The 288,358-nt window shown below is 37.6% G+C and overlaps 2 protein-coding genes across 5 annotated transcripts in view; both read right to left on the bottom strand.

The window, feature by feature from the left end:
- Positions 1-42,168: 42,168 nt before the first annotated feature.
- On the bottom strand, positions 42,169-180,884 carry CWF19L2 (CWF19 like cell cycle control factor 2). Of its 2 annotated transcripts, XM_058289437.2 has the most exons (18): positions 180,686-180,884; positions 173,694-173,804; positions 158,874-158,990; positions 149,202-149,315; positions 148,323-148,442; positions 142,298-142,391; positions 135,195-135,310; positions 127,051-127,697; positions 111,391-111,487; positions 108,893-108,985; positions 90,383-90,499; positions 88,632-88,769; positions 66,719-66,928; positions 59,686-59,802; positions 52,965-53,120; positions 50,992-51,072; positions 45,691-45,792; positions 42,169-42,849 (listed from the first exon to the last, which is right to left on the bottom strand). In XM_058289437.2, the coding sequence occupies exons 1-18, from the start codon at positions 180,776-180,778 to the stop codon at positions 42,709-42,711; spliced, it is 2,664 nt and encodes an 887-aa protein (XP_058145420.1). In that variant the 5' UTR covers positions 180,779-180,884; the 3' UTR covers positions 42,169-42,708. The 2 variants fall into 2 exon arrangements, with proteins under 2 accessions (XP_058145420.1, XP_058145421.1); XM_058289438.2 differs by lacking the exons at positions 42,169-42,849; positions 45,691-45,792; positions 50,992-51,072; positions 52,965-53,120 and adding an exon at positions 57,477-59,172.
- A 30,269-nt stretch (positions 180,885-211,153) lies between these two features.
- ALKBH8 (alkB homolog 8, tRNA methyltransferase) overlaps positions 211,154-288,358 on the bottom strand; it is a 90,915-nt gene continuing 13,710 nt past the window's right edge. For all 3 annotated transcript variants that reach the window (XM_058289410.1, XM_058289411.1, XM_058289412.2), the window contains exons 4-12: positions 287,764-287,895; positions 285,599-285,694; positions 283,692-283,796; positions 282,504-282,574; positions 247,977-248,083; positions 232,168-232,319; positions 228,984-229,240; positions 216,911-217,060; positions 211,154-214,283 (exon numbers count right to left, since the gene is read on the bottom strand). In XM_058289410.1, coding sequence (XP_058145393.1) covers positions 213,726-214,283; positions 216,911-217,060; positions 228,984-229,240; positions 232,168-232,319; positions 247,977-248,083; positions 282,504-282,574; positions 283,692-283,796; positions 285,599-285,694; positions 287,764-287,895 — 1,628 coding nt within the window. In that variant the 3' untranslated portion in view covers positions 211,154-213,725. The remainder of the gene's footprint in view (positions 214,284-216,910; positions 217,061-228,983; positions 229,241-232,167; positions 232,320-247,976; positions 248,084-282,503; positions 282,575-283,691; positions 283,797-285,598; positions 285,695-287,763; positions 287,896-288,358) is intronic.

A 288,358-nucleotide genomic window follows, 5' to 3' on the forward strand; every position in this document is an offset into this window, starting at 1 on the left:
GCAAATGCCTATAAATTAATCTCCCTTCTCTTTGTGTCAGGTCCTTCTGAGGCATCCTTCACATGCATGCTAAGGTGGTCTTTCCAAACAACAAGTCCAATCATATCGCTGTTCTAACTTAAAGTCTTTAATGATTCCCATTGCATACAGATAAAAACCCAGACTTGTGAGCATAGAATAGACAGAACCTGGTTCCTTTCCACCTCACTGAACTGATTCTCATCTGGGTTACAGTCATTCTGAAATCCTTAGTCTCTAGCTGCTCTATTCCAACTCGGTGAACTTGTACGAGGTTGCCCCTTCTGGAATGCTCTCTCTTCTTTTCTGCCTATTTAACTCCTATTCATCTTCAACTATCACTTCCTGTATCTCTTTCTCTGTTAAATGGTCCCTGACCTTCCTCCTGCTCCCATCTATCTTAGGTAGTCTAATTTCCTTCACAATACCTTATACACACCTGTATTCTAAAGTATGTCACCCCATATTGTAGTTTTCTTGCTATCTAAGATTTTCTAACACGTATTACAGGAGAGGTTCAGTAATTCCTAATCTGGTCTCTGCCATTTGCTTCAAATTACCTGGTTTCCTAGGTGTTTTGAAACCTAGTGTCTCCCACCTAGCTTCTCCCTCCCTGCTCAGTCCCTGTGGATCAACAATCCAGCTAGATGGTTTGCCCATGTTTGACAGAGGTTGTCCCAAAGTGGCAGCTTGTTAAATTCCTCTATCCAGTTCCAAGCTCAGAGAGAAGGTAGTGTTGCCTGGTTCAAGGTTCCTAGGAAGGGAGCCCAGATCCTGCACCCTAAACCTCCACTTGTCAGGAATGGGAGAGGAGGAAGAGAGAGGGAGGAATTGGGCAAATTGTACGCTTATTGGTTCATTATTTCATTTTCTAACAGTAACATTTCAAAAAATAACTGTGTTAAGATACAGGTACTCTGCTGACAAGCATTGCACTGCTGAAAGAATAGGAAAAAAAATCAGTGAATTAGAATAACTGTAGCAAGCTACAGTTAAGGGGGGAAATGAGTGAAGTTTCTCTCATCCTGAGTTCCTATATTATATATTGTGATACAGTTGGAAGGATGGAGATGTCTGAAGTCAGATCAAAACTCTTATCTATTATTCAGTTTTGCTAGATTGGTGCTAAAATGCACGTAAAGGAAAATTTCTAATTAAAATGCCAGATGATTTTCATCTATTCTTAGTTTTGAAAGACAATGAATGCTGTTATGGTATTATGTAGACTATTTTATTCAGCACGAAAGGCAAAAGACCAAAAATTTAGATAGCTATCCAGGAAATGGAATGGAATAAATTATAAGAACTCAATGCATACTTCCAGTTGACTCAAGGTTCAACAGGCTCATACCAAATATGCTAAAATGAAGTGTATACATTTAGAATCCTACCATTTGTCATTGTTAAAAAATAAACACTGGAGATCTCTAGACTCCATCCCTTAACAGTAATATAGAATTAAGCATAAATCAGGCCTGTCATGAATTCAAAGGAACTCATTGTAGCATTTACTTTTAGATCACACTACCTCTTCTGGATTACTGCTTTGAAGGTTGCTGGAAACTGTGTGACTACTTAGCAGTGCCCTGCAATATAAAGGTGGGTGCAATTATTTTTGCTCCCTAATCAGAAGATAATGCAAGTTTTTTCAGTTTCCAGGTTGAGGCCTGTTAACAGGACATACTTCTCTGTCCTCTGGTATTAAGGACAGTGCTTGTTCCTTCTAGCTGAGCCCACAACTCCATTTACATATCACAAGTGAGCAGGGGTTCCTGGAGTCAAAAAGACCTGGACTGGAAAGTCAGCTCGGCACGTTCCCAGCCGGGCCGCTGTGTTGCTGCAGTGCTCACTCAGCTCCAGGGGCTGCTGTCCTCCTAGGCTCCAATGTAACGGCACCCTTGGAATTGTGCAGTGTGTTAACTCTGGTGTGCCTTGAATAATTTATCCTCTCTAAGTTGAGTTCCTTCATCTGTAGTATAGGGGCATTAATTATAACAGGAAGATTCAGAGTATCTACCTAATTGGGTGCTCATGAAAATTAAATGAGATAATGGGTGAAAAATGTGTAGCCTAGGACAATGCTACATAGTGAGTGCTCTCTAAAAGTTGTAATTACGATGATGACAATGTCCCATTTTTCAGTAGGGATAGTCTTTCTAAGCCAAAATGCCTTTGTAGATTTGTACTTCTGACAGTCACCTTAGTACTTAGCCACCTAAAGCACAGGTATTTAAATCAGTTGTGTTGGACTCTTCCTTTGTCATTTAGTCATGTTAACAAATCTTAATAGCAATGAAGTTTAGACATTTATAGGACTTATAGTATGTTAGGTGAAAAAACATACAACAGGTGAGGACAAAGATAAGAATAAAAGTTAATCTTTCTAGAGAACTAGAGTCACCTTATTTTGAAAGCCTAGGATAAAATTAGTTTTCACTTATAACTTTCATTAGGTTTTTATTTTTGACTCTTCTTTATTTTTGACTATTTCTTTTGCATGTGCTTGGTTTCCTGTGTTGGTTTGATGTAAGTCTAGAGGGAACTCATTTAAAAATTCTGTAAAATTAAGAGCTTGATTGCTTTTTCTAAGAATGAAGAAAGGTGGAAGCAAAAACTTAGCATGAGACAAATGAGGTAATGAAGAAATTGGACACCACACTGACACAGCTCATTCTGCTGAGATTTACTAATAGAATTCAAGTTGCCTTCTTAGAGAAAATTTTCTTCTTATCTTCAGCCACTTAGGGAAATGGATATGTTGGGTTCCATCTCCCTCTTCCTCCCAAAAGCAGAATGATTCAAATGAAAATATTAATGTATACAGAGAGTTCTATGGCAAGTGGAAGGCTTTGATAAAGCAATTGATATTCTATAATTATTTACAACTTTAAAATACTACTCTATTAAAAACAAAACCTTCTCTTGATTGTAAGACTACCAATAAAAGTATTAGCTTCTCATTACTTATTACGACACACCTATTTCTTATTGCTATCAACTCTTCCTGCTCCTTCCTGCTTTGAACAAAGGCATATACCTGGAAAGGCAGGAAACACTTTATGACCAAAACAGAAGGACAAAAGAATTACAGAAAGAAAGACCATGACAATCATTGAGTCAGTGAACCAACAACACAAATAGTTGCCTACTTCCAGGCTTCTCATTTTATATATGAGATAATTAAAGGTCCTTTTACTTGCAGCTAACAGCATTCTAACCAATTCAGTATTTCTTCCTTAACAAAAAAAAAAAAAAAAACAATTCTATTTCTTATGAAATCTCTTAAGCATTGCTCTTCACTTTGAGTCATTTGGCAATGGGAGTTATGGGCTCATCTTACATATTTCAATTGAAATTCCAAGAGCAGGATCATGTAGGACTTCTGCTCCCACAAAGTTTCACTATTATATCTGGAAGTCTCTAGGGGTGTGTGCCCCTACACACATACACACAGTCCAGCCTATCACCTACAATGCTCCAGTTCCCTCGTGGATGTCCGCTACACAGGAAACCACATAGGGTGCCCACCATAAAAATGCTGACATCCATTCTAAAGAAATTCCAAATCTGCTAACCCTGGCAGTGTGAAAACTGAAATGGGCAGGATAACAACACCTGCAAGTTACTGAGCACTTACTACGTCCCAGCCTGAATGTTCTCCACAGAGTTTCTTATTTACTTCCCGCAACAACCCCACCAATACATGTTTCCTTTATTTTACAAATAACTTGTAACTTATTTGTAAATTGTTTTAAAAATAAACAAGTGACTAAGTAACTTATCCCAGATCATAAAGCCAATGACTCCACAACCTTTAGCCTCCTTGACCTACTGTACTGTTACCAGGAAGCCTGAGAGTGGAATATTAAATTGGGAGTTTCAACTGAGACTCCACTATAAAATAGATAGGAAATTCCAAAGTGAGGTGTCCAAACAAGGCACAGATTTTGAAAGAAATTTAGATAGCTCTAAAGTCATGTCAAGAATACAAAAGAATCAAGGCAGTGGAGAATCAGAGAGGATCTGTAAAGAAGATTTATTGGAGACAGAAGCTGACTGCTGTGAAAACTATACATTCCCCAAAGGGGAAGAAGAAAAGTGCAGATCTACTTCACTCACCTTTATCTGCAGAGAGGACTTTCAATGGGACCTCTCAGAAAGCCTGACAGGTATCTCCTCAAGTTTAGGAGAAACAGTGAACTGGGGTCTGTTGACTGCCTGAGAAATCTATGGATTCTCATTCATTACAATGTGACCCAGGTTCTCTATTAGTGAGAGCAAAGTAGAGGCAGTTGTGTTGGGATTGTCCTGTACCCCTACAGTTTGATGACGCAAAGGAGTCAGAGTGTTTTCCATGGACCAAATGTGGGCCTAAAGGGAGAGAAAGTCAGTCTGGAGGCCCGCTAGAAAACAAAAAGGCCCACGATCCAGGGAGTAGAATGTAAAAGTCAGGGAAAACTCCAGAATGTCTTGGAAGTGGCCTAGGACAGTCATCTTAAATACCTGCCAGGCCCAGGAGCCTGCAGTCGTCATAGGACATACCTGGTGCAACTCTCTGCCCCACTTTCCCCTTTCCCCCTCCACCTGCAGAAGCCACCGCAGGTCCTGGCTGAAGGAAATGGAAGTCTTGCTTTGAAATGAAAATTGAAGCATTTTCTAATATATTGGACTCAATATTTTAAATGCGGAATCAGGGAAAATTGGAGTTGCCTACTGTTAGGTAACTTGTGTTAGATAATTACCTAATAGTAGTCAGAAAAGCTGTGGGCCTGCCAAGTTTCATCCAGTAGCATGGAAAAAAACTTCTTCCATTGTATAAATTTCAAAAAACTATGGGAGGCAAAATAAATTATATTCAGCTGTGTTGTCAACTAACAAAACACAAAACAGCACATCTGTGTCCACGTCTTCACAGAAATCCTAGGAAAAAACATCTTTTCAGCTTTTACCTAGGACCCCTTTTCTCCATGGAGCTTAAAATTTATGGGAACTAATTGGGAAAACAGAAATCCAGCAGGCCTTTCCATATATCATCTGTAACTCAACACCCACTAATTCTTTCTCCTAATAAAGTCAAAACTCAAAACATCCAGGCAAATTAATGCATACAGACTGACGGCTTGTGGGCCTTCCTACCCATTCAGCAAGCTCACGTGGCCCTGTTTTCATCTCAGTGATATCTCAGGGTACATCCCTGCTACACTAGCTCATAATGAACCCAATAGTTCATAAAAGGAGCAGTACCACCGCTAGGTGAAATTCTGGAAATTTGTCAGGGGGCATCATTCTAACAGCGTAAGTGTGCCCAAGAATCTACCCAATAAAGAACACAATATTTTGTTCTCTTTTATATTACAGTTAAGGCATTGCATCAATTTTGAAAACTATTTCTGTAAGTAGGTTATATTATCTAGGGATTTAATCCAGATAAGAAAGATGGCTTTAAAAAATACTTGTAATGTAAATGGCAATTAGGTATGGTATGACTGATAATAAGTGGACTAACAATTACCTTATATTGTATTTCAAATCTAATTTTCTTCTCTGATACATTTTCCAAATTTTTTATTTTGAAATAGTTCACACCCTCAGAAAAATTGCAAGACTAATACATTGATCACCTCTACACCATTCCCCTACTCACCAGCCTTAACATTTTGCCTCAATTTGCTTTATCACTCTATTTACCTACATTTTTTTCTCAACCATTTGAGAGCTCCTGGCAGACTTTATGACACTTCATCCCAAAGTACATCAGCATGCATATCCAACGAACAAGAACATTCTCTGACATAACCACAATATAAAAATCACAGGCAGAAATCTTAACAAACTTATCTAAGATGCAGCCCATCTTATCTAAGATGCAGCCCATATTCAAATTTTGCCAATTGTCCCCCCAAAAAAGTACTTTATAGCTGTTTTATTTTCATTTCTATTTCTTATCCAGAGATTAATCAGGATTCACACATTGCATTTAGTTGCCTTGTTTTTTTCACGCTCCTAGCCACTTTTCTGTCATTTATGTCGCTGGCGTTTTTGAAGAGTGTTGACCACTTGTTTTATAGAATGCCCCTCAATTTGGATTGTTTCTTGATGAGTAGACTCAACAAAAAATCTTGCCATAATATTATATAGGTGATGTTTTAAGCTTCTCAATGCATCATATTTGGAGGTAAAGGATGCCAATTTATTCCATCATGTTGGAAATGTTATTTGATCATTTGGAAATGTTATTTGATCATCTGGTTATACCCACCAGATATTTCTACTGAAAAGGTACTGTATGTATATAAAGCAAATTTTTAAAAATGTGTCCTAGTGATACTTTCTTAAAGACAAAAATCAAATGATCAGCACAAAAATGCAGGCAATCCCATTCTTTAATGCTTTTTACTTGCTGTTATGAAGATTCCAAAAGCCCAGCCCTTAAGATGCCACTAGTAAATTATCTTAATATTCTACATGATTTTGTTCAAGTATCATAATGCATTTAAAGATAGAGTATTTTGAAAAGAGGAGGATTTTAAGTAAATATGGTAGGTAAAAATTAAACACGCACTTATATTTATTTCATGTTTTCCTGTTCTCTGACAAAATAACTATTCTCTAACACAAATTGCATTTTTGAACATGGCCATATTTGTATTAATATAAGCATGGTCATTTTTTGTATTAATATATGTCTAGCTCCATTTTGGTCCAGGTACACTGTAAGTCCAAGAGCCAGAAAAATAAGTAGCTGGGTCAGAAGGAACTTACCACAACTAAGGAAAAAATACTCAGCATAAATGCCTTGCTAAAGTCAGATCTTCGAACTTAAAGTATAGTTCATAGATTAAATTATAGTAAGTCCCTTGAGAGAAAATAGTTTTCACCTTTTAGTGAATATAATATGCTACTCTGGGCATTCAAATTCCTTGCACTGATTTGCTGGTGGCCAATTTGGTTTTCATTTAGATATAAAACTTAGACCTTAAGTAGCTTGAATTATTTAAGTAAGCTCTAAAAAATATGAGCAGTTCATTTCCTACATAATGGAAAATTAAGATCCTTTGAGTATTGTGAACATTTTGTAATATTGTACAGAAATTCTCAAAAAATGATGCCAGCTAATAATTTAGTACATCTCAGTGGTGCCTTGTTCCTCATTCCCTTGAGTTACATTCAAAAGAAAAACAGATGATTAATTTGTTAAATTCAAATCAGCAGGAAACTGTATTCGATATTTGAAAAATTGCTTCTCTGCAGTGAAGCCCAAATTGCATACTAAGGAGAACGCATATATAGAACAGTTCAGACTCAAGCCTGGACCCAAATAAGACTTTGTATTCAGCAAAACTTCAGGTACAAGGCAATTTGGAATTATATCAAATTATCACTATATAGAATCAGATCTTCTCTAAAGTAAATGAATAGAGAACATTTGAAAAGCAAGAACCAACATCAACAACATTGTTTTTGTTACCAGGCACTAGAGTGGCACAGGATGCATGCTAAACATTTAATTTCAACAACTTTCTGAGGCCTTGCTTGCCACACCTCCACTCTCCACTCTCATTAGACTCTAAGCACCTTAATGGCAGGTTTTATCTGCTTTCAATTCCATTCCTAGAACCTTGCACAGTGCCTACCTGGTAATAAGTACAACTGGACATTTAAATAACATAGATAAGGCCACACAATTATTAACACATGACTACACCACTCCAATATCATTATAGCATGGTGCTTCCAAACCAGACATCATATATTGGTGGCAAAATCAAAATAAATTCAAGTTGATTGCATTTACCTTGCTGCTATTCCATTTCATTTAAAAGCCAAAAATACACACAACTATATTCAACTGTTGACTTAGAGAGCATCTGGTGGGTACTCTGGCATGGAGTTGCACTAAATGAAATATGAAATATGATCATTGCAAATGATGATCAAAGCCATAATATTCAGTTGACATAAGATAACTAATTGGAAGGTAGGGATATCTTACTGTTTATCATTAAAATATGTCTCAATGGAGACTAACAATTTGAAAGGGAAGATTAATGAAATGCATTAACTATGTGATAAATTCTGTCACTGTACAATTCATATAGTAAATCCTAGATAATTATTCTGGAGCCTAGAGATACCAATAAATCATGAAGAAAAAAATGCCCTTTTTACAAGTAGAATCTGTGATATTTGAAAGTTACTGCTGAAAGATTTCAAAGCTTTATCCTTTTTATCAAGAGGTTTCAGAGACGAAAATAGTCTGGGTATGTCTGACTCAGTGAAGGGATCAACATTTTCTGTACAAAAACTGACTCACTACAGTTGCGTTGATGGCAATAATTCATGGATTCTCTTTCAAGTAAGTAAGCTGACCCATTTTAATGATGCAAAAATACAAACGATAATAGGAAAGAGTGTAAATAATTCCATTTCATTTAATTGCTTCTCCTTACACATACCATGCGAACTAGCTAAAGAAAATGTTTCATGTAGCAAAGAGGCGTAGCAAGTATCTCTGAGAGAGTTCTATAACTCTTTTTCTTCAAGGTTCTTTAGTAGCACTGTTTCTTCATCTTTTTATTGGTATTTCTGTGGCATGATTGACCAAAATTGCAACACTTATTTCAGGCCCTTCTTTCCTTATAACAAGATGACTGCAAGACCCTCTAAATGACCTTCCTAAATTTTACATACTTCCTTCCAGATCAATCTTCCAAAAACAGTATATCAAAAAGCTTTCTTACCATTGCCATCTTTCTTAAAAATTTGCATTAACAGCACAACACTGACAGGAAAAAGCCAAAATTACTTAGACTTCTGAGACTTCACAAATCTTGTTCCAAATCTTTTAGAATATTTTCATCTCCCAGGAGTCCCTCAAATGAGTTTTGTGGACACACTGATTTAGTCGTCGTCCTCCAAATATGCCTTGTATATTTTCCACCTTACCACTTTTTCTCACACCAACAGAAATCATCCCCTACTAATTCTGATTCTTATCCAGACTCATCTGAAGTTCTAAAAGTTTTCTAAAATGCCCCATCCTGAATTCTCACTTGCGCCTCTGAAATCATTCAGACATAGTATGAAATGTCTTTAGTTGTTATAAAATATTAATCAAATATTTTAACATAATTAAACCTTTCATAATTTAGATTCTTAAAACTTTAATTTCCTCGAAGGTAAAAATATCATTTTACTTTATTTCTGCTCCTCTCAACACAGTTCCTTACTTTTAGTAGGTACTCAATAAAAGAGGTCCATGATAAAAAAAAAAAAAAATTAAGTTCATTGTGGCAGAAAACAAAACAGTAAGGATGCAGAAACATACACATAATCATTATCAACAAAAAAGTATACTTCCTATGGAACCTAACACATTTGTGTAATTGTGTCAAACTGTAATCACAGCTCTATACCTAGGGGAAATATTATATTAACTGTGTTGGATAGTATAGACTTAGCTGGAAAAGAAGGCTGTCGATATTACACTCCTCAACCTAGAGGACAAAAATGTCTTTGGTACTCAATTAAAATTTCATTTTCAAATACAAATAAACTATTACTATACTCTCAGCATGTTAGGCTATGATCCACTCATTACTATTAGAGCCATTAGTAGAATATAAAAAACCACTAAGATTTTTATTGACTTTATTGACTTTTTATTACTTCATAAAAATTAAAGTAAAACTTTAAACATATCAAAATATTCAACTCATGCCCTCTTTCTGGATTATTTTAATATTTATATAATAAATCCTTTAAATCCTACCTCAAATATCAACTTTTTCCATGAAACCTTCTCTAGTTTTCCAGATGTAAGCAATTTCTGAGCTCTAAAACTTCATTTATTCTGATTCTGGAACCTAACACATTTATGCATTTGTTGTAGGATTAAATTTTTCTTTAGAATAGCAACTATATCTTATCTATCATCTTATTCTGCATATTCTCCTGCACAAAAGAAACAATAATTTCTGCATGAATGAATTTTACTAAGCTTAACTAAAATCAAGCTATTAAAATAAAGAGAAGAGAGAAAATACTATAAAAACAGAGCTTTAAAACATTCCATGGGACAAGGATTTGGCTCAATGGCTACCACATGGGAGGTACAGGGTTCAAACCCAGGGCCCCCTGACCCATGTGATGAGCTGGGCCATGCACAGTGCTGATGTGCGCAAGGAGTGCCCTGCCATGCAGGGGTGTCCCCTGTGTAGGGGAGCTCCTCGCATAAGGAGTGCGCCCCTAAGGAGAGATGCCCAGTGCAAAAAAAGTGCAGTCAGCCCAGGAGTGGCACCACACACATGGAGAGCTGACACAGCAAGATGACACAACAAAAAGAGACACAGATTCCCAGAGCCACTGACAAGAGTACAAGCGGACACAAAAGAATACACAGTGCATGGACACAGAGAGCAGATAGTGTATAATTATAATAACTGTATAATATCATAATTATTATGGTGGTTTCCTGGAAGAGAAAATAAGGCTCAGATGAGAAACTCACCTTTCACTGCTGGGCAGGTAAGCAAAATTGATGGGTTTTAAGTCTGGGTTTTTTTATTCCTTCTCAAATATATTTTTCACTATACCATGGGTGCTCTCAATTTGCTTCATGAAAAATATTTATCCACTTCAGCTGATTGTACAAAAAATAATAATTGCTGGGTAGTTTATAATATACAGAAAGCTATAAAATAATTTATAATTCAGCCCAAAATAAGCACTGTTAAAATTTTGGTGCATTCCCTTCTGATCCTTTTAATTACATACATGGAGAGATGTAAAATTGTATTATATTGTATACTTTACACTGGTGTGTATTCTGGATCCCTTTTTTTTCCTAAGGTTTTTACAAGAATTTTCACACTTCACTAAAACCACCAAAACTCCAATCTTTAAGGTTTGTATAATGTTTCAAACTATGAATGTATCCCACTTAATTTTATCATACTCTTATTGTTACACAGTTTTTTCCCCAATTTTTGGCGATACTAAACTTTAATGAATATTTTTGTAAAATGTTTGCCTTTGTCTGATTGAGATTTTACTTAGGCAAGACCCTAAGAAGTGGAATTAGAGGATCAAAAGTTATTAACAATTTTAAGACTTTTTCTACATTGTTAAATGGCTTTACAATAAAATTGTAACAATTTGCTGAAATACATATATAAGAACTTATCATAGAAAATTTCAAACACCTAATAAAATTAGAAAGAATAGTATAATTAACTTCACATTCCAATCATCCAGATTCAGTAATTATAAGCATGGACTATCCTGTTTCATATACCCACATCTGCTTCCCGGACCCTAGTTTATTTTGAAGCAAATTCTAAATGTAATTTCTTCTGTCAATACTTTATTATATATCTGTGAAAGGTCAGCACTATTATTTTATACACAGATACATTACCATTATCATAACTTAAAAAACTATAAGTATTACTTAATATCTTTAAATATGTCATCAGTGTTTGTATTTCCCTACTGTCTTATAAATTATGTAACAATTATCTTGAATCAGAATCCAGATATGTTCATATGCTGTGATTAGCTGACAAAAGTTCCAAGCTTTATTTATATTCCCCATAGCCATTTTATCCCCTTTGCTATTATTTTTGTATAAAGGTAAGCCTTTTGCCCTATAGACTCCTCAGTATGGACTTTGGTGATTGCAACATTATGGTGTTAGCTGACACCTGTATTTCCTATAAACTGGTAGTTAAAACTATTGCTTAATCGACTTCAGGATTTTTAAAAATATTATTTTGGTTTTACAAGGCTACTTCATATGTATATATATTATTATCAGGAACTGCTTATTTTCTGGTTGACCTTATTTATTTATGGTTTCAACCATTGATGATCTTTTCTTTCTTTGCAATTTTTTATTAGAGAAGTTGTAGGTTTACAGAAAAAAGTGTGCAGAAAGTACAGAGTTCTCATATATACCCCACTCACACACACAGTTTTCCCTATTATTGACATTTTGCATTAGTGTGGTAACTTTGTTATAATTTATGAAACAATATTATTATAATTATACTATAACTATAATCCATAGTTTCCATTAGGGTTCACTCTTTGTATTGTACAGTTGTATGGATTTTTTATTTTATTCTGGTAACACATATATAACCTAAGATTACCCATTTTATCCACTTTCAAGATATACAATTAAGTGGTGTTAATTACATTCACAATGTTTGCTACTGTCAAAACCAACCATTACCAAAACTTTTCCATCACCAGAAACAGGAACTCCATGTCACTTAAGCCTTAACATCTGATTCCCTACCCCTGCTCAGCCCCCAGTACCTGTATTCTAGTTTCTGACTCTATAAATTTGCATATTCTAATTATTTCATGTAATTGAGATTACACAATAGTTGCCCTATTGTTTCTGGCTTATTTCACTTAACATAATGTCTTCAAACTTCATCTATGTTGTAATATGCAGCAGAACTTCATTCCTTTTTACCATTGTATGTATATACCACATTTTGTTAAACCATTGACGATCCTTTTGCCTAAATCCATTAATTCATTAGATGTTGCAAAATGATGTTATTCTTCTTCAATCATTCATTACTCAACTATTACCTGAAATTCACCTGTAAAAGAAACTTAAATCTCATCAAGTCTTTAATTCCTTTGAGATATTGTATACTCAGGAAATGCCAGCTTCTCCTTGTTTACCAGTTTTCAAATGATAATCACATTTTTAGCATCCTCCAATGGTGACCTTTAAAGTCATTGTTGTTGCATTTTTTGCATCTGTATGAACTCATGGATTTAAACATATTTGATGTATTTCAGTCCATTGCAGGTATTATCCTTATTGATTCTCACTTTGTCCAATATTTGGTTAGAGAGGGTTTTAATTGGTTATAGTCTGAGTTCTTTTGATACAACTCTCATAGTCTTTAATAGCTTCCTGCTTCATGTCATCGTATTTACTTATAGGATATCAAGATTAAGAGTGAATATTACCCAAGGACTTGCACCCTATTCTGGGGAGAGTTAGTGCATTTCTGGTTGTATGCAGGACAGTTGAATACTGTTAGGCAAAAATATGACTCCTATTGTTTCTTTAGAGATTAAGTTGATAGGGGTGGACTGTGATGGTTAAGTTCGTGTGTCAACATTGCCAGGTTTTGTTTAGTCAAGCAAGCACTGGCCTGATTGTTACTGTGAAAATATTTTGAGGCCTTTAATCAACAGTAAGTTTGATAGCATCTATGGCTGATTACATCTACAATCCACAGAGGAGACTGTCTTCAATAATGAGAGATATCTCATCCAATCAGTTGAAGGCTGTACAAGGAGAAGTGATGATTTCAGCAGTCAGAAGAGAGAATCTCCATCTCTACTTCAGCCAGCCAGCTTTTCCTGGGCAACTCATCGAAAACCTTCATCAGAGTTCCCAGCTTGCAGTCTGCCCTATGGAATCTGGACTTGTGCACCCCCACAGTCACATGAGACAATTCTTTTAAAAATCTCATAATATTTACAGATAATCTCCTGTAGGAGAACCCTGACTATTATACCATGAAAGCAAGAATGCAATGGAATGACATATTCAAAGTGCTAAAATAAAAATAACTGTCAACCAAGAATATTATAGCCAGAAAAACTATCTTTCAAAAATGAAGATGAAATAAAGTTGTTCCCAGATAAACAAAAACTGAGAATCTGTTGCTAGGAAACATACCTTACAAAAAATACTAAAGAAAGTTCTGCAAGTTGAAAGCAAGTTACACGAGACAATAATAAGAAACAACTTGGGAAGCAGATGTGGCTCAAGCAATTGGGCTTCCATCTACCATATAGGAGGTCAAGGGTTTTATACCCAGGGCCTCCTGGTGAAGGTGAGCTGACCCATGTAGAGTGCTGGCCCACGCGGAGTGCTGCCCCACGCAGGAGTGCTGACCCATGCAGAGAGCTGACGCAGCAAGATGATGCAACAAAAAGAGTCACAGAGGAGAAACAATAGGAGATGTAGCAGACCCAGGAGCTGAGGTGGAGCAAGAAAATAATCACCTCTCTCCCACCCCAGAAGGTCCCAGGATCAGTTCTTGGAGCCACCTAATGAGAACACAAGCAGACACAGAAGAACACACAGCAAATGGATGCAGAGAGCAGACAATGGAGGGAGAGGAGAGAAATAAAATAAAAATAAGTATTAAAAAAAAAAAAACTTGAACTGCAAAGAGCATTGCTATGAATCATTATGCAACTCTAAAACATAGTATACTTAGATATTCCTTCTCCTTTCCTCTTTTAATTGATTTTTAAGAACATGGAAAATATGGAACCAGCCAGTGTCCATCAACTGAAAAATGGATAAACAAAATGTGGTATGTACATACTATTTAGGAATAGTAAGAAATGAAATCAGGATGTATATGACAACATGGATGAATCTTGAGGACATTATGTTGTGTGAAATAAGCCAGAGACAAAAGGACAAATATCGTATGATCTCACTAATATGAACTAAATACAATGAGTAAATTCACAGAGGTAAATCCTAGAGTATAGGCTACTAGGAAATAGAAGGTGGGTTAAGAACAGGAGCTGATGCTCAATGTATATAGAATTTTCAATACGGTTTATTGAAAAACTCTGGAAATGAATAGAGTTTCTGGAAATGAATAGAGTTATGGAAAAACATTATAGTGAATATAACTAACACTGCTGATTTACAAATATGATTGTGGCTGACCGGGGTAGTCTGTGGTAGTAAATATCAATCGAAAGGAAGCTATTAAATAATTTAGGGCAGGGGTTCTTAACAAGGGGTCCATGAGCTCAAATTGAAATTCAAAAAATCATTATTCTTGTGGGAAGTGTTGGTGTAGGTGTGATATATTAATTAAATAATATACAGTATAGTGTGGATTTAGTAAGAGGGCCATGGTTTTCATCTGACTGGAAAAGGGGTCCATGGAACAAAAAAGGTAAAGAACCCCTGACAGAGGGAATGTATAACATAGTGATTTCAGTGGTAGATGAGGATTGTGGTTAATAGTATAAACATAAGAACATTCTTCCTTTACAAAGTGCTAAGAATATGGTGATACATGGGAGAACTACAACTAATTTAATTTATGTATGATAGTTAACTGTAATATTATAATATTTTGTAGCAATGGCAAAGAAGATATTATATCAATTCTAAGAGACAACCATAGTGGGATTTTTCCTTTTGAAGTAATGAAAACTCTAAAATTGACTGAGATAATGACAGCACAACTCTGTGATGAAAATGAGAGCCACTGAATGTACATTTTGAATGGATTGTACAAAACATGTGGCTGTAAACACAGAGAATCCTGTGGTGGAAAATGGACTGTGAGTAACAGGACAAATATGAGAACATTCTCTCATGAACTATAACAAATGTACAATACTAGCAGGGTATTAATCATGTGGATTTGGGGGAAATTACATCAAATGTAATTTTGATGATCTCTTTCATAGTTTGTAACAAATGTTTCACAAAAATGCAAGGTGGTGGTGGTGGGGTGATATATGGGTACCTTGTAGGATTACATGTGTGTTTATTTTGTAAGTTCACAAGTTTTACTATATACTTATTGTTTATGTATGTTCATGTATGAATGATAGACTTTAATAAAAAAAAGAAAAAAGAAAAATACAAGAAATCTGTTGGTTCTTTTAAAGGGTCTTTATTCGGGGTAGAAGCTCACAGTTAAAATGTCATAAACAATAAGTTGCTTTCCTCACCAAAGTCTGTTGCCACGTGTTGGAGCGAGATGGCTCGGAGGGCTCAGCCTTCCCCTTCCTCCTAAGGTGCTGTGGGCCCAGCTTCTTTTCATTCTCAGTTGTAGGCTGGCACTGGGTTCCTATCTCTCCCCAGGGCTTGTTTTTTTCTGGGCTTTCTCAGCTGCAAACTATCAGGCAAATGGCTCAGCTCTCTCCCTGGGGCTCCAGCATCCCAAACTAAACTCTCTGTGTTCTCCTTCTCTGTGTATTTACTTCCCTGTCTTTGACTGAGCATCTGTTTATATAGCTCACAAAGGGGTGGGGGGTGGGGAGGCAGAGACTCAAACTGAGTTGCCCTAATGATGTGGTCAAATAAAAGACCTAATCTTGATTTAATAAAGCCAAAGTGAAATCTCTGAATCTAATACAATCTAATATGCCCTGAGGTACAGACCAGTTTAAAAACACAATCCAATATCTATTTTTGGAATTCATAAACAATACCAAACTGCCACAGATGGCAACTCAAAGCCACTGGAACAAATGACGAGAACAAGAAATAGTAAATATACACTTACTATAACAAATGCTATAAATAAGTATATACATGATGTTCCGTCTTCTTTCAACTTTCTTAAAAAATTATATACAATAATAATCATAACAATATTATTGTTGCATTTGTAAAACATATAGATATAATACATGTAACAGTCATATAAAAAGGGAGAAAAGAGGGAGCAGAGCTTTAAAGGATAACATTTCTATAGTTCATTGAAGGTAAGTTGCTATAAAACAGAAGTAGAATCCAATAGGCTAAGATAGATACTGAAATCCTTATAGTAACCACTAAGAAAATAAAATACAAAATGCAGAGAAAAAAATCATTAAAAGAATTAAAATATTCACTTAATGCAAAAGAAAACAATATAGGAGAAACAGAACAAAAAAGGCATGTGGCATCTAGAAAATAACTACAGCAACAATTACACTGAATGTGAACGAATTAAGCACAGTTAAAAGGCAGAGGCTATCAGACCAGAATAAAAAAAACAACAAATTCCAACTACATGCTGTCTACATGAGGCACACTTTAGAATCAAAATATAAGCAGACTGAAAGTAAAAGGATGGAATATGACAAATCATGCAAAAAGAAAACATTAAAAAAGAGAATCACTATACTACTATTAGACAAAATAGAGTTTGCAACAAAAGAAATGTTACAAGGGATAAAAGGAAACATTTTATAATGATTAAAAGATCACTTCATCAGAAAAATATTACATTTATTAAATAAACATATATGCACCAAAAAACAGAGTCCCAAAATACATGAAGCAAAAACTGATACAAGTGAAGGAAGAAACAGAAATTCAAAACCAATAGCAAAGAATTCAATAACCCACTCTCAGTATTAGGATAGAATAACAAAACAGAAGATCAACAAAGAAACAGAAGATGGCCAGTGAAGAAGGATGGTCCATTGATAGGCCCTTGATATTGATGACTATGCTTATAAACCTTTTGCTATTGAAATTGCAACATAGCCTAGTGTTGTAGAGTGCCTAAGAGTTATCTCCTGAGAGCCTCCATGTTGCTCAAATATGACCACTCTCTAAGCCAAACTCAGCATTACCTTCCCCCTAGTGTGGGACATGACTTCTGGGGATGAACCTCCCTGGCACTGAGGGATTACAACCAAGCACCAGCTGGTGATGCAACTGGAAAAAGACCTTGAATAAAAAGGGGAGGAAACGGACTTGGCCCAGTGGTTAGGGCGTCCGTCTACCACATGGGAGGTCCGCGGTTCAAACCCCGGGCCTCCTTGACCCGTGTGGAGCTGGCCCATGCGCAGTGCTGATGCGCGCAAGGAGTGCCGCGCCATGCAGGGGTGTCCCCCATGTAGGGGAGCCCCACGCACAAGGAGTGCACCCGTAAGGAGAGCCGCCCAGCACGAAAGAAAGTGCAGCCTGCCCAGGAATAGCGCCGCCCACACTTCCTTGCCTCTGACGACAACAGAAGCGGACAAAGAAACAAGACGCAGCAAATAGACACAGAGAACAGACAACCAGGGGAGGGGGGGAATTAAATAAATAAATAAATCTTTTAAAAAAATAAATAAAATAAAAAGGGGAAATGCTAAGGACAAATGAATTTATATGGCTAAGAGACTTCAAAGTGAGTCAGGTCATCAGAGAGGTAACACTTATGCACATCTCAGCAGGATCTCATAGACTAGCCAAAGTAGATACTACCCCCAAATAGTGGGGCTCCTGAGGGCTATGGAGACACCCAGGTCCTACAGTCATGGCAGATAGCTTCAGAGTTTGGTGCCTTGCCATTGGGCACTACTTTGGAGTTTGTGCTCCTGAGTGTGACAGAGTTGGACTCAAATGTGACTTCTCTACACATGCTTCCTCTGCCCCTTTTACTGAACCTATAGTTGGTGTTGGAGTTGGTAGGTGTATGTCCAAGAGACTTGAATCTCTGGGCTGTTCATGTGCCAGCTGGGCCCTGAGCCTCAGCAGAGTTGCAAAACCTACTCTCCAGTTCACTAGACTCACCCAGGACAACTAACAAGGAGATGAGGATGGACAACCACCACACCAAGGAACTTGGAGTGTCTACAACGGCAAGCAAGAAAGCCCCATCCTTCAGCTATATGGAATCGAAGCACCCTCTCAATTAGAGGTGGAGTGTGCATCACCATCCCAGAATCCTCAGGATTGGGGAATAAAAAATGGACTAGAGTGGACTTACTGGTACTCTACTATAGACTTATTGTGATTCTAGCAATGAAAGAAATTATATCATTGACATGGAGACAGTTGCCACTGGAGGTGCTGAAGGCAGGGAGAGGGGAAAAAAGAGGTGTAATATAGGGGCATTTGGGGACTTGGAATTGTCCTGAATAACACTGAATGACAGATACAGGACCTTATATATCCTGTCATAACCTACAGAATGGAGTAGGAGAGAGTGTAAACTACAATGTAAACTCTAATCCTTGCTGTGTGGTAATGCTCCAAAATGTGTTCATTAATTGTAATGAATGTACTACACTAATGAAAGAAGTCATTAATGTGGGGAAAGTTGGAGGTGTGGGGTGTGGGGCATATGGGAATCCCCTATATTTTTTTATGTAACATTTTATGTAATCTATGCAGCTTTAAAAAATAAATTTCAAATACATTTAAACAAAAAATAGAAGAAATGTACAATATTATAAACTAACTTAGACCTCACAGAAGAACACTCTACCCAAAACAGGAGAATACACATTTTTCCTCAAGTCCTCAGAGTATTCTCTTATAACTTATGACACAGGGGTAAGTGGATGTGGCTCAAGCAGTTGAGCACCCACTTCCCACATGGGAGGTCCTGGGTTCAGTTCCCAGTGCCTCCTGAAAAAACAACAACAAGCAAGACAAATTCAAAACCAACTCAGGGAAGCTCTGGGACTCCTATGATCCATATTTTGGTAAGTTTGACATTCTAAGTTTGCTCAGGTTCTTTTTTCCTATCTACTTCATCTACTCTTCTGACTATCTTATCCTTAAGTACACAGATACTTTCTTCTGCCTCCTCCAATCTGCTGATCACTTTTACTGATTTTTTTGTCTTTTCACTTACTGTATTTTCAGCTCCAGAATTTTCATTTGACTCTTCATAATTTCTATCACATTATTGAAATTCTCCTTTGTTCATGTATTATTTTACTGATTTCCTTTAGTTCTTTGTTCATGTTTTCCTTTAAATTCATTCATGCTATTTAAGAGTGATCTAAGATAATTGATTAGTAATTCTGGAGACTGAGCTTCCTCCAGAATAGTTTCCATCAAATTCTTATTTTCCTGTGAGTGGGCCATGCTTTCCTGTCTTCTTGTATATTTTTAAAAACATTTTGTCGAGAACTGGACATTCTGTTTATGTTGTGGTCACTCTGGAAATGTGTATTTCAGAAGGGAAGGGAAGGGAAGAGAAGGGAAGGGAAGGGAGGGGAAGGGAAGGGAGGGGAAGGGAAGGGAAGGGAAGGGAAGGGAAGGGAAGGGAAGGGAAGGGAAGGGAAGGGAAGGGAAGGGAAGGGAAGGGAAGGGAAGGGAAGGGAAGGGAAGGGAAGGGAAGGGAAGGGAAGGGAAGGGAAGGGAAAAAAATAAATAAAAAATAAAAATACTAACAGACAAAACACCCACCAGAACAAAGAGGGAAAAAAAAGGTATATTGCCTCGCCAAATCTAACGTTGGCGGAAAGTAAGAATCTGCTGCTGTTAAGACCAAAACCTAGGCCTGGATCTATGCTGGTCCTTCAAGGATACCCCAGACCAAACAACCCAAGAAAGAAAAAGGAGAAACCCAACTATAAAAAGATACACTGGCTCTTACCTCCTGGTAGGAGTGAGACAAGAAGCCACTGCAGCTGAGAGGGCCAAAACCTAGGCTACTGCTGTGCTGGGTCCTCAGGGATCTGTCAAACCAAAAGACACCCACCTACAAAAGAAAGGAAACCAATAAAAAGAGTTCACTGGTTCTTTACTTGCTGGTGAATGTTGCTATGAGTCTATAAGTTACTGGTTTAGTTTTTCATTTCTCCTTTTTACATTATTTGTGTATTGAAAGATTTTACGACCTCAATACTAACATTTGAAAAAAGGTTCTTCATTTTTACCTCCCTACTGAACTTTAAATAATTCTTCATACATAATTCAATATTCCCTTTTTAAAGTTAACACTATATCAACACTTAAAAATCATTTTCACAGTTGAAATTTTACTGACAGTATTTATTTTATCTAATTTCTTTAATGAATAGTAAGTAGATATCACAACAGATAACCCAATGTCCAAATAGGCATTGATAATTAAAGCTACAAATGAATGAATTGGTTTCAAGACAAGACAATAATTCAAGTTCAAAGCAGGGAACACAAGCAAATTCAAAAACAGAACTCCATTTACATTTGCATTAGAAGGGTTATCCATAAGTTAAACAAGAACCCTGGGTATTAAGAAGAGAAGACTCCACTTGAAAACAGTGGTTGTACCTCTCTTTGTACTGTGAAATACCATATATGCAAAATTTAGGTTTGGCTGTGAAAATTTAAATATATCTTTATTAGTGGCACTAACTTTAAACCAATTTTATGACCCTAAGCCAATGCCACACATATTTACTGTTTTTCATTAGAAATCTCTACTTTAAAGTATCAAATTTTGTATTACCTAAGGTAGCATTAGCTGCTGTAACAAATGGAATTAAAAATGTTAATGATTCTAACATGATAGAAGTTAATTTGCTTGATCTCACGAAGTCCAAAGGAGGTGCTGCTGATGGGTTGGCTATATTATTACAAGAGGTGATTCAGGGACCACGGGCCTCTCTTAAGGCTCCACCATTTTCACGTGGCTTCCAAGGTCACCATGCTTCTCTGCATCAAACCACAGAAGAATAGCATGTAGAATTGTGTGTGTGTGATTTTTCTTTTTAAGGTGTAAGGCTTCCACTCATACTCCATTAGCTAGAACGCAATCACCTGAGCACTACATGGAAGGCTTGAAATCTTTGTAATTGAGTCATCGGCCCAAGAAGAGAAAATTCTGGCCAGTCCAACCAGTCTTTGTTACACCTTTTTTAGCACTGCATTTGGTTACTGCATTAAAATAATAGAATTTTATTTCATTCAATCAGACTATTTAGACTTTTCCCTAATTAAAGGTTGTCTTTGATCAACTTGTTTGTATGTAAAATTAGGATTGTTCCATTAAAATGCCCCAAAAATTTTCAGTCTTTGAAAACTACAGAAAAATGAAAAAGCAAAGGATCTAAAAGGAGTAAGGTTGTAAACAATGTGAAGTGTAATGCCATATAACTAAGCTATACTTAATCCATTCTTAATCAGTTGTGCTAATACATAAGGTAAATTTGACTTCTCAATTGTGTTTTTATATGTATAATTAAGAGCTGATTTTATATACTTAAACTCTGTGTATGTCTTGAAAGACCCTATTATACTAATCAATACACACAATACTTTTGAGTATGGACAATGTTAATTTATATCCTTTCTTTGAGCAGAATGGACATGAAATTAAGGGTTTTATACTAAGCCACAAACGGAAGGGCATTGTATTTGTCAGTCAAAGGAGAACTGATGCAAAATACCAGAAATTGGTTGGTTTTCATAAAGGATATTTATTTGGAGTAGAAGCTTACAGTTACCAGGCCACAGAGCATCCATTACTTCCCTCACCATAGTCTACTGGCACGTGTTGGAGCAAGATGGCTGCTGACATCCACCAGGGTCAGGCTTCCTGGGTTCCTCTCTTCACAGGGCTCATTTCTCTCTGGGATCAGCTCCTGTGCTTTCTCCACAAGGTTAGCTGTAGACTGTCAGGTGACTGGCTCTGTCTGTCTCCTGAGGGCTCGATTCTTTCTGAGCTCAGATGCTCTGCTCCTCAGTATACTTACTTCCTAGGCTCCAGCTCAAAACTCCCAACATCAAAACTCCAACTCTGTCCTTTGCCATGTGGCCACCAAGGGGTGGGGACTCAATGCCCTACTGATGTGGCCCAATCAAAGCCCTAATCATAACTTAATCAAGTAAAAGTGAAAGCTCAGAAAAGCCAGTTTAAAAACATAATCCAATATCTATTTTGGAATTAATAAGCAATCAAACTGCTACAGGCCTGTATTGGCTTCCAGATTTACACTCAAAACAACTAAATTTTCCCTCTAGAAAGTAATCAACTGAATTCTTTATGTTATTCACACTGGTGGAAATGTAGTACAAGCTGAATTTAAAATGATAAGTGAAAGAAATGTACAAAATAGAAGTATACAAAATTATATCATTGGAACAGAATCAAAGGTTTAGACATGGATAATTTTCTCTCAAATAGCAATATTCTCATGTAAAATTATACAGTAATAAAGTAGGTGTTTGTGAGAAATTGTATTCATGTTCTAGTATCCTGCACAAGTACATCTATACATTTTTTTAAAACACCTGTATTGAACATAAATGTACAATCTGGGATGTCTCCCAATCTAATTCAAAATTATAGTTAAATTCACATCATAAAATGTCATGTAATAATAAAGGATCCTTATCAATATTTGCTCTATGTTTGTATAACTAAATGGAGAGTTCTTAAATGAGTTAACTTTAGAGGAGAAAGAGAAAAAATACTGTTTCACATGGGATTAAATTTAATAACATTTAATATTTATTTTATTAGAGAGGTTGTGAGTTAACCAACCAATCATGCATAAATACATGGTTTCCACATACTACCCCAACACCAACACCTTGCATTAGTTTGGAAATTTGTTAAAATTGATGATAGTACTTTTTTGTAATTGAATTACTTATTTTAGCAACTGTTACCTTTGTTACAAGTGAGGAAAGGTTATTAAAATAGCTATTGTACACAGTTTACATAAGGTGTATTTTTTCCATATCCCATGCTTTAATTAGTGTTGTACATTTGCTATAATTCCTGAGAGAATATTCTTATAATTGTACTATTAACTATAGTCATTGTCTACAATAGGGTTCACTGTGTTACAGTCCTGTTTTATCTTTTAAGTTTTATTATAGTAACATATATGCCCTAAAGTTTATCTTTTAATCACATTCATGCACATAATTCAGTGCTGTTAATTACACTCTCAATAATGTGCTACCATCACCACCATACATTTCCAAACCATTACAATCAACCTAAATGGAAATTCTACACAAATTAAGCATCAGCTCCCCATTCTCTAAGCCCAATCTATCTCCTGATGATCTGTAGTCTAGATGGTAACTTGATGAGTTTACTTATTACAATTAGTTTCTATCAGTGAGATCATATATTATTTATCCTTTTGTATCTGGCTATAAACTCAACATAATGTCTTCAAGTTTCATCCATGTTGCCACATTCATCAGCACATTCATTCTTTTTATGGCTGAATAATATTCATTGCATGTTTCTAACACATTTTGATTATCCATTCATCTTTTGATGGAAACTTGGGATTGCTTCCATCTTTTTGGCAATTTTTAGTAATGGCACTATGAACATTGGTGTGCAAATACCTGTGCAAATATCTCAATTCTTCTGGCTACATACCTAGTAGTGAGATTGCCTGGTACTATGGCATTTCTATACTTAGCTTACTGAGGAACTGCCAAACTGTCTTCCACAGTGCCTGCACTATTTTTCAGTCCCAACAGCAATGAATGAGTGTTCCTATTTCTCCACATCCTATCCAACACTTGTAGTTTCCTTTGTTTTTTTTTAGTATTAGCCATTCTAGTGGGTATGAAATACCTCATTGTGGTTTTGATTTGCATTTCCCTAACATGCAGTGATGTTGAGCATCTTTCCATGTACTTTTTAGCCACTTAGATATCATCTTTGGAGAAATGTCTATCCAAGTATGTTGCCAATTTTTAAAATAGGTTGTTTTTATTAATTGTTTAGTTGTAGGATTTTTTATATATTCTGGATTTTAAACCATTATCAGATATGTGGATTCCAAATATTTTCTCCCATGGAGTAAGATTCCTTTTCACTTTTGTGACAGTCTTTTTTTAAATTATTTTTTTAAAAGGAGCTTTAGATTACATAAACGTTACATGAAAAATATAGGGTATACCCATATCCCCCCTCCCTCCCCCTCCCACACTTACTTTCCCACGTTAACAACATCCTTCGTCCGTGTGATACATTTTTTACAATTAATGAACACATTTTTTTTCAAAGATTTATTTTTATTTCTTTATTTCTCTTCCCTTTACCCTCACCCCCAGCTGTCTGCTCTCTGTCCATTCACTGTGTGTTCTTCTGTGACTGCTTCTATCCTTATCAGCGGCACCGGGAATCTGTGTTTCTTTTGGTTGCATCATCTTGTTGTGTCAGCTCTCCATGTGTGCGGTGCCATCCTTGGGCAGGCTGAACTTTCTTTCATGCTGGGTGGCTCTCCTTATGGGGTGCACTCCTTGCCCGTGGGGCTGCCCTACCCAGGGGACACCCTGCGTGGCACGGCACTCCTTGCGTGCATCAGTACTGCACATGGGCCAGCTCAACATGGTCAAGGAGGCCCAGGGTTTGAACCGTGGACCTCCCATGTGGTAGGCGGATGCCCTATCCATTGGGCCAAGTCCGTTTCCCTAATGAACACATACTGAAGCATTCCTATTAACTATGGACTAGAGTTTATATTACAGTTTACACTCTGTTCCACACAATTTTGTAGGTAATGACAAATTATATAATGGCCTGTATCCATAACTGCAATATCATGCAGGATAATTCCAGTGTCCTAAAAATGCCCCCATATTACACCTGTTCTTCCCTCTCCCTTCTCTCAGAACCTCTGGTGGCCATTGCCTCCATATCACTGATAAAAGTTCTTCCATTGCTGGAATAATAATAAGTCTATAGTAGAATAATAAGTATAGTTTAGTTCATTGTTCATTCCCCATCTTGAGGCTTTTTAGATGGAGATGCCCACTCTCCTAATTGAGAGAGGGCTTAGATCCCACGACTTTTCTGTAACCTAAAGCTTCTTTGAAGATAATATGAAAAAAAGAAGACACTGAGGGAATATACAGAAGAAAATGTCACTGTCCATACAAGACAACAGATTTTACAGTGATGAAAGACACAATGTCTAAAAAAATTTATTATTTCAATTTTTTATATTTTATTTATTTTTAAAACTATTGTTTCATTTTCTTATTAATTTCATTTGGTTATTTTGTTGGCTTCATTTTTGGAGAGATTTGGATCACAGAAGGGTCACAACTGTGGCAAGAGAGGATTACTAGTGTGGCACATTGATGACAGGGGGATGCATAGAGAGGGGATTCACCTGAGACATGCCTCTAAGGCATATGAATATGTTCAAGTGTTCATGGGGCATTGTCTCAGTGGGTGGAGAGCCACACAATAACTGAAAGAATATTGAATTACCATTCTGAGGAGTTCTGCTACATTCTCTAATAGGACAGCAAGAATCCCCCGAGTACAAGGGTAGTGCCTAGTGAAGGAAGACAGAACATTATGCTATGCCCTCGATACTGATGATTGTACTTATGAACTTTTTCTTGTGAAATTGAAACTTAGCCTAGTATTATCTATTGCCTAAGAGTTTTCTCTTGAAAGCCTCCTTGCTGCTCAAATGTGGCCTCTCTCTAAGCCAAACTCAGCACATAAACACACTACCTCCCCACCAGCATGGGACATGACTCTTGGGGATGGGCCTCCCTAGCACCAAGGGATTATTACCAAGGTCCAATTAGCAATGCATCTGGAAAAAGACCTTGACCCAAAGGGGGAAATAGTAAACACAAATGAATTTTATGGCTAAGAGATTTCAAAGTGTGTCCGGAGGTCATTCCAGAGGTTACACTTATGCACGTCTCAGCAGGATCTCATTGACTGCCACAGTAAACAATGCCTCAAATAGCGGGGTTCCTGAGGGCCCTAGAGACATGCAGACACTGTAAGGAGGGCAGACAAGCTCAGGAATTCAGCACCCTGCCAGTGTGCCTTATTCTGGAATTTATGCTGCCCAGTGTAACAGAGTTAGACTCATTTATATTTTCCCTAGACATGGCTCTCTATGATAGTCTTGATGCAAAAAAGTTTTTGAGGAGATCTCATTTATCTATTTTTTTCTTTCATTGTTTGTGCTGTGTGTGTAAAGTCTAAGAATCTGTTGCTATAACAAAAGATTCTAAAGATGTTTCTCTACATTTTCTTCTAGGAGTTTTATAATCCTGATTCTTGTATTTAGGTCTTTGATCTATTATGAGATATTTTTGTATATGGTGCAAGATAGGGGTTCTCTTTCATTCTTTTGCATTTGGATATCCAAATCTACCAACACCATTTGTTGAAGAGAGTATTCTTTCCCAGTTGAATGGACATGGCAGCCTTGTCAAAAGGGTTAATTTCTGAACTCTCATTTTGATTCCATTGCTCAATATGTGTATACTTGTGTCAAATCTATAGTTTTGACAACTATAGATTTGCAATATGCCTTAAAAACAGTAAGTGTGAGCTCTCCAAATTCATTCTTTTTCAAGATGGTTTTGGCTATTCAGAGCCCCTTACCCTTCCGAATTAATTTGATCATTGGCTTTTCTATTTATGCAAAGAAGGCTGTTGGAATTTTTATTGGAACTGAATCTATAAATAATTTTGGGAAGAAATGAAATCTTAATAGTATTTATTTCCAAACCCATGAACACAGCATGTTCTTCCATTTATTGAGGTCTTCTTTGTTTTCTTTTAGCAATGTTTTGTAGTTTTCTGTGTACACGTCCTTTAAAACCTTGGTTAGATTTGTAGAAAATTGATTCTTTTAGTTACTATTGTAAACAGATTTTTTTCTTGATTTGCTCCTCAGATCACTCATTACTAGTGTATAGAAACACTACTTATATTTGCTTGTTGATATTGTACCTTGCCGCTTCCTGAATTTGCTTATGAGCTCTAGTAGCTCTGTTGTACATTTTTTAGGACTTTCTATATATAGGGTCAGGTCATCTGCAAATAGTGAAAGTTTTCCATCTTCCTTTTGAATTCGGATGCCTTTTATTTCTTTTTCTCACCTAAGTGCTCTGGCTAGAAATTCTGGTTCAAGGCTGAATAATAATGTTGACAATGGGCATCCTTATCTTATTACAAAACTTAGAGCAAAAGCTTTCATTTTTCCACCATTGAGTATGATGTTAGCTGTGCGTTTTCATATGTGGCTTTTTCTCATGTTGAAGAAATTTTCTTTTATTTCTACTTTTCTAAGTGTTTTTATCATGAAAGGATGATAGATTTTTTTCAAATACATTTTCTGCATCAATGGAGATGATCCTGTAGCTTTTCCATTTATTGCGTTAATGTGGTGTAATACACTAATTGGTTTTATGTTGAACCCCCTTGCATATACTTGGATAAAACCCACTTGATCATTATAGATAATTATTTTAATGTGTAGCTGGATTCAATTTGCAAGTATTGCATTGAGGATTTTTTGCATTATATTCATAAGAGAAATTGGCCTCTTATTTCCTTTCTTGTAGTATCTTTTTTTTAATTTTTTTTAATTCATTTTTTAAAAGTATTACATTCAAAATATATGAGGTCCCCATTCACCCCCACCGCCCCCACCCCACCACTCCCCCCACAGCAACACTCTCCCCCATCATCATGACACATCCATTGCATCTGGTGAGGACATCTCTGGGCATCGCTGCACCTCATGGTCAATGGTCCACATCATAGCCCATACTCTCATCATAGCCCATACTCTCCCACGTTCCATCCAGTGGGCCATGGGAGGATTTACAATGTCTGGTAATTGTCCCTGCAGCACCACCCAGGACAACTCCAAGTCCCGAAAATGCCTCCACATCTCATCTCTTCCTCCCATTCCCCACACCCAGCAGCCACCATGGCCACTTTTTCCACACCAATGCCACATTTTCTCGATTATTAACCACAGTAGTTCATGAATAGGATATCATTAAGTCCACTCTATTCCTTACTGTATTCCTCCTTCCTGTGGACCTTGGCTTGGTTGTGTCCATTCCACAACTATGTCAAGAGGGGGCTTAGATTCCACTTGGATACTGGATGCAATCCTCCTGCTTTCAGTTGTAGGCACTCTTGGCTCCATGGTGTGGTGGTTGACATTCTTCAACTCCATGTTAGCTGAGTGGGGTAAGTCCAATAAATCAGAGTGTAGGAGCTGAAGTCTGTTGAGGCTCAGGGCCTGGCTATCATATTGTCAGTCCAGAGATTCAGATCCCCTAGATATACCTTAAACCCCAGCACCAACTATAATTCCAGTAAAGTAACAGGAAAGGCTTGTGAAGAGATCACATTTGAGTCCAGCTCCATCATGCAGAAACACCAACTCCAAAGAAGGGCCAACTGACATGGCAGTGAACTCCATCTGCCATGACCATAAAACCTGTGGGTCTCTTTAGCCTCAGAAGAACCAATACCTGGGGTAGTATCTACTTTATCTGTCTCTGAGACTCTGCTCAGGTGTGCATAAGGGCAATCCTTCTGAAAACCTCCACTCTTGTAGTATCTTTATTTGCCTTTGATACTAGGGTGACAGTGGACTCATAGAATGAGTTAGGGAGTATTGCCTCTTCAATTTTTGGAGGAGTTTGAGCAGGACTGGTATTAATTCTTCTTGGAGTGATTGGTAGAATTCCCCTGTGAAGCCATCTAGTCCTGGGCTTTTCTTTGTTGGGAGGTTTTTGATGACTGATTTGAACTCTTTACTTGTAATTGGTCTGTTGAGGTCTTCCATTTCTACTAGAGTCAGTGTAGGTTGTTGGTGTGTTTCAGGAATTTATCCATCTCGTCTAGGTTGTCTAATTTATTGGCAAACAGCTGTTCATATTATCCTCTTTATGAACCATTTTATTTCTGTGGGGTCAGTAGTAATATTCCTACTATCATTTCTGATTTAATTTGAGTCTTTTTTTTTTTTTGGTCAATCTGGCTAAGTGTTTGTCAATTTTATTGATGTTTTCAATAACCAAATTTTGTTTTTTTAATCCTCTCCATTGATTTTTTTATCCTCAGTTTCATTTATTTCTGTTCTAAACATTTTTATTTATTTCCTTCTTCTTGCTTTGGGATTGGTTTGTTCTTTTTCTAGTTCTTCTGGGAATGTAGTTAGGTCTTTGGTTTTAACTTCTTCTTTTTTTAAGCATTTAGAGCTATAAATGTCCCTCTCAGCACGGTCTTCTCTGCATCTCATAAGTTTAGATATATTGTGTTCTTATTTTTATTCTTCTCAATATATTTCCTGATTTCCCTTGCAATTTATTCTTTGGCCCACTGATTTATTTTTAAGAGTGTGTTATTTAACTTCCATATATTTTGGGGTTTTCCATTTCTCCACCTGTTACCTGCCCCTTCTCCCTTCTCTTCTCTTGGCATATGTTTGTGCAACTTGTGCTGTCACTCAAACTCCTAAGACACTGCTTCTATTAAGTCAGCCCAAAGGGGTGCTGATGCAAAGTACCAGAATTCTGTATAAAAATACAGGGTATTTTATGGGGTAAAAGCTTATAGTTACAAGCTCCTAAAGAGTCCAACTCAAGGCTGATTTCTTACCAAAGTCAGTTGCCATGTGTTGAAGCAAGATGGTTGCTGATCTCCATGAGGGTTCAGCCTTCCTCTCTCTCTGCTCCAGGTTGGCATAGGGCTTGTTTCTTTCTGTACTTTCTCAACACTGCAAACTATCAGTCAAATGGCTCTTCTCTCTTCCTGGGGTCACAGGATCAAAGTTCTCTCCTTTGCTGTGTCTATGTAGCTTTCTCTCTCTGTGTATCTTCTTCTGTATCTTCTTGAGTGATTACCCATTTCAATCAGCCCACCAAGGGGGCGGGGACTTAACCAGAGTTACACCCTACTGACATAGTTGAATCAAAACTATTAGTCTTAAAATAATTTAATCAAAGACATCTCAGCTGTATCTAATACAATCAAAGGGTATCATGCCCAAGGAATAGACCAGTTTACAAACATATCTTTATCATTTTAGGGGTTCATAAATAATCTCAAAGTGCCACACTCCATTCTCTGAATCCTAAAAAAAGATATCACAATATTCCCAAAAACCTTAAATCCTTTCAGTTAGCAATGCTAAGTACAAAATCACATTACAATCAGTTTGTAGAAATACAGTTTGGGGACACGGACGTGATTCAACTGATAGAGTGTCCATCTACCATATGAAGGGTCCAGGGTTCAATCCCCAGGGCCTACTGACTGGGAGTAAGCTGGCCCATGCATAGTGCTGTTGTGCACAAGGACTGCCATGCCACACAGGGGCGCCCCCATTTAGGGGTGCCCCACGCACAAGAAGTGTACCCCACAAGGAGAGCCACCCCATGTGGAAAAAAAGCACTGCCCACCCAGGAGTGGTGCCGCACACACAGAGAGCTAATGCAGCAAGATGATGCAACAAAAAAGAGATACAGATTCCCAGTGCTGCCTGATAATGCAAGCAGATACAGGAGATCACACAGCAAATGGACACAGAGTGCAGACAATGGGGGGAGGGGGGAGGGAAGGGGAGAGAAATAAATAAAATCTTTTTTAAAATTATAAATAAAAAAAAAGAAATAGTTTGTTTGGGGGCAAAGTCCCCTCTGGCTGTAGACCTGTGAAACTTACAAAACAAAACAACTTATCTGCTTCCAATATACAAAGGGACATACATTGGATAAACATTTGCACTATCATAAGGAGAATTTGGGAGGGAAACATGAGTCAATGGTCCCCAACAGTTCTGAAAACTGGCAAGGTGTACTCCATCGGCTTTCAAAGTCTGAGAGTCATTCTTAAGATGATGTTTTCTTCTCCTCCTTGAGCTCTCACCCTTTCCACAGGCTTGCCCAATGGCCCTTTTCTTGGTTCCACCCTTATCAAGCATCTGGGTGGTGACTGAGCTCCAGACCTCACCCTCCAAGAATGCTGGGGGTGATGGCCACTCTTTTCTCAATCTCCGGGGTAGACTCCCAACCTTCTTAGTAAAGTGAGGTGGTGACCTGGCCTTCCCTAATTTATGGGGAACAGGTCCACTCTTCTCAGAGCTTTGGGGTGTCAAACTTACTTTCCTCAACTCTTGGAAAATTTGCTCTACCCTTTCTGTAGCCTAGAGCAGCAAAACTCTCCCTGAACAGTGGCTGGAACATTCACCATCTTCAAATGCTAGCGCAAACACCCTTTCCATACACATGGGTGGGGTTCCTCTCTCAGCCCAAGTAGATGTCTTAATTCCAGCTCTCAGCTTCCACAGTTTTCCTCTTAAAGCCATTTTCCCTTCAAATCTCTCCCCACCATGTCTCTTTTAATCCAGGGTGACAGTGGGTTTTTTCATACAGAGCTCGCAAAATGCTTATTGGTTTAGCATGCAGGAAGCAGGGCTCAAGTCATCAGATGGTAAATCTTTCCACAGTCTTTCCTGGATAATTGCACTTTCAATCCTGACTTACAAGTTCCAAGGAATTTCCAAAATCAGTTTCTGGTTTCTTTATACCCAATAATTCAGTTCTCAGCTTATCTCTTTTCTCTAACATTTTGCAATAAGCTACAAGAGGCCAGGTTGCATTTTCCACATTTAGCTTGGAAAGCTCCTTGGCTAAATGCCCAAGTTGGTAATTTTCAAATTCTGCCTTCCACAGAAAGGAGTCAATCTTGCTAAGTTCTCTGCAACTTTAAAACACAGATTACCTTTCCTCCACTTTCCAAAAATAGTTGTGTCATTTATTTCTAAGGCCTCATCATTTACTTCTAAGTCTCTTTACATCCATATTCCTACCAACAGTCTCTTCAAAGCAATCTAGGTCTTTTCCATCAAGCATCTCTCAATTCTGCCAAAAAATACCCTTTACTCATTTATAAAACCATTCCAGCATTTTTGGTAATTGCAAAAGCACAACCCCACTTCTGGTACCAAATTCTGTATTGTCAGCCAAAAGTGGTGCTGATGCAAAGCACCAGGAATCTGCTGACTTTTTTAAAGGGTCTTTTATGGGGTAAAAGCTTACAGTTACAAGGTCCTGAAGAGTTCAGCTCAAGGTTGATTGCTCACCAAAGTCAGTTGCTGCATGTTGAAACAAGATGGTTGATGATCTCTGTGACGGTTAAGCCTTCCTCTCTCTGCTCCAGGCTGGGATAGGGCTTCTTTCTGTGCTCTCCCAGCACAGCAAATTATCAGGCAAATGGCTCATCTCTCTTCCTGAGGCCACAGGATCAAAGTTCTCTCCTTTGCTGAGTCTATGTAGCTCTCTCTCTCTTCTTCCTATTATCTTCTTCTGTGAGTACTCACTTAAATTAGCCCACCAAGAGGGCAAGGAGTTAATATGAGTTTCACCCTACTGATGTTATTGAATCAAAGCCTTAATCTTAACATAATTTAATTAGACATCTCAACTGAATCTAATACAATCAATGGGTATCACACCAAGAGGAATAGACCAGTTTACAAACATAATACTTATCTTTTTTGGGGTTCATAAATAATCTCAAATTGCCACACTGCTCAATATTTTCTCTTCTCTAGCTGTTCTTCAGACTGTATGATTTTGATTTCCCTGTGTTCTAGTTTGCTGATTATGTCTTCTGTCTGTTCAAGTCTGCTGTTGTATGCCTCTAGTATTTTTATTTTTTATCCCCCACTCCCTTTGCAGCTTGCTCACTGTCTGCTCTGTGACCATTTGCTGTGTGTTCTTCTGTGTGTCTGTATTTATTTCCCTCCCCCACCTTGCAGCTCGCTTGTTTGCTCTCTGTATCCATTTACTGTGCACTCTTCTGTTTTTACTTGTCTCCCTTTTTGTTGCGTCACCTTGCTGAGTTGGCTCTCCATGGCGCCTGCAGGCCAGGCAGCACTCCACAGTGCTTGCAGGCCAGGCGGCACTCTGTGGCACTTGCAGGTAGGTGGCTCGCCACAGCATGCAGGCAAGCCTGCCTTCACAAGGAGGCCCTGGGACACGAACCCAGGGCCTCCCATATGGTAGACAGGAGCCCAACTGATTGAGTCACAGTTGCTTCCCTGCCTCTAGTATTTTTAATCTCCACTATCGTTACTTTCAGCCCCATAATTTCTTTTATGTTTCTTTTTATACTTTCAAATTTTTCTTTATGCTGACACATTATCTTCTTAATATCCTTTATATCTTTATGCATACATTCCTCCATTTCCTTGAATTCAGTTAGATTTGTTCGAAATTCTTTGATTAGTTGTTCCGAATTATGTGTCTCCTCTGAAGTTTTAATTTGTGCCTCTGACTGAACCGTATCTTCCTCTTTCTTAGTATGGCTTGCAAGTTTTTGCTAATGTCTAGGTATCTGATTATCTTGATGAGTTAACTCTCAATGTCAGTTTCTCCTTCTTGCCTAGGGTTTTACTGTTGATTGGCTTTGTGTTAAGCCTCCTCCTTTATGCTTGGTTCAATTTATATTGGGCCTTTACAGCAGTCCATGTTTAACTCTTCAGATGTTCTCAGCTCTTCATCTGATTCTTGCTCTGGATATGTAGTACAATTTTTAGGATTGTGCTTTTTGTGTAATTGTTTCATCTCCAAGAGAAAGCATCCTTTGTTCCTTCTGGGAATCTTCATCTGTTCAGCTTGTTTTTGTGCAGAACTTTCTCCCCAGCTCCTATGGTTTTTAAATTCTCTCCCTCACTCAGTGCTCTATTTTCCTTGCTCTTTTCAGACTTGGTCCCTCCTCTCTTACAGCAGGTCAGTTTACAACACCCTCCCCCTTTCTCTGTGAGGTTTTAACAGTTGACTTTCTTTCTCCAGTTAGAAATTCTTTGGCTCAGATGCAGTTCTCTTTATATGCCTGACAAGTGGCTCATGCATGGTAACAACTCTGTTGTTAATTTACAAAGCGTTTAAAACATCTGTCCTAGGTCAGATTCTGAATCTATAGAACTCTGAAAGCTTGCAGTATGGTGTTCTCATGAAGAAGTGGGTACTACATCCCAACATTTCACTTTTACACTGGAGCACTCATTGCATTATCCACCAAAGCAGGGAGTCACAGTGATCACAGAATGTTGGCCCTCTATAGTTGTGGATGCTAAACTTGTGCAGGATCCAAACCAGCAATATTTGAATCCATTGTATTATTGTGGTTTTGGCAAGTACAGGCTATAACAATTAGATGATGGCAGTGCTTATGGATGACACCGGTGCACACTTGGCATTTATCACCGTTTCCCAATACTCCCCAGATGAACTCCCTGCAGTGAAAACAGTATGTGGGCTGCCTCAGATATGTGACCATAAATTTGTGTCCATTAATCTGGCAGACTCGCCTTTGCATACCCCTCTGGCACTGGCACTTCCTGGCAAAATGTTTGAAGAGTTCTTCTCCAGTCTCTACCTTCCTCCAGAATAAGTAGGATTTGTTCTTTTATTTTCTGAATCTCTGGGGAGGTTTTTACAGGGGATGTCTTATGTCACCATGTTGATGAGTTTAATATTTTAATAAGAATATTAATATGCTAATCACACAAGAGAATCAACAGTTTACACTTTTAAAAGTTATGCATGTATCTCAATCATTTTTGCTCCAAAGTATAAGAATATCAGAAGTCTCTTGAAGATCATGTTAATGGTCCTTGGGACAGTTCTGTGTCCTCTGGCACCTAAGGATACTGTCTGAATTTTATCAAATATTTCTGGAGCATAGTGTCTCTCTCCTTTGATAATTCCTTTCTCAGTTTTGTGACATTCCCTTCATTTACTTATTTGTGTTTCAAGATGCAGAATTATTTTTGTAAATTAAAGTAAAGTGACGTGTAACCTGCAGAAACTTCAAGAACCCATTAATAAGAAACACAATTTGAAGTTTTTAGTGACTAATACCAATGGTAAAGACTTGGATCAGGTAGAAGGCAACAAAAACCGTAGAAAACTGTCATCTTATCTTTTAAAGTTCGAATAAGGTTTAATGATTCAAATAAATATTTATACTGAGTGTTAGATTTGTGGGGCCGCTGAGTGTTCCTTACCTTGAGCATCTAATTGGGCTCTAAAATTGCATACATTTGAGTTGTACTTTAATTTTTAAGGTTCAATAAAGAATATGAATCACAAAAAAATAATTTACTGAGATCCTACTATATTTCAGGTACCAGTAATAGCTCACTTAGGGCAGACATGTAAACAAAAAAAGTCTTATAGTTGCTACATAAGAATGTTGTGTCTGATAAGATTGAGGCACAGGGGAGAAAGTAGTTAATTCTACTCATGGTTTCACTAAAGATTCCATAGAGAAGGTTAACACCTGGAATAAACTAGATCTTCAAAACTGATAGGTATCCCTCAGTATGTGTGTTGTGAAAGAGGGGAGGGGTGTTTCCAAGTAAAGAGAACAGCATAAGCAAAGGTAAAGAGACTAAACTAGCATGCTATATTAAGAGAACTGAAGTCATTTGGTATGGTTCCCATTGAGTAGGAGAGGGAATGAAATGGGAAGAAGCAAATGACAACAGAAAAGCAGGATGAAGAGACATCATGAAATACCTTTTCTCTCATGCTAAGGAGTTTGGAATTCATCCTATAGGTGATGAAGAATGATTGAAGGGAAGCAGTTGGCATGTACTTATAGAGAACTAATTCTGATAGCTGTTTACAAGTTGAAACATTATTTAGGCTATTACTATGGTCTACAACAGATATGATGGTGGATCTGTAGTGAGGCCACACCAAAGAGGAGAGAGAGGATATTTAAGAGATGATAAGAATACATATTGTTCAGGACATGATTATTAATTAAATGTGGAAGACGTTAAGAGAGGAAAGTGTAAAGAGTACTCTCAAGTTTCTGGCTTGGAATATTGGGGTGTGGATGGATTCGTTCACTAAAACTGGAAATACTGGAGAAAGAAAAGATTTGGAGATGAGTAAAAGGTGTCTTCTTTTGGTTAGGTTGAGTCTGAAGTGCCTTATGGGGTTTATTTACAATTTACCTAAGGAGTGCACAAAGAAAAAGGAAGAAGAAATTACACCAAAAAGCAACAATTAGGGAGGAATAAGTAAATAAAGACAGGTGCACAAATGAAGTAAAAAGAGGAGGTTCACGTAGCGGTTAACAATTTTTGGTCCTTCAGAAAAGGTAACTGAGATGAAGATTGAAAAAAAGTTCTTTTATTTTTAAAAATAAATAAATAATTAAAAAAAAAATGTTCAGTTCTTTTGGTTAATTTGCTTTGAATTGGGCAATTGGATCAACATTGCCATAGCAGCTTCCAAAAAGAAGTAGCTATTGGAGATCTCATTCAGGTATGTTTAAGGGTGAATAAGAGACTGTAGGTAGGAAAGGACAATGGCAGCTATCACTATCTATGTCTCCCCATATCCTCCAGAAACAATACAGAATAACAAGGACAAATAAATCAACATAAAACCATACCCTCAGACTAATGTGAAGCAGATATACCCAAATTTCAAATTACTTGTAAATGAAAAAATAAGAAAAAGCACCAAATCCAAGTGAGTGATCATTCACATCTCAAGACTTTGCAGTAAGCAAGGGCCATACAAGGAAAAAATTAAATGGTAAAGGAAAAGAGAAATAGTGGTGGGTCTAAAATTAATCTAAAATCACCACCAGAAATAGAAATCCCAGCCTAAGTGTGAAAATACAGAAAAACTGCCTTGGTAGAACACGACAGTTGCTAAAGGGAAGGGACTACAAATACATGCAAGTCTTTAAAAGTCTTAGATTCAGGAAAAGGGCTTAAAAATAGGGTGCCCTTTGGTAGCTGGTAATAATTTTGCTTAGTAATCTGTCTAGTATTAATAAAGCAACTCCAGCTTTTTTTTTTTTTTTCCACTGTTAGCATGACACATCTCTGTAATCCTATCTTTTAAAACTATTTGTTTCTTCATATTTGAAGTGTATGTTTTTGTTCAGGTAGCATATAGTTGGTTCTTGCTTTTTTATCCAACCTAATAATCTCTTCTTTTTAATTAGGATATTTACAATACTCACATTTATAGAGATTATTGATTTGTTTAGGTTTAAATCTATCATCTGCTATTTGTTTTCTATTTGACCTATCTGTACTTTGCTCCCATTTTCCTCTTTTTCTGCTTTCCTTTGGATTAAGAATGTTTTTTATTCCATTTTACCTTCTTTATTGGCTTATTAGATTTTTTTTTTTAATTTTAGGGTTTGTTTTAAGCTTTCTATTATATTATGTATCTTTAATCACAATTTACCTTCAAGATATATTAAAAGCAATTTAAGTATAGGTGAACCACCTTGTAATAGCATACTTCATTTCTTCCCTTCCCATCTTATGCTACTGTCATGTTGTAATTTTACAGAAAATTTGTCTCTAAATTCAAAGGTCTTCAGATTGAATGGAACCACACCTAAGTAGCTGCATCTCTATCTGGACTCGATTTAGATAAGATCCTCCACATTGAGCCTAAGCCTACTGTCCTAGTGGGATGAGACTTTCTTGGACAGATATGAATATACTTTTCATGTGGGAAGAATATAACTTTGTGGTCAAAGTGTGAACTGTGGTGGATTAAAGATGGCTATACGGGAGTTGCAGAGGGCAGGGAGAGGGAAGAAGTGTGATACTGGGGCATTTTCAGAACTTGGAGTTGTCCTGAATGACACTGTAGGGACAGATCCACTGAATGGACTGGGAGAGTGTAAACTACAATGCAAACTATAATCCATGCTGTGTAGCAGTGCTCCAAAATGTATTCCTCAAATGCAACGAATGTGCCACACTGATGAAAGAATGTGGTGATGTGGGAGGAGTGGGGGTGTATATATATATTTTAAAGATATTTATTTCTCCCCAGCCCCTTGTTGTTTATGCTTGCTGTGTCCCTTCATCTTCCTTGTTTCTTTATGAGGCACTGGGAACCTCTGCTCCCTGCTTTGTTGTATCTCTCATTATGTTTTTCTTCTTGTGTCTCTTGTTGCATCAGGCTGTCACGCCTGCCCATTGCACCAGCTTGCTGTCTTCTTTCGGAGGCACCAGGAACTGAACCAGGGACCTCCCATGTGGTAAGCAGGAGCTCAATCACTTAAGCCACATCTGCTTCCCGCTCTTATATTTTTTAATGTAACATTTTGTATGATCTATGTATATTTAAAATTTTTTAAATCTACTAATTAAAAAAAAATAAAATACAATAAAGGTGGCTACAAAATATTTGACATTCCTCCCCTCAAGAGGTAAGGTTATGATCTCTTTCCTTGAGTGAAGGTGGGTTCTGTGCAGCTTTGACAAACATAATACAGAGAAATGAAGCTGTGCCAGGCTTCTACATTTTATGTCTTGGAATTCTCCTTTAGAATGGTGCCCTGGGGAAAACCAGAAGCCAAAGAGCAAGTTCAACTACCCTGAACTGCCAAACATGGAGAGAATGATACCAGCCATTCCAGCCTGGATGCCCAGACATCAAAGAGCCATTTCGAACATTCCAGATCCAGCAGACACCTTATGAAGAGCAGGGGTCCGAGACAGTGGCCCCAGTCATCTCCAGATGTTCAAGCTGAGGACCCAAATAACACAAAGCAAAGACAAATCATTGAGCCAAGGCTTAACCAAATTTTTTACCTATAAAACTGTGAGACATAATAAAACAGCTGTTATTTTATTATAAGCCACTAAATTTGGGGATAATTTGTTATAAAGCAATAAATAACCAGTACAGGAGGAAAATCAGGAGTTCAGTTTTGGACACACCTATTAGATATCTGAGCATAGATGTCAAGCAGGCATTTGGATATGTGAGTCTGGAGTTCAGGGAAGAAGTCTAGGGTAAAGATAAAAATTTGGTCTATTCTACCTCTCTTTCTTCCATAGTACCTATCACCTCCTGGCATTCTCTAGACAACTTGTAATGTCTAATGCTTCCTGCCTGCCTTCCATAATAAAATGAAAGCTCTTCCAAGAGAGGGATTTTAAATTTTATTTGTTAATGTATCCCTTGCACAGAACAGTGCCTGTCACATAGAAGAAACTCAAATATCTGTTGAATAAATGAGCCAGCTCATAAAATGTACTTAAAACCCTTTTATTGATGAGATTACTTTGGGAGTGAGTGGAGTAGAGATGTTTTATTGAGAATGAGCATTTCAACATATAGAGACTGAACAAATGAAGAATCAGCAAAGGAGATACAGAAAGTACCGTACAGGGAAACGGACTTGGCCCAGTGGTTAGGGTGTCCGTCTACCACATGGGAGGTCTGCGGTTCAAACCCCCGGCCTCCTTGACCCGTGTGGAGCTGGCCCATGAGCGCAACAGCACTGCGCAAGGAGTGCACCCATAAGGAGAGCCGCCCAGTGCGAAAGAAAAGTGCAGCCTTCCCAGGAATGGCGCCGCCCACACTTCCCGTGCCGCTGACGACAACAGAAGCGGACAAAGAAACAAGACGCAGCAAATAGACACAGAGAACAGACCACCGGGGTGGGGGGTGGGGGGTGGGGGGTAATTAAATAAATAAAAATAAATCTTAAAAAAAAAAAAGAAAGTACCATACAGCCTGTAAGAGGGATAAATAAGAGACAGTATTCTAAAAGCAAGGTGAAGGAAGTGTTTCAACAAGGGGAAATGGTCAAGTATAGCAATGATTGTTACTAAGCAAGGACTCATTGCCCAAAGTGCACAGAAGTCAATGCAATGACACCAGGATTTCAAGAAAAAGAGTTTTATTACAAAGCAATCAAGTAAAGAAACAGGAGGAAGAAGCTCAAATATGCTTCACTCAGTCTAAAGACCTAAGGATTTTTTATTGGATTAAATAATGGGAGGTGGAGAGAGTTGGCAGGTATTGATTGGTTATGTTTTGGTTATGGGCCAAGAAACTGGTGAAAACTGAAAAAGCCAACTGGGTTAAGCATAAAGTGGCTGCAAAAGAGGGCCATATGGAGAGGAAGTGAATCAGGTGATTGGGCTCCCACCTACCACATGGGAGGTCCCAGGTTCCATGCCTGGTGCCTCCAAAAGAAGATGAGCGAGACAGTGAGCTGATGCGATGGGCAGGTGTGGTGAGCTAACGCAATAAGATGATGCGACAAGAGACAGGAGGAAAAACACAATGAAAGACACAACAAAGCAGGGAACAGAGGTGACTCAGGCAATTAGGCACCTCCCTCCCACATTGGAGGTCCCAGGTTGGGTCCTGGTGCCTCCTGAAAGGAAGACCAGCACACAACAAGCAGACACAGCAAATGCAAACAACAAGGAGGTGGGGAGAAATAAATAATAAATAAATAGATCATTTTTTAAAAAGAGGGCTATACAAGAGGATGAGCATTTGGTTACAGGTTACAAAAGAGCTGTAAATTGCTCAGTTAACATAAGATAACAAGAAATGGAAATAAGCTAAACAAATGGGCTATAATACAAAGGCAAGCATCTGATTAAGACAGTGTTATAAATCACTCAGTTAACATAACACTACAATAACAAGTAAAAGAAATAAGCTAAGATAACAACTACAGTTCACAAAACTGCTGTAGTCAGTGGTTACAAGCCAAGCACTAAGAATTAATTACTGATGACTTTCATATGAACATTTTGGTAGACTGGTGAGGATGAAGCCTAACTGCACTGGGAGAATGACTGGAGAGGTACAAGTTTTTTTAAAAGAATTTTGCTGTCAATGGAGAAGAGCGGTGGCTAAAGGGGATGTAATGCAAACTTTTGTTATACGCTAATAGGAAAATGAATAATACACCAAGAGTGGTGACAACTGAGCAGATGAGAAGGGATGAAGGAAACCTAGTATATAAATGAGTGGACTAAACTTATATAGGAACATAAATTATCAATAGTTAGCAAGTGGAGAAAAGTAATGGACATGGGTGCAAATGCAGATATGTTGATAGATGCCATGGAAATTCTCTTCTATTTGTTTCTAATTTCTTAGTAAAATCAGAAGTAAAGTCATCAGTTGAGAATGAAGACAGGAGGTATGAAACAGTCCTTGAGCACTATACTACAATACGCTTGGCACAAATTACAGTACACATAATGATAATTATTGTGTATATGTCTCTTTCATCACTAAACTGTAAAATAATTTAAGGAGTACATTTTATCTTTGTGCCACCAGCACGTTACACAGTGCCCTGAAAAGAAATGCTAGTTAACCTACTGATTGAATGAATAAATGTTCCAGATTCTTGCAAGATCTTGGAGCAAGGCCAAAAAAAGTTTGAAAACATCAATAAATAACAATATTATCAACCATCAGTTTGATAAATATATTCAAATGCAAATATGGAAACCATTAAATTTCAAAATTTATATGTGAAATGAAAAAACAACATAGTTTTTGAACTTTTTTTAAACATACTAAAATACAATGGGATGTTGATATTAAAAATAACTAGAGAATGTGGGATACTCTATAATATGCTTCACTACTGATTCTATGTATTTAGCATTTCATAACAAAATGCCAAGGTTCAGCTTCCAAAAAACATTTTTGAAAGATGTTTGAAAATTTATATACATATATATATATATTTATATATGAAGATAAATATACCTTTTTTAAGTAGGAACACCCTCACGTATGGCTATAATTCGTAACCATACGGTTTTATCTTGGCACCAAGTATGAGAACAAAGAAAAATCTAGTACCTTCAATCAAGTGGGGGGCAAGAGAATGTGCTCCTGACATTTAGAATGCTATCACTGCTTGAGATTTGGTAATAATCAATATAATCCAAAAATAATATTTGGATGAGATTTTAATTATTATACAAACCCCAAACAACTTTAAATGGTGCTATTTGGAACACTCACTTTTAAAATCACCAAAATTCAAAGACACAAATAATTATGGACAAAAATAAAAACAAACTTGAATCATGAACATGAGTTATATTTTCATTATCAATTCTTTATTACTTTTGGGATACTCTTTTTCCTTTAACAAAAAGAATAGCAATGATATGACGGTTGAAAATGAGATCTTCTATAAAAAATCCTATGAAATGAAATTTCGATTATTACTACGTCACTTTTCTAAAAATTGTAAAATAATCCAGATAACAGACTTAACAATTTTGGAGCAGACCTACTTCTCTTTGGACTGGTGATTTGGTAGGGCCCAGATATTCCTTCAGATAGGTCCTTTTCTACAATTAACTGAATATTTAAGAAAACCAAGAATTAGGAACAGAACAGGAATATGAAGAGGTCACTCAGTATAGCTGGCTTAGTCCATGGTTATGAAAATGAAGTCCACAGAAGCAACTGAGGGTTGTCAGTGTCCCACAGCATTCTGTTGCTATGATTCTCTTTCCCTAAAGCCTGAAGATCAATTGTTTAATTAGATGATGGAAATAAAACTGAAAGGTATCTAAAGAGGAGGTGAAAAATGAAAGTGATACTTTTTTACATTTTGACACTTTTTACTTTTTACTTTTGGTGAAGTCATACGGTTTCCACCACTGAGCAAACTGCAGTGCTTTCTTCCTTTGGTCCTCAAAGCTTTCTCGGATTCCTTTCCTCCAAAGTCTTGGTTCTATATCCAGCATTCCGCCAATGATTTCCTTTTAAAGAATGAGGAAAATACAAACACATGTATGTATAAAAACTGAAAATAAGAATTAAACTATTTTTATTTATTCTGCTATTTAATACAGAATTAAGCAGTTCTCCATGATGTTCAAGTACTGCTTAAGTTTCCAGTTTTAAAAATCTTGTTTTCAGTTAGTTTTAACTATACAAACACTGTGATTCTAGGACTCCTGGCTGTGTCTATCGTCAAGCCATGTGTCCATTTTGTTGCTTGTTAGCACTTTACTAGAGATAGTTAAGGGGAGGAGGAGAAAATGAAATTTAATTAATTTGGTTCTCATTAGCTGCTCTGGTAAACAGTATGGATAAAAAGCAAATCACCATGTAGTAATTTATTAACTTTGTTACTCAACTGTAGTTGATTCTCAGGTTAATGTTTCTCTGCTACCCAGTATCCTTATAAATCAGTTTCTTCTACTATTGGCTGGACATATTTTTTCCAGGAACAAAATTACATTGAAAAAATTTATTAGAGAAGTTATGGGTTTACAGAAGAATCATGCAGAAAAGCAAAATCACATTTTAATACTAATTTAAGTAAATCAAGAATTAAAACTATAAATAATCTTCATTTAAAAAGTCATATTCCCAAGTCCTGACAGGAGTACCTGTGTCTGCTTATTATTCTGCATTATTTCCTTTATGACCTTCCTTCTACGGAGTTAGCTACAGAAATTGATCAAATTTATACATGTCAGTGAACAGAAAGATACTAAGGAAATACGAAATGCTGAGAAGGAAGACAGAAGGAAATACAGAAAAACACTTAACTAAGGGTCAAATTTTACATATTCAGTCTAGCTCTACTGGACAGAGTGGTGAGACCTTGGACAAATCACAAAATGTCTCTAAGACATAGGATCTTCAGCTTAACTCAACAAATATACCATGGAGGCCTACTATGCACAAAGCAAATGCCAAATGTAGGAGGAGATACAAAGATAATTAGCATACATCAATCTCCCTTAGAGACCTCTTAATGAAATCTTGGAGTATGGTGGAAGCCAGGATAATAAATCAGCTGTACGAAGTACTGTGCTAGAAAGTAGATTAAAGTAAATGCCAAAACAGATAAAGAATCTGATTTGGAGACTCAAAAAGAGGAAATCTTCTACTGGTGGGTGAGTCAGGAAAAGCTTCATGGAAAAGGAAATCTCCTATGAAAGGAACCTCCTGAGAAAGGAAAATAAAGGGGTCAACAGAGACATTAAGAAAAATGGGGCAAATTTAGGTTTAGTGCAAGAATTTCCTAGCTTCAGCCCAACAGTACTGTAGTTTAAGAAAATCTAGCTTATAAGTAGACCTGAAACTATCTTTCTAAAATATCAATTTGTGTCTTAGGTGTACCATATAGAATTGATTCTTGTCCACAAGCAGCTGCTAGTATAAAGAGACCATCCCAATAATCTCTTCTTGCTCTCTGCACAATTTCTTGCTGAAGGGAGTTCTTAGACCCACAGGTTGCTTCTTAAAAAGCAGTAGGGGAAAGTGGATCCATGAGGCAATACGAACCAGGGAAAATTTTCTTTTTACTCTAAAACAGTATCATATAAACCATAATAGATGGCCTAATACCTGAAGTGGGAGCAACTCCCAATTAAATTTACACAAATGAAAAAATATTTCATTTCCTTTTCACTACAATCAAGCTTATTTGAAAATAAATCCAGAGTCCCAGAGCCTTCAGTTATAAACTCTATTTGAATAATAATAGGATTTTTCAGAGGAGTGAAAATAAATTTCTTTCTAGTTAGCTCCAAAAATAAATATTCTAGAAATATCTCCATCAAATTTCTGTAATGTATCTTAGCAGTTCAAACAGGCATATGATTCTGGGTCTCTGGTTAATACATTAAGGGCAAAAGCCTGAAAAGTTCTGAATCCAAACGCGAGGTGACACATTCCCATTCAATTGCAGAAGATGCACTTACACAGAAGATGAAAGCAGGGAGGGAGGGCATAACGGGTGGGAAAGGAGGCACCCTATGCAAAGAGTTCATCAAGGCCCCTCTAATTAAGAGGAACTAGCTACCCAGGGAGACCTGGCTACACTAGATTAAAAGGTCACTTCTAGAGCTATTACTGACCAGATTTCTTTTGACTGCTTTGGTTGTTGCATTAGTTTCATCCCAGCTCCTGAAACTATATATTTCTCAGACACTCCAAAACACCGTAAATCAAAACAGACAGTATCCCTAGAAGGCAACCTGCAGTAATGGAAAAAATCCACTGGCAATTCAAATATCTAGACTCTAACATATCCCCAAAAATTATCTGTATGAAATGAATCATGCATTCTTCTTGGACTATATTTTGCTTAATTATAAATGAAGAGATGAGATCATTTGTTTTTTAGGTCAATCAAAACTGTAAGTATCCCCAATTCTGTCACTTATTAGTACCATGACCCTGCAAGTTATATACCTCTCTGTGACTCAGTTTTTTCACCTATAAAATGATAGTAATAACAACTTATGTTACTGTGAGCATTAAATGAGAGCTTAGAATAGTGCATGGCACAATGTAGGTCTTTAATAAATATTAGCAATTACCATCATTCTCAGCACAAGGTTGGCTGACTACAATGGAAAATATTACAGTTACTGTTGATAGGAATTTGGTTCCAAACTGACATTCCTGTTAAAATTTTCTTTATATTTTTAAATAATAGTCTCTAGGTTCTCCCTCTAAAATTGGGTGGAGCAGTATTCACCAACCCCACAGCATATGGTACCCCAAGTTTTAATTTCTCTTCCAAAGAAAAGTGCTAGTAAATTGCTAAACACTGGAATTTTACCAAATTGTGAATATACCTTTCCAAAGTAATGAGGGAATTTGTTCTGATCTTCGATAATATGGGCAAACCCTCCTTGGAGGCCAAAATCCACACAGAAGTAAGGCAAGCCTTTGGGTACCTAAATAAATAGAAAAATCATACATCAAATACGACATCAAATCAGAAACTTAGGCTTAATCCCTCTTCCTGCTTTCTGACATAATAGTAAATAAGCATCCACCAAGACAAATGTATACAATGAATTTCCAATTTTAGAGATACTTAACCAATCACCTAACTTTCTAAGTAAAACACTTCAAGTCAGTCAGATAACTCTTCATAATATCTAACAATTATAACTAAAATCAATTATTTTCCTTCCTCGGGGAAAACAGAAAAAAAAATGTCCTTATTTTTTTTATATTAAAGTAAAATATTTTGCCTTAGACTACAGAAAGAGAGAATAAGGACATGCTTTTTCATGTTTTACTCATAACACAGATTAGGAAAGGGAGCCCAGTCATATACTTAGAGCTCTGTTTACAATGTCCCTGAAACCTGACTACCGTTTAATTGATTATTTATCAAAAATAAAATAAACTAGAATAATCTTTTATGTAAACTGGTGAGATGAATACAGCAATACTTGGTTTACCAAACTCATTTCAAAATATCTCCCAGATTATCTACTCTTTCCCTCCCTGCCTCTCCCCCTTCTTCCTTTCTTCTCTCTCTACGCATACACAAATACACAAAAGTATTTTAAATTATATCTTGCCTCGCTTTTTTCTATCAGTTAATTAGACTTTATGTCCTTGCATTTCCTTCAAGTCCCACTTTGTTGGTAGAAATTATCCAAGTTATTTAGCATTTCTGAGACTCATGAGAAATATGAAGACCTCAGAGGTCTGCTATAAGGATAAGTTACTACCATGTATGTAAAACACCCAGCCCAATCCTTGACGCATAGAAGATAACTCAAAAGCATTACTTTTAATTTCTCCTTTACAAGTGTTTTATGAAAATCTGGTAGCCACAGAAAAAAGGATAGAAGACTTTATTGCATTTTTGCCACCTGAAGTAGATCACCATTTGCAAAGCATGAATCTAAATGCTTGAAGAGGTGTCATTTCAACTGTATCAACTGAAGTACTAAAAGTACTTTGAGAGAGAACTTGGGGAAGAAACCTGAGATGACAGTGACCAATCCTTTTATTTTATCATAATGGGTGCCCCTCCCCCACTCACCAAAGATGTCAACACCCTAATCCCCTATTTATCATGAATACGTTATCTTACAGATGTGATCAAGGTTAAGGATTTTGAGATAAGGATATTACGGATTATTCAGATGGAGCCAATGTAATCACAAAAGTCCTTATAAAACAAAGTCAGGAGGGTCAAGTCAAAGGGAGATTAAATACTTTGCTGCTGGCTTTGAAAATGGAGGAGGAGGCCACAAACCAATAAACAGAGGTGGCTACTAAAGCTGGAAAAGACAAGGGAATGGCTTATCCTCTAGAGCCTCCAGAAGGAAAACAGGCTTGCTGACAGTTGGATGTTGGCCCACTGACACTCACTTCTGACCTAGAAAACTGTAAGATAAATTCACCTTGTTTTAGGCTACCAATTTTACTAAATTTAAGGCACACATACCAAGGCTCAACAGCCTATACATTTCCCAAAATGGCACAATGACCACAAACCCTTTTACCCAAAGGACAGCTGCTGCCCCAAGCTTCTCCTCTGATCTCTCGCTATAGCTTGTAAAAGGTACAACATGTTGTCTGGCTATAAGAGTTGTTAGTCAGTACTGAGTTGCAGAGACTCATCAAAATGAATGCATATTCAGCACTTTCCCCTTTTCCTCAATTGGCCAGTAGAGGAAAAGGAGTTGCAACTTTGACATTACTCTTTAAAGGTACTAAAGAATTATGATAGAAAAACAGGAGTATCTGAAATTTTCTACATGTTACCATGGCTTCCTATAACTGCCCTTGAGTTGAATGTCCCTGGGTAAACCCAAATTTTCCTTGAGACAGTCTTTTCTTTTTTAAAAATCAGTCCCTAAGTGTGTTGGATGCTTTTACAATTGCTATAGTTGCCACATATTAAAGTAAAAACAACTTTTAAAAGTTTGGGAGAATTCTCATGAAATACTTATGAAAAAGCCTTGAGAAAAATGACAGTTTTTTGTAACAAGTTATTTAACATGATACAACTAACTCTGAAATGAACATTCAAATCTGCTTCCCTCACCTATTTTCAAGGACTTCATACCACACTGCAAAGAAATCAAAAGACCCAGAGAAAATAAAACAAGCAGAATAGGGGAAGATTATATACATACTTTAAAGAAAGATATAAATTCAACAAAGAATCTAAATAAATTACAACGGTATGAGTCTCTATTATGAGCTTACAAGCTACTGAGCGCAACCACCCCCCTCCACCCTCCCACCCCCATGAAGCAGGCAAAATACCTAGCAAGGGCATAGAGCTTTAAAAAGAAGTGTAATGCATGGAATTAAAACCTAGAGTATAGCTTACTGGGAGATAAGAGGAGGGTTGAGAAGAACTATGGATGCTTAATGTATGTAGAAGTTTTAATTAACTTGACTGTAAAAGTGTGGAAATGGAGAGAGTTGACAGTAACACATTATAGTGAGTAGCAACTGGTTTATAAATGGGATTGTGGCTGAAAAAGGTAGTCTGGGGAAGTAAATGTCAATAAAAAGAAAGCTAAAGAATAATCTAGGGACTAAATAACACAGTGAACCCAGAGGTTCTGGTTGAGAATTGTGGTTAAGGGTACAAAAATGCAAGAGAGTCCTTTTGTGAGCTAAAGCAGATGTACATCACTATTGCAGGGGAGTGGGATTATGGAGAAGCATGGGAAAACTACAACTGGTATGACCTATAGACTGTGGTTAACAGCAATACTATAATATTCTTGCATCAATGCCAAACTTTGTTGATAATGGAGGTATATGGAAAAAGTGTGTCAAATGTATGCTATGAACCATGATTGGTGGTAACAGCCTGATGATATTATCTCATAATCTGTAACAAATGTTCTACCAGGGTGTGGAGTTATATGGGAAATCTACACACCTGTATGATTGTTTTGCAAATTTACAATATCTGTAACAAAAAAATACTTTAAAAAAATAGTATGGGTTGGGGGGAAAATACACCAAATGTAAGATAAGGACTATAGTTGGTAGTAATATTTTGACAATGCTCTTGCATAGTTTGTAACAAATGTTTCACAATAATACAAAGAGTTGGTGGAGGGGTATGTATGAGATCCCTGTGTGATGTCATGTATGTTTATTTTGTAAGTTCACAATCTTTACTATACACTTACTGTTTATGCATATTCATGTATGAATGATACACTTCAATAAAAAATAAAAAATTTTAAAAAAAAGTGTAATGATGTTCTTCAGAAGTAAAAATAATGCAAAAAAAAAGTGTTCCATCTCATGCTCAAAAACAACTTTATCATTTTAAAAAGATAATGAAAGCTTGTTAACCTAAAAAGAACTCCTCTGGAATTATGTTTATGCTCAAGTTCTCTTCACAATTCCATTCACATAATTATAAAATCCTACAGCTAAAAGGAACCTAAGTAGGTCATTTAGCTCATTGTTCATCTACTGTGACTCTCACAAAACTGTCTCATTTAAAACACTTTAACATTGAATGTATAGCTGCTGTTCTTACAAAGATCAGTATCCATTTCTTATTTTTCCAAATTGGTTATGTTATAATAGTATTTTTTTTTTTAAGGATTTATTTATTTTTATTTATTTAATTCCACTACCCTCCCCCGGTTGTCTGTTTTCTGTGTCTTTTTGCTGCGTCTTGTTTCTTTGTCCACTTCTGTTGTCGTCAGCGGCACGGGAAGTGTGGGCGGCGCCATTCCTGGGCAGGCTGCTCCCTCCTTCGCGCTGGGCGGCTCTCCTTATGGGTGCACTCCTTGCGCGTGGGGCTCCCCTACGCAGGGGACACCCCTGTGTGGCAGGGCACTCCTTGCGCGCATCAGCACTGCGCATGGGCCAGCTCCACACGGGTCAAGGAGGCCCGGGGCTTGAACCGCGGACTTCCCATGTGGTAGACGGACGCCCTAACCACTGGGCCAAAGTCCGTTTCCTATAATAGTATTAAAACACCCCTAGCCCCTTAATGCAGGCACTTATCCAGGTTTGAAAAAAACAAATAAACAACAGGTACTACATGTATCACTGGTAAGAATACTATATACAGTGTAACAAATGGGTAATAATACATTCTTTTTAAAATCTCTACTTTGAAATGTTTTCAACTGCCATGAAAACCATGTTCTAAAAGAATATTTAATGGCATAGGAAATGATTATGATATGCAAGGTGAAAAACTTTAGTGCAATAAGTACATATGTTTTTCTATAGGCTCAACAGGAAAAGAAGTAAATAGGATATGTATTTATTTATTTATTATTTATCTATTTATTAGATATATATATTCTCTGGGCCCAATTCAACAGCAACGAAAGAAGTGGATTTGATCCACAGGCTATAGGTGTCTGCCCTACAACAGAATATAAGCTCCTTACAGACAGCGATCTTATTTGTTTTGTTCACTTATCTAGAACAGTACCTATTAGATAGAATCCAATAAATAGTTTTAGAATAAATTATTTTTAATAGAAAAAAAAAGGAATCCAAACTTCTATTAAATCTCTATTCCATTTAATTTATAGTCTTAGAAAAGACAAAGGTCATTACAGAAGTACTCAACTTATGAATTACTTGTATTTAAAAGTTGATCTGCAAATCAAGATCAAACCATGAAACATGGCTAGGCAAGTCTCCAAAAGAAGAATGCATCCATAATATAACTCAACTGCTGTTTTATGGGAACACGAGAACCTTTGCATAGGGAAAAGAAAATGAGTTCCAAATTCAATGGAGCATCTATGAAAAGTTTTCTCTCACTACAATCCCAGTAACAAGGAGACCTCTCTAACCACCTGTCCCAGAGTGGCTAAGAAGCCCATGAAAAAGTTCTCAGCAGATTTTGAGGGCTGCCAAAACCAATTACAGAGGTGCCGATAGCAGAAGTCCATAAGGTCAGGAGGCAACATTCATTTGTAAAGCAAAAGAACCTGTACAAACAAATAAGCCTTTGCGAGACCAAGTGGAATTAAAATAATGTATTCTCTATTTGTGAAATCAGTTACTTTGCCTTTGATCATTCAGTGAAATGGTGTGTCTTCCTCAACCAAGATATGGAAATGAAGATCCTATACACTAGAATATTTTCTTTTATTAGGAAAAAAAATTATACTTACAGATTTTCTGATATCTTTTGAAGATAGATCAATCAATTTCTTGTTCATGGACCACTCTTCATCAGATTCCATTATGGCTTTCTAAAAAGTAACCATTTGTTAATGAAAAAATAATATATACACAGATGCAAAGAGACAGTTTAAAAAGAAAGTATAATAATACATGAATTAATTTCAGGGCATATTATACATGATTAAGCCATTATTCTGAATGGATTAGGCTTTAATTTTGATTATTTAAATTGGAACTTGAGTTTTTAAAGTTTTATCTTTAGTACAAAATAATATTCTTTTACTCATTCTTAATTACTGTACTAACGTCAACTCAATTTTATAAGACAAAACAACAATCCTTAATAATAAGACCTAGCAATTTAACATTGAACATATTTTGAATATTTAAACTTCACAAATTCCCAATTGCATTCTTAGAAATCTATTCAAATAAATTCATTTAGTTTTATTATTCAGAAGAATAATTTATATGCTTTCTGGCAACCAAGGAATTGAATTGTTTCTGCAGATATAATAAAGAAGTAAAATTGCAGGGAAAAAATACCAATGGAATTGTAAGACTTTCTAAGCTAAACAATATGACTACTATTTATGGTAAAGAAGTATCTAATTGAAAGAAAAGCCAGGGTGATGAATGAAAAATAATCTCATTTTTGTACAGTATCATTATTAATGAAGCCATTTTAAAATATAAAATTAATATTTATAGGTATAATTTAAATATTTATATATTGCTGTTCCCTATTTAAAAGGCATGGGTTGCTTGGTTTCATACTATAATGTTAACATATTCAATATAAAATTGAAGCCAAATCAAATAAATGCATTTTTAATGATCAAATAAAAGGTTTAATGTAGGGGAGAGAAGTAACGCACCATTTTGTTAAGAGATAACATTTCTGTCACCCCACATGAGCAACAGTGGTCACTTTCCATTGGGCCCTGTATATCAAAAGGCTCAAGTCACAATCACCCAAGACTCTACTGAGGGGGTAGAGAACACTTCGAAAAAGCATAACGATCTCCTTCTCAATTAAATTTGTTTAACAAATGATTGCATCATGGGTCTTTGGGATTATCTTGCCTATTCTCCTATACTTAATAGCATAATTCCTCAAATTAAATAATCAGATTGTCAGAGTTCTACACAGAGAGTAGATTTTTACCATGTTGTTAACCTTAATAGGCTTTATAATCCTTTGTATTGGAATTTATAGTCCATATTAATAAATTTACCATTTCAAACTAAATGCCTAATTCTCAAAAGTTTTCATTCACTTCACAAAACATTACCCTCCTTTATCTTTGCACATGCTAATATTCCACATATGGTTCCACATTTATGCATTTTCATTAGTCTATAAATTACTCTATATTGTATTCAGAATGAAACATACAATATTTAATAAAAGCTGCTTTAAACAATATTGACACATAATTGGGAAAGAACTCTATTACATGTCCAAAAATGTCTACTATTACATGCAAAAATGCATGTTAATGGTAAGAAGTTTTCTCTTTTTACAAGTGGCATGTTGAGATATTGAATATTAAAACTTATGGCAATAACTTGTCGCAGCAATTGTAATTTGTGCTGTTTGTGTCTATCTTTGACCCTATAGTGTATTTCAATAAGCAGTTTTCTCAGGTTATGACAATTTTTACTTGAAAGTACTTCAAGGTAAAACCCTGATTTGAGAAATGAGAAATTAAAATAGAAACTATAATTTGATAGTATATTCATACTTATAAACAAGCATGCTTTTGAACAGTCAAAATTTCAAACTTCTTTCTACAGATATTTATACAGAAGAATTTATTGTGTTTTCCTTCGTTTTTTACATATTGTAAAATTTTATGTAAACATATGGGAGAAAAAACACTAAGAAAAACACTGTATTCTTAAAACAGTACTCTAGCAAAAAAATAAGCACGCATGTAAAAACCATTCTAAATACCTTAAAATAGATAGGAGCCATATCGCCCACTTCCTTCGGGAGAGGAATGCATTCATAAACCATATGATACTGTTTCTTCACGCCCATGTTAGTTTCCAAAAAGATACAGTCCAATCCTTTATTTTCAAACATCTTTACCAGTGATTTTCTGAACATCTGAAGAAAGGAAAATAGCTAGGTAAGGGGCTTAAAGGAGATTCAAATTATGAAAACAGTAAAAAAAAAAAAAGGAAGGTCCAATAAATCCCTTTAAAGCAAAAAAAATAAAAAGCCACACAAATAGTAAACAATGTCTGGACTTGGTAATGCTACTTTATAATTACTTTACTTTCTAAATATATATTGGGAATGATTACAGTAAACTAAAATAAGAAAAGGAAAAGATAAAATAGAATCTAAGTAATAAAAAATGCAGAACTGACAGTAAAATCAGGGAAAATATTCATAGACCGAAAAAAAAAAAAAAAAGGTACTCCTTAAAAAAAAAAGAGCATCCTGAAATCCAGGAACAGTTAAGAAACAGAATTCACACCCAACTGTTGCCCTGTGCTCCTGGCATCTTCATTTGTTGGTTCCCTTACATGTCTTCTGATCTCTCACTTGTAACCTTGTACATTCAGGCAGTCCCACTTTTAATGTATAACACAATCCTATCAAGTGTGTAAAAGTCAAATGCACTAAAGTCGAAAAGAGGGTTTTCATTTTCCACAGTGCTAAGCACTATTATAAAATCCCTAATTATTTTTATGTATTATAATTAGTTGTTTATTCACTTATTTTGCACACTCCTAAACCTGAAGGACAGCTGTTTGTCGAGGATAATCAGATGACGCTTAGACATGAGGTCCAGAGGGTTGATACGCCTTCACAGGACACTCTTTGTCATGCAGGGTGGGATGAAGAGTTGGAGGAGAGGGGAGCAGCCTACAGGTTGGAAGGCAGGTGCACACTCTCCCCACACCAACAAGTTCTAGTGTGTTCTAGATGGAAGAAAATTCTAAATTCAAACTTGGCATTTGTTTAAGCATTATTATAGTATATTTAATGTACAGCATTATTAAAGTATATTTGCCTAGGAAGAAGGATAAAACATTTCATTTACATTTTGCCAGCCTGATTGATAGCTTTTTATTTTAATTAAACTTTTTGTGTGTGATAATCATAGATTCATAGAAATACAGGGAGATTCCATGTACACCTTACTCAGTTTCACTCAAAGGTAACAGTTTACAACACTAGAGTACAACATCCCAAACAGGATATTGACATTGATACAGAACAATTCCAACAGTCCTCCTCTTGCCTTTTTATAGCCACAAATACATCCCTCCTTCCCCACATCCCTTGTTCTTAACTCTGGAAAACATTCATCTCTATTCACTCGTTCTTTAATTCTGCCATTTCATGAATGTTATTTATATAAATGGAATCATGTAGCCTTTCGGAGTTTACATTTTAACTAGACAGTTTAATGCATTTACATTTAAAGTCACTAATGATAATGTAGGACAATCTTATGCCATTTGGCTATTTAGCCTTTGTATGTCCAATTTTTCTGTTAATGCCTACTTTTACATTTATTTGGTTTTTTTGTATGCCTTCCCATTTATATCTGGAAACATGTTTCATCTAATTTCCTTGTGGTTACCATGGGGTTAAAATTTAACAAACTAAATATATAACCATTATATCTGATTGGATAACTTCATTGGTGTACACATATACTTTTACTATATCTCTCTGTCCCCCCCGCCTTTTTTTTTGGTACTTGCTACAAGTTATATCTTTGTACACCGTGTATCAGTTACCATTATTTAAGCATTTGCATTTTAGCATGTGTAGGAAGTAAGAACTGGGGTTACATACTAAAAAATACACAACAGTACTACTAGTATTGACTCCTAGTCACATGTTTGAACACCAGGAATCCTAACATGGCCCAGGACGACTCCTCCAACAAGATCAGTTACACATTGAAGATGAGTCATACCAAATTCACAGTGGATCAGTTGAAAATTCTCAGTGACACTTGCAGTCAAACACCTTACCCAGGTTATGCCAACTAAACAAAAACTAGCCGTAGAAATCAGTACTGCAGAGTCTGGAATCCAGATTTGGTTTCAGAATCCAAGAGTTATACCTATACCTACTCCCAAGTTAAGCACTCTCATCAAAGCATTTAAGAACAACCCTGGGATAGATTCCAGAGAACAACTTGCTAAAGAAATTGGGGTTCCAGAGTCAAGAGTCCAAATTTGGTTTCAAAAGAAGTGAGCCTTGTAACCACCCTAATCCTCCATCTTCCTAGAAGTTCTCATTTTCCATTTCTTCAAAAGTAGCCATTCTACTGGTTATGAAATGATGTCTCATTGTGGTTTTGATTTGCATTTCCCTGATAGCTAATGATGTTGAGAATCTTTTCATGTGCTGTCTGGCCATCTGTATATCATCTTTGGAGAGAGATCTATTCAAGTCTTTTGCTCATGTGTAAATTGGATTGTCTTTTTGTTGTTAGGTTGTAGGATTTATTTACATATTCTAGATATTAAACCTTTATCAGCTATGTGGATTCCAAATATTTTTCCCATTATGTAGGTTGTCATTTTTACTTTGATGGTAAAGTCTTTTGAGACAAAAGATTTTAATTTTAATGAAGACCCAGTTATCTATTTTTTTTCTTATTTAATCATAAAAACAAACCAAATTGTTTCTCCAGTGTTTCAAAAGATGAAAAATGAACAGATTGGGTAAATGACATGACCAAGGTCTCCTTGTTAACAAAAGAAATGAAAAAAAAATGCTTGATCATATTCACATCTTATAAAACTAAATCCCATATTCTTTTTTTGTCCTTAACAATGATATAGTACCTTCCTTTGTCTTTGCTACAAAATGTTACAATAGTATTGTTAACTATAGTCTATAAGTTATATAAGTTGTATTTTCCCATCTATCACATATATATATTTTTTAAGATTTGTTTTTTTATTTCTTTCCCCTTCCTCCTCCCCCCCCCCCAGTTGTCTGCTCTCTCTGTCCATTCGCTGTGTGTTCTTCTGTGACCGCTTCTATCCTTATTAGTAGTACCAGGAATCTGTGTCTCTTTTTGTTGTGTCATCTTGCTGTGTCAGCTCTCCGTGTGGGCAGCGCCATTCTTGGCTGCACTTTCTTTCGCACTGGGCGGCTCTCCTTACGGGTGCACTCCTTGCGCGTGGGGCTACCCTACACGGGGGACACCCCTGCGTGGCACGGCACTCCTTGCGCGCATCAGCACTGCACATGGGCCAGCTGCACATGGGTCAAGGAGGCCCAGGGTTTGAACCGCGGACCTCCCACGTGGTAGGCAGACGCCCTAACCACTGGGCCAAGTCCGCTTCCCTATCACATATTCTTAACACCTTGTAATAGAGGAACATTCTAGTATTATTAACCACAATCCTCTTCTACCACCAAATCACTATATTATATAGTCCCTATATTATCTGTATACACTGCACTTTTCAGTATTTTGAAATATTTACTCTGGGCTTTACTCCCTGAATATCTTTTTCTTGGTTTTGTAACCAGCTGGTGATAAGACAGATTTCCTTGAGCTTCAGCCCTCCTGTCAGGAAGGTCTGCCCAAGGCAAATGCAGTGTGCAGGGCTTTCCCTGTCTTTCTGGACCTCTGTCTTGTCCTGGGCTTTGGCCTGTTAGTTGTTTTGGAGTTCCCTTGTTTACAGGAGTTTGGTTGTCCCCGCTGTTTCCCAGGGGACAAACCTCCCTCTTCTGGGTGTTCGAAGCCAGCAGGCCTTTGGCCCAGGCTTTCTGCCTGCATAGTTTTAAAATACATATATATAATTAATTTTTTTTATTTTTAAAGAAGCTTTAGAGGCCCAGTGGTTAGGGCGTCCGTCTACCACATGGGAGGTCCGCGGTTCAAACCCCGGGGCCTCCTTGACCCGTGTGGAACTGGCCCATGTGCAGTGCTGATGCGCCCAAGGAGTGCCCTGCCACACGGGTGTCCCCGCGTCAGGGAGCCCCACACACAAGGGGTGCGCCCCGTAAGGAGAGCCGCCCAGTGCCAAAGAAAGTGCAGCCTGCCCAGGAATGGCGCCGCCCACAAGGAAAAATGACACAAGATGATGCAGCAAAAAGAAACACAGATTCCCGGGCCGCTGACAACAGAAGTGGACAAAGAAGATGCCGCAAACAGACACAGAGAGCAGACAACTGGGGTAGGGGGAAGGGGAGAAAAATAAATAAATAAATAAATTTTTAAAATATATATATAAAATAAGAGATTTCCACATGCCCCACTCCCACCCCCACTTTCCCACATTAACAACATCTTTCATTAGTGTGGTACATTTGTTACAATTGATAAACACATACTGAAGCATTGCCACTAACCATGGACTAGAGTTTACATTATAGCTTACACTCTGTCCCCGACAATTTTTTAAGTTATAACAAAATATACAATGGCCCCCGTATTACACCCATTATTCCCTCTCCTTTACACTCCTTTCCTTGTCTCACACTGCTTTTTTCTAGAGGGCAAATTCCGGGTGGACAAGCATGAGGAAGAGCACTTTGACAAATCAGTCTTTCCCAGTCCAAACAGGGCCAGGGATCCACGAGGGGGCGCAGGCCGGCTCTACAATGCCCTGAGGAAGGAATCAGGAAGGGTCCAAGGGTTTCACACATGGCTCCGCAAAGCTGGGCTTTTTCAGCCTGCCCAGCAAAGGCAGCCCTTCCAGCAAATGTACCTTGCAGCCTTGAGGCAGTGCAGCATCCTTACGCCTCTAACCACCCAGGGGCAGTTTGAAACAGTGGCAGCCATCACCCTTGTCCAGGGTGGGTTTAAGCAATAACTGCCCTGAGAACAGGGACCCTAGCTCCAAAGCCACTAATCAAAAGTTGTGACCAAAGGGAGCAGGTGTAGCTCCTGGTTGAGCAACTGCTTCCCATGTTTGAGGTCCCAGATTCAATCCCTGAAACCTCCTTTTACAAAAAAACAAAAAAAACCCCTCTGATCAGTGATCACCTATGCCCTACCCTGGTCTTGCGGAAGAGGATTTTTAAGACCCTTTCTGTCACCTAGCCAGGGGCTGGAACTTAAGGTGGCCTGCCATGAGAGTGGGGGATGGTAGCTGTCACGCTGAGAGAAATTTACTGTTCTTCACTGTACTGTATCAGCCTCTTCCTCTTGCTTTCCCCTGGATGCTGTTATAATATTATAACATTATAAAGAAAGTTATAATTTGTAACATTTTTTCTTTTATCAAACAAAATGAGCTATAATATCATTATTTGCATAAATATTTGGATTTTGCTCCCACCCAATTTTCCATAATGCATATGGCTTATAACATCTCCTAAGTGCAACTTAACCTCTACGAGAATATACCATAACTTTGGGCAGAATTAATAAATTATTTTATCTCTGAATTTCTCACAACCCCTACAAGACTACCTTACATAAGGGTACTCTGTATTTATTGAACTGAATAAACTCTTTTATCCATCCCAATGCTTTCCATCAAGTAGACTAATAAGGTACAGAAATAATGAAGTGTTCAAATCAGACCCTTATAATTATTTAAAACCTTTTTGGCAATGTATTTTGCTCTAAACTAAGTCAGTTTTTGCATGTATACGTTTTTAAAAGGCATCCCAGAAAAGTTCTAAAATAATTCTGAAAACCTAATTTCCATACTTTCCACCTTAAATTACTTGTTCTGGCATCCATGACTAGAAAATAATTGATTTTCATATCAAAAATACTTGACCAACATGTTTTTCCATAAACCTACAACGCTAATAAAATTTTTAAAAATTGTCCACATTCTAACCCTTGCTTGGCCATAGATGTATTAAAACAATCTGCCCTTACCTTCACAGCATATTTCTAAAATGTATTAGGAGTAAAGGACTGAATTTCATGAAATGCCATCAAAATAGCCTCTCTTTTGGAATCTTTATTAGCATGCTACAAAGACTACTATACAGTCTCTTTTGAAGTCTTACAATTTTCACATTTTCTAACCAGGGGTTCCAGCAATTCCTATTCAGTTGTCAAGCATTAGAAAAATAAAGAGTTTTCTTCCTCTCCTTTTTTGGTCATTAGGAGGTTTTTGAAATAATTCAGCAGCAATTTCACCCATGCTGTGCCTTTCCATCTCTTGAAGAATCAGTCACAAAAACCAATCTTTGAATGCAAAAGCTGGGCAATATTATAAAGGGGAAAGAGCAGAAATTAAAGTCAGTAACGAAATCACCACAAAATCACAGCAGCTGAGAAGGTCAGTTCTGTTCAAGGGAAACATGGCAATGGCTGAATAAAACCTCTGACTCACAAATTTCCTTTTATTGCTTTCAAATTTCTTTCCTTATGCCTGGGATTTATTAGTTTACTATGATAAGAATGATTATCTCACACTACTAAAAAAAAGCACTGATTCAAAGTCTTATTTTTTAAGTAAAAATAATTATTTTATCAGTTTATTTAGTTGACAAAAGTTTTCAAAACATGGAGTATATGACAGAAAGAAAATAAAAAGGTATTAAGTAGTAAAAACATTATGATCCACAAATATACACAACTATGGAAATATATGCAGTGCTTAAGTTCAGAAAATAAAATCATTAGTGAAGATATAAACCCTGTTAGAAATTATAATAATTTGTGAAAATTGCTCATGAGCTTTATAATTATAATTAACATTATCATGCTGACCTGAATTTCCTCCCAGATGTCCTCATCCAATAAGGTAGCTGCTCTATGGTGTTGCAACGGGACTATCAGGCAGTGCCCCTCAGTAAGAGACTGAAAGTTGGGTAAACATAAATAAACCTATGGAAAAAAATTCCAAAGTTAAATGTTATTGCTATTTATTCTCAGTTGTAAGATATGAGTTCCCTAGTAGGGAAGAGTTCAACATTTAATGAAGTCTACTTGCTTATAAACAATATTTTTATTTTAATATTTTAAAAGATATTGTAACTGAGGGTTAAGAATTAACAAATATGATTACTAACTCATTATAGAGATGCCTTTATATTATAAAATAGCAAAATATGCTTGCCTTTGGAATGGGATTCTAGATTGACCTTACCCTTGTTTCACCCTTGTGTATGCTTACTATCATGATGGTAACCATTCCACCCTCCTGTTTAGTATCTATATGGAAAACCCTGAGATTGACTTCTACTCAGTTCCAAAATCTTGATCTCTAAAAATGATTGTAACTTTGTGAATCACCCTGGTTTGGTACCCACTGCTATCTTGTTCAGCCCCTTAATGTTTCTTAATGAAGGAACCTGTATCCAGCTCCACCTCAATTATTCATCAGCACCCTGGCATTATAAAATATTAGAATTTCTGCAGAACAGAGAAGCAGTTTTGGGGCAGTCTAAGGCAAATGACCTCCTTTGCTTGCACAGCCAAATAAACTCTTTCTTGGAAACCATGGTGTCCCAGGAATTGGCTTTAAAGGCACATGGGGAGAACAAATCCCTTTTACTCAGTATCAATATTATGAGGATGACTTTCAATAAACTGGAAAATTAGAGCACAAGACTTCATCTTTACTGTTATACATCAGACAAATGTTAAGCTCACCCAAAAGCAGAATGAATAATACTTTATCCTTGTTCTCAGGGAGCTATATGTTTTAGAACCCTTTGTAACAGCAAAAATTTCCCAAGCATAAAATGATACATGGCCTGGTTATGGTAACGTAGTTTAGCTGATGCCTATAAATCAGGCTTTGTAAACTCTCATTAGCTGAGGTAAGAGAATGAACCCAACCTAGAGGGAGAGGAGATGTCCTCAGGATGGCTTAACTTCTCTGGGTAAGCTCTCACTGTTTACATACTTACCACCTAAAAGGTGATGCTCTTTTTCCATCACACGCAAACTTTTTTTGAAAAGCAAAAAAGGTCAAGTAGTATATATGCCATGAGCAAAAAGTTTAATGAGGAGCTAAAAGAAAATTCTACAAAGGACCTTGATCTTATTTTCTATTATTTTTGTTAGGCTTAGCAAGAATTATTTTGCATGGCAAAAAGTATTTTATTTATTTATTTTATAACACTGAAAATTTTTAAAACTTTGATAAGACAAAGTAGGAGCGCATTTAGATTTTGCCTATGCTTACGGTAAAGTCACAACTATATCCACAATTTAGAAAAACACAATACATAAACAAAAAAGCATGGGAAAGTCCATAGCAACTTGTTAGACTAAGATATTAACATAAATAACTAAGCCTCCTAGATAATTACTGTGAAAAAGAACCAGATACAAGGTCAATTATAGGTAAGATACCAAGTCAACTTTTAAAAGCATTATGAATATTATAAAACTACCTAAAACAGATATTGGAAATCACTTTTTCCAAACAAAATGAACATATAACAGGGGGGAAAAAAATAAACAAATACCTAAAGAAATTATTTAGAGCACACAAAATGGCAAAACTTTTTTTTAATTTGAAAGGAAGAGCAGAACCCTGTATCAACCAATAACTTAGTAAGGGTCTACTCCATGGCAAGCACTGTTCTAAATGTTAGAGAACCAATAATGATTAGAGACAAAAATCCTTGCCCATAAGAAGCCCAGTAGGGGGAGAAAATAACTAAGTAAAATGTATATTTCAGATCATGATAAGGGGTACCAAGAAAATAAGGCAGTTAAAGAGCACAGACAGTGTCTATGGAAACTTTAGAGAGCCCACTTTAGAGTCACCTGCTGGGATGACATGAAAGGATACCTGAAGGAGGTAAGGCTGTGAGCTATGCAAATGCTTGTGGAAAGAGTCCCCCAGGCAGAGAACTCACTGGATGTGTTTCCCAAATTGTTAGGCAGCCAGGTGGCTAAGCTGAGGGAATGTAGGCCACAATAAAGATTCTGGCACTTGTTTGAAAACTAGATCTGACTAATGCTGACTAAAATTTTTTTAAAAAGATCATTGTGGCTGCACAATAGAGAAGGCAATGAGGGAAGAGAAGGAAGACCAATTAGGAAGCTTCTGCAAGAATCCAGTAATAGATGACGGCTTGGGCCAGGGTGGTAGAAGTAAAGCTTATGAGATGCAGTCAGAATAGGTATGTATTTTGAAATAGAGCCAAGAGGATTTAAAGATGAGAATGAGTGAGGTGTGTGGAAAAGAAAGGAGTCAAGTGTTACAATAAGTAATTATCTAAGCAATGAAAGGATGAAGATGACATTTACTAAGAAGAGAATGACTATGGGAAACCAAGGTTCTGGCAGAGGGTGAAAGCAGGAGTAGGAATCAGACATTCAGTTTGAGGTATCAGGTTATATTGATTAGACATTTTGGAAAAGGCAAAACTATAAAGACAGTAAAAAGATTAGTAGATGCTAGCAGTTCAGGGGACATGAGGAAGGCTGAATGGGTGAAGCATAGGGGGTTTTTAGGGCAGTGAAGCTCTTTATGAAATTATAATGGTAGATACAGGACATTATGTATTTTTCAAAATCCATAGAGCTTTAAAGCACAAAGAGTGAAATTTCATGTATGTAAAAAAAAATTTTTTTTAATTCATTTAGGAGGTGTGGGGATTCCAGGAAAGATGCAGATTGTGACAAGAGAATTTACCTGTATTACAAATGCATGACATAATCTCACTGAAGGGCATAGAGGGAAAAGGTGCTGACTTGAGTAATTCTGGAAATGAATTGAACCTGAAAGACGAAAGGCAAAAGTACCTGTGCATAAGTACTTTTTCTACATAATAAAGTTGTTTCCTAGACGGGAATGCGTTAATTATGATACTGCTATACATCTATACTGAAATTGAAAAATTAAGTAAATGGATAGTGGGTTGTGGGAGACAGGTTTCTCACCAGGGAAGTAGGAATTTACAGATAAGCAAGGAGGAGGTAGAATGATCCATGTGGTAACAGATTAGAGCGGTAGACATCAGTATGAACTCATATTTAGCCTAAGTCAGGCACAGATGGTGAGAATTATTTATAGGTATGTGTGTGTATATATATACCAAATTGTATACACATAACATTTCCTTGCCCTGTGAGTTGACGGGAAGAACTGATACCCCAGTAGGAATAAGCAATCCTAGTGTCCAGATCTTGGTTTTTAATACATTCCTCCAATATAAAGAACCAGTGCACTTTAGATAAACAATTGATTTTACAAATGGGGCTGAAAATTTTCAAAATGAGACTAGAGCATCTTATACTTCCAGAAAGTAAGGAGGAAGGAAGAGAGGGAGGGAGGGCAAAGTAAAAACTGATAGGGGGACACGTCAAAAGAAACACAGAAACCAACTGAAGGAACTCCTAATGGCCAAAGCCAGAACAATACGGGCATTAAAATAATCAAGTAGCACTGGATTATAACCCAAAATATAAAATATCCACGAATCTATACGAATATAAATCAATAATTGAATAAATAAGTAAACAATGAAGAGGGAGCATATCTCCTCATTCCTTTAGTATGGGATGCATACGGTGAATTCTGTCCAGAGAATATAGTATGGACGCTGGGAAGAGAGAGTAACTTTACAGTGGGGAAACCTGATAAATGCTACCTAAGCCAGGTGATCAAAGTCAATATCAGCAGTGATCAGTAATGTTGCTACTATGTTCCTCTGATATGGTGTGATGAAAATGGCATTTTATACTTCTGTGGTCTTCCTTCCAAAAATCCATGACCCCAGTCTAGTCACGAGAAATTCAATAGACAAATACCAACCAATAGAGGGGAGAAGACCTGACAAGTATTCCTCAAAACTCTCAAGGTAATTAAAAACAAGGAAAATCTGAGAAACTGTCACAGCCAAGGAGAGCCTAAGAGAACATGACAACTAAATGTAGTTTGGTATCCTAGAACAGAAGTAGGACATTAGGCAAAAACTAAGGAAATACGAATAAAGTATAGACTTTAGTTAATAATAATGTATCAGTATGGTTCATTAATTACAACAAATGTACTAACTATACTGATGTAAGATGTTAATACGGGAAACTGGGGGTAGGGTATATGGGAATCTATGTAGTATAGTCTCAATATTTCTGTAAATTTATAGCTATTCTAAAAAAAAGTTAAGTCTATGTAAAAAGTAAAGCACAATGTTGACAAGGTAAATAGCTACATTTTATTAAAAAAGAGGGGGCAGGCAGAGATGTCTAATAATCAGAAAATTAATTTCTGATTCTAATGAGTGCTAATGTAGTTTCATTAATAGATTTGGGTTTAAGGCATTATTTTAGCAGTAGAAATTCAAGCTGAGCCTAAGATTATTGAACTGACTTGAAATACTGTTTGCTATTTCAGTTTAAAAGCAAAACAAATCATTAAATTCATGACCATATATTATTATCTCAGGTAAGAACTAAAGGGAATGATTTATTTATTGTTTATTCGGATTTTTAAAAATGATCTATTAGCTACAATGGATGTGACAGAACCAGGTATCACAGGGAAATGATGAACTTCCTTCTAACCAATACTTCAGATATGTCTACACTGAAATGTTTACAGATGAAAGGCTGAAGGTAGATGGCAGTTTTTAAAGCAAAGAAAGTATACTAAAGCAGAGGTGGAGAAAGGAGAAACACCCTGGTTTCAAACCTAATGAAAAGCCTAATCAGAGGGAGAAGAAACAGATCAACCAATGGTCTCAGTAGCTGAAAGCAAAGAGAAGAATTTAATACCATTACAAATGACTAATTAGAAAATGTGTGTTGGGAATCAGATGTGGCTCAAGTGAATGAGCTCCTGCCTACCACATGGGAGGTCCCAGGTTTGGTTCCTAGTGCCTCACTGATGTGATGGGCTGGCAAGGCAAGCTAACACAAGATGACGCAACAAGAGACAAAAGGAGGAAAACATAATGACAGATACAACAAAGCAGGGACGGAGGTGGCTCAAGTGATTAGGCACCTCTTCCCACATGGGAGATCCCGGGTTCAGCTCCTTGTGCCTCCTAAAAGCAAGATAAGCATACAGCAAACAGAGAGTGACTGTAAACAACAAGGGTGGGGGAGCAGAAATAAAGAAATAAAATAAATCTTTTAAAAATGTGTGTTATTCACAGTAGCAGAGGAACACGAGAAGAGAGGGGAAAAGACTCCATAAGATAGTAGTACGATACGAACAAACAGAAATGCTTAACTAGCCAACAGTTTCCTTTCACCAATAATTGAGAAACGCCTGCTTTGCGATGCAGCCTACAAAACAGGAGGCTAACAAAACGGCAGTACACTTAACATTCCTGTGGATCCCTGGAGTCAGCCTGCCTTCAGCACAGCAAGGAAAACGAAGCCACTGAAAAGACCCCAAACTTCACCTAAGGCAATGGAAGAAAATTTTGTTATCTGATGTTTAATTTACTCATATTTTTTAAAGATAGGTAGCAAACTAGAGGTGAACGAATTAGTTATATATAGGATCAATAAATACAAAAATTTAAATGTTTATATAAAAGGTCCAGAAAAGAATTTAGGAAAATTAATATAAGTAATTGGTTATGATAGTTTCTTTTTAAAAATTGATTAATTTGAGTGCAGCTTTTATATTAACCTTTTGGTTAAAGTCTGGAAAGAAAGAAAAGAGAAGAAGAAAAAGGGTAAGAAAATAAAGTGGGAAGCAGATATGGTTCAAGCAACTGGGCTCCAGGCTACCACATGAGAGGGCCAGGTTTGATACCTAGGGCCTCCTGGTGAAGGCAACCTGGCCCATGAGGCTAGCTGGCCCGAGTGGAGAGCTGACTCATGCAGGAGTGCTGGCCTCCACGGAGTGCTGGCCCACGCAGAGACCTGGTGCAGCAAGATGATGCAACAAAGAAAGACACAGAGAAGAGACAGTAAGAGATGCAGCAGACCAAGGAGTTGAGGTGGCACAATAGAATGAACGCCTCTCTCCCACTCTGGAAAGTCCTAGGATTGGTTCCTGGAGCCACCTAATGAGAATACAAGCAGACACAGAAGAAGACACAGCAAATGGACACAGAGAGCAGACAATGAGGCGGGGGAGGTGGGAGGGGTTGGTGAATAAATAAATCTTTAAAAAAAAAAAGAAATTAAAAGAAACCAACATTCAAACTGATAAAGTAACTATCTTTATGACTTAATGATATACCAACCTAAAGAAAGACTAAACATGGAATGGAAAATCTAATGACCATTCTTTGAATATATAGTTGTGTATGTTTGTGTGTGTTGTGTATATTACAACAAGTAAATAATTAAATATGTATATGTCTATGCCTCAAACTATTTGCTCCTGAAATCATGATGCCTTCTGTGTCTATGATTTACTATACCAGGTACGCATTGATTATTTATTTAATGTAGGAATTAAATCAACAAACATTTATTGAGAGGAGTGACATTATAATGTACCAGGAGCAGGGCTAGATGCCTGGTATACAATGATGAACAAGTGGAGCTCACAGACTACTACAGATTTATTGAGGGAAAAAGCTTTGAGCAAAGCCTACTTAGACTGAATTTCCCTGAGGTGACTTTAATGCTGAGAAAGTACCAATCATGCAAATAAACTCACACAGCTGATAAATGCTGACGCCAGCGTTGAATCGCTCTGGCTCCCAAGTCCATGGCCTTAGCCACTCCAGGGAGCTGAACGGCACATGATGTGAGCATAACGGCATTTAATAAGGGAAGACAGCTTCCCAAGGGATCTTATAAACGTATGAAGAAAAAGGCAAATCTACATATATTGAGAATATTAGGTAAATAATATCTTATTTCTTACCTTAACACCTATTGCTACAATAAGATGCTTGGGAAATTGAGAGCTGTCAAAACAATACAGACATTTTTCCATTTGTTTAGTAAGACTCTGGTGCTCAGCAATAGCTTTTTTCCTCTGGTTCACTTCTTCACCAAGACGTTCTCTTTCAGCAGCCTTGGAGACGAACATGTCATCCAGAGTGTAATAGTCTCTATCTGTTTTTCCCATAAACTGAAAAATCAAAATAATGTGGTGGGGGGAAGAGGACAGGAGTTAAGATTTTATTGTACTGTAGCATCATGAAGTCATATCCCTAAGTTCTATGACAAAGCTCTTACATTAAAAAAAAAGACGATTAAAATTTAAGTAAACTTTTACCTTCAAAGGTCAATCAATCCATCCTCATCATCACTTTTACATCATAACATTACTGAGCATTTACTATACACAATTCAATGAGATCTGATTTTTATACTCCTATGAGTTAGGAACCATTATCAATATATAACATATATATTAAATAAGGTATCTTTAAACAGAAAAATGCCAGCTAATAAATTAGGTGTGACAGAATTTTAAAAATCATATTGCACACTCAATGTAGTGATTAATTCAGGATGATCATTAATGGATGCTAAGACTGTTAGAGAACAGGATTCTCACATAGTGTTAAAATATTATCCCAAATAGTACTTTCAATTACAAACAGAAAATATATGTCTGCAATGAAGTAATCAAACTTTGCATAGTGGACATCCCAACATTATGTGTCTCCTGATGAGATGCAACTGGAAGTCTACAATATTACTAAGGCAACAAACTTGCCAAAAATGTTTAAACTGCATCTAATCATGTGAAACAATCAGACAAATTCTGATTGCAAGTTCAGTTTACAAGCCATCTGTCTGGACTCTTAAAAAAATCAATGTCATGAAAAAATAAATAAATAAAGGACTGGTCTAAAATTTAAAGAGAATAAAGAGACTGTGTAGTAAAGGATTAACATCACCAAAAGAGAGATCTGGCCTTTACCCTCAGCTGGGAGAAAATCTCTAACGCCTTGCAGTGTCCTGCCTAATAAGAGCGGATTTCTTTACCTAGGAACCTTTGGTCACATTGGATAGTCTATGTTAACAACATGATTTATAATGGAGATTTTGGGCCACACAATAACAGTTTAACTTCCAGAAGGGTAAACTAAGGTCAGCCATGCAGGGTTCAATTAATTATGTCTGTGTGACCAAATCCCAATAAAAACTCTAGACACAAAGGCTTGGGGAAGCTGCCCTGATGTGCAATACCCTGTGCATATTGTCACACATCATTTCTAGGAGAAGTTAGCATTGTCCACACTCCCTAGGAAAAGACAACTTTCTCAGAAGCTTCTCACTTGGAATCTTATAGATTAGTTCATGCACCTATATCTGTATTCTTTCCCTGTAATAAACCACAACCATAAGTATAATAGCTTTCAGTGAGTTTTATAAGACCTTTTAGAGAATAATCAAATCAAAGATGGTTTTAGGAACCCCTTAACTTGCAATTGCTATCAGAAGTGAGGGTAGAACATGGGAAAAATCTTCATGATCTTAGATTTCGCAATGGTTTTATTAGGTATGACTCAAAGGCATGAGAGCAAAAAGAGAAAAAATGAAGTAGACTTCTAAGATTAAAAACTCTTACGTATCATAGGACATTATCAAGAAAGTGAAAAGACAACTTACAGAAGGGGAAAAAATAATTGCAAATCATGTATCTGATGATATGCAAAAATATAAAGACCTAAAACGCAACAACGAAAAAGCAACCCAATGGACAAAGAAGATATTTGTCCAAAGAAGATATAAAATGGCCAATAAGCACACAAAAAGATGCTCAACATCATTAGTTATCAAGGAAATGCAAATCAAAACCACAATAAGATACCACTTCATAGCCACAAAAATGGCCATTATTAAAAAATGGAAAACAGCACTGTTGGAGAGGATACAGAAAATGTGGTACCCTCATGCATTACTGGTGGGAATGTAAAATAGCGCAGCCACTACGAAAAGCAGCATAGCAGTTGCTGAAAAAGTTAAATACAAAATTACTTTGACTCTAACTTTATTCCTAGATACATGCCTAAAGAAACTGAAAACAGGGACTTAAACAGATACAGGCACACCGATGTTCATAGCAACATTATTCACAATACCCAAAAGATGGAAACAACCTAAAAGTGTCCGCCATCAGATGAATATTTAAACAAAATGTGATATATACATACATGGAATATAATTCAGCCATAAAAAGGAATGAAGTTATGATACATGTTACAGCATGGGCAAACCTTGAAAACATTATGCTAAGTGAAATAAGCAAAGCTTGCAAAGACAAGTATTTTAAGATTCCATTTATATGAAATATCTAGAATAGGCAAATTCACAGACAGAAGTAAATTACAGATTACCAAGCAGGGGCTGGGGATTAGGGGTGTAAGGAGTTACTGCTTAATGGATACAGAGTTTGTTTAGAGTGATGAAAATTTTGTTAATAGATAACGGTAATGGTTATATAGCAGTTGAATATAATTAATGCCACTGAAATGTACACTTAAAAATAGGTAAAATGGCAAATTTTATGTTATATATATGTTACCATAATCAATTCTTATATGGTGAAAATGGCAAATTTGGTGTTATATATATCGTATCACAGTATTTTTTTTTATTTTTAAAAATAACAATAAAAAGTAGTGTGGGACCTCCAAACTTGCAGTTTGTGTCAAAGTAAGGTGGTTTTGGGAACTCCCAAGCTTCATAGAGATAAAATAACCAAATGCAATGTATGAATATTGACTAGTGTAGCAGTTGGTATTATTTATGAATTCCAAAAATAGATACTGGATTATGTTTGTAAATTGGTTTGTAAATTGGTCTATTTCTCTGGGTACATTAGATGTATTGGATTCAGAAATTTCACTCTTACTTGATTAAATTACGATTATGGCTTTGATTGGGCCACATCAGTAGAACATTGAGTCCCCGCCCCCTTGGTGGGCAGAGAGTCACAGAGAAACCACACTGCAGAGAAGAGGGTTTGGAGTTTTAACGCTGGAGCCCCAGGAAGTGAATACACAAAGGAAAGAGAAAAGGCTCTATTAGCAAAAGAGAGAGGTTCCAGGAAGAGAGACAAGTCATTTACCTGGTAAGTCTACAGTTGACCTTGTACAGAGAACAGAACAGCTGGGCCCAAAGAGAAACAAGCCCAGGGAGAGAGATAAGACTTATCCCAGCCTACAGCTGATATTGGAAGAAGCAGGGACCACAGAGCCGATAAAGGGAGAGGAAGCCTGAACCTTTGCAGACGTCACAGCCATCATGCTCCAACACGGAGCAACAGACTTTGGTGAGGGAAGTAACTTATACTTTATGGCCTGGTAACTGTAAGTTTCTACCCCAAATAAAAGCCAACAGATTTCTGGAATTTTGCATTAGCACCCCTTTGGCTGACTAATATAACTGGATCCTGAATCTCCATTAAAAAACAAACTATAATATATATTTCAGGAGGATTGTGGGAAGATGGCAATAGACTAACAGGCAGAGCTGAATGCTCTCACAAAAACAAATGAAGAGCCAAAAGCTGTCCAAGGGACCTGCTTTGGGGGTCAGCAGACCAGGACAGTGCTACACAATTTCCGGAAGGGTGAGGGGCAGAGAGACAATGAACCTGAAATGACAAATGTGAGTTACCAAACCCTTGTGGTGGCCTGAAAGACCCCTCTTCCCTCACCCTGGGGTAAAACCCCTGGCTCATTGCAGCTGACAGGGGGAATAGATACCTTTCTCCCTGTCAGCTATTTCAAGGGAAAAGGGAGGGGGAGGAAGGGGTTTTTTTTTTTAATGAAGTCAGCCAGCAGAGCCTGCTCTGAATCTACACTCTAGAGACTCAACACAGGAACACAGGAAAGCCCAGAATCAAACATTTCCTCAGAAAGGTGCACTGATGAGTGCCATCTGCTGGCCAGTCTGGAAATTGCATGGATAAAAACTGTTCACCTTCTCTGTATCCAACCCCAGGGAGAAAATCTGTGCCCCATTTGTGAGTCTCTGGCCCAATTTTGAAAACTTAAGTTGGGCAATTTTAAAGATTGAGAATAAGTTGAACCAAATCTCAAAGAAGAGCTGGGGGGTGGGGGAGAACAATAGGTAAGAGAAAGAAATTAGCCATCAGGGTAAATTCACCATCATATTCAGATGCCTAGACATCAGCAAGAAACTACAAGCCACACTAGGAAACAGGAAGAGATGACCCAGCCTAAAGAACAAACCAAATATCCTGAAGAGATATACAAGATTTAATACAATGAATCTGTAATAATCACACAACTCTCCTAAATCACTTCAAAGAATTTAAAGAAATAAAAAATATTAAATAGACACTGGGAGAGCGTAAAGAACAATTTGAAAGCCTACAAAGAAAAATAACAGTATGAAAGACATGATGGATGAGATTAAACATAGATGTGAGGCATATAAGAACAGATTTTAATTGCTTGAAGACAAAATTAAGTGATTTTAATGACAGAATATCTGAACTGGAAAAGACAGGAGAACAGAAAGAAAAGAGAATGGAAAAGGGGCAGAAAGAATATTTGAGAATATAATGACCAAAAACTTCCTAACCCTTATGAAGAACATAAATATAAATATCCAAGAAGGACAATGTACCCCAAACGAGTAAATCTGAGTAGACGTACTCCTAGACATCTTCTATTCATCATGACAAATATCAGAGATAAAGAGAAGATTCTCAAAGCAGCAAGAGAAAAGCAAAGCATCACATACAAGGGAAACTTGATGAGATTAAGTGCTGACCTCTCATCAGAAACCAAGGAGGAGAGAAGATACAGTCAAGACTTCTGTATCTGGGAAGCAGCTGTGCTTCAACTGATAGAGTGTCCGCCTACCACATGGGAGGTCCAGGGTTCAAACCCCGGGCCTCCTTGACCCGTGTGGAGCTGGCCCACGTGCAGTGCTGATGCGCGCAAGGAGTGCCGTGCCACGCAGGGAGCTGGCCCACGCACAGTGCTGATGCACACAAGGAGTGCCGTGCCACGCAGGGGTGTCCCCCACATAGGGGAGACCCACGCGCAAGGAGTGCACCCCAAAAGGAGAGCCGCCCAGCGCGAAAAAAGCATAGCCCGCCCAAGAGTGGTGCCACACACACGGAGAGCTGACGCAGCAAGATGATGTGACAAAAAGAAACACAGATTCCCAGTGCTGCTAACAAGAATAGAAGCAGACACAGAATAACACACAGTGAATGGACAGAGAGCAGACAACTGGAGGGGAGAAATAAAAATAAACCTTTAAAAAAAAAAAAAAGAATTCTGTATCCAACAAAGCTGCCCTTCAAAAATGAGGGTGAGTTGAAAGTCTTCACAGACAAACAAAAACAGATAGAATATGTTGCCAAAAGACCAGATACTAAAAGGGGTGCTAGTAATGTTTAGTAATTTTTAGTAATCAAGATTATTAGGAAGAGTAAACTAAAGGATAAGAAAGCAGACAAAAGAACGATATGACAACAGAGAGCTCAAGGACAAAATGGATGAAGTAAGTAATCCCTTTCTAGTAATAACACTGAATGTTAATAGATTGAACTTCCCAATCAAAAGACAGACTGACAGAATGGAATAAAAAATACGAGCTGTCTGTATATTGTCTATAAGAGACCCACCTCAGACGTAAGGACACAACGAGGTTAAAAGTGAAAGGCTGGAAAAAAGATATTCCATGCAAAGAGTAACCAAAAAAGAGCTTGAGTAGACTAGATAAATGTAAAATAACAATATTATAGAATATGAATAATAATTTACTCAGTGCAACTGGAAAATTGTTCTTGTTATCAGTATTCTGTAATTTTTTTCATACAAAATGAACACTTGCTTTTAATTGAGAAAGGCTGGAGAAGAGATATAGTTTTGGATACTCCATTTTTCTTTAACTCTTTGTTATTAATACTCTAATTAAAATAATCTATCTGGATCAATGGTTTGGCATGACTACTGTTGAACAAGATTTTGAGTTTTCCTAACTCATAAAATTACAAGTTGGCAAATTATTATCTGCTATAATTCATTCCAATAAGATGTGAAGAATTCCCAAATAGGAATTTATCTAGAAAGAATTAAGCCCTAAATGGAAATTAATTAACTAAACCAATAATTTATTTCATTCTTAGTGATAACATCCAATAGTTAGAATTACATTATAATTCATTTCTATCATTTGAGTTATTATTTACATTTATAAATGTTTGCTGCTATGCTATTTTTATAATTGATTATATTAAATCTAACCTGGCTTTGCACTCTCGTTTAAAATTTGTAATTTCTTTCAATCTGTTTTTCTATTTATCTTACGATTTTACAATAAAGGACTTTTTAACAGTTAAAAAAAACCCATTGATTATACACTTTGGATAGATCATATGGTATGTGAATATATCTCAATAAAACTGCTTATAAACAAATAAATAATTGTGCAAGAATAGCCAGAAATAGCAGCTATGTAAACAGGGGAAACAGAGAGATTGAGAAGTGAGGAATTTTTGTTTGTTTTTTGTTTACTATTATTATTGAAATAATAAAAATGTTTTAATAATGATTGAAGAGATGAACGTATAACTGTGATTATACCAATACCAATGATTATACATTTTGGATAAATAGTATGCTTTATCGTTACATATCAATAAAACTGATTTGTTTTTAAAATACTATAAAGTTAATTATAGGTTATACATTAACTTTTTTTAACAACCAGATAACTCTGCATGCTATATAGGAATCAATCACCCAAAAGAAGATGACTGCAGCACTAGAGCCCCCACTCAGAGACAGAGAGTGGTGAAGAAAAATCCTCTCTGTGGGCAGAACTTCAAGCAGTAACCTGGTTGCTCATTATGCCTAGAGAGAGAGATGATCAGAAGTACAGGTCCACAGTGATTCATAAACCGTGGCTAATGATGAGGAACTTAGGAGGAACATAATTCAAGAATTTGTGATAAAGAGGTCTCAGGAAGAGGGATGTGGATAGACCTTTCCAAATGGGCATAGTGTACATACTTATTTGTGTCCCATGTGAAAATATTTGTGTTACTTGCCATTCCTATCATTGCCTATGGGCTCATGAACAAAGTAGTCATATAGAGATGGAAGTTAGACATGGGCTCAGTATCACGGACTTCCATTCAGCAAAGCTGATCTGGATATCCAAGCCCCAAAAGCAGAGATCCACATCAAGCCCCTTACCTGATACAATTTCCTGTGGGGATCAGCCTGCTACATGGTGGCAGGTTAAGTACACTGGACCACTTCCATTGTGGAAAGGGTAGGGCTTTGTTCTTACTAAAATAGACGCTTACTCTGGATATGGATCTGCCTTCCTTACACACAATGCTTCTGTTAAAACTACTATCTGTGACCCACAGAATACCTTATCTACATCATCATGGTATTCCAACACATGGCTTCTGACCAAGGTATTAATTTCACAGCAAATTAAGTGTAGCAGTGGATACAGGTTCACAGAATTCACTTGTCTAGGCACATTCCCCATCATCCTGAAGTAGCTGGCTGCATTGAATAGTATACTGGTTGTTTAAAAACTCAATTACAAGGGCCAGCCAGGTGACAAAACCTTGTGGATCTGGGCAGTATGTTCCAAGATACAGTATGTGCTCTAGATCAGCATCCAAATTATGTTACTGTTTCTGATTCTCCCATAGCCAGTATGACCAGGTCCGAGAATCAAGGGACAAAATGGGAATGATCCATCTCACTAGTACTCCTAGTGATACAGAAGCAAAATATTTGCTTCCCATTCCTGTGACTTTAGGCTTTCTGAATACTTCCACCAAAGGGACACAATTAATGGCTTAATGAACTTGAGGTTGATATTGTCACCTTGCCACTTTTTTGTTTTCTCTTTTTTCCTTTTTTCCTGAGGTAGTAGGGCTGGGGATTGAACCCAGGACTTCCTATGTGGAAAGCCAGCACTCAACCACTGAGCTACATCAGCTTTCCTTCACCTAGCCACTTTGGCTTCTCATTCCACTGAATCAAAAGGTAAAAAAGATTAAAGTACTGGCTGGGATAACTGACCTTGACTATAGGGCAAGCTGAGTTGCTAGTACAATGAAACTCAGAAGTATGTCTGGAATGTAAGACATTCTCTAGGTACTCCTTAGTCCTACCACATACTACAATTAAAGTCAATTAAAGTAGGATTGATAAGAATAGCCCTCTGACATGGCACAGAACTCCAAATCCATCTGCCATGACGATATAGGCTGTGATCTCTGTAGCCTTCAGGAGAACCAGCACCTAGGGTTGTATCTACTTTGGCTCTCTCTGGGGTCCTGCTGAGGTGTGGGTAAGCATGATCCCTCTGATGACCTCCCGACTCTTTTTGGAGGGCCCTACTTTGGAATTTGTGCTCCTGAGTGTGATGGAGCTGGACTCAGATGTGGCCTTCCTACACATACCTCTTCTGCCACTTTTACTGAACCTGTGGTTGGTGCTAGGGATGGTGCATACTCAGAGGTCTTTAATCTCTGGACTGCCCATGTGCCAGCTGGGCCCTGAGCCTCAGCAGACTTGCGACTCCTACTCTCTGGTTCATTGGACTTACTCAGGTAAGCTAACAGGGAGGTGAAGATGGTCAAACACCACACCAGGGAATCAAGAGTGCCTACACACAAAGAAGGGACAAAATGGGGGCAAGGGGTTACCTTCGGGTGGGGTTTTCTGGGTTTGAGGGGGGCTGGGGATGGGAAGAGGGGTAATATGATCCAAGAAATAGGTGGGAGGGAGGGGCAACATACAAACATGGGAGAGTGCCAGAAGTTCGTTGAGAACTAAATGTTGAGTAAAACGTATCAAAGTATAAGTAGGAGGGTTACCTGGTTAGGACGCTCAGGGGGTATGGTCTGATGCGGGACGGACTCCGGAGGGAATAGCTGAAGGCTCATATTGCCAAGGTGGGTTCTACCATTGGGTGGGGTGGACCCATATCCTGGGGAAGACTAATGCCGTCGAATAGAGAGAACTGTATCTCTCGTGAGAAAGGACGGCTCCCAGGGCATTAGATTGGCAGGCGTTGTGGGCGCTAAGGGGAGGGGAAAATGGACATGCAATGGATGGAACAAAGGTAAATAAGGGGGCAAAAGAGGAGTTATGTGAGAGTACACGAGGATGAATATAAAACAGCTAATATTACACCAAAAACATATAGGGGACGACAGACTAATAATGAAAACCATAAGACAAAACATAGGATAACTAAAAAATTTAGAAAAATGTACAACCTAAAGTATGGACCACATAGTAAGCACAAATGTTACCTTGTTTGAAAACTATAGTTTCGGAATCCGTACATCAGTTTCAGGAAATATGATATGAATAAGTTAAAAGATTATTGCTGTGGAAGGGAAAAGGTTTTATGGTGGATCTGGGGAAATACTGTATATTGTATATATGAATTTAGGTGATCTAAGACTCTTCTGAAGCTGACATTATGTTGGGATTCACTTTACGGGAAGTTTTGGATCACAGAGTGGTTCAACAATGGCAGCGGAGGAATACTGATATGGGATGTTATTGACAGGATATATATGGTTGACAGGGAGTTATACAGGGCATATGCCCAGGGTATATGGTAATGTCTATATATACTCATAGTGGAAACAATTAAAAATAACAGCTGGGGGGGTACTGGGCTCCTGGCCGGGGGGTCACTGTTGTAGGCCCTGGGAGAGCAGCAGCAATCCTCCAGGTGCAACGGCAAGAACCAGGAAGGAAAGAGGGCCCAACAGTGGGCTCTTGATACTAATGGCTACACTTTTGAGCCTATGCACCTGCAATAAGAACAAGGCCTAGAGTAGCATTGTGCCTGGGGGTTTCCTCCTGACAGCCTTCATGTTACTCAAATGTGGCCACTCTCACAGCCAAACTCAGCGTGTAGATGTGATGCATTCCCACCCAGCGTGGGACACGACACCCGGGGATGAGCCTCCCTGGCACCGAGGGATCACTACCACATACCAGCTGAAGAAGCAACTAGAAAATGACCTTGAATTAAAGATTCAATGCGGAACAGCAGAATAAACCTGTCTACATATAATAACATGACTTCGGGAAGCGGTTTGACCTAATGTAAGGGGGAAATGGAAAGGAGAAATGAGATTATAAGGCTGTGAGTCTCTAAAAAAGAGTCTGGAGGTTGTCAGAAGGAATACCCCTATGTACAACTGAACAGAGTCTAAGAGACAGATAAGGTAGATACAACCCCAGGTATTGGTTCTTTTGAGGGATAAAGAGACCCACGGGTTCTATGGTTATGGCAGAAGGGGTTCACTGCCATGACAGATGGCCCTTCTTTGGAGCTGGTGTTTCTGCGTGATGGAAATGGACTCAGAGGGGATCTCTTTTCACAAGACTTGCATGCTACTTTATTGGAATTGTAGTTGGTGCTGGGTTTAAGATATATGTAGGGGATTTGAATCTCTGGACTGATAATATGACACCCAGGCCCAGAGCCTCAACAGACTTCAGCTCCTACACTTTGACTTATTGGACTTACTCCACTCAGCTAACATGGAGTTGAAGAAGGTCAACCACCACAACATGGAGCCTAGAGTGTCTACAACTAGAAGCGGGAAGAGTGCATCCAGTACCCATGTGGAATCTAAGCCCTCACTTGACATAGGTGTGCAATGGACACAACCAATCCAATGTCCACAGAGAAAATGTGGAATGGGTGTGGGAACGGTAGCCATGGGGGCTGCTGGGTGTGGGGAATGGGAGGAAGAGATGAGATGTGGAGGCGTTTTCGGGACGTGGAGTTGTCCTGGATAGTGCTTCACGGACAATTACGGGACACTGTAGATCCCCCCAGGGCCCACTGGATGGAACGTGAGAGAGTCTGGGCTATGATGTGGACCACTGACTATGGGGTGCAGTGATGCTCAGAGATGAACTTACCAGGTGCAATGGATGTATCACGATGATGGGAGAGAGTGTTGCTGTGGGGGGAGTGGGGGGCGGGGGCGGTGGGGTTGAATGGGACCTCATATATTTTTTTTAATGTAATTTAAAATAATAATAATAATAAATAAATAATTTAAAAAAAAAAAAAGAGTGCCTACAACTGTAAGCAGAAGATTACATCCATCATCCATGTGGAATCTAATCCCCCTCTTGATCTAGAAGTGGAGTAGACATCACCATCCCAGGGTCCACAGGATGGAGGAAGAAAATATGGATTAGAGTGGACTTACTGATATTCTACTATAAAACTATTATGACTAGTAATAGAAGAAACTGTAGCACTGAGGTGGAGAAAGTGACCACAGTAGTTGCTGAGGACATGGAGAGGGAAGAAGAGATGTGATGTGGGGGCATTTTTGGGACTTTCAGTTGTCCTAAATGATATTTCAGGGTCAGATGCTGGACTTTATATATCCTGCCATAACCTACTGAATGTCCTGGGGGGAGAGTGTGAACTACAGGGTAAACTATTATCTATGTGATGCAGCAGTGCTCCAAAATGTGTTCACCAAATGTGAGGAGTGTGCCACAATGATGGAGGAGGTTGTTGGTGTGGGAGGAGAGGGGTGGGGGGTATACAGGAACCTCATATTTTTTAATGTAACATTTTTTGTGTGATGTATATATCTTCAAAAAAATACAATTTACAAAAATGATGGGATGGGTGGAGAGGGGGTATATGGGAACCTCATGGTTTTTATGGTTTTTTTGTTTTTTAATGTAACGTTCTTTGTGATCTATTAACTTTAATAAGAAAAGTGTAAAAAAAATTTTTTTTAATAAAAAAAAGAAGAATGGCCCAGATCTTCAGAATAAAAATTTTGAGTCACCCCACCAGGGAAGGAACCATGACCAGCTAAGGTGCTGCTGAGGGCAAAGGGAATATGAAATGAGTAATAGAGAAAAGTAGTTATATATACCAGCTAAAACCATGTGACCAGTTGTAGAAATTAATACTGTAATAATTATGAATTCATCCACATTTTGAAATGAATATGTAAGTGTAAACATGCATTTTTATTAGTCAAAAATTTTTGTTTTTTCCCTTTCCTATGTGACCAGCTGTAGAAATTATTATAATAATTATGAGTAATTCATCTGTATTTTGAAATGAATGTGTGAATGTACATGCATTTTTTTATTAGTCAAAAACTTACATTTTCTTCCCTCTTTTCTCCCTTTATCAAATAACATAAAATGTATTGAGTAGTTAACTTTTACCTCAGTATTTAAGTTACAGACTATCAAAGGGGAAATGTAAAACAGCTAAGAGAAGAATGGACATGACCCAAAGATGAAGAGATTTTATATTGCCTTCTGAGAAACGGTTAGCATGTTTTTGGTTATAGATAGGATAGCTGCATCAAGTTAGGCAGAAGCATAACTTTGCTATCTTATTTGGAGATTAAATATGGTTTAAGAGATACGTCAAGATAACAATGAACACGCTATGATTGCTTTCAAGTTAACTAGTCTGTACTACTTTTACCAGAACTCCCTCTCCTGTATGTTTTTGGCTAGGGTGGATCACAGAAGAAATTCTTGTGGGAGACTTGGAGGACAGAAATGAGGCAGCAGCCATTTTTTCACTTGCATACATTGTCACTTATCTATTAGCTCACAGGTATAAGGCAGCAGCTGGGTCTTCTCCTACTACCTCCTCAACTTCTACTCCAGAACCAATTGTGTATATTTAGCTCCTGGCCTCTACAGGATACCCATACAACCAAGGTCAGAGGCAATAAGAAATGGCACGTGCTTGGGTCCATCCTTGAAGATTCTAGTGGGCTCCAGCTTGTTCTTTCTTTACATCCATATTCTCTTCCCAACTGCCTGCACTGTGGACTTAAAGTTCTAGCATAATCAACAAACAAGCATGAGAGATTGCTTGACCAGCTCCCACAATTGCATAAGGTCAAAATCCCAGTAACAAATCTCTTTGTGAATATGTGTATTTTCTAATGATTCTCCTTCTCTGATTGAAATGTGACTCAAAGAGATCTTATGTAAACAGCAATAACAAGCTGCTCTTGTTCTGAAACTCCTTTAATTTTTTAGAATGTTCCAAGAACAAAATTTATTGTTAATTTACTTAAACTACTGTTCAAAAATAATACATCAAATTAAGATTATAATGTCAATTGTATAATATGATGGCTGAAAATTAAAGAAATAATAAAATAAGACCATCCTTTATGTTTCAGTCTACCACCTCTTATAATCAAATCCAAAAAAAAACTTTATAGTATAGTCTAATCTGAATGTAGTCAATCATCTGCCTTCTCTGGGTCCATGCACTGGTTGTTATTATAGAAAAGTTACTACGTTTTATAAAATGATTCCACCATAAACTTAGACACCCCACCAACCCCACCTCACTCTCAGTAGATAAAAGAGAAAATAAAAATTAAACAAGAATTTCCTCTTCTCTTACCACCAAATCTACAAACAAACTAGCAAACACATGGCATTTATTCCTTCCTTCTTGTTACAATGAGGGGGCGCATGTGCTCCTGTTTAAAATAATTCTGCCATCTGTGCACTGGATCCTAATCCCTATTTACATGTTCTGGATAGGACTGACTCTGCTGCCTGCTCAGATACACCACTCATAACTTCTCCCTCTTTTCCTTTACTGTTGGCCTTTCCAATCTTCTAAATCAGAACTGAAACTCTGAAGCATGCTAAAGGTTCTACTATCATAAACTCTGCTTTGTAATACATATGCCTCTGCCATCACAGTCACAACTAAACTTTTTGAAAATTTTGTTTGGAGAAAAAAATAAAGAAATCAGTAATAATTGCAGTGAATGATAACTGATAGAATTATGAGATATCAAATTATAACTAGTGTTTAGAATCTTCATTACTGTATAATGGTAACATAAGTCTGTCTGAACAGCCAAATTTTCCATATATCTGAAGGTTTGCCATTTAAACATAAAACCATTGTTTATTTTAGTCATTTTGAAAGGAAATGTTTCCAGTGTTATACATCACCCTGACTTTTAAAATATAATATATGGAACTTAATATTTTATGTTAGTATGGGATAATTACTGGGACAATTACTGGGACAATTACTATGGTGTGCCATAATTCAGGAATGAGCCTCACAGGATAAAGGGCTAGTTTCTTCTTTACTAGTTAAACCAATCAAGACGTCCATGATTTGTTTCCCTGCCTCTTTCTTTCTCATTCTTAGCTCTACATATACAGTCACTGGCAGTTTCTATTGCTACAAGCATTTTTGCTGGGTGTTGCCTATTCCCTAACCTTCAGCTTGCAGGTTTCATTATGCACCTGGTCTAAAACTAGATAACCAAGTACATTGGAATTGTGTATAACAAAAAAGTAGGGCTTTCGAAGCATCTTCTCCAGGTATTCAATAAACAGCTACTGATTTAGAGTAAAAATATAAAAGCTAGCCTACAATTCATAAACGTGTGATTAGGATAAGGAAAAAACACACAAAATGCTACATTTTGTAATCATAATGACAAATCACAGAAAAAACATTCATATCCTTAGCTTAATTCTCTGGTCCACAATCATATCTTAGCTAGAAGCAACTTTTTCAATCCTGTTTCTTTCACTACCAATTCATTATTGTGCATTATTGTGATGCTAAAATATTCATAATAATTTGTTACAGAAAGAAAATAAACTGAAAACATGCATTTCAAAATTAAGGTTAGTAAAAACCCAATCAAAGACAAACATTCCAACAAAGAATTCTTTTTTCAAATTGGAACCAGAGCTAACTTGGCAAAGACAAAGAAGAATAACAAATTTCAAGTATTAGCTTTTTGAAAAGTCTAGAATGATATTCATGTTTCAGTTACTCACATAACTACCAAATAAATATTAAATAAAGTTGACAGTCCTATGATACTCTGCCCACAAATAGCAAATAATCATTAGGTTTAAGCTGAGAGATAAATCTCAAATGAAATATAGCCTACTACAGCAACTCTCAGCTGACATACTGTTTCTAAAAATTGTTCTCTTATTAAATCATATACCACTGCAATGCTAGAAAGTCAGCAACTAAATAGATATGCTGACTGGATCATAATTTTAGCTACTAACTAAGACTTTGGGGGGAAAAAACATACACACACACAGGCAAACCAACAAAACTCCACTGAATGATGTTTACATCTTACAAGGTAATATGGCATAAGATTCAAAGTCTTTAGCTTCCAGATAATTCAAATCCCTTAAACTGAGTTCTGACTTGTTATCCTTATTCCTCACAAAACCTTTAAGGGTTAAAATTAAGATATTTGAAATATATAGTTTTTAGTATAAGAATGACTTACTCTTTCCTATGTGATTGTTTTTGTTAAGGAGGGGGAAAGTTGCCACGGCCTAAGACTATAGCATCGAAACTCTCAGGATTGTTTATTAATATAGTTTACTGAAAAGTTTAAAAAAAAAAGATTTAGGTTTTAGATTATTAAACATATAATGTGTATTTTAAAGATTAATTCCATCAGAAAATATATCAAGCTTTAAAGTGTCACAAACACAGAAAAAATAAAACTATAATTAGAAATGCAAACATCTTTTAATAGATGATAAAAATCATTTTGTTTTCTTACAATTTAAGGTAAAACTCTTAAATTATTTTGAGTCTTTTCTCTCTTTTACTATTCGATTTTTATCTCTTCCATTTCCCCACCTCTCCAGCTCATTTTTAATGCTCAGCAGTACAAAAAGGATAAAATTACAGCTCACAGTGCTAACAAAATTAATGAGGAAAGATGTATATAGACCTCATGAAGATGCGCCTGAGTTTACGTTGCCGAGGAAACACTGACGTCTTAAATTTTAAATGCGAGAGTTTATATTTAAAGCATGTTGAAGTTGATAGAATGTATTTTAAGAACAAGAAAAGCACACACAACTTATTCCAGAATACCAACAATTGACACACAAAAACTGTCCAAAGACAATTAAATTTAGTCAATAACCAACAACTATCCATCAACATCAGTCACTTGAAAGGCAGTGTTGTTGAATGAAAAAAGCTGGGCTGAGAGTTAAAATTGGAGGCTTCTGGTACTGGCTTTGGAAACTCATTAGCTGTAGGAAGTTGAAAAGTTACTTAACCTTGCATAAGACAGGTTCCTCATCAAAAAGAACCTACTATTTCCTTGTTTGTATTTTACAGAAAATCGTAATACACTGTCATCTACATTCTAAGGTGTATATATTTACAGTATGAAAAAGATAAACACATACTTCTTTTTCAGGATATTTTTAATTGTTTCCTTTTTCATTAACTATGTAGGGTATGGCCCGTTTAAAAAAACTATAGAAAAGATTTTTTTTTAAACCCAACTATTCCATTATCCAAATATAATCAAGTTCATTTGTGGCATGAAATAACTTTCTTACATAATAAGAAAGAAGATATTAAAGATTTAATGTAAAAATAAAAGAGAAAATGAGTATCATTTGAATTTCATAATTATAAGAAAAGGAGGGACAGTAAAAATTAAATAAACAATTAAATGAGATGGTAATAAAAATAAAATATCAACAGTAAAAGACAACAGGGTAGAATTGAACACTAATTAGAAATAGTATCAAACTTGGTGTCCATCACAAAACCTTTTTTGTCTCCCCAGTTTAGGTTAGGTCACCCTGGGGCTGCTCCCAAAAGATGGCTCTTATTTTTCATGGCAATTTTCACATCCATAATAACTGAATTCATTTTTCATAATAATTTATGTAATGATTCTTTTACCTCAGCCTATAAGCTTCAATAAAGGCCTAAGATCCATACTCAGGGGAACGACTAAACAAAGTACCCAAATTCAAAGAGATCGCCATAACAATGTATGTCATTTAGATCACCTACAAAAACAGGGATTGGCAAACCATGGCCCACAGGCCCAATCAGGCCAGTAGCCTGTTTATATGAAAAGAGCTTTGCTGAAATATGGCCATACTCATTCATTTACATATTGTCTATGGCTGCTTCCATGCCATAATAGAACAGATGAAAAAGAAAGCTACAAATATTTACTATCTGGTCCTTTCCTGAAAAAGTTTGCTAGCCTCTGTTCTAGACTCAGTAACTTCCAACTAAAAATATGAAGCAGCATAGGGTAACAAATGAGTTTCTGTGGTTTCTTCATGAAAATAAACTATATACCAAAGATATTAGTAAGTCTTAAAATGCAATAGCAGTACTTTAGTTCATAAACTTTTATAAGTGAGGGGATAAAATGTAGCATTTATAGACATGGCCAATAATCCAAATACATAATACTTTATATGCTTACTTAAACTTTTTAGCAGAGCTTATTTTCATTATTAAACCTACAAAAAATTACTTCTGTGATTAATTAACTAAATGATGAACTAAAAAAACCATGCCAAATCAGATTTTCCATAGCAACCTGTAATTCTATCAGTTCTATTACATACAGATAAGGACTGGCATTATTTTGTGTATTAAAAAAAAGACCTTTGTGCTTTTTTTATGAAAAATTGCCTAACATGATTCAAGCCTACCTTCTTCCTTCTGCTATCATATAAAAATCAATTTTCAGCCAAAAATAAAAAATAAAAACAAGCATGAAAAAGTTAGCATAGTTAATGGGCAGAAAAGGAGAAGGGATGGTGTACTACATTTTGTCAGTTGCTATAACCAAATTTAAATTGCCATTAAATGATGCAAAGAAAGCATTTTCTTGGATTAAAAAAATACCCTTATCAAAATGTTAATACAATACTACCTCTAATTCGACAATATATAAATTGGTCAGTTAGTACTTTTTAAAAAGATCCAGAGTCTATGTGCACTAGTTGCAAACTACTACACAGATAGAGTGCAGGGGTTCTTCACAAGGGGTCCGTGAGCTTGAATCATAATTTTAGCTACTAAGACTTTGGGGGGAAAAAACATACACACAAAAACATTCTTCTTGCAGGGACGTATTGGTACAGGTGTGATATATTTATTAAATAATACACAGTATAGTGCAGACTTAGTAAGGGGTCCATGGTTTTCACCTGACTGGCAAAGAGGAGTGTGGAACAAAAAAAGATTAAGACCCCCTGATCTAGTGTATAGGTTTATTTAATTCTATCAGTTTTGAATGACTTCTGCTGAAAATTATGAGGTGAATTACTAAATCCTATTAAGAACAGAACAATATTTATTTATAAATAGTGTGAAAAATGAAAGGTGGGAAAGAAACATTTATTAACTGTTATCTATGACTGCTGTCCTAGAAAGCTTTCCATAAATCCATTTAATAAAGATATTTCACATGACTATTTAATATAAAACATGTAATCTTATAAAATTGGAACATTATTTCTGCATCAATTTTTCAACTGGATTATTCCCATCAGCATACAAATATGATGCATTAGTGCTCATCTTTAAAACACACACACACCTTTGCTAACCCCATTCAATTACTGTTCCTCTTAACAGCAAATTCTTACTATGAGTATTCGGTAGGGTATATTCACTGTCTTCACCAGCTCTACACACACTTATTCATGAACCCAATATAAACAGTCTTTTTCCTTGCCAGACTCTGATGGTTAGGCTATTGCGTCAACTCAGCCAGGTAACTGTACCCAGTTGTTCGGTCAAGCAAGCACTGGGCTAATGCAAGGGCATTTACGGACTTTACTCACCAATTGACTTTACTGCAGTGGTAAATCACAGATAGCTGGTTATAATTACATCAGTCAGGGAGACTGCCATCAGCAATAAGTGATGCTTAACCCAATCAGTTGAATCCCTTAAAAGGGGAAGTGATTCCAGCATTGAGAGAGAACTTCCCAGCTCATCTTTGAACAGCCAGCATCTCTCAGAACTCATCAAGAATCTTCACTGGACTTTCATCAGAGCTCCTGGTTGCAGCCTGCCTGTGGAACCTGGACTTGTGCATCCCCACGGCTGCATGAGAGACACTGATAAATCTCTTACTATCGACAGATATCCCTTACTGATTCTGTTTCCCTAGAGAACCCTCACCAATACACGGATGAAGGAAAGCACACTTGTCACCAGAACTCTCCAAACTGCCAAATCCAATGGTCACATCTTTACCTGCATCTTACTCAACCTTTCAGATTTAGTTGGCACAGTTTTTCATAGACTTCTTCCCATCTTCTCTGACTTCTGAAACACCACTCCCTCTTAGTTTTCCTCCTACCTCACTGCCTGCACCTTCTCAGACTCATTTGTACAATTCCTTCTCTCCTTTTCCATATGATACTCCAGGACCTAGGCGTCTGACTTTCCCTTTAAGAATCTTCAGACTCTTAAATGCCATGGCTTTGAAGAGTATTTACATGCTAACAGGATCCAAATTTATATGGGAGAACGACCCCTACACAAAGCTTCAGGGGAAGTCACTCCACACCACCAAGAGAATGTCTAATAGGCATTTCATACTTCAAATGTCCATAATAGTACTTTTGATCCCTCTCCCCCAAATTTGTCCCTTCTCCAGTTTTTCCCATTTCAGTATATGTCATCAACATTGCCCCGAATGCTAATACTTCTTACCAGTTTTACTACTCTAATCCAAGACTCTATTACCTCTTATCTGGACTATTGCTATACCCTCCTAAGTGATCTACTTGATTCCACTCTTGTCTCTCCATAGCATCTTCTCAAAACAGTAACCAGAGAAATATTTTCAAAATGTAAATCAGATCATGACACTGCCCTGCTAAATACTTTTTAAAAAATGTACTGAAGTATATTACTCATACATAAATACATATAAACAATAAGTGTATAGTAACAGCTGTAAACTTAGAAAACAAACGAACATAACATCATACAGGGCTCTCATACCTCGCCCTACCACCAATACCTTCCATTGCTGTGAAACATTTTTAACTAATAATGAAAGAGCATCCTCAAAATATTACTACTAACCAAAGTACCTTTCATTTGGTGTATTTTCCTCCAATCCACCCTACTAAGTACTTTCAAATGGCTTTGCATCACTTAGAACAAAAGCAAAAGTTCTGACACCATGGCCCAAAAGACCCTAAAGATGTGGCCTCGCCTATGTTTCCCACCTCATCTTCTATTTCTCCTTCCCTTTCTCCCTCTAATCCCAGTCATACTTGTCTTCTTGCTGTTTCCTGACATTCTTCAAATCTGTCTCAGATCCTTTACATTTGTTATTTCTTCTGCTGGGAAGAAATTACTCCCTCACGTTGTTCAGTGTCTGCTGAAACCTCACCTACACTGAGGCCTGCCCTAACACTCTAATGAAAATACGACCCTATCTCCTTCTATCTTGCTTTACTGCTACACAAATATTTTCTATTATGCAGGGTATTATTTGTTATATAATATTTTATATTATGTATTTGTTCATTGTCTATCTCATCTATTAGAAATAAAAGCTCCTTGAGGGAAGAAACTTTGACTTAATCACCTCTCTATACCTAGCACATAGAATGGTGTCTGGCACAACTTGGGGGTTCAATAAACATTTGTTTGAAGAATAAATGACTATCACAATTTCTAAAAAGCATTTTCTCTTACATATAAACTTGAATGGACTAGGATGCCATTACTAAAAACATATTTCATTCATACTTCCACATAAAGTGGCCTCATTTCTAAGAAGGAAACTTCCATAAAATACGTCCTTACTGCATTCAATTTCCAGACCATAGGGATTTCTTACAATTCACTCCAAATAAACAGAGGGTAAATTATCCTAATGGGCTAAATTTAAGATTCCATACAATTCTTGGTAATCTGAAGAATAACTCTTTTGAAATTTAAACTCAAGTTTATTTTATCCCACACACATACACATACACAGAAACAGGGAGAGGTGGGGAGGGAGGGAGGGAAGGAGGAAGGAAGGGTCAGTCTAAGTTGGAAAAAGTATACAGAGAAAAGTCTCCTTTCCATTCCTATCCCCCAGATACCCAGTTTAGCCACATCAACCAAAAAGTAGTCATTGGTATTATAGAAAAGGGGTTGACAAACTTTTTCTGTAAAGGGCCAGATAAATATTTTTGGCTCTGAGGGCCATATAGTCTCTGTCACAACAACTCAACTTGGCCGGAGAGCAACAGCAGCTATAGATAATATGTAAATCACGTGCTTGGCTGGGTTCTAATAAAACTTTATTTGCAAAAACAGCTGATGAGACAGATTTCTCCCATGGGGTCATAATTTGCTGTCATAGAGCTAAATTTAAATACAATGGTTAAATAAAATACAGTGTTTCTTTCATTTAAAAAAAATACAACTTAATGTGTTTACGAAGGTATTGCAACAAAGAATGCTATTTGAAAACAAAAACCTAACCTGTATACTAAAAGTAATGAATTAAGATAATAATGCATATTTTTATATAAGCAGACTTAATATTATTCCAAAATGCCTTTTCTATAATCCATAATATATTATTCCAATTTTATTCTATGACATAATTATGAATAATGGGAAAAACATTAGAACAAGACAGACTAGTAACACAACTAGTACTAATACAATTTAATATGATTAACATGTTGCCAATTAAACCCTGGACCAAAACTTTCCCTTAAATGGTAAGTCAAATCTACAATTAATATGTCCACAGAACACATTAACAAACTAAACCAGTTCCTATATTTAAAACAAAATACCAGATGTATATGTCCCAATCAAATCAATTCCAAATATATGCTCCTAGTACATATTACAAAGGATTTTAAATAAAATAAAGCAAATCAAGATTAAAGAACCAGCTCTCTACAAAGTAAACCATTGCTAGATTGAATAACCAGTTTCTTAAAGTACAAAGGTAACCTAGGAATATATCTTACCTTAGATGCCATTCTCATAAAAAACCTGTTTTGATCTTCTGCTGTTCCCATCTTTTCATTTTTCACTAAATCATTTAGGCTCAGATTATCATCATTGTGAAAGTATCTGACCCTTTCTTTTTCCTCATGAGTTGGAACCTGTAACAAAATGAGCATTATTTATTTGGTGAAAATATGAAAATCTGAGGTATTTTTAATAGATTACACTATAAATCTGATAGTAAATGTCTAATCCCACCATGTATCACAATCTATCCCTCCACTTATCCCTATTCTCCTGGCTTCATGTGGAGGAACTTCCATTAGAACAATACTCCTTCCTTCTTCTGCCCCTTTAACTCTCCTCTTCCCCAGGAATGGAAGAATGACTTTATCTGATTGCTGAACTTGAAGGAAGAACAGAACTGTTCTATCCCTACTTTTCTCCTGCTTATAGTAAAAAACAAAACAAAAGAAAAAACCCTATCATTGTGGGTAGAAACCTGAAGTTATACAGAGACTGAGTAAATATATCTAAAACAAAGAAAGTCTTATTAGCAAGTCCACTTCCAATTTTTAAGTCCAAATCAAAACTGATATTGTGATCCACATCTAAGTCAATATTGGGTCTTCCTATCCATTGGTTCCATACCCAAATATGGAAAGAAAAGTGCTATTTATTTCTTACCAAATCAAACCTCCCTAATACTGCTCTCACATTCCCTTACTCAAACCTGGTCTTCAATTTCTTTGAGGTCTCTGGAACTATGCTCCCAATATCTTTTCCCAATATTACTGTTCCTAGCTTCACTAGTTTAAATTCTACATTCTATGACTTCATCACTCCTTGACCCCAGAACCTCAATCCCTGACCCTCTTTTTCTTTCATTACTCTCAAAGAAAAAACCCCTATCCTGATTTAAATGTCTGCCTTCTTTACTCCTACACCTAGACTGCTCAGTAGTATGCAACCCAAAAAGGGCCTCAGTGCCACCTGACAATGCATCCTAGTCAGTTCTTTCTGTCATTTTCTAGAACAAATTTAATACCTTACTATTCTCCTGTTTCATCTCTCTTCCAACCTCCTAATTCCTTCCATTACATCAGAAAGAGGTATCTAGCCCGCTTTCTATTTACTGGATGCATTAATTAATATCTCTAGCAGCATAGGCACTTAAAAACATTTATTCTGAATGAATAAATCTTCTATGGACCCAATTCCCACTTGTATGACGTTTCAAATTTTTAAAAAAACCTAATTTGGGAAAACGCAATACACTGTTTTTCCCATCTCAAAAGTGTGAAGGTGGTGCTAAAAAAATGAACTGCTAGAGCTGTAATATGTAAAAAAAAAAAATTGGTTTATAAAAGATCACATTATTTACATAATTACTAAAACATTACTCCATATGAATTCCCCAATGCCAGGTCCTAAATTAATTGTCTAACACAGATAACAGGTCTGGAAGACCAAGGTTTTTCCTAAGGAGGAAGCTTCAAACAAAGTCAAAGAAATTGGACACTAAAAGTAAAATTACCTTAAACTTTCAAAATCCACACTATTTGAAAAAAGGGCAGTTGAATCAGACTGTACTTTGCAAAATGCAAAGGGATATAGCTAAGAATAAAAGTAATAACATAATTTTCCCTTCTAATGTTTGCATTACAAAGCTACAATTTAGAAAATAATTTGAGATCATCTGACTCAGAGAAAGTCTTGAGAGAAGAAAGGAATTCTGAGTTAATACACAAAGACATTGTGTTAACTATACCATCTGTCTCCTCTGTCTTTGTCCTTTTGAGTCCAGAGATTTTCCTGGTGTGTTCACAGGCCATACTCTTCCAGACTGATCTGTTTTAACAAGGATCACTTCTTGCTGGTCCTCAGTCTATGGGAATATTTAGATACATTTTGAAATTACTGTGAAGAGTGCTGATGGTTTATATTTAATAACAAAAAAGGGATTAAAAGATTCCTACCTGCATATAATATAGATTATCTTTAAAAAAAACTGGAATTTTATTACCAACCATACTATAAAAATTATCATAATCTTTTCAAGGAAAAAAGTAGGGAAAAATACCAAGAATTTATTTTATTATTAAAAAATAAACAATCACAGAAGTAAACTTCAAATAAAATGTTCATCTAGGCAATATTAAAAGATGACAAAGTACCATTAGTCAACTAGCCTTTGTATGAGAGTATCCATTAACCTATGAAGCAGATGTCATATATAATGGATGTGTTCTCACTCTAAAGATCCTATTAAAATTTCATTATAATAAAGGAACTAAATGACAAAAAATTATTAAATTAGCTACTACAATGATACTATACACAACTTCTATTCTTTCTATTAACAGCCCTCAAGTGCTTTTCACTTTTATGACTCTACAGAAGAAGTTATATCCCATATACTTTTAAGTCATGATCTTTTTCCTACAAACTTTTAGCCAAAAACATGCCAGGCACAGCACAGAACAAGAGTAAACTTTATTCTGTGATTTCAAAAATGGATGCTATTGCACAGGTTACAATAAAGAATCATATAAAGAATATAAGGAACTACTTCATTAACAATCCATCTGATCCTCAGAAAGCTAAATATAGAACTGCCATATGATCCAGCAATTCCTCTACTAGGAATACATCCAAAAGAACTAAAAAGTATGACACAACCAGACATCTGCACACTGATGTTCATAGCGGTGCTATTCACAATTGCCAAAAGATGGAAACAACCAAAGTGTCCATCCACCAATGAATGGATAAACAAAAAGTGGTATATATATACAATGGAATACTAAGCTGCAGTAAGAAGAAATGAAATCAGGACAAGTGGTAACATGGATGAGTCTTGAAGACATTATACTAAGTGAAGTAAGCCAGACACAAAAGGACAAATATTGCATGGTCTCATTATTATGAATTAAACATGAAAAATAAATACATGGAATTAAAACCTAGAGTATAGGTTACTAGAAGGTAAGAGGAGGGTTGAGAAGAACTACTGATGTTCAACGTATGTAAAAGTTTTAATTAACTTGACTGTAAAACTGTGGAAATGGATAGAGTTGATGGTAACACATTATAGTGAGTAGCAACTGGTTTATAAATAGGATTGTGGCTTTAAAAGGTAGTCTGTGGAAGTAAATGTCAATAGAAAGAAAGCTAAGGAATAATCTAGGGAATGAATAACACAGTGAACCCAGAGATGGATGAAGATAATGATTAAGGGTAAAAATGCAAGAGAGCTAGAGCAAATGGACATCTCTGCTGCAGGGTGATGGGAATATGGAAAAGCATGGGAAAACTACAACTGATGTGACCTATAGACTGTGGTTAACAGCAATACTACAATATTCTTGCATCAATGTCAAAACTATACTGTGTTGATAATGGAGGTGTATGGGAAAAGTGTGCCAAAGGTATGCTACGGACCATGATTGGTGATAATGTCTAATGATATTATCTCATAACCTGTAACAAATGTTCCACCGCTATGGTGTTGTATGGGAAATCTACACATCTGTATGACTGTTTTGCAAGTTTACAACATCTGTAACAAAAATATGTATTTTTTTAAAATAGTGTGGATTGGGGAAAAATACACCAAACACAAGATAAGGACTGTAGTTGGTAGTAATATTTTGACAGTGTTCTTGCATAGTTTGTAACAAATGTTTCACAACAATGCAAAATGTTAGCAGAGGGGTGATGTATGAGACCCCTGGGTGATGCTATGTATGCTTATTTTGTAAGTTCACAATCTTTACTATACACTTACTGTTTATGCATGTTCATGTATGAATGATACACTTCAATAAAAAATTTAAAAATTTAAAAATTTAAAAATGGAGGGAAAAAAATCACTATGCTAAGTGTGGCAGTTTTAAATTATTTTATGAATCCCAAAAGAGAGATTATATTTGTAAACTAATCTATTCTGGGTATGATACCCTTTGACTGCATTAAATTCAGCTGAGGGGCATTTGATTAGATTACTTGATAAGATTTTGTTGTAGGGCTTTTGATTCAGTGAGACCTGACTGAAGTTAAGTCTCTGCCCCCTTGCTGGGTCTGATATAAATGGAAACACAGAGAAAGACTCATTTAGACAGACACAGGAAGAGAGCTCTGCCATTTTTGGTCCTGCCCTGTGACAGAAGGAAAGGGTCAAACAGCGCAGGCCTCCAGGAGGGATGAGCCATTTGCCTGACAGTTTACAGCTGAACTTGGGAAAACAGTGGAACAGCTGAGACTGATACAGAAGGCACAGAAACAAACAAGCTCTACGCCAGGGAAGAGAAAACTACAGGATCACTTAAGCATGAAGCCCAAAGAGGCTGGGTCCACAGAGCAGCTCAAGAGGAAAGGGTGAGCCCGGAGGGGAAGGCTGAAACCTGGGCAGAGATTGGCTGTCATCTTGCTTTACCACATGGCAACACACCAGGATCACCAATATCTGACTCTGGTGAGAAAGCATCTCTGATGGTGCTCTGGTTTGAACTTTTCATGGCCTTGTAACTGTACACTTTTACCCCAAATAAATTACCTTTATAAAAGAAAAAAAAAATCAATCTGAAACAAGACTAAAATCAATCACATTTAAATTTCCTATTCTTCTCAAATAGGAATTAAATATTAAAAATCAATTTCACTTGCATTTAAAAGAGATTTTGTTTCCCATTTACAGGGACAAATACATATCTATTATTAATTTTACGTTCACCTGAAAAACTAAATGAGTAGTAAGCATTATTTATCACTACTTTTGTTCCTCAATCAACAGATACCATATTTTAAAAGGATCTCCATTCACTACCTTACTGGATAATAGGGTTGGGCAAAACATTATAATGTGACTTCCAACTTTATCATATTGCTGAAGCTCATCTCCCCCAAAGGCCTTTGAAGGATTAAATTCAACAAATACTTTACAATTATCATCCTCTTTGATTTCACAGCATTTGATCTGTTTTTTTTATATCTTTCAGCCTGAAACTCTCCTCATTCCAGTTTTATTAAATATTGTTCTTTCCTGGTTCTTCCTTACCTCTGACCCATTCACATTCATTCATTAAATATTTTTGAGACTACTATTTCTAAAGTTACTAATATAAGTAAATAAAACAAATATGGTTCCTTATCTCAAGACAGTTTACAATCTAGTGGAGGCACTACTCTCTAATTTTTGGTATTTTAAAAGGTCAGTTTCACTTTTCCCTGCATTTCTAGCTCCTTCGCAAATGCTGATGATTCCAGAGGTTCCTTGTTTCCATCCTTCCAGACTGAAAATTATCGTTCATACTGTGAACAAGTTATCATATTAAACAAAATTATAATCATGTCACTTTGCTTAAAAACATGCAGGGACTCTGTATCAATTACTAGATAAATATCCCTCAAAGAGTGTTCCACAGACTATTGCCAGCCCAAGAATTGTTAAAATGTGAAATATTTATTACCAAGACATGATGAGATACAAAAACTGAGTGTTTATAAACTTTTATAGCAAGCTCATAAGTAATTTTATATTGATTGAATCTAAATAAAAATGGGGGGCTTATATTTTATATATCCTTTAAATTTCATTTTTCTATAATTCATTTTTTATTTTACTTTATAAAACTATTAGTCCGTGATGGGCTGGAAATTTTAAACTACAAAGTGAAAAGAGAGAGAAGCACTATACTAGATACTGCAATAAAGTCCAAGCATCTCAATATGGTGGCTCTATGGCCGTACCTTTACTTCCACTGCATGGAGCAACTTTTCCTTCTTGCTCAACTAGGAAACCAAGGACTTAGTCACAACCAATGCTCTGTTACCAAATTATTTTAAGCACCTTGATATCACTAGAGGGTAACTATTTGTCTAATAATCACCTGTCTTTCCTACTTTTCCAGGACCAAGACTAAGCCATATACTACTTTGTAGCTATAGTACGTGGCATAGTGTCAAACATATAGTGGGAACTCAATATGTGCTTGGTAAATTGAATTAATAAATGGGTGCAACAGATAGATTAATTAAACTACCAAATCTATCTTCTATTCCACTCTTTCCTCCCTTTTCCTACTTTCTGTTCCTTAGACTTGCCAATATGAAGAACACTAAGTTTTCCCACTTTGGGTACCCAAGACAGAGTACATTTTAACCATAAACTTGGCATTAAACCCAAAGAAAGAAATGAGAAGTCCATTCTACACAGAAAATACACAAAAGTACTTTCACAAGCCATGTGATTTAGTAATTTCTCTTTAAAGAAAGCAAAAACACTTTTTGATGAAACTAGGAAGCTTAAAATCTTTTCCTTTTTCAAAAGAATGTTAAATGATCCTGGTTTTAAAAATTTCCCCAACAACTGCTAGTTTCTCTGTTGGGTTTTCTATTTTGAAAATATTAAAAGTGAGTGATTAATTGTAAGCATTTTATATAGACACTTCCTTTAACAAACCTCAAAATGTTTTGTGACCTCTACTTCATTAATCCATAAAATAGCCTACTGGCTGACAAGAATCATGGATTCTTATTTTAAAGGACGGAAGGATGAAATAAATATTTTATATAAAGTTATAAAGTCTATCTGGTTTTTACACTATTAAATGGTTAAGAATAAATTACAAGACTATCTCATGACATACGTGAATTGTATAAAATTCAAAGTTCAGTGTCCTAATTAAAGTTTTATTGGAATACAGTCAGGCTCATATATTTACATATTGTCTATGGCTGCTTTCATGCTACAATGGCAGAGCCAAGCAAATGCAAGCAAAGACTGTATAACCCACAAAGTCTAAACCAACCATTGCACTACATGACTCTTCGGCTAATACAACTAATTCAAAATCGTTTTATTGATTCTCTTTTTTTTACCTGAGAATAAGCAGGATAGTATCTGCATTTGCTTAACAGAATTACAAACAGATCTGTGTTGGTAACAGCTAGGGGAAGAGCATGGGATCCAGTGCTCTTTTATTTTGTTTAAATATCTATGCTGGATTTCCATTTCTGGACATAATGGCAAAAACAAGAAACAGATATAACCTGTCACCATTAAGAAACCAGGCAACTTGACAAAATACATGAAATAAATATCAAACATTGGATAAATGACAATGAAAAACTGTAATCTCTGAGAGAAGAGAAACAAATGAGAGGAGCCCTAAGACTGCCAAAGCGGTCTACCAAGAGCCAGTTTCCAGAATGCTCTTTAGGGAGAACCTAAACAGTGCTCAGCTGCTGAACTGAGGAGTCTGAGATGAGAGTTCAGAAAAGCTGAGGTGCTGGAGTTACAAAGCCACAGGTATCAACCACAATCTATGATGACCAAACTGCAAGAGGTCCCCTAGAGTTTTTGCTGGGTACCAGGTTGTGCATTTATTGAGTGAAACTCCCAAAGGCCAGACGCAGAACAATCAGGGCACTGTATGCTGAGCAATTACCAGAGCTCCCAAAAATCCAGAAGTCTAAACTCTAATCAGAGTGGAGAGTTCTCAGAGATCATCCAAGGAATTCGTTAAAGACCCTACAGAGGTTACACTTTAGCTGTGAGGATAAACCATTCTTAGAGTGCAGACTACTATAGACTCACTATAGCAAAGCTTAAAATGTCACATGAAGAGGACAACTATTGTATGATCTCACTGATTTGAAGTAATTAGAATAAACAAACTCATAGAGTCAGAATCTAGAATACAGGTTATCAGGGGAATAGGAAATGGGAAGTTAAGGCTTAAAATTAAAATGTACAGGGTTCCTATTTGGAATGATGGAAATGTTTTGGTAATTGATGGTGGTGATGGTAGCACAACATTGTGAACATAATTAACAGCACTGAAATATATATCTGAATATGATTAAAGTAGAAAATGTTATATTACACCTATGGTAACACAATAAATTTTTTTTTAATCCATCCAACTGCACTACAGAAATGGAACCCTAAGTTAAATCATAGACTACAGTTAACAGGAAATTATTGAAAAGTGTGACCATCAATTATAACAAATATTACACCCCAACGCAAGGCGTTATCTTTTTATTTATTTATTTCTCTCCCTTTCCCCGCCCCAGTTGTCTGTTCTCTGTGTCCATTCGCTGTGTGTTCTTCTGTGACCGCTTCTATCCTTATCAGCAGCACCAGGATTGTGTCAGCTCTCCATGTGTGCGGTGCCATTCTTGGGCAGGCTACACTTTCTTTCGCGCTGGGAAGCTCTCCCTACGGGGTGCACTCCTTGAGCGTGGGGCTCCCCTACGTGGGGGACACCCCTGCATGGCACGGCACTAGTTGCACACATCAGCGCTGCACATGGGCTAGCTCCACACGGGTCAAGGAGGCCCGGGGTTTGAACAGCAGACCTCCCATGTGGTAGGCGGATGCCCTATCCATTGGGCCAAGTCCGCCTCCCACAAGGTGTTAATAATAGGGTGATATATGGGAATACAATGTTTTATGCATAATTGTTCTGTAAATCCACAATTTCTCTAACAAAGAAATAAGAATAAAAATGAATAAAAATTTAAAACCCATGCTATTTCCATTCTTATACTATTTCCATTACTATCCTATCTCAAAATAAAATGAGTAAATGATATTTTGGTAAAAAACATCACTTTTTGAAAGAAAGAGTAAGTGATGTTGGCAGTGATCCTTTCACTGGTGACCTGTCTGTTCTTCAATCATGGAAACTTTCTGTCACCCAACTGAAAAACTGCCTACCTTTCACTGAGAATGCTTGGGTAATTAAGGACTCAACAACAAAGCCAAATTTTGACTGTTGGTTTAATATAGTTTATAAGGCTATCTGGCTTGGCTTTGAGATGAAACTATAGCCAATATGAAAAATTATGTCCATTACTGGCATAAATAGTAAATGAAAAACACAGCAGACTTTTTTTTAATATATATCAATTTCATTTCACTTCCTTTGAACAGTAAACTAACACTCAGAATTACTTTCTATCATTGTATAATCCAATGGCATGAATGTGCCTATAAATATAGCAAGATATGGTCCCAGTGAGGTAGGGAAAGGTATGGAAAGGGAGATAACAAGGGAGAAGGATAAATGAAAAATTACCATCAGCTAATACACAACTGCAGGGGAAATAATCACTGGCTCAAGGCCTAGGGCCCAAGGCCCAGTGTCCCAAGATAACAGATGACAAAAGGGTCACCCATCACCTGAGGACCACATGCCTCACTGACCCTCCCTTGGACAGTTCTCACTCCCAGGAATACAGAGCCAGGAAGTAGTTTTCAATCCCTCTTTTGCTTAAGGCAGACCAATGAGAATACTGGGACTTACAAGTCCTAATTTCATGGAAAGGAAGAAGGGGCACCCCAGCCTTTAATAAAACAGTACCCCTAATCCCAGCAGGGGCAACTCGAGCAATTCATACGAGCACATCCATACTCCCGTCTTGAGTATGTACTGTGGCTTTACATTAAATTCTCCTGCTGTTATTGACTAATCCTTGAATTCTTTCTCACAACTGTGTGAAGAACCCTCCTATCCTAGGTTGAGATTTTTCTCCAAGACTTCCCAGGGCCTCTCTCACATCACCAAATATTAAGGAATTCATAAGTAAAATAGCAGGGAGAGAGAAAAAGAAGGGATTGAGGGTTTATACAAACCTTCATAAGTTAAATACAATAAGTGAAGTATAAAATAATACTAGATCACAGAGGAGGAAAAAAGTGGTGCTTTCTTGGGAAACAACCAGAAAAAACAATAGAAGAACAAAGGCCTTAGAAGTAAAGAAAAAATCAAACTGAGCAAAAGCAGAAAGATGCAGCAGTGCTTAAAGATGTCTAAGCAAAGCAAAAATAGGATCATATACTGGTGTTTTAGAAAAATTTTAAATTTATATTGCATTTTAAAGTTCTCAATCATATTTTAATGGTTCTTGTCTAAATTTAAGTAACTGAGCTAAGTAAGAGTAAAAGAAGTGAGACTGAGATTCTGAGTCCCCAAATCCAGATCTCTTCCAGCTATACAAAAATCAGATGCAGTTTAATTCTGATGGCAACATAAAGGACATTCTCATGAGTGAAGGTGCAGCAAAAGGGAGATGACTTAGAAGGTTACTGTAATATCTCAAGCAAGAGATGATGAGGCATTGAACAAGGACAATTAATTGCCAAAATAAAAATGCTAAAATATGTATAGGAGGGAAGGTAAAAGTAAAAAATAATGTGCTGCCAGAAAAAAGGAATTAAGGACTTCTCCATAGTTTTTAACTCAGAAAAACAGAAAGATGATAATAAAATTAGAAAAAGAAGTGAAAAATTATGTATATATGTATGTATGTATATTGATTGGAGGTAGAGGCAAGGGCTTTTAGACATTCTGAGGCTACGGTACACACAAAGTCTAGCTAATAACTGGAAATACTAGTTTAGAGCTGACAGGTTAGAGCTTGAGTTAATAGATTTGGGACTTACATTCACACAGAGATGTTAACTAAAGCCATGGGATTGGAAGAAAGAGAATGAAATCCTTTTCTACCTGTCCAATCTCCTCCTCCTATATTCCCTCATTCACACCTTACTCTGCAGCCATTCAGAATGACTTTTACATCTCAAAACATACCATCTCACCCTTACCTGTGCACATTTACTCATGCTGCTCCTTCCACCTGGATACCTGTTAGTATTTGTTTGCCAGAAATGTTTAGTAAAGTTGCTCAGGGAAAAGAAAATTGTTGTTGTTGTTTTTCAGGAGGTACCAGAGATTGAACCCAGGACCTAGTACATGGAAAGCAGGCACTCGATCACTGAGCTACACCAACACCCTTCTTGTTTTTTATTTGGTTTGTTGGTTTGTTTTAAGGACAGAGACTTGAGCATATTTGCAAGTCATGGGAAAGAAGCGACCAGAGAGAAAGAACTGAAGATTCCATATAGGAGGGGAGATAACTGGTGGGAACTGATTCCAGAGGGCAGAAAAAGAATGAGATGAAGAGATAAAGAACTTGGCCTTAAAAGAAATGGGAATACTCTTTCCACTGCCACATGAGAGATACAGAAAGATTAATTTTGGGAGAGAATAAACAGAATAAAATTCTAATTTATAATCTCTACTTTCCCAATGACGTGGGAAGCAAAGTCATAGCTAAGAATAAAGCAGGGAAAGTTTTGAGTAACTGCTGAGAGAAATTTAAGAATATCCGGGGCACAAATCGGCTGGGAGAAAATGCATGAATTTTTTGCAATTTTCTTTTCTTAAATTAAGTAAATATTAGAAATAGTATTGGGACACTGAATATGCTAATATGATTACAATTCCATTTAACAAGGAAATATGTTCATACAAGTGGAAAAAATAAAATTCAATTGCATTATGTAGAATTATACACGTGTTTACATCTACATGAAGAGAGACTTGAGATAACATCAAAAACTAAAAAAAACTGCATGTTTGTTGTGCTATGTTAACTGTGCAAAAATATTTCGAATACCTGAGAGAATGAGAAAGAATGAAAGAAAGAACAAGAGAAAGAATGAATGAGAGAGAAAGAAAGAATGAATGAATGAGAAAGAGAAAGAAAACCTGGAGAGAAATAAAGTTTACCAGTAGATTACTGCTGAGTGGTGGGATTTGGGATGATTTTATTTTCTTCTTTATGTTTGTTTGATTGTTTTGGCATTTTCCACATTTCTACAATGAACATTTATTTAATTATCATTAGAAACCACTATGAATGGAAAAATACATTTCAATTTATTCTTTCAAATTTATATACATAACCACTTTACAGGAAACTTTCTATTAAATTGTGTGAGCATTTCTAAGCAGCTTAAACTTTTCTTCTTAGAACTTGCATAACTATCAAATATAAAGTTGGCTTTAAAATCTAAGCAAGATTTTCTTGCTTTTTCAAACATTAGTTTATCAATCTAACTCAAAGGAACATTAAACCAAACCTTATTTCTTATCATCACATAAAATTTAATCAAGACTTGGAACTTGTTCATAAAATGAGGATAATGAGAATACCTACTTCATAGGATTTTTAAAAGAATTAAATGAATTCTTTAATCTAAAGTGTTTGAAACAAGTCCTAGTACATAATAGACTCTCACAAAAATATTATCTGGGTAAGTGGACTTGGCCCAGTGGTTAGGGCGTTCGCCTACCACATGGGAGGTCCGCGGTTCAAACCCCAGGCCTCCTTGACCCATGTGGAGCTGGCCCATGCGTAGTGCTGATGCGCGCAAGGAGTGCCCTGCCACGCAGGGGTATCTTCTGCGTAGGGGAGCCCCACGCGCAAGGAGTGCGCCCTGTAAAGAGAGTCGCCCAGCGCGAAAGAAAGTGCAGCCTGCCCAAGAATGGTGCCACACACATGGAAAGCTAACGCAACAAGATGACACAACAAAAAGAAACACAAATTCCCAGTGCCGCTGATAAGGATAGAAGCGGTCACAGAAGAACACACAGCGAATGGACACAGAGTGCAGACAACTGGGGGGGGAGGGGAGAGAAATAAATAAAAAATAAATAAATCTTCAAAATAAAAATTTTTAAAATATTAACTGGTCCTAGAAATAATATTACCAAAATAATATCATTGTCCTGAAGAATAGAATTATACTATCAAATTCAATGAAAAATTTTAGAAATAGAACTTAAAAAATAGGATATGACTAAAGGAATTAAAAGTTAAATGGGGGAAACGGACTTTGGCCCAGTGGTTAGGGCGTCCGTCTACCATATGGGAGGTCCGCGGTTCAAACCCCGGGCCTCCTTGACCCGTGTGGAGCTGGCCATGCGCAGTGCTGATGCGCGCAAGGAGTGCCCTGCCACGCAAGGGTGTCCCCCGTGTGGGGGAGCCCCACGCACAAGGAGTGCGCCCGTGAGGAAAGCCCCCCAGCGTGAAAAGAAAGTGCAGCCTGCCCAGGAATGGCGCCGCCCACACTTCCCGTGCCGCTGACAACAACAGAAGCGGACAAAGAAACAAGACGCAGCAAACAGACACCAAGAACAGACAACCAGGGGAGGGGGGGAAATTAAATAAATAAATAAATCTTTAAAAAAAAAAAAGTTAAATGGTTTTCTTAAGTTAATAATTCCTTATTAAACAAATCTTATAATGTTCAGATGGCACAAATTTCTAAACCAAATCGTATTCTACAGCTTAATGTTTAAACTTAATTAAAAGACTCATACAGGGATGATTTACTGGTATTTCTGGGTAGACAGGAACATAATGAATACCACAAATTTTCTCTATGATTTACTGTGACATAATATCAAATGTTTTAATTTTTCTCTGGCCTCTCTTTGGTGTTCTGAAGATTCACTCAAATAATTGTATTTTCTCTCCAAAGATCTTTATTAGCAACTGTCTACTACAATCATTCTGGTACTGACTTCTTTTGATATGCACACACTTACTATGCACTATTAAACTGAAAACTGCACTACTGTTTTTTTCTAAAAACACATTAATTTGACTTCTTATAACTACCCACAACACTTTGTGTCATACAATATGGTTAAAGTAATTTTAAAAATATATAAGGATAAAAATTTCTTTTGTGGTTGACTTCTTTCACTTAAAATGTTTTCCCCTTCAACTTGAAATATATATTATAAAAATGTAACATCACTCCTCCATTCCCCCCAAAAATATGGAAAGAGAACATATAAATCATTCCTTCAAGAGAGCATGGAAGTCTCAAATGCTACTTAATACTATAAAGACACTATTTCAGATATGCAGTAACTTTTCATTTCTCCCTTAAATTTAATTATAAAACAGAAAAAGGAATAAGATGCTGAGGGTAAACTTAGGTAGGGAAAAAACTAGTGAGCACTTTGGAGAAAAGGGGTGAATGAGTGGAGAAAAGAGGTTGTACTTCTCTAAGGAAACCAACTTGTTGTAGCTTCAGCAGCCATTAGAGAACCCTGGTTCTAAATGTGAGGCAGTCCACAAAATAATTCTTCACCCCAATTTTAACTATAGTGAATATACAATCACATCCATCCAAAATACTCTAGAAGGTTCTCTAAATTAATGTACTTGAAAGAATATTCTTTATTTTCTTAAAAAATCCACTCCAGAAAGCATTAACAATCAAGCATGGTCTACAGTCACACCAGAGGGCTTCCCTGCTCACTGACTGAGGCCTATGAGTCGTCACTGGCACCTAGTAGACACCCTTAGGAGCTGTGCTAAAGATTACTTCTGTGGCTCATAAATAAGTCTTAGGGATGCACGTGGCTCAAGCAATTAGGCACCTCCCTCCCACATCAGAGGTCCTGGGTTCCGGTCCCGGTGCCTCTACAGAAACGAAGACAGAGAGACAGCAAGTGCAGGCAACAAGGGGATGGGGAGAAATAAATATGGTAAAAAACAAAACAAATAAGTCTTACAGATAGTAGTTACAAAAATGAGTGACAAGATCCAAAAATAATGGTGACAGCCTCCAACATTCTCTGGATACTCAGAATGCACTAGGCCCTGTTCACTATTCCCATATTTCTATGCTTTTCCTTTGGAGCACTCTGAAAACTCTAATTACATATTTGTATAATTAATCTTATGTATTTGTCCTCTTTCCACAGAGAATGTTTTCCAAAGGAAAATATGACTTCTGACATAATATCCACAGGATGAGTAGGAAATAACTAAAGAAGGGTGGGGAAAAAGAAAAATATTTTAGGCAAAGGGAAAAACTTGTGCAAAGGCCCTGAAGCAAGAGGGAAAGGAGCTATTGCAAAGTTCCTAATAAATGATGGCCATCTTAGATAGTACAATAGATATGAAAAGCAAACAGCAGATTTAACAAATATTTAGCAGGTAAAATTGACAATATTTTGTGATGAATTTGATGTGAAGTGTGAGAAAGAAAACAGATACAAGATTCTATATGCTATTACAATATTGGTTTGTATTTATATATCATCTATTAAATTGTTATTGCTCTAATTCATTTAGTTTAAAATGTATGCTCCTTTAGGAAAGTATAATTAATTCACTAGTGCTTACAATATTATTACTAATTGTAGAGCATGGAAATAAGGGATTCTTTAGGAAGGAGGAAAAAAGGTTGCACTTTGTACAAAATAGGTACATCCACTGACCTATTTTGCTGGGCTGGGGAAGAAACGAGATAAATGACTAAAAGAAAGTAACATTTTTGCATACCTACTCTGTGTCAACAAAGGCTATATTATCCAGTACAGTATACTTATAGTAATGTGAGTAAAAAATGGAATAAACACAAAATTGCAATAACGCTTATTTTATATTTAAAACATGTGATTTAGAAAGGTGAGATGGGAAACGGACTTGGCCCAGTGGTTAGGGCGTCCGTCTACCACATGGGAGGTCCGTGGTTCAAACCCCGGGCCTCCTTGACCCGTGTGGAGCTGGCCCATGCACAGTGCTGATGTGCGCAAGGAGTGCTGAGCCACGCTGGGGTGTCCCCCGTGTAGGGGAGCCCCACGCGCAAGGAGTGCGCCCGGTAAGGAGAGCCGCCCAGCGCGAAAGAAAGTGCAGCCTGCCCAGGAACGGTGCCGCCCACACTTCCCGTGCTGCTGACGACAACAGAAGCGGACAAAGAAACAAGGCGCAGTGAATAGACACACAGAGAACAGACAACCAGGGGAGGGGGGGAATTAAATAAATAAATAAATCTTTAAAAAAAAAAAAGAAAGGTGAGAATGCAAGCGCTTTCTACAATGAAGGAACTAAAAAAGTACTTGTTGATTTAATGCAAAGGCTTGCTGCTTAAAAATTAAAGGTAAGTCATTATCACCATGGTGTATTTTTAGACCCTGTAATTAACTTTTTCTTTTTTACCATGTTTATGGGGATGAATTGCTGAGATTACAATGCCTAAACATAGGAAAACAGTCTAAAGATATACATATTCACAATCACAGCAATGGCAGAATAGTGACTTTACAATATAACAAAAATCAGATTGAAAAGGCAATGTTTAGATGATAATCAAGTACAGTCAAAATTACTATTGAAAATACTTTACATCACAAATCAAATATATTACTTCATGTACAAAATACCACAGATGACTTTCTGTTTCTTTCTTTATTATTAATGTTTCTCTATGGCCCCCTAAGGCTCTTAGTTTATTTCTCAATTTCTTTCAAGAGGAAGTCTATGAAACCCTACACAGAACTGCCCTGGGACTATAAAAATGCATTTCTCTTTTTTGTTAGCAGAGTGAACAAAATGTTGAAGCCACTACACCATTATATGATGACTAGCTCATATTTTATTGCAAATGCTGAGCTAGGTTTCCTGTACTGCTACAAAAAGTGTAGATCTGAATTCTCTTAGATTACCTGTGTCCAAGAAATGATTTCACTGAACAGTTATTATAGAACTTACAAAATGGCAAATTAGGATTTCATATATTAAATAATTAAAATCAGACTTGTCCTGAAATAAAACTAACAATCTTCTAAAATTCAGTGGACCTTACCGCTGTGTTTGAACACAGGTTAGATGGAGATGCTACACAGTCGGGAGACTGTTTAAGTAAGGGAGCTATACTCATGGGAAGGCCAAACACGATTATTTCAAAGTTCATGGATCATTTTTAAGGTTTACAATAAAAACCAACAGGGAAAAAAATAAATCAAATACATGAATACATACAATAAATATTTCAAATATTTTTGGTTGTCTATTATGTGCCAATGATTCTCGTATGCACTAGATACAGAAGTGAAAGAAATAGTATTGGCCTAAATACTAAAATTATTCACTCTCTAAAGGGGTAAAGAAATAAGTAAACCAATAATTACAACTGCAAATGGATTTTCACTAAAGCCAAAATAATATGCACATAGTTTGCCTTAAGAGATTTACCTTGATGGTATAATCTAAAATATCCAACAAACAAAGTCAAAACAAAAAACACTCCTCCCTGTCCCAACAGTTCTATGGGTGGGTTTTCTTTTTCCTGAAAATTTCTTTCAGAAATATTTCAGGATTTTCCTCTAGGAATCAGCAAATTTCTGTGTAGTAGTAAATAACTTTGTTTTCTATTTTCATGTCCCTTTGTCATTCAAGAAGTTGTACTGACATCAAGACAGTGGTTACCAGGAGAGGGAGGGAAGAACAGGTGGAACATAAGGCATTTTTAGGGCACTGGAACTGTTCTGATGACCTTGTAATGACAGATACAGGCCACTGTATATTTAGACAAAACCTATAAAATTGTACCGTGCAAAGTGTAAACCATAATGTAAACTAGAGACCATGATTAGTAGCAATGTTTCAATATTTGTTCATCAACTTTAACAAATGTATCACACTAATGTAAGATGTTATTAATAGGGGAAAAGATGAGAGGGGGAGGGGGAGGGCATATGGGAATCCCTTATATTTTCAATGTAACTTTTCTATACTCTAAATTTTCTTTAAAAATAAAGTTAAAAAAAAATTATGACGGAATGTAGAGTTTTAGCGGATAAGACTTCCACTTAAACTCTTTCCTAAAGCTGTGAGGAAAAGACATGCTTTTCCCCCTGTCTTTTCACAATCTCTCTTAGACTCTAACTTTAGAAAACAAAGACACAAATGGAACCCATCCTGAAACTTACTATGGTGCATGGTCTTCAGAGGGTGCACTGAATTTAAGAGACAGTTTCACAGCATTTTTATTCAAATCACCATAACTGCTCTCATCTACATTTTAGATGTACATTTGCAATTTTTTTGTATAATTATTTTATCAAAGTTTATAATTATATTTTTTTCTCATTTATTTTAGTTGTATACTCATAAAAATTTTAACAATAATTCAAGCTATAAAACAAAATGTTTTTAATCTAAAGGTGTTTAGATTTTTGTTCTGTGAGGTATAATAGCTGTAAATAAAAACTCCTTAAATAAAAATTTTTAAAAATGAAGTTGTGAGTTTATAAAACAATCATGCATACCATACAGGATTCCTATATTTCACCCCACCACTAACACCCTGCATTGTTGTGGAATATTCATTACAAATGATGAATAAGTATCATAAAATATTATTGCTAAGTACAGTTCGCATTTTACATTTGGCATACTTTCCCATAAACCACCCTATCATTAACACCATGTATTAGTACTGAATATTTGTTATACTTCATGAGAGAATGTTATGTTTGTACTATTAATGTACTGTTAATCACAGTCCATCGTCTACCACAGGTTCACTGTGTTATATGGTCCCCTGACTTGTACAATCCATCCAAATTGTACAGTCACTGGCTCTCAGTTTCCTCACAGAGTTGTGCTGTCATCAGCCAGGTCCATTTCAGAACATTTTCATTACTCCAAAGGAATAATCCCATACCCTCGTATACTACCCTGTTTTTGACCCTTAGTATTCATATAGTACCTTCTCTGCAACTGATACAAAAATATAATATTTTATAATAAAATTAATGAAAAAGAGTTGCTTAAAAGGAGTATAGTAATATATTAATAATTTTCCATCACCAGTAAGGAAAAAAAAGGAAGTATGCTAAGTGAAAAAAACTAGACAAAAAGTATTACATATTATTTGACTCCATCTATACAAAATGTAAATACAAATAAATTACAGAAATTTTAAAAAATTTAGAAGTTATGTATGGCAGGAGAAGGGAGAGAGATTGAAATGTGACTACTAAGGGGTAAAGTTTTTTGTTGGGTTTTTTTTTTAAGATTTATTTATTTATTTATCTCCCTCCCCCCCCCGCCCCCCCCCCCCCGTCTGTTCTCTGTGTCTCTTTGCTGCGTCGTCTTCTTTGTCTACTTCTGTTGTTGTCAGCGGCATGGGAAGCTGTGTCTCTTTTTGTTGCATCATTTTGCTATGTCAGCTCTCCGTGTGGGCAGCGCCATTCCTGGGCAGGCTGCACTTTCTTTCATGCTGGGCGGCTCTCCTTACATGGCGCACTCCTGGCGCATGGAGCTCCTCTACGTGGGGGACACCCCTGCGTGGCACGGCACTCCTTGCACACATCAGCACTGCGCATGGGCCAGCTCCACACGGGTCAAGGAGGCCCAGGGTTTGAACCACGGACCTCCCATGTGGTAGATGGACACCCTAACTGCTGGGCCAAGTCTGCTTCCCCTTTGTTGGTTTTTGTTTTTGTTTTTGTCCTTTTTACATTGTTTTAAGAGTAATGAAAATGCTCTAACATTGACTGAATTGATGAATGCACAATTCTGTGATTATACCAAATGCCACTGATTGTACACTTTAGATAAATTATATGGTTTACGAATACATTTCAATAAAATTGATTTTTTTTAAAACTTCACTTTTAAAGTGGATGAATGGTGCCACTGACTCTCAGTGACTCCCTTTAAAAGGCTTTTTCATTAAATACATACCAAGCAATCAGGATTGTGTCTGGTATATAATGAACACTTAATGTGATGTTACCATTATTAATATATATATCTATATATTCTCTCCTCAAAACCCTTTATTGTCTTCTCATCTCACTCATATTAAGGATCCAATTTATGGACAAGAATTTATGACCTTCAGAACACAGTCTGGCTTCCTACAGTCTCTCTGATCTGGACCACCTGTGTCCCCCTCTCTCACGTCACTCCAGCGACACTGGTCCCCTTGCTGCTCTTCCTACACATCAGACAACCTCCCACCGTAGGGCTGTCACTGTCTGTTCCCTATGCCTGGTGTGTTCTTCACTCAGATCCGCTCCATCACGACCCTCAAATCCTTGCATCGATGCCCCATTTTCAGTGAGAATTACCTACATATCCCTTTTAAAACTGAAGCTACTAATACACCTGACACTCAAGTTCCCCATTAACCCTATTCCTTTACCATAGGAATTAGAGCCTTCAAATATGCTATGTGATTTATTTATTTTATCATTTAGTCTACCTCTTGTCTACACAGACAGGTGTTTTAGTCTGATTGTTCAATAATGGATATTAGACGAATGAATCATTCAACAAAGTAATTTGACATGAAATGGATATCTAATTCAAGTCTTTCTTCTGTAGGGAAAGAATTTATAGACAAAGGCATTAAATGACTTATACATGGTCAAACAATAAGTGACAGAGTTCAGAAAATAACCAGGTCTCCTTGACCCCACTCTTAGTCTGTTTCCAATGTAAGAGAATACATATGAAAATACATTTTTAAAACAAGAAAAAGAAAGCATACGCACATATACATGCAGACAGATACGGAAATATTTCACATGAAAATATTACAAATGCAAAGCATTATTATTGTGCAAGATAATTATGAGTCTGCAAACAAACTTTTATTCCTTACCTCTTCCCCAGATTTTCTGGATGATATCTGTGTTGTAGTTTCTTTGACTTTATTTGCCTTTTCAAGTTGAGCTTTAAGTCGTTCAGCTAATTCCTTTGGGAAAAAAAAAAGGAAAAATAAATATTCATAAATATTTTTATGAAAATATTCATAAATATTCATACAGAATTTTTTAAAATTCTGCATTACAGAATATTTCAAATTTATACAGCAGAAGGGAAAACAGCATAATTAACATCCATGTAGCCATAGTCTTGCTTCAATTATTATCTCACAGTCTAGTATTTTTTTTAACATTACTTTTTTTTTTTTTAATATTTATTTCTCTCCCTGCCCCACCCCATTTGTCTGTTCTCTGTGTCTATTTGCTGCGTCTTCTTTGTCCACTTCTGTTGTTTTCAGCGGCACGGGAATCTGTGTCTATTTTTGTTGCGTCATCTTGTGTCAGCTCTCCGTGTGTGCGGCGCCATTCTTGCGCAGGCTGCACTTTCTTTCGTGCTGGGCGGCTCTCCTTACAGGGCGCAATCCTTGTGTGTGGGGCTCCCCTATGCGGGGGACACCCCTGAGTGACACGGTACTTCTTGCACGCATCAGCACTGCGCGTGGGCCAGCTCCACACGGGTCAAGGAGGCCTGGGGTTTGAACCACGGACCTCCCATGTGGTAGACGGACGCCCTAACCACTGGGCCAAGTCTGCTTCCCAACATTACTTTTTAATGACCATATCTCAGTTACAAACTTCTTAAATATCTGGGACATTTGTTTATGCTTTGAAGGTAAATCATTACAAGGACATATATTTTGGGGGGATAGGAAGATGAAGGAATTACATAGCCTTAAGGATGACACTTTTATAACTTGTTAGGTATTACAACCTTCCAATATTTAAAACTTGAGTTATGTGTAACAAGGAAGACATCACAAGACTTAAAATATTACCTTTTTACTGTTAAAAAGTAATTTGGATAAAAATTCAGAATATATTTCATTTTTACTCTAGGAAATCTGTACAAATTTATATAAAACAACTGACATATAAAGCAACACCTAAGCAAAAAATTAAATGAACAGATTTATGTGACAAGCAAAGAACAGCATTCACCACTGAAGGGGTTCCATGAACACAAGAACACTTCTTTTAATATAAGCTAACCTCCTTCCTAGGTGACCTCTCTTTATTTTAACTAATGCCTCTGGTCCTTTAAAACCTGAAACTTTATTTTCTTGTTATTGTTGTTGTCAGTTTCTCTTGCAACTTCTGGGCTGAGTTGAAGCTGAGTGGTACAAAGGACTAGCATATGAAAGATCTGTCTTTTATCAGACTATATAAACTAATAAAAATGGAAATGCCACTTTGGTGACCTTTTTTCCTGCTAATATGTATTAAATATACATAAAATAGAAATCTACCTAAAAGTCACCTTGAGGTCATACATATAACCATCAGTCATCTATTCTGCCAAGACAGGGAAATCTGTCTGACTCTGCTATTCCGCCATGTACGATTTTTTTTTTATAGGTTGGTTTTCCTTAAATTTTCTCCCTCCCTCTCCCCTTCCCCTGCCCTGCTGTTTTTTGCTGTCTGTGCCCATTTGCTGTGTGATCTTCTCTATCTATTTCTCTTTTTATCCTCTCTCCTCGTCTTTCTCCTCTAGGATTCACTGGGATTTGATCCTGGGGGCAACTGATGTGGAGAGAGGTTCCTGCCAATTGTGCCACCTCAGTTCCTGGTCTCTGCTGTGCTTCACCTTGACTCTCCCCTTTGTCTCTCTTCTGTTGTGTGATCATCTTGCTGCGTGACTCACTTGTGCGGGCACTGGCTCAGCACGCAGGCACTCAGCTTGCCACACAGGCACTGACTCACTACATGGGCACTCGGCTCACCACACGGGCACTTGGCTTACCACACGGGCACTTGGCTTGCATGTGGGCACTGGCTCACCGTGCAGACACACTAACTCTTCTTCTTTTTCACCAGAAGGCCCCAGAGGTCGAACCTGGGTCCTTCCATATGGTAGGCAGAGGCCTTATCACTTGAGCCACATTGGCTTCCCTGCCATGTACAATTTAAAATGTATCATGAGTGCCCACTCCAGCAGGTCTGTGACAGGTCTTCTATATAAACAAATTAAAAGCAGCAGCTCTTACCAAATCATCCCTATTTCTGTTCAGTTCGGAGGTAAATCAGACTGAAATCACAATATTACCATGGAAATTAAATGAAATAATCAATATAAAGCATCTGACACACAATGTCAAGCACAAAACATTAGTTTAAAACCTGAATAAATGAATTAACTATCCTTTTTTGGAGCTCATTTTTAGTTATGGACAAACTATTATTTCTAGAAATGTTTAAAAACTTCTTTAAGGAATCTATAAGCAGCAGTTATTTTCAGAGTAGTATATCCATACTGCTGAGGAACTCCCAAAATTACTCTTAAGGAGTTAAATATTTAATTGTCATTCTCTAAAAGAGCAATATACAAAAGTCTTACCATATTTCCCATCATCTCTGCCTTGATAATTTTGGCACCCAACTTGTTCTTTTCATCAACACTCAAGATATGAATGAACTCATCCTCTGAACTCCTTCTGTTTGAACAGAACAGATTAAGAATATATGAAATATATATATGAAATATAGGTACAATGCAAATAATATCATCAAGTCTTGAATATTCTTCTAACTGACCTCAACAAAACATTCACTACCAGTAGAACATGATCCTCATACATAGAAATTGAATTCAATATTCTACCATAAATCAGTAGTTCATGGTTTTCTGTTACATGCCATGCATGGCCCCTTGTGGTAGTTTAAGGCTTTTATGAACCCTAGTAAATTACATTTTTAAAGCTAATCCATTCCTGTGTGTGTGAACCTATTATAGGTGAGAACTTTTGATTAGGTTCCTTAGATAGGGTATGACCCAGGGTGGGTCTTAATCCTCTTACTGGAGTCCTTTATAAACAGAACAAATACTGAGAGAGAGACAGAGAGAAAGCCACGGGAGTTGAGAGGAAGCCACTGAAGTCAGAAGCTGAAAACAATGAAACCGGGAGAGAAAGGAGAGACCAACAGACGTTACCATGTACCTCAGCCATATCACAGAGGAGTCCAGTCTTCAGGAATAAAGCAGTGCCTGATGATGCCTTGATGTGGACACTTTGAAAGTCTCAGAACCTTAAGCTTATAAATTAATAAATCCCCACTGCAAAATCCAACCCAATTCTGGTATATTGCATTTTGACAACCCAGCAAATTAAAACAGATTTTGATACCAAGAAAATGGAGTACTGCTACGGCAAGTACCAAAAATGTTTAAAAAGCTTTTAAAATGGGTAAGGGATAGATTCTGGAAGAATTATGGGATGCTCAATAGAAAAGGCCTAGATTGCTTTGAAGAGACTGGATAGAAATACAGATGCAAAAAGTACTTCCAATGAAGCCTCAGACATGTATGATGAAAGTGTCATTGCAAAATGGAATAACAGTGACCCTATTTTAAAGTGGCAGAGAATTTGGCAAAATTGTTTTCTGATATTGGATGGAAGGCAGAATTTGAAAAGGAGGAGCTTGGATATTTAGCTGAGATTTCCAAACTCAATGTGCAAAGTGTGGCCTGGCTTCTCTTTGCGGCTTATATTAAAATGTAAGAGGAAAGGGTTAAGTTGAGAACTGAACTAGGCACAAAAAAACAGAAATTGGTGGTTTGGAAAATTCTGAGGGAAGCAGCTATGGCTCAATCAGTTGGGCTCCCATCTACCATATGGGAGGCCCTGGATTCGTGTCCCAGGGCCTCCTTGTGAAGGCAAACTAGCCTGTGCGCCGAGGAGAGCTGAAGGCCCATGTACCGCAGAGAGTTGACGTAGCAAGATGATGCAACAAAGGGAGACAAGCAGATACAGAAAAAACACGCAGCGACTGAACAGAGAGAACAGACAGCAAAAAACAAGCCGCAAGGGGGGGATAAATCAATAAATCAATAAATCTTCTTTAAACAGGGAAAATTCTGAGTTCCCGGAAAGCAAGTCCCCAGAAAATTGTGCCCCACATGAGGATTTAACTGAACACGGAACCAGTCACTCATTTCTGTTAAAAATCAAGATTGGGAAAAGGAAGCAGATTTGGCTGAATGGATAGGGCATCAGCCTACCACATGGGAGGTCCAAGGTTCAAATTCCGGGCCTCCTGACTCCCGTGATAAGCTGGCCCACACATAGTGCTAATGCACACAAAGAGTGCCCTGCCACGCAGGGGTGTCCCCTGCATAGGGGAGCCCCATGCCAAGGAGTGAGCCCCATGAGGAGGGCCACCCAGCTCGAAAAAAGTGCAGCCTGCCCAGGAATGGCACTGCACACATGGAGAACTGACGCAGCAAGATGATGCAACAACAACAACAAAAAAAAACGAGACACAGATTCCGGGTGCCACTGACAAGAATATAAGCAGACACAGAAGAACACACAGTGAATGGACACAGAAAGCAGACAATTGGGGGTAGGGAAGGGGAGAGAAATAAATCTTTTTAAAAAAAATCAATATTGGAGATGCAGTTATCCAGAAAGGACTTGTGGAAAGTCCTAGTGTCTGATGGTTGGGACCTGTGGGCTGCATGCAAAACCAACATGTTTTTTGCAAGATATATGAATGGAACCTGGACTAAAAGGGACAGATTCAAGTAAAAAATGACATCAAGGGCAAAACCGTGGAAGCTGAGGTCTGGACTGAAGACATCTTCTCAGACCAAGAGAGTGAGCCCACCTGTATGTGTGGAAAGGGTGAGTATGCCCTGGCACTTGAGAACGAGGGGCCTTCCACCCTGTTGTTCAGAAGAGTGCTACATCCCAGGCTTCAAAGAAGGCAGAGAATATTCTCTGGCGATTAGGGAGAGTCTGACAGCCACCCCACTGTTGTAAAGGGGTTGAGCGTGTGTCCGGGAGGTGGCAGGGGGTCTGGCCCTCACTCTCGTGTTCACAAAGGGTAAGGCCTAGAGTACAGCCACCACCCAGACGCTGGACAAGGGTGGAGCTGAGAGTACCGCCACTGTGCAAGTCCTTGGAAAGGGTGGAGCTGCCCCTCCGTCGCACCCTGAGGACAAGGCATCATTCTCTAGGGGAGTCTCTGACCTTGAAAACCCATTTTCCTTCCAATTTCTCCCTATGGCAATGGAACATTTCTCCCCTGACTGCCTCTCCTTTGCATATTGGAAGCAGACAACTTGTTCTCAGTTTCACAGATCCACAGCCTGAGGGAATCATGCCTCAGGACAGACCACACCCTTATCTGGTTTTAATGAGACTTTGTGCTTAATATTGTTAACTCAAATACTTGTTGTTCAAAGGATTTAAGGCTTATGGCATATTGTGATAGAATGAATGTATTTTGCATATGGAAAGAACACGTCTTCTTGGGGTCCAGAAGGTAGAGTACTGTAGTTTGAGGCTTTTATAGACCCCAGAAAAATTCTTCTTAAAGTTTATTTCTCCCCTAAGTATTTACCCTAGAGAAAAGTAAAGCATCTATCCATACAAAACTTGTACATGAGTTCTGAGAAGCTTAATCTGTAATAGCCAAAACTGGAAACAATCCAAATTTCCACCAACACATGAATGGATACACAAAAATTTGTGATATATCCATCAATGGAATGCTAATCATCAATAAAAAGGAATGAGTTATTGATTTATGCAATATGAATGAATCTCAAAATAACTATGTTGAATGAAAGAAACCAGACCAAAAAAAAAAGAATAAAAGAATGTGTGATGTATGATCCCACTTATATAAAACTCTAGAAAATGTACATCAGACTATAATGAAAGAAAACAGATGGGTGGTTGTCTGAGGGAAGAGGATGAGGGGGTGGTGAGGTAAAAGGATAGGATTATGAAGGTGCACCAGGAAGCTTTTGGTAATGAAGGTTTCATACGTATACATACACTGCAAATTGCATACAGAGCCTATTATATGTGCTTTATACGTCAATAAAACTGTTAAAAAACTCAAAGGGGAATAATAAAAAGTTTAAAATCAGAATATATCTAACCTCTGCCATAATCTCTAATATAAAAGATTTATCTGTAATATTACAAATTTTCCAAATTCCCAGATTTTATATATATTATCAAAATTAACCTAAACAAGTTTTCAACATACATTCTGAGCAAGTAATATGCAAAATATATAATCAGACCTCCAAATCAAAACTTTACCCACCTATATATGGAAATTATTTTTAAATAGTGAATTATTTTGGGCCAAAGAAAAGGAAATCTTTTAACAGATAGTATTTCCGTTTTTTAAAAAATCATAATAATACTTGCAAAAATCCTGTATGAACCATTTCTTCTTATACTGGTGAAAGAAAGGCAATATTCTGGGGCTTAGATTTAGAAACCCAAAATATGTGAGGTAGAGCACCATTAGAAAGTAACATATTTTGTTCACATGTTCTTTCAGTCTACATTTTAAAAAGCAATTAAAATGAACAGCAGGGTTACTATATTTGTGTAAGCAGAATATTATTATTTTCATATACCTTTGTGGGTTGTTATCGCTTGGATCATTCGTTGCCAATTACTTTTATGTATGGAAATATTTTTCAGTAATTTTTTTCATATTAAATGCTAAGGAGCACATCACTTTTATTGTACTATATTGTACTATATTTTTATTGTACTATAACTTTTATTGTACTATAACTACTATATGTGATTTCTGATACAATCATACTTCTATATAAAATGGCTTGCTAAGCACCGATTTTCTCAATTTGCACTTTGCCATAAAATTAATTTTCTAAAATTCTAGACTTTAAAATTTTCTGTCCTGTGTGCCCATTATATAGAGATTATAAAAATTAGTTAGGGAAGCAGATCTGGCTCAACGGATAGAGCGTCCACCTACCACATGGGAGGTCCAGGGTTCAAATCCAGGGCCTCCTGGCCCATGTGGTGAGCTGGCCCACGCGCAGTGCTGATGCGCATAAGGAGTGCCCTGCCATGCAAGGATGTCCCCCACATAGGGAAGCCCCACGCACATGTAGTGTGCCCCTCAAGGAGAGCTGCCCTGTGCAAAAAAAGTGCAGCCTGCCCAGGAGTGGTCCACACACACAGAGAGCTGACGCAGCAAGATGACGCAGCAAAAAAAAAGACACAGATTTCCTGGAGCCACTGACAACAATGCAAGCGGACACAGAACACACAGCAAATGGATACAAAGAACAGATAGTAGGGGAAGGGGAAACAAATTAAATAAATAAAATCTTTAATAAATAAAGATAGCTAAACGTATCAATAGCTAAACATACCTTTAAAAAATAAATATTAAATTCATACATGTATGTGTAATGAAAAATAAATTAAATACTCTCAGTTCTCAAGAGAATTAGTGCAATTATTCCCCTCTGAAGTCTGTGCTACCCCAGGGTCTGCCTCTCAAACTCTCTCATCCCAAGTGAGAAACCCCTGGATGCTCTTCCTTCTACCTTTCCTGTCTTTCCTCACTTTCCTAGTACCTACATAACTGACCAGGCTTTTTTTTCCTAAGAAATGATGCCTAGTTCATGCACTTGTCATCTCAACACCAACAAACTGAGAAAATAAAGATCTGGAGAAAGGTAAAATGGGTAAGAAGGTGAGATCCCCAACTTTTCTCCAAACCATTCTCTGTTATTTCATTAGATATTTATTATAATCCAGACACTGGACAAGTCTGCAAAGGAATTCTTGTTGAGTTTACTATAATCCAGACACAGGACAAGTCTGCAAAGGATTTCTTGTTGAGTTCAGTCATTCAGAAGGAGTCATTTTGCAAGCAAGCTTAATGCAAATCCTGATGCAAGGTCTTTATGAAGTACTAAAAGCTATTTATAATGCCAATCATGACCTACTTGCAGCTTGTAAGTAATGGGAAATCCCTTTTGCACTATGGGAAAAGGAGTTTGACTTTAGACTGACATGGGTTCAAATCCAGACTCTGCCATCAAGTAGCTTTATGAGATTGGACAAATAGCCTGAGACTATAAAATCCATAAAATTATTAATACATACCCTTAAACTATCAGTACTTAATACAGTAATGTACATATAATAAAATTCTAAACAGAACCTAACTTGGAACTTGATAACTCTTAGTTACCACTGTCACTGAGTGCCAATTACTGAGTCTAACCAGTCCTTCATTCACCATGCTAAAAACAATGGTTAAATCTCTTCAAAATAGTTTGAGGGAAGCGGACATGGCCCAATGGCTAGGGCGTCCGCCTACCACATGGGAGGTCCACAGTTCAAACCCCAGGCCTCCTTGACCCGTGTGGAGCTGGTCCATGCGCAGTGCTGATCCTTGGAAGGAGTGCCCTGCCATGCAGGGGTGTTCTCCACGTAGGGGAGCCCCAAGCACAAGGAGTGCACCCTGTAAGGAGAGCCGCTCAGCACGAAACAAAGTGCAACCTGCCCAAGAATGGTGCCACACACATGGAGAGCTGACACAACAAGATGATGTAACAAAAAGAAACACAGGTTCCCAGTGCCACAGATAAGGATAGAAGCGGTCAAAGGGAAACACACAGTGGATGGACACGGAACGCAGACAACTGGTGGGGCAGGGGGAAGGGGAGAGAAATAAATTTAAAAAAATAAATCTTAAAAAAAAATAAAAATGAAATTAAAAAATTAAATTAAATTAAAATAAAATAAAATAATAAAAAGCAAGCACAAAGCTCTCTTGCTCTCTCTTGCCTTTGCCCAGTACCAGGGCCTGTCCTGGTGCCAGTCCATGTGCCTATTCCTGCCTTCTGTGCCCTGCTCTTGCTGTTTTTCCCCTGCCATGATCACCACGCAAGTAAAACCTGAGTGTTTATCATCTATAATGGGAAACTGTAGTCTGTAAATTAGCCTGTTCTATCACTTCCCAGGCCCTTCCTCTCTGCCTGGGACCTATGATGTATTATTTTCTCCTATTTCTCTTCTAACCATTCTCTTAATAAATTACTGGCCTAACTAACCCGACATGCTCTTGAAATTCATTTCTGCAGCATAGTCAAGAACCTAGACAAAATCCGGTTACACCACATCCATCTGCACTAACCTTAGGGCTCTTGCTCGGTTACCCTATTCTTTTATCTTTCTGTATTTTTAGCTTCTTCTAAAATTGATACTGGCTCTTTGCTATTAAGGTATCAACATGTTGAAGCATTTGTACCTTAAAAGAAAAAGGGGGTGGGGCTAGCACTTCATTTCTTCATTCAACCACTATCTTCCACATATATGTTCTATCCCTACTTTCTCATAATTTAGTCTACTGAAATCTAGCTTATACCCTCTTTTACAATGAAAATATTCTCAATTAAATTTCCAGAGTCCTCTACACTGTCAATCTATGGGATACATCTTTGTCCTTTTTAGGGCATTTTATTTTATTCTTCCCTTTTTTGAGAAACTTTCCTCACCCCTCACTTTGATGAATGAAACCTAAAAGACTCAACAGGGGGAAACTATGAAGATAAACTGACATCTACTGAAACCTACACATTTCAAGGAAATAACTGGAATCCCAAGAGACTCTTAAAAGAGGTAGAACTTCTTTAGAGGTTAACCCTAAAAAAGTGAGAGGGTAATTTTCATTATCATGAAATTCCTACCCCACACAAATCACTGGGGGAGGAGGAGTGGCATTTTCTCATAGGAATTGAACTGTTTATTAGTAGGTGGAAAGATAGGAGGATAAATGGCATGATGTACTAGAATTCTGAACATCTCTCATACTAGTTATTTCAATATTAACAGCTACTTCAACACACTTAATTGAACAATGATATTGACAAAGACAATAAAGTGAGAGTTGTTGGGCACTCAATAATTGAAGAATTGTTTTATTTTGTTAATACAGCAGCAAAGGCTGCTCTGCAATAAAAAAAAGTGCATAGACTCTTTACTTTCCTTAAGATTTTAGAATGACTAGATTATTTGAAAGAAACATTTCCATAACATTTGTGATTATTAGACAAAAAGAAAAAAGTGCAAGCATTTCTCATTTTCCAGGATTACTGCAATATTTCAGAAGCCTTTTTTACAATTAATTTCTAAAAAGCAGGCCCTATTTTCCCATTAGAATATACTCTCCTTAAAACACACATACACACACACACACACATACACAACACTGGCTGAAGCATTTAAAGAAGGAATAATAAGGACCCCAACCCAACAACATCCTGGAAATGCTGAGTGTATTACAATTATTCTTCACCTGCTGGGAGTGTTCCAAGATCTCCCTTTAATTATTCTTAACACTTGTTCTCAAATCTTCTCTCCTGCCTAAGGATCTCATGACTATACTCAAAGCTTGCAAAACCTGGCATCCTTCTCGTCCTTTAGCAACAACAGTAAACTCTGCCAAGAATGACATTCAAAAATTTAAAAATTATATTAAATGAATCAATTCCTGATATGAAGTTTATAAAATCTAAATTAAGATCATCACATAAATTGTTGTTCATGTCATAAATTGCTCTAGGTTTCAAATTCCTGAAAGTATAAAGCTAATATATTTTCCAACAAAAAGAAAATATAAGCAAACGCTACTTCCAAAAATAATAAGCTTAGCACTCTTAATAAAATGCACCACTACTGCGGATTTTTTTTCTTCTCTTTAAGATAAATAACAGGGCTTAAAAAGCACAAAGTAACTTTGATCACATTAAAGCGAGAATGAAAATGGAAGAAAAAAAAGTAAGAAGAAAAAAAAGTAAAAAGAGAAAAATGTAATTTACAAGTGATGAAAAAACTGTGACAGATAAGTTTCTTTAATATATAAAGAGCTCCCACAAATAAAGAACACAAAAAATAGGCAAAGCATAGTTAACAAAAAAGAAATAAAAATAAACATTCATAAAAATATGCCTAACTTTACCATATTTAAAGAAATGTAAATCAAGAAAAGATTTCAGGGAAGCGGATTTGGCTCAAATGGTAGAGCATCCACATACCATATGGGAGGCCCAGGGTTCAAACCGAGGGCCTCCTGACCCGTGTGGTGAACTGGCCCACACGCAGTGCTGATGTGCACAAGGAGTGCCGTGCCATGCAGGGATGTCCCCTGCATAGGGGAGGTCCACGTGCAAGGAGTGTGCCCCTGCAAGGAAAGCTGCCCCACATGAAAAAAGCACAGCCTGCCCAGGAGTTGCACCACACAAACGGAGAGCTGAGGCAAGATGACGCAACAAAAAGAGACACAGATTCCCGGCACCACTGATGAGAATGCAAGCCGACACAGAAAAACACACAGCGAATGGACAGAGAGCAGACAATGGGGGGGAAGGGGAGAGAAATAAAAAATAAATAAATCTTTAAAAAAAAAAAGATTTCATTTCTCAATTATGTACATGGCAAAGATTAAAAACCTCAATAAGAGGACTTGGCCCAATGGATAGGGCATCCGCCTACCACATGGGAGGTCTGCAGTTCAAACCCCGGGCCTCCTTAACCCATGTGGAGCTGGCCCATGCGCAGAGCTCATGCGTGCAAGGAGTGCCCTGCCACGCAAGGGTGTTCCCCACGTAGGGGAGCCCCACGCGTAAGGAGTAAGCCCCATAAGGAGAGCCGCCCAGCATGAGAGTGCAGCCTGCCCAGGAACGGCACTGCACACACAGAGAGCTGACACAGCAAGATGACACAACGAAAAGAAACACAGATCCCGATGCTGCTGATAAGGAGAGAAGTGGCCACAGAAGAACACACAGCGGATAGACACAAAGAGCAGACAATTTGGGGGGGTGGGGGGAAGGGAAGAGGAATTTTTTTAAAAATCTCAATAATACTATTATCAAGGAAGTGAGAGAAAAATCATCCTCATATATAGCTGGAAAGGGTGTAAAATGGTACCATCTCTTTGGAGGTCAACACAGCAAAATATGTAAAAAGTAAAGTGCACATAGAGTTGACCTGAAAATTCCACTTCTTGGAATTTATTTTACAGTTCTATACAAATTGTATATATATGAAACATACAAAAATACCCACTGCAGTACTGTTTGTAAAAAGCACTAAACTGCAAACAACCTAAATGTCCATCAATAGAAGATTGGTGAAAAAAATTAGATACCTAAATTTTACAATACATCACTAAAGAGCCTTTAAAATGAAAAAGACAGATATACATGGGCTGATGGAAAAAGATCTTTAAATTATATGGATTGGAAAAACCAATATTCAGAACAGCATATGCACTGTGAAGCTATTTGAGTTAAATACACACATACGTTATGTAAGACAGATACACAGGAAAGCGGATGCGGCTCAAGTATTGTGCTTCCGCCTACCACATGGGAGGTCCCAGGTTCAGTTCCCAGTGCCTCCTGGTGAAGGCGAGCTGGTGCAGCAGGCAGGCACAGCAAGATGACGCAACAAAAGAGACACAGGGGAAAGACAATAAGAGATGCAACAAACCAGGGAGCTGAGGTGACTCAGGTGATTGAGCACCTCTCTTCCACATGGGAGGTCCTGGGTTTGGTTTCTGATGCCTCCTAAAGAGAAGACAAGCAAATACAGAGAGCATACAACAAATGGACACAGAGAGCATACAGTGACCACAAACAACGGGGGGGGGGGGGGGGAAGGGGGGGATGGATAAATAAAATAAATCTTAAAAAAAAAAACACATATACATATATACAGTCCAAATTCATGCTTTAATATGTGAACTACAAAAAAATTGGAAGGGTACCCTTAACATTAGTTATTCTAGAAAGTGATATTAAAGTTGAGGTGATAAGAAATGGAGACTTGGCAGCGGACTTGGCCCAGTGGTTAGGGCGTCCGTCTACCACATGGGAGGTCCGCGGTTCAAACCCCGGGCCTCCTTGACCTGTGTGCAGCTGGCTCACGCGCAGCGCTGATGGGCGCAAGGAGTGCCCTGCCACGCAGGTGTCCCCCACGTAGGGGAGCCCGACGCGCAAGGAGTGCGCGCCGTAAGGAGAGCCGCCCAGCGCGAAAGAAAGGGCAGCCTGCCCAGGAATGGTGCCACACACACAGAGAACTGACACCACAAAGATGACACAACAAGATGACGCAACAAAAAGAAACACAGATTCCTGTACCGCTGACAACAACAGAAGCGGACAAGGAAGATGCAGCAAAAAGACACAGAGAACAGACAACAGGGGTGGGGGGGGGAAGGGAAGGGAAATAAATAAATAAATAAATCTTTAAAAAAAAAATGGAGACTTATTTTTCATTTTAATACTCTTCTGTACTTGTTTAAAATTTTCCACATACATTTATTACTTCACCATTACAACTGGTTTAATGTTTTAAAAAATAATCAAATAAAGTAGCAAGAAAGGTAAACATGTTAATGATATATAAAGAAATAAAACCAATTCAACTAATTTCTCTAATCATGAACATTCACATTAGACTAAGACATTAGTTGCAACTTTTCCAAAGACTCATGGACTGACCTATGGTACACCCAAATATTCATTTTCAATAAACTAAAAGTATTTTCCACTCCTCACTAAAAATGCTTCAATTTTTGCAGTTTAAATACCTTTTTTCCTCTTGTCTAATTTGTCAACCTTTCTCACATTTTACCAAAATTACCCTCAGAAAGGTTATCGAAAGTTTTCCCATAACTAATGTACAAAATTTCTATTTCATCTTATCCTACTGTATCTGTCTTTGGAATTTAACATTAGTAACTAACATATCTACTCCTGGATTTAACTCTGTCAGAATCTCCTATTAAAATCCTATGAACATTATTAAACTAAGAATTACTGGACAAAACTTAGAAGAAATCAGAGAAATGGTTCAAAAATTTTGACAGCATAATCACAAGTTTAAAGTCTTAAAAATTTCAAGCCAAAAAAAAAAAATCATTTACAATAAATATGACAGTTAACTTAATGTAGAGAAAGCTCAGTCAAATCAAAGAATAATACTAGATCTTCAAGAGAGTTCAAATCAAAGACCAGACTATTCTTTAAAGATGAAATACAAAAGATGAACACACTTTGGAAAAATTCAGAAAATTTCACCCTCATCTATAATAAAGTAAATTAAACACGGAAATACTAATTTTGCCAATACACTAGCCATGTTTTTAATAAGAATATCTAATAGGCATAGGGATATAGTCCCTTTTTCTTACCTGCTGGCAAGATTACATATTAGTATAACCTCTATACAAAGCAATTTTATAAATGCAACCAAAGCCAGAAAATCATCCAGATGCTTTGACTCAAAATTACCACTTACCAAAATTTAACCTAAGGAAAATATCAGAAATTCATACTAAAATCTGTACCCAAAGATGTTGCTTGCAGCATTATTATAATAGGGAGGGAAAAAAAAAACTGGAGATAACTTAAATGTTAAATAATAGAGAAATAATTAAGCAAACTATAATTCAATAAAATGGAAACTAGCCATTACAGCTGCTTAAGAACAGTACTTTCAAGGACGTAGAAAATGCTTATGAGATAAATAAAAACAGGAGGAAATCAAGTTGTATAAAAGTATATCCTCAACTATTTAAAAGAAAAGTTTTAGGGAAAAAGACTAGAAGAAATAATACTGTTGCATTCTTATGTACTTTACTAAACTTTCCAAAAATTACTTTTTAGACTGAACATGTATTGCTTTTCTGAAAATCAGAAAACAAACAAATAAAAACACTTAGGGTTTAGGATTTGCTGATTCAAGATCCTTATCTCTACTTTCTAAACAAAATTTTCTAACAAAAATTAGTAGAATTAGGTAGCCTGTTGATTTTTACAGTTTTTAAAACAATTCTGGAAATGTAATAAAATTATAATATGTAATGGCTTCTCTTGTACATGAACTAATTAATCCATCTCTTACGACTAAGAGCATAATATAACCAAATTTAAATCTAATCATATATACTACTTAAAAAGACAAATATATGAACTATACAAATTGGATTACTAAATTCTGAAACACAAGAAAACCCATTTTATAATAAAAACAGAAATACAAGAGATTTCAAACCAAGTTCCTATTTTCATTCTTATTTCTAATTTATCTATAATCCAGAGAAAGACTTGCTGTGGTAGTAAATATCCTATCACTCTAAATCAATGGATAATCATTCCAAATAAAGGCTGAGGTAAAAAAAGCATTCCATAGGTAAACTCAAAGCCATCTGGTATTCATCCAAATACTACTTTGCATTAACTTTACATTAGTGTTTGCTATATCCTAGTATACCAAAAGTCAAAACAAACAAACAAAATGACAAAAAGTGAACCTACCTCTAGTTCTAGAAAGAAAATATGAAAAGTAAAGTTGAAAAGGGGTTTTATTCAAAGTCGATTCATGGTTGTCCTTTTAACCTTATTTGAAAAGCATGTAATACTGATAAAATGGGCATCAGAAGACAAGGAGTCTAATTCAAGCTTTGCAAATAACTACCTATATAATAATATTAATAACAACCATAGCGAAGATTCTTGGAGTACTTACTATGTACTAGTTAAACATACTATATGCCAGACACTATGCTAAGTTTTTCATACATATTAACTCATGCAACAACCCCATGAAGTGGATCCTAACAGTATTCTTGTTTTAAGAAAGATGAAGAAACTGAAGCACAGAAAAGTCAGGTGTCAAATTCCTGAGAAAGGTCACAGATCTGGGAAATGTTTAACTGTATATATTGGGTTGCCAGACAAAATACATGACACAGTAATATTTGAATTTTAGGTATACAACAAATTTTTTTTTATTTGTTAAATCTGGCAACCCTAGTTATACAATGTTTTATAAGTCACAATTCAGTTCCCTCAGTTTCCACAGGTTCTATAATTTCTTCTAGTTCTAAACTCAGTCCTGGTTTTTTTCCAGTTCTGAAATTCACTGGGTCTAAAGCTTCCTAGAATTCTGGTATTTTACAAAGAACTCAACATATTCCCAATATAATATTCTGATAAGCTAACAGAATTTTTTTTCACATATATATGGATGTTTCTTAGATTTTTCTTTCCCTCTCCAACCAATAATGGAATTCATGGAAAGCCTTTAATAACACTGCTAATAAAGAATACTGACTTCAGTCAAAAAAAAAAAGCTTTTAGATTCTGTGTTACAGTATGCCTATAGAAGTTTACGACTTAAATAAAACATACAAATGTGAGGCAATTCGAGAACCAGATGGACCACTACCACTATTAACCAGCCTTGTACACTGTTTAGCTGCAGTCACAGAAGTCAAGACCTACAGATCACCAAATGCAAAGCCAACCTTAATGATATCAGGAAACAAGATCCCTATCTCACTATCAAGTATGGACTGGAAACCATCTACCACCCAGGATACATGGAGAGAAGCCTGGACAAGTCTATACAACTACATAGAGATATACACAATCTTAGACATTCTGTAATCCATGCCATGTTTATCCAGCATTTTTACTTTAGTTTCCTGAACCAGAGCTCACTGACTGAAGCTCCATCACTCAGTCCAGATTTTGCAACTCCTTCCCATTAAAAGCTACCCAGTGCTTTATAATTCTTGGCTTCAGATGGAATCAATAACAAAAGTGATTTGCCAGACTCATGACCCCAAACCACAATACTTATATTTACTACTACCACTGAATACTATTATTTCCTAAAACCTTCTCCTTTAGTGTCTGTTTCAGTTTGCTGCTGATGCTAAGTACTAGAAATGTATTGGCTTTTATAATGGGGATTTATTTGGGGTAAAAGCTTAAGTTCCAAGGCCATGAAATTTCCAAATAGAAGCATCAGCAGAAATCTTTCTCACCCAAGTCAGTTGCCACATGGTGAAGCAAGATGGCCATTGATCTGTGCCTCGGTCTCTGCCTTCCTCTCCAGGCTGACTCTCTCTTGGAGTCCAGCTCCCATAGCTCAGCTGTGGGCAATCAGGCACAGGGCTTGTCTTTTCCAGGCCTCCTCTACCAGTGTCAGCTGCTCAGCTTTCTTCCAGAGTTCAGCTGTGAGTTATCAGGCATATGACTCAACTCTCCCTGGGACTCAGCTCTTTGAGCCTCTCAGGGGCTTCTCTCCTTGCAGTTCAACTATGGGCAAAACTGAAGTTGTTTATCTCACATGGCAAGATCAAATATGGAGCCTCCCTTTTCCTCTGTCTCCATTTTTATCAGACCCGTAAGAGGGTGGAGACTCAACCCGAGTTACATCTCACTGACATAGTCCAACTGAAAGGGTCTCACACCCACAGGAATGGATTAGTTCAAAATCATAACCTTTCTCTTTCTGGGATTCATAAAATAATTTCAAACTGCCACAGTGACCCACTCATTTGGTGGCAGTTTTTTGTTATTTAACACATTAAGAGTCATTCAAGTTTGTCATTCCTTTGGTTCTTATTTTGAATTTCTAGCTGTCTCCATCAGGGCCATCCCATAGCTAAATCAGTTTTCCTAGGTTTGATCCCACTCAACCTAGGGCTCCTCTTTTTCTGACCAAGCCCCATGTAAGTGCAAAAGGTACAGTAATAATAAAACCAGTAAGTACTTCCTATTTTCCTAATCATTACAGGCATAATCACTAGTCTATCTATATTTCACTTTACCTTTAAAACCTGTCAATTGCCAAAAGTGGATTATTTATTTCTCTGCAAATCCATCTCTATAATTCATGCTCTTCTCTGCAGTATTTGGCATATCTTTACCACTTCATACTTTGACTATGTCAGTATATTTTCCTTCTGTCTCCTAGATCTCACAAAGGCACGCAATATTTACAACTATAATTGTACTTAACAATGGATTAATTTCCTTAGAAAGTAACATAGCACCAGAACCAACACCTACCAAAATATTTCCTGCAGCATGTTCATTTAAATGGATGAACTCATTCAACTTTTTAATTTGCAAAAAAAGGCAACAAATTTTGAGCAAATACAACTATTGAATTGTTTTTCCAGTTTTGATTGTTAAACTGTAAATAAAATGCAATCTGTAAAACAAAACTACTGTATTGTTAAACCTATATATATCTTCTCTTCCATCAATTTTTAAAAAGAGGAGACCATACTTCTATTTCATTAATAACTGATGTTCTAAAAATACAGTTCAGTTCTTTGCAACCTCTGAACCTCAATATTCAATTACCAGTTTAAAAAATAAATGGCAAAATACCCAGCAAATGAAGACTCTGTGTCCTGCAGATGTTCTTTCGTCGTAAAATCATCTCTCAAGCCTTCATCCTGTGATTTTCCTCTCACATGTTCTGGAATATTTTGGTAGTCAACACTGCTACTAGTTTCTAAATGTCTCTTATCTTCCTCTCCTCTCCTTTTAGATCGACTCCATGATGACAAATTTCCCTCACTCTTCTCACTGGGTTTTTGAAAACCACAAGTTAAAGAACCCTGAGCTACCAATGCTGAAGATGAACTTGATGGTTCAAAATTTCTGCATTTGCGGTGAATTGACAGTTCTTCATCATCAGAGGGTCTCAAGAATTTAGGTCTCAAATTTCTAAGAGAAGAAAATTCTTGATTTTGCCTTCGATTGGATTCTTTTTTACATATATCCGAAGACCCAGATCTATTATCTTTTTCATCATCAATAAACTTATCTTTATTGATATTGTGTGCAATATCTGTCAGACCATATCTATCCCTTGAAATACTATAATTTACTAAGTCTAATTTTCTACTTTCTTGACTATTTTGTGCTTTATCAGAATATGTCGGTTTCCTCCACCGTTCTCGTCTATAATCTTCTTTTTTGGATGCAGTTTTTTCAGCTTCTTCTAATTTCAATTGAAATATTTCCATTGACTAAAAAGGAGAAAAATTAAACAAAATATCTAAAATTAAAAAAGGTTCCAGTGACTTGTCTCTCCATAAGCCATTTTGCCATGACCCACTACCATGAGATACATAAAAGAAAAAATTCACAAAAGAAAAAAAACAAAAAGACCCACACAATTATCCCACCACAATACTAATATTTTTTTAATAAGTAGACAAAAAAAATTACCAACTAATGAAAAAGATCTGGGATCTCAAAAGGAAAGTCACTGGGATGAAATCCCCTTCATTAAAACAAAGTATAATACACAAAACAGACAATTTTTATAAAAAATAATAATTCCCAACATCAGTGATTCAAGAGGTCACTTACTGTATTGTTAAAACAATTACAGACTATCACGGAAAAAGAAGCAGTTGAAAAGCAAGAAAAGCTTGTAAATCAAAACTGTATGTCAAAAAAATTGCCCAGATACATTAAAGAGATGAATGAAACTGCTGAAAACCAAATTAATTAGTTCTAAGGAAAAAGAGCATTGACTCATAAGCAGCTCTTTTCTTTCCTAGTGATATATTAAATAATGGTGCATCTGCAATAGTGACTTCTTAGACTCAATAAAATATGTAATAAAAACTGCAGTTACCACAGTTTATTTAATGCTTCCTATATTAAACCTGTTGGTTGCATCATTTAAATGGGCTCCTGAGACAAAGTACCTGGGTTCAAATCTATTTGTTAACCTTGTAATCGTATATATTTAATCTATGTCTACCACTGTTTCCTCATTTAAAAAACAAGAATATGAGTATTTTTGTAAGGATTAAATTAGTTAATTACGGGAAGCGGACTTGACCCAGTGGTTAGGGCGTCCGCCTACCACATGGGAGGTCCGCGGTTCAAACCCCGGGCCTCCTTGACCCGTGTGGAGCTGGCCCATGTGCAGTGCTGATGTGCACAAGGAGTGCCCTGTCACGCAGGGGTGTCCCCCCACAGGGGAGCCCCATGCGCAGGGAGTGCGTCCCGTAAGGAGAGCCACCCAGCACAAAAGAAAGTGCAGCCTGCCTAAGAATGGTGCCGCCCACACAGAGAGCTGACACAACAAGATGATGCAACAAAAAGAAACACAGATTCCCGTGCCGCTGACAACAACAGAAGCGGACAAAGAAGATGACACTGCAAATAGACACAGAGAACAGACAACTCGGGTGGGGCAGGGGGGTGGAGGGGAAGAGGAGAGAAATAAATACATAAATAAATCTTTTTAAAAAAATAAATAAATTAGTTAATTGCATATAAACAATTTAACAGTGCCTGGCACATGGAAAGCACTCAAATTATTATTTCTGCTCTCACAACATTTCTATGAGGTTGATACTAATATTCCTGTATTTAAAATGAACAACAGAAAACTAGCAAGATGGCAACAGAGTAAGGAGCTCCTAAAGTCAGCTCGTGCTACAGGGCAGTTAGTAATCACCCACAGCTATCTAAAGCACCAGTCTGGGACTCAAGGATACGAGAAGAGCATTCTGCAACATCCTTGAAGGAATAGGAGGAGACAGCCCATCTGCAGAGAAGATTCATAAGTAGAGCACTCCATGCCATGAAGACCAGTGCCCATCCTCCACTGGAGGCACAAGCGGCCTTGGGAACTATTCAGCTGGAACTGGAAGCTCCACTATACAAAAACAGGGAAGGAAGAGATGGTAGGGCACCAACTTCAGCTACAGATTAGTAAATTTGTCAGGCTAAAGTATAATTCTAAGAACAGCTAAAGTTTGAAGCTGTCCAAGTTGGAAAGAAGCCGATCTTAACTCTGCCCCTGGCAAAAGGGAAAGCAGGGCAGACTGAAAATCACAGTGCTGGTGGGGAGTGGCTTCTTTCCATCCAGATCAGACTGCAGCTCTAGCATAAGCTCCAGTCCCATCTCCAACAGGGAAGAAGCTGGAGGGATCTGCATCAGCCTCTCCAGGAAAATACAGGCCATGCTGTGGAGACCAGTGATCATCCTACTCTGGAAGTACAAGTCGCTTCAGGAGCTATTCTGTGGCTCAAATTGGAAGCTTCATTTCCCAAAAACAGGCGAGGAAGAGAGAGTTGGCCACTGACTTCACCTACTGATTAGTCAATTCGGCTGACTAAAGCATAACCCTAAGAACAGCTAAAGCTTGAACCTGTCCAAGTCGGAAAGAGGCCAGTAGCTGACATTTTGGACCCACACAGCACAGACTGCTGCCCATACCTGCAGTTCGATCCCCGCCCTAGGGAAGGGAGAAAGGAGTATGAAGCTTCAACAGTCTCTCTGAGCAACGAGAGTATAGGCCTGCACAACTTAGATTATTCCGCATGACTGTGACTCTGTCCCTATCCCTGGCAAAGGAGAAAGTTGGGAGATGCTTCATCTGCCCTTGGGCAATGAGGACAACTTGAGCCTCCAGAGCCTGCAGCACCAACTACATCCTTGGCTCCTACTGCACAACCAGCAAAGGAGAGAGGGCAAGAAAGCACTAAACTAAAAAGAGAAACTGTACAACAAAAAATTACAATCCACACCAAGAAACAGGAAGATATGGCCCAGTTAAAGGAATAAGATAAGCCTCCAGATGACATAAAGGAGTTGAGACAACTAATTATAAATCTCCTTAATAAATTCAGAGATGGCTAAAGACATTAAGGATATTAAGAAGACACTGGAGGAGAAGCAGACATGGCTCAAGAGATAGAGCGTTTGCCTACCATATAGGAGGTCCAAGGGTTCGATACCCAGGGCCTCCTGGCTCGTGTTGTGAGCTAGCCCACACGCAGTGCTGCGCACAAGGAGTGCCAGCCCCCCACGCAAGGAGAGCCACCCCGCACGAAACCGCAGCCCACCCAGGAGTGATGCCAAACATGCAGCGAGCTGACGCAGCAAGATGACACAACAAAAAGAGACACAGATTCCCAGTGCCACCTAATGAGAATTCAAGCAGACACAGAAGAACACACAGTGAAAAGACACAGAGAGTAGACAACGGGGGAGGGGGATGAATAAATAAATCTTTAAAAAAAAAAAGACAAGACTGGATGAGCACAAAGAATCTGAAAGCATATACAGAAAAACAGCAGATCTTATGAGAATGAAAGATGCAATAAATGAAATTTAAAAAACACTGGAATCATATAATAGCAGATTTGAGGAGGTAGAAGAAAGAATTGGTGAACTTGAAGAAATATCCTCTGAAAGTGAACATAAAAAAGAACAGATGAAGAAAAGAAAGGAAAATATTGAACAAGATCTCAGGGAACTAAATGACAGCAAAAGACATACAAATATATGTGTCATGGGCGTCCCAGAAGGAGAAGAGAAGGGAAAAGGGGCAGAAGAAATATTTGAAGAAATAATGGTAGAAAATTTCCAAGCCCTATTAAGGACATAGATATCCATGTCCAAGAAACACAACATACTCCCTTCCAAACAAATCCAAATAGAACAACTCTGAGACACATACTAATCAGAATGTCAAATGCCAAAGACAGAATTCTGAGGCCAGCAAGAGAAAAGCAATGCATAACATACAAGGGATACCCAATAAGATTAAGTGTGATTTCCTCATCAGAAACCACTGAGGCAAGAAGACAGTGGTATGATATATTTGAGAAACTGCAAGAGAAAAACTTCCAACCAAGAATCTTATATCTGGCAAGACTGTCTTTCAAAAATGAGAGTGAGTTTAGAATATTCACAGATAAACCGAAACTGAGAGAGTTGGTAACCAAGAGACCAGCTTTGCAGGAAATACTAAAGAGTGTGCTATAGTCTGAAAAGAAATATCAGAAAAGAGTCTAGAAATGAATATTATATCAGTAAAAGTAACTAAAAATGTCAAAAAAAGTTGTGAAAATAAAATACGATAGATAAAAGCCAGGTATTTTTTAATAAACTTAACCAACTATGTAAAGTACTTATATTCAGAAAACTACAACTCATTGCTAAAAGAAATTTAAAAAGACCTAAATAATTAGAAGAACATTCCATGCTTATGGATTAGAAAACCAAATACCATTAAGATGTCAATGCTACTCAAATTGATATACAGATTCAATGCAATCCTGATTTAAAAAAAAAAAAAACTATTAGTATTTTAAAATTAAATGGAGAACAAGATTATCAAATTTATTTAGAAGGGGAAGGGGTCCTGAATAGTCAAAAACATCTTAAAAAGGAAAAGCAAAGTTGGAAGACTCTCATTTCTGGACTTTAAATCATATTACCTACCTACGGTGGTAAAAACAGCAAGGTACTGACATAAAGACAGACAAATACACCAATGAAACCAAACTCATGGTTCAGAAACAGACCCTCACATCTATGGTCAAGTGATTTTTGACAAGTCTGTCAAACCCACCCACTTGGGCAGAAAGGTCCACTCAACAAATGGTACTGACAGCACTGGATGTCCATAGCCAAAAGAAGGTAAAAGGACCCCTACCTTACACCTTATACAAAAATTAAACTAAAATGGATCAAACACCTAAATATAAAAGCAAGAATCATAAAGCTTCTGGAAGAAAATGTAGGAAAATATCTTCAAGATCTGGTGGCAGATAGTGGATTCTTAAAGGAGATAAGAGGAGGACTGAGATGGACTACTGACATTTAAAGTATGTAGAAGTTTTAATTAACTTTACTGTAAAAGTGTGGAAAGATATAGAGTTGATTATAACACATTATAGTGAATAACAGCTGATTTATAAAAGGGAATGTGGCTGAAAAGGGTAGTCTATGGATGTAAGCCAATCGAAAGAAAGCTAAGGAATAACCTAAAGATTGACTAACACAGTAAACCCAGAGGTGGATGAGAATTGTTGTTGATGTTACAGATGCAAGAGTGTCCTTTGTGACCTTCAGCAGGTGTACATCACTATTGCAGGGTGGTGTGAATGTGGAGAAGCAGGGAAAAATACAACTGGAGTAACCTATGGACTGTGGTTAACATTACATGTAATATTCATGCATCCATGCCAAAGATGTACTATATTGGTAAGGGGGGAGTATAAAAAAGGGTGCCAAATGTACACTTGGACCTGGTAATAGACTGATGATATTATCTCATAATGTGTAACAAATGTTCTACCACAATGTGGTGTGTTCATGAAGGGGTGTTGTACGGGAATTCTGCACATGTGCGTGATTGTTTTGTAAGTTTACAACTTCTGTCATAAAAATATAGTTCAAAAATAATAATAGGGTGGTTTGGGGGAAAATACACAAAATGTAAGATAAGGACTATAGTTTGTAGTAAGATTTTGACAATATTTTTTCATAATTTGTAACAAATGTCTCACAACAATGCAAGGTGTTGGTGGTGGGTTGATGTATGGAACCCGTATAGGATGTTAGGCAAGTTTGCTTCGTAAGCTCACAACTTTTACTATACACTTATTGTTTATGTATGTCCATGTATAAATGACGTAGTAGTAGTAGCAGCAGTTATAATACTAGGCTGAGGTGGGGGAAAACACACCAATTGTAAGATACTTTGGTTACTAGTAATATTTTGAAGATGCTCTTTAATCATTGGTTAAAAATGTTTCAGAACAATACAAGGTATTTGTGGTAGGGTGAGTTATGAGAGCCCCGTATGATGTTATGTATGTTTGTTTTATAAGTTTGCAACTATTACTACACATTCATTGTTTATGTATGTTTATATATGAGTGACATACTTCAATAAATAAAAAATTAAAGTTTATTAAAAAAAAAAATTTCAAGCTCCAGTAACACACCAGATGATATAAAGCTGATAATGAAATCCAGGACTACATGACCACAAAGTCAGTGTTTTTACATTCTATTTTTAAGAAATTAAGAAATTATATATCAAACTTTACAATTCAAATAATAAATTTAGCATAGCCCTTATTACCAAAACTTTACAAATAACATAAAATCTCCAATAACCAATCTCCCTTATAAATATACGAATTCAAAATATGAACAAATTTAATTCAGTAGTATATTAAAACAGATGCCATAAGCAAAGAAAAATCATTCAAAGAATAAAAGAATGATCTAACATTATTAAGTATTCACTAGTTATTTTCCATCTGCATAAGCTACTGAAACTATAATTACAACAATATGATGCAAGTCCAGAAAGAGGCAGAAAAACCAATGGAATAGATTGGAGTGTACAGAAACATACCCACATATATAATGGAATTTAATATGTAATAAATGTATCACTTCAAATTAGTTAGAATACTATATTCAATATATTATAAACTATCTAAACATTTGAGGAAAGTTAGCTCCCTACTTATACCATATAAAAATATAAAAATAATGAGGAGTCAAATCACTAAAAAATACAAATAGTTGTAAAAACATTTTTAAAATTCCAACTCACCGGTAATCAAATATATAAAAATAAAAGCAAAAAAAAAATTTTTTTTGTCAATCACAATAGCACAGACAATAAGTAATGATAATCTTACTGTTGAAAATCACGCAATGAAAAACACATTTTAATAAGAGCTTCATTTGGTCAGTCATTTCTTAGAGAAATACGGCAATATATATTTCACTTTAAATGTCTATATCCTATAAGCCTGTAATTTCATTTTTAGTAATTCATATCTAGAAAATAACCAGAAAACTATGCAAAATGCACTGGACAAAAATGTTCTGTACACTGCTATTTAACAAAGGTTGAAAAAACACATAAATATTAAGTAAATAAATAATGGTACAAACAATATATAAGAAAATATTAAATGATTAAAATGTGTGTATATATATATGTTTACTGATATCACACTATACCTATCTTAATAAGTAAAAGAAGCAGGATATATTCTATGAGCCTACATTTATAAAACTAGATATTTCAAATGTACATTATAAATAGTAAAACATTGCGAAGAATATGTACAAAGATGTTAACAGAGATTCTCTTAGGACTAAAGATGAATTTTTTCCTTTTCTTTTGTGTGTGTGTGTGTATGACTTCCCTATATTTTTAAAATCTTACTACTTCTAAATCTGAGCAAACAGGAAATAAGGGGAAAAAAGACACCACTACATACAGAAAAAGAAAAATATACCACACATGGTGAATAGGGAAGCTGGTTCTAAGATGGCATGTACAGCATGGTTCCATTGTTTTAAGAGTATATAGATACATGTGCAGTCATAGGAAAAAAACTGTGGAATACACCAAAATTTCAACAGTGGTTATTTATAGAAATGTATTATAAAGGCTTTCCTATATTATTTAAATCTTCTCACAATAAAAAAAATGATGTTATATTTTAAACACACTCATTTAAGTTTTATATACTTAAGTGTACATTATGTCAAAAAAAAACAAGCTACATAAAGTTTACATAATAATAAAAAGCAGAAAATTCTGTAGTATATAGGTTTGAAAGTGAATTTCAATCTAATTCAAGTGTTTCATGGCACAGACACAAAGGTAAAGACACTTAAGTTTTCATATACCTCTAAAAATAATACAAATCTCCTTAAAGGAGAGACTCACCCCGTATCTTTCAGCTACAATGTCCTCAAAATTTCTATTTTGTTTCTCAGCTTGTTCCTTCATTCTTTGATATGACTTCCTTAGCCAGCTTAATCCACCATCTTCTACTACTGAAACTAAATTCCAATATAAATACCAGTTATACTTTGCAATGGTTATCACAAAATTAGTATTTATTGCTTTTACAATTACTTCTAAATCAGAATATTAAATATTTTCCTTGAGTATATAAAAATCACAAGACATTCAAAATCCAAATTAACATATATTTGAGTGCCTATACATAAAAGGTACAGAGTTTTGTCACTATAGGGAAGGAAAAGATAAAACTATCCTCAAGAAAATTGCAATGTAAGAGAATGAGCTTAAAAGAATAAACATAAAAATAATACGAGATAAATATTATAAAAAGATACAAAGGGTTATAGAAAACTAAAAAAGTAAAGGGTTATTTTCAACTGCGGGGACTGGGAAAACTTCACAAATCAAAAAAATGAGCTGGGTTTCTAAAATCTAATAAAAGAGGAGGATAGGGCACTCCAAGAAATATTAATAAATAAGGACAAAGAACAAATAACTTAACAGAAGCTAAAGCTGAAATGTATTATAAAACAAATTATCCTACTTCAGTTATGAATGCCTATAATTGCAACAAACTTAATAAGGCTTACGTTTCCCTTTATAAACATCTCCCTTTTGATGTGTAAAGAGGAAATCTAATCAATTACTTAAATCAGAACTTTGTTTTCAACTTCCTTTGCCCAAAATAGGACTGCTTTAAAATCTCCCCAGTTATAGCCAACAGAAATGTACACGGATACCTCCAAAAGGCAAGTAGAACAATGTTCATAGCAGAACAATCTGCAATAATCTCAGTCTGGAAACTACCCAAATGTCCATCATTAGTAGAATGGATATAAAGATTGTGACATATTCCTAAAATAGATTATTATGCAACAACGAGAATGATGAAATATATATACGACAATAAGGATGAATCTCAAAAGATGAGCAGGGAAACGGACTTTGGCCCAGTGGTTAGGGCGTCCATCTACCATATGGGAGGTCCGTGGTTCAAACCCCGGGCCTCCTTGACCCGTGTGGAGCTGGCCATGCGCAGTGCTGATGTGCGCAAGGAGTGCCGTGCCACGCAGGGGTGTCCCCCGCGTGGGGGAGCCCCACGTGCAAGGAGTGCGCCCATGAGGAAAAGCCGCCCAGCGTGAAAAGAAGGAGCAGCCTGCCCAGGAATGGCGCCGTCCACACTTCCCGCCGCTGACGACAACAGAAGCGGACAAAGAAACAAGACGCAGCAAATAGACACCAAGAACAGACAACCAGGGGAAGGGGGAAATTAAATAAATAAATAAATCTTTAAAAAAAAAAAGAAAAAAAAGATGAGCAAAAGAATTCGGAAACAAAAGAAAACATACCATATGATTCAAGGCAAAAATGATATTTGGTGCTAGAAACCATCCTTATGGGGAGACAGCAGTGACTAAAAGGGACCACAAAGGGGGCTTCTGGATGCTGAGAATGTTCTGTTTCTTTTTCTCTTTCCCTCCCCCTCCCCTGTCCTCTTGTTTTTGCTGTGTCCATTCACTGTGTGATCTTCTGTATCTATATCTCCTTTTGTCTTCTCTTCTCTTTCTCCTCTAGGATTCACCAGGATTGGATCCTGGGAACTCTGATGTGGAGAGAGGTTCCCTGTCAGGTTGCGCCACCACAGTTCCTGGTCTCTGCTGCACTTCACCTTGACTCTCCCCTTGTCTTTTTGATGCGTCATCATCTTGCTGCATGACTCACTTGTGCAGGCACTTGGCTAACTGCACAGGCTTGTCACACGGGCACTCACGTGGGCACTCGGCTCACCATGTATACACTTGGCTCACCATGCAGGCTCTCAGCTCACCATGCGGACACTGGCTCACCATGCAGGCAAGCTTTTTTCTCTTCTTTTTCACCAGGAGGCCCCAAGGATTGAACATAGGTCCTCATAAAGTAGATGGAGGCCCTATCACTTGAACCACATCTGCTTCCCTGTTCTGTTTCTTGAACTGTGTAATTACACACAGTTTCACTTTGTGAAAACGATCAGAATGTACAATTAAGATTTTTGCACTTTTCTATACATGTTATACTTCTATAAAAAGTTTACTGGGAGGTGGATGTGCCTCAAGTGATTGGGCTCCTGTCTACCATATGGGAGGTCCAGGGTTTGATTCCCAGGGCCTCCTGGTGAAGGTAAGCTGGCCCAAGCAGAGAGCTGACCCACGCAGGAGTGCTGGCCTGCAGGGAGTGGTGGCCCACATGGAGAGCTGGCACAGCAAGATGACACAACAAAAAGAGACACAAAGGAGAAACAATAAGAGAGGCAGCAGACCAGGGAGCTGAGGTGACACAAGAGATTGAGCACTTTTCTCCCACTCCAGAAGGTCCCAAGATTGGTTTCCAGTGTCGCCTAAAGAGAGAAAAAGCCAACACAGAAGAGCACACAGCGAATGGACATGGAGAGCAGACAGTGAGCGCAAAACAACGGGTTGGGGGGGGGGGGGGGAGGGTCAGAAAAATAAATCCTAAAAAAAAAAAAATTTTACTTACAAAAAAGATTTTGCAATCTCAGATTAATTCTATTCAAATTATTCTATTCTCTTCTTCAAATCTCAAATTTTATCGCCAACAAGCAATCTATTCTAAAATAATGTGGCCCTTCTTTAGATGTTGTCCCATGGTCCCAGCTTCTTCCAGTATCAGCTGGAGGCTGGGATAAGCTATGAGAGAAGGCTCCATTAGACACAGCAGAGGTCCTGCAAAAAGAGATGAGGCATTAGCCTGATAGTCTACAGCTGGCCTTGTGGAAGGAGTAGAGCAGCCAAGCCCAGAGAGAAACAAGCCCTGGGAAAGAGAAGAGACTTATTCCAGCCTCCAGCTGATACTGGAAGAAGCTGGGACCATGGAGTCTTAGGAGAAAAAGGAAGCCTGAAACCTTGCGACTTCAGCAGCCATCTTGCTCCAACACATGACAACAGACTTTGGTGAGGGAAGTAACTTAATGCTTTATGGCCTGGTAACTATAAGCTTCTACTCCAAATAAATATCCTTTATAAAGGTCAACACGTTTCTGGTATTGTGCATTAGCACCCCTTTGGCTGACTAATACAACACTGTCTAAGATATTATGAACTTCAAAACCTAGATCTCTACTTGTATTAGCCAGCCAAAGGGGTGCTGATGCATAATACCAGAAATTGGTTGGTTTTTATAAAGGGTATTTATTTGGGGTAGGAGCTTACAGATACCAGGCCATAAAGCATAAGTTACTTCCCTCACCAAAGTCTTTTGCCCATGTTGGAGCAAGATGGCTGCCGACATCTGCCAGGGTTCAGGCTTCCTGGGTTCCTCCCTTCCAGGTCTTGCTTCGCTCTGCATTCAGGGTTCCTCTCTTCCCAGGGCTGCTTCTTCCTGGGCTCAGGGTTCCTCTCTTCCTGGAGCTTGCTCCTCTTTCCTCTGTGTGCTTACTTCCTGGGGCTCCAGCTTAAACATCAAACTCCAACATCAAATGCCTCAAGTTGGGAAGCAGATTTGGCTCAAAGGATAGAGCATCTGCCTACCACACGGGAGGTCCAGGGTTCAAACCCAGGGCCTCCTGACCCGTGTGATAAGCTGGCCCACGCGCATTGCTGATGCGCACAAGGAGTGCCATGCCACACATGAGTGTCCCTGCATAGGGGAGCCCCAAATGCAAGGAGTGTGCCCTGTAAGGAGAGCCGCCCAGCATGAAAAGAGTGCAGCCTGCCCAGTAATGGCGCGACACACACTGAGAGCTGACGCAGCAAGATAACACAACAAAGAGACACAGATTCCCGGTGCCACTGACAATGCAAGCAGACACAGAAGAACACACAGTGAATGGACACAGAAAGCAGACAGCTGGGGGTGGGGCCTGGAAGGGGAGATAGATAAACAAATAAATAAATAATTTTTTTTTTTTTTAAAAAGCCTCAACTCTGTCCTTTGCCATGCCTTTTATCTGTGAGTTCCCATCCCTTGGTGCATGGGGACTCAATGCCCTGATGATGTGGCCCAATCAAAGCCCTAATCATAACTTCATCACACCCAGTTACAGACCAGATTACAAACATAATCTAATATCTATTTTTAGAATTCATAACCATATCAAATTGCTACATTTTTAACAGTGATTCATTTTTCATTCAAAAGCCTATTTTGCTCTTGCTCTTTTTTCTTATTTATATAATCTGAGTTCAATATTAATAATACAACCACTCATTAGGAAGTTAGCCTAAATCTGCAATCTACACAGTAATAAGTAAACTCATCAAAATCAATACCTATGTCAATGTCCCAGGCATAGAACTAAGTTATCGTTCCAAAGAAATATGTGTGAAACTGATAAAATGCTGATAGACAGTGAAAATTTCCTAAACATTCTATAATCACCAAAATATTTATATAGCTCAGAGAAAACTAAACAGAGGAAATTTAAGACTGCTTTTATTCCTCTATGTTGATATTTTCAAGGAAATCTTACAAGTATAAACTTTTTAAAATCAGTTCAGTCACATACTATATCCACAATTTTAGAAATATTTATATAATGTTATGTTCAGTGATATTCTCTATTTCAATAATACTATTAATCCTACAATTAGAGATGGCAATAATCAAGTATTTTTAATTTAAGGGAAATCACCAAATTTAATATTTAAAAAGCAAACAAAAATCACCAATTTGTAGAACCATCTATCAAGAAATTCAATCTAACATATTTAGTTAATAGCTACAATGACTAAAAATTTGTTAAACACAAATTTAAGGAAGGCATGCTTCCAGTCCTCTATGCTGAAATAAAGATACATTCAAATATTCTAGTAAGTGGAAATGTCAAAATTCTAATCTCAAGTGGCCTCACTCCGAAGTCTGAATCTTTAACTTTGTGGTCACCTCCACACACCTCATCAACACTAAGGTTATAACACTTCTAGGTGGCACTGATCTAAACAGAACACTACCTGCATATGTAGTAAAACCTAGAGTTCACTTTTGAAACTTAAAAAACGGGCCTCTGACATTCTGGAGCTTTCTGTCACTTTTTCTGCTTCTAAATACATATTTGAAGAAAAGAAAAAAGGGAAGTGATGACGATGGATTACACAAAGGGAATGCTATGCTATGCCTTGCTATTACAGGAAGGGAAGGGAGAACAGCCCTCAGCTAGGTCACCTTGCTCCAATGTCTCGATCCTGCTCTCTGCTCCAGCCAGCTCAAAGAGCCTACGTGAGGTAGAACTCTAGGTCTTCTCCACTCAGTGAAGTTAAGAACCTGGTGACTGAAAATACTCAAAGACTTGGCTTGTCAATTTTAAACTTTCCCCATAGATAAATTTATTGACTGTCCTTTTGACAATGTGGGCAGTAAAAACCTGAATCATAAAATCAGCCCTACAAAGTAATGGTTTACTAAGCTAACTCACTGCTCTCCTAATTTTGTTGTTTTTTTTTTAAAGATTTATTTTTATTTATTTCTCTCCCCTTCCCGGCCTCCCCCCCCCGCATTGTCTTCTCTCTGCGTCCATTCGCTGTGTGTTCTTCTGTGTCCGCTTGCACTCTTGTCAGCAGCACTGGGAATCTGTGTCTCTTTTTGTTGCATCATCTTGCTATGTCAGCTCTCCGTGTATGCGGTGCCACTCCTCAGCAGGCTGCGCGCTTTTTTTTTTCACACGGGGTGGCTCTCCTTGCGGGGCACACTCCTTGCACGTGGGGCTCCTCTATACGGGGGACACCCCTGCATGGCACGGCACTCCTCAAGCGCATCAACACTGCACGTGGACCAGGTCACCACACAGGTCCGGAGGCCCTGGGTTTGAACCCTGGACCTCCTATATGGTAGGCAGATGCTCTATCAGTTGAGCCAAATCTGCTTCCCAATTTTGTTGTTTTTTTAGTTTCTATAATAAAAAACTGTATTTCAAGGAGACCCTTGTCTGATGACTAGACTACAGTTCCCATTATGTAACCCAGTAGAAACATGCCTGTCCATGCTGAAAAGCAATAGTTATAATTACTATTTATTTCAGTAAAATTGCTAAATAATAATTATAAGGGAATGTATAAGGTGGCTCTAGAGGCATCTCTACCTAAATTGCAAAAGAATTCTAACAGTCAAAATAAAAGTAGCTATGTAGGAAAAGCAGAAAAAATACCCTACTGAAAAATAAATTAAAAAGATAACATGATACTATATATTACTACTACCTGTATCCTAGGTAAATGGCAATTAAATAAAATTTTCACTGAGTCTTCGATGCAACCATTAATTGGCATTTAAGTATTTTTAAAATTATACTATAAAGGATGTTTAAGTGACAAATATTTTGTCTCCATCTGCTGGAAAATAAAAGCACTACCCTCAAGTCAATAAGATTTTAATAATGTTGACAAAGGAATACTTTCCAATGATATGGAACCACATCTTTAGTATTTATACATTTTAATGAAATTTCACATTTAAAATACTTTTTACATTTTACTATAGAATGTAAAAAACCAAGTGCATTTTATATTCTCAAAGAAAAATACTTTGTATTAATCCACCCAAAACAGAAATTCAAATATGAAAATATTAATATTATAAAATATTTTAAAAGTTTCAAAATCAATTTTCTCCCAAATATATAATTAAAAGAATCTTTTAAAATTAAGTACTAATAATTTGAATACAGCCTCAAAAGTTTACAAATATTTTATTAATGCTGTCATATATAAACTAAAACTAGTAATAAATCATAAATGCTCACAAAACAAAGCCAGTCAAAGTTCACATCAAATAGTCAATAAACATATCACTGCTCTGCAAACATACAGACACAGATAATTCAGGTCCTCATCAAAGTTAAAGCATCAAGCAGAATAATTTAAATATGTGAAAAAGTTAGATTTAATACATCCTATAATCTGACTTGGATTACTGTGCATGTTGGAATTAATAACAGATCTTACCAATTTACCAATAAACTCAGGTCATTCCCTTAGGAATGAAAAGTTCTGAGAAATGCCTCTGTGCCTACAATCAAAATACAGGCCTACCTTTAGTAACTGATGATACATTACAATCTTCTGGTGGAAGACCTGTCCCACCATCCTTCCAGTATGGATTCAATTCTCTTTCCAATAGTCTTGACTATAACAAAACATTTTCAGAGGTCAGAATTTGAAAATAACCCCAACACAAAAAATAAATTATAAATAAAAAATATGAGACCCACTTAACAGCTGTGACCTTGGAAAAATCATTTAAAGCACTCTAAAGACACACTATTCTACAACTTGGAGGAAATACTGCCTATCTTAGTTTGCCACAGGGCTGCCAATACAAAATACCAGAAATAAGTTGTCTCTTCTAATGGGAATTTTATTTAGGGTAAAAGCTTACAGTTTTGAGGCTATGAAACATCCAAGGCATCATGAGAGATGTTTTCTCACCAAAGTCAGCTACTAGTAATCCTGAGTTCCTGCCACACAGCAAAGCAAGATGACAGGCGATCTCTGCTGAGGTCCCTGCCTTCCCTTCCAAAATCTACCACCTCCTAGAGCTCAGCTGTGGGCAACGAGGCATAAGGTTTGTCTCTTTCTGGGCCTCCTCTATCAGTCTCAGCTGCTCCACTTTCTTTCCAAGTTCGGCTATGGGTTATGAGGCACATGGCTAAACTCTTCAGCCTTGAGCTACTCCGTAGGCCCAGCCTCTTGGGGGCTTTGTGCTAAAGCTTTGGCTGCTAGGGAGTATCGAGTCTTCTCTCACATGGCAAGATTAAAGCTCTCTTTCCCTGTGTGTCTCTTTCTGTGTCTCTGTCTATATAAAGCTCCAGTAAGAGGGTGGAAACCCAATTTGAGTCACACCTCACTGACACAGGCCACACCCACAGAATGGATTAGTTCAAGAACATAATCGTTTTCTTTCAGGGATTCATAAATTAACTTCAAACCGTCACAATGCCTAACTTCATTCCTTCAGTGCTTTTACTGAATGTTTATCATGTCTCAGAACTGTGCTAGATGCAGGAGATTTAACAGTAAATATATCTGACTCGGCCCTTGGCTAGCTTATGATCTAACTGATGGATGCAGATGATAAACAAGCAACTGGTAAGTACTTTGAAGATGGAAGAACAAGTGCCAAAGCCGCACACAGAATTCAAACCCCTCTCATGGTGAAGGATCAGAGACTTCCTGGAGGAAGTAATATGTTCAGTCTTAGACTTAAGGATGAGCAGGAATTAATCAAGATTTTGTTTTTTTGTTTGTAGGGTAGAATAGTGATGTTCCGGGTAGAAGGAATAACAGCATGATCACAAAATCCCAGAAGAAAAAGCAAGCACAGAATTTTCAGGGACCTTTAAGTAGTTCAGTCTTGCTAGAACTTAGAAGTATGAGTGAGTAAGGATTCAAGATTAGGGCTCAGAATCATTAGGATCTAGGCCATGTAAGCCATTTTAAATTGCTTAGGGCCAATGAGTCATGAAAGTAGTTATTAGCTTTGTATTACACAAAGATCAAACTGGTTTCAGTGTAGAGGAAGCTTGTAGAAGGGAAGATTAGAGGGTAGGAATCCAGTTAAAATATTGTGACAGTAATCCAGTTAAGAGATGATAATTACAATTCAAGTTATCAAGGCTATAAATGAATAAGACAGGCATAGTCCTTGCCATCAAAGAATTCCAGTCTAATAAAGGGGGAAAGACAATTAAGTAATATCAATATAAATAAGTGCTATAAACGTAAAGCATGCTATATATACCAGGAGTTTCAAAATTAAATTCAAGGGTTTACAGAGCAGCATGGCCAAATAAAATTAATGAGAGAAAAATAATAAATCTTCTTCAATTTCAAATATACAAAGACTCAAAACACCTATATGTGCAGAGTTCTAAACTAGCATCTAAAGAAGATACAAATATGAACAAAACATAGTTTCTTTAAAAGTTTATAATACCATAAAGGAGACAGGACAAGACCATTAAAGCACAGTACTTTACAGAAGTCTCCAAGTACTACAATAAAAGAACAAAGAAAGTTCTAAGGAAACATAAAGGAAGAAGAGATTTGTTTTAGTCAAGGGAAATAGGAAGAGTTTCATAGCATGTAGGAAATAAACCTTGAAGGATAAACACAGAATGCAAAAATAAAAAAATGAAGGGATTCAGTTAGAAAGAAACAGATGAACAAAAATTCAAAGACAGGTATTTATAAAGAAATATGAGGGAAATTGACTAAACTAGTTTGGTTGAAATACAAATTACATAAGAGGAGGAAATTTGCCTTAAACCTCAATCTAATGAGTCTGGACTTTATTTTGCAGAAGCTGTGGGGGTCTCTAAAGGAGAACAAGAAATATAATATCCTTCTTTTCAATCCAGGTTCTAAACACATTACGAAATAAAACAAAAGCATAGGAGATATTAATAGAAGACAAAACTACCTTTATTTCTGTTGAAGACAAAACTGGAAGAGAAGCTTGAAGTGAAAGTCAAATAAGCCAGTTGAGTGACCCCCACAATGAGGCAGACTTCTCAGCTGTAGAAAGCTCTGGGTCAACCTCTACCTCTACCCCCTTTCTCTTTCTGATCTCTGTAGGCAGCCTGTTCCACAGAGCAAGGAAGGCTAGGCTAAGCCAAACATGCCCAGTTTCTTCTTTGCAAATTTATCAACAGCAAATTTACTTTATATCCTTAGTGACAGAATGAGAAAAAAAAGATTACATGAACTATCACTAGTACAGCTTCCTCCACCATAAAGGAAGTGTTAGAAATGGCAAAGCATCCTTCCTCATTGAACTATTGAAGACTTCTAAGCAGAATACTACTATGATCAAAGCTGTAATTTAAATAAATTAATTTTGTCAATTGTGGGATGCTGAAAAACAAAGAAAGAGGTCACTATAACTGCTCAGGCAAGAATAAAATGAGGTCCTAACAATAACAATACTAACCTTAAATAGTTTAGTTCCAGGTGCACACATATTAACTCAAACCCAGTTTAAAGATAAGATAAATGAGGTACAAACAGATTATGTAACTTGTCCAATGATACACAACTCACGTAGTTTGCATACAAATTACAGAAATAGCAGTAGATGAAAAATGATACAGTTGCAAAAGACAAAAATTACATAAGTAAATGAGCAGAAGAGCCATAAATGCTGAATTACTTGATTTATAGAAGTTTACATAAAATTTGTAATGAAAGATACATAAATGATAGTGATTAGGAAGCCTAAAATTCAAAGCTGGAAAATTGGTAAGATAAGCAAGACAAAATTTTTACAGTTTCTTAGGAAAAGTAAAGGTGCAAATATATAATAGTATTTCTAAGAAAAGGGATCACCATTTCAATCTATCAAAGAAAACAAAGAGTTTACTATGTTCTATTGTTTGATACGGAAATCAGGTCTGAATATGAACAAAAAAACCACAATCCAGGATTACCCTAGTACACCAGACCATCAACGCCCATAAAGAACAGAGCCTGACTTCAGAAGCACACATGTTAAAAGCAGTAGGTAAAATCAACTCCCACATTTCAGGAAGCTCCCGTCTTGCTCCTCTAGCCACTGTTTATCCCCTTACTGCTAGGTATACTTTCCTTTCCCTCTGGTAATACAACAAATTCCAACTCCTTCAGGTCTAACTCAGAGACAAAGATATTTTACAGAACTCAGAATGTTCTAAAAGCTCCTGGCCTCCAATGTTCCATATGAATAGCTGCTTAAAAATAGACCAATACAATTTACCACACTTATATTTTCAGATTTAAAATTAGGTAGGGGGGTAGAGAACAGAAACAGCATTGACCATAAGGGTTTTTTTTTTTAAGATTTATTTTCCCCCCCCACCCCCTATACCCCCATTGTCTGTTCTCTGTATCCAATCACTGTGCATTCTTCTGTGTCTGCTTGTATTCTCATTAGGTGGCTCCAGGAACTGATCCTGGGACCTTCTGGAGTGGGAGAGAAGCGATTACTCTCTTTTGCCACCTCAACTCCCTGTTCTACGTCTTCTTACTTTCTTTCTTCTGTGTCTCTTATTGCATCATCTTGCTGCACCAGCTCTCCACGTCAGCCAGCACTCCTGCACAGGGCGGCTTTTCCACGCTGAGCGGCATTCCCATGCAGGACGGCACTCCTGTGTGGGGCGGTATCCCCACGTGGGCTGGCACTCCACATGGGCCAGCTCACCGCGTGGGCCAGCTTGCCTTCACCAGGAGGTCCTGGGCATTGAACCCTGGACCTCCTAAATGGTAGACGAGCGCACAATTGGTTGAGTGACATCCATTTCCCAATCATAAGGGTCCTGTGATCACATTTTCATATTTTTCATTTATTCATCCCTCTATAATGCATTTGGAGTTAATTCTTAAAGACTATCTTCTTGTTCACTAATTCTTTCTTCAGCTGCATACAATGTGTGGTTTCATCTATCTATGAGCTTCTCATTTCAATTGTTGTATTTTCCATTTCTAGAAGTTTTGATTGGCTCTTTCTCAAATCTGCCATCTTAATTATCTTTTATTCCTCAGTCATATTTTCCATTACTCCTGTTACTTTATGAAGCTCTTAAATATTCCAATAGATACAAGTGTCATGGGTCTGATTCTACTGTTTATGAGATTATCAATCACGGACTATCCTTCTATTTTCATGTACTTTGTGATTTTAGATTGTGTCTTCATATTCCCAGAATTTTCTTTCTGGAAAACCATTAAGGTCTAGATTGACACTAGAATATTTTAAAGTCTCATTTTGTAGATTTTTCAGACCTCGCAGGTGGCACAAATTCAAGTCATAAACATAAATCCAAGCTACTAACCACCACAGTGCCAACTTGGATTACATACTCTCTGGGGAGATTTTCCTTCTTTCACCATACAAAATACCTGACAAGACACAAGTTTTCTTGCCTTTTGATTGGTTTTATTCCAATTTCATCCTATCGCCAAGGATAAATCCCTTATACATATTCAACTATCAGATGTTCCCATCTCAAGTAGATTCTAGACTATCTCTCATCCCCAAGCATCCATTAAAATTTAAGTTCTAGATTACCAGGAGGTGTGATACCCCAGGAAAGTCATTAGCTTCAACACTTCCTTAATTCTCTGGACTCAGACTTTGCTACATTTTTTGGTCTCAATTCCCACACACAAAACACACACACTATCTTTTTTTTTCAGCAATGTGACAGTAATAATTGTTTTATAAATATATAATAATATATGTAATTATATTACATAATTATATCTTTAATAATAAATATATAAATTTTGGAAACGGCCTTTGGCCCAGTGGTTAGGGCGTCCGTCTACCATATGGGAGGTCCGCGGTTCAAACCCCGGGCCTCCTTGACCCGTGTGGAGCTGGCCATGCGCAGTGCTGATGCGCACAAGGACTGCCGTGCCACGCAAGGGTGTCCCCCGCGTGGGGGAGCCCCACGCGCAAGGAGTGCGCCCGTGAGGAAAAGTCGCCCAGCGTGAAAGAAAGTGCAGCCTGCCCAGGAATGGCGCCGCCCACACTTCCCGTGCCGCTGACGACAACAGAAGCGGACAAAGAAACAAGACGCAGCAAATAGACACCAAGAACAGACAACCAGGGGAGGGAGGGAAATTAAATAAATAAATCTTTAAAAAAAGAAAAAATAAATAAATAAATATATAAATTTTATAAATATATTTATTTATAATTACCCAGTATTTTTAGATTGCCTCAGAATGAAAGCATTTTTCAGAGTCTCTAATTCATCAGGTTAACAGAAATAGAAGTTAGGAAGATTTACTTTTAACTCAATGATTTTTACTTAAACTCAATATTCACTCAATTATAAATACTCTAGACTTATAAATCTCAGTATGTCTTTTAACTGACTTCCTACAGGAAACTTTTGAAACTTTTTAAAAACTTTTAAAATAAGAACTTATGTCATATTTCATTGTTATCGATTTTATTAAACAATACGAAAGATAAAAAATATTTTATTAGTAAAACTGGGTTTGTATGGATGTTCTTATCGGCTTATTAAAAGACAAATTAGAAAGTTAAAAAGAGTTAAAGCATGTATCATACCTGTTCAACTGCTTGGGTTTTCTCTTGTTCCATTTTCCTTAGAGATTCTTTTTCAGCTTTGAGTGATGATAACGATACAGTTTTAACAGACATAAAATCAACAGTCATCCACTCATCCCTCTGTTTAAAAAAAGAATTCATTTCGATCTAAATTATCAAAATTTAACAATAAATATTTAATAGTAAGAATAAGAACTTTGCAGCGTTAATATAATTCACTATACTTTCTAATCAAATTTTTAAAATTTTTCTATAAAACTGAAACAGCTCTAAAAAGTTAAGTCAATTAACTTTTTAAAAGTCCTACCTGTCATGACTGTTGTCAGGAATAAATGACACCACATATATAAGCCATCCAGCACAGTGCCTGGCACACAACAGGCACTAAAACACTAGTTCTTTTTACCTTTCTTTCTTCATCTGTGACTAACAGTGGATAAATTACCTTCTACCCTGGACATATAAATTATTACCCCAGATATACGAACTATTCAACTATAAGTATTGCTGAGAAAATTCTAGCATAACGTGAAAGAGGCAAAAAAAACAACAACACTGTGACTGAACTCTCTCTATAGAAAGGTCAGACAGTAATAACAGTATAAGGTTTCAAAGTACAAAAGGGAAAGTGTACTTCTCTATCAACAACTGGAGGTAGGAAATCCTCTAAGGGACCAGAAGAGAAACAAGCACTCACTTTCTCACAACAGGAGAAGCGTTGAAAGGCTCAGCAAATAACATTACTGCCACAAATCATTCACAAATGTACATTGTTTTCAAAGTATAATTTTTACCCCAAAGTATTTTAGTCATCTTTCATTTTAGCATCCACCTACATTTAGAGGTTCATACTTTTTTATTTAAAATCAGGTGGCTTACCTGACTAACTTGGGTGCCTTCTTCTCTTTCCAACTTACTGTCTTTCTCTTGCCAGGCCTTTTCTTTGCTAGGAGTCTGAGATGGAACAGCCTCAACCCACTCATCTTCAGAGCTCTAAGAATATTTAGCATATAAATGAAATAGTTAAGTTTTCACACTTTGATATAAAAATTCAGTGCTGCTGTTCAATGGTAGAACATTCAGCTATCAAACTTCCCAGAGAAAATCCTTACTTGTATTTACCCTTTAAAAAATAACATTAAACATTAAAAAGAACATGTAATTTTGGGATAAGCTCACAAAATGCCTGCCAAATTATTTTTTTTCTTAGTAGTTTAGAATCAAGTCAAGGAAAAGCAGAATGCAAAGATTAAAGCTGTCAGATAAAGAGAACTCACTTCAACACAGAGCAGAGTTCCTACTGACATCAAGCAGTACTGCATCTTATGCTTAAACAGAATAGGGGAAAAGACACCCAAGTAAATGAATATACTGTTTGTCCCTAAATTTCAAATTTTGAGATTTTCCTGGAATAAAAATGCAGAGATCTCAGCTGACAATTAAGCTGTGAAGGTACTGTACTGTGTTTACATACCAGATTATTAAATTAATTTCTAAAAAGTATTTAGGCAACAGCCACTATGCAATCAGCATTAAGCCAGGTTTTGAGTTTCATTTTCAAGAAATACATCAATTTTTCTACGTCAACTGCTATATTAAGTATTTCCACACATGCTATCACTCACTCTTTAAAACAATCCTATAAAGTATTATTTTTTGGGAAGTGGATTTGGTTCAACTGATAGAGCATCCTTCTACCACATGGAGGGTCCAGGGTTCAAACCCAGGGCCTCCTGACCCATGTGGTGAGCTGGCCCACACATAACAGTGATGTGTGCAAGGAGTGCCTTGCCACACAGAGGTGTCCCCCATGTAGGGGAGCCCCATGCATAAGTAGTGTGCCCCGTAAGGAGAGCCGCTGGGCACAAAAAAAAATCACAGCCTGCCCAGGCATGGTGATACACACACGGAGAACTGATGCACCAAGATGACGCAACAGAAAGAGACAGATTCCTGGTGCCGCTGACAAGAATGCAAGCAGACACAGAAGAACACACAGTGAATGGACAGAGAGAGCAGATGGGGGGGGGAGGGAGAGGGAAGAGATAAATAAATAATTTAAAAAGTATTATTTTTGTTTTACAGATAAGGCAAGGTACCCAAAATTAAACAACTCGCCAAAAATTACATAGTATCCAGGTGGGAAAATCAGGATACAAATCCAAATCCGCCTGCCTCTTTAATTTATTCTTTGGAATTGGAGAATTTAAGATTGGAGAGATCCTAGAAATGACCTAGTGCAAACCACTTGTTAATGAACAGCTGAGAAACTGTGGAGCCAAAGGGGGAGGGCAGAATGAGAGAACAGCAGGGCTAACATTAGAACCAGGGTTTCCTGAACAAGATCAGTATTCCACCTCTCCACCAAGTTCTTGAAAATTACCTTAAAATTTATTTCACTAGAGAACACAAATATGTCCATTAAAGGGTATTATAGGGAAGTGGATGTGGCTCAAGCACTTGGGCATGTGCCTACCACATGTGAGGTCCCAGGTTTGGTTCCTAGTGCCTCCTAAAGAAGATGAGCATGACAGTGAACTGATGCAACAGGCTGGCATGGTGAGCTTATGCAACAAGATGACACAGCCAAGATGATTCAACAAGAAGACACAACGAGGAAACACAATGAGAGACAACAAGCAAGAGCGGAGGTGGCACCAGCCATTGGGCACCTCCCTCCCACATGGGAGATCCCAGGTTCAGTTTTTGGTGCCTCCTAAAAAGAAGACAAGCACAAAACAAACAGACACAAAGAACAGACAGTAAGCACAAACAATGGCAGGGGGGAAGGGGGGAGGTGTTAAATAAATCTTTTTTTTAAAAAAAAGATATTATACACATGGATATTTGTGTTCTGGCATTTCAGCTGATTCAGTGCAGAGAAGACTTGCTTTATTTGTTTATTTACCTCTGATCCTTACATAATTTATAGAAACCTTAAAACTAGTTATTCATATTTACAGTTACAATTTTGAAAAACAATTACTATAACTATTTCTAGTCTATCATCGTCAAAGCAATTTTGAGAGACATAGTACCTACTTTTGGTGCTATCCACTAAAAAGGGAATTTATGATCTAAAATAACTAGCACCTTTTTTGGAGGAGTGGCACCTGGCTAAGATTAAGAACAAAAAGTTTTCTGTCAGAGGCCTTCTAAAACCATAGTTTCTCTGTCCTACCAGATGTTGACCAGCCACTTGAAATTCACTAAGCCATCAGTTACTTCACAATCACAGCTGCAACCAATCTCCAATCCTGAATATTTGCAATTATCATGATCTCACTTCAGTGGAGCTACACTCTCAACCCCAACTAGCATTCCTCTTACAAATACTTGATCAGTTCTCTCTTCCATTCCCTTCACTTGCTTCCCCTCTTTTGAAACATTTATTAGTTTTACATTTATTTGTGTAACCATTTCTTTAATGTCTTACTCTCCTCTTACCAGTTAAGCTCCATGAGTCAGGAATCACATCTGCTTTTGCCTACATTGTAACCCAAAGTAACTGGCTTAATACCTTAGCAGTCAATAAGGACTCAATATCTTCAACACCCTCCTCATGGTTTCTACCAAACAACTGGGCCCACTACCTGTCCAAGTTGACACATGTGCCTAATCATCCCAGTCTACTTCTTGTCAACTTGGCAGCCATTCACACCGCCTTAAACCATACCAATCTCTAAATAAAAATAGTAAGACCATTTTTTTTTTTTTTTTGCCTAACAATACTCAACTGTCCTGCATATACCCAGAAAGGCACTGAATCCCTCTAGAATAGGGTAGTAGTCCTTGGATAATGTTCACTCTTAAACATGACAACCTATAACTTAAATACTATGTCTATAACATGAAACTAATATAACTTATGCCATATGATAAGGGGATAAGACAGGAAGAAAACAAAAATATTATTGTTATATACATATACAAACATACCCATAATAAAACAAGGAAGAAATATGCACGACCATTACAGTCCTTGTTTCTGTAACTGGTCACATGGTCATAGTTCCTATTTATCACTACCTTCTTCCACTATCCAGTCCATGTTTCCATTACTCTCAGCAAGCACCTCGGCTGGCCATGGTTCTTTGCCTGATGAGGTAGACTGTGTATACTCTAAATCAGCATCCATTCTATGATGCTGTTTCTCCCATTGCCAGAATTCACAGGTCCAGGAGTCAAGGGGCAGAAATGGGAGTGACACTACTCACTATTACCCCTACTTATCCACTAGGAAAATTTTCCCTTCCTGTCCCTACAACCTTAAGTTCTGCTGATACATAGTCTTAGTTCCAAAAAGAGGAGTGTTTCCACAAGGAGACAGTTTACTGCGGATGAAATAAATTTTCAAACAATTGCTGAGAGAATTCGGTGCTAGGAGACTTAAACTACAAGAAATTTTAACAGATAGGCAGAAGGAAAAATGACACCAGACAAATCCAGACCTACACAAAATAAATAGAGATAAACAGATAGATAGAAAGATAGATAGAGAAAGAGAGATAGAGAGAGAGAGATAGCAGAATAAGCAGTAATTCAGCGCATGCTTCGCATGTAAAAGGTGCCATGTTCAATTCTCAGTACCTCCTAAAAAAAAAAAATGAAATGGCAGACCTATGGGTAAATAAAAAGGACTCTCTTCACATTTCTAACTTCTTTAAGTAAAACTTAAAGTGAAAATAATAACAATATAGGAAGCAGATGTAGCTTGACTAGTTGAGCACTATTGAAGCACTTGGTCCCATGTACAAGGTCCCTGGTTCTATCCCCAGTACCTCCTAAAAACAAACAAACAAAAAAACCAACTCTCATTGGGGAGCAGATGTAGCTCAATGGTTACGTGCCTGCTTCCCACAAGTGAGGTCCTGGGTTCAATCTCTGGTACCACCTAAAAATAACAACAACAATGCATTGAGGAATTTATTACATATATAGAAGTAAAATGTATTACAAAAAGAGCACAAAATATGGCAGGGGGAAAGGGTAGCACACTGTTATAAGGTTCTTATTATAAACAGAAATGGTATAATATTATTTGAAGGAAAACCATTATAAGTCAAAAGATGCGTAAAACCTTAAGCAGGGAAGTGGATTTGGCTCAATGGATAGAGCATCCCATCCGCCTACCACACGGGAGGTCCAAGGTTCAAACCCAGGGCCTCCTGACCCATGTGGTGATGCTGGCCCATGTGTAGTGCTCATGCGCACAAGGGGTGCCCTGCCATTAGGGGTGTCCCCTGCATAGGGGAGCCTGACACATGAGTGCGCCCCGTAAGGAGAGCTGCCCCATGCGAAAGAAGTACAGCCTGCCCATGTGTGGCACTGCACACATGGAGAGCTGATGCAGCAAGATGATGCAACAAAAGGAAACACAGATTCCCAGTGCCACTGACAAGGATACAAGAGGACACAGAAGAACACACAGAAAGCAGACAACTGGGGGGGGGGAGGGGAGAGCAATAAAAAATAAAAAAATAAAAACCTTAGGCAGTTGTTTTTTAAAATGTGATAAACCTAATAAGCCTACACTGGAGATAAAATGGGATGCTAAAAAACCAAAGACAGGAAAAACAAGGAAAAAGATAACGGAAAAAATAGAAAATAAGTAGGGAGGTGGTAGAATTAAACCCAATCAAACCAGTAATTGCATTAAACATAATTAAGCCAGTACTATCCAGTAGAATTTTTCTATACCTACACTGTCCAATACAGTAGTCACTAGCCAAGGCATATGTCACTACTGAGCACTTGAAATTTGGCTCGTGAGACTGCAGAAATGAATTTTTAATTATTTTAATGAATAATCTTAATGAATTTTAATTTGACTTTAAAAAGCCATGTGGCTAGTGATGACCATATTCGATAGTACAGAAAATCTTCTAATTAAAAACAGGGAAGTGGATGCGGCTCAACTGACTAAGCTCCCGCCTACCACAGGGGAAGTCCATGGTTCAGTTCCCAGCACCTCCTAAAGAAGATAGCAAGCTAGCATGATGTGCAGGCACAGCAAGCTGACACAACAAGGTAATGCAACAAAAAACACAAGAAGAAAATAATAATTAGAGATACAACAAAGCAGGGAACAGAGGTGACTCAAGCAACTAGGCACCTCCCTCTCACATCAGAGGTCCCAGGTTCAGTTCCTGGTGCCTCCTAAAAATACAAGGAAAACAACAGACACAGCGAGTGAAAGAATGAGGGGATGGGAAGGAAGAAATAAATAAAACATTTTTTAAAAAAACAAATATGAAAAAAAGACTCAAATATACACTGTCTAAAACAAATACACTTTCAATATAATGAAACAGATACATTAAAACTAAAGGAATAAAAAATATATACTATGAAAACCAAATAATAAGAGAGCTTTATTAATATCAGAAAGAGTAAACATTCAGGACAAGGGGTATTACCAGAGATAAAGAGGAACACTTCACAGTGAAATGTGTCAATTTTCTTCAGGGATATGTAACAATCCTAAATAAAGTTTCAAAATACATGTAGTAGTTTATATGGTTATGAATTCCAAAAATAGATATTGGATTATGTTTGTAATCTGATCTGTACCTGGGCATGATTGAGTTTTGATTAGGGCTGAGTGCACACCCACCAAGGGATGGCAAATAACAGAGCTGAGGGTTCTTAATGTTGGAGTTTTGATGTTGGAGTTTGATGCTGAAGCTGGAGCCCTGGGACGCAAAGAACCCTGAAACCAGAGGGAAGCAAGACCCTGGAAGGGAGGAACCCAGGAAGCCTGAACCCTCACAGACGTCGGCAGCCATCTTACTCCAACACATGAAAATAGACTTTGGTGAGGGAATTAACTTATGCTTTCTGGCCTGGTATCTGTAAGCTCCTACCCCAAATAAATACCTTTTATAAACACCAAACAATTTCTGGTATTTTGCATCAGCACCCCTTTGGCTGACTAATACAATACATAAGATAAAAACTGACTAAAAAGATAGACAAATCCACATTACAGCTGGACATTTTATAACTGTTCTCTCAACTTTTATCATTGATAAATAGGCAGTGGCCACCAGAGGTTCTGAGGGGAGGGAAAGGGAAGAATAGGTGTAACATGGGGGCATTTTTGCAACACTGGAATTGTCCTGCATGACACTGCAATGATGGATACAGGCCATTACACATTTTGTCATAACCTATAAAATGGTGCAGGGCAGAGTGTAAATTATAATATGAACTAAATCCACACTTAGTAACAATGCTCCAGTATGTGTTCATCAATTGTAACAAATGTACCACACTAATGAAAGATGTTGTTAATGTGGGAAAGTGTGGGAGGGGGAGGGAGTGGAACATACAGGAATCCCCTGTATTTTCTATGTAACAGGTAATCTAAAGCTTCTTTAAAAATAAATTTTAAAAATTTAAAAGAAAAGCACCTCAAATAGTGCCTCTCTCTCTCACACACACACACAGAAAGAATGAACCTCGAAGATACCATATTGAGTGAAATAAAACAAACATAAAAGGACAAACATTGTATGAGCTCATTGATAGGAAATATTTAGAATAAATAAATTTAAAAAGTCAGAAATTAGAGGACAGGTTACCAGGACCTGGGTTAGGGGTAGGGAATGGGGAGTTAGTGCTTAATTAATATAGAGTTTCTGTTTGGAGTGATGGAAATGTTTTGGTAATGGATGGTGGTGATGGTAGCAAAACACTGTGAATTTAACTAATACCACTGAATTATATATTTGTGGTTAAAAGGGAAATTTTAGGTTGTACGCATGTTACTAGAATGATAGCTAAAAAAAGAATAACATAGGACTGTACAGTACCCTAATGTAAACTATAGGGATTATAGTTAATAATATAGATAATAGTTAATAGGGATTATAGTAATATAATATTACTATAGTTAATATAGTAATAATAATATACTTAAAATAATATTCTTCTATTAATTGTAACAAAGGAACCACACTAATGCAAAGTATTAATAACAGGGAAAACTGAGTGTGTGAGGGGGGTTATAGGGTAATTATTTTCTGCATGATTTTTTTTGTAAATCTAGAATTTCTCTAATAAAAAATTTATTTTTAAAAAAACTGTTCTCTCAGTGACTGATAGAAGTAAACAGAAAATCAGTAAGAATACAGAGACCTAACATGACTACCAACTAACTTTCCCTAACTGACATTTACAGAACACTAATCCTAACAATAGCATTATACACATTCATTTCAAATACACATGAAATTTTCACCATGATATATCACAAGCTATGCTATAAAATAAGTCTCAGTAATGAGAAGAGTTGAAATTATTATACTGAGTATGTTCTCTGGCAATAAAAATTTAAATTCAAAATCAGTACAAAAAAAATGGTAAAATTCACAAATACCTGGAAATTTTAAAACTCACTTTTAAATAACCCATGAATAAAAGAAAGAATAATAGGTAACTTAGACAATATCTGACCAGGATGACAATGAAAATATAGCATATCAAAATTAGTCAGATGGAGCTACAATTGCACCAAGAGGAAAAGGTACACCTCTAAATACTCATTAGAAAATAAAAAAGATTTAGAATCTATGACCTACACATCAAACTGAGAAAGCTAGAAAAGCAAATTAAACACAAAATTATTAGGAAAGAAATAATGAAGACAGCAATAACCAGTGAAATAAAACACACAGAGATAATCAATGAAACCAAAAATCAATTCTTTGAAAAGTTTAATAAAATTGATAAACCTCAACTGGACTGATCAAGCAAAGAGAGAAAATACAAATTATCAAAATCAGGAATGAAAGAGAGGACATACTACAGACCCTATAGACATTTAAAGAGCAACAGATTATACAACCTTATGACAATAAATTCAACAATTCAGATGAAATAAATTATTTGAAAAACATAATTATCTAACTGACTCAAAAAGAAACAGAAAATATTTAATACAGCTATTAAAGGAACTAAATTTGTGATTAAAAGCTATTCCACAAAGAAAATTCCAAGCCCAAATGTTTTCAGTCATAAATTTTAACAAACATTTAAGGAAGAAATCACACCAATCTTGTACAAACTCTATCAGAAAATAAAAGAGGAGGAAATACTTTCTAACTTATATATAAGACTAGCATTATCCTTATACTAAAACCTATCAAAGATATTCCTATTTCCCTAGAAATATTTTCTCCAAACGATCAACTGGCAGCCCTGACTCTTCCAGCTTTCCCTTTGTCCTTCATTCCCTTTACTGCCAGTACAAATTCCTCTTTCATTCTTTAATCCACTTAAGTCTGATGTTGGCAATGAGCATTTATTCAAACCATTTTCACTAAGATATGCTATAAAACTTACGTATGTATGAACAAATACATATACTACATGTTGCAAAAGAAAGACATACATATATTTCCGGGGAAGAACAAAGAGAAAGAATGGGACAATGTATCTCTAATATGGAAGAGAAACAGTCCCTAACTAAATGACATAAATGTTTAATCTGCCTAATAGACCTATCCCCACAGGATAAAGATTCCTAACTTGTGATCTCTTTACAAACCCCAATAAACTAAAAAGGATGACTTTTATCAAATTTTCAACAGACGCAGTAATTCAAAACCACTATTGGAGAAACAGTGCCTCTACCTTCTTTTTGCTTTAAGATTTTCTCACTTCCTTTGTTCTGAGTTATATACAAAAAAATTTTTTTCTATGTAATATAAATATTCCTATTGTTACAAATTATGCTGGGCGGCCTACAAGACTATTCAAATGTGTCTCTCACTGCAATTTAAAATACTGCATTCTCACATAAAATAGGTTTTCACTAGCCAATTACCATCTCAAGGTACACTGCCAAAAATTTAGTTTTTGAAACTACAAGAGATGTCAGGCTTTGGTTTTGGTGATTCAATTAAGAACATAACCCATTTATCCCTAAACATCACTAGCTCATCACTCCCTAAACACAAGACATACTTTTCTTTCTGAAAACATGCATGAGGGATATACCATGCTTTTTCTTTCCACCCCAGAATGGGTCAGAGGTTCAGCAGACCCAGCTACTTGTCCTTTTGTCCCCAAAGATAAGGATATAAGCACATCTTATTTTAAAGACTTAAAAGCTAATTTCTGTGGAAAAGCAAACAGGGGTAATAAACTCTCAAATGTCTTGAAATTCTTTTCCTTATTTTTACAATACAGCTCTGTCCAGCTTCTTCTAATTTTCAAACTACTTCTTTTTAATGTCTTTTACTTCCTATCAGGTTCTTCAATGCCCAGTGTAATTCTTTCTTTTCAATTTCTTTAGGCATTTCATCTATTCCAACGGCTCAAACTAGCAATGATCTCCAAACTATATCTCTATCCTCATACCTCTCTCTGGAACCCAAGGTTCATATTTCCAATATTTCCTGGACATCCCAAGTAGATGTCTCCCAGGAATTTTCATTTGATAACTAGCAATATTTCCATATATTTCTTTAAGTTCCTATATATCATTTCTTCATATAAAGTTTTCTCATATAGCTCCTTTGGTTAGTTTTAGCACATACTTACCGAAGAACTATCAGCTGACTCATTTTCATATTTCTGTTTCTTGCTCTTTTTCTTCTTTTCTTTCTTTACTTTTTTTGAATGCTTGTCTTTTTTCTTCTTTTTCTTCACAGAGTGTTCCTATAAATCATGATTTTTAACAGGTTAGAAATGATTCCGTTTTTTTTTTTTCATTTAAAAGGAAGCATTCTGAGGGGAAAAATTCATCTTCCAAAAAATCTGAAATCTTTCATGAAATGTGATAAGGAATATGACTAAATAAATAAAATCTTCCAAAGAAACCTTTAGATGCTTCTAAAATATGTGCACTATTAGTAAGTCATATAGTTGATCTTCTTGTCAGAAAATAGAAGTTTTAATGTTAGTTTATTTGAAGATTCATTTGACAGGCAAATACAGTGAATTAAATACATATATGCACATATATATTTGTGTATGTGTGCATGTATATACTCAGTTATGCATATCCTCATTATTCATGGATTTCATATTTGTGAATTAACCCAAAATGTATATGTAACCCTAAAAGCAATACTCACGGCACTTTAAAAGTCATTTGTGGACATGCGAAGTGCAGCAAAAACTCTGTCATTTGATGTATACATTCCCAGCTGAAGCAGACCAAAGCAATACCCTGCCATATTGTTTCAGCTTTCATACTGTAAATAAGTGCCCTTTTCACATATATTTAGTGACATATTCTTCCCATTTTTTATGCCTTTTGTTATTTTATTTCACTGTTCAAAATGGCCCTTAGGCATAGTTTTGAGGTACCTTGCAGTGTTCCGAAGTGCATGAACTTTGAATTAGTGATTAGCTCTTGACATTCAAGAAAATCTCTGTCATATCACTTGCTAGATACAAACTTAAAAAACAAACAGCTCAGGAACTAAATCCCATAGTTAACTAATACTTTAAAATATTAAAATGTTCAGCCAGCAACAAAAAATTACAAGACAACAAAGGAACAGGAAATGATGGCCCATCTAAGGAAACAAGATAAAAATCCAGAAACCACCAAAGAAGAGGATGAGACTTTGGACTTATCAGACAAAGATTTTTTTTTTTTTAATTACCCTCAATATGCTCACAGAGATAAAGGAAAACAGGGAGAAAGAACTAAAGGATATGAGGAAAGCAATGAATGAACAATATGGGAATCTCTTTTAGATTCTCAATAGGTACCAAACAGAAATACTGGAGTTGAAGAACACAAAAACTGAAATGAAAAATTCCCTACAGAGTTTCAACAGCAGACTGGAGGTGGCAAAAGTCAGAATCAGTGATGTCAAAGACAAGACAAATTAAATGATTTCTGAGGAGCAAAAAGAAAAAGAATAAAAAAGAGCAAACAAAGCCTAAGAGACCTTTGGACACCATCAAACATACAAACATTTTATTGGGGTCCAAGAAGGAGAAGAGAGAGAGAAAGGAGCAGGTGAAATAATAAAAGAAATAATGGCAGTAAACATCTCATGTTTAACAAAAGACGTGACCATCAAGAAGTCCAAAGAATGTCAAACAGGATAAACTCAAAGAGAACTAGGCCCAGACACATGGTAATCAAGCTGTCCACTGCCAAGGACAAAGAGAGTTCTAAAAGCTGCAAGAGAAAAGCAACAAGTTACATACAAAGGTATTCCAGTAAGATTAATGTCAACTTCTCATCACAAACCATAGACCCAAGAAGGCAGTGGTCTCGAGTACTAAAAACAGTGAGGGAAAGGAGAAGTATGGGAACCCTGTATCAACATAAATATGAATCTTATAGATTTAGGATGCTAAACTTAACCCCACAGTGAAAATATATGAAAAAATATATTCAGAAATAAAGGAGAAGGAACACAAAATGGCACAATACAAAAATACAAATACATATGAAAGTAGGGAATAGAAGACTTGAGGGTGAAAAAAGGCATAAGACTTAGAAAGAAACAACATCAAAATGACAGAAGGAAGTCCTGCATTATCAGTAGTTACTTTAAATGGGTCAAATTCACCAGTCAAAAGGCATATTGTCAACAGATAAAAAGGCATGACTCAAATATATTCTGTTTATAAGAGACTCACCTTAAATTCAAAGACATAAGTAGATTAAAAGTGAAAAGATGGAGAAAAAAAAAATACACCATGCAAGTAGTAATCAAGAGAGCTAGAGTAGCTATACTAATATCAGACGAAACAGACTTTAAGTCAAAAACTGCTAGGAGGGACAGGAAGGTCATTATATACTAATAAAGGGGTCAATTCAACAAGGTGACATAACAATTTTAAATATATATGCACCTAACAGCAAAGTGCCGAAGTATATGAAGCAAATATTAACAGATTTGAAGGGAGAAACTGATGGGTCTATATTAATAATAGATTTCAATACATCACTTTCGATAATGGATAGAAGAGCAAGAGAGAAGATCATAAGGAAATAGAAGACTTAAACAATACTCTAAACCAGGTGTTTTTAAAAAAGGGTCCGTGAGCTTGAACTGAAATTCAAAAAAAAGCATTATTTTTGTGGGGACGTGTTGGTGAGGGAGTGATATATTTATTAAATAATATACAGTATAGCAGACTTAGTAAGGGGTCTGTGGTTTTTTCACTTGACTGGCAAAGGGGTCCATGGAACAAAAAAGGTTAAGAATACCTGCCCTAAACCAACTAGACCTAACAAACATATTTACAACACTTCACCCATCAAAAACAAAGTATACCTTCTTCTCAAGTGCACATGTATCATATTCCAGAATAGACCATATGTTGGGTCATAAAACACATCTCAATAAATTCAAAAATATTGAAACCATACAATGTATCTTCTCTGACCACAATGCAATAAAGAAGTCAATAACAAGGGGAGAAATGGAAAATTTACAAATATGCGGAAATTAAAAACATACTCTTAAAATGACTAACGGGCCAAAGAAGAAATCACAAGGACCTTAGTAATGGTCTTGAGACGAATGAAAATGAAAACACAACATACCATAACTATGGGATAGAGCAAAGTTAGTGTTGAGAGGAAAATTTATAGCTCAAAATGCTTACATTAAAAAAGCAGAAAGATCCCAAATCAGAGACCTAACCTCGAAACTGGCAGATCTAGAAAAAGAACAAACTAAATCCAAAGCAAACAGTAGAAAAGCTATAACAAAGATTACAGTGGAGACAGAGGAAATAGAGGGGAAAAAAAAAACAACAGAATCAACAAAATCAGAAATTGGTCCTTTGAAAAGCCAGACTAACAAAGGAAAAAAGAGAGAGGATACAAAAAACTAAAATCAGAAATGAAAAGGGGACTATAATTACCAAGCCCACTGAAATAAAAAGGACTATAAGAGAAGATGACGAAGAATGAATTAGATAATCTAGATGAAATGACAAATTCCTAGAAACATACAAACTACCTATACTAACTCAAGAAGAAACAGAAAACTCAACAACCAATAACTAGTAAAGAGATTGGATCAGTAATCAAAAATATGCCGAAACAGAAAAGCCTCAGAATTTTAGTAAGCATTTCAAGAATTAATACCAATCGTGCTCACACTCTCCAAAAAAACTAAAGAGGGAACATTCCCTATTTCATTTTAAGAGGCCACTATCATGCTCATCCCAAAGCCAGATAAAGACACCATAAGAAAAGAAAATTACAGACCAATAATCATCATGAATATAGATGCAAAAATCCTCAACAAAATATTGGCAAATTGAATGCAACAGCACATTAAAATAATTAAATACCATGATCAAGTGGGATTTATCCTAAGTATACAAGGATGGTTCACCATAAGAAAACCAATTAATGTAATAAACCATATTAACCAAACTAAGGGGGAAAAAAAACATATAATCATCTCAACTGATGCAGAAAAGTATTCCACAATCGAGCATCACTTCCTGATAAAAACACAGAAAAAGAGTAACAGAAGGAAACTTTTCTCAACATTATAAAGGACATCTATGGAAAAACTCACACCTAAAATCATATTCAATTGTGAAAGACCAAAAGCTTACCCCCTAAGATTAGGAACAAGCAAGGCAAAGATGCCTGCTATTACTACTCTTATTTTTTTTCACACTTTTTTAAATTAAAGTTAATAGATCACAAAGAACGTTACATTAAGAAACATAAGAGGTTCCCATATAACCCACTCCCCACCCCTCCACCCCATCATTTTTTTTTAATTCTATTTTTTGAAGATATATACATCATAAAAAACGTTACATTAAAAAACATAAGTTCCCATAAACCCCCCACCCTCCCACACCAACAACCTCCTCCATCACTGCGGCACACTCATCACAGTGAACACATTTGGGAGCACTGCTGCACCACATGGATAATAGTACACTTTCCCCCAGTACATTCAGTGGGTTAAGACAGGATATATAAAGTCCAGCATCTGATCCTGCAATATCATTTAGGACAACTCAAAGTCCCAAAAATGCCCCCACATCATATCTCTTTTTCCCTCTCCCTGCCCTCAGCAAATACTGTGGCCCCTTTCTACACCTCAATGCTACAATTTCTTCTATTACTAGTCACAATAGTTTTGTAGTAGACTATCAGTAAGTCTACTCTAATCCATATTTTATTTCTCCAATCTGTGGACCCTGGGGTGGTGATGTCCACTCTACCTCTAGATTAAAAGGGGGCTTAGATTCCACACGGATGATGGATGCAATTCTTCTGCTTGCAGTTGTAGGCACTTTTTTTTTTTTAAGATTTATTTATTTATTTTCTCTCCCCTTCCCCCCCGACCCCGGTGGTCTGTTCTCTGTGTCTATTTGCTGCATCTTCTTCTTTGTCCGCTTCTGTTGCTGTCAGCGGCACGGGAATCTGTGTTTCTTTTTATTGTGTCATCTTGTGTCAGCTCTCCATGTGTGCAGCACCATTCCTGGGCAGGCTGCACTTTCTTTCGCGCTGGGAGGCTCTCCTTACAGGGTGCACTCCTTGCACGTGGGGCTCCCTTACGCAGGGTACACCCCTGTGTGGCACGGCACTCCTTGCATGCATCAGCACTGCACATGGGCCAGCTCCACATGGGTCAAGGAGGCCCAGGGTTTGAACCGTGGACCTCCCATGTGGTAGACGGACGCCCTAACCACTGGGCCAAGTCTGCCACCATGTAGGCACTCTTGATTCCCTGGTTTGGTGGTTGACCATCTTCACCTCCCTGTTAGCTGACCTTGGTAAGTCCTACAAACCAGAGAGTAGGAGTTGCAACTCTGCTGAGGCTCAGGGCCCAGCTGGCACACGGGCAGTCCAGAGATTCAAGTTCCCTGAGTATACACCATCCCTAATGCCAACCACAGGTTCAGCAGAAGTGACAGAAGAGGCATGTGTAGAAAAGTCACATCTGAGTCCAGTTCCATCACACTCAGAAACACAAATTTCAAAGTAGGGCCCTCTGACATGGCACAGAGCCCCAAATCCATCTGCCACGACCATATACCCTGTGGGTCTCCGTAGCCCTCAGGAGAACCAGTATCTTGGGTTGTATTCACTTTGGCTGTTTCTGGGGTCCTCCTGAGGAGTGCGAAGGCATATCCCTCTGATGACCTCCCAACTCTTTTTTGAAGACTCTTAGCCATATAAACTCATTTGACTTTGCCATTTCCCCCTTTTATTCAAGGTCAAAAAGCAGTTTTTAACACATGATCCTAAATGTGGGCTGAGATATTCTGCTGGTCTGAATTGACCCTTTTATTCAAGGTCTTTTTCTATTTACATCACCAGCTGGTGCTTGCTAGTAATCGCTCGGCACCAGGGAGGCTCATCCCTAGGAGTCATGTCCCATGGTGGGGGAAATGTAATGCATTTACATGCTGAGTTTGACTTAGAGAGTGGCCACATATGGGCCACATATGAGCAACATGGAGGTTCTCAGGAGGTAACTCTTAGGCACCCTGCAGCTCTAGGCCTAGTTCATATTTCAGGCACATTGACTCATAAGCATAATCATCTGTTATCAAAGGCTCATTATTGGACCATCCATCCTTGTTGATCTTTGCCGTTGCACTTGGGGAATTATTGCTATTCCATTGGGGAATGTGACAGAGTTCCTGTGGGTAGGAACTCAGCACTGCCTCAGTTGACATTTGTATAACTGTAACTACTATGAAAATACCCAACATATATAACAACATTTTTATGTCCCCTATATACATGCCCTGGAGAACTCCTTCCCACCCATGTACTCACCATCAATAACACCCCACACCAGTATTCCTCCCCTGCCATAGCCAAACCTCTCTGTGGTCCAAAACTTCTTCAACAATGAAGCCTAATATATTGCCAAATCCAATTACTAGGAAATTGAAACACAGTAGTGATAGGTTTAAAGTTTAGAAATAAAATACATACTAATTTAGAAATACTAAAATAAAGTAAAAATAAATTGGTGTATTTAAAAAATGAAAAATATTATAAAGCTTTGTTTTTAATGTTTTGCCTTTCATTACTATATAGGTGTTGCCCTGTATGTACAGTGGCAAGGCACTTTCTTTCATTTCTTCCTCAGGGTCTACATCCTTTCTTTCTTTTTTTTTTTTTCTCCTAATTTTTAATTTTGTCTTCAAAAAAGTTTTAGATCACATTAATTCACATATACAATATAGGGGACTCCCATATATTCCACATCAAACCCTTTTCCCCTTTCCCCAGCAATGATCTTTTTACATGTTCATGTTATATCTGCTGCAGCTCATGTATAGATTTTGAAACATAGCTATCAAACATGGTTCCACTTTGGCTTACATTATGATTTATATTTTAGACTGTACACATTTTTAAATTTTTAGTTTCCTTATGTTTTACATTATGGTTTACATTTTAGCTTATAGACTTTTATACACTTTTGGTGTTATCACTACTGTTATTTGACATTCTACTGGAAGTTCTAGCCAGAGCAACTAGGCAAGAAAGAGAAATAAAAGATATCCAAATTGGAAATGAATAATTAAAACTTTCCCTATTTGCAGATGATGTGATTCTATATACAGAAAATTCAGAAAAATCCACAACAAAGCTACTAGATCTACAAACACATTCAGGAAAGTAGCAGGGTAGTATAAGATCAACAAGAAAAAATTAGTGTTCTTTCTATATACTAGCAATGAATAATCTGAAGAAGAATCGAGAGAAAAATTTCATTTACAACAGCAACTAAAGGCATCAAATATCTAGGAATAAATCTAACCAAGGATGTAAAGGACTTGTACACAGAAAATTAGAAACTACACCTAAAAGAAATCAAAGATCTAATTAAATGGAAGGACATTCCAAGTTCACCAATTGGACAACTAAATTGGTTAAGATATTAATTCTACCCAAAGCCATTTACAGATTCAATTCAATCCCAATCAAAATTCTAAAAGCCTTCTTTGCAAAAACGGAAAAGTCAATTATTAAATTTATATGGAAGGGTAAGGGGCCCTGAGTAACCAAAACCATCTTGGAAAAAAAACAGAGTTGGAGGACTCATACTTTCTGATCTTAAGACTTACCATATTAACAGTAACTAGCCATGTACATCAAACCTTATTTCCCACTAAAACAAAAACAAAAGCATAACAATCCTGTAGTGTACCAAGTGTAAATTCCAATACATATTTAATTTAAAATATTCTATAATTGTCTATCGCCTTTTACGTTGTGTTATGACAGATTTGGCTATATTTTTAGTCAACTGAGATATACTTTAAAAGTTTGTTTTTAGAAAGATAATCCAAAGGAAAAATGTTTATACTCTTGAATATATTAGCCTCAGCCTATATAAACATGACTTCCTTAAAGTATACACATTTTATCAGAAACAGAACTGATAGATATTTTCACCTGTTGGCTGCATAATTTATTTTGTTTCATGGTCTTCAGGGACTGCCCTTACCCTTCTGGATCTTTTTTAAATACTATTTTAGTACTAAAGTATACTAATGGATATTTCTATTTGTTTAAGTATATTATTTTTCTGGCATACAGTACAATTTCAGGAATCTGACAGATATTAAGAACTTAAGATTGATCTCAGAGATGTAACAATGTAATACTCATAATTTTGTCCATGGAGCCCTAGCAGAATTATGTGCTGCACATCTGCTAAATTTTCCTCTTATAACTGATAGGTTAATGAAAAATATTTTAGAGCTTTTAATTTTAAAAAACTGTTTTTCATATTCACTCAGCAGTAAAAGACAGATCCTCTCATATATATCAAGATCAGGTATTTCTTAAGAGTCTCAGAAACAGTTACTTCCTTATGGTCCCCTCTTTGTCACAGTTATTGGTCCTCATTTTCATATTCACTATATGTTTTGGTAAATTTTAGCACCCTAGCCATTTAGAGCTAAAAAAATAAAAATATATTGTAGGAAGGGGAAATTGAGCAGTAATGATTAGCTTTTAAATTTGGGGGAAAAGCACCAGCTGATTAGGTAGAAACATCTGATGGCAAGCAATACATGAGTTAACACATAGAGGGCTTAGAAAACTGTGTGGTACAAGTAAGTGCACAATACTTTTTAGATGCTTAATAAGGTGATGTGAACCAAGAGGAAAAACAAGATGATAACAGGGGTAAAAAATAAATAAATAAATAAATAAAAGAATTAAGGCAGGCAAGCGGACTTAGCCCAATGGATAGGGCTTCCACCTACCACATGGGAGGCCCAAGGTTCAAAGCCAGGACCTCCTTGACCCATGTGGAGCTGGCCCATGCGCAGTGCTGAGGCGCGAAGGAGTGCCATGCCATGCAAAGGTGTCTCCTCCGTGCAAGGAGTGTGCCCCATAAGGAGATCCACCCAGCACGAAAGAAAGTCCAGTCTGCCCAGGAGTGGCGCCACACACACGGAGAGCTGATGCAGCAAGATGACACAACAAAAAGAGACACATATTCCCATGCCGCTGAAAAGAATAGAAGCGGACACAAAAGAACACACAGTGAATGGACACAGAGAGCAGACAACTGGGGTGGGACGAGGAAAGGGAAAGAAATAAACACAAAAATAAATAAATCTTTTAAAAAAAAAGAATTAAGGCATGGAAATTTATAGTAAGTGATATTGTACAAAAGACCTTAAGATGACTGTAGTATAGTGCAGGGGAAAGTGTGATGGAAAATGGATTTTTCAAATCTTGCATTTTAAAATAATGACTCCAAATCTATCATGTTTTTGAGTGCCTTCATATGCCATTATGCCATGCATTGTTATCTAATCCTCTATTTAGTAGATGCTATTGTCTCATTTTATTTTTTTTTAATGCAGGTTGTAGCTGGTTTTTTAAAATATCTCTCCCCTCCTCCCCCCCAGTTGTCTGCTCTCTGTGTCCACTCGCCACATGCTCTTCCATGACCACTTATATCCTTATCAGTGGCACCAGGAATCTGTGTCTCCTTTGGTTGCGTCATCTCTCCATGTGAGCAGCATCATTCTTGGGCAGGCTGCACTTTCTTTCACGCTGGGCGACTCTCCTTACAGGGCACACTCCTTGCGCGTGGGGCTCCCCTATGCAGGGGACAACCCTACCTGGCACGGCACTCCTTGCACGCATCAGCACTGTGCATGGGCCAGCTCCACAAGGGTTAAGGAGGCCTGCGGTTTAAACCGCAGACCTCCCATGTGGTAGGCGGATGCCCTATCCACTGGGCCAAGTCCGCTTCCTATTGTCTCATTTTATAGATGAGGAAAGGCTCAGAGAAATTCAGAAACTTGCCTGATTTAAGCCTTAGTGTAACAGAGCTGACATTTTTTAGTTCTTCTGAAGCCATGGAAAGACATCCTCTTTCCATGGATGTCTACTGCTACCTCATTAACTAACACTTCTGTAGAATTCAGCTCTATTTTTTCCATGTAGTAAGTTTATTTACAACCATATCCAATATGCCATATAAGTTTATCAGCGTTTGATCCATATTTCAGCATTGAGCTTCTGAAAATGCTCCTCTTTGTAGCTGTTTCCTAGATGAACTAAAATATCCTTATTTCTTAAGCAGTTGGTGTCTTACTATAAAGAAAGGTGCAGTAAATCTGGATCCAAAGTACAAAGTCATCATAATTAGTAACCGCCACTTATTTTCCACTGGAAAGGGCAAATTCGTCCCTGAACACTCCTCACAGTGGCTCCTACGGATGACAGAGGTCGTGAACCTTTGGATGCTCTGCTGCAACATGGCGCTGTTGGAGGCGCTGCAAAAAGCACAGAGACCAAGGGCAGAAGAAATGGCAACACCAACTCCTTCTGCTTTCACAACCTTGTCTGTGGTGTGCAAGGACCAAAGGGAAGACGGGAAATGAAACTCAGTTCTTTAAAGAAGTTTACAGAGACATGTTTTCCCTATGAAACTATGTTAAGAATTTGGGTGACTAATCCTCCTCCAAATAAGTACCCTTACTAGTTATTCCTCCTTGTAAAGCAACTTTTGTCACTTGACTATAATAAGGTACCAGATTCAGTGTGGCACATACTATCAATCAGCTGTGGCATTTTCATTGTTTAAATGATAGCTTTTAACTGAAGAACAAGATATGAACCCCAGTTTTTGTCTGTGCCTTCCACTCACCCAGATCCTTAAAACTTATCTATGGTATATAATATACATGCTTAGAACAAGCAGATGATTTTTCTTAGTTACATTTAGGATTTAAAATTGAAAGTTCTTTTCCTGCTTTAGCCCAGCTTTAAGTGAAGCTGAACAATTCTAGGTAATTTGAAACATGCTGGGGATAAGCACACTTTAAAAGATGGTTTCTAGCCTTGAATTTTACAATACTGGGTACTGAAATTTGAAGTACCCTGGTTTATTAGTCAGCCAAAGGGGTGCTGATGCAAAGTACCAGAAATCTGTTGCTTTTATAAAGGGTATTTATTTGGGGTAAAAGCTTACAGTTATAAGGCCCTAAAGAGTTCATCTCAAGGTACCATAAGACGTACTTCCTCACCAAACTCTGTTGCCACATGCAACATGGTAGACAATGTCTCTCTCTCTCTCAAGGCTCCGTGGTCCCAACTCCTTCCGATCTCATCTGTAGGCTGGAGGGCTCGTTTCTTTCCAGGCTCATTTCTTTCCAGGCTCAACTGCTCTGGTCTCTTCACAAGGTCAGCTGGAAACTATCAGGCAAATGGCTCATCCCTCTTCCCAGGGCCACAGGCTCCTCTTCCATGTCTATGGAGCTCCCTTCCTCTTTTCTCATGTATCTGCTTATGTGTTCTTGAGTGAACGTCCACTTATATAGCCCACCAAGGGGTCGAGAACTCAAACTGAGTTGCCCTAATGACATGGTCAAATCAAAGCCCTAATTTTAACACAATTTAATCAAAGGCATCTCAGCTGCATCTAAGACAATCAAAGGGTACCACACCAAGAGGAACAGACCAGTTTACAAATAAATTCAGTATCTCTTTTGGAATTCATAAAATATTTCAAACTGCCATACCTGACTAGTGAGGAACAAAATTTTGGGTTGAGGAGAGGGAAAGTTGAGGCCATTATGAAATGGGAAATAAGAGCATTTTTAAACAATTTTTTGTAAACATAAAAGAACAATTTATTCTGCCTGCTGTTTGTAAGAGCTCTCTCAGAAGATCTTTTATAAAGACCAATTTTTTCTTCCATGTACTCCAAATTTCAGTACCCAATATCATAAAATTTAAGGCTAGTGTAAATGTCCTAAGACATGTAGGTAAACTTTAAAAACTGTTTTGTCTGTGTATTTAGAAAACACACAAAAATCTTTATCAAACCTAAAAATATAAACCTGTGCACACTAAAAAGATAATAAATTGAAAAAAAAACCTTATTACAAAGTCATAATAATCCTAACATATCACTGTACTGGCACTATCTGTAAGACATAATATAGACCAATGGAATCAAATTGAGAGTTCACACTTATGGCCAAATGATTTTTGACAAGGCTGCCAAGCTCACTCAATTGGGAAAGAACAGTCTCTTAAGAAATGGTGCTCAAGAACTGGATAACCATTTGCAAAAGAATGAAGGGGGATCCCCTACCTCAAACCACATATAAAAATCAACTCAAAATGGATCAAATAACTAAATGTGAGAACCAGAATCATAAAACTCCTAAGAAGGAAACATTGGGAAGCACCTTCAGGACTTTGTGTTAGGCCCTGGTTTCTTAAGCTTTACATCCAAAGCACACACAAAGAAAGAAAAAATAAATAACTGGGACCTCATCAAAATTAAAAAGCTTTGTGAATCAATGGACTTTATCAAGAAAGTAAAAGACAACCTAAACAAAAAAAAAAAAATATTTGGAAGCCACATATTAGATAAGGGTTTAATATCTAGAATATATAAAGAAATTCCACAACTCAACAACAAAAAACGTACAACCCAATTAAAAAATGGGCAAAAGGCTTGAATACATCTCTCTCCAAAGAAGATATACAAATGGCCAATAAGCATATGAAAAGATGATGAACATCATTACACACTAAGGAAAGGTAAATGAAAACTACAAGATACAATTTCACATTCACTAGAATACTTGTATTAAAAATACAGATTTGTTGGCTTCATTTTTATAAGAAATATTGGATCATAGAAGGGTTACAACTGTGAGCAGAGGATTACTGATGTAGCAGTGATGGAGGATGCATGAGAGAGGTTCACCTGTGGCATACCTATAAGGCATATAAATGTGCTCAAGAGTTCATGGGGGGGAAACGGACTTTGGCCCAGTGGTTAGGGCGTCCGTCTACCATATGGGAGGTCGGCGGTTCAAACCCCGGCCTCCTTGAACCGTGTGGAGCTGGCCATGCGCAGTGCTGATGAGCACAAGGAGTGCCGTGCCACGCAAGGGTGTCCCCCGCGTGGGGGAGCCCCACGCGCAAGGAGTGCGCCCGTGAGGAGAGCCGCCCAGCGCGAAAAGAAAGAGCAGCCTGCCCAGGAATGGCGCCGCCCACACTTCCTGTGCCGCTGACAACAACAGAAGCGGACAAAGAAACAAGACGCAGCAAACAGACACCAAGAACAGACAAACGGGGGGGGGAGGGGGGGGGGAGGAATTAAATAAATAATAAATAAATCTTTAAAAAAAAAAAAAAAAAAGAGTTCATGGGGTATTGTCACAGTGGGTGGATTCACACAATAACCAAAGAATACTGAATTCCCATCCTGGAGAGCTCTGCAACATTCTCTAATGGAAGAGCCAAGAATCCCCCAAGTACAGGAGCAGTGACTAGTGAGGATGGTCTATTGACAGGCCTTTGATATTGATGACTACACTTATGAACCTTTCCTCTGAAATTGAAACTTAGCTTAGTATTATAGGTTGCCTAAGCATGTACGTCCTGGAAGCCTCCTTATTGCTCAAATGTAGCCTCTCTCTACAGATGTATCTCAAGTGATTTTGAGTACCTGTTTCCCATGTACAAGGTCCCAAGTTAGGTACTAAATACCTCCTAAAAACAAAACAAATAAACAAAAAAACTCTCACTGGGGAGCAGATGTTGCTGAGTGGCTGAGCGCCTACTTCCCATGTACAAGGTTCTGGGTTCAATCCCCAGTAACTCCTAAAAACAATACCTATATATATAAGATATATTAAAATATATAAATATAGAATAGCATTGGAGAGATTCAGAGAAATAGAAACACTCATTCACTGCTGATAGGAATACAAAATGATGCAGTTGCTATGAAAACTAGTTTGGCTATTCCTCAGAAAGTAAATTATAGAATTATCATATGACCAAGGAACCTCACTTCTAGGTATATAGCCCAAAGAACTGAAAGCAGGAATTGGAACAGATATTTGCACAGTGATGTTTACAGCAGCTGTATACACTATTGTCAAAAGATGGGCTCAATCCAACTGTCCATCAACTGATGAATGAAACAAAATGTGAAATATACATACAATGGAATATTATTCAGCTTTAAAAAGGAATGACGTTCTGATACATGCAACAACATGGATGAACCCTGAAGACATCATGTTGAATAAAATAAGACACAAAAGGACAAATAATGCCATTATCACACGGATATGAAAACAATTAGACTAAGCAAATTCATAAGAGTCAGAAACTAGAATTTAGTTTACGAGGGGCAAGGGGAAGGGGAGGGAGTAGGAAGTAATGCTACAGTCATACAGAGTTTCTATTTGAGGTAATGGAAGAATTTTGGTAATGGATGGTGGTGATGGTAGCACAATATTGGGAACGTAATTAACAGCACGGAATTATATATTTGAATGTGGTTAAAAGGGGAAACTTAAGGTTTTATATTGTTACTAGAATAAAAATTAAAACGAAAACAAAAAAATCTACAGGACTGTACAACAAAGTGCACTCTAATTAAATCAGGAACTATAGTTAATAGCACAACTATATAAAAGTGTTATCAGTTGTAACAAATGTACTACACTAATGCATACTGTTAATAACAGGGTAGTATATGAGGATTCTATATTCTTTGCCTGATTTTTCTGTAAATCTACAACTTCTCTAATTAAAAAAAAATGTGGGAAGAGAAGGGTTGAGAAACAAAGAACAAGACACAATCCTTAAAATGCATGTTGTTTTAGATCCATAAGATTGTTATAAGTGAACACGGAATCTGAAGGTGAGCTCTCTACCAGCCTCCTCAAGTAGCAAAATCTTCCCAATGTTATAACATCCAAAAAATCATATTAATTCTGCCAGAGAGAAAAGATTATTCAGTAATACGAACTATGTGATATTCATTCTGAAACTTATGAAAATATTCTATAAAGTTGCTCTTCCACTATTAATCTGAATAAGTTCAAAAAAGACAGATATGCCTACATCAGGTAAACATGTTAGTAATTCACCTGTGAGAACTGTTCAATTCGCTCGTTCACATCAGGCAGCATCCATGTATCTTCACCTCGAAGTCGCTTAAGTTCTTTACCCCTTTCTTCCTTTTCAAAATCGGCTTTTGCCTATAAAATTGAAAAACAAAAATGAACAATGATCTAACTACTTTTCACAAAAAAGAAAGCAAAAACCCTTCCTACTTTCATATCATTCTCATGAAGGAATTGCCTGTTCCTTGCCAGGAGAAATTTGCTTTTAGCAAACTATAGGAGAGATTTAAAAAAAAAAAAAACAACACATTTCTCCTTCCACATTACGACTCTCCAGTGAATTGAGCCACCAAACACGGACAGATTCTTGGAACCTATTCTATACCATCCTTTTTCTCTCCGAACTTACTTCCTCAACTGTACCTTGAATCCTTTTACCTTTCACCATTCTTAGTGATACTGCCTTTGACTTTTGTTAACAGATAGGCAACCGATATCCATGCCTTCAATCTCCAACACCCATACCTCCCTACCACCCTCAAAAAAAAAAAAAAGGATGATATTTAGAATCATCTTTCTAAAAACCAAGGGAAGCCAGTGGTGGACTGCCGGCTTCCCACATATGAGGACCCTGGTTCAATCCCCAGTCCCGGAACCTAAAAATCAAATGCTAACTGTTATTCATCCTTCAACAAATCAACTAAAGGAAATTTTTCCTAGTTGCTCCTATCCTCTCTTTATCTCCTTCAAACCCTAAAGTTAGATTTGATGCTTCTCAAACTCTATGCATACGTCTACTACAAAATTTATTATAGCTAAATTCTAATTTATTGTTTTCTTGCCTTTTTTGAAATGGGTACATCTCTTATCTCTATATCCCCAAGAAGCTTTCAGAGTAGTTCAATGAATGTTTGCCGAAATAAAAATTGAATGAAATAAAATACCCAGCAGACTATTTATAATCACAGCATTATTTATAGTAGTGAGAAAACAGAAACAATCTATTGGTTAACTACAGAAGAAGGAAATACAAAATACGGGATATCCATGAGATGAAATAGTATGAAGCCATAGAAAACTGGCTTTCAGAAGCTATTTAATGACAGGCCCAGTTGCTGCAGAGTACCGCCAGCCCGCAAGTGCCACAGACAGCTGACTCAGCAAGGTGATGCAACAAAAAAGGGAGACAAGCAAAAACACAGAAGAGTGTGCAGCAAATAGACAGAGAGAGCAGACAGCAAGCAAAAAGCCACAAAGGGGGGATAAATAAAAAATAATAATAATAGACATGCAATTTCAAAGAAAATGCTGTTTTCAAAGTATATGTGCACACACATACATATGCATACACACACACAACCCTAGCTGTTGCCTCTCTGGCTCTCAGCTGTCTCATCAATGAAATGGCAAGACTGGACGAAGTGATCTCTACTGGTTGGTGACCATATATGACCAAGTTTGCCCACTCAGTCTTTGTTTATGACTTCTTCCCTGAATAATTGTTACTAGCACCCCTCTTTCACTCTCAAAAATTCAGATGACAAATTATGTGGTTATCCAACTTTAAAATATAATATGATAAATTCTATGGGAAAAAAGAATTATAATATTATTTCCTTTAACTACAGAACTGGATATAAGGAAGACAGATTCAAAAGGGAGATTCTGAAGTATCAAAGTCAGAGGAATGAAGGCATATTCAACTACAAAAATCACCTCACTAAAAGTCTCGTATTTCCATTCTTGCATCAATTGGTACAAACACTTCATGAATGATTAATGAATGAGATCATCTATATACATTTTCACCAAGTAGAAGTTTTAAAAAGTGAAATAACTAACACATATGATTCATTTATCCTTAAAGAAGTTTTAATGGCCCTAAAACGTATATATACACACCTGAGATGTGCAGGGAAACAGCTCTGCCTTGACATCTAAACAACATTACATTTACTCACATGGTACATGAAGGGAAGGCTTAACCTCAGCGGATCTAAATCCTAGCTGAATGCTCTGATCGTCCTGTGACAAGAAACAATGGAGACCTGACAAGAACTGCTACTAGGTAATTTCTCACTTGCCGCCCTATTTTCCTGGTAGGTGTCATGAGACAGTTTCTAATGACCTCCCAGCTCTCTGATGAAGTATGAGGCTCTGCCTCGTCCTCTTTATAGAACACGTGCAGGCTATAAAACTACTTAGCTGCAATATCTGCTCCTCAGCAACAGAGTGTCCCACCTTCCATGTGCAGTCACCTGGGCCCTTGTTTCAATGCCATCATATAGGACAAGGAACACAGAGAGCTGGCACTTTAACTCGTCTTTCTTTTACTGTCAATATAAATAATAAGTTGTCTGAATCTAACAATGGTTCATTGTTTCTTTCCCAGCCAAATCTGTCAGCCTTGTCTCAATCATATGTTAAAACTTGTAATGGCCGTGGCCATAAGCAGACTAAGCAGACTGAAGAAACACTACTCTTTCGCCTTCATCATATTAATAAAACCCTCCTGGGTCTTCCTTCTAAAGCGCTTTAAAGGAATTAATCAGTCATACGGCATTTATTACAAAAGGTAAGGCTTCATTTGGAAGCCATAAAAAATGCATCTCTTTAACACTCATTTTTTAAAAGGAGTTTCAAAACTTCTCCAATGAGTATTGCAAGATTGATTTTTTTTTAAAAAAGGCATCCTTAGTTCAGACACTGGCAACTGACTGAAGAGAAAAACAGAAAAGAAAAACTACATAAACATTCATAAGAAAGAGATCTCAGTCACAAAATATTCAGAGTAGAGGGAAATGTGAAATAATGAACCAAGATGGGAATAATTTTTGTTTGTTTTCTTATGGGGGAATTATTGGAGAATAAGTAAATAATTAAAATACCCAGGAAAAGAGAGCTAAGCAATCACGAGCCTAATATCAGGCCCCAAGAGTGATATTAGTGTTATCTTAAAATAATACTGAGTGAAGTAGAGGTGGCACAATCACTTATGTGCCCAAATACCACATGGGAAGTCCCAGGTTCAGGTCCCAGTGCCTCCTAAAGAAGACAAGCAGATGCCACACCCGCCATAATGAGCTAGATACTGCACCCCAACTCGGTGAGCAGACGCCTCAACGAGCAGACGCCTAAACAAGCTGATGCCACAGGCCAGCAGAGGCCGCAGCCTGTGGGAAGCAGATTTGCTGAGGCCATTGGGCACTCACCTCCTATGTGGGATGTCCCAGTTCAGTTCCCCGTGCCTCATAGAGAAGGCAAGCAAACAATGAGCATAGAAAATTTAAAAATAAATAAATCTTTAAAAAATAATATTGCAAAGTTTGATAGCATACAATGACATCAAAAGTATGAAAAAATACTTTATACACTGATGATGACCAAGTAAACTGGTACAACCTCTATGGCGGGCAACCTTGTCATACCTATCAAAATTATAAAAGCACATATCCACTTCTAGGAATGTATTCAACAGATAAATGCACATATGTACAAATGATAGTATGTGTGAATGACCATATATGAAGTTTTCATTGCAGCAGTGTAATAGTGAAAGATTATCCAACATACATACTCACATGTGCAAATGATATCACAGGATTTACTACGGATGAAGGGAATCAAAGTCTTCTTTGAAATACAGAAAGATTGGAAATACATAAATGTAATTGAGACTGATTAAATAAATTATGACACATCAATAGAGAGGAATATTATGTAGCTGTTGAAAAGAATGAAGCTCTGTATCTTTATAGTAATATATACTGAGGGAGATCGACCATCAAAATACATTGTTAGGAGAAATACCAAAATTCAAAGAAACGTGTAAAGTATGCTATATTTTATGTTAAAAAGTGGGGAGAGGAGTAGACAACTGTATAAACACATTTGCTTGTATATACATAAAATATTCCTGGAAGGATCGGTAAGCAAATGATAAAACCTTTTACATTCAGAGAAGGGAAATGGATGGCTGAGATCAGAAAAAAGAGACTTTCACATTGTAACCCCTTTTGTAACTTTTGAATTTTTAACTATATGAATCTATTAACTACTCAAAAACATATACATATATTGTAAACAATGGGCTACAATAGTAAAATTATAAAATGTTCTTTCATGAATTGTAACAAATGCACCACACTAGCAAGGTATTAATAAGAGGGTGGTATATGGAAACTCTGCATTTAATGCATGATTTTTCTGTAAATCTATAACTTCTCTAATAAAATATATGATAAAATGTAAATATTTAAAGTATAGCACTTTTTATTCCAAATATTCAAAAACATATTAACCATACAAAATGGCACAGACAAGGAAATCTTCTATACTCTTAATTATCAAAGCATAATTTCATAAAGTTAAAAACACAATTCTCACAATAATACAGGTGAGCATATTATCTCATTGGGAGAATAGGAAAGATAACAAAGCTAGTTCAAAAAAAAATATATATAAGGAACATGTCTATAAATAATCAATGGGAAGAAAGATTGGTGGAATATGATTGCTAAGTTAGATTCAAAACTGGTTAATGTCTAATAGGGCAAAGGAACAGTAACCTTTAGGGATATATTCTCTACCTCTCTACCAATCGGCAATTAATACATTTTCCTTGTTTTCTAAAAGTTAATATCTAAGTTTAGAGTCTCCACTATAATCAACAGTAAATAATAAGTCAAAGTTACATTTCCCTAATTAGATGACTAGAAAGCAATCATAGACAATTCTCTAGTTTGATATTAAAGGGACACAGTCATATTTTTGCCTTATTTCCAAGTTTTGAATATTCTTTCTTAATGCATCAGAGGATAAACTAGAAGTTTTCTTCTTCCAGCTTTTGTGAGTCAGAGCCATTTTATTCCACACCAATAAAAGTAAGGTAGCTCAAACAGTCCCCTCAAATGAAAATGCATTACAATAAGAAAACACTTAATAAATTTCTAACATGAATGCTAATGTTGTAAACAAATATAAGTTCTCAAGGGAATCTTAGTTTCTACACAAATAAATGATCTTCGGAGTTCTAATTCAACAATCTAATCCAATTGGTTGCTGTCCTTTACCAAGAGTCCTATTAGAACTGTTTTGTTACCTTTCATCCTCCCACAAATTAATCTTTCTTCCTTACTCAACAGTTATATTAAACAAGCTGCCCCCAAATCTCAAAAACAGCAATTTAAATATCAATGTTTAAACTCTTTCAAAAAACACTAAATGAAAGAAAATAAAGCTGACTTTGCAGATAGGTCTTTTAAAGAGAGAAGGATTTAAAAGAATGCTTACAACACCTACTCTCTAGTTCACTGGACTCACCCAGGACAACTAACAGGGAGATGATGACGGACAATGCCCATGCCAAGGAACAGAGTTTCTGCAACGGCAAGCAAGACAGTTCCATCCATCTGCCCCATGGGATCTAAGCTCCCTCTCAATTAGAAGTAGAGTGGGCATCACCACCCCAAAATCCTCAAGATTGAGGAATGAACAATGGACTAAAGTAGACTTATTATTATTCTACTATAGACTTATTACTATTCTAGTAATGGAAGAACTATTATCATTCACATATAGGCAGTGGCCACCAGACGTTCTGAGGAATGGGAGAGGGAAGAATAGGTGTAATCTGGGGGCATTTTCAGGACACTGGAATTGTTCTGCATGACACTGTAGTGATGGACACAGACCATATTATATTTTTGTCATAACCTACAAAATGCTTCAATATATATTCACCAGTTGTAACAAATGTACCACACTAAGGAGGGATGTTGTTGATATCGGGAAAATGTCAGAGGAGGAGAAAGTGGGGCATATGGGAATCCCTTATGTTCTTTAGGTAACATTTACATAATCAAAAACTTATTTAAAATTTTTTTAATTTTTTAAATAAAATAAAGGAATGCTTACAAACCTTACTCCCTCTAAAACATTACTTGAAATACCAAAGAAAAGGATGAATATTTATTATACTTCTGTATTGCACGTGCTGAAATCTGGGAACAATACCAACCTCTCCTGTCCAAGACTAATAGCCTACTCTAACCCTGTAAGTTATGGCTGCAATACCTGTATTCATATATTCTTTGTTTCACTTTTAAGTGTGTTATGGCAAATGTACAGGGTTTTTTGTTGTTAATAATTTGTTTTTTGCTGTTGTTAAAAATTTGCTAGAATTTGCTAAAACAGAAAAACAACAAAACCCTCTAGAGCTTGTACTACAACAAATGAAACTTAATTTTTTTAAAATTATGGCTGCAGTCATTATTACCCCTGCTCCTTCTCATTTAAACGTTTAAAACTCTCCCATCTTAAAACCCTCACTTGTACCCATGTAACTCTCCAACTACAACTTTTCCCCTTTATTGCCAACTTCTCATATCTTGAATAGCTTGCCAGATAACATAACACTTCCTCCATTCTTTTTACGTTACTTCTACGCAATAAATCTTAATGAGATATACAATGTTTCTCAACGTTTTTCGAGGGGCTAAATGTTCTAGGTCTCGGGTCAACCCTTGTTTAGATCAGTAAGGGCTTACAATAAGCCTGGAATTTATACCAACAGTAAGAGAATAGGTTGAAGCAATTAAAAAAAAGTTACTCCAAAGCGCTTTGCATATGCTCCTCAAAAGGAAAAATTTTCATTTCTTATACAAGAGGAGCGAGGACTAAGGCTGGGAAGTCCGGTAGGGGAAGCGTTGCAAGCGGCGGAGTTCCTTCAAACTGGGTAGCCTAGGTGATAGAAAAGTCAAGAAGGGGTGGTTTTAAAAGGCAAGGAAACTCAGAAGAAGAAAAGCAGATCCTCCGGAAAAAGACTGAGCAACTGGACCGCCAGAGCATCCAGTATGCGAGAGATACCCAAGAGTCTGGGAACCACCAAAGTAAACACCACCCAAATAAGGTGTAGTACTGAGGCAGAGGATGAGGGTGTCGAAGGCCTAGCTCTCGGAAACCCTCCACTCTTAAACTCAAAATAACTTCAAGACACCCAAAACGGAGGTAGGTACCTGGCGCAACACTTCGGCCCTGGCTATCCGAGTCTGTTCTTTACGCTCTTCAATACTCCGCTCACTTTCGAATCGACCACTGGCAGCCGCCATACTTGTTGTGGTCGTAAAGCTAAGAAGCCGTCAGAAAAATCCCAGTTTACGACGGTCGTAACTTAATAAACAAACCGGAGCTCCGGCGACGGGAAGGAAGGGCTCTGCTCCACTTACAGAGCATGCGCAGATCTGAGCGTCACTGAAGGTTCCGGTGATTCATTCACCTCCAGGGTTTAGAGATTTGATGACGGCGGAAGGCTCATTCTCTTAAATATATTAGGTTCGCCTTGAGCAGAATTGATGTCAATATACGTTTGTTATACGCTTTGCACTGTACTAACAGCTTTCTTCTCTATTTCCTCTTGAATTATCCAGAGTGTGACAGACAATCCTGCAGGTTAAGTCAGTGCTTCTCACAGTTTTCCACCAAAGTACCCTTCTCCCCAGAGGAGGTTCACTGTGCTGGAGAAAAGATTTTAGTGGCTGACTAGCCTATCAAAGAAAAGACTGCACCCGACAGTGCGAAATAGGCACGGATGCCTTTATTTATCGCCATCACGGTAGGAGAAAGAGAGTAGAACTCAACTCTCAGGAAGCAGGGGGTCGATTGAGTTTTATAGTCAGGGCAAGGGCAGTGAGAAAGTACCAGTAAGCCCTCCGGTGAAAGAAGGGAAGGGAAGGAGGAGGAGGTCATTAACTTGAACCTCCTTAGCTACTGTCGGAAGTCGTCTTCCCCGGCCACCGCCTTTTTCCCCTGCAGTCTGAATTGTTTTTCTCTGCAGTTCCACATCTGCAAGACTAAAGTCAAGGCAGTTGGAGCAAGGGAGGGAGCCCGTGTGGGACGGGAGGAGCAAGGCCAGTAGCTTGGTCAAGAGAAAGAAAAAGAGTCTTGGTCGAGTCATGGCTGCACAGATTGTAACATTTTCTCTATATGGATACCCAAAAGTCGCCACACCATTTGTTGATTTGTTTCATTATTACCACGCTGATTTGAAACTGTGCTTTTATCAGATACTAAATTCCCATGTGTATATGGGGCTTTTCTGGAGTCTGTCCAGTTGATCCTATTCATGGAGCCATAGCACCCTATTTTATTAATAATTACTAGAGTTTATAATATGCTTTGATATCTGGTGGAAGAAAGACTTCTTTTTCAGAGTTCTCTTGGCTGTTGTCACAAAGTTTCAATATGAACTTTAAAATCAGACTACTAACATCGTTTAAAAACCTTTGGATATTTTAATTGGTTAATCTGTTGGGATTCTTTGATTACAAGCAATTGGAATGAAACTTGAACAATTTAAGCAAAAAGAGGAATTCATTAGCAGCATATCAGCAAGATCATACAATAAGGAAAAAGCCATAACACAGCTTAAATGCAAAACAGATATCAGGGCTGTAAATGCTCAACAACCAGAGTGCTTCCACTGAAATGACTGGGGGCAGGCTGCACAGATCACTCTCCACCAAAAACCAGTTAAGATCCAGGAGGCACTGAGAAATCCAAGGACCCTAGACCCCTCTGTAACCATGGGGTACTGTCAGCCACATACCCTTTTACATTAGGTATTATCTTGGAATGGAATGGAACAAGATAAGACACTGTGTACTTTCATTAGGGTAACTAACTTTTTAAAAAATACCCATTTGAATACAGAAAATACATATTATGTCTGTTATGTACTACAGGCATCACCATATAAAATGCACCACACATTCACATTCATTTAACATGCCATGTTAATTTCAGACATCATTCTGAAGCACTCTTTCATTTAACCTTCTCTGCTTTCCCCTGGACAAAAAGATACCCACATTTTGGTTTGTCTGTTTGAAAAAAATTATTTTTCTTAGAATAGGTTTAGATTTATAGAAAAATTGAGAAGATAATACATAGATTTTCATATACCCTCATCCAGTTTCTTCCAGTGTTACATCTTAAGTTGGTATGGTTCATTTGGTACAATTAATGAGCCAAAATTAATACATTATTTTTGTTGGAGAAAATATGGCTTTTACTGGGACACAGAGACTGAAATGACTATAGGCAAAGATTTATTGAGAAGCTTTCCCAACGGAGGGGGTCTGAAGAACAGACTTTAGCCCCCCCACCAGCATGGGGGGGTCTGAAGAGAGACTTCAGCCCATTCCCAGAAGGGGGGGATTTGAATTTATACAGAACTTTCCTAGGTAGAGGAATGATAGTTGGTGGGAGGGGGTTGAGGGTCTGAGTGAGGTGCAGGGGCCAACAGGAAGCCCTAGGGGTGAAAACTTTCCCTGACAGTGACTAGAAGCTAGTGGGTTAGGAAGTTATGGTTTCTTGGAATGCTGTAGAAGCAGATGTTTCTTTGTTCTGTAGGAATTTTATCTCCCTCCAATATGTAGGTAAGGGAGGTTTCCATTTCCCTTTACTCCCATCTCTTTGAGGTTTCTTTATTTAACCTGTGGGGAAGGGCCGTGCCCTTGGACACATAGGCTTATAGGGGATGGGGTTAGCCTTTCCCCAGTGCATATCAGGGGAAACTGAGCTACAGCTTGTTAATTATTGCAAACCTCTAACAATTATTAACTGAAATTCATGCCTTATTTAAATTTCCTTTTTTTTTTTTTTTGGAGGTACTGGAAATTGAAGCCAGGACCTTGTACATGGGAAGCAGGTGCACAACCACTGAGCTACATCCACTACCCAATGAGAGTTGGCTCTTTCATTTGTTTAATTGTTTGTTTTTTAGGAGGTCTGATGATCAAACCTGGGACCTCGTACACAGGAAACAGGCACTCAACCACTTGACCTACATCTGCTCCCAGTAAATTTCCTTAGTTTTTGTCTAGTGTCCTTTTAATGTTCCAGGACCCTATCCAGAATACCACATACATTTAGTTATCCTGTCTCCTTAGGTTCCTCTTGGTTGTGAGAGTTTTGACAACTCTCCTTGTTTTTTATGACCTTGACAGTTGTGAGGAGTACTGGTCAGGTATTTGGTAGAAAATCCCTCAATGGTAATTTTTCTGGTGTTTCTAATATTAGACTAGGGTAATGGGTTTTGGAAGAAGGACCACATAGGTAAAGTACCATTTCAGTTACATCATATCAAGAGTACATACTCTCAGGAAATGGATGTGGCTCCATCAAATGGGCTCCTGTCTACCATAAAGGAGGTCCAGGGTTCGATGCCCAGGCCCTCCTGGTGAGGGTGAGCTAGCCCACGCAGAGTGCAGGCCCATGCAGGGAATGTCACCTGCGCAGGATTGCCACCTTGGTGGGAATGCTGTCCCGCACAAGAAAGCTGCCCCGTGCAGGAGTGCTGGCCGATTCAGAGAGCTGGTGCAGCAAGATGACACAACAAGAGACACAGAGGAGAGAAAATAAGAAGACATAGCAGAAAAGGGAACAGAGGTGGTGCAAGAAAGTTATCGCCTCTCTCCCACTCCAGAAGGTTCCAGGATCAGTTCCCGGAGCCACCTAATGAGAATATAAGCAGACACAAAAGAACACGCAGCAAATGGACACAGAGAGCAGACAACGGGGGGGGGGGGGGGGGGGAGGCAGATTAATAATGAAAATAAATTCTTAAAAAGAAAAAGTACATACTATCAACATTATCACTGAAGATGTTGTCCTTTGATAACCTGGATAAGGTAACATTTGTCAGATTTCTCTGCCACAGGGAAAGACACACACAAAAACTCATATGCACGGTGGGCCCCATTTGGTTTATTTCTCAAATATCATGTATTTTTGGATTTGGCCAAGGGCTGTGGTTAAAGTTAAATTTCTCAAACATGTTTTGTCTTGGAACAAGAAACCTTGTCTCTAGACTCACACCCTATTTAGCAGCAGAAAGGGCAAGAGGAAGCCATTTTCAAACCTCAAGCAAAAAGAGATACTTGTGCAGAGATAAGCAAAGACAGAGCGATTTTTGCTCTGAAGCAAGCAAACAGATGAGCTTTAAAATAAATCATTTAACCATGCCCTTGCCGAAGTGCTGGAACTAATCCCCACTTTTCTCCAGTGTAAGTTACTCTTTGTCCCCTCCATAGATTGTACTCTTTGGAAGGAAGTCACTATGTGCAGCCCACACGTAAGGAATAGGAATTTATGCTCTTCCTCCTTGGGAGAAGATTATCTACATAGATTATTTGGAATGCTGCATATGCACACACATGCTTGTATATGTGCACGTCTTTCCTTGCTCAGTTGAGAGGGCCTAGGAACAGGACAGTCCAGTAGCCACGAGCACACCTAGTGCCAAGATCTTGGAGGTTTATCTCTTTTCCCCTATATATTTATATAGCTAATCATTTATATTGGTGTGGACTCATGGATTTTATTTTGTACTTTCAGTTATAATCCAATACCACCTTATTTATGTTGTCGCCTATATTGTTCCAACTTTTGCCACTTGGCTCCTGTGTCCATTTGCTATGACCCCATCTTTTTGGGTTGTTTGGCTTTTGTTTTTGTTTTTGTTTTTTTGCCTGAGAATGAACTTACTTTCTGGTGCTACAAGATGCTCCAGGCTCATCTTGTATATTTCCTGCCCCAGTCCCAGATCAGTGGTTGCTCCAAGAAGCTCTGGTTGTCCCTATTGGAGAATGGTATTAGAAGCCAAGATGTGGGTACAAAGTATGCTCGTGGCTACTGGCGGGCCATTCTTTCTAAGTCCTATCATCTAACAGAGCAAGGACAGATATGTGTGTATACTAACCCATGAACATACACATATCTATAAATATTTTTGTATGTAACCATCAGTGTCTATTCCAACTCTAATTCCTTATCATTTAGATCAGGGGTTCTTAACCTTTTTTGTTCCACGGACCCATTTGCCAGTTAGGTGAAAACCTCAGACCCCTTACTAAGTCGACACTATACTGTGTATTATTTAATAAATATGTACTACCTGCACCAACACGTCCCCACAAGAATAATGCTTTTTTAAATTTCAATTCAAGCTCATGGGCCCCTCGTTAAGAACCCCTGACTAAGATTATTCTAGCCTCCTCTCTTGCTTATCTTTAACCTCCCACAGCAACCGTGAAGAACCTGACTCCCACCATCTGCCATCCGTTTACTTAATTGTTCAATTCCAATTTAATTGTATAATGGTGTCAGAATTGTTAACCCAGGGCCCTGTGGGAAATTTTATCAACTAGAGGGCAGTACTTGTGTACACTTTCTTACAGGCTTCACTCATTTCCAAAGTTACTTACGTCAGCACCTTTCCTCATAACCCTTTCAGTGAGGGTGTTTTGATGCAGTTAAATTCCTTTGTCACATTTTGCAGTCCATTCTGGGATCCACCGGTCTCCTCAATGTTTTTTAGGTTTTGTTTTTGTTTAATACATTGAGGTTCACTTTTTGTCCTATATAGTTCTACAGTTTTTGACAAATGTATGACATCATGTATCCACCATTAGGGTATCATACAAAATAGTTTCATCACCTAAAGTATCCCGTGTGCATCATCTATTCAATCCTCCTCTCTCCCCCAAACCTTTGGCAATCACTCATCTTTTTACTGTTTCCATAGCTTTGCCTTTTCCACAATGTCATGCAATTGGAATCATACAATATGTAAATTTTAAAGACTGGCTTCTTTTACTTAGTAATTTTCACTTAAGATTTCTCTATATCATTCCATGGCCTAGTAGCTCATTTCTTTTTATACTATACAGAAACATCATTTGATTCTCTTTTCAAAATCATAGCTTCTGAAGTTAGTTTATTAATCAAATAAATGTAGGACTTAAAATGTATCTGGCACTATTCTAAATACCTTATAAAAATGAATCTGATTAATCCTTACCAAAACCCTGTGTTGTAGATGTTATTATTACAATCCCTATTTTTCAGATAAGAAGCTGAGGCAGGGAGGTGGTAAATAATTTGCCAGAGTTCACACACCTGGTAAATGATAGTGCTATGATTTGACCTGAAATATGTAGTTTAGCTCCCTCGTGTATGTGCTTAACTACTATTCTACATTGCCTGCCAATGACAAAAGGGAAACTACAACCTAAAATGAGTAATTTCTTGCTTGTGAGTGGAATGGTTTGGTAATAATTTTTACAAGTAAAGCATTCATTACTTACAAAAATCTGAGTGGTCCATAATGTACAAGTTCTCCCCCAAGAGTTTTTTCACTATCTTTTAATAGGTGCAGAAAAGAGTTAATCAATCTTAATCATGCCAAATGAGCTTCACATTACAAATCCCATGTGGCAGATTTGCATGATAAAAAATAAAATTATGAGCCACAGAAAATTCCTATAAAACCTGATTGCTTATGCTCAGAATTAGAGTGATTAAACATTCTTTTATGTTTGCTCCATTTTTATATGGCCACCCTCAACAGATGATTATATCTAATCAATGTTTCTCTAAGATAATTGCTAATACATATTCGAGTACCTGGCACTAGAAGAAGGGTGAAGGCTCAGTTACCAGAGGCAAAGGAATCTTCTTTTCTTGCTATTCCTTTATTATGTTTCCTTAATGCCAGTTGTTTGGTGATGATATTTATCACAACAGCGAATCACAGCAGGAAAATGAACACAGCAGTAATTTTCCTTCTTGAAGATTATATAGCCCATGAAATGCTGCTCTCTTGTCACCAGAGAGCTTTTTTTTTCTGAGTAAGATTTGATAGCTGCTGTCTGTATCAAACATAAATCTTAGAGATTTTTAACATTCATTTTCGTTATTCAGAACTTTAGAAACAAGGTGTTTTCCTGATATTTCTCATACATTTAACACAAGACTCAATCTATAACGTCATGGCTTAGCTGAAAAGCACTTCGCAAATAAGGGTTGCCTCCCCTGCAGGTCTCAAATAATTGTTCCCACAGCACTCTTCTTTTCCCCTGTCTTACCACTGTATTTATCATGGTACAGGCTAGGCTCCTGTAACAAAGGGACCCAAAAATACAGTGGCTCAAAATAAGGCAAATCAATGATGTGCTGAATTAGTTTAATAACAGCCCAGCCTTAGGAGGGTGGTTAGAGATAAGTAGTGGCACCCGTCATCATCCAGGGACCCAGGTTCCTTCTTGTTTGTCATTCTCTACGGCAGGGGTTCTTGACAAAGGATCCGTGAGCTTGAATTGAAATTCAAATAAATATTTTTCTGCGGGGACGAGTTGATGAGGGTGTGATATATTTATTAAATACACAGTATGGTGTGACTTAGTAAGGGGGCCATGGTTTTCACCCGATTGGCAAAGGGGTCCGTGGAACAAAAAAGATTAAGAACCCCTTCTCTCATGGGTGGTTCCTAATAGGTGAGCACAGACTAGTGTGTCGAGCCCCCGGCATTGTTGCAAGTATCTATGAATCTTGTCCTTCAAGGAGTGAAGCCTGGTGGTCGCTGTGGACCCCAAGGGGAGGGGGAGTATTTAGAGGGCAATGGAAGTGTTCTGCATGATCTTGCAATGATGGATACAGGCCATTTAAATTTCATCAAAAATTTTATAAAAGCATATGGTCTACGGGAAGCAGCTGTGGCTCAATCAGCTGGGCTCCCGTCTATCATATGGGAGGCCCTGGGTTCACATCCCAGGGCCTCCTTATGAAGGCAAGCTGGCCCGTGCACCACGAAGAGCTGACGCAGCAAGGTGATGCAACAAAGGAAGACAAGTAAATACAGGGGAAAAAACACACACAGTGAAAGGACACAGAGAACAGACAGCAAAAAAAAAAAAAAACCAAAACCTGCAAGGGGCAGATAAATAATAAATAAATCTTTTTTTAAAAAGTGTATGGTCTAAAGTGTAAATCATATTGTGAACCATTGACCATGGTTGGTAGTTATGTATCAATATTTGTACATCAGTTATGGCAAATGTACCATCCACATGTAAAAAGGTTATTGAACAAGAGGGGGGAAAAGGGAGAGGATGCTGGGTGTAGGGAAGTCCCCTACATTCTGTATGTGACTTTACTGTGACCTAAAACTTCTTCGAAGATAAAGTGAAAAAGTAAGACACTGGGGAAGAAATGAAACAAAATCCCACTGTACATACAGGACAACAGATATCACAGTGATGAAAGGCAAAACATCAAAAAAATTTTTAATATTTTTCATTATTTTTTTAATTTCCCAATTTTTTTATTTTAGTTTCAGTTTTTCTAAATTATTATATATTTTATTTCCTATGTTTAAACCTATCTTTATTATTTCATTTTCCTTATAATTGTATTTGGTGATATTCTGGACTTCATTTTTGAAGAAGTTTTGGATCACAGAAGGGTTAAAACTGTGGCAGACAGTGGTGCTCTGTCGTGGTCCCTAGGGGAGCAGCGACAGTCTCCCAGGTACAGTGGTGGGGACCGGGAGGGAGTGAGGGTTCAACAGTGAGCCCCTGATACTAATGACTATGCTTGTGAGCTGATAAACCCAAAATAATAACAAGGCCTAGAGCAACTTTGTGCCTGGGAATTTCCTTCTGTCAGCCTTCATGTTACTCAAATGTGGCCAGTCTCGAAGCCAAACTCAGCATGTAAATGCAATGCCTTCCCCCCAGCGTGGGACATGACACCCGGGGATGAGCCTCCCTGGCAACGAGGGACCACTATCAACTACCAACTGATGATGCAACTGGAAAATGACCTTATACGGAAGGTTCAATGCGGATCAGCAGAATATCCATGTCTACATAAAATACCATGACTTTAAAATGCTGTTTGACCTAAAGTAAGGGGGAAATGGAAAGGAGAAATGAGTTTATATGGCTACGAGTTTCTAAAAAAGAGTCTGGAGGCTGGCAGAAGGTTTGCCCTCATGCACAACTGAGCAGAGTCAGAGAGACAGATAAAGCAGATACAACCCCCAGATATTGGTTCCTTTGAGGGCTAAAGAGACCCATGGGAGTTATGGTCATGGGTGATGGGGTTAACTACCAGGGCAGATGGCCCCTCTTTGGAAATGGTGTTTATGTGTGATGAATCTGGACTCAGATGGGATCTCCCTTCATAAGACTTTCATGCTAATGTGCTGGAGGTGCAGTTAATGTTGGGGTTTAAGATATATTTAGGGGATTTGAATCTCTGGACTGACAATGTGATAGCCAGATCCTGAGCCTCAACAGACTCCAGCACCTACAATCTGATTTATTGGACTTACCACACTCAGCTAAGATGGAGGTGAAGAAGGACAACCACCACACCATGGAGCCTAGAGTGATTACAACTGAAAATGGGAGGATTGCATCCAGCATCCAGGTGGAATCTGAGCCTCCTCTTGACATAAAGGTGCAATGGACACAACCAATCCAGTGTCCACATAGAAGAGGTGGCATTGGATTGGGAAAAGTGGACATAATGGACAAAGGGTATGGGGAAAGGCAGGAAGAGATGAGAGGTGGAGGCATCTTCGGGACATGGAGCTGCCCTGGATGGTGCTTCAGAGGTAATCACCGGACATTGTAAATCCTCACAGGGCCTACATGATGGAATAGAGGAGAGTATGGGACATGATGTGAACCAATGTATATGAGGTGCAGAGGTGCCCAAAGATGTACTTACCAAATCCAATGGATGTGTCATGATGATGGGAACGAGTGTTGTTGGGGGTGGGGAGAGGGGGGGTGGGGGGGTGGGGTTGAATGGGACCTCACATATATATTTTTAATGTAATATTATTACAAAGTCAATAAAAAATAAAAAAATTTAAAAAAAAAAAAAAAAAAAAACTGTGGCAGAGGAGGATCATTGGTGTGGGGTGTCAGATATATAAATGTGTTCATGGGGCATTGCCACAGTGGGTAGAGATTCACACAAAACTGAAAGAATATCCAATTCCCATCCTGGGAATCTCTGCCACATTCTCTAATGGAACAGCAACAGTCATCCAAGTAACGGGTAATGACTAGTGTCCATTGATGGGCCCTCGATATTTACAACTATCCTTATGAACCTTTGTTATTGAAGTTGCAATGTAGCCTAGTGTTGTAAGGTACCTAAGAGTTACCTCCTGAGAGCCTCCCTGTTGCTCAAATGCAGCCTCTCTATGAGCCAAATTCAGCATATAAATGCATTACCTTCCCCCGCCCTCCCCCCCTGGCATGGGACATGCCTCCCAGGAATGAGCCTCCCTGGCTCTGAGAGATTACTAACAAACACCAACGAGCAATGCAACTGGAAAAAGACCTTGAATAAAAGGGGGAAAGGTAAAGACAAATGAGTTTATATGGCTAAGAGACTTCAAAATTAGTCAGGAGGTCTTTCCAGAGGTAACAATTATGCCCGTCTCAGCAGGATCTCATAGACAGCCAAAGTAGATACTACCCCAAATACTGGGGTTCTTGAGGGCTCTGGAGACACCTAGGTCCTTTGGTCATAGCAGATAGCTCCAGTGGTTGGTGCCTGCCAGTGGCCCCTACTTTGGGGTTTGTGCTCCCAAGTGTGACAGAACTGGACTCAGATATGACTTCTCTACACATGCCTCTTCTGTCCCTTTTATTTGAACCTATAGTTGGTGCTGGAATTAGTAGGTGTACATCCAAGAGACTTAAATCTCCGGACTGTCCATATGCCAGCTGGGCCCTGAGCCTCAGCAGTGTTGTAACACCTACTCTCCTGTTCATTGGACTCACCCAGGACAACTAACAAGGAGGTAAGGATGAACAACCACCATGCCAAGGAACCAAGTCTACCAATGCATGCAAGAAAGTCCCAACCATCAGCCATATGGGACTGAATCTCCCTCTCAATTAGAGGTGGAGTGTGCATCACCATCCCAGAATCCTCAGGATTGGGGAATAAAAATGGACTAGAGTGGTCTCACTGGTATTCTACTATAAATTTATTGTGATTCTAGCAATAGAAGATATTATATCATTGATGTGGAGACAGTGGCCTGCAGTTGCTAAAGTCAGGGAGAGGGACAAAGAGGTGTAATATGGGCGCAATTTCAGGACTTAAAATTGTCCTGAGTGACACTGCAGTGACAGATACAGGCCATTATATATTCTACCATAATCTACAGAATGGAGTGGGAGAGTGTAAACTACAGTGTAAACTATAATCTATACTTAGTGGCAATGTTCCAAAATGTGTTCATCAATTGCAATGGATGTACCACATTAATGAAGTTGTTAATGTAGGGAAGGGTGGGAAATGTGGGGATTGGGGTATATGGGAATCCCTTACATATTTTTTTAATGTAACATTTTATGTAATCTAAGTATCTTTTTAAAATAGATTTTAAAAATAGATTAAAAATATAATTTTTAAAAAGCTCTAGAGTATTGACCTCAACCACAAGGTCAAAGCTGGCCCAATATCACCATATCTGTATTGCAGCCTATAGGAAGGGGGAATGCGCACATGGCAGAAGTAATCCAGAGTTTTCTAAGGATGTGATCCGGAAGCTGTATATATCACTTTGATCACATCCCTTTGGCTAGAACTTCAGTCTCATGGCCACAACCAGGTGCAGAAGACTCAGGAAAGTATAGTTTCTAGCTGAGCAAACATGTGCTCAGCTAAAACTCAAAAAGTTCTATAAATAAAAGGTAGGAGGTAGCATGGATATTGGGGGACATAGATTCCTGTGGCTTCTGTAACAAATTACCACAAACTAGGTGGCTTCAAACAACAGAAATGTATTCCCTCACAGTTACGGAGGCTAGAAGTCCAAATTCAAGGTGTCGCAGGCCTTGTTCCCTCTAAAGCCCTAGGGAAGGGCCCTTCCACACCTCTTCCCGCTCCCCGTGGCCCCGGGCATTCCTTGGCTTGCGGCAGCACAACTCCAGTCTCTGCCTCTATTTTCACGTAGCTCTCTTCCCTCTGTATCTGTGTCCAAATTTCCCTCCTCTTACAAGACACCAGTCATGTTGGATTAGTGCCCACCCTAATGTAGTATGACCCCTTCTTAACTAATTGCATCTGCCAAGATCCTATTTCCAGGTCAAATCTAGTTCACAGTTACCTGGCGTTAGAATTTCAACACGTCTTCTTTTTTGGAGGGAAGCACAATTCAACCCACAGCAGGTTATAATTAGCAGCCTCTGCCATGAACATTTGACACATCATCATCTTCATGAAGAGCTCCCCTCTGGGCACACAAGCCCCACATGGCAGGGCTCGTGATACTTTCCTTTTATCCCCAGTGCCTAACATACTGCCTGGCACATGGTAGCCATTCAGTAACTCTTTCCTTAATTGAATTCAGATTTGTTTTATCTTTCAAGGTAGGAACACCCCTGTACCTTATTTTTAAAGAATTACTTTCACCAGTCAGCCTTCCCAGACTAACATTAGACATTGACTTCCACGCCATTCTAGGTTCTGAGATTTTAAAGATGACTTACTAAAGCAATTGCTGCAGGAATTTACAAAACTAGTGCTTTGGTAGCCACTAGCCACATGTGGCTATTTAAATAAATACAAATTAAATAAATTTGAAAATTCAGGTTCTGAGTCATACTAGTCACATTTCAATTTCTCATAGCTACATGTCACTAGCAGCTACTGTATTGACTAGCACAGATAAAAGACATTTCCATCATTGCAGAAAGCTCTATTGGACAATGTAGTTCAAGCATTTTTGTTAGTCCTCAGGCACATTTGAGTGATTTGTAGTGGTTAATTTGCATGTGTCGATGCAATGTACTAGTTTCTCCACCATCAACTTAGGGGGAAATAACTAGAAGATAAAGTGGAACTAAGTGTGTGCCCTGATAATTTGATTATGGAAATAGGAGAACTTTCGAGATAATCTGGTTCATCCCATAATTTCAAAGAGGAAGAAGCTAAGGCTCAAAAAGATGAGCTCCTTTAGCCCAGATTACACCGATTTTCCCTCTTCTCCATGTTGGAATAAAATATAATGTGGGGAAGTGGACTTGGCCCAGTGGATAGAGCGTCTGTCTACCACATGGGAGGTCCGCAGTTCAAATCCCGGGCCTCCTGACCCGTGTGATGAGCTGGCCCACGCCCAGTGCTGATGCGCGCAAGGAGTGCCGTGCCACGCAGGGATGTCCCCCACGTAGGGGAGCTCCACGCGCAAGGAGTGCGCCCGTAAGGAGAGCCGCCCAGCACGAAAGAAAGTGCAGCCTGCCCAGGAATGGTGCCACACACACGGAGAGCTGACGCAGCAAGATGACACAACAAAAAGAGACACAGATTCCCATGCCACTGACAACAACAGAAGCGGACAAGAAGAAGAACATGCAGCAAATAGACACAGAGAACAGACAACTGGGGCGGAGGTGGGGGGAAGGGGAGAGAAACAAACAAACAAAATCTTCAAAAAAATATATATGTAATGTGGCAGGATAATATAGACAAGTGCTACTGAAGGATAGACGGAATTCATTCATAAATTCAGCCTTTACTGAGAGTAGGCCCTGGGGCTCTGGGCACTGAAGATCCCTGCCCTCGCTGAGCTTAGATCCTAGTGAAAAGAAATCTCTTCTCCTTTCTTTAACTAGTCACTTATATTTTCATTACAGTGCTTCTTAACACTATCTGCAGTTATCTTGACACTTATTTGCCTAAATTTTGTTTCCTACTTTATTTCCAGCCTGGCACGTGGGAGCTCAACAAATTTGTTGAATTGTTGAATTTACCTAAAGAAATGTATTAATCTACTTAAAAATATCCATTCTTTTTTAAACTTCTTTTATTTGGAATTTATGCTAATTCTTATAGGAAGTCAAAAGTTATCTGTTCATATAGAATCTCTCAAAACCATTTTCCTAGAGAATGTTGATAAAATAACCTGTTTCAAAATTCTTAACCCATCTACTGGTCACATTTTGTAGGTTTTAAATTGTTTCATCGATATCTAAGGCAAGTGTCAAGCATAGTTAAGATTATTCTTGAAAATTCCTTAAATTGCCCATAGAGTGTAGGTACGTGATCTGAAGAACACAACCATACTTAGTAATATGCATGTACTAATATGTAATGCACAATAATTTGCAACTTCAACAGGAGTCTACATGTTTTTGAAGTTGAAACATGTCTTGTAAGTAGAATGAATGACCGTATGTCTCAATTTGCCTGAGAGTATCTAAATTATACCTATTTTCCTGGCAAAGATATCAATATCACTCCTTTTTTATTTTATTTTTGGAAGTGCCCTAGTTTGGATCACAACTGACATGACCAGTCTACTCTGTTAAGCCAATCTTAATTCTTTTTCAACATAAGACTATCTATCTTTAAATGACAGTAGAGTTCAAGGAAAAGGCTAAGAGCCTTTTCTAACAATGTGCTGAAGTCAATAGCACAGATTTAAAAGTCTCTGTCTTCCAGCCATAAGTGCGGGGGTTCTTAACAAGGGGTTCATGAGCTTGAATCGAAATTCACAAAAACATATTCTTGTGGGGACGCACTGGTGCAGGTGTGACGTATTTATTAAATACTACACAGTATAGTGTGGACTTAGTAAGGGGTCTGTGGTTTTCACCTGACTGGCAAAGGGGTCTGTGGAACAAAAAAGGTTAAGAGCCCTGCATTAGTGGAATACTCTGAAAGGTATTAGTGAGGTGTTAAATGCCCAGATTCTAAAGCCAGACTTCCTGGGTTTAAATTCTTACTCTGTCACTTACTTGCTGTCATTTCACTCAGACTGCTTGAGCTTTAGTTCCTCATCTATAAAATGGAATTAATGATAGTATATACCACATGGAACTGCTGTGAGAATTAAGTGAGTTGAAATATGTAAAGCTTAGAATGGTGCCTCAAAACTGTAACTGCTCAACCATTCTTTTCAGACTTCTCTAAAACCATATCATCTCATCGATTGCCATACCTAATCATTTAGTATAGATTGAAGTCATACTAAATCATTTTTTCTCCAATAGTTATAGCAGAGATGCCAGCTAGAATCATTGCATCCACCTTCACAGGTCATGTAGGAAACAAAGAAAACCATTGCGCAGTAAGTCCAGCATGCCAGAGCTCCTCCAGAATTGGAGCACATCACCCTTTCCCTGGTAGAGCTCCAGACACAGTAGCTAGATTCAGAGACTATGTTGCCCAAAAATTGGGTGTTTTTGAACACTGGGTTCACGGTTAATGCAGGGGTTTCTCAGCCTCAAGGAGGCCTGTGGAAGCTAATACTGAAAGCAGGAGCACAGATACTTCTTTATCTAACATCTGGAGTCCTTGGGGATAGACTTGCTTTCCCCGTCAAATCCCCATCCTTTTGTGCTCCATCTGCCAATTCCCTTCTCTGCCCACTCTGAGGAATCTGTTACTGAGCCAGCTGTCTGTAATTTTCTTTCTTTCTCTCTACCAACCCACAAACAATTTAATTTCTCTAAATTAACTGCATGTATGATCTGAACTCACTGTACCCAGACCGTTGGTATGCTAATTTAATCTTGTATTTTTTAAACAAATTGATTTTATTGATACATATTAATAAAGCATACAATTCATCCAAAGTATATAATCAATGGTATTTGCTATAATCACATAGTTGTACATTCATCACTTCAGTCATTATGAGAGCATTGTCATTATATCAATAATAATAATAAACAAGATTTATCAACCAATTCCAAGAGAGTGAGCAAAGGCAAAAGGAAAATAGTTGGTGTCACTGAGAGAAATCCAGACACTTGAAGGAGACATCAGCTATTGTCAAAGATAAACCCAGTGTCAGCTCCTCCTGAGTTAGAGATGCTCTCCGCCTTTTCCCTGCCTTCTCATCCCTTCCTCCTCCTCTTTCTTTGACCTGGTAGAGAAGATAACCCAAAGTTTAGAGTACTATAGGAAACTCACCAATTTTGTATGGAATTTAGCAATGTTATTTCAACATTTCTTTCCTAACAGACTATGAATTTCCATTGTTCATGTGATCCTGGAACTAGCTCTCTTGTCTTACTGCTGGTTCTTTCACTAACAAATTGAAAAAAATTTTGATATGTACTAAAAATAATTTTGTACAATATTTAGCTGTAAGCAACTCCAATCTACAAATAACATCACATTTAGGATTACTTGTTCCATGTAAGTCAAGCTTTTGATTATGAAGCTATCCCTGAGTCAAAACATACCCAGGCCTTTGCCAGCTTCTGGTCACCCACAGTTCATTGAACAATAGAAAGAATTTGCAAAAAATTGTCTTCCCCTGTCCTTGTCACCATGACAAGTGACATTTTAATTTAAATTAATGAAAACTAAATACAATCTAAAAATTATAATTCCTCAGTCACATTTCAAAAGTTTAATAGCCAAATGTGGCTATTGGCTACTGTATTGGACAGCGCAGATATAGAATATTCACATGATTATAGAAAGTTCTATTGGACAGCACTGGTGTAGGAAACTTAGACTTTAGTGGAAAATGTACAATAAAAAGGCCAACACAATCCCAGGAAAACTTCCTGGAAATATGTTTTATGAAAAATATTTAAAAAATCACTGGGGAGAGGGCGTAGCTCAGTGGTTGAGCTCCTGCTTCCCATTGTACAAGGTCCTGGGTTCAATCTGCAGTACCACCTACTTAAAAAAAAAAAAAGACCTCACTGTTCTATACCATACCATGTTGCACATCTCACCTCCTCTGCTCGCCATGCAAACCCTCGCGCAGGCACTTGGCTCACCACACAGGCACTTGGCTCGCCCTGTGGGCACCCACACGGACACTTGGCTCACCGTGTGGCTACTTGGCTCACTGTGCGGACACTCGACTCACCACACAGGTACTCAATTCACACGTGGGCACTTGACTCTCCATGCAAGCACACCTTCTCTTCTTTTTCACCAGGAGGCCCCAGGGATCAAACCTGGGTCCTCCCATATGGCAGGCGGAGGCCTTACCACTTGAGCCACATCCATTTGTCAGTTTCACAGCTTTTTCATTTCCTTTAATTTAAAGCAGATCCTCACTTTCGTTTTTTCTTGACATTGATGTCATGAAATCTTTCATTTAATTAATGACATTTCAGAGTCCAGACAAATTGTCATGTAGAATGTACCATAATCTCGATTTATTTCATTGCTTCCTCATGATGAGATTCAGATTAAACATTTTGGTAAAAATATTGCCAAAATGATTTTGTAGGCTTTGTATTGCATCATAGCAAGGGGCATATAAATCCAATTGGGCATGCTAAATTTGAACAGTGGGTTAAGGTGGTGACTGGCAAATCTCTCCACTGGTAAGGTATATTGTCCTCTTTGCTATTAATAAGCATTCTGTGGAGTGATTGCCTGGGGTCATGTGACTATCCTTTTCTCAACAACTTACCACTCAATAGTTTTATAATCCAAAGATGTTCCATTCCTGAAACCAACTATTATACTGGGGCAAAGAAGAGTGTGCAAAATACTGCTTCTTTAAATCTGCCGTTCTTTAGATATTTATTACTTGGCATTCTTCTTTGAGTTCCATATCCCTTGGTTTTTTTTTAGTACTGTTATTGACTCATGGACTCTTATTTTATTTAATATGGTGTAATCCTTTATTTTACCTTCAGTTTTCTTCTTTGATGCTCAAATTGTCCAAGTTTCACCAATGGGTGCCCCTTCAAGCTAGTTTCTTGTCCTTTTGACCATCATTCTTTGAGCACTTTCTTGCTGATATGTTATAGACACACCTTGTATTTTCTTGCCCCAGACTTAGACTCACACATTTCTTCAGGGAGTCCTGGTTCCTTTCAGTGGAAAATAGTGTTAGAAAGCAAAATATAGTGGTTGGTGAGCTCATTGCTAGTGAGATGTCATTATTTTTAGTTTTTTTCAGTGGAAACAGCTGGAAAATATTTTTTAAAAGTCATGGGTCACTCTGATAGCTCCAATTCATATACGACACTACAGGGTTCTTCTTACCTTGTCCTATTACATACTAATATCTTCCTTTACTCACACAGAGAACCAAGATGCCCCAATACACCAATATATTTACTTACTTGCTTTACCCTATTAATACACACTGAAAAAAAAAAAAAAACAGTTCTGGAATTATTCACTCTTAGCAACAACAAACCTATTAAGTAACATTTAAGCTTTCTTTGCAGGTTTTTGTTGTTGTTCTTATGAGATTACCTCCTAAGGAGAAAGTACAGTCAGAGTATTATACTCAGAAGTTTCTTGAATTATTTCAGTTTTATATTTTCTATGTCATTGGGCTACCAATTTGATAGATGTCATGTTAATCTTTTTCATTTGTTGCATTTAATTTTAGTATTTGCTTTTTATCTGTAACAGTTTGATATTATTGATGATTTCCAAAAAGAAATATTGGATTATGTTTGTAAACTGGTCTTTTCCTCTGGGCATCTTAGAGTGTATTGGATTGAGTTTTTACTTTACTTGATTAAATAATGATTAAGGCTTTGATTGGGCCACCTCAGTAGGATGTTGCATCTCCACCCCCTTGGTGGGCGAGGATTCACAGAAACTGAACTGCAGAGTTCTGATGCTGGAGTCTTGAGCTGGAGCCCCGGGAAGTAAGCACACAGAGGAGCTTGGTCATGAGGAAAGGGAGAAGGCCCTGGGAAGAGAAACAAGCTATTTGCCTACTAGTCTACAGCTGGCCTTGTGGAGAGGCAAAACCTAGAGAGCTTCATAGTCTACAGCTGACCTTGTGGTGAAAACAAAGGAGCTGAGCCGGGAGAGAAATGAACCCCAGGAAGGGAGGAACCCAGGAAGCCTGAACCCTAGCAGATATCAGCAGCCATCTTGCTCCAACACATGGCAAAAGACTTTGGTGAGGGAAGTAACTTAAGCTTTATGGCCTGGTAATTACAAGCTTCTACCCCAAATAAATGCCCTTTATACAAACCAACCAAATTCTGGTATTGTGTTTTTTTTAAAAAAGGTTTATTTATTTACTTCTCTCCCTTCCCCCCATTCCCCCGTTGTCTGCTCTCTGTGTCCATTCACTGAGTGTTCTTATCTGTCCACTTGCATTCTTGTCAGCGGCATCAGGAATCATTTCTCTTTTTGTTGCGTCATCTTACCACATCAGCTCTCCGTGTGTGTGGCGCTGCTCCTGGGTGGGTTGCACTTTTCTTGAGAGGGGCAGCTCTCCTTGTGGGGGTGCACTCCTTGCATGTGGGGTGTCCCCCACATGGCACAGCACTCCTTGAACACATCAGCACTGCGCATGGGCCAGCTCATCACATGGGTCATGTCCCATATGGTAGGCAGACGCTCTATCAGTTGAGCCAAATCCACTTCCCTCTGGTATTTTTGCATTAGCACCCCTTAGGCTGACAAATACGTTCTCTCTTTTGGTATATGTGATTGGTTTTATGAGTCAGCTTGGCTAGCCTATAGTACTCAGTCATACAAACACAGTCTAGGTGTTGCTGTAAGATATTCTGAACATGTGACTAACATCCACCTAATCCACTGACTTCAAGTAAAGGCAACTATCACTGACAATCTGGGTGGGCCTCACCCCGTCATTTGAAAGGCCTTAAGAGCAAAACTGATACTTGCCGGAGGAAGACTCAATTCTGCCTGTGGACTGCAACGTCAACTCCGCCTGAGGGCTTCCAGCCTGCTGCCTACCCTAGAGATTTCAGACTTGCCTAGCCAGCCCCCACCATCTCTTAAGACCAATTCCTTGCAATCAACCAATCGATCTCTCTATCCATCTACAAATCTACTAGTTATGTTTCTCTGGTAGAACCCTGACTCATACAAAACATTTTTTTTAAATATGTAAAACATTTACATAGTTTTAAGGTCAAAACTACATAAAAACGTTTCCTCGGAGAAGCCTCATACTCATCCCTTCTACCCAATTCTGCCCAACCTTGTTGGTAATCACTTGAATTGGTTTCTGGTTTGTCCTTTATTTTTGCAAATAACACACGCACATATATATGCATCTGCTGGTGTATGTACTTCCCCTCCTTTCATAAAATGTAACATATAAAATATACTCTTTCATACCTTAGCATTAACTCCTGGAAATCAAGTCAAATCAAGTCATAGAGATCTTCTTCATTCTTTCAAGTGACTGCATAGTACTCAATTATGTGGATATACTATAGTTTACTCAACTCATACCAGCTCTTAACTACTCCAACTAGAAATGACACACATATCTTCCACTGGGCAAAACTGATCACATGGCACCAAACTGACAATCAAGGGTGGCTGGGAAATGAAGGGGAGTAAGAAATATTTGGAGACACAGTTATGAAACACTTCTGTACTCTAATAAATTTCCCTTTTAGATAATTAAAATTGATTTCTGTAAATTGAAAAGAATCTTAACATTAAGAAAGACACTCCACTGGTTTGAAATGTATGGCTTTAATTTGCATTTTTAATGACTAGTGAGGTTATATATTTCTTCTTTTATAAATTAACAGTTTATGTTAACAGGGGCACATAGGGGCTCACAGGATAAAATTAAGTAAAAAAGTAGGATACGAAACTGTGACAACATTTACTCATATTATATATTTACAAAGACTGGAAAGAACCATTTCAAACATATAGTTCTCACTGCATGAAGGATTATAAGTTGAATTTTTAAAAAATACTCTTCCACTGTATTTTCTTTGTTTTCACAAAACATATATACCAGTTTTATATTAAAAAGAAGAAAATGAGGGAGGGAAAGACGCATTTGGACAGATTCCCTTAGCCAAGTGCGACCCTTAGAAACAAATCAGTCCTGGTCCATGTCTTCTGGAAACAGCTTCTCTGTCATCAGCTCAGAGTGCTCGCTCGTGTTTCAAGGCTACTAAGAGCGTTTTCTGAGATTCTCAGGTCTGGGCTCCGGCTTTCCCTAACAGCCTGTCTCTGCCTGCTCTCTGGCCTGATGAGTGCTGACCTCTGGTGGTACTCTCCTTTCTTCCCTCAGCAAAATGCCCATGGCACTGTCCAGTGCTAAACCATTGCTATCCCCCCACTTCCGTGACTGCTGCGAGTTTCTACTCCACACTGTGTTCTGCATCTAGACTGGGGGCTAGTTTTTATGTTTGCATCTAACCCAAGAAAATCTCACTCATCTGCAATGAAGCTTCCTGTGCCTGTGAATCTTTTTTTTCTTTTCTTTTCTTTTCTTTTCTCTTTTTCTTTTTTTTTTTTTATGTTCCAGGGCTGGGGATTGAACCCAGGACCTCTTACATGGGAAACTGGCACTCAACCACTGAACCACACCTGCTCTCCTGCCTGTGAATCTTTGTCAAACACTCTTGCTGCTGGAAGGCTTAATTATTTACTATTTCATGACTACAATTATGTAGACTTTCACGCAAGCCACATAACTAATGTCAGAAAGGCACTGTTAAACAAAATTGGAAATAAATGGAATTATTTTGGTTTATTTATCTACTTGACATAGAATCCCCAGATTCCAGAAAGTTTCCCAGAGTTTTTGAGGTTTCCTTAGAGGCACCCTGCTGTCATCACTCCTCTGATGGGCACTGAAGTCTCTCTGGCTTGGAACCAGGTCGCCCCAGGTAGCCCCTTATTCTGCCTAACATTGTAGATGTTGCTGTTACACCCATGGGGATCATGGTCCTAGCTCGGAGATGCCGCTACAGCATTTCTCCCCTTCCAGAAGGCCCCATGGAGCCAAAGCTGCAAACCTGTATTTGTATCTTCATTTGTACTCATTCTTTAGAAGAGTTTCAGGGCAATAATAAAATCCTGTTGTTTGCAGTCCAACAACCATTGCCATTCTGGTTAGCCTAGCCCATATTTCTTCTGGAAACCTTCTCCTATTCTCAATCCCACAGTTTGAAATGCAAGTGATGCTCCCTGAAGATACACAGGAGGGTCCTGGTTACCAGTTTAAGCCAGTCAAGGCAGCTCATTCCCTGGCCACAGTGTTAGGTAGAGAAGCACACAAAACCCAGGCCTGGGCCAATTCATGCTCATTCCCCTGGCCACAGAGATGACACAATAGATCAGAGACAATCCTGAATTGACAGTTCTGTGGCTTTATAGTCCCATGACCAGTGACAAATCCAATGAAATGGGGGTGGGGTATTTTTAATTGGCTTATTATTTCCTCTGATCTGTCAGAAGGTGTGGAATTTCATTACTCTTGGTTCAACTGCTTTATCTAATAAAGAGACTTAAAAGCATAGCTTTTGTTTAGTTTACTGAAAGAAATAAAAGCAGTTTTCTGCAGGAAATTTTCCAGTATCCTGGTTAATACCTTTCTTTACTTTCTTATCCCTGCCCTAAGTTTAATCACAAATAAAACCTTAAGGAATACACACATACTCTTTCAGTTTTTACCTATAGCCTTTCTCCACCTGGGATCCAAATATGTGATCAAGTAATAATCATCCAGATCAACTGCCCTCTCCACACACACACACACACACACACACACACACACCTGCCACATGCCGGTGGACAGTTTGTGCCCTGCAAAAACCCGGGGACACCATCACATCCTCGCGGTTCTCAGTGCCTCTGATGCTTAGACTATAAATACTTGGCAGCTGCCCTCGAATCTCATGAGCACAAGCAAGAGACAGTCACTGCCTGGAGTCTTACTTTGGTTTGTGGTTTTTAACTTCTTGCGGGAAGCTGACATAAATGTGGATCCTCTCTGAAGGAAGATGTACACATGCCCTGCAGCGAAGTGTTCTGTATACAACTGCGGGTCATCCACAAAGCCTCTGGCGCTTACTCATGGACCACAGGTGAAGAATTCCTTCCTTAACTCCAACAGGCTCTTTGGTTCTTCATGTCGATCCTTGGAAGGCTTTTGTTTCCTTATATAACGTTTTGCTTGCTGAGAACTCCAAAAGCCAGAGTCCATCTGAAATATTGCATTAGACATTTTTTTTTGCTGTTTCTTATTCATCAGTAAGACATTCCAATTGCTTTTCCAAGAGTAGAGACAATGAGACTTTGCACTCTGACAGAACATCTTACGGTTTTATCGTTCACACTGTCTTTTTAGTTTTTGTTTGGGTTTTTTTTTTTTGAACCTGAAAAATAGATTCACAAAAGAAGGGAGGGCAGCAACAAAGCTCTTAATGCCCTCTTTTCATCACCATTTATTCACCCTTGCCAAGGACATTGCAGGGTTATGGTCATGCATGCCTAGCTCTTCTTGGGGAAGCATTTTCTTTTTAGTAATTTACTAAGAATAAAGTATCATCAATCACCTGCCTTTCCATTGCTCATAAAGTTTTGGAATCCATGGCTGTGTGTTTGTTTATCTTGGTCCAATGGTCCAAAGGAATTTATGATGACATTTCTTCAGCTGCATTCTGTTTATTTCTACTTCCACACACTGACTGAACATCTAGTTGCTCAGCAGTGCATGGAATAGCTAAGCTTAGAGTAACTGCTGGTTTTGTTTGCAGAAGTATTACCAGGAAGATTTGCTCAGGGCAGCCCCATGGTGGACCCATGCCTGAAAACAACGAGGGGAAGCAAAGGACAAACCAAAATTGCATTTGAATTGCAGGGTGGTAGTCCCACAAGATAGACTGCGAGAACTGGAGAGGAGTTCCACACTCATGAGTGTGGCATCACTGTTGACTTCTATTCTTTCACACCCTACATCCAACCCATCAGAAAGCCTGATGGCTTCACCTTCAAAATACATATCCAAAATCCCACTCTTTCTTACCACCTCCAATACTACCATACTGTTGTGAGCCATCCTGTCTCCTCTGGATTGTGGCAACAGCATCCTCACTAGTATCCTTGCTTCCAAATAATCCCCTCACCATCTCGTCTCCACACAGCAGCCAGAGTATCCCTTTAACATGGAACTCGTTATGTCACTTCTTCACTCAAAATCCTTCAAATAGCTCACCATCTCAGACTGAAAACTAAAAACTTGTTGGCATATTCTACACAGTCTACTCTTCCTTCCAACCCCCGATAACTCTCTGACCTTTTCCTCAACTATTCGCACTCACTCTGCTCCAGCCACACTGGCCTCCTGGCAGTTCTTCTTTTCAGACCTTTCACCTTAGGCCTTTCCACTGGCTCTCTTCCTCTATCTGGAATGTTCTTTTCCCAGATATTTACCACTTTAAAATATAACATGTAGTTTACTACTTACTATGTTTATTGCTTATTGTCTATTCCATTACGCTTCATCATACTTCTCCCTTGAACTAGAACATGAGCTCCAGGAAGCTAAGATTTTTTTGTATTCACTGACATATCACATTACCTAGAATAATGTGCCTGGCACACAGTCAATAATCAATAAGATGAATGACTTGTATGAATGAATGAATGTCAACATCAATTTTAACCATACATACACACTCACAGAGATAAGAAAAGGTCAAGACCAGAATGCTCTCAGAGATGTGACTGGAACATGAGCTGGGGGCTGGGGGAAGCAAGATGACATTTATTATCTATTAGATAATAAATACTATGCTCAATATTTTACATGTTATCTCCTGCAATCCACCCAAAACCTTGCCAGGTAGGTATTTTTATACTCTCTTTACAGATACAGATTTCCCCAAGGCCCACAGCTAGTAAGTGGTGTTCAGTTTCAAATCCATTTCTAACCTGAAAAACCTTTACTCTTTCTTCAACCAGTAGGTCAACTTGCCTCTGTTAATAGGTATACCCAGGTGAAAGTATTTAGCAAGACAGATGCTAATAAATAAAGCAGGCACACAGTTGCCATCATACTCTGACATACATGACTTACTTCTTATACTTTTATCTTATCCAGGGCTGGCTGATTTGAACAGATTATTTTTCATACAATAAATAAAGATTTTAAAGCCACATGTGGGAGCTAATAATATTTTTAATAATATACTTCCTACTCTCAGCCCCTAGATATTTTCTTTCAAAAGTTGATAAAACAAATGAAAAAATAATAATGAAAAAAAGAACTAAAAAAAACCGCACAAAAATAAAAAAATTTAAAAAACAAAGAGAAAAGTTGATAAAATAAACAGTAGAGGGAGGAGTAAAGAATTTTTTTTAAGATTTATTTATTTCTCTCCCCTCCCCCTCCGCCCCAGTTTGTCTGTTCTCTTGTGTCTATTTGCTGCGTGTTCTTCTTTGTCCGCTTCTGTTGTTGTCAGCAGCATGGGAGTCTGTGTTTCTTTTTGTTGTGTCATCTTGTGTCAGCTCTCCGTGTGTGCGATGCCATTCCTGGGCAGGCTGCACTTTCTCTCGCGCTGGGCGGCTCTCCTTTAGAGGTGCACTCCTTGTGCGTGGGGCTCCCCTACGCGGGGGACACCCCTGCGTGGCACGGCACTCCTTGCGCGCATCAGCACTGCGCATGGGCCAGCTCCACACGGGTCAAGGAGGCCCGGGGTTTGAACCCTGGACCTCCCATGTGGTAGGCGGACGCCCTAACCACTGGGCCAAGTGCGCTTCCCAGGAGTGAAGAATTATGAGACCAACTACATCATGGTCCCTCAAACTCCTCTGTTAAAACTTAAGTTTCTTTCTCTCACTAACTGAAGAATGATGATTCTTCAGAATTATAGAGCAATAACTGACAAAAGTTAATTACAAGTCATAGCTTATATTTACATTTCTCTCTTCTTTTTTGGCTCTTCTTTTGCAGCAAGATCGAAAGACTTTTAGAGAAGGCCCCTCAGAAAAGGGCCAGCAAGATTTTACCTTCAAGACACTTCTTCAGCTTCCCGGGAAGAGGAACCGCACAGATATAACTAGGCCCTGAGCAGCAGCTGGAAACAGGTATTATAGTGAGAAGTAATACATACTCTCATGTCCTCTTCTGTTGGGGAAAATATTCAACAAGTTGACTGATTCCCTGGCAAGAACAACGGACTTATTGTTTAGTAAACTCTTGGATAACAGCTATGCTGCTATTTCAAAGCAGAAAAGCAAAAGGGGGAATGATGCAAAGAAACAATTCTTTTAATTTTCTTTTTAAAATGTCAGGCAATAGAGAAATAGCCAAAGTAGCAAAGTTAAATAAAAGAAAAAAAAAAAGTATTCAATATAGAATCAGTGTCTCACTTTCCTCAATAGAAATATTACAGAAAAACTGCATGATTAAACTGGGTTATTGTCACTTGAAGTAATCCTACTGCAAATTTTTAAAAAATGTTATCTTTTTACAACAGTCTTGTCAAAAAGAGAGTACAAGGAATCTAAATACTCTCTTATTGCTTGAATTCCGTAATTATAAAAATCATAGAATTCACCCCCTGGTCAACTTCCTTTGGGTAGAAGATTATCAATTTTATTCTTCTTCTCCAAGAACATGGTTTTGGTTTCATTGATTTCTTTTCTGTTGTTTTTCCATTTTCTAATTCATTGTTTTCTGCTCTGATCTTTACATTTCTTTCTTCTGCTCACTTCACTTTCATTTGTCTTCTCTTTCTAGTTTCTTAAGAGGGAGTCTGAATTTGAGACTTTTCTTTTCTAATATAACTGTTTAGTGCTATAAATTCCCCCCTAAGTGCTTCATTAGTAGTGTTCGATGACCCGCTAGGAGGACTCAGGACTCAGCATAGAGCTGTACTCAGGGCTGTGGCATGGCTATGACAGCAAAAAAATACCAAACCCAATCAGCAAAGGACAACAGCACACGGAATGAAGTCCAGAAGAAACCAGTAAAGCTTCTTAAAGTCCTCACCCAGTGGAGGCACATAAAACATGCTTGCTTCCCCTAGCAAGGTGTGACAAGACCTATGAAAAGTTGCCTACCAACAAAGCTCATTACAGATACAGTGCCCAAGGTTTTTACTGGCACCCTCTGCTTGGCATGTACCAAAATTCTGGACTCCCAGAAGGGAAGCAGGTGTTCAAAATAAGCCATACTGTTTGCACAAAAAGTTTAGGCAAGTGAACCATTTCGTCCATTAAGGAGGTGGGAACTTTCCTGAAACCGAAGTTTCCTGACACCAGCTGAGGGCCAGCCTTGGCAGCCTTTCCATCCCCCCCACTTGCTGTTTGTGCTCGTTGTCTGCTCTCAGCTCTCCGTGGCCGCATGGGCCAGCTGGCCTTCACCAGGAGGCCCCCAGGGAATCGAACCCAGGGCCTCCCATATGGTAGACAGAAGCCCAATCACCTGAGCCACATGCGCCTCCTTGGCAGCCTTTCTAAGGATAACAGTTTCAGGCTTGCTACGTTACCAGTTATCTGCACAAGCAGCATGCCAGGAATTTTGATATGTTGTGTTTCCATTTTCATTAAGTTCAAAATACCTCCTAACTTTCCCCTTGAGTTCCACATTAATACAGAGAGAATTAAATTTAAAATATTTGGGGATTTTCCAGCTACCTTTCTACTAATTTGTAATTTAATCCCCAAAACATATTTTGTATGACTTGAATCCTTTTACTATATCCTTATTGATTTTTTCTATATACTATTTCTATGAATTATTGAAATCTCCAACTATAAATATGGATTTTTTTCTATTTTTCTTGTAGGTGTTTTTAAATTTTTTAAATTTTATTTTTTTTTAAGGTACCGGGGGGCCAGGGATTAAATCTGGGACTTTGTATGTGGGAAGCCAGTGCTCAGCCTGAGCTACACTGGCTCGCCTGTGTTTTTTTCATCTATTTTGCTTGTTGTTTGCTTTTGTTTTTTTTAGTAGGCACCAGAAACCAAACCCAGGACCTCCCATGTAGGAAACAGGCACTCAACCACTTGAGCCATATCCACTCCTTTATTCAAGTATTTTATTTTATTTTTAAAGATTTATTTATTTCTCTCCCCCCCGCCACCCCGTGCCCAGTTGTCTGTTCTCTGTGTCTATTTGCTGCGTGTTCTTCTTTGTCCGCTTCTGTTGTTGTCAGCGGCACGGGAATCTGTTTCTTTTCATTGTGTCATCTTGTTGTCAGCTCTCCGTGTGTGCGGCACCATTCCTGGGCAGGCTGCACTTTCTTTCACGCTGGGCGGCTCTCATTTCGGGGCACACTCCCTGCACGTGGGGCTCCCCTATGCAGGGGACACCCCTGCGTGGCACGGCACTCCTTGCGCACATCAGCACTGCACGTGGGCCAGCTCCACACGGGTCAAGGAGGCCCGGGGTTTGAACCGTGGACCTCCCATGTGGTAGACGGACGCCCTAGCGACTGGGCCAGTCCGCTTCCCTATTCATGTATTTTAAAGCTCTGTTATTAAGTACATAAAAGAACAAAGCTGGTGGCCTTACACTACCTTATTTCAAACATATTATAAAGCTACAGCAACCAAAGCAGTGTGGTATATGCATAAAAACTGAAAGATCAATAGAAGAAAAGAGAGTCCAGAAACAGAACCATCCATACATGATAAACTGATTTTCCACAAGGTGTCAAGGCAATTCATTTGGGGAAGAATAATCTTCTCAACTATGATTCTGAAACAACTGGATAGCCACTCACACCATATACAAAAATTAATTCAAAATAGACCTAAATAAAGGGCTTAAACTATATAACTTCCTGACAGAAATATAGGAGAAAATGTGAGTGATTTGGGCTAGGCAAAATTTTCTTAAATAGGTCATAAAAAAAGGTATCATCTGTGAAATTTAAAAATTGACAAATTGGACTTCACCAAAATTTTAAATGTTGGCTCTTCAAAAGACATTCTGAAAAAAAGAAAAAAGCAAGCCACAGACTGGGAGAAAACTCTGGCAAAACATATATATGACCAAGAACATGTATCCAGAATGTATAAACAACTTGCACAATTGAGTAAGAAGATCAGTTTTTAAAAATGGACAAAAGATTTGAACAGACACTTCACCAAAGAAGACATACAAGTGGTGTATAAGCACATGTACACATGTTCAACATCACTGGTATTCAAGGACATACAAACTGAAAATACAGAAAGACACCATGACAAACCCACTAGAACGGCTAATATTAAAAAGACTGATGACGCCAAATGTTGGAAAGGATGTGAAGTAATTGGAACTCTCAAACACTGCTGACAGGAGTGCAAAACAGCACAGCCTCTTTGGAAAACATTCTGGCAGCATCTTATAAAGTTAAAAACACACCCTTTATCATATCACCTAGCTATTCAACTCCAAGGTATTTAACCAAGAGTCTTGACAACGTATGTTCACACAAAGGCATGTTCTCAGAAGTTCAAAGCAGCATTTTTTTTTAACTGTAGCCCCAACCTGGAAACAACCAAAATGTCTATCAACTGGTGAGCGGGTAAACAAACTGTGATATTTCTCTACAATGGAGTACTACTCAATAGTACAACAGAACAGACTGATACATGCAACAAGATGGATGAATCTCAAAAAGCATTATCCTGAGTGAAAAAAGCCAGAACTGAAAGTCTACAAGCTGTGACTCCATTTATATGAAATTCTAGAAAGGCAGAAGTATAGCCAAAGATAGCAGATCAGTGGTTGCTGCAAAAGGAGACTGACTGCAAAAAGGCAAAAGGGAACTTTTTGGAGTGACAAATATATTTTCTTTCTTGATTATGGTGACAGTTACACAACTATACGCATTTGTCAAAATTCATCAAACTGTGCACTTATTCTTGATAAATGTTATTTTATGTAAATTGTACCTCAAAACAACTGATACAAAATATATTTAAACATTCACCTGTATGTTATTTAAGGCTGGATCTTACCAATTGTTTTAAATTTTGAAGCTAATAATACACATACGTAAAGGTGTACAGATCATAAGTGTATACATCAGTGAATTACTGCAAAGAAAATACACACAGAAATATCACCCAGGTTAAGAGAACCCTGTGAATGCTCTGAAGTCCCACTCACTTCCTCCTTACAAAGGTTTACTATTACCTAGTCTTAAAAAACTATTGTTCGATATTGTCTGTTTTTGAACTTTACATAAAGGAAATTGCATAGTATAGAATTATCCTTACCCAAAGACAGGTCTGACCTTTGCTCTTGACATCTTGGAGTCGATCTCTAAGCCTTTGAATGTCTTTCCAGATACAAGTGTCCCAGATACAAGCTACAATGGACAATCTAACTGCTCTGGCCACGCAGTATCAGCTTAACCTTCAGAGGGGCTGGAGACTAAGGCCGGCCAACCATGTCTAAGTGATGGCACCCCAATAAAATCTCTAGACACCAAGGCTCAGGCAAGCTACCTTAGCAAGTGTACACTGTGTCTACTGTCACACATAGTTGCTGAAAGAAGATAGTGCTGCCCATGGCTCCACGGGGAAAGGACAAGTAGGAGCTTGTACAAGGAACTCTCCTTGACTCCAACCCTTGCTCCACTCGCCCCAGCTAATTTTACTCTGTATCCTTTGACTATAATAAACTGTACCTGTGAATAAAACTGTTTTCAGTGAGTTCTGTGGGTCCTTCTGGTGAATTATCAAACCTGAGGATGGTCTTAGGGACTCCTGAACTTGCAGTTGTAAGGTGGTCTTGGTGCTTCCCAAGCTCCACAGAAATCACACAGTATTATTCAGTGCATGGCTTCTTTCGCTCAGCATTGTTTCTGGGATTCATCTGTCTCACAGTTTCTAGTCATAGTTTATTCATTTCTATTGCTTGTGTAGTAACACATTGTATGAATCAACCATAATATACCATTCTACTGTTAATGGACATGTGGGGTTTTTCCAGTTTTTTATTACTAGTATTGTCAGAAATACAAGAAAAAAAACGGAGAAATGTACAACCATAGTAGGACATTTTAACGCATCTCTCTCAGCTGATAAGAACAAGCAGACAAAAACAAAATCAGTAAGAACACAGATTTTTTACTACACAGTTAACAAATGAGACTAGACATTACTCACTACTTAAAACTTCGCTGGACCTTCTTTGGTAGTAATAATGATAAATATTCTCTGAATGTTTAATATGGTCTTAAAGAGCTTAACAAGTATTATTTAACTTTCCTAACAATTCTTTCAATTTTATAGCTTAGAAAAGTAAAGGAACTTGGCCAAAATCCCACAGTTTAAAAATGGCAGATCTTACTTCGACCTCGGAAATCTAATTCTAGAGCCAGGTTTCAATTTCCTATGTTATTTTCAACATCCTCCATTTTCTACCTCTTCTTGAGTCAATTCTGGTATTTGCATCTTCCTAGAAAATCATCTATTTCATCTAAATTTTAAAATTTGCATAAGTTAAATTTCAAATTTTGATGGAAAGTCCCAGAATTTATATCAGAAAAAACTACTTGTATTCTTATATTCTTTATTCCCATATCATGAACCTTATAAATTCATCTATTAACAGATGGAACAACTATACTCTTATACTGAAATTCCATACCCAAAAAGATCATCATGTCATCCAAGACCTTTTATTAATCACTGGTTTCTCAAAGCTTGGTGCCTGAAGATAAGCATCACTAGTATTTAGTAACAATATTCATAACTAGAGTATCCTAGGCAGCCATCATTTACAGAAAGGAAATTTTCTATAAACCAAATCATTTTAAGCATTACTAGTACAAAAGCAATGCATATTGGGAGTAAAATATTAAAATATTTTTTAAAAATCCTTTCCATTCTGTGGAATTTGACTTATGATTAATTTTCTAGCTCTATTCCTCATAAAAACTTGAGAAGTGGTAAGTTAACTGGGTTACTAGACAAAATTACATAGGTGAAAAATAACACCTGACTGAACCTGGGCTAAGACATATTACGAATGAAACAGAAATACTTAATAATACCATAGTGTTGGCTATAATGGCATAATTAGGTCTGACTGATGACATTCTAACATTCTTATTTATTTTTTGAGGTACTGGGGCTGGAGATTGAACCTGTGACCTTGTATGTGGGAAGCCAGTCTCAACCATTGAGCTACATGGGCTCCCTAACTTTCCTATTTAAATAAGGAGTTAAAAGTGTATTTGAGGTGAAGTGGATGTGGTTCAAGTGATTGGGCTCCTGTCTATGATATGGGAGGTCCAGGGTTCAATTCCCAGGGCCTCCTGGGTAAGGCAAGCGGGCCCGCACAGTGAGCTGGCCTGAGTAGAGTGCTGGCCCCTTCAGGAGTGTTGGCCCATGCAGCAAACTGGCCCAAGTGAAGAGCTTGTGCAACAAGATGACACAACCAAAAGAGACAAAGAGGAGAGACAATAAGAGATGCAGCAGACCAGGGAGCTGAGGTGGCTCAAGAGAATGATTGCCTCTCTCCCACTCTGGAAGGTCCCAGAATTGGTGCCTGGTGCCACCTAAAGAAAAAACAAACAGACACAGAAGAATACACAGCAAATGGACACAGAGAGCAGACAATGAGAGGGGTGGGGAGAAATAAATGACTCTTTAAAAAAATTTTTTTAAGTCTCTAGCATCTAGGTCAATGCATTAAAACAAATTAACTCTTGGTAAGTTACAATCAGGATTAATACATTTTTCAGTCATTTAAAAATAATTCTTTGCTCCCATGTGAAATCCCCCTTCTTTGCCCTGTTTATTTGTTTTCATGGTATTTATCACTCTCTGACATTGTAGTATATGTTTATTTGTTTATTGTCTCTCCTTCTAGAGTGTAAACTACAGGAGCACAAGGACTTTGTCTGTCTGGTTCACTGCTCCATTCCCAATACCTAAAATAGTACACGGTACTTAGTAAGACCTCAATAAATATTTGTTGACTGAAGCTCCAGCTAACTAATGGATATATGTGGTTGACTGAAATTTTAGAGTAGCTACTACGGGTCAAGCCCCATGCTAGTACGGTGTGGTTATAGTCCATGCGTTTAGGAAGCTAAAAATCACAAGTAAAACTTAAGACAACTTTATACCAATCAGGAATATTTTATTTATTAAAATGTTACATGATTTCTTCACTGATATTCTACATGTTTTAGTTCACTTAGTAACATTTTATAACAAAAGGTTATCTCAAAAGTGCTGTACTTTCATCCACAGATCCCAAAGATTCTGCAAACTACTTCAATCTCTTTTAGAAACCATCTCTGTTCCCCTGAGGAACAAAGAGATCAAACCTAGAGAAGGAGCCTACATTTATGGATAGAATGAGGTCAGCAACAGCAGACTGATGTCTCCAAACTAATCTCTACTTCCAAATTCCTCTCAGGAGCTCTCTTTTGATGCTTCTCTCAAGTTTTTCTCTCATTGAAGAGACAGTCAACTTTGTTTCCTTTTTAAAAATCTGAGCATTTCTCCCTGTACATGGTATGTTCAAATACATCATCAGACCTTTTGAAGAATCACGCACCAGTTTCCCTGGTCATAGTAGCTCTGCAGAATGCTCACATTACTCAGCGTCAGGCAGGCAGCTTCCAGCTCTCCCTCACAGAACACATGGTAGTAACGATGAAACACAGGTCTTGGGTCCTGCGATCCTACAGAACCAAATGGCTCAACAGGTTTTTCTTTACCAGGGTTTCCCTTAAGGTGCCAAGGGACAAGGAGGTCTTGAGAATGAAAAGAAGTCCTGTTGGTGTGAATAGACAGCTTAGAATTCCTAATTTTCCTTGAATTACATCCTTCCTCCTGGAAGTCACAACTGGAGGGGACAGAACATACCAAATCTTGACTGTCCACAACAGGCATTTGCTCCACACACAACCCTTGCACCGATGAATCAAGGCTGCCCTCCTCTTTTTTCCCGTGGCTAATTCTGTTTCCTCTCAGATACTTGGACTTCTGCTTATTATATTCTTGTTCCATTGCCCAGACATAAATGAGTGCCTTCCCACCAGGTCTCAGGAGTCTAACGAGTTCTTGGAGAGCTGCCACTCTACGTTCCTAATAAAAATAAAACAAACAAATATTGTCATTTATCAGCCAGGAGGAGATAGAGGAAACAGGAAAATATAACTGACTATAGGACTGTTTTCAATTAGGACAAACAGCCCTGAAAATCTTATGAAATGTGTTATGTAAAACAAGAAAGAAAAAAGGGAAGGAGCATTTGTTCTGTGATTGAGGAAAAAAAGTATTGAAGAAGTAGGGAAAAGAGAATTTTTGTTTCTGCTAATCTTCTCCATGACTTTTCCCCTGATTGGCTGTATACATGGAACAAATAGTGACCTCTTGTAAGGATATAAGCAGTAATATGAAGCACTTTCAGCTTATTTATTACATCTATATAATGTTTGTTGTACAAAGAAAGTGTGTGAACTTTATTACAGAGATGTCTACCTTTAGTCTTCATAAAGTAGCTTGTATGGACTAACCCTCCTGCTGAAAACAACCATAAAAATTGGATGAAATACATTAAACAGCTGCCTAAAGGAACAGGAGAGCAACACTGAGGGCAGGACTTGAAAGGCTGTAATCCCTGAGAGAAGGGAATTAAACTAAAGTGAGTTCTACATTCACCGCAGCTTTACCCTGAGATTATTTGGCAATTTGTTATGTGGGGGAATAGAGTACTAGCAGAAAGTAGCCATCTCACTGAGCTAAGGAAACAGACTAGAGTTCAGAGAGGCCAACTCAGTGAGGAAGTGAGAGACAGAATCCTAGAGAAAGGGAAACTGCAGGCAAGGGGTCCCAAACATCTACATGCTCCTCAAGGCATGTGCCAACTTCTAAAGTGCATGTGCACAGGGTGAAATTCCAAGAAATTTAGTAGACAGGCAGCTAGGAAGTTAAAAAGCTAAACAGAGATTTTGGTAAGCCAACAATGCTGGAGAGACAGAGGTTAGGTTGGAGTGTAATGGCCCTAGAATACACCCAGGCTTTCACTTGAGACGTCAATGGACCACATCCCAGAAGCAGGGACCAACTAAAATCAGCCCTAAGAAAGCTTAAAACCAACTCTCCACAGAATTAAAGCTACTACTCTGCTGTACTTTATCTGCTTGCTCTAAAAAAAAATTTAACCCTCTTAGGAGGAAGATAAAATATTCCAACTTTTTATTGTAATAATATTTCTAGAACTCGAAATTTCCCATTTTAACCACTTTTGAGTGTACAATTCAGTGGCATAATTCACAGTGTTCAGTACCCAGTCAAAACTTAGGGAGTGTGCTAAAACCAAGCAGGACCAGATGCCTGAAAACCAACCACAGAAACGACCCTCTGGACACAGACTTTAAAATAACTATGCAGAAAAGATTGCAGAGTAAGGAGCCCTTCCACCAAAACAACTATTAGACAGGCAGCAACTATGGGAATTTTGAAACTCCAGGGGCCAGAAGAACACTGTAGGGTATCCAGGGAGGAAGTGGCTGATAAGCTTCAGTACAGAACTGGAAACTGCTCTCTGTGTGCTACAGCTTCGCGCACATCCCCCACACCTGCAGCAGGTCGCCGCAGGGTCTGGTCCCTGGCTAGCAGTTGCTGACAGAAAGGGACATAAAAGTCTTCTTCCCCGAGAACAGGGGTGTGCATGGCCAAACACTGCCCCAGGCAAAGACTGTAATGTCAAGGATAGAATGCAATGTAATCATTAAAGAATGATAAAAGACTCTCGAACCAGCAAGCTATCAGAGGAGGAAAAAGTATAATAATAAATTATACTATGTGGGGGGGGGTAATACAGGAACCTCTTATGTGTTTTTATTTTTATTTTTATTTATTTATTTTAAAGATTTATTTATTTATTACTCTCCCTCCCCCCCCCCCCCGCATCCCGGTTGTCTGTTCTCTGTGTCTATTTGCTGTGTGTTCTTCTTTGTCCGTTTCTGTTATTGTCAGCGGCACGGGAATGTGTGTTTCTTTTTGTTGCGTCATCTTGTTGTGCCAGCTCTCTTTACAGGGCGGCACTCCTTGCGCACATCAGCACTGTGCGTGGGCCAGCTCCACACGGGTCAAGGGGGCCTGGGGTTTGAACCGCGGACCTCCCATGTGGTAGACGGACGCCCTAACCACTGGGCCAAGTCCACTGCCTTATGTGTTTTTAATGTAACATTTTTTGTGATGTATGTATCTTCAAGAAAATACAATTTACAAAAATGATGGGAGTGTGGGGGGGTGGGGAGTGGGTTATATGGGAACCTCTTTTTTTTTTTTAATGTAATGTCCTATGTGATCTATTAACTTTAATTTTAAAAATGTGTTAAAAAAATAAATACATAAATAAGTGTAAAAAATAAATAAATAAAATGAAAGGAACAAGTTACAAAAAAATAAAATAAATTACACTACAGACATCAGCGTAGCAATCAGAGAACGAAGACTGAAGTGTTTACACGCACGGATGCACACACAACCAGCTGCATAGTGCTCCTAGCCAGAGATGACATCCTCTTTAACTGCCTAAGTAACATACACTGAGCTGGACACCTAATAATCTGTTCCAAACAGCCAAAAAGCCAAGGAAATAATCTGATTATATGTTAGAATGGGAGGAAGCAGCAAAGTCAGTGAACTCCATGCAGCTCTTGCCACTTCGGGTATACATCCTGCAGGGGGAAGACAATCCTCACCGCTGTTGCGAAATGGTGAGCGACAGCAATGGAGATGCAGGCGTCACAAGCCCCACTGCGGACTGGCACTGCCAACGCGTCACACACGAAGGCCTGGAACTGCCGCTCCCTACAAATGTCCACAAGGTTTTGGCTGCGATCACAACCAATCTGTAACAGAGAAAGCCAGAATTTCAAAACATTTTGTTTAAATGCCAAGAGAAATTAAGAGTTAAGGGTTTATTCCATAGCTTCAACTCATTAGACATTTCTTATTCATTGTAAAACGGTAAGAGACCATGATACTCCCAGTTCTTTCTGGCAATACAGAGCCAGAATATATATTTGCACAGGACAGCATTTATTACCTTAACAGGTATCAAAGAGAACTCAAATTACTGAATGGAAACAAAATGAATAGAATAAAAATGATGGAAATGTGAGATCCTTGTATTGTATCTAATTGATTTCCACTCAGAATATGGATCTCTTTTTAATACTACACATATTCAATGGAAATTACCTCGTAAATGTAGACATTTAGTCTTGGGGGCAGGGGGCGGGAGCAACAAATACGATGATCTTAGGAATCTCTTATTACTATATAGACATTAGTGTGATGGCCCGACATGGCAGAAAGATGGGTGATTTTTTTGTTGGTTTGTTTCTTTATGCTTCTCAACATGTATTGCTTTTACAGTCAGTAAAAAATCTCAAAACAAAAGAAAATAATTTACTTCACTTTTTAAAGTTCTTTATCTGCTAAATGTCTAACCTATATAAAGAATAAAGTACTGAATTAAAAATTTATAGAATGCTAATTAAAACTTTTTGTATCACCAAACCATGCTACATGCTCTCAGCAGGTAAGGTCTATAATAAAGTACTGAATTAAATAATTTGTAGAATGCTAATTAAAACTTTTTGTATCACCAAACCATGCTACATGCTCCAGCAGGTAAGGTCTATCATGCCTTACGCAAGTGTCTAGTGCTGTGGAAGATGTTTGGGGTATGATTTCTCATGTTTTTTCTACTTTTCTTATCTTGTTTTTATATATATGGAGTTCTAAGAATATGGTATAAATCAACTATCAATTATGTATATAATTCTATAATAATATATCAATGTACACATGTAAAGTGGGGAAGGAAAAGAAGGGGCTTAAGAAATACTCAATCACTAATTAATAATTATCCCCAGATATTTCTTCTTAACCTAATCCCTAGAATAGGGAAAAGAAATGCATAACCAGATTTAGTCAAACAGTAGTGGCTACCTCAAGCTTTTATTTACTCATTTAAAGTTTTGATATAATGAGCATTGCTCTTTCAGGTTGCCTCAGTCCTTCTGAGAATAATCTGACATGAATCCTCATGTCAGCACTATTCTGAGTTAAATCATATTGTCGTGCTAATTGTACATAATATGGGTGTGCTCCGTTTCTGACTGGTATTAAATTACTTCTATATTCCATCCCAGAGCTGCATTGATTTCTGAAGTGGAATAAGAGGCACCAAGGTAGAAGTGAAGTATAGCAATCTCCCTTTGACATACTTTAAAATGGAAAAGTACTAAGGACCTATCAAGAACAATAGTGGCACAATTCCCAACTAAACACTCCCTTTTCCCATGTAAGATACAAGCTTGGCTTATTACTTTTATTCATTTTTATTCACTGTCTATGCCACTCAGACAACAGTCACAATACCAAAATGACAATACCACTCAAATAATATGCATATTATACTTTGGTGCTTGCCAGCTTTAGTTATAATTAAATTTACGTTGTGGAATTAGAAGGTTCAGGTATGCCCAGTTTTGACAGATACTTATACCTTCCTAAAAGTCCGCAAGAAAAAATCCAAATTGCCTATAAAACAAATCTAGAGACAGAGCTCAGTAGTTCTTCAGAGGAGGAAAGTTATTATTTGAGAATGAAAGATAAAGCAGAATAAGGAGAATAGCAGCCAAACAAAACAGAACATTTCCCTCCTCTTCTTACGGCCATCACCGCCCTCTGCTTCACCGAGAGAGAGCAGGGCAGCTCTAGGATACAGCACCAGGACCAGCGTAGATTCCCTACTGACCGACCACCTGAGCCATGCCTGGCTCAGGACCGTGATCGTGTCCTGATTCTGCCCCAGCCTTCCATATCCTACAGTCAAATCATCACTGACAACTCTCCTCTCTTTCCTTCCTATTTTTAAATTCCTCTAAGTAATAATCTTGTCAGTAGTATTAAAATTTTAAAATTCTCCCTAGTAATGTTGCATAATATCAACAATGGGACATAAAATGGCTTATTTAAAAACTTAATATATTCAAAGACTCATGTAAAGCTATGGGTTTCTGCATGCTAGATACAGCTCAATGACATAAAAACACACATGAGCTTAAATTGCATATTTTCACTCCTATATATAATTTTTAGCAAAACATTAAATATCCAATTCTAAAACTACAAGTAAACATGAAAAAATTTTTAATCTAGTAATCAAAGATGCAAACTAAAACAAAATTTCATTTTTCTCCCATTAAACCACCCAAAATATTTTTTTAAAAGAAACAGGTAAAATTACCTTTATTAATTTCAATAATGTATTTTGCTTAACCCAATATATCAAAAATCTCATTTTAACATTAATATTAAAAAATGAGATATTTTAATTATTTTACATACATTTTTAAAACCCATTGGGTATTACACAGTGACAGCACATCTCAGTTCTGACCAGCCACATTTCAACCTTCCAATAGCCATGTGACAATGGCCACCATATTTGCCCAAAATATTTTAAAACCAGAATATATCATGGTGATAGCAGTGTAATACAATTTACTCTCATATAGTGCTCCTTATAGTACAAATCAGCCCCATCACTTAAAAAGCAATTTGGCATACCATTTTTTAAGGAAGATATAAATGTTCATAACTTTTGACCCAATAATTGTACTTCTAAAAATGTATCCTAAGAAAAAAATCCAAAATATGGAAGAAAAAACCAGGCTAATAATAACCAAGTGCCTCTTACTAATTGCCCATTATGTATTAAAGTAGATTCTTTGTATTAGCACATTTAACCCTCATAACACATTAACTTAGTTATTGTTATCCGTATATGAGGAAATTTCATCCCAAAAAAGATACGCAATTTGCTCAAAGCTGAATTGTAGTAAGTGATAGAACGGAGATTTAAATTTGGACCTTTTTCTCTCTAAAAATCCACGTTCTTTCTTCTTGTCACACTGCTATGGCTATTACAGTGTTATTTATAATTGTTCAAAACTAAAAACAACCAAAATGTCTCACAGCATTCACTTAATGAATATTATAAAGCTGAGGAACTTTTTAAGACTATATATCAAAATGAAAATGTTAAGTTATATAAATAAATTATCAGTTATGTACATATATGATCACTATAGAAAACATTTATAGGAAAAACACTGTAAGGATAATCATCATAATAAATTGGTTTATTAATGTGATTGGATTATAGGTGAATACTTTTCCTTTCATTGTGGTTTTATTATTTTTATTTTTTATAAAATATAGAACATTTTAAAAACTATTAATATATACAACTGTAGGAAAAATCAGCTGGTAGTACGTAGTTTAAAGTGTGGAAAGACAGGCAAAGTCAGTGAAGAGTATACTCTGGATTTGAATCCTGCCTCCACTGATAATTAGTTGAACCACCTAGGAAAACTAATTTACATTTGAGAAACTCTGATTCCTCATCTAAAATATAAGAATACGAAGAGCTACTTCTCAGGGTTAATGTGAGAATCAATGAAATGGTATATTTTATTAACCAGAAAGGTCCTATGCAAATGTTAGTTATTGATACTCTAAGGAATAAAGGATAGACAAAAACTCTTATCCTGGATTCTAGATATAAAGATAACTTCATGTACCCTAAAAGTATTTTACACTGAATTAAGGCCCATCCAATTTGAAGTTGCCACATTTCCTTCTAAGTTGCAGAACACAGCACTAGATAAATTCTAGTTTTCATGTAAGGAATTGAAGATAAATTCACAGGTTTACCCTCCAGACAAAAGCAGCTTAAGACAGCAAAAGCAGAGTAAGAAACAACTGAGTTGGGCAGCCTAGGACAAAGGCTTACCTGCTTTAAGTCCTACAGTGAAACAGTTGGAGAAGAAAGTCCATTTCCTGGAAAGGAGAGGGGGCATTCAAATTCCAGTAGACAGAGGAACTCCTAAAGTCACAAGGCAAGAAGACCCAGGCCCAGAAAAGACAGCAAGGACACTGCATTTTGTATTTGCCTTGAGCTGTTCTTGAACGTAGGGCTGAACTCTGAAGGAGAACATTAGCGGATGCAAAGCGCATTTGCAAAGACTACGAAAGGTGTTTTTGTTAGCTCCTGACACTCAAGAAAATCTCTGCCATATCACCAGGTGGATACAAATTCAAAAAATAGACATGTCAGGAAATAAATGCCAGAGTTAACATTTTAAAACATTAAAATATACAGTATACAACAAAAGATTACAAGATAAACAAAGGAAAAAGAAATGATGACCCATCCAAAGGAAGAGGATAAAAATATAGAAAACATCAATGAAGACCAGACTGTGGACATACTAGACAAAGACTTCAAAAAAATGATCTTCAGCATGCTCAAGGAGATGGAGGAAAACACAGTGAAGGAACTAAAGAATATCAGGAAAACAAAGAATGAGCAATATGAGGATATTAATAGGAGGAGACAGAAATTTTAAAAAGGAACCAAAAGAGAACTACGGGGTATGAAGAGGGAAATTTATAGCTCTAATGCTTAATTCAAAAAGAAGATCTCAAATCAGAGACCTAACCTCAAAACTGGAGGATCTAGAAAAAAACAAACCAACTAAACACAAAGACAGCAGAAGGAAGGAAATAACAAAGAGCAGAGATAAATGAAATAGAGAAGAAAATAACAGAATCAACAAAACCAAAAGTTAGTTCATTGAAAAGATCAATAAAAGTGACCAACCTTTAGTGAGACTGACAAAGAAGAAAAAGAGAAAGGACACAACTAAAATCAGAAATGAAAGGGGGATGGATATTATTACTGACTCCACTGAAATAAAAAGGACTATAAAAGGGGACTGAATCACTGGATGTCAGCAAATTAGATAACGTAGATGAAATGGGCAAATTTCTAGAAATACACAGACCACCTACCTACACTGACTCAAGAAGAAATAGAGTATCTCAACAAACCAATACCTAATAACAAGTAAAGAAACCGAATCAGTAATCAAAAAGCCTCCCAACAAGGAAAAGCCCAGGACTAGATGGCTTCATAAAGGACTTTTGGCAGACATTACAAGAAGACTTATACCAATCCTCTTCAAAGTCTCCCCAAAAAATTGAAAAGGAGGGAACAATCCCTAATGGATTTTACGAAGCCAATATCATTCCCATACCAAAGTCAGACAAAGATATCACAGACCAATATCTCCAATGAGTATAGATGCAAAAATCCTCAACAAAATACAAGAAAGTGGGATTTATCCTAGGTATGCAAGGGAGGTTCAACATAAGAAAATCAATTAATATACCACATTAACAGCACAAAGGAAAAAAACACATGATCATTTCAATTGATGCAGAAAAGGCATCTGACAAAATACATCACTACTTCTTGATAAAAGCATTTAGAAATCTAAGATAGAAGGAAATTTCTCAACATGATAAAGGGCATATATGAAAAACCCACAGGTAACATCAAAATCAATGGTGAAAAACTGAAAGCTTTCCTCCTAAGATCAGAAGTAAGACAAGGATGCTCACTGTCACCAGTGTTATTCAACATTCTACTGGAAGTTCTAGCCAGAATATTTAGGCAAGAAAAATAAAAGCATCTAAATTGGAAAGGAAGAAGTAAAATGTTCCCTATTTGCACACATGATCCTATATACACAAAACCAAGAAAAAAATGCACAACAAAACTCTTAGAGCTAAAAATGAATTTGGCAAAGTGGCAGGGTACAAGAACAACACACAAAAGACAATAGTAGTGTTTGTATCACTAATAATGGAACAATCAGGAAAAAAGTCAAGAAAAAATTCCATTTTCAATACCAACTAAAAGAGTCAAATATCTAGGAATAAAATTAACCAAGGATGTAAAGGTCTCATATGCAGAAAACTACAAAACATTGTTAAAAGAAATCAAAGACATAAATAAATGTAAGGACAGTCTGTGTTCATGGATTGGAAGACTAAATATTGCTAAGATGTCAATTTACAGATTCAGTGCAATCCCAGTCAAAATTATAAAATTTATATGGAAGTATAAGGAGTCCCAAAGAGCCAAAGCCATCTTAAAAAAGAGGAATGAAGTTGGAGGATTCATACTTCATGATCTTAAAACTTACTACAAAGCCACAATAATCCAAACAGCATGGTACTGGCACAAAGACAGACATATAGGCTATTGACATCACATTGAGAGTTCAGAAATCAACCCTCACATTTACAGCCAATTGATTTTTGACAAAAGGGCAAAGACCATTCAACTGGGAAAGAACAGTCTCTTCGACAAATGGTGCTGGGAAAACGGACTCTCCGCATGCAAAAGAATGAAGATGGACTCCTACCTCCCATTATATACAAAAATCAAGTGAAAATAGACAAAGACCTAAATATAAGAACCAGGATACCAAAACTCCTAGAAGAAAACATAGAAAAGCATCTCTAGGACTTTGTGTTAGGCAACGGTTTCTTACACTTTATACCCAAAGCACAAACAACAAAAGATAAAACAGATAAATGGGAAAACTCAAAGTTTTTTTTCTTTTCAGGTATCAGAGCCAGGGATTGAAACTACGACCTCACACATGAGAAGCAAGCACTCAACCACTGAGCCACATCGGCTCTGCCAAAACTTTTTGCAAAGGACTTTGTTATGAAAATAAATTGACATCCTACAAAATGGGAGAAAATATTTGGAAACCACACATCCAATAAAGGATTAAAATCCAGAATATATCAAGAAACGCTTCAACTTAACAACGAAAAGGTAAACAACCCAATTAAAAAATGGGCAAAAAAAGAAACATTATAAAAAGGAAAAGCGAACCCTCGTCTCCAGACTTTAAATAATACTACCTAGCTATAGTGGTAAAACAGCATGTACTAGCATAAAGTCAGACATAATGACCAATAGAACCAAACATGATTCAGAAACAGACCCTCACATGTATGGTCAAGCGATTTTTGACTAGCCTGTCAAACCCACACAGCTCGGGCAGAACAGTCCATTCAACAAATGGTGCTGAAAGAATTGGATATTCACAGCTGAAAGAAGGAAAGAGGGCCCCTCTCTCACAACTTATCCAAAAATTAACTCAAAAGGGATCAAAAACCTAAAATTAAAGCAAGAACCATAAAGCTTCTAGAAGAAATTGCAGGAAAATATCTTCAAGATCTGGAGGTAGGTGGTGGATTCTTAAAGGAGATAAGAGGAGGACTGAGATGGACTACTAAAGTTTCATGTATGTAAAAGTTTTAATTAGCTATACTATAAGAGTGTGGAAATGTATAGAGTGGATGGGAACACATAGTGAGTAACAGCTAGTTTATAAATGGGGATGTGCCTGAAAATGGTAGTCTCGGTATGTAAATGCCAACTGACAGAATGCTAGAGAATAATCTAGGAACTGAATAGCACAGTAAACCAAGAGGTGGGTGAGAATTGTGGTTGATGGTACAGATGTAAGAGTGTCCTCTGTGAGCTAGAGGAAATGTACATCACTACTGCAGGGTGTTGGGAATATGGAGAAGCATGGGAAAAATATAGCTGGAGCGACTGTGGTTAGCAGTAATAATATAATATTCTATGCGAAAGATGTACTATGTTGATAATGAGGCAGTAAGGAAAATGTGAGCCAAATGTACACGATAGACATGGTAACAATCAGATGCTATTATCTTATCTGAGCAAATGTTCCACCACAGTGTGGTGTGTTGATGGAGGGGTCTTGTTTGGGAATTCTGCACATGTGCATGTTTGTTTTATTGTTTTATAAAACATGTGCATGATTGTTTTGTAAGTTTACAACTTCTGCCACAAAAAAATATATATTTAAAAAATAATAATAGGGTGGTTGGTGGAAAAACACACCAAATGTAAGTTAAGGACTATGATTAGTAGTAAGATTTTGACAATATCCTTTCATAATTTGTAACAAACGTCTCATGACAATGCAAGGTGTTAGTGGAGGGTTGATGTATTAGACCCCTGTATGATGTTATACATGTTTGCTTCCTAAGTTCACAACTTTTACTATACACTTATTGTTTATGTATGTTCATATATAAATGATATAAAGATGATAATAATTGGGTTGGTTGGGGAGAAAAAACTTTGGTTAGTAGTAATATTTTGACAATGCTCTTTAATCATTAGTTAAAAAGGTTTAACAACAATGCAAGTTATTGGTGGTAGGGTGAGTTATGAGAGTCCTGTATGATGTTAGACATGTTTTGTAAGTTCACAGCTATTATTACACACTTATTGTTTAAGTATGTTTATGTATGAGTGATATATATCAATAAATTAATTTAAAAAAAGAAATGGGCAAAAGACTTGAACAGACATCTCTCCAAAGAAGACATACAAATAGCCAGAAAGCACATGAAAAGACGCTCAATGAAAAGATCATTAGCCATCAGGGAAATGCAAACCAAGATAACGAGATACCATTTCACACCCATTAGAATGGCTCCTGGTAAAAAACAAAACAAAACGAACAAAACAAAAACAGAAAATTACAAATGTTGGAGGGAATGCAGAGAAATAGGAACACTCATTCACTGCTGGTGGCGATGTCAAATGGTGCAGCCTCTGTGGAAGACAGTCTGGCGGTTCCTCAGAAAGTATAGAATAACATATGACCCAGCAATCCCACTGATTTAGGTATATACCCAAAAGAATTGAAATCAGGGGCTTGAACAGATATTTGCACACTGATATCCATAGCAGCAATATTCACAATTGCCAAAAGACGGACACAATCTTTTGTATCCATCAACTGACGAAAGGATACACTGTGATAAATACACATAATGTATATGTGTAAAAAGGAATGAAGTAGTAATACATGTGATAACATACGTGAACCGTAAAGACATCGCATTGAGTGAAATAACACAGACACAGAAGGATATATATTGTATAATCTCACTGATAGGAAATAATTAGAATAAGCAAACTCACAGAGTCAGAATCTAAAATATAGGTTACCAGGAGATGGGGTCGAGATAGAGACTAGGGAATTAATACTTAAATTGTACAGTTTCTGTTTGGTATGATGGAAAAGTTTTGGTAATGGATGATGGTGATGGTACCATAACATTGTGAATGTAATTAACAGAAATGAATTATATATTTGAATGTGGCTCAAAGGGGAAATTTTAGGTTTTATTTTTTTTTATTTATTTCTCTCCCCTTCCCTCCCCTCCCCAGTTGTCTGCTCTCTGTGTCCATTCTTGTGTTCTTCTGTGACCGCTTCTATTCTTATCAGTGGCACCGGGAATCTGTGTTTCTTTTTGTTGCATCATCTTGTTGTGTCAGCTCTCTGTGTGTGCAGCACCATTCTTGGGCAGGCTCCACTTTATTTCGCACGGGGCAGCTCTCCTTATGGGGTGCCCTCCTTGTGCATGGGGCTCCCCTATCTGGAGGACACCCCTGCGTGGCACGGCACTCCTTGTGTGCATCTGCACTGCGCATGGGCCAGCTCCACACGGGTCAAGGAGGCCTCAGGGTTTGAACTGCAGACCTCCCATGTGGTAGGCGGACACCCTATCCATTGGGCCAAGTCCACTTCCCTTGGTTTTATATATTAATGAGAATAAATGTTTTTAAAATCCATGAGACAGTACAACACAAACAGTGAACCCTAAGGTAAACCACGGACTATAGTTAATAGCACAATTATAAAAATGTGCTTTCATCAATTGTAACAAATGTACAACACTCAATGCAAGGAATTACTCATAGAGTGGTTTATGGGAAATCTGTATTTTATGCATGATTTTTCTGTAAACCACAACTTCTCTAATTTTAAAAAAAAAAAAAAGAAGGGAAGCAGCTGTGGCTCAGTCAGTTGGGCTCCCATCTACCATATGGGAGGTCCTGGGTTCGCATCCCGGGGCCTCCTTGTGAAGGCAAGCTGGCTCGTGAGCCGTGGAGAGCTGATGGCCCGTGTGCCATAGAGAGCTGATGCAGCAAGATGATGCAACAAGGGAGACAAGCAGACATGGGGAAAAAAAAAACACACAGCGAATGGACACAGAAAACAGACAGCAAAAAACAAGCCGTGGGGGTGGGGGTGGGGATAAATAAATAAATAAATCTTTTAAAATAAAAGAAAGAAAAAGAAAAGAAAGTCAACAGTTAGTCCGATGTTAGAAATGAAGGGTAACTGAAGAGGGAAGTGCCTCCTAAAAGAAGAGGACGTTCCCAGTGCCTCCTAAAAAGAAAAAAAAAACAAAAGCAAACAACAAGCAAAACAAACAAAAAACAACAACTCAGGGGAGCTGAAGTGGCTCAGTGGTTGAGAGCCAGCTTCCCACATATGAGGTCCAGGATTCAATCCCCAGCCCCCAGTACCTCGAAAACAAAAAACAAAAAAAACCCACAACAACAACAAAAAACAAAACCAACTTCCTCGTCATGAACAAACTTAACTCACTAGACTTTATTCTTTATAAACTAAAATTTAAGAGGCAATGTGACAAGAAAGGACTTGCAAACGTGACAACACATGAATACCAATGTCTTATCTTGATGAAAAGCTATTCTTTTATCTGTGTCTTAATGCACAAACTCTACCTTTCCTCAACTGCAGTAGTAACTTTCTTTGTTCATGTAGGTGTAGAGCATTTAAGATGAAGTAAAAAAAAAGATTATAAATAATCTAATATAGTACAATAACCTACGAATGTAGACTGCGTTCATTTTCCTTATCCACCACCCTAACTCTAGTCTTCCCCCCTTCATCTTGAGAAAGGGAGGTGCCATTCTTCACAAGGCAATACTGATGAGAGTATTACAATGATGCCCTAGATGGGAAGAACTTCCAATTCCTAGCACAACGGGAAAAAGTGGTTCATGGGAAGAAATTATAGCTACTCAAAACAGAAACTTTGGAGTCAGACAGAAATGGGTTCGAATCCTGAGCCTAGTACTGTAACCTCGGTCAAGTTATTTAATCTACTTGGGCCATGATAAATCCTCAACAGTAAGATGCCAATAAATAGTAACCTTTTTTTTCCTATAATGAGTAAAAGAACACTGAATTTGGAATCAGAAAGCATGGGTTCAAGTTCCATTTGTGTTCCCTAATTATGACACTAGGGAAATACTATAACCTCTATAAGCCTCAGTTTCTTCATTTATAAAAGACGAATGAAAATATCTGCTTTATCTTTCTCATACTTAGGAGAAGCAAAGAAAATGGTTTATATAAAAATCCTTTCTTGTCTGTAAAGAGCTTTATAAATACAAGATAGCTTTATTTATAAAATAAACTTCTTAAAAAGCAAAACATAAAGGGGGAAAAAAACAAAAGATGGCATACTATAAATTTCTAATGGAATAAAAAAAGAGTGGGGTGTTCATTAGTTTTAAATCTGTTTGTTATAACTTTTCTGCAGAGTCATTTCATAAACACGAAGTTGGTCATTGAGTAAAAGGAAATTAAAGGGGTTTCATGCCTCCAAATGTATACACATCATATTTTGGAACAGTACTTTACCAAGAACCAAAAAATTCTGATTATCATAAATCTTAAAAATGTGGGAGAAAATTTTTCTTTAAATATTTATGAAGTGTGCCAATTAAATTATTTGGTAAAAATCAACCTATCAAGGAAAATTTTAACAGTACTCTGGTCCAATTTAAGATGAAAATGAAGTCATAACAAACTTCACCATAATTTTCAATTATGAAAAAAACACATGAATTGAAAGGTTTATTTCTTTATTTAAGTGACCAAAATGCAGCTTTATATCATGAGGAAGAGAAATGATAACATTACAAATAAAGCCAAAAGGAACACAACAATTACTTACCATATATAACTCCTTGTTGATGCCAAGATATTTTCCATTTCCACATCCAACATCAGCCACGATTGAGCCACTTGGCAAAGCTTTCAAAAACTCCACAATATGTGGCCAAGGAGTGTGTCTTGTGCTGCTGAAGTGCCCAGCGATCTCTTCATAAACACGATGGACATACTCCTGCTCCAGCTGTGAGGCTTCTTTATCACTCTCTGGAAATGAGGGTTGAGTCTCTTTCCTCTGGCTGTCACAGACCCAAGGGTAATCTAAATGGAAAAAAAAAAAAGGCAATAGTAATCTTTCATTCTTATGCAAATGATTCATAATGAATCAAGTTTCCTTAAAAAAAAAGGCAAATCAATCTAAATTTGGTGATTAACAATAGGAAAGCTCTGATTTATCAGTAAAATAAATAGCTCTTACCTAACAAGCCAAATAATATGTGTGAGGGATCTAATATAAAAAGAAGGGAAAAAATCCATCTATAATGTAACTACAATTCTGCACCTGCCTTATAATAGAGGTGCCTGTTTCATCTTGGTTTTAAGAGTCCTTTTATCCAAGAAAGCATCATAATGGGCCTCGCCTAAACAAGGGAAATTTAACAACAGTTGGGGTTTTTCTCTTGGCACGTAAAAACAGGCATTCTGGGGTCCTCGGACTTTCAGAAGAACAAGACTTGGAGGCAAAGGGTCATTTGGTAATAATCACAAACATTTACTACACACTATATGAAGCAGTTTATAGGTATTGTCTCAAGTCTCACAGCACACTAAGAGATAGATACTATTACATCCATTTTACAGATGAGGAATGGAAGCACGGAGAAGTTAAATAACTTTCCAGAGTGACAGAGATGGTAAGACACAGAGTTAGGATTGGACTCCAAGCGGTGTAGTTTCTGAGGTTCACATTCTCAATGACTACATTTTGCTGTCTCCTTCAGTAGGAAGGAGCCAAAGCCAGGGAGAATACCACCAAGTAGGGGACTGAGATTTAGGGCAAAATGTCTCATGAATTTTGAGGTTTTTCCCTGCTGTGTGCAATCAGTCTAACACTAATTTAAAATTTTTGCTTATTCTCTGCTACACTATAATCGCCCTCTATCTCCAGCCAAAGTCTATCACATGCAGCATCTTTTGTGGGTAGTGTTCTAGGGAATAAAGGAAGGAGTAGTGTGCCCAGACGGACAGACAACACGGAGGCAATAATTAGAAACCATGTGACACCAGAGAATTAGGCTACAGATTGATGGCTACAGAAATGGACTCAAAAGTGAACTTACTGGTATTTTACTATAGAACTATTTTGACTAGTAATGGAAGAAATTGTAGCATTGATCTGGAGAAAGTGGTCACGGTAGTTGCTGAGGGCAGGGAGAGGGAAGAAGAGATGAGATGTGGGGGCATTTTCGGGACTTGGAGTTGTCCTAAATGATATTGCAGGGACAGATCCTGGACATTATATATCCTGCCATAACCCAATAAATGGACTGGGGGAAGAGTGTAAATGTAAACTACAGTGTAAATTATAATCCATGCAGTAGATCAGTGCTCCAAAAAGTATTCACCAAATGCAACAAATGTGCCACAATGATGAAAGAGGTTGTTGATGTGGGAGGAGTGGGGGGGTGGGGGTTGGGTTATGTGGGAACCGCTTATATTTTTTAATGTAACATTTTTTGTGATCTAGGTATCTTTTTTTGAAAAAAGGACAATTGAATAAAAACAAAACAAAACAAAAACCTCTCTTCCCTAAATGTAACTAGAAGATGCCACAAGTTGGGAAGGACTAGACTGAGGGTGAGAGTGTCTAGTCCACACTAATGTGGGAGGTGAAGCTCTAAACATTTTAACTGGGTATTTAAGAAAAGGGCAGCCCCAGAAAGCTTGAGGGCTCTAAAAACACACATGTGGAAACAGACGGATTACATAATGTTGATTAAATTAGAATTATGATTCTAACATACATTACCTTATACATTACAATATATATTAAAATAACTCTAAATTGGTCTTAGCAAAATTTTATTCTCTTGAAAATTATCAACATCTAAGTTATCCAAAGTTGTCACTTAACAATCCAAACTTTTGACCAGAAGTACCCAAAGAATGGACTTGAACTTAAAAAAAAAAAATCAGTAAAGTGACTACCCAATCAGCACTTTTTATGGGATATCTTACATTTAATAAATGCCCATAACATGGAACCATTTGCTTAAGTAACAAGCTTGTCTCTGAAAACAGACTTTGAATTCCTTGAGACTGGGATCCATGCTTCATTTTTCTGTATCTTGTAAAGTTACTGATAGTATTAGACACTTACCAAATACCACATTTTAATTGACCACAAAATTTGTGTTTAAGGCCTCAGTGACACTTTTAGAAAAAAAAAACAAAATCCTGTTTTAAACTTTACTGACATCAAAATACAAAATACAGACATTCAAGTTTCTAGCAGGATAGCATCTTGTAAGTAATGAAGGTTTTTGATCTAAAATGTGTTTTAAGATTATGATTAAATCCAAAAGGCCTATTGTTAAATACTGCCCATAACTGAAACCCAAGACATAAAAATGATCTTATTATTACTATCACTATAAAATATTTATAAAATGGAAGGGGTTTTTGTTAATCGAGTCCAAGAAATCCAGGTCATGATGTACTTGAATAGATAATTCAAAATAGCACCTCCTGACAAGTTTCTGAGCACTTCTTTTATTCCTTTCTAGGCTTCCAAATTGACTAGAATATAAACCACTGTTTATCCCCCTAGAGTTATCTACTATAGAACAATTTGTCATCTCCAATTTCCCTGTTGAGCTAATGAGAGGTAATTTAGCATCTTGACTAGCTGTTTCCAACAAAATCTATTTTTGTAGAGGTGATAATTTATTGTCTTATAATTGCAGAATTCCTAACTGTGACTTCTATAAATAAATATATTTGGTTTTGAACTCTGCTTAAGTACTAAGTTTGGGGAAAATAAAGATGAATAAGATACAACCCCTGCCTTTGTGGAATAAAAACTCTCATGGGGGTGGTTAAGAAAAGTATACGTAAGTACAATACACAGCAGAACAAGCCAAATTAGGAAAGTTGAAACAAGATTCTCCTTAGTTCCAAAGGGACTTCAAAAAATTTTTATTCTAGATTTACTCTATTTCACAGTAGAAATGAAGCTTCATACTTACTGCAATTACAAGGTGTTTGCCTCACTTTCCTAAATGTAAATGATGTTCGTATTCCCCTCTTGCTTAAAGTTAAGTCTCCAGCATCACTGGTGATAATTCCACTTTTGTGACTCTCAGATGCTTGAATAGTATCAAATTTTCTGGGTGTGATTCTAAAAATAGTCAAAATAATTTATTTAACACTGTAATCATTAAAATGTTTCCGATCTTTTACAAATGCTAAGGGAATAGAGCAAAATCTAGAAGTATTTATTGCAAATATCTAACGAATTCCCTGAATTGTTAGGCACCGTGAGGAAAGCAAGGAACTGGAACTCTCGGTCTTTAATAAATTTAGGAAGTTGATCTCCAGGATAATAATATTAAAAGAATGAATAACAAATTATTCAAGAGGGAAAATGGAATACCAAATATTTAATTTAATATAAATTCCAGGAAGAAAAAAAACAAAGAACAAATGAGACAAAAAGGAAACAATTAGATGGTAAATGTAATTACATTAAACATAAAAGAACTAAATAATCCAATAAAAGAATATTATCATACAGGATTTAAAAAATAACAATCCTAATATATGTCTGAATACAAGATACATATCTTAAATATAATAACAGATTGGTTGAAAATAGAAAGATAGAAAAAAATTTTTCATACAAAAAAGAAATCTTTAGTATATAACAAGCAAAACCAAAAGAAAAGTGGTATAGCTTTACTAAATCAAAGTAGTTTAATGCAAAAGTATATTTTATAATAAAAGGATCAATCCAACAGAAAGATATAAAAATTCCTTATTTGTATGCATCTAGCTAATAACATAGTCTTAAAATATATAAAGCAAAAAGTGAAAAATATAACAGAGAAACAGACAAATATACAATTATCATTGGAGTTTCTAATACATGTTTCTCAGTAAATGAAATCTAGTTTAGCAAAAAGGATATCAACATCAGGAAACAATTGAAAATGGAATAAAAAAAGTATATGATCAAACTATTAACTTTTGTGATACAGATATAATAAGAAAAACAAAGATTATAAAACAAAAAGGGAGAGGAACAAGCCACTGTAGAGTGTAAGAGGATTTAACAGGGGTCCTTGGGGTAATCAAATTTTTGAATGGGAAAGAGAATCATTCAGTAAGAAAATAATGCCCTTTTAAAATTTAAACTTACACAGAGTGAAATGTACAGATTTTAAGTGTCAAGTCAGAATTTTGACAAATGTGTATTCCTACATGTCTAATCACTACTCGGAGAAAGATGCAAAATATTCCCATCACCCAAGGAAATTCCCTTGTGTCCCCTTCCAGTCAATCCTTCCCACCTCAAAGCAACAAGTGTTCTGATTTCTACCAGTATAGTTTACCTGTTCTTGAACTTCATTTTCAGTAAGCACTATTTGTGTATGGCTTTAACCATTCAACACAATGATTTTAAGAGTCACCCATGCTGTGTGTTTCAGTAGTCTGTTCCCTTTTTATTGAAGAGTAAAATTCCATTGTATTAACATACTATAGTTTATTTATTCAAAATCTCCTGCTGATGGACACTTGGCACATGGTCTTCCCAGTTTGGGGCTACTGTAAAGCTTCTATGAACATTCTTGTACATGTCATTTTTAGATAAAAACTTTTATTACTCTTGGGTAAATATCTTGAAGAGGATTTGGTGAGGTAAAAGGTAAGAAATAACCAGTTTTCAAGGTGGTTGAACAATTTTACCCTGCAACCAGCAATATACGAGCATTTCAGACTTCTCAACATCTTGCCAACACTTGGTACTATCTGAGTTTTAAATTTCAGTCATTTTAGTGGGTGGCAAGTAGTAGTAGAATCAAAATGTGGTTTATTTAACATTTCTCTGATGATTTACGATGTGCATCTTACTAACCATTCATAGATTTTTTTTTTTGGTGAAAGATTTTTTTCAAAGCTTTTGCCCAATTCTTTGTTAATGTATTAAGGATATTTTCTCCCATTGTGATTTGCCTTTTCTTTTTTCATAATGGTATGTTTGATGAGTAGAAGCTTTTCACTTTAACGAAGTCTAATTTATATTTTCTTTTATGGTACTTTTTGTGATCTTTCTAAAAAAGTCCTTGACTGACAATGTGATAGCCAGGTCCTGAGCCTCAACAGACTCCAGCACCTACAATCTGACTTATTGGGCTCACCACACTCAGCTAAGATGCAGTTGAAGAAGGACAACCACCACACCATGGAGCCTAGAGTGATTACAACTGAAAGTGGGAGGATTGCATCCAGCATCCAGGTGGAATCTGAGCCTCCTCTTGACATAGAGGTGCAATGGACACAACCAATCCAATGTCCACATAGAAAAGGTGGCATTGGATTGCGAAAAGTGGACATGATGGCTAATGGGTATGGAGAAAGGCAGGAAGAGATGAGAGGTGGAGGCGTCTTTGGGACATGGAGCTGCCCTGGATGGTGCTTCAGGGGCAATCACCGGACAATGTAAATCCTCACAGGGCCCACTGGATGGAATGGGGGAGAGTGTGGGCCATGGTGTGAACCGTTGGCCATGGGGTGCGGGGGTGCCCAAAGATATACTTGCCAAATGCAATGGCTGTGTCATGATGATGGGAGGGAGTGTTGCTGAGGGGGGGGAGAGGTGGGGTGGGGGAGGTAGGGTTCAATGGGACCTCATATATATATATATTTTTTTTAATGTAATATTATTACAAAGTAAATAAAATAAAATAAAATAAAATAAAAAATACAAAAAAATAAAAATAAAAAAGTCCTTGACCCTCTGCAAGGTTGCAAAAAATCCTCCTCCATTTTTTTCTAGATGTTCCATAATTTATGCTTTTACATTTAGATCTATGATCTACCTTAAACTAATTTTTTGTCTTTATTTTTTTAATGTTACATTAAAAAAATGAGGTCCCCATCTTTTCCTCAGTGTCTATGTCCTTTATTTTTATTTTTTTTCCTATTAAGCTTATCTTCACAAAAGGTTTAGATCACAGTAATTCATATATACAATATACAGTACTCCCACATATCCAACATAAAACCCTTTTCCCTTCCACAGCAATAATCTTTTTACATATTCTTACTATATTTACTGAAACTGATGTACAGATATTGAGACAATAGCTTTCAAACAAGGTAACATTTGGGTTTACATTGTGGTTTATATTTTAGATTATACAATTTTCTAAATTTTTAGTTATCTTATGTTTTACATTATGGTTTACATTTTAGCCTATCAGCCCCTATATATTTTTGGTGTAATTTTACATGTCTTATATTCATCCTTGTGTAGTCTTGTGGAACACTTCTTTGCCCACACAGTTACATTGATTCCATCTATTAAATATCTCTTTCCCCATCCCCTTAGGGCCCACAGTGACAGTCAATCTTCATTGCTTGAAGGGCCATGTTCAGAGATACTTGCAACAGTGTTGAGGGCTTGACATGCTCAACTGCCCTAATGCATTGGGAGCCACCATTTTTCTCAAGAGATACAATTCCCTCTATTTGAGAACATCAGCCCTCCCTAGGATGTGGTTATACCTTCACTTTTATTATATGGGTCTCTGCCCAATAATATAATCCACTATGGGAAAATGAGCACTCACACACTCCCAAGAAGCCTGTCCTGCGTCAAATTATCCCCTTTAAGTGTCTTAAACAGGTAACCTTCCTTAATATATTTTTGAAAACGTTTTCTCAGCATTATACTCTCAACCAAATACCTGACAATCTCCTATGATCGTATGTTCCCCCACCCTCCCCCCCAATTTATTGGGCAATATTACCCTTCCTCCCATCCCTAGCCCCCTTCAAGCCCGCAAAGGCCGACCCAAAGGTAACTCTATGCCCCCATTTGATCCCTTCATTGTACAAATACTTACCTCCAGCTTATCATAGATTTCATCCTTTCTCTACCTGCCCCCCCCAATTTCCTTTAAGCCTATCATCCAGTCTCTAGATTTCTGAGGCAGCTTGGTTTACTTATTTCATATCATTGAGGTCATGTAGTATTTGTCCTTCAATGCCTGGTTGCTTCCTCAACATAAGGTTCTCAAGATTCATCCATGTTATCACGTGTGTTTGTAGTGTATTCGTTCTTAAAGCTGAGTAGCATTCCATTTTATGTATATACCACATTTTATTTATCCATTCATCTGTTGATGGGCATTTGGGTTGATTCCAACTTTTGGCAATAGTGAACAATGCTGCTATGAACATCGGTGTGCATGTATCAGTTTGTGTCCTTGTTTTCAGTTCTACTAGGTATATACCCAGCAGTGGAACTGCTCGGTCATATGGCAAATCTATAGCTAGTTTTTTGAGAAACCGCCTAACTGTCCTCGAGAATGGCTTGATCCTTCTGCATTCCCACCAGCAGTGGATGAGTGTTCCCATTCCTCCACATCCTCTCCAGCATTTGTAGTCTTCTGTTTTTTTCATAGCTGCCAATCTTATGGGAATAAGATGGTATCTCATTGTAGTTTTGATTTGCATTTCCCTGATAGCTAGAGATTTGGAGCATTTTTTCATGTGCTTTTTAGCCATTTGTATTTCTTCTTTGGAGAAGCGTCTGCTTAAATCTTTTTCCCATTTTTTAAAATGGGTTGTTTGTCTTTTTTTTTTCGAGATGTAGGAGTTCTTTATATATGTAGGTTATAAATCTCCTATCAGATATATGGTTACCAAATATTTTCTCCCATTGTGTAGGCGCTCTTTTCACTTTCTTGACAAACTCCTTTGAGGTGCAGAAGGCTTTAATTTTGAGGAAGTCCCTTTTATCTATTTGTTCTTTTGCTGCTCGTGCTTTGAGTGTGAAGTTCATGAAGCCATTTCCTATTACAAGGTCCTGTAGCTGCTTCCCTATACTGCTTTCCAAAGGCTTTATGATCTTGGCTCTTATATTTAGGTCTTTGATCCATCTTGAGTTGATTTTTGTGTAAGGTGTGAGTTGGTAATCCTCTTTCATTCTTTTACATATGGATATCCAGTTCTCCAAGAACCATTTGTTGAATAGGCCATTCTCTCCCAGTTGAGACGGTTTGGTGGCTTTATTGAATACTATATGACTATATATATATGAGGATCTATATCAGAACTCTCAATACAGTTCCACTGGTCTGTGTGTCTCTCCTTGTGCCAATACCATGCTGTTTTCACTACTGTAGCTCTGTAGTATGTTTTGAAGTCAAGTAGTGTGATTCCTCCAATTTCATTTTTCTTTTTCAATATATCTTTGGCTATTCGAGGACTCTTTCCTTTCCAAATAAATTTCATAGCTAGTTTTTCTAGTTCATTAAAGAATGCTGTGTTGATTTTTATTGGGATTGCATTGAATGTGTAGATCAGTTTTGGTAGGATAGACATCTTAATAATATTTAGTCTTCCTATCCATGAACAGGGAATATTCTTCCATTTATTTAGGTCTTCTTTGATTTCCTTGAGCAGTGTTGTGTAGTTCTCTGTGTATAGGTTTTTCACATTGTTAGTTAAATTTATTCCTAGGTATTTGATTTTTTTAATTTACTATTGTAAATGGTATTTGTTTCTTGATTTCCTTCTGAGCTTGCTCATTATTGGTGTACAGAAATGCTACTGATTTTTGCACATTGATCTTATAACCTACAACTTTACTAAATTCATTTATGAGTTCTAGAAACTTTGTTCTAGACCTCTCAGGGTTTTCTATGTATAGAAGCATGTTATCTGCAACTAATAAAATTTTGACTTCTTCCTTTCCAATCTGAATGCCTTTTATATCTGGTTCTTGCCTCAGTGCTCAAGCAAGTACTTCTAAGACAATGTTAAATAGAAGAGGTGATAGTGGGCATCCTTGTCTTGTTCCTGATTGTAGAGGGAAAGATTTTAGGATTTCACCATTGTAAACAATGTTGGCTGTGGGTTTTCCATATATACTCTTTAATATGTTCAGAAAATTTCCTTGTATTCTGATCATTTGCAGTGTTTTTATCAAGAAAGGGTATTTTGTCAAAAGCTTTTTCTGCATCTATAGATATAATCATGTGATTTTTCCCTCCAATCTGTTTATATGGTGTATTACATTGATTGATTTTCTTATGTTGAACCATCCTTGCATACCCAGAATGAAATCCACTTGGTCATGGTGTATAATTCGTTTAATGTGTTGTTGAATACAGTTAGCAAGTATTTTGTTGAGGATTTTTGCATCTAGGTTCATTAGAGAAATTGGTCTATAATTTTCCTTTCTTGTGGTGTCTTTGTTTGGCTTTGGTACTAGAGTAATGTTGGCAACATAGAATGAGTTAGGTAATGTTCCATCTGTCTCAATTTTTTGGAAGAGTGTCAGCAAGATTGGCATTAGTTCGTTCCAGAATGTTTTGTAGAATTCACCTGTGAAGCCGTCTGGCCCTGGGCTCTTCTTAGTTGGGAGGTTTTTAATGACTGATTCTATCTCTTTACTTGTGATTGGTTTGTTGAGAGCGTCAATTTCTTCTTTCATCAATATAGGCTGCTTATGTGTTTCTAGGAATTTGTCCATTTCCTCTGAATTGTCATTTTTTGTTGGAATATAGTTTTTCAAAGTATCCTCTTATGATAGTCTTCATTTCTGTGGGATCAGTAGTGATATCTCCTTTCTCATTTCTTAATTTGTGTATTTGCATCTTCTCTCTTTTTTTCTTTGTTAGTCTAGCTAAGGGTTTGTCAATTTTATTGATCTTCTCAAAGAACCAGCTCTTGGTTTTGTTTATCTTTTCAAGTGCTTTCTTATTTTCCATTTCATTTAGTTCTGCTGTTATCTTTGTTATTTCTTTCTTTCTTCTTCCTGTGGGGTTACTTTGTTGTTTTTTTCACTAAGCCCTCCAAATGTGCAGTCAGTTCTTCAATTTTTGCTCTTCTTTTTTGGTGTATGAATTTGTGGCTATAAATTTCCCTCTCAGTACTGCTTTTGCTGCATACCATAAGTTTTGGTATGTTGTGTTATCATTTTCTTTAGTTTCAAGGTAGTTATTAATTTCTTTTGAGATTTCCTCTTTGACCAACTGTTTATCTAAGAGTGTGCTGTTTAATTTCCATATCTTGGTGTGAAATCTTGGCCTCTGGCCCTTGCACATTTCCAGCTTCACTCCACTGTGGTCAGAAATATTATTTTGTATGAATTTGATCTCTCTGATTTCACTGAGCCTTTTCTTTGTGGCCTAGCATATGGTCTATGTAGAAGAATGATCCATGTGCACTTGAGAAAAATGTATATCCTGCTGTATTCGGGTGTAATGATCTGTATACGTCTATTAGGTTCAGCTCCTCTAATATACCGTTTAAAGTTTTTGTTTCTTTATTGATTCTCTTTTGAGATGTTCTGTCCAAAGTTGATAGTGGTGTATTAAAGTCTCCCACTATAATTGTAGAGGCATCTATTCTTTCACTTAGTTTTTCCAGTGTTTGCCTGACATATTTGGAGGTGCCCTTGTTAGAAGCATAAATATTTATGATTGTTCATTCTTCTTGAAAGATTACCCCTTTCACTAATATGTAGTATCCACCTTTGTCTCTCATAATTGTTTTGCATTTAAAGTCTATTTTGTCTGATATTAATATAGATAGTAGATAGCTACTCCTGCCTTTTTTTTTTTTTTTTGGTTATTGTTTGCTTGTAAGATTGTTTTCCAGCCATTCACTTTCAACCTCCTTGAATCCCTGGGTCTAAGATGTGTTTCTTGTAGGCAGCCTATAGATGGGTCATATTTCCTTATCCAATCTTCCAGTCTGAATCTTTTGACAGGTGAGTTTAATCCATTGACATTCAGTGTTATTACTTTCAAGGAATTATTGATGTTAGCCATATTTTGTTTGGTCTTGTGTTTGTCATATTTTGTTTGTTTCCTTCTCTTTTTGTCTTTTTTGTTGCTCTTACACTCTCCTTTTTTTTCTCTTTCTTCCTGCAGAACTCCCTTTAGTATTTCTTTTTTTTTTTTTTTTTTTTTTTTTTTTAAAGATTTATTTATTTTATTTAATTTCCCCCCCTCCCCTGGTTGTCTGTTCTTGGTGTCTGTTTGCTGCGTCTTGTTTCTTTGATCCGCTTCTGTTGTCGTCAGCGGCACGGGAAGTGTGGGCGGCGCCATTCCTGGGCAGGCTGCACTTTCTTTTCACGCTGGGCGGCTCTCCTCACGGGCGCACTCCTTGCACGTGGGGCTCCCCCACGCGGGGGACACCCTTGCGTGGCACGGCACTCCTTGCGCGCATCAGCACTGCGCATGGCCAGCTCCACACGGGTCAAGGAGGCCCGGGGTTTGAACCGCGGACCTCCCATGTGGTAGACGGACGCCCTAACCACTGGGCCAAAGTCCGTTTCCCCCTTTAGTATTTCTTGAAGGGCAGGGTTCTTGTTGGCATACTCTTTTAATTTCTGTTTATCTGTGAATATTTTGAACTCTCCAACATTTTTGAATGCTAGCTTAGCTGGGTAGTATTCTTGGCTGGAATTTTTTTTCTTTTAGTACCTTGACTATATCATACCACTGCCTTCTTGCCTCCATGGTTTCAGATGAGAAATCAGCACTTAATCTTATGGAGCCTCCCTTGTATGTGATGGTTTTCTTTTCTCTTGCTGCTTTTAGAATTTTCTCTTTGTCTTGAGCATTGGGTAATTTGACAAGTATATGTCTTGGGTAAGCCTGTTCGGATTTATGGTGTTTGGGGTGTGTTGTGCTTCCTGGACATGTACATCCATCTCTCTCCATAGACTTGGGAAGTTTTCAGCCATTATTTCCTCCAACACTCCTTCTGTCCCCTTTCCCTTCTCTTCTCCTTCTGGGATGCGTATTATATTATGTTTGTGCATTTTGCATTGTCATTCAGGTCTCTAAGTCCCAGCTGGATTTTTTCTATCTTTTTATCAATCAGTTCTACTATCTGTTTGATTTCAGATGTACTGTCTTCCATGTTGCTAATTCTCTCCTCTGCCTCTTCTAATTTGCTCCTATTTGCTGAGAGTTTATTTTTTATTTCTTTTTTTTTAAGATTTATTTATTTATTTCTCTCCCCCCACACACACACCCCGGTTGTCTGTTCTCTGTGTCTATTTGCTGCGTCTTCTTTGTCTGCTTCTGTTGTTGTCAGTGGCACGGGAATCTGTGTTTCTTTTAGTTGCGTTATCTTGTTGTGTCAGCTCTCTCTGTGTGCGGCACCATTCCCTGGGCAGGCTGCACTTCCTTTCGCACTGGGCGGCTCTCCATATGGGGCGAAATCCTTGCGTGTGGGGCGCCCCTATGCAGGGGACACCCCTGCATGGCAGGGCACTCCTTGCGCGCATCAGTACTGTGCATGGGCCACCTCCACACAGGTCAAGGAGGCCTGGGGTTTGAACCACGAACCTCCCATGTGATAGACGGATTCCCTAACCACTGGCCCAAGTCCGCCACCTGTTTTTGGTTTCTTGAACTGTGGTGTTCATCACCATCATATCTGTTATTTTTTTGTGTATGTCTGCAATTTCCACTCCAAGTGTTTTCTTCATATTGCTAATCTCTTCCTTTACTTCATTAAGTTGGTCTCTAATATATGTTTTGAGAGCTTTAATTACTTGTCTTATGTTCTGCTCCTCTTCCTGGTTTTTAGTTTGTTAATTCGATTCAGCCATGTTTTCCTGATTATTGGTTTCGTTTGTAGTTTTTTGTTGCTGTCTGGTCATCATTTTATCTTGACGGGTTTAATCAGTTCCTTAGCTTCCTTGTCTAGTCTTGGGGATTAATTAGTTGTTGTTCGTGCATAAGTGTTATGTCTTCTCATTCTCATTTTGTTGTTTTTATCTACTTTCTTGTTGCTGGCTAAGTTCACTTTGAAGGAAAATATTAGGACCAGGGAAAGCAAAATAAGTAAGAAAAGAAAATGTATAAAGTAGTATTGGTAATAAATGTTAACAGAGCAACAATGTGAGATCTGGGAGAATGGATATTAGACTCATGAAAGTTGTGTAGAGTTATAGTAGTAAGTAGAGTACCTATAATGAGACAGTCAACTGAATATGGGGAGGAATATCGTATGAATTAAATGGCCACTGTTTTCATGAGAGAGGGAAAGAGAAAAGAAAGACAATAATATCAAGAGTGGATGAAAGACAGAAAACAGAACAAAGGTATTAGAAATTAAAAGTCAGACAATTTGGGGGCCAAAGAAAGGGAGGTGGAATGTAAGAGAAACAGTTGGTGATGGAAGATAGAAAGATGTAGGGGAAAGGGCATAGTGTAGGTGGCCAAAATCAATACACACAGAAAAGAGGAAATGGAGGATGAGGAAAGCGCAAATGTGAAGCTCTCCCTGCAGCACCTATTATATAAAGAAAATAAAATAAAAAAGAAGAAAAAGAGAGAAAAGGAAAAAAAAGAGAAGAGAAGGGGGGGCAAAGAAAAAGGGGGAGACAAGAAAAAGAAAAAGAGAAAAAATACTAAATAAATGAAAAAGGACCTTGGGGGATAAAACAGGAGAAAAGACCAGGAGACAATGCAATATTAACAGCCACAAAAAAAAAAAAGAACCAACGTTTCAAGCTAGGAATCCTCTTTGCAATTAAATAAAACACTTAGGGATCTGACCTTCCCCTTTCTCCCTTCCTCACTTCTCTCTCTCCCAGGGCAGCAGGAAAGCTGCCTGAGAGGTCCGGTAGGAGATTCAAGTGGGTCCTTGTTGAACCAACTCAACACAGAAGACAATGACTTTTTATTTTCAACCTAAGAGCACCTATACCTCACCAGAAACCCCAAATATGCTATTGGAAGCTTGTATAGCACCTCCTATAATCCCTCCCCCTTAGGTGTGCTATGGGAGGTCTAATTGATTTTCTGACTCCACCTTCTCCCAGACCAGGTTTCCTATCCCAGGACGTTTAGGTAAATTGGGCTTCCTTAGATTTGCCTCTCCTTTCTTCCCAGACTCTCCCCAAGTCAGCTGGTATACTCCTCCAAGCTCAAGGAGAGGAAAAAAAAAAAAAAACCAACTAAAAACACGGAAGGCTAGGGTAATCAAGGATCTCAGAGGGACTTCAGGGCGTGGTGGATTCAGGAATGGGAAGTCTGTGATAGTCTCAAGGTATGTGAGTCTCTGGAGTGTGGGCTACCCGGGTTTAGGGGATACAGATCTGGGAACCACGCATCCCGTTAACACTGGGTTTGGGAACATCACAGCACAACAAAGTTTTCAGGGATTGCCATGGCCGGGCCGCCAGTCCTAGGGGGAGGGGTCTCACCCACAACTTCTGACCTCCGTGTCAGAAACTCAAAATTCCACCTCTCCCAAGAATCTCTTCTGTCACTGTCTCACCAAATCGACATCCAAACACCTCCTGCCCTGCAAGCCCCTGAAACAGCCTGCTCAGGGTTTAGGAACATCTCAGCACAACAAAGTTTTTAGGAATCACCGCAGCAGGGCCGCCAGCACCAGGGGGAAGGGTCCTGCCCACATCTTCTGAACTCCGTGTAAGAGACCCAAAATTCTACCTCTTGCAAGAATCTCTTCTGTTACTGTCCCACCAAATCGACGTCCAGACACCTCCTGCCCTGCAGGCACCCGAAACAGCCCGGTCCAGCAGGACTCCGACCCTACTCAGCCGCTTCTTTGCAGGAGAGATTATGAGGTGCACTCACTCAGACGCCATCTTGCCCCGCCAATTAAACTAATTTTTATGACTGGTGTAAGGTGGGGATCAAGGTTCATTTTTTCCCCCTCCACATGGATATCCAGTTGTTCCAGCACCATTTTTTGAAGATGTTCCTTTCTGCATTGAATTGCATTGGTGTCTTTGTCAAAAATTAATCGATCTTATATATGTGAATATATTTCTGGACTCTATTTTGTCACATTGACCACCACTGCATCTGCCAAAAAGAATACACCTGACTTTTAAATTTGTCCCATCTGCTGCCTGTCAATTTGTACCTTTTATATGGGACATAGTACAGATGCAGTTAGAAGAGTAGATTTGAACTAGATCAAATTCAATTTAGATTGAGGTATTTAGAATTAATATTGTAGGCAGTGTTAATCAAACTTTTTCAATCCATATCCCTCTAAAGTGCTTTCTAGTGCTCTTTTCCAGCATCAAAAAAAAAAAAATTTGTTGTTGTTGTTGACACTGAAAAGTAAGTTCTTTCATTTTCCCCATTTTAAAGACAAGGAAACTGAGGCACAGACGTTAAATAACTTGCCCAGAGGTCTCAACTAATAAGGGTTGGGCCAAGATTTACACTGAGGCAGTCTATTTACAAAGTCTTTGCCCTTAATCTTCATTTTTATGCTGCCTCATTTAATCCTTACAGAAAACTGTGAGAAACATATTGTTATTGTTCCCATTCTACAGGTGAGAAACTCAAGGCTCAGAAAGATTCAGTGTCAGGGGCAAGGGCACATAGTCCGACTCCAGAGAGCTTTTTGTTCATGTATATGCTGACATATTTGATAAACACAACACAATTTTATTAAGAAGTGGCAGTTATGTTTATGAAATCATGTGAATTAATAAAAATTGTTATGTTCTTTAAATAGCTGTTTCAAAACCATGAACAACAAAGAGAACACTTTAAAATGCACAACCATGGTTATGTTGAGATGTTATTTTATTTTTGTTTTTTACTTTAATTTAAAAAGTTTAAAAGAAGTTTTTATCAAGGTTTACTTCCCACAGTTTAAATATTGTTAATTATATTAAATATGCCTTTTCAATCTATTCCCCCATCCATCCAGAGACTCTGATAAATGCCCAAAGGTCAGTGTATCATTTATTCGTCTGTCTCATCCTGCTCTTCCTGTTTCTATCTATGTCCCCTTACTCCCTCTCCTCCCACCTCTCCTTCTTTCTTTCTTTCTAACACACACACACACAACACATACAACACACACACACATAACCATGGTGCAGGCAGCAGGTATCAGTGGAAGTCTTTAAAGATAACAGAAGTTTATTCCTCCCTTAAATTATTGTAGAGAATTTTGATTCTAGAAAGAAAATAAAAAATAAATATTACCTATAATCCAACCTTTCAGAGGTAACTACTATTAACATTTAATAGCACACTATGTTTGAACAGAAGACTAATTATCAAATGCTATTTTAAGACAGTTAATCTGTACTATTATCCAGAAATATATTTATAACCTAATATATTTATATCCTGAAATATATTTATAACATAAGAATATGAAAAGAAATTTAAATGCTATTGATAGTAAAAATGAATCCAAACTAAGAAAATATGAATAGTCTCAAAATTCCAAGAATACCTAAAACCATTGGGTCACAATACCCTTTTCATTTATTGTAAGTGCAAATATCTAAAATTACCATTTAAAAATCAGGCAAACTCCAGCTCAAGATATTTATGGCAGCATTAATCACAACTGCCCAAATATGGAAGCAATTCAAGTGTCCATCAACTGATGAAAGGATAAACAAAATGTGATACGTATACATAATGGAATATTATTCAGCCATAAATAGAAATGAAATGCTGATATGTGACAACATGGATGATACCTGAAAACATCATGTTGAGTGAAATAAGTCACACATAAAAAAATATTCTATAAACCACTGATATGAAATAATTAGAAAAAGCAAACTCACAGAGTCAGAATCTAAAACATAGGTTACCAGGACCAGGGAAAGGGAATTGGGAGTTAAGGCTTAAAATGTATAGTTTCTATTTGGGATGATGGAAAAGCCTTGGTAATGGATGGTGGTGACAGTCACACATTTTTAATGTAATTAACAGCACTGAATTATATTTGAATGTGGTTAAAAGGAGAAATTTTAGGTTGAATATATGTTATTCGAATAAAGTTTTCTTTAAAAAATCCATGGAACTGCACAACCCAAACAGTGAACCTTAAGGTAAACCATGACTACAGTTAATAGTACAATTACACAAATATGTTTTCAGGAGGCAGATGTGGCTCAGGTGATTGGGCTCCCATCTACCGCATGGGAGGCCCCAGGTGCAACTCCTGGGGCCTCCTGGTGAAGGCAAGCTGGCCCACACCACTGCAGAGAGCTGATGGCCTGCGCCACCACGGAGAACTGACAGCAGACAGCAAGCGCAAACAACAAGGCGGGGGGAGAATAAATAAAATGAAGTAAAATAAATATTTCCAAAAAAAATGTTTTCATCAATTGTAACAAATGTATGTTGTCAATAATAGGGTGCTATATAGGAATCCTATGCATGACTATTCTGCAAACCTATAACTTCTCTAACTTAAAAAAAAAAAATTCCTACTGCATAGAAGCAGACCATCTTTTTTATGGCTTTAGGACACATTACAAATTCATTTACCTGTTCATTTCCTTGAATTTTTATAAAACTGCATCAGCTTAAATGTCCAAGCAGGACAGAATTAATAAGTACAGACCTCAGCATTATTTTAAGTGACAATATATGCAAATTTCAGTAGTGTCATGCTCCCTCTTCAAAAGGCAAAAGATGTATTCCTGACAAAAATGTATAACCCATTTATTCAGGATTAGAGTTCATTAAACCAACTAAATTGAGGGGCATTTTTCAAAAACCACTGACCTCCTCAAAAGCATCAATGTGATCTGAGACAAAGAAAACTTGGGGAATTGTTTCAAATTTAAAAAGACTAAAGAGTGAGGTGGACGTGGCTCAACTGAAAGAGTGTCTGTCTACCATATGGGAGGGTCCAGGGGTTCAAAACCCAGGGCCTCCTTACCTGTGTGGTGAGCTGGCCCACGCACAGAGCTGCGATGCTCAAGGAGTGCTGTGCTCCACGCACAAGAGTATGCCCTACAAGGAGGACCACCCCATGTGATAAAAGTGCAGCCCGCTCAGAAGTGGCGCCACACACACGGAGAGCTGACGTAGCAAGATGACGCAGCAAAAAAGAGATGCAGTTTCCTGCTGCTGCCGAGAATGCAAGTGGACACAGAAGAACACACGGCGAGTAGACACAGAGAGCAGACAATGGAGGGGAGAGAAATAAATAAATTAAATCTTAAAAAAAATAAAATGAAATAAAAAGACTAAAGAGAACTGACAAGTGAATGTAATGCCAGATCATGGATTGAATGCTAGATCAGAAGACTGGATGCTAGATCAGAAGGAAAGCATTCTAAAAAGTACAACTAGCAAAATTTGAATACAGATTTATACTAGATAAAGTATTTTATCAAAATGAATATCCTAAATTTTATGATTATACCATGGTTTATAGAACAGGAGTTGGCAAAGCTTTTCTATAAAGGGCAGACAGTAAATATTTTGGCATTGAGAGCCACATACAGTCTTCATTGGTTTCATTGTTGTGTGCATGTGCATGTATTTTTTTACAACACTTTAAAATGTAAAAACCATTCTAACTCAAAAGCTGTACAAAAACAGGCAGAGGGTTAAATTTGGCTCCCTGGCCAAAGTTGGTCAAAGCCTGACATACAGAGTGTCCTTATTCTAAAGAATACACAATGAAGCACGTAAAGGTAAAGATGTCATGATGTCTGCAGTTCACTCTCAAATGATTCCACAAAAATAATAATGATGATAATATATGCAAGAGAAAAACAAAACACATAGAAAATGCTCACAATTGGTGTATCTAGGTCAAAGGTGAAGGGAGTTCACTGTACTATGTCTGTCACTTTTCTGTAAGAATTTTTTTCAAAATGAAAGGTTAATAGTGAAAAGAAGGTTAGAGATGTGCCTAGGATATATAACTCAAAACCTTCAGTATGCAGGCATGGGGGCAATTTTAGGTGGGTAAAACAGAGAAGAATGAGAATTGTCACCAAGTAAAAGTACCCTGTCATCAAGGTCATCTCAATACATACCCATGGGTCCAAAGGTACCTAGATTCTCCTGTCATCACCAGCAAACTCCGACGAGGCAACATAACTGGGACTGTGACACCATCTGGGTGCTTAAAATCCATGACAATCTTGAAGCAAAGAAAAAAGCAGAAAGATCAACCTAAAATTTCCTTTACTCCAGGAATAAGAATGTCTGATTTCAGTTATCTTTCTAGCCTAATAGACACTGAAGCAAATGGCAATGCTTATGTAAGACTAGCAGAGCACAGGGGTTCTCAAACTTTAGTGTATGTAAGAATCAAATGGATGACTAAAAACATTCTTCATTTACAGAGATTCTGATTCAACAGGTCTAGGGTGATGCTTAGGAACCTGCAATTCTAAACCTCACTCTAGGGATTATTAGGATGCAGGAGGCCTGAGGATTATACTATGAAAAATACTGGAGCAGTTGTCAAACACAGGGACTCTGGAGCTGAGAGACACATACCCTGGCTCCTTCACTTACTAACCAAATGGCCAAGGACAAGCGATTTAACCTCTCTGTGCCTCATTTTCTCAAACTCTTACAGGGCTGTTAAACATGAATCAAATATATAGTGGATATAAATCACAATACACCTGGCACATAGAAAAGCATAAAAAAGCAGTAGCTAATATTCATAGAATATTCATAGTTAATTAATAATCCAGGGAGAAATAATATCAGATGCAGTCCTAAAATAAGCCATTTTGTCTTTAAAGTCAGACAATACAATAGGTATTAGAAACTGATTTATAAGAGATAATCAAAGAGAACAAAAACATTTTCAGCAATTCTTCCTAAAACATGCTCAAATATTATTATGAATAGCTACCAGTAAAGAGCCAACATCCAAGAAAATATTTTTGTCCTCAGGAATCCATCAAACACCAGAGACTTTAGTCTAAAAATAGTAGTAACTGACAAATGTGAATTTAAACGGCATGCCAAGGGCTGAAGAATATTTTTTAAAGTGAATAAATCAGTCTATTAGAAAAATAAACATGAAAACCAAGTATCAGTGGAATGAACAGGACTTGGTGTATCTCTATACAGAACAGCTGATGGGAAAACTCCTATAACTAGGTCATCTTCATACCCATAAATTCTCACTATTGAAATTTATAATCCCCAACTTTTAAAGAAATCTGATCATCATCAATCTATAGATAAAACTTTAACTATATATATACAAATCTGCCATAAAACACTGCTAAGCACTTGGCATGTATTCGATAAATAAATACTCAGTGATTGTCCTGTTATAACAGCCTGTTCTAATGCTTAAGGGTAAAAAAGAGGACTAGCAACCTGATAAGTGGAATTTAGACCTAAAACCAAGGACCAACAATATGTTATGAAAATTTTGCTTTCATAGAACTTCAAGTCTAATTTTTAACGTTGGAAAAGAAAGAAGGCAGTGAACTATCTATGATACCACTTCCTCTCTAAAGAGAAGCCAAACAAGAAGAGGAAGGGAAAAAACAAGCACAAGAGCAAGAGAGGGTGGGAGGAGAGCCAGTACAGGGAAGGGGGGACACATGAACAAGCACGCGTGTGTATTTAAAACCAAACCACCGCCACACTCAATTTTCATCACCCACATGCTTCTGCTCTCAACACCATACTTAAAGCAACTTCACATTAGAGAACACTTGTCATCCACAAAAAACTCTACAAATGTTAGATGTCACTTTGATGTAAGTAGAAAGAGCATCAAGATAATAATTGAAAAGATCTCATTAAGGTTCCTACTTTTGTCTCTACTCTGGATACAAGCCGAGTTGTTCAACCTCTTGAGTCTAGGTTTCTCATCTGATTTTTTTAAAGTATAAAGGCAGAAAAATGTAATTGTTAGAGCAGTCAAACATCTTGGTTCAAATCCATGCTCTGCTACTTCCTTGCTCTGTAACTCTGGGAAGAAAATAAATTTCTTTTATCCCAGTTTCTTCGTCTGTAAATACAGATAATTATAGCACCTTCCCTAGGGGTAACCTTAGCTCATTACCTGGCACAAAGTAAGCATTCAATAACTGTTAGCAGGAAGTAGATTTGGCTCAATTGATAGAGGGTCCACCTACTACTGACCCATGGGGTAAGCAGGCCCACGCATAGTGCTGATGCACAAGGAGTGCCATGTCACTCAGGGGTGTCCCCTGCATAGGGGAGCCCCATGCGCAAGGAATGTACCCCGTAAGGAGAGCTGCCCCACGCGAAAAAAGTGTAGCCTGCCCAGAGGTGGCACCACACACACGGAGAGCTGATGCAGCAAGATGACGCAACAAAAAGAGAGACACAGATTCCCGGTGCCACCGAGAATGCAAGCAGACACAGAAGAACATACAGCAAATGAACACAGACAGCAGACAGTGGCAGGGTGGGGTTAGGGGAGGGAATAAATAAATCTTAAAAAAAAAATAACTGCTAGCTATTATTATTAATGTTCATATTAGAAATAACAATATTGGATCAAACTTTAAAATACACAGAAAAATCCTTCGTAAACTAAAAAGAATTATACAGACCTAAGCAGTTTTTCCCTTCCTCACTTACCCTTCCAAAAAGTATGAAAAGAAAATAATAGAATTTAGTTTTCTAGTAATTATCTTTTTTAAATGCTCATATATAATTTCAAATATTCATATTCCAAAAGCATTCAATTTGTAAACAATGGATACACAGTGAACTTTTTATGGGTGAGTATACTGATACCTGCAACCTCCCTGAAATGTATATTTTTTAAAAAGTTGATGAAGTGTAGGGGGATGGATAGATATTTGATAATGCAAGTATATCTGAATGTTCATTGTAGAATAAGTTTATTCAATTTGGTGATTCCACATGAGTTAAATGTTCCTATATTTGCACTTAAAACTGGGAATTGCACAATTTAAAGAGTGGTAAAATTCAAGCTAACAATTTAAAATTTAAATTTCTTCTCTAAGAATGACATTAAACAACAAACAAAAACAACCTTGACAAGCTGAGAAGATGTCCACAAAAGAATGGGAAAAGCCAAATATTTTAATACTTTTAATGATATTTTTTTCTGCTTTTTCAACAAGGAGATCACATTTTCATTTTGCACCCAGCCCATAAATTAGCTGGCCCTGGGAGTTTTGCATTTTTTTATGTTGTCAATCTAGTGTTTTATGGAGTTTGGGCTTTTTTTCTGTAAATATTTCTTCCATTATTCATATGCTTACAAAGTCCTTCTCCTTCTGTACCAGATAAATATTTCACTCCTGTAGTCTTCTAAATGTTTATGCTGTTTTATTCTTTACATTTAAGTCTTTAGTCCTCTGAAATTTATTTTGGTAGACACTGTGAGAAGTAAAGGGCTTTTATTTTTAATTTAAGGGAACAGTTATTATTTATAAAATTAAATATATACTTTTATAAAATAAAATTTTCTTGAAATATTCTGCCATCAAAAAGTTTTATGAGGGAAACGGACTTTGGCCCAGTGGTTAGGGCGTCCGACTACCATATGGGAGGTCCGCAGTTCAAACCCGGGGCCTCCTTGACCCGTGTGGAGCTGGCCATGCGCAGTGCTGATGCGCGCAAGGAGTGCCGTGCCACGCAAGGGTGTCCCCCGCGTGGGGGAGCCCCACGCGCAAGGAGTGCGCCCGTGAGGAAAGCCGCCCAGCGTGAAAAGAAAGTGCAGCCTGCCCAGGAATGGCGCCGCCCACACTTCCCGTGCCGCTTACGACAACAGAAGCGGACAAAGAAACAAGACGCAGCAAATAGACACCAAGAACAGACAACCAAGGGAGGGGGGGAATTAAATAAATAAATAAATCTTTAAAAAAAAAAAAGTTTTATGAGTCTCCTCATATTTAAATTATCAATATCTTAAATAAATAATGCTTGTAAAAAGGCAAAAAATAATTTTGCTTTTCTTCAAATTCACTAAGGACTCACAATCAATAATGCTCTCTTCCAACTGCTGAATCATTCTGCTGTGACAGTTTTGCTCCACAGGAGGTTTTTCCAATTATTCCTTTTGGTTTTACCTGTTTTCCTTATTTTTTGAGATGGCAGAGTTCAATAAAGGTCGAGTCTGCAGCAAGCTCATGTAGCATCTCTGAAGATAATGTTCAGTACAAAACAGACATGCAAAACAAAACAAAAAACCCTAGACTCCTGATTTTATACGACTTTCACACATCCAAAATACAATAGAATGAAAACAGGTGTTATTCTGTCACCTGAGTAAAGATAAGATTTATGACAGGAAAGCACATGAGGGAATAAACAGACCTTCGTGTTGGCTTAATAGGAAAGGGAAGAACATATTGTTCTTGAGAACACTTCTGAGAAGGAAGACAGAAACCTAATCCTATCCTTTATGGTTAGAAATGGACTAAGAACTTTAACTTTCTGAGACAAACCCTGAAGAGTAGCTATATAAAGAGATAATAAGTGAAGAAGAATGATGTGTGATTCATAGAGTATAATGGAAATATTTCATAGCTGAGAATGTGACAGAATAGAGAGAAATCTACTTGTTTCCACAGCCTTCCAAATATAAATTGTCTACAGTTGAACATTTCCACTGGACCCAAATGAAATAAAGGTTTGCTTTTTATTTTAAATAACAGGACTCCACATACCTCAACATTGGCGTGTCTACCATGTTTGGACAAATGGGAAAGAAGAGAGAGATTCACAAGTGCAAGGATAAAAGATCGAAGCTACAAACACAGCTATGCCAAAAACATCTGTTTATGTATATACTTTACCTGGGTTTACAAATATAGATGCCCAACATATTGTGAGGTAATTGATTCGTTGTGGTGGACAGGAAAAACCTTGTCATTTATAGTAGAACAAATAGAGCTCTCTCTCCCTCCGAAAAAAAGATGATACTCACATTAATATACTTTGTTAAGCGGAAGAATAGCTGGAAGAAAAGCATACTAAAATGCCATATTTTTCCAGGACAGAAGGACAGATCGTAGTTTTGCCTGGAGAACTGTTTAGTTTCTTAGCCTGCTCAAGTAAACACAATGAAGTGGTTCAGCTTAAACAGTGGGAATTTATTCCCTCACAGTTTTAAAGCTGAGAAAATGTTCAAATCAAGGCATCACCAAGACAATTCTTTCTCCCAAAAGACTGTGGTGTTCTGGGGCTGGCTGCCAGTGATCCTTAGTTCCTCTGTCACATGGCAAGCAGGGAGTGGCATCTCCTGGTCCCTTCCTTCTGTTCCAGGTTGTTTCAACTTCTTGCTTTCTGTGGCTTTCTCTCTCTCTGCCTGAATTTCATTCACTTATAAAGAACTCCAGACCCATCTTGATGGAGTGGCGACACAACTTAACTGAAGTAACCTCATGAAAAGGTGCTATCACAATGGGTTCACACCCACAGGAATGGATTAATTTTAAGAACATGCTTTTTGGTGGTACAAACAGTTCCAAACACTACATGCCATCATCTGGACCCCAAAAAGACATATTCTTTTTATATGCAAAATACATTCATTCCATCACAATATCCTAAAAGCCTTAGGTCCTTTCAGAAACAATACTTAGTACAACATTCATCAAAATCGATGGTAGGTGTGGTCTGTCCTGGAGCATAGTCCCCCTCTGTCTATGGACCTGCCAAACCTAGAGAACAAGTCATCTGCTTCTGATATACTATGGAGGGACAGGCATAGGATAAACATTTTCATTCCCATAGGGAGAAACTGGAAGGAAAACAGGGGTCACAGGTCCCAAACAATTCTAAAATAGTACAAGGCATAATCCATTAGATTTCAATATCTGAGGGTCATCTATGGAATGATGCTTTGTCCTCTGAGACTGATGGAACTGCAGTCCCACCCCTTCCAACGAGGATCCTCTGGTTCCTCTGTCACATGGCAAGGCACATGGCAGCCTCTCCCAGTCTCTTCCTTCTCTTCTAAGTTCTGTTTCAGCTTCTTCCTTCCTTGGCTTTCTCTCTCTCTGCCTGAATTTCATTCCACTTATAAAGGACTCCAGCAGTAGGATTAAGCCCATCTGATTGAGGTGGGACACACCTTAACTGAAGTAATCTCATCAAAATAAAAGGTCCTACTTACAATGAGTTCATACCCACAGGAATTGATTAACTTTTAAGAAGATGTTTCTTCTGGGGTACATACAGTCCCAATTCAGTACCGGCACCTGGGAGACCAATGGCTGATGCCAAATGACCTTTAACTCTCCTAACTATGCCATTTATCCTAATTATCAAGGCCCACAACAAACTCACTTGCCTTCCCTGATTCCTACTGGCCAGATATGTTAATAGAAAAACTTAATACAGCAGTTTAAAAAAAAAAAAAAAGGAGCTTGAACTGTTCTGCCAAAGTCCTTGAAATTCATAATCTCAAAATCACCAAGTCTGAGGAACACAAAGAAAAAGAGACAGTTCTGCAATATACCCTGAAATCAACACACAGGACCTCCCATTTTAAATGACTTTAAAAAAGTAAGTTCTGCTCCCTGTCTTGCAATCAGAAGTAATTTTATATAAAATTACAGGCCTCCATATTCTGGTCATAAGAGGAACTAATCTCACACATTAGTTGAGATTAAGAACACAAGAAGAGATGGCATCTTATGGTACAGAAAAGTGGGACCTCAAGTAGCAGCTAACTAGCACTGCAGTCCAAAGGCACTTATTTCTCATTGCTTCTGACAGAGTAAGCAGGAGGTAGAACATCATTTGATATTTTGGGTTTGAAAACTTTCCCAATTGACCAGGTACAATGTTTACATTTTGGGTGCACATCTGGGAATGTGCCTGCAAAACTGCATTATGTGAAACATGTAAAACTGGACCATGCAAAATATTTAAAAGAAAATGCCACAAAAATCTTGATAAAGCACAAGTCAACAAATTCTGCCTTTCAAATACAACTCTGCCTTCCAAAACTAGGTCTCAGCTGCTGAATGAATAAATTCTTATTCTCCTTTTCTTCACACCTAAATGCAGATCATTTTGAACTGTTCTGCCTGGCTAAGCTCAAATATAATGTAAAATAGAGAATAAATCTTTTAGTTTAATGGTCTAAAACATATTATCAAATGGTACAATAGAAAGCAAAATATAAATAACAGAATTTGTATAACATAAAAATAACCTTGAAAAAAAAGAAAGATGCTGAATTGGAGCCATTTTTGTCACCACTGAATACTCAATATTATATATATTTAGCTTAAACACCTAAAAGATAATATGCTTATGCTTATGTGTTTACACTGAGACCATTTGCTATCAGCTCTCATTATATTTAGGTTTCATTTCTTTTCAGGCACTGTTAAGTAAAAGTCAACCACCAGCCAAAAACATGGTCTTAAAAGAAAAGCCAGTGAAGACAGTGGCCACAGAAGTTGCTGAAGGCAGGGAGAGGGAAAAGGAGGTGTGATATGGGGCATTTTTGGGACTTGGAGTTGTCCTGAATGATATTGCAGGGACAAATGCAGGACATTATATATCCTGCCATAACCCACTGAATGGACTGGGAGAGAGTGTAAACTACAATGTAAACTATACTCCATGCTGTGTAGCAGTGCTCCAAAACGTACTCATCAAATGCAGTGAATGTACCACACTAATGAAAGAAGTTGTTGATGTGGGAAAAGAGAGGAGTGTGGAGACTGAGGTATATGGGAACCTCCTGCTTTTTAATGTAATGTTTTGTGTGCTCTATGTATCTTTTAAAAATAAATTAAAAATATATTTTTTAAAAAGCCAGACACAAACCACTTCAGTAAAATTAAGTTTTACTTATATGTGATAAGGCTATAGTGATAATGAATATTTTTGCTTAAAAATTAATTTTTCATGCCCCACCCCATTCAAGATGGTGAAGTAAGATGCTTCAGGGTTCTGTCTCCACATAACCTTTGATCAACAAGCAAGAACTGGCAGAAATATCTTTCTCAAAGCTCCAAAAACAAAGAGTTAAAGGACTGCAGTAATAGTGCATGTGCCAAATCAAGATAAAGGTTACTTAAAAGTAGTGGAATCTGCTGGTGCCTTGGGTGGCCCTCCCTCACCCCTTAACAGCTCAGCTCAGAATCGGCCCACTCTCTTAGGGCACAGATCCCTGGTCCTGGCTCCAGAAGGAGCAGAGAAACCCTCGTGCACATACTAAGAGCATGTATGTCTGGTCCAATCTGTCTGGCCCAATCTGTCTGGTGGTGAGGTGAGGGATTTGCCATTCCAGAACTTGCCCTAGGTGTAGAAAGTGGCTCATGGAACTCTCTGACATAACGTTATAGGAGAGCAGTCAAGTCATGCTGCTTGAGGTAAGGAATTGCTGGCTAAAGGACATACAGTGCAGTGGCCAAGACCATGAGGCAACACTTGTATCTGTATAAATGAGATGTGTGGGGGGTATCCCTAGAGCCACAAGTGCATCCCTAAGACAAGGCACATGCACAGAAAGGATCAGGGAGACCCCTATGCTTTGGCTTAGAGCAATCCTCTAAACTCTTTGTATGAATAAGCCCTGAAGGAGAAGAAGAGCACCTACATAGGTCAGTCTGCAAGGATACGAAGACTGGGAAAGGTGTTTTCCTTTTTCCCTTCTTTTCATTTCTTTTTCTTTTTTTAGCTCCATGCATTCAGGAAAAGCTGTCATGACACTTGCTGGATACAAGCTTATGGAACAGTCCTTCAAAGTCTACATTCTAGCAATAACACATTAAAATATAAAAATGTCCAGGTTTCAACAAAAGGTAACAAAACATAAAAGAAACAGGAAGTGATGGCCTAGGCAAAGGAGAAAATTAAAGCACTAGAAACATAAATGAGGACTTAAGACATACCAGACAACAACTTTTTAAAAATTGGTCCTAAATGTGCTTAAAGAGCTAAAGGAAAACATGGACAACAAACTGAAAGAAACAAGGAAAACGAGAGAAGAACACAAAGAAAATATCAGCAGAGAGATGAGATTATGGAAAGGAACCACACAGAGTTGAAGACCACAGTAATAGAAATTTAAAATTCCTTAGAGGGTTTCAAGAGCAGATTGGAGCTGGTAGAAGAAAGAATCTGTGAACTTGAAGATAAGACAAATGAAATCATCCAGTGTGAGAAGAAGAAAAAAAGAAGAAAAGTGAATAGTGCCTGAGGAAACTGTGGGACACTATTAAACACACCTATATATGCATAATGCAAGTCCCAGAGAAGAAGAAAGAGAAAGAAGCAGAGAATATATTCTGGCTGCCAGGCGTGGGGTGGGCTGGGTCAAGGGGGTCAGGCAAACAGGCTCATCTTGATGGCAGGTTAAGAGAGACTTCAGAGAGGTTTCTAGAAAGATGGTGAAGTAGGAAGCTCCAGGAATCAGTCCCTCCATCTAAACAAATATTGATCTGGCAGGAGCTGTCTGAATTAACTCTTCTGAAACTCTTGAGTCTAGTGGGGCACTGTGCAGCATCCAGCAAAGAGCTGGAGGAAGAAGGTGGTAAATGTGATTTTACCCTCTTCACAGTAGCAATCATCCCCCAGCTATGTGGCAGGCATAGCAGGGACTGCAACCTTGGTTCCTGGTACAGCTTGCTGGGGCCAGGCTGGGCTAAAAGAACCTAGTCCTCCAAAATCCAGAAGCGTAAGGTCTGATCATTGCCTTGGCTTAGCTAATTCAGATCCCTAGACGGCCAGCTTTGGGGGTAGTCGATGTTCCAATCCCACCCACCACCCACCCAGGGAAAAGCAAAAGAGTATTAAAGAGATAGTACCTATTTTTTTCCTCTTTCCTCTTTCCATTCTCTGAATGGGAGTCTGAAAAACTCACAAATTGGTTACTCCAGCCCTCAACAATAACAAGATACCTAGTGATTGTAGGAGTGGGAGAACTAAATTTCCAAAGTTATAAAAACATAAACTCAGAATATCCAGTTCTCAACAAAAAAATTACAAAGCACACAAAGAAACAAGAAAGTACGGACTATTTACAGAGAAAAAAAGAACCTGCCAGAAACCATCCCTGCAGAAGCTCATACATTGGGACTATTAGTCAAAGACTTTAAATTGACTCTCTTAAATAAGTTCAATGAACTAAAGGAATCTATGTACAAAGAATTAAAGGAAACTAGGAAAATGCTGTTTGAATAAAATAAAGTCGCCAAAATTATAAATAGGAACAAACAGAAATTTTGGAGCTTCTAAGTACAGTAATTGAAATGAAAGATACATTATATGGATTCAACAGCAGATTTAAACAGGCAGAAGAAAGAATCAATGAACTTGAAGACCAAAAAATTGGAATTATCAGTTGTGAGAAGACAGAAAAAAAAAATGAAGAAAAATGGGGGACCTGCAAGACATCATCAAGTGTACCAGAATGACCAGAGAGAGAGAATGCAGAAAGAGTATATAAAAAAATAATGGCTGAAGACTTCCCAAATCTGATGAAAGATATGAACATAAACAACCAGGAAGCTTAACATACTCCAAACAGGATAAATTCTAACAGATCTACACCAAAACACATTATAGAGAAATTGTCAAAACCCAAAGACAAAGAAAGGATTTTGAAAGTAGCAAGAGTGACTTGTTACATACAAGGGATCCCCAATAAGATTAACAGCAGATTTCTCATCAGAAACCACAGAGGTCAGAAGGCAGGGCCATGACATATTTAAAGTCCTTAAAGAAATAAAATTATTTCAACCAAGAATTTTATAGCCAACAAAATTATCTTTCAATGATGAAGAAGAAATTAAGGCATATGCAGATAAACAAAAGCTGAAAGAGTTCATCACCAGAAGACCTGCCCTATAAAATGGTAACCGGAGTACCTCAGGCTGAAATAAAAGGACACTAAACAATAACTCAAAAGCCATAAGAAGAAATAAAGAACATTGGTGGGGAGTAGGTGTAGCTCACTGGTTGAGTACCTGCTTCCCATGTATGAAGTCCTAGGTTCAATCCCTGGCACTTCCATAAAATAAAATAAAATTACATTAAAGTAAATTAAATTACATTAATAAAGAACATTGGTAAAGATACCTATATGGGTAAAGTTAAAAGCCTGTATTATTGTACTTTTGGTTTATAATTCCTTCTACCAGCCCTCCATATGATTTAAAAGGCAAAGGTATAAAATAACACTGTAAATCTACATTAATGGGCAGACAATGTATAAAGATGTAATATGAAGTAATCTGAGACAATAATAATATAAAGGGGGAGGGAAGGAGAATTACAGAAGTGGAGAGTTGGTACACTACTGAAACCAGGTTGGTACTAGTCAAACTAGGTTGTCATTAGTTAAAGATGTTCACTGTAATTACAAAGGTAACCACTAAGAAAACTTAAAATTATAGTGAAAAGGAAAGAAGAAGGGATTCAAAATGGTACACTATTAAAAAGCAACTAAATACAAAAAGAAGTAGTGACAAAAGAAAAAATAGATAAAATGAAATTCATTAAAATTAAAAACTTTTTTTTTTTAAAGATTTATTTATTCATTTAATTCCCCCCCCTCCCGTGGTTGTCTGTTCTTGGTGTCTATTTGCTGCGTCTTGTTTCTTTGTCCGCTTCTGTTGTCGTCAGCAGCCCGGGAAGTGTGGGCGGCGCCATTCCTGGGCAGGCTGCTCTCTCTTTTCACGCTGGGCGGCTCTCCTCACGGGCGCACTCCTTGCGCGTGGGGCTCCCCCACGCGGGGGACACCCCTGTGTGGCATGGCACTCCTTGCGTGCATCAGCACTGCGCATGGGCCAGCTCCACACGGGTCAGGGAGGCCCGGGGCTTGAACCGCAGACCTCCCATATGGTAGACGGACGCCCTAACCACTGGGCCAAAGTCCGTTTCCCTAAAATTAAAAACTTTTGTACATCAAAAGACATTAGCAGGGAAGCGGACTTGGCCCAATGGATAGGGCATCCGTCTACCACATAGGAGGTACGCGGTTCAAACTCTGGGCCTCCTTGACTCGTGTGGAGCTGGCCCACGCACAGTGCTGATGCACGCAAGGAGTGTCGTGCCATGCAGGGGTGTCCCCCACATAGGGGAGCTCCACGCACAAGGAGTGCACCCGTAAGGAGAGCCACCCAGCATGAAAAAAAAGTTCAGCCTGCCCAGGAATGGCACCGCACACACGGAGAGCTGAAGCAGCAAGATGATGCAACAAAAAGAGACACAGATTCCCGTGCTGCTGACAACAACAGAAGTGGACAAAGAAGAACACACAGCAAATGGACACAGAGAACAGGCAACTGGGAGGGGGGGGGAAGAGGGGAGAGGAAAAAAAAAGACAATAGCAATGGGAAGCGGCTGTGGCTCAAGCAATTGAGCTCCCGTTTACCATATGGAGGACCTGAATTCAATCCTGGGGACCTCCTGGTAAAAAAAAAAGACCTGCACAGTAAGGTGTAGGCCTCCAAGCAGCATGAAGAGCTGCAGGCCCCCATGTGGCGAAGAAATGCACCAAAAAGATAATGACGTAATCGGATAGGGGGGAAAAAAAAGCGAAAAGACAACCTACAGAATAGGAGAAAATATTTGGAGAAGAGATTTCTACACCAATATTCCATGCAGCATTATTCACAATAGCCAGAAGGTGGAAGCAACCCAAGTGTCCATCAGCAGATCAATGGACAAACAAAAGGTGGTATATCCACATGATGGAATATTATTCAGTCATGAAAAGAAATGAAGTGCTGGTTCATACTATAACATAGATCTTGAAGGTATCATGTTGAGTGAAATAAGCCAGATACAAAAAGGACAAATACTGTATTATTTCTCTTACATGAAATACTTCAAATAAGCAAATTCATAGAGACAGAGAGCAGAATACTAGTTAAATGGGTTGGGGAAAGGGGAGAAAGTGAGTTATTGCTAAATAAATATGAGTTTTGGTTGAGGATGATGAAAATAGTCCAGAAATAGATGGTGACAGTTACAGTCTTGTCTAAGTATTTAATGTCAAAGAACTGTCCACTTAAAATGGCTACAATAATTTTTATGTTATATTTATTTTATCAAAATTAAAAACAAAGAAATTAATTATTATTTTTTTAATTAGGGAGAGATTAAAACATTCCCAGAAAAACAAAAGTTGAAGGAGTACATCACCATTAGACCAGCCCTAAAAGAGATGCTAACAGGAGTTTTCCTTTACTCGAACAGAAAGGACAATAAACAATAGATGTAAGTTGAATGAGGAAACGGACTTTGGCCCAGTGGTTAGGGCGTCCGTCTACCATATGGGAGGTCCGCGGTTCAAACCCCGGGCCTCCTTGACCCGTGTGGAGCTGGCCATGTGCAGTGCTGATGCGCGCAAGGAGTGCCTTGCCACGCAAGGGTGTCCCCCGCGTGGGGGAGCCCCACGCGCAAGGAGTGCGCCCATGAGGAGAGCCGCCCAGCGTGAAAAGAGAGAGCAGCCTGCCCAGGAATGGCGCCGCCCACACTTCCCGTGCCGCTGACGACAACAGAAGCGGACAAAGAAACAAGACGCAGCAAATAGACACCAAGAACAGACAACCAGGGGAGGGGGGGAAATTAAATAAATAAATAAATCTTTAAAAAAAAAAAAAGCTTAAAAAAAAATGCTTTAAAAAAAAAAAAAGAAATAAGGATCTCTAGAACAGGTAAAACTGTTGAATAATAACTGCCAGTACTATCATATTCTTGGTTTGTAACTCCACTTTTTGTTTCCTACAGGATCTAAAAGGCAAATGCATAAAATGTAATGATAAATCAGTGGTTTTGGACTCAGTTTGTAATATATGTAATTGGTGATAAGAACTACACAGAAGTGGGGGATGTAGGGGTAAAGGAAGAAACTTTTGTGTCTACTACTTAAGTTAACGTGGTACCAAAGCAAACAAGATTATTACAGACTAAGGATGTTCAATTTTAGTTCCATGGTAACTTCAAAGAAAATATGAGAGAATAGGCAAGCTCAGAGAGACAGAAATTACAGTACAGGTTGCCAGGGGCAGGAAGCAGAGGGAACTGGATGTTAATGCAGTATGGGTGTGGTGTTTCTGCTGGGGTAGATGGGAAAGTTTAGTAATGGAAAGTGGTGAGGATACTGCAACATAGTAAATATAATTAATCCCACTGAAAGGTATGCTTGGAAGTAGTTGAGATGGGCAAGTTTATATTGAATACATGTTCCCACAAAAAGGGAGGGAGGGAAAGAACAAGCAACTTAAGTGACAATGACAAATAGAATATATAATCATAGACATGTCTAACAAGAGAGAGGAGAACGCTCAAAAGCACATTATTGGGACATATGAAAAAGTGGGATATAAACTGTAAGGTTTATATCAATGTTGAATTTCCTGAACTTGGTAACTGCACGTATGTGGTAAGGTGTTTGGTGTATGTACCCCGGAAAAACATGTTCTTAAATTTAAACATTCCTTTGAGTACAAACCCATTGTAAGTAGGACCTTTTGATGAAGTTACTTCAGTTAAGGTTTGCCCCAACCCAATCAGGATGGGTCTTAATCCTAATACTGGAGTCCTTTATAAGCAGAATAAAATTTACACAGAGAAAGAGAAAGCCACAAAGGGAGCAGCTAGAAGCTGAATACCAAAAGAACCTAGAAGAGAAGAGAGGGGACAGGAGAAGCCGCCATGTGCATTGCCATTTGTCAAGCTAAGGACCAAGGATTACCAGCAGCCAGCCCCAGAACACCACAGTCTTTGGGGAGAAAGCATCATCCTGATGGTCCTTAATCTGGATTTTTTTCCTAACCTTGCAACCATAAGCAAATAAATTCTCAATGTTTAACTCAACCTGTTTCATCATATTTGTTTGTACAGCCTAGGAAACCAAAATAGTTGAGTGAATATGCTTGTTCTTAGGAAATGTACATGGCAGTATTAAGTGTTCAAGGAGCATGATGAATACAACCTATATTTAAATGCACAGAAAATGGGTTGATAGATGAACAGATAGAGCTATAGATAAATGGATGGATGGATGGATGGAAGGATGGATGGACAGATGGATGAACAGATGACAGAATGATGGATGTATTAGTCAGCCAAAGAGGTGCTGATACAATGTACCACAAATTTGTTGGCTTTCATAAAGGGTATTTATTTGGGGTAAAGGCTTACAGTTACAAGACCCTAAAGTGTGCAAATCAAGGTTGGTTGCTCACCAAAGTCAGTTGCCACGTATTGAAAGCAAGATTATTGCTGATCTCTGTGAAAGTTCAGCCTTCCTCTCTCTCAGCTACAGGCAGGCATAGGGCTTGTCTCTCTACCCAGGGCCACAGGATCAAAGCTCTCTCCTCTTTCATATCATGACAAAGTTCTATTGAGCTCTCTCTTCCCATGTATCTTCTATGGTTCTACTTGAGTGTCCATTTATATAGCCCACAAAGGGGTTGCAGACTCAACCCTAAGTCATGCCCTACTGACATGGTTGAATCAAGCCCTAATTTTAACATAATTTAATCAAAAACATCTCAGCTGAATCTAATACAAAGGGTATCATGCCCAGAGGAACAGACCAGTTTACAAGCATAATCCCTATTTTGGGAGGGATTCATAAATAATCTCAAACTGCCACAATGGGTAAATAGTTCCTATTCCAGAATAAAAATGATATTGCAAATGTGGCAAAATGTTAAAATTGGTGGATCTGGATCTGTCAGTTCTTGTACGGGGTTTGCATTATTTTTGTAAATGTCCAGTAAGTATGAAAGAATTTCAATTTTTTTTAAAATTTAAATGAGTTTTTCAGGGATTTTATGCTTGTTTACTTGTTAGACTTTGGTGTACTATACTCAGCAAACATTTTTAAATGAATGAATGAACTCAACACAAACAATTTACGTAAAAACAAAGAAGCACATCTTATATTTTTAAACAGAAAGCTTTCTAAATTCCATTTATTTATTTTCTGAGCTCTTCTCCTTAAGCAAACAAAAAAATCAACAGATTTGTATATACAAAGGAAGACAGCTAGAATAACAAGAACAATAATGGGTGTTGGCTGGTGGTATGTTCATGATAATGCCCATGTTCATGATGGTAAGAGTAGAAACAACAGTAGAGCTACTGCTATTATTATTAAATGCTTATCAACTCCCTATGACAATTTAAGTTTAAGTAGTATGTGCCAACTCAATTTATGGATAGAAAGCACAGACGTTATTTCTCTGAAGTCAATAAAAAGTCACTGATGGCCTAGTACCCAAGTCTCCTGACTTGCCCAATGCTAAACACAGCCCCAGGTCACATATCTAAGAATCTGGAAACAACGCACAGATGTTTTAGCTTTTTCACTTTCTAAAACTGTCCTGAAATATTTAATTAAATGATGAGTAGAATCTCCACTGGGGTTCTATATTATTTCATTTCTATTTATTCTTTCTTTGAAAGGCTATAAAACAAAGATGTTTACCATGTTCAAAGATATAAATGTTAAACTTGAAAACTTCAAAACTAGAAATGATAAAAAGTGACATTGTAGATCTGGAAAAAACATTCTGCAACTGAAAAATAGCATAACTGAAATTAGGACATCAATGAATGAGTTTAATAATAAATTATAGATGAAGAAAGAATTAATGACAAAAGAAACTATCTGGAGTAAAACATGAAGAAACAAAAGATAGAAAACAGAAAAGAGGGTAAGTGAAATAAAGAATACAGAGTGGGAAATAACTGAGCGCCTGCTTCCCATATACAAGCCTGGGTCCAATCCCCAGTATCTCCTAAAAACAAAACAAACAATCGAAAAAACCAACTCTCATTGGGGAGCGGATGTAGCTCAGTGGTTGAGCGCCTGCTTCCCATGTATGAGGTCGTGGGTTCAATCCCTGGTATCTCCTTTAAAAATATATATATATATATAAAGAAAGAGTAGATGAGGAGAGAGAAAATAGGTCAGAAGCAAAAACTGAAGAGATAATGGCTAAGAGTTTTTCAGAATTGATGATAAAACCAATCCACACATTCAAGAAGCCCAATAAATCCCAAGCAGAATAAGAAAACTCATCAAAATAAACAGAAGCAGCAGACCTATCAAAATAAAATTACAGAGAAACAAAGGTAAAAAGGCTTAAAAGAAGCTAGAAAAATTAACAAAGATCAATTTTAAAGGTAACAAGAGTAATAACTAAGCCAGAAGGAAGTAAATGAAGTCTTTAGTACACTGAAATAAAAGAAATGCCAAGTTCAAATTCTAGAGCTAGTGAAAATATCCCTGAAGAATGAAAGTTAAATAAGACAGCTGCACTGCAAATCAACAGAACAAGCGTTGGACAACAGGAGAATAGAACTAAAGGAAATTCTTAAAGGAGATACTTTTTACGAAAGGAAAATGATCCCAAATGAAAGGTCTAAGATATGAGAAAGAAATGAATAGCACAGAAGGTAATTATGTCTACATGCACAATGACTACACAAATCAAAAGAAATGAAGGGAACTCAAATACACAATCAAAAATATAATTTAGAAGAGAGTAATGGAATTAGTGTTAGAGAGTAAAAGTATTCTAAGGTCCTTATATTGTCCAGCAAGAAAGTAAAGATAGCAACTAACCTTTGACTTTGAATGATTTGCAAAATAATTATGTTGAGTGAAAGAAGCCAGAGTACATACTGCATGATTCTGCTATTTAAAAAATTCTACGGGAAACGGACTTTGGCCCAGTGGTTAGGGCGTCCGTCTACCACATGGGAGGTCCGCAGTTCAAACCCCAGGCCTTCCCGACCCATGTGGAGCTGGCCCATGCGCAGTGCTGATGCGTGCAAGGAGTGCCGTGCCACACAAGGGTGTCCCCCGCGTAGGGGAGCCCCACGCGCAAGGAGTGCACCCATAAGGAGAGCCGCCCAGCGCGAAGGAGGGAGCAGCCTGCCGAGGGATGGCGCCGCCCACACTTCCCATGCCGCTGACGACAACAGAAGCGGACAAAGAAACAAGACGCAGCAAAAAGACACAGAAAACAGACAACCGGGGGAGGGGAGGGGAATTAAATAAATAAAAATAAATAAATAAATAAAATCTTTAAAAAAAAAATAAAATAAAATAAAATAAAAAATTCTAGAAAACACAAAGTAATCTATAGTTTGAGGAACAAAGGAAGGGAGGGTCAAGAGGTAACTTTTGGGGGTTATGGATATGCTCATTACCTTGGGTGTGGCGAACCTTTCACAGGTATATACTTAAATATGTGTGGTGGCAGACTTGGCCCAGTGGTTAGGGAGTCCGTCTACCACATAGGAGGTCCGCGGTTCAAACCTCGGGCCTCTTTGACCCATGTGGAGCTGGCCCATGCGCAGTGCTGATGCACGCAAGGAGTGCCCTGCCACGCAGGGTGTCCCCCGCATAGGGGAGCCCCACACGCAAGGAGTGCGCCCCGTAAGGAGAGCCGCCCAGCGCGAAAGAAAGGCAGCCTGCCCAGGAATGGTGCTGCACACACGGAGAGCTGACTCAGCAAGATGACACAACAAAAAGAAACACAGATTCCCGTGCCGCTGACAACAACAGAATCAGACAAAGAAGACAACGCAGCAAATAGACACAGAGAACAGACTACTGGGGTGGGGGGAAGGGGAGAGAAATAAATAAATAATCTTCAAAAAAAATAAAAAAATAAATATGTGTGTTTACTGTTTGCCAATTATATCTCTATAAAGCTTTATTTTTTAAAAACTGTGGGATGCAGTTAATACAGTCCTCATGAGCAAAATTCATAATCTTAAAAAATCACGTCAAAAATATTTCCCAGGTTCTAAGTTGATTAATTGGTAGATAGTGGTATAATTAACCAAAGCAGGAAACCCAGGAAGAGGAAAGGTTTGTTTTGTTTTGTATGGGAGAATAGTAGTGAGAAGTAAATGGCTGAAAAAAAGATACCATGTTTTCATTTAGACAAATGCAAATGTCTTTTTAAAGCCTAAAAGTTCTAAAGTCTGAGGGAAAAAAATCAAGCCCAGAAATAATTTTGTATCCCCCACATCATTTAGGACAATGCTGGTCATTTAAGAAAAAGATCTTTTAATGGACTGCCATTTAATCAACCATCATTTTCCATTATTTCTGGAAAGTGTCCTTTGCCCTGAGTATTTGTTGATAAAAAGCAACTCTCTAATAGGTTCACGTACTTCTGTTCTCAACAATTGAGCTGTATGCTTAACAAGTCAATTGTGTATGTTCCCAAACTCAATGTGCTGGTTATACTTGTTACTGTAGTTATTTAATTTAATTAAACATTTCATAAACCAGTGAAAACTGAGTAAGACAAGACCATTTTTCCCTGTATAAACTAAGTTGAATATTGTAGAAAAACTCAGTAAAAATGAATAAGTTGTTGTAACAGATGGGAAAATTCAACAATAAAATACTGGGAAAAAAACATCAACATAAAAAACCACATTAGTGTCTATAAGCTTTTGCTTCACTTTAAAGAAAGGGAACCTGGAAAGACAAGGCATCTGACCCTCAAAGAAAGAAAGGCCTTAACCCCACACTAAAATATTGGTGAGTGAATTTATATATGTTAAGCTAAATTAAATGTTTGCACTATGTATCGTTATTATTGCCCAATTTAAGTGACTTTTTCCAACTGACAGCAAAATCTAGGCTCCAATTACTTCACCAAAACAGGCTTCTACTATAGGTTTCTGGACTCAATTGATTTTCTAAATTTTATTCTAGTTCTACAACATATTTGGAGTGATGTAATACTACTGTCTTGCTGCAGAGTAAATGCATGTGATTCTGACAGAAATGTAGGAAAATCAGCTCTCAAAGTTTTTAGACTCCAAATACAGCACACTGTGAAACAAACTATAAGCAGATTGCTGGCTAAAATAGGTATGTCCCTTTGCCATTATCTTTATTGTACGGACATGAATAAAGAAGATTCTCTTCCATATAAAAAAGATAAAAAGTATACTCTCAGAACTGTCAGTAATGAGTCGCATTTACTCAATTTATACAAAAGGGAATTTTGACTTCCAAGAGATCTTGAAAGATGAGAAAATTACACAAAAATTGAAGACGCTTCAGAACGTATATTAATAAAGAACATGTGTAAAAGTGAGAACAGAACTCAATATACAAAACTAACATAATCAAGGAAGGTAAAGAATTTACAGATTGACTTATTTCTGGCCCATAAACCAGAAGATCTATTTGTCTACACACAGAATTTTTGAATAAAAAAATAAAGTTCTATAAAGACACACTGGATAAGAAGAAAAGTAAAGATTTGGTCCAAGGCCATGCTGACTGCACTATGATGAACAACAAATAATCCCATGTGAGAATTTTGCTCTTTTCCACATCTACATCACATACACAGCCATACAGAAGTAACTATGGCTATTGATAAAAAACATACATATGCACAAATGCAAGAGAAATATATATCCTCTAGGATGAAAGCTCATTATCCTATTAATGCTAGTTAATGCATTCATGAGACTGATGAAAAATTTCACAAATAAACCATAAAGGATGACAGAAGGGAGAAAGCTACACAGCAAAGAAAATCCATTTGACAGAATTTCTGAAAAAGTGAATATGCCAAGGTTTCTTAGATAAGAAAAAAGTATGGGGCCTGGAATTAAGATAAAAATGGGGAAGAAGAGATTGTTTGGCTTCTGAGGTAGTAAACATTCCTTACATATACATCTTTTAAGGGGTGAATTTGAGGGTAGAGACAAGAGTCAGTAGGACTGAAATCTAGATACTATTTGTTGTGTAAAGTTGTATAAAGGGAAACGGATGTGGCTCAGGTAACAGGATTCCCACCTACCACAGGGAGGTCCCTGATACGGATCCCAGTGCCTCTTAAAGAAGACAGCAAGCTGGCATGATGGGTATGCACAGCAAGCTTGACACAAGAGACGCAAGAAGAAAAAACATACTTAGAAACACAATAAAGCAGGGAAAGGAGGTTCCCAGTGCCTTCTGAAAAGAAAAAAAAAGAAGACAGCAAGCTGGCAAGACAGGCAGGAGCAGTGAGCTGACAGAGCAAGATGACACAAGAAGAGATGCAGGGAGGAAAAGCATAACAAGAGACACAACAAAGCAGGGAACAGAGGTGACTCAAGCTATTAGGCATCTCCCTCCCACATCAGAGGTCCTGGTTCAGCTCCAGGTGCTTCCTAAAGAAACAAGAAAGATGAGCAGACACAGCAAGTGCAAACAATGAGGGTGTGGGAAGAAATAAATAAATAAAAATCTATGAAAAATAAAGTTCTATAAAGAAAATACCTTTGTTTTCTTTTTCCAGTTTATGCTGAAGATTAGAAAGTAATGAAACATATATCCATTAAAGCAATGAACTTCTAAAAGGAAAATGCCCTGTGAGTCATTCTCAGTAGACAGAAAAGTGATGAGAATTGTTCCAGGATCAGAACATCTCTAGAGCAAACTACACATAGACCAAGCTGAAAAAACCCACAGAAGGTACAAAGCCATTCAGCCAGCAATAGAGAAAGTGGGTATATCATGATATCTCATGAAGAATGTCTATTCAGTACCCTATTACAAGAAGGAGGTGGATGTGGCTCAAGTGATTGGGCTCCTGTCTACCGTATGGGAGGTCCAGGGTTCGATTCCCAGGGCCTCCTGGTGAAGGCAAGCTGGCCTGCCTGGCAAGCTGGCCCGAGCAGAGAGCTGGCCCATACAGACTGCTGGCCTGTGCAGGAATGCTGGCACACACGGAGTGCTAGCCCACACGAAGAGTTGGCACAGCAAGATGACACAACAAAAAGAGACACAGAGGAGAGACAATAAGACATTAAGACAACAAGACACCAGGGAGCTGAGGTGGCGCAAGAGATTGAGTGCCTCTCTCCCACTCCAGGAGGTCCCAGGATCGGTTCCTGATGCAACCTAAAAGAGAAGACAAGCAGACACAGAAGGATACACAGCAAACGGACAGAGAAAGCAGACAGTAAGCACAAAACAATGGGGAAGGGGGAATAAATGAATAAATGGATAAATCTTAAAAAAAATAATAACCTATTACAAGAGATCCAGCTGGTCTCAACAGCAATTTGCTGAAAGCATAAGCCTGGAGAGCAGACAATATAACAAGAACTATAGTCCCACAGTAGAAATTTAATAGATAGGGTCTTCATTACACTAGTATTCAATTATCCCACCCCACTCAGTTATAAAAGTCACCATAATAAGAAAGATTTACTGGTGAACCAACTCTCAAAAAATAAGCCCTTGCCAAATGTTTAACACCAGCACATTCGTCAGTCTTTAAGTGGCTGTTGAATGCTACAAATATTAGCCAATGCAATGCAAATATGAAACAAACTGAATCTTGAAAAAGGCAGGAGACTTCATGAGGTTGATGAAAGGAAAGTCAAAGAACAACTCAAATCACATATGAAGCCATATAACATTTGACAATCTGGCAAAGTCAGGACTTTAACAACTGAAGAAGAGAAAAATTTTTTTAAAAAGTACAAGTGCTTCAAAATGAAATGAAATGGAGACAACCAGCAAGATGGCAGCAGAGTAAGGCGCTCCTAGAGTCAGCTCCAGCTGCAGGGCAGTTAGCAAACACCCAGAGCTCTCTGGAGCTAGCTGAAGTGCCTGTTTGGGGGCTCCAGGGGGCCAGAAGAGCATCCTGTCACATCCTTGAAGGAATGGAAGGAGAAGACTGTCCACCTGCAGAGAAGACTCCTGAGTAGAGCGCTCCATGCCCTGGAGGCTGGTGCCATCCTCCACTGAAGGCACAAGCCGCCTCAGGAGCCATTCAGCGGCTGGAATTTAAAGCTCAACTTCCCAAAAATGGGGGAGGAAGAGACGGTTGGGCACCAACTTCAGCCACTGATGAGTAAATTCAGCGGGCTAAAGTATAATCCTGAGAACAGCTAAAGTTTGAGGCTGTCCAAGTCAGAAAGAGGCTGGGAACTACCATCTGAACTCTGCGCATGGCATGAGGGCAAGCGGGGCAGACTGAGGATCCCAGTGCTGGGGGGGGCCGGCTTCTTTCCATCCAGGTCAGATTGCAGCTCTAGCCTAGACCCCAGTGCCACCTCCAGCATGGAGGAAGCTGCGGGGACCTGGGCCAGCCTCTCTGGGAAATTACTGGCCAACCCGCAGAGGCCGGTGACTATCCTACTCTCGTGGCACAAGTCGCCCCAGGAGCTATTCTGTGTCTGGAATTGGAAGCTCCATTTCCCAGAAATAGGGGAGGCTGAGACAGTTGCTGCCCACACTTGCAGCTCCATCCCCGCCCCAGGCAAGGGAGAAAGGGACATGACGCTTCATCAGTCTCTCTGGGCCACTACAATCTAGCCCTGCACAACTTGGATTATTCCACACAGGTGTGCCTCTGACCCTATCCCTGACAAAGGAGAAAGTTGGGAGAAGTGTCATTGGTCCCTGGTGCAATGAGGGCAGCTTGAGCCTCCACAGCTTACAGCACCAATTACAATCTTGGCTCTGACTGCACAACCAACAAGGGAGAAAGGACAGGAAGCCCTAAAACAATGAGAAAAACTGCACCAAAAAATAAATACTCTAGTAAGCCAGATGCCAAGACACCAACAAAAAAATTACAATCCACACCAAGAAACAGGAAGCTATGGCCCAGTTAAAGGAACAAGATAAGCCTCCAGATAAAATAAGAGAGTTGAGACAACTAATCATAGATGTTCAAACAAATCTCCTTAATAAATTCAATGAGATGGCTAAAGAGATTAATGATATTAAGAAGATACTGGATGAGCACAAAGAAGAATTTTGAAAGCATACATAGAAAAATATATCTTATGGGAATGAAAGGTACAATAAATGAAATTTAAAAAACATTGGAATCATATAAAGGCAGATTTGAAGAGGCAGAAGAAAGGATTGGTGAACTTGAAGAAATGGCCTCTGAAAGTGAACATACAAAAGAACAGATGAAGAAAAGAATGGAAAAAATTGAACAAGGTCTCAGGGAACTAAATGACAGCAAAAGGCATGCAAGCATACATGTCATGGGTATTCCAGGAGAAAAGAAGGGAAAAGGGGCAGAAGGAATATTTGAAGAAATAATGGTAGAAGATTTCCCAACCCTACTGAAGGGCATAGATACTCATGTCCAAGAAGCACAATGTACTCCCACCTGAAAAAAATCGGAACAGACCAACTTCGAGACACATACTCATCAGAATGTCAAATGCCAAAGACAAAGAGAGAATTCTGACAACAGCAAGAGAAAAGCAATGCATAACACGTAAGGGATATACAATAAGATTAAATTTTGATTTCTCACCAGAAACCATGGCGGCAAGAAGACAGTGGTCTGATATACAACAAGAGAAAAATTTCCAGCCAAGAATCTTATATCCAGCAAGACTGTCTTTCAAAAATGAGGGCGAGGGAAATGGACTTGGCCCAGTGGTTAGGGCGTCCATCTACCACATGGGAGGTCTGCAGTTCAAACCCCGGGCTTCCTTGACTCGTGTGGAGCTGGCCCGTGCGCAGTGCTGATGCGTGCAAGGAGTGCGGTGCCACGCAGGGGTGTCCCCCACTTAGGGGAGCCACACGCGCAAGGAGTGCGCCCCATAAGGAGAGCCGCCCGGTGCAAAAGAAAGTGCAGCCTGCTCAGGAATGGCACCGCACATATGGAGAGCTAACACAATAAGATGACGCAACAAAAAGAAACACAGCTTCCTGTGCCACTGACAACAACAGAAGCGGACAAAGAAGAACACACAGCAAATGGACACAGAGAACAGACAACTGTGGGGGGGGGGAAGGGGAGAGAAAGAAAGATAAATCTTTAAAAAAAAATGAGGGCAAGATTAGAATATTCACAGATAAACAGAAACTGAGAGGATTTCTAAGCAAGAGATCAGATTTTCAGGAAATACTAAAGGGTATGTGAAAGCCTAAAAAGAAAAGACAGGCGAGAGAGGCCTGGAAGAGAGGACAGAAATAAAGATTATATCAATAAAAGTAACTAAAAGTGTCAAAAAAGTGGGGAAAATAAAATATGGACAGATAAAACTCAAATAGGAATAAACTTAACCAACGATGTAAAGCACTTGTTTTCAGAAAAGTGCCACTTAATGTTAAAAGAAATAAAAAAAGGCCTAAATAACTGGAAGAACATTCCATGCTCATGGACTGGGAGACTAAATAATCATTAAGATGTCAATTCTACTCAAATTGATATACAAATTCAATGCAATTCCGATAAAAATTCCACCAGCAATAAAAAAAAATTTGAAAACACGATCATCAAATTTATTCATAAGGGTAAGGGGCACGGAATAGGAGGAACATCATAAAAAGGAAAAGCAAACCCTCATCTCCAGATTTTAAATCATATTACCTAGCTATAGTGGTAAAAACAGCATAGTACTGGCATAAAGACAGACACATAGACCAATGGAACCAAACTGATGCTTCAGAAACAGACTCTCACGTGTATGGTCAAGTGATTTTTGACTAACCTGTCAAACCAACACAGCCTAGGCAGAACAGTCCATTCAATAAATGGTACTGAAAGAACTGGATATCCATAGCCAAAAGAAGGAATGGGGACCCCTAAATCACACCTTATCCAAAAATTAACTCAAAATGGATCAATAACCTAAAAATAAAAGCAAGAGTCATAAAGCTTCTAGAAGAAATTGTAGGAAAATATCTTCAAGACTTGGTGGTAGGTGGTGGATTGTTAAAGGAGATAAGAGAGAGGCTGAGATGGACTAATGATGTTTAATGTATGTAGAAGTTTTAATTAGCTTTACTGTAAATGTGTGGAAATGGGTAGAGTGGATGGTAACAAATAGTAACAGCTAGTTTATAAATGGGGATGTGGCTGAAAATGGTAGTCTAGATATGTAAATGACAAATGACAGAATGCTAGAGAATATAGGAAACGAACAGAACAGTAAAACAAGAGGTGCATGAGAACTGTGGCTGATGGTACAGATCCAAGAGTGTCCTTTGTGAGCTAAAGCAAATGTACATCACTACTGCAGGGTGTTGGGAATATGGAGAAGCATGGGAAAAATACAGCTGGAGAGGCCTAACATACTTGCATCTATGCGAAAGATGTACTGTGTTGATAATGAGGCAGTGAGCCAAATGTACACTATGGACTTGGTAACAATCAGATGATATTATCTTATCTGTAGCAAGTGTTCCACCACAGTGTGGTGTGTTGATGGAGGGGTGTTGTTTCGGAATTCTGCACATGTGTATGACTGTTTTATAAGTTTACAACATCTGCCACACAAAAAAAATTTATTAAAAAATAATAATAGGGTGGATTCGGGAAAAAAACACACCAAATGTAAGATAAGGACTATGATTAGTAGTAAGATTTTTACAATATTCTTTCATAATTTTTAACAAATGTCATATGACAATGCAAGGTGTTGGTGGAGGGTTGATGTATGGGACCCCTGTATGAGGTTATGCATGTTTGCTTTGTAAGTTCACAACTTTCACTATACACTTAATTGTTTACATATGTTCATATATAAATGATATAAAGATAATAATAATAGGGTTGGTTGTGGGGAAAACACTTTGGTTAGTAGCTATATTTTGACAATGCTCTTTAATCATTAGTTAAAAAGCTTTAACAACACAAGTTATTGGTGGTAGGGTAAGTTAGGAGAGTCCTATATGATGTTACATATGTTTGTTTTGTAAGTTCACAACTATTATTATACACTTATTGTTTATGTATGTCTATTATGTATGAGTGATATACTTCAATAAATTAATTTTTTTTTTAAATGAAATGAGTATCAGAGGACTAAGAGAGAATCGGGGAAAAACAGTTCTAAAGTCAAGCTATAAAATAAAATTTTTTATCATGCTATCATTTTTATCAGAAAAATAAAGCCAAATCTAATTTATGTAACTCATTCTGTTCAAAAAATTAGTATATAATTATAATCTTAAGTGTTGTTAAATTTAAAAATGAAAAAAACTACACTCATAATTTTCAGTTCCATTTTTCCATCTAAATCTTAAGCTTTTTCTTTCTTATTTAGAATAAAGGTTTGGTTTTGGTTTTAGGTAGATGCACATTAAATGCTCTTTTCATACTCAGCTGACCGAGTCTTATGGTACTTGCTGAACTGATTTGATTATTTGCACAACAGCACTACTAGTTCATTATCATAAGGACGGTTATGTCAAGTGCATCTCTCAAAACATGCCAGGCCAGGGACTGCAATTGAACGGCAGGAAAAACCTGTCAGTGAGGGAGTACCAGAAAGCAGAAGGCTGCTTGATTTCAAAGGGTATTATTCTTCAAATGTGCTAATGCATCCTACACCATATTTCCTAAGCTAGCCCTTAGGTAGGGGAGCATTTCAGCAGCCACATAAGTGAAAAGAAAAAACTTAATAATCCACATCAATCTAGGGCACTCAATGCCAAGAACGTGCTTTTACCTCTCTGCTCATTTAAGCCCCATAAATAATCCTTTGAAGAAGTTATAATACACTTTCATTATTATGATATCTGGAATTTGATGAAGCTGCAGTTGAGAAAGCTTGAATGACTTGCCCAAAATTTCACAATTACATAGTGACAAAACAGCAACTAGAACCCAGGTCTCTTGACTCCTAGTACAATTCTCGTTGCCTTGTACATTCTCAACCATGAAACCTACAAGGGAAATAAGGAAAAGCAAACCAACGCCCAATTTTACTTATCTGGCATAACTCAGTTGCTAACCTCCTCCTCCTCTTCACTATTGAAACCCTATTTTACATTCATTCTCCTTTTTTGATTTGCTGGCAGGCCCCTGATTTTGTTCAAGAATCAAGTCTATGCCCATATAACTCAGGGGCAAATTCTGATATTCAAAAGAAAACAAACTTTCTGTCAGACAGGGCCAGATAATACATATTTTAGGATATGTAGGCAATACAGTCTCTACCACAACTACTCAACTGTGTCACTCTAGTGTGAAAGCAGCCATTAGTAATAAAACGTGAATGGCTGTGTTCCAATAAAATTTTATTTACAAAATCAAGTGGTGCTGGGAAATGGATGCGCTCAAGCAGTTGGGCTCCCATTTACCATGTAGGAGGTCCAAAGTTTGATGCCCATATGGCGAGCTGGCCCACATGGAGTGCCAGCCAATGCGGGAATGCCCCCTGCGCACAGGAGTGCCCCACCCCACACAGGAGTGCCAGATAATGTGGAGAGCTCGCGCAGGAAGATGACGCAACAAGAAACACAGAGGAGAGACAATAACATGACATAGCAGAACAGGGAGCTGAGGTGGTGCAAGAGTGATCGCCTCTCTCCCAGGATTGGTTCCAAACTGCCTAATGAGAATACAAGCAGACACAGAGGAACACATAGCGAATGGACACAGAGAGCAGACAACGGGGGTAGGGGAGGAGGGAATAAATAAATCTTAAAAAAAAAAAAATCAAATGGTGGGCTTGAGTTGGCCTGCAGACCATAGTTTGCCAATCTTTGATCTAAGTTCTTCTTGGTATTCTTGGTAACTCCATTCCCCTTGCAAGTGATTGATTTATAGATAAGGAAGAGATTCAGTTCTAGGTCATTGGAGGCTTCTGGCAAAGTTGCCCTTAAAAAGAAAAATAATGGACATTGTCACATCTGATCATGATACCTGGAACTGAAACAGCCATCTTGCAGCCATGAGAAGAGCTGGCAAGCTGGGAACTGAGCGAAAAAAGGGTAGGGGTAGGGGTGGAAAGAACCTGGTTTCTTGAAGAAATCACTGAGCTAAGCCAGCAAATTAAAACTTTTGAAACCAGCCTTCCTGGAAACTTCTTTTATATGAGATATTAACTTTTTTTGGTTGTATAATAATTTTCAAACAGGTTTTTGGCAGTTACAGCTAAAAGCATGCAAAGTTTGTGATAAAATCACTTTCTCGCATTATACCACTTTTATTCTCTGCAAAGTAATTGCCACTATCTGATATTTTTCTGCTTATTTGTCTATCACACCTAATCTCCCAGAATATAAACCTGAAAATAACAGACGGCGTTGTCAATAGTTTACTGCTTTGGCAGTCAAAGAGATCCTGCTGAGACATGCATGAGCGTAATCTCTGGAAAGACCTCCCGACTCACTTTGAAGTCTCTTAGCCATATAAACTCATTTGTCTTTACCTTTTCTCCCTTTTGGTCAAGGTCTTTTTCCAGTTGCATTGCTAGCTGGTGCATGGTAGTAATCCCTCGGTCCCAGGGAGGCTCGTCCCTGGGAGTCATATCCCACACTGGGGTGAAGGTAATGTATTTATATGCTGAGCTCAGCTTAGAGAAAGTCCACATTTGAGGCACAAGGAGGCTCCCAGGAGGCAACTCTTAGGCACCCTACGTCACTAGGCTAAGTTTCCATTTCAAGAGTAAAGGTTCATTAGCACAGTCATCAATATAAAGGGTCTGTCAATGGACCATCCTCCTTCACTAGTCATTGCCCCTGTACTCAGGGGATTCTTACTGATCTATTAAAAAATGTGGCAGAGTTCCCCAGGATAGGAATTTGATATTCCTTCAGATATTGTTTTTGAATCTCCACCCACTGTGATAATGCCCCATGAACATATGAACACATTCATATGCCTTATATGTATGCCCAGGTAAGCTTCCTCCCAAGTATCTCCCATCACTGACACCCCGCACCAATGATCCTTCCCTGCCACAGTTGTAAACCTTCTGTGATCCAAAACATCTTCAAAAATGGAGCCTTTAAATAAAATAGCCAAATATGATTAATAAGAAAATGAATAATGATAGTTTTAAAAATAAGAAATAAATTTTTTTTAAAATTTTAAAACAGTAAAAATTAAAAATAAAAATTTGGGATAATAAAAATAATGAAAAAATATATTTAAAAATTTTTTTGCCATTTTCCCTTTCATCATTGTAAGTTGATGAAAGCTGTTGTTCTATATTTACAGTGACATTGTCTTCCACTCCTGAAGGCTCGGGGAGACATTCTGACCCTATAATTAAGGCAGACAGCTCAAGTGTTTGATGCCTTGACAGTGGGCCCATCTTTGGAATTTATGCTCCCCAGAGTGACAGAGTTGGACTCAGTTGTGGTTTCCTTACACATGGCTCTTCTGTCCCTCTATTTGAACCTATAATTACCATTAGAGTTGGTAGGTGTACATCCAAGTGACTTAAATCTTTGGGCTGTCCATGTGCCAGCTGGGCCCTCAATCACATCAGAGTTGTAATACTTACTCTTCAGTTCATTGGGCTCACTCAGACAACAAACAAGGAGGTGAGAATGGACTACTACCATACCAAGGAACCAAGAGAGTCTACAACTGCAAGCAAGAGAGTCCCATTCATCAGCCCTACAGGATGATAGTCCCTTCTCAATTAGAGGTGGAGTGGACATCACCATCTCAGAATGCTCAGGATTGGGGAATGAACTATGGACTAAAGTAAGCTTACTGGTATTCTACAATAGACTTATTGTGATTCTAGCAATGAAAGAAATCATACCATTGATGTGGAGGCAATAGCCACTGGAGGTTCTGAGGGCAGGGATAGGAAAAAACAGGAGTAATACGGGGACAGTTTTGGGACTTGGGAATTGTCCTGAATGACATTGCAATGACAGATACAGGCCTTTATAAATTTTACCATAACCTACAGAATTGTGTGGGAAAGAGTGTAAACTACTATGTAAACTTTAATCCACACTTAATGGCAATGCCCCAAAATGTGTTCATCAATTGCATGATTGCATCTCACTACTGAAGGATGTTGTTAATGTGGAAGGTGTGGGGAGCAGAGCATATGGGAATCCTCTATATTTTTAATATGACATTTGTATAATCTAAGTATCTTTTAAAAAATAAAAAAAATAAGATTAACAAAAAAAAGGTAAAGAAAAAATAGTTTACTGCTATATTTCCAGCACCTAGAATAGTGTCTGACATAAAAAAAATGCCTTCAATAGATATTTTTGAATGAATGAATGAATAAATAACTCCATTTTATATACTGATATAAGAAGAGGCTCAGAAAAATTAAATAACCTGTCTAAGGGGCCCAAAGTAATTAATAACATGACTAGAATTCAAGCACAGGACTCTGTAGTTCTAGTCCATGTTTTTTTGCTTATTTGGTTTTTTTTGTTTTGTTTTACCATACCAAAACAACCTCCATTGCTCTCTTCCAATTTATCATGACAGCATGAGATGCTTATTACAAAAATCAGAAATAAAGTCATGTAGTCATGTAAAGGCTATGCAGAACTTTGACATATAAAGCAGAGAAGACAGGATTTTATTCTAGAGATAATCAGTCTCTGTCTTGTTTTCATATAAAGCAGCCTACTTTCCAAAGCACTTTCACATCTATCATCTCACTTGTCTCCTCCATGAAACAGATTAGCCACACTACAGACTACATTTAGAAGGTGAAAAACGTGTGAGATAAACTCATTTGTCTAATACCACCTAACAAGCTAAGGCCACTTAGGTTTAATACAAAGCCCACCTAGCTAATGTTTTTTCCGGTAAGGATTTCAGAAAGATAGATTAATCCAATATGTTTATGCACAGTAAACTGAAGTGGGGAGAGACTAGAGTCTAGGGACACATAAGAATACCATGGCAGAAATCTAGGCCAGAGGTGATGAAAGCCTAGAGCCACTTGAGAAGAAGCAGCAAGAGGATTTACAGACAGATTTGCTATACGGATAAAGGATTTTAGCTGAGGAGACCCAAACAAAACAATAAAAAAAGAAACTCTTGGAATAAAATGAAAGTTAATGTAGGCACTATAATAAATTCTTAAAACAATTGAAGATGTCAAGGATGAGAAAATAAAGAAAAAGGGACAAAGGTATGGTACAGATTCTAGGTCTGGGGCCAGAGCAAGGAGAGAATTCAAGTAATTACACAGCATTAAAACTAACAGAATAGCACAGAGTATAATAGCAGATAAATGCAAGAAGAAAAGATGGCAGCCTTCTTTCTGGTGAACACTGGAAATTATTACAGAAATTAAGAATTTATTACATTTATTACAGAAGTGAAGGCTTCAAGGAAGGAGCACTAAAAGAATACCTTAATAAGCCTTTATATGTATGCGCTACTCTAAGTTTGAAAAACATATTCACATGTATTAACTTATTTTATCCCCATCACATTCCTTCAGCCAGGAAAGAGATACTCTTAATCCCATTTTATAGATGAAATAAAAGTTTCAAGTATACTAGACTTTTAAATAGCATTAACTGAAGTGTTCAGTAAACTAACTTTTACAAATCACAAAAGTTCCCTTGCCCTTCAAATCTATCTTTTAAGCATACTATTCTTGTCATAAACTTACAACACACATGCTTTCCAGCTATTATAAAGAGGGCTTTGGGGCAGCGGACTTGGCCCAGTGGTTAGGGCGGCCGTCTACCACATGGGAGGTCCGGGATTCAAACCCCAGGGCTCCTTGACCTGGGTGGAGATGGCCCATGCGCAGTGCTGATGCATGCAAGGAGTGCCGTGCCACGCAGGGGTGTCCCCCGCATAGGAGAGCCCCATGCGCAAGGAGTGCGCCCCATAAGGAGAGCCGCCCAGCACGAAAGAAAGTGCAGCCTGCCCAAGAACGGCACTGCACACACGGAGAACTGACACAACAAGATGACACAACAAAAAGAAACACAGATTCCCATGCCGCTGACAAGAGAAGTGGACAAAGAAGACACAGCAAAATAGACATAGAGAACGGACAACTGGGGTAGGGGGGAAGGGGAGAGAAATTAATTAATTAATTAATTTTTAAAAAAGAGGGCTTTGACTGTATAGCATAGTGAAACCTCATGTGAAATATGAATATGGGTAATAGTGCATATATAAAACTGTTTTTCTTTGAAACTAAATTAATGAATGCTAATGTTACAAGATATTATATCAGGTAAAAATACAATCAAAGTAAACTATGGTCAGCAATATATAGCAATATATTAATAATCCTAAAAAAAGGAGGGCTTTTACCAAAAATCCAATCATTCAAATTGGCAGTTGAAGCACATATTTCTCCAGGGACACCACATGGGGATGATGATTACAGGAGATTTTCAGTTCATAAAGAGCAAGTTTTTCCTTCTTTACAACTTTTGATTAACAATTGTAAAGACCTTACAGGGTGTTGGGGGAACACTCAGTCCCCATTCCTATCTCCATAGAGGGAGGAAATTTCCCTAGGAGTGAAAGTATAGGAAAACACTACATGCTTTTCTTCACTCCTTCACCTATAACACAGTAGAAAAGAAGAAAGCCTTATCTGATTGGTTAGAGTGGAACCACCTTGCTTAGCTCAGCCCTTTTCTTTCTTTTTCAGATCATGCTGGTTTGTAGGATCTAACCCAAGCTCCTCGCTGTCTTAACGTTATAGCAACAGGCTCTGTCGCTGAGGCAGAGGTATCCAGTTGTCTAGCTCTGACAGTGGCGAGGTAGATATGTCTCTAATTCAGAGGTGGAATATTAACAAGTCCACAGGGCTACAGAACTGAAGCCGTGTTCTTCCAACAGTTTTACCAGCAGTGAAGCTGACACTCTTATCCGCATTTATCCTTGTCTCCTTTCTAAACTTGGCTACCAAACTGGGAAGACAAGATAGGGATATTCTTTATTGGTCTCCTCAAGCTCCAAGCCATGATAAGAATAAAAATAAACCAGACACAGAAGGCCTTTTTCTTTTTCCTTCCCCTCTTCATTGCTGACAGCTTCTATTGAGAATCCACAGGTGTAGCTGATAAGCCGTTTGTTTGCATATCAAACAAACAGCATTAATTCTCAGGCCACAATATCAACATGATCATACAAATCCAGCATGATCTAAAAGAAGCCAAAGCACTGAAGACCTTGTAATGGGAATTTTACAAATACTGAATGAAGAAAAAAAAAATAGCATTTGCCTCCAGAACAAGATCAGATTCTGAAGTAATCTCTAGTTAGATAAGATGATTTCATATTTCAAGGATTCTCATAAATTTAAAATTCTGAATTCTAGCTAAAAATACTGTCTTCCGTTTGTATGGATCACTTTAAATCATGTTTTTTCTATCTTCTTTAGCAACTCAATCAAAGTGTAGCTACAGAAAATCAGTGGGAAAAAAAATACCTGGGCCTCTTTTTCCTCATAAAAAGGAGAATGTTACCTCCTCTGCCCAGAGTTTTTGAAGGGACTGAATCAAGTAACATGTGGAATTATTTATCAAAATTCCTGACACGTTTTAAGTGTTCTTTCCTTTTCCTATGGCCCGCAGCTACTATCTTTTGCCACTAGATGGCAATGCTGCATCAATAAAATCAAAAGCTGACTAAAGTGCACTCAAGGTAAATCCAGATTTTATTTAATTAACTACTAAGAGTGAAATGCATGAAAAACTAAATTACAGGTGTTTTCCTGGCATCTGATGAGCTGAAAGACAAACCACTGGACATATAAAAGGAGAGGTTGTGACCATTTCAGGTTCTGTGAGAAAGGAAAGTGTTGATCCTTTTCATTTTAAATCTTAATTCAGTTTAATTAAGCAAAGTCGAAAAGCCTATGAAAAAGATATTTTACAAGGTAAAGTGTATATTTACAGCTAATGAAAGTGGTTGAACATTTACCTCTGCCCCCAAACTGAGAGAAATGATCTCATCCTCAAAAGCAGAATGTGTATCAATATGGGGAGGAATTCCTGAAATGGAAAATAGAATAAATGTCACTTAAATGTTCCTTGCAGTAAATTTAAGACAATACTAAATACAGTCTCACACTTCTGGTAAAAAAATTATTTGGAAATCAGGAAGGTACTATAATTTTAGTTAAAAGGAAACATTTAGAAGGACTATGACTAAACTTAAAGGAAATGTAAACTAAAAATATCTTAACTTCAAGTCCCATTGCGACTTGACTATAAAATTAAAGTCTTGAGAGTCACTACTTAACTAGGACACTTATCTAACACCAGCTCAAGAGAAAGGTGTGAAAGATAAACACCAAAGTCATTCCATAACCATACACCCCCACCACTTGCAAAACCTAATAGTCACGTGTGACTTTTAAGCAAACCAGTAATTAAGTTGTACCTTCCTCCACCACCCTACCAACCTGTTAACTGAGCACCTTCTAAGTAAAAGGAACTTTGCTACAGGAGAGGGTATAAAGCAAGTAAGACACAGTCCCTTTCCTCGGGGAGCTAAGAGACCAATGGAGAAGCAGATAATTATAATACGACATGATAAATGAAGAAAAACAAAAGAAAAAACCTCAACTCCTGCCATTAGTAAAATAATTTGTTTACTACAAATATCAAATGAAGTTGCTGCTAACAAATACAAGAAACCAAAATCAAAGATTTTTCACTAACATATCACCCTAGAATTATGTCTCCTAAATTTTCAAAGAGAGGAGAAAAAAGAGCAAGATCATCTAACCAAGTCCCAAACCTCTAATTACCCTTCATCCATCTGCCTGAAAATTAGTTTCTTTCCTTATGTATGCCTCATGTTTTCCCGGTAATCTTTTTCCTCTCTGTAAATAAATAAATCATTGCAATTTTTTTGTTTGTTTGTTTTCCTCCTCTCAAATAGCTACATATTTGTGTCAGTCTGTTTCCACTTTAAGATGCAAGTTCCTCAAAGGATTGAAGTGTAGATTTGTAAGGGACTAAGGTTAATGCAGGTAGTACACACAAGCAAATGACCCTAAGCAGTTAGTCTGAGCTAACAAGGAATAGTTTTGATCTCAGAGAGTTACAGAATCTACTGAGTTATGAAATATATGCCTGGGACTTTAAACAAAGAAATACTCACCATGCCCAGGTTCATACTGGTTTACGGTTAATTGATCAGGCTTCTGCTTAATGTAACCTTCCTTCAACCATTTCTCCAAAATGCTATCACAAACATCAGGAAGACCTGTAGTCAGTAAACAGAGAAGTGAATATATTAAAATATTAGCTTTGCAGGTTTTACCCAAGAATAAAAACATAGTCACTGTGATAAATATCTCATAGCTTTTAACAGTCAGCTCTATCAAAATTTTATAAAAACCTCTTTTAAGAACTTTTTTAAGTTATTTCATTGTTTCTATCAAACAAAATGTCCAATTTTGATATTCTGTAAAATAGCAATAAAATTATAAAATTTAATATGTTATATACTGGAAATTAGCCTGATCGCTTTCTTTTTTTTAGTTTAAATTATACCATTTATTTTAAATTTAATTACTTCAAATAACTTTTTTTTTAAAAACCCACACATTTCAAAGTAGAAGTTACTACTAAAGGAAATGTTATTTCATGAGGGAAGGAAAGCCTTAAATTAGACCAAAATCATAAAAATAAATAAATTTGGGAGCAAAGGTGGCTCAAGTGATTGGGTGCCTCCCCCACACACAGAAGGTCACAGGTTCGATTTCTGGAACCCCCTAAAAAAGAGAGGGAGCACAAATGTGGGGATAAATTAATTAATTCATTTTAAAAATAAATTTAACTCCAAAAAAAATTATACCAGAGAATCTCAATATATAATAAATTCCTATAAATAGACAACCCATTAGTAAAAAATTCAAAGGATAAAAAAGGAATTCACAAAGAAGGAAATAGAAATAACACTGTAGTAATCAGCAAATGACAAATTAAAAGTCTTAAAATATCATATATTGGTAGGTATGGGGGAAGGGGTTACACACTTGGTGAGAATATGCTGCTACAACTGTTTTGGGGGGCAATTTGCCAGTATCTAATAACAATTTTAAATGAACATAACCTTTGCCACAACAATTCCACATTTCCTTAAGAAACTCTTTCATAGTGTGTTTAGTCTGGTATCTAAAAGATACAGCAGCATTACTTAAAAAAGCTAAAAACCAGAAATAACCTAAATGTCTATCTGTAAGGAATTAATTGAATAAGGTAAAACGGAACATTCAGAAAATTAAAGACTATACATAAGCTCTCTAAACCATATCATGGAGGTAAAAGAGTAAGTTGCAATAGCATACATAATATGTGAATATACAACACACCCAGTATGACATAACACTATACATGCTAACAACTATGGACTTTCACAGGTGTATATATATGTGTGTGTAAACTCATTTTTTTAAAAGATCAGGGAGCTCAAGTAGTTGAGCACCTGCCTCCCACATGGGAGCTCCCGGGTTAGATTCCTGGTCCCTGAAAAAAAAAAAAGATCAGAAGGATATATCCTAAACTGTTAACAGTACTTCCTTCTGAGAAGTAGCAGAATAAGGATGGTGTAAGGATGGTGCTCAAGAGGAACTTTGGCTGTATCTCAATGTTTGAGTTTTTTACAATAAAACTGTATTACTTATTTAAAAGTTTGTAATCAACTATCTTGAAAGTTTACCGATACATGACAAATGAAACATATTGCAAGTATGATACGATTTTTTTTTTTTTTTTTTTTTTTTTTAATGTACCGGGGCTGGGGATTGAACCCAGAACTTCATTTGTGGGAAGCTGGAACTCAATTGCTGAGCCACATCAGCTCCCCTGAGTTGGTGTCCATTTGTTTTGCTTGTTGATTGTTTTGTTTTTTTTCAGGAGGCACTGGGAACTGAGCCGGGACCTCCCATACGGGAGGGTGGCGTTCAACCACTTGAGCCACATCTGCTCCCAGCAAGTATGATAAAATTTTCATACATATAATACTGTTTTCTGAACCAGCATTCATTGTTAAGTAACACTTACCTCCAATTAATGGCTTATCTCTATCTACATTATTGATGTCATAGCGGAATTCATAGCCAAAATGCTTCACTCTTCTGTGTTTTAAAGATTTCTGAACTGTAGGAAAAGAAAATAAACTATTTGGAAGAAACAGAATTAAGTTGCTTCATATATTTCAAAGTCAACATTAAGGATTAGTTTAGTAATGGTAACTTTTATTAACTGCTAAACTTCCACCTTTAATAAAATAAACTACTCTGCTTTGTACCTGCTATTCTTTCAGATCTAAAACTGTAACAGGGAAGCGGACATGGCTTTCCTGTCCATCTACCGTATGGAGGATCCAGGGTTCGATCCCCAGGGCCTCCTGACCCGTGTGGTAAGCTGGCCCACGCACAGTGCTGCCGCATGCAAAGAGAGCCGTGCCACGCAGGGGTGCCGCACGTGCAAGGAGGGTGCCCCACAAGGAGAGTCACCCCATGTGAAAAAAGCACAGCCCGCCCAGGAGTGGCGCCGCACACACCGAGAGCACACACAGCAAGATGACGCAAAAAGGAGACACAGTTTCCCAGTGCCACCAGGATAATTCAAGCAGACGCAGAAGAACACACAGCAAACGGACAGAGAGCAGACAATGGGGGGTAAGGGGAGAGAAATAAAATAAATCTTTAAAAAAATAATAATAATAAAATAAAATATAACAAACACTTAAAGAGTCTCATCCAGTCCTATAGAATGCCACTCACAGGACTGCTAATGGTCTGGAAAGAATCTGAGGCAATAACTAAGTGCATTACAGATTCCATTAAGATTCATGAGATATTTTCTTTTTTTTTTTTTATTTTTAATTTATTTCTCTCCCCTTCCCCGCCCCCCCCCCCCCCCCCCAGTTACTGCTCTCTGTCCATTCACTGTGTGTTCTTCTGTGACCACTTCTATCCTTATCAGCGGCACTGGGAATCAGTGTTTCTTTTTTTCGTTGTTGTGTCATCTCTCTGTGTGTGCGGTGCCATTCTTGGGCAGGCTGCACTTTCTTTCGTGCTAGGCAGCTCTCCTTATGGGGAGCACTCCTTGCGCGTGGGGCTCCCCTACACGGGGGACACCCCTGAGTGGCACTGCACTCTTTTGCATGCATCATCAGCACTGCATATGGGCCAGCTCAACATGAGTCAAGAAGGCCCGGGGTTTGAACCGCGGACCTCCCATGTGGTAGATGGACACCCTATCCATTGGGTCAAGTCCGCTTCCCAGATATTTTCTTTTAAAATACAAGGTTTAACTATAATATGCAAATATTTCCAGGAGACTCTTACTATATTATAATGGTATGGGACTGAATTGCTAATTCCTTATAGGAAATTTGATTTATTGTGGAAAGGACTAAGTAAGATAATATATATGAAAGAGTTTGTTAATGTTAGCTATACAAATGTAGACTAACAAATATAACTCCATTTTATTATATGAAAGAGTTTGTTAATGTTAGCTATACAAATGTAGACTAACAAATATAACTCCATTTTTGAGCTGAAAACTGATAGCCATATAAATGTTATTCACTATTAAGACTCCTAAGAATTGTTGGTATGTCTTGACTAACCTTGGATCCAGGCTACTTTCAAATAATTTTGAAGGAACGTTAAGAGTTTGTTTGTTTTTTATCCCCTCCTCCCCCCGCCCAGCCCCCTATTGTCTGATTTCTGTGTCCATTCGCTGTGTGTTCTTTGTCTGCTTGTATTCTCATTAAGCAGCTCTGGAAACCAATCCTGGAACCTTCCAGAGTGGGAAAGAGGTGATTACCCTCTTGTGCTACCTCAACTCCCTATTCTACTATGTCTTCATATTGTCTCTCCTCTGTGTCTCTTGTTGCGTCATCTTGCTACGCCAGCTCTCCACGTTGGCTCGCACTCCTGCGCAGGGCAGCTTTCCCACGTGTGGCAGCATTCCTGCTTGGGCCGGCACTCCACGTGGGCCAGCTCCCCATGTGGGCCAACTCGCCCTCACCAGGAGGCCCAGGGCATCAAACCCTGGAACTCCTGTATGGTAGACAGGAGCCCAATTGGTTGAACCACATCCGCTTCCCATGTTAAGAGTTTTATAAACCAAAGGGGAAGAAAGGAAGGAGGAACAGCGAGCTGGCATTTTGCAGACACTTATAAATATCGGAGTTTAAAAGTTTTACTTACCATTTTGGTTGTCTGTATTTTCTGTCCAATTAATACTTTCCAAAAGCAATTTTTCATCCTCAGAAGAAATACTTTCTTCCACTACTATGAGGCCTGGAGGTAAGGCTTGAAGCCCCAATTCTTTCCACTGTGCTGTAAGACAACAAATTAAAATAGTCATATACAAAACTTAAAATTCCTGTATAAGTAATTCTGTCCAATATCCATTCACCAATTCATAAAATTCCCAATCCTCACTTTCAGAAACAGAAGTTCTAAAAGGCACATGACATATCAGAAGTCTAAAAATAAAGACCAAGATTAATACTGCACATTTTGTTCACTGCAATCACCAACAGCAAATACAATATTTATTAAAGAATTCTGTTGGAACATGATTGAGTCACTTTTCAAATCTCAATAAGAAACATGATTTCTCAAAATATCTATAGTATGCCCTTCTATTAATAATTCAGATCATCTCTAAATATTTTATACAGGAATTTAAGTGTTCATTTTTGTTCTTAGGCTCTTGATACTAGCTATGGTCAAGTAAAAAACAAATGTAAAATAACATTCAACTTTTTAAAGAACTAAAGATATGATATATAAAGAA

Source organism: Dasypus novemcinctus, chromosome 27 (assembly GCF_030445035.2).
Source record: "Dasypus novemcinctus isolate mDasNov1 chromosome 27, mDasNov1.1.hap2, whole genome shotgun sequence".
Lineage (NCBI taxonomy): Eukaryota > Metazoa > Chordata > Mammalia > Cingulata > Dasypodidae > Dasypus > Dasypus novemcinctus.

Bases quoted from the DNA above. Each gene is read 5' to 3' on its own strand.
- CWF19L2 (XM_058289437.2), bottom strand. From the start codon at position 180,778: ATGGCGGCTGCCAGTGGTCGATTCGAAAGTGAGCGGAGTATTGAAGAG. The intron at 148,443-149,201 runs GTAAGCCACCTG...TTTTTTAAACAG, and splicing joins AAGGCACCCAAGTTAGTCAG to AGGGATGAGTGGATGACTGT. The intron at 135,311-142,297 runs GTAGGCCTGTAT...ATTGGAATTTAG, and splicing joins TGTATCATCAGTTACTAAAG to TTTCAGTAGTAGAAGATGGT.